At 44.2% G+C, this 275,742-nt stretch overlaps 4 protein-coding genes across 5 annotated transcripts; 2 read left to right on the top strand and 2 right to left on the bottom strand.

Moving 5' to 3' along the window:
* Positions 1-11,810: 11,810 nt before the first annotated feature.
* On the bottom strand, positions 11,811-20,285 carry LOC147902792 (ABC transporter I family member 21-like). Its single transcript, XM_087373157.1, has 6 exons — positions 20,019-20,285; positions 19,663-19,823; positions 13,703-13,754; positions 13,471-13,607; positions 13,252-13,338; positions 11,811-12,795 (listed from the first exon to the last, which is right to left on the bottom strand). The coding sequence occupies exons 1-6, from the start codon at positions 20,188-20,190 to the stop codon at positions 12,514-12,516; spliced, it is 891 nt and encodes a 296-aa protein (XP_087229283.1). The 5' UTR covers positions 20,191-20,285; the 3' UTR covers positions 11,811-12,513.
* A 10,901-nt stretch (positions 20,286-31,186) lies between these two features.
* Positions 31,187-34,490, top strand: LOC147902791 (AP2-like ethylene-responsive transcription factor At2g41710). 2 transcript variants are annotated; one of them, XR_015540883.1, is made up of 8 exons: positions 31,187-31,295; positions 31,381-31,472; positions 31,721-31,809; positions 31,906-31,979; positions 32,057-32,107; positions 32,196-32,263; positions 32,460-33,968; positions 34,177-34,490. XR_015540883.1 is itself a non-coding variant. In XM_087373588.1 (7 exons), exons 1-7 carry the CDS (start codon positions 31,243-31,245, stop codon positions 33,140-33,142), a joined length of 1,110 nt encoding a protein of 369 aa, XP_087229714.1. In that variant the 5' UTR covers positions 31,187-31,242; the 3' UTR covers positions 33,143-34,064. The 2 variants fall into 2 exon arrangements, 1 of the variants encoding a protein (XP_087229714.1); XM_087373588.1 differs by lacking the exon at positions 34,177-34,490 and having other exon boundaries at positions 32,460-34,064.
* A 34,156-nt stretch (positions 34,491-68,646) lies between these two features.
* LOC147902790 (calcium uniporter protein 2, mitochondrial-like) lies at positions 68,647-70,653 on the top strand. The gene is made up of 2 exons (XM_087373260.1): positions 68,647-69,315; positions 69,760-70,653. Exons 1-2 carry the CDS (start codon positions 68,800-68,802, stop codon positions 70,279-70,281), a joined length of 1,038 nt encoding a protein of 345 aa, XP_087229386.1. The 5' UTR covers positions 68,647-68,799; the 3' UTR covers positions 70,282-70,653.
* A 12,422-nt stretch (positions 70,654-83,075) lies between these two features.
* LOC147902789 (uncharacterized) lies at positions 83,076-269,967 on the bottom strand. The gene is made up of 8 exons (XM_087373704.1): positions 269,857-269,967; positions 248,757-248,922; positions 248,211-248,316; positions 182,922-182,995; positions 175,376-175,466; positions 175,207-175,261; positions 83,931-84,345; positions 83,076-83,651 (listed from the first exon to the last, which is right to left on the bottom strand). Exons 2-8 carry the CDS (start codon positions 248,907-248,909, stop codon positions 83,439-83,441), a joined length of 1,107 nt encoding a protein of 368 aa, XP_087229830.1. The 5' UTR covers positions 248,910-248,922; positions 269,857-269,967; the 3' UTR covers positions 83,076-83,438.
* Positions 269,968-275,742: the final 5,775 nt, after the last annotated feature.

Here is a 275,742-nt window from a genome sequence, read left to right as displayed (position 1 = left end):
CAATGGCAAATGGCATTCTCTACATAGCAATTTTGTATGCACCCACACTCCAAAGCAAAAAACGTGCACATGGTGGTAGCATGTAGGCCATCAAATACAGTAGTCATCTATGATGGGGGTATGGCAAACCATGCATTTCGGACCCTGCTACATAGCAGGATAGGCATCCGATTTAACTATTGCGGCCATCAATACCACAGTCTTGCTCTGTACATGATGAAGTTGCTTCTTGATCACTTCCTCCCTCATCCTAAGGCTGCGGATGTTCTCCTTCATCTCCTCCACTTTTTGCTCTCTCTGCAATAGCTGCATCAAAATCCCTCAGCATCTGTTGAACTTTCGTAAATTCTTGAAAAACTTCTTCATGGGTAGTTTCCAGGATTTCCACTCTAGTTTGGACATCTCGCAGGGCGACGGATTGCTTTTCATAACTGTCGAAAGCCATGGCAAGCTTGTGCAAACATCTATCATAACCTTCTTGTAGGGTATTATAGGTTGCTCTTGGACTTCCAACAGTGTTTTGAAAAAACAAACCTCACTATGGCTGCTCTGCAAAGTTCTCCACTGCGGTGGCTGGAACTTGCTCCACCATGGTGGCTGCTTTCTGCATCCTTCCTAGCTTGGGGAGTTGCCTCATTGTCTTCTCCACCCTGGCTGCTCTCTGCCCCATCCTTCCTGGCCTCGAAGCTCTCTCGCAGTTCTTGCATCACCTTTCTGGTTTCTGCATTCTCCCTTTTCAGCTCCTCCATCATCTGGTCTTTTTCAATATTCAATGAGTTCTACATGTTGTAGAGCCATTTATAAAGACCCTCCTTTTCGACTCTCTGATCTTTAAGGTCCTTTCGCATCTTTTCTAGCTCCTTGTCTGCCATGCCCCTATCATTTCTCACTTCTTCAAGCCTATGTCGGAGCTCCTTCATGCGCTTCTCTGCTTCTTCTCTTCTATGCCTTTCCATGTCGACTAATTTTGTGGCAGCCTCAGCTTGCTCTTGTGCCTCCTCTACCTTGGCTTTTGCACCTTCCCTAAGACTTTCCTCAAGTTGCACTGCCTTTGCTACATTAGTGGCTTTCTCTTGTATAGAAAAGTCACCTTCTGAGACATCTGCTTCTCGTATTGCTCAAAAATCCCTTTCAGGGTGAATGCCATCAGGTGCATTGCAACTCCAGTGGATAGAGATGACAATTGGGATTTGCCATCCACACAATTCTTTAGGTTGGTTAACATGCTCTTGGAGATCCCCTTAAGAAAGATACATCACGTCCTTTCAGTTGCTCTACTGCTGCTTGAACCTGTCAGAACTTGCAGGTTCATCTCATATAAGGAAAGAAGTGAATTGTCTTCTTCAGTACATCTTGGAGGTCTATTGGCAAGCTCGAAATCTTGACTCCACCATCTTTACTAATCTGAGCATTGGGGTATATGTCTAGAATATCCTGTCTCTTCCACTACTTCTCGAAAAAGTGTGCTTGCATACTGCTTCCAGAAATTCCAACAGTCTTTTCAATCATGCTTTCATTAATGGCAATCTTGTGATCTTGACAGACTAGTTGCCCCTCCACCTTCACCTCCTGCACCATCTTGGTGAAGTTTTGGAGAGCATCCAAATTGGGCTTTTGAATAACGAGAGAGGAGCTCACATATGTCACGATTTCAAGATGAGGGGAGGAGGGGCTCTGGCACTGTGCTGTAGAGGGGGAGGAAAGATTGTGTGAGGATCTCTCGGACTATGCAGGGTCCATTACGAGAGGGGATAGAAGTTGCAGGAAGAGTGCAAGGAAGAAAGAAATGGTCAAGAGGGATAGAAGATGAAGCAGTGAAGGAAATGGAATAGTGGAGGCTTGAGATTACAAGGGAGAACAAAATGTTCAAGAGGGATATAAGAGGAAATGGTTAAGGGAATGGAATAGCCGACTAGACTGTCAAGGTGAGAGCCACCATGGTGGTTGTAGCCCAACTACTATCAAGGTGAGAGCCACCGCGGTGGTTGGCCCAAATTTTAAATAATTCAAGGTGGCAGTACTGACTTGCATGGTAATAAATGATTAGAGGTGGTGGCATCTAAGATTCCCAGCCACTTCTATGGTGGTAGCTAAGATCCACCGGGCTATCAGTTAATTACCAACCACTGCAGTGGCCCACAATTACTCAGCTTTCAGTTACGCTTGCATGCATGATTACTACGAGTATAGTAAATTATGGTAATGAGGGATTAGAGGTGATTAGGCTTCATGATTTTCTTTTGTGGGAATTACTGCTTGATGGTGGTGGCTGTCATCAGCCATGTCTGTTGTGGCTACAATTCCACCATGCCACTGCACTTTAGCGTGCATAATCACTATGAGTGCAGTAAAAATTACTAGTCACCGAGATCGCATGCTTAGTAGAGAACTAGAGTGCATGGTAATGAGTGATTAGACATGGTAATGAGAATTATTGCCCGGTGGTGGTGGCTCTCATTAGCCACGTCTGTCGTGGCTAAGTTAATTACCAACCACCAATGGAGTGGCACCACATGGCGTCTTCTTCATGATTACTAGCCCGTCTAGGGGATTACACCGTGATGGCCTACAATTAATATGGATAGAACCTCGGGCTCTAGCCACCATGGTGGCTCAAACTTTATATATATAAAAGATCCGTGGCATTTGGCATTTTACTACGTTGCTCTGATTCGTCCATGCTCTGCTACTTTGCTCCACACCCCTCCTCTATCCTCTATCTCTTTTTCGCCCCTGCTCTACTTTGCTCCATTCTCCCTCCTCCAAATCTCATCATTGCATTTACTCCCCTACTCATCTTTTGCTCACCCGCTCATCTTCAGCATGCCTAGTCGGCCCCCCCTCGATGCTCTGTGATTCCAATAATATCTGCCTTCACATATAAAGTCATTGCGTTGCACTCACATGGAATAGAAATGCTCACACTAGTGGAGACTCTTCGTTCCCACAGGCGACTCCCCACACATCTGAAATTCATCACGTTGGATAACATGCTCACAGAGGGCCTCTTTGTGGTTGTGATGTATGGGTTCCCCCTAGATGTCGACGAAGCCCTCAATATTTTCAAAGAAGAGTACTCTTGACTTGCTGGGGGGTTGATTAGCTGAGTCCTGGCAATGTGCATGGTCTTCAGCCTCTCCATCATATCCTCACCTAGCTCCCTAAAAATTGTTAATGCAATAAGCTAGACTGCTTGAAAACTGAGTTGTACAAATTCCTCACTCTATGTAATGTTTTGGCCTCTAAGAGACTAAGGTAGTTATGTAATCTCTTTTTATCCAATTTGAGGCTCTCAATTTGCATTGTTGTTAACTTTTATATTTGTATTTGAATGGTTATGGCTGCTATTTGTAATGAGAAGCTAGCCGGTATGAGAGCAGTCTGGATGAGCAGCCGGCACAGTACTGCCGAGAGAGGGATGCAGAGGCCACATGTGCGACAGAGAGCCCCTAGAGTACACTCTATCGAGGTCACCTATCACAACTTTCCTCAGAGGAGACCGACAAAGACGAGGGATCACTCTAGACATAGCCCAGAGAGTCCAGAGAGCGAGGAGACCGCGCCCCTCAAAGTTGAGGGGCGGATTACTGTTCTGTGTATTCAGCGTCGTAACAAGACCGTCGTACTTTGGTGGGAGAATCCGTATACACCTTCGTGCTAGATTCTCCCTGGTGATGGTGATGCCAATCGCAGTCATCTGATTGCGTAGATTCTTCATCCTGGTGATGAACTTCTCTGCTGCTTCAGACTCAGATAATTTCTCGTTCGCGAGTTGAGTCTCCAGATTCTGAATCCGCGTCTGATTCGTGGTCTCGTACTGATTTTTCAAGACCGTCCATGCCTCTTCCGCTGTGGTAACATGTTGAATTAACGCCATCACGGAATCACTTACACTACAGACAATAGAACACAACGCATCTGCATTTCTTCTTATCCACGCGAGAATCTCATCTGCAGTTGGTACTATCTGTTGTCCTGCATTGGCTGGATCTAACCAGCCTCACGTCCACCCCAGTAGCAGTGTCCCAAAGCTCCTATGCACTTAGCATGGTCTTTATCTTGAACTTCCAGAGTGGATAGTTAGAGCCGTCCAACTTTTCGCTTTCACCGAACGGTGGGATTTGCAGTCTTGTGGGCTGGGCCATCTCTCACAATCTACTCGCAAACAGAAACACACTACCAAATCTTCTTGGTAGAGTCCAGGCTTTGATACCATGTAAGAAAACAATACGTCTGTGCTCAACAGATAACAGGATCTCTTACGCAAGAGAGAACACAGATAGTATGGAGAATCAAAAATTTAATTATTGTAGAACTGATATAATAGATGGCGCTGCCTCCTAACCGTGTGCTCCTGTGAAAGAAGCTTCGATGGCGAGCTAGAAACAGTAGAGGACAGAGGCTGGATGCTAAGGAATCAGGGTTGTTGTAGCCAGTGATGAAATGGGCTTTACGGGCTTACTCTTATATAGCCACCAGTCGTAGTCGGTTGGGCTCAATTGGGTGACCGACCCAGTCCACCCAAAACGGTCGACTGGGGGTCGGTCCCGAAATAGGCCACCGACAACACAATAGAACCGTTCAGCCCACAGCCATCCGGAATCATCTAGGACTCCAAAACGGGGGCCCCGCAACCCAAGAGTGGGCTGCCTCGGGAAATGCTCCGTCTACCCTCAATGTGGTCAGTCATGGGATGCCTTCCCGCACTTGCATGTAGCCTAGTTGGCAGTGTGCCAACTCCGTCCAGCTATCAGGCCACACATGGCCCCCATCTGGTGTCCAAACCAGGACCTACCGGATAACCGAGTTACTCAAATGCCTTCTCCTCATATGGGGGGCTTACAGGTAGAGTTAGCTGGTTCCCACGTAGTTACATGAGAGTGGAGCATTAATATCTAACATATAGTAGCATATACGGATGCAAGATTATACTATGAACCCCTTTCCTTATATCTCCATTCATGCCCTTCATATAATATATGAAAGGGTTACCAATATATGTTTATTAGATTTATGTTTATTTATTATATACCCTATGTCAATTTATTTTGTAATTAAACTTATTAATTTTTATACCCCTATGTTGAATGCACTTGTTGCTGGTTTACATACCTCATGCCATGAGGACACCAAACCCCTTTCCCTCTAGCACTCACATACCCCTTCACTTATATATAACTTTAGGACAACAAGGAAAGAGGGTTAGCCATAATGTATAAGCTTATATGCCCTACAAAAAACCCCCTCATGTAAACTCACGTGGTACCATAAGAAAGTCCTTGTGAATCCTTCGGGATTGCATCCCCTTTAAGCATAGCTGCTCTTTAACAATGGAAAAAATAGTTGATGATTTTAATAATCTAGGTTTGGAAGATGAAAAGCCTCTAGTGACATAGTGACATAGATATTGAGAAAGATGAATATTCTAATATTGTCACTAGAGAAGCACTTGGGCTTCAAACTCAATGGAAAATAGTATTGAATGCCATGAATTTCAGCATGCAAATGATATTAAAGAAGTCATGGAGCAAAGGATATTGAAGAGCTCAACATGTTGCCATCCTCCTTCCCTGTAGAGATACTTTTTATGATGGTGACCTAAGAGAGAGAGAGAGAGAGAGAGAGAGAGAGAGAGAGAGAGAGACCCTGTGTATAATTGTAGACAGTAGCATTCTCCCTTTGATTCCTTCATGTAGGATCATGCCACATGAGAGTACGGAGGCTATCTCTCAACTCAAATTTTCTTCGAAACAAAAGAGGAACTATATGGAGGAAAAGAGATCATTGTCTTGTTTGCATTGCCATGAACTTGTGAGAAAGAGGGTAAGTTGGAGCAAGCTCCATGGTATCAAATGACAAGGTATCTCCTAGCATGGATAACATTCAAGGTGGATTGTTTCTTTATAATTCAACCCCTTTAGCATGGTTGTGAACATGAATTTAATAGGAACTTCTTCTTTTGACTTATGTCTTTCTTTTAAATATTAAAATCATGTGAGCATAGAAGAAATCAAGAAGAAGAGAGTTAAAAGTCTAGGATTTGAAAGAGACCGTGGTGGAGGTCTAGAACATGGTGAGAAAATGTGGGGAAACTATAAGAAAAAACTATCAATAGACTATTCTGGATAAAGTATGGAGATTGTTGTTTTTTCCTTATCTCCACCTAATCCTAGAGGTTGAAAGTTTTACACTTTATGGGATTCTAATTTTTCAAATGAGAAAGTGTGAGTGGCTCAACCTAGTTTGCAACTCCTCTATTATGCAACAAACAATAGTCGATTCCCTCTAATGACAAAGCATTCCACATATGGGTTCAAGGGAAGATTTATTTTTCACATCCTTGTAGGGGGGTCATAGATAATTTCTTTCTATACATTTTTGGAGAGAAAATGGGTGCCAATCTAATTAAGCTATCCATCAGTTGATCTAATTGAGAGAAAATGGACATCGATTTTTGTTCTTATATGTATATATCATGTAGCTTTTTACTTGGTCAGAAACAAGGATCCTTCATTTATCATCTTATCTCCTACTTGCTAGCATATCATCCATATCATAAGTAAGTGGCATGTAGTACCTTCTCCTTTATAATCATATTGATTATTGAGCTTTCCACCATTGCGTGTGCATGGAATAATAACTTGATGCTTGGATGTACAAGACTGATATATTGTTCAGTTATACCATCTACTAAGGGGTGCAGATATTGTAGTAGAGGAAGATTCATGCCATTTACCTCTCATCTATGCCTCTCTTCTTGCATTTCTTTCTCTTGATGTGAAGTTAGTTTTTTTTCTAGTTGAAAATTTAGGTTTTCTTGATAATCCTTTTTATATAGGTGGTTGGTTTTGGTAGATTAGAAGGGAGGATGGATTTTGAAGGGTCCTTAAAGAATTTTGAGACTATTGCTAGTATTGATCTCCTTATGTTGCTAAAAATTATGGGTTTTTAAAATAAGAGATCCAACAAGGTTTTGCATAAAAGGGAAAAAGTTGACGGCAATTTAAAAAGGCCTATCCAACTCATATGCCACCAAATTATCAACCATATATCAAAGAACCATAAACCTGTGCCTTCATATTTAATATGCAAATGTTCATATCTACACTTTGTGTATGGCCCCCCAACATCGAAATTATATACCTAGATGAATCTAGGAACATTCCCAAACTCATCCTCTAAAAACACAACATAGTGCAGTTTCAATCTCACGAGAGTCACTCATAAGATTGAAAACCATAAACTCCATCACGCATAGCAGGGACTAGCTACTATGACATCCCCACTGACATCATCAGCACCCAACAGTGGGTGTAGACCATAGTATAAAAGTATGCTCTCACACATACAAATCCACACACCCCCAAATACTTGAGCATCCATTTATACAAAGTCTTCGTATTGAGTTTCTGTCGGCACTCCGAAGGTGAAGGGCAAACTCAGCCATGAAAAAGGCTAGCACTGAAGGAGAAGGCTAATAAAAAAGTAGTCCAAATCTCTTCATTCAAGCTACAACTGCTTGTGAAGTCTAAACGATTTCATTTTAGTCTCTCCCAAACGAGCATCTAAATCTAAATCTAGCTGATACGGCAACGCACCATTTAAGATAGAAAGAATTATCACAATACCAACAGGCCGCAACTTGGACGAAAACTTCACAATGTGAAATTTGCATGTCCGCTAATACGGCAGAAGCATATACCTAGACGAATCTAGGAACATTCCCAAACTCATTCTCTAAAAACACAACATAGTGCAGTTTCAATCTCACGAGAGTCACTCATAAGATTGAAAACCATAAACTCCATCACGCATAGCAGGGACAGCCACTATGACATCCCCACTGACGTCATCAGCGCCCAACAGTGGGTGTAGACCATAGTATAAAAGTATGCTCTCACATACAAATCCACACACCCACACATACTTGAGCATCCATTTATACAAAGTCTTCGTACTGAATTTCTATCGGCACTCCGGAGGTGAAGGGCAAACTCAACCATGACGAAGGCTAGCACTGAAGGAGAAGGCTAATCAAAAAGTAGTGCAAATCTCTTCATTCAAGCTACAACTGCTTGTGAAGTCTAAACGATTTCATTTTAGTCTCTCCCAAACGAGCATCTAAATCTAAATCTAGCTGAGAGGGCAACGCACCATTTAAGATAGAAAGAGTTATCGCAATACCAGCAGCCCGCAACTTGGACGAAAACTTCACAATGTGAAATTTGCATGTCTGCTAATACGGCAGAAGCATATACCTAGATGAATCTAGGAACATTCCCAAACTCATCCCCAACATCGAAATTATGATTCATATATTTGTAATTTCCTTTTTTTGTCAAGATTCATCCTTTACATCTCCCAAAAAGTCCTACAAGAGAGGGTTATCTTCTCGTAGCATAAGCTTAAGCTATATTTAAAATATGTATACATCTGTAAGATGAAAGGATTTGAAGTCGCTTGATAAGGATTTCCAGTCCTATTGAAAGACCTACTTGGATCTCCTCAAATCTCGAGATTCTGAGTCATAGCTTCACTTGAGAAAGAAGAGGAGATGGTGGTGTTGTTTGAAATTCGGAAATAAAAACATGTGCTCCTATATCATAAGAAGTCCCACCAAGGGTCGTTGCAACTCCTATCAAAGTCTCAATTATTTATGGCTACAAAAGTGCAAGATATGTAGCCCATGCACATTGCAACTCATCACGCATGGCAAACAAGGCCTTCCTATGAGTAAAAGCCTATGTGACAATTGCGGATTTCTAGCCACTAGAAGAGGGTTTGGATGTGGGGTAGTCTATCTACAACAACACACAAGAGGCATGATTGGCTCTGAAGGGGACGAGGCTACATGGCACTTAAATAGCCAATTCCCACCCAACCACCTCGACGAGCAATTGCATGTTTTGCTCAAATTGCAATTGACAAGCAACATGACACTTCGTTTTGAAGGGGGGAAAGGACAAAACTCCGAACTCCCTTTGAAGCGCATTGCAAACTTAGCTAGCCATAGCGGTGGTATCAGATGGTCATCCCATCATGCAAGCCAAGTGGCTGCAAGAGCCAAGGTGGCAATTTCAGTGGCTATAAGCCCGGTGGCTAAAAAGTAAGAAATTAAGTATTAATGCACCTTCACAACCCACTGCATTAGGCCTCCATTCCTAGCTTAATGGCGCAATGGTTCGATGGCTAGTGTTTAACTTGTTAGAGCTGCTCGTTGGACCGAACAACAGATCAAAACAACTACTAAACCCATGCCCTCTCTCTCTTTCTCTCTCTCTCTCTCTCTCTCTCTCTCTCGTAAAAGCAAGCTGAAAGGTGGTGCTATGACCATGGGCCGGTCCAAAGCTCCTTCCCTTGATGGCCAAACCCTTGCGAAACATTTAATCCTGCATCATAAAGTCAAAAAGGGGACTCCACTACACCTCTCATGTGACTATGGAATTAATGCCCTGAAAGGACGAGAAGTGCTCCCAATAGCTCCAATAGTTACCTCTTTGCAAGGCTGCGAGTTCAAAGTTGACGTCTCTAATGCAATGGGATAATTGTCCAAGAAGGATGAGAAGTGCTCCCAACAACTCCAATAGTTACCTCTTGGCAAGGCTGCAAGTTCAAAGCTAATGTCTCCAATGCAATGTGATAATCACCTGGGACATTGAGATAGTTCCATGCGCACTTCCCTAGGCAAGGCTTTAACTACCGCCGTGAGGACTAAGAAAAGGGAGGGAATATCCTATGCTGACATTGCAAAAGCCATGCCCTGGCTCGATAAAGGGGCAAATTGAAACTAGGGCAAGGAAGTTGAGCTCTAGCTAGAGTGATTATTCAACTTAGGGAAGGGTGGGCATCGCAACACAAGAGGAGGGAGGGAGGTGGAAGTCGAAGTTGGGGGGGGGGGGGGGGGGGGGGGGGGATGGAATGACTCGAGAACGGGAATCAACTGTGCTAAAGGGGCAATGGGAGGTGGCAAAGGGGGAGAGGGGGCTGGGGGCAATGTAGTGTGGGAGCGAAAGATAAAGGGGGTCTGGAGGGAGGGCACGTGGCCCCGTGAAGTCTCCTCAGTTAGCTGAGAATCCTGTGCTGAGGGAAGAATATATGTTGGAAGATCAAAGAACACCTCTACCTCCAAGTGTCAAGGTTGCCCTGAGGGAGCCCTCTCTGGGTAGGAGGGCCGATGGGGGCAACTCATGCGGCTCCCCTACTATCATCAATGTGAATGATGCCTTTAATTCTTTGCGACTTCTCTTGCCAGGCTTCTTGCAGTCCACGTGAGTCCAACCCCCGATGGCTCAACCCGAGGGATCTCTACAACGTCTATCCTCTGCCCTCTCCCGATGCTGCCCTTGTCATTGTTGTGCATGGCAAACATGACCTGCACTACAAGGGCAAGCTACTATCAAGTACCCCATCTGTAAGGCACTTGCCTAGGAGGCATGAGACCTCGACTCTCTACCCGAACTCACCCTCTCCACGATCTCTAAAAGAACCTCCTCGAACAAGAACTCTAGGAACTCAGTAATCACCCTGAGCCGCCGAAGACCATCCTCCACAAGGACCAAGCATGCTAGAAACTCCATCGGATTCGAAGCAAGAACAGAATGGGCCTACATTGTTTAGGAAGGATAGCGTCTCTAGAACCTCGACAAATGACGTGCCGTCTACCATAAAACTGTGGTACCAAGGTATCGAGAATACCAAGTAAGAGCAAGGGAATATGATGGGGCTCTACTCCACAAGGGCCTCCGCAATCACGGGGGAACTCAGTTGGAGGACTCTTCTACAATAGACGATAACCTCTTGAATGCGATCACCCTTGAGTGCCAAGCTCCCCTGAATCTAGTCTCAAACTCAACTCTTAAGTGGGTGTGAGACCCATAGTGCGGCCCCTGCTCTGTCCTGAAGTGACTATATGGCTATCTGCACCTCCTCCTTGTCCACTCGGGAAAGGGTAATTTGAATGGCTATGTGCACCTCCTACTGTCCTATGAGGAAATGGAGATCCGAATGGCTAGGGCGCAACTTCGAGGGGTCAAGCGATCTGCCATATCCATGAGAGCCCCTCTTGCCAGGCAAAGAGTCACCACACAAGATAATGATCCCCGATGTCAAAACACAAAGCTGCTCCTACTAGCACAGGAGAGAAAAGGGGGATGGCAGAAAAAGGGAAGGTGGAGCAACCAAAAGAAGGGGCGGGCGGGAGGCTCAAGGGAACCTAGGGAGCCTTGCGGGCAGAGGAGAATGCGGGTCGTGGGAAAGGGTTTGAGGGTGCAGTAAGGGGCTGAAACCAGCCCTCAGGCTGGTTGTTAGAGGGCCAAGAAGGCCCTGAAGGGGCTGGGAGGGGCTGCGCCTTTACCAAGCCTTGCCACGGCCCTAAAAACAGGCCGGAGGACAGCCAAGGGCTGGCAGGGAAGGCTGAAACCCCCTGGGGGAAGGCAGCCCAAGACGGGCTGCTACAGACCCAGAAGTGGGAGCGGGAGGCTGCAAGCAAGAAGAAGAGGGCAGAAGAAGGGTGGGCGGGGGAAAGAAAGGAGCTAGCAGGGGAGTAGTAACCACCTTCTTGGATTATCTCTTACCTCTTATGAAAAATACTTATTATCAAAGTCAAATAGCTTCAAAGCAAATTTATCTGCAGGATCTTATAGAAGAAATTCAGCAGTCTCAAAAGGCAGAACATGTCAAATTAGACTGGCCTCTCTCTCGCTCTCTCTTGCTCTCTTAACATAGAAACTCCTAGCCAGGACCTTGCACTGAAGGAGAAGATGGCCTTCTACAAAAGAGAAATCAGCTGAATGCTGAGGCAGAAGTATCTTAATGAGAACATCTTTCTGTTCAAGAGAAGACCAGTAAAAAACTAAGGACCACCTCTCATGAACTTGGAGAATGTACCAAGGGAAAATGAAGTTTGCAAATCATGCCAGTCAGGAGACATTTTTTATGAGCACAGTACAGTTCTTGTATGTCATCGTTAACAGTTCTGTCAACATGAGTCTGCATCATCCCTTTGGGCAGCCAGCAAAAACGTTAAAGCAGACTTGGAACACCGTGGTAAGGCTTAGACAAGGCACACGCCTTAGCAATACATGAAACATAGCTAACTATGGATCTGCAACTTGTAGTACACTTCCAGAGATTGTGTTGCGCCTCCAACAGACATTAATAATATCATCTCTCCCTCTCTCCCTCTCTCTCTGTGCTGCACAGAGACACAGAGAGAGAGAGAGAGAGAGAGAGAGAGAGAGAGAACTGCTGCCTGCGGCCATAGGCAGCACAACACACGTATCTGCATCTCTGAGAGAGAGAGAGAGAGAGAGAGAGAGAGAGAGAGAGGTCTAATCATCATAACAACGACAAATACGTCACACATATGAGCTGCCCCAAGAGCACCATTGATGCCTACTTGTTGTACGAGTCCACAAATAGAAGTGGCCAATAATAATGTCAGATGGCTACAAAGTTTCAACAATAACCCATAAAATTTTGCCATTGATATTCAGCTTATCAAAGATTGTTAAGTCAACGATAGTAGGCCATATGGCGGCTTGATGCCCACGGAGAAGGAAGAACAGGTTTAACAGAAGTGTTATGTTCTGCCTGCATCCTTGCTTCCCTCTCCTTCCTCAGCCAAGACTCGACAACTTGCAGCAAATTCTTAGCATGCCTGATGGAACTGAGCTCGGGGATTTCCATAATCCTCTGTAGGCGCCTCATTTTCCCATCCTCCACATATGCCAAATGAGATGCCCAAGACTCTAAACCATCAAAGATATGGGTTGCATATACGATTGTCGCACCCCTCTACAATCAACATTCCATGATTTAGAATAATCCATATCCCCTTACCCAAACATTAGTGCTGCTAGTATATGACTAAAGGTCTTGAGGTCTTGCAGCGACTTTAGTCAATGTTGTTCATTTATATTCAAATTCAAAATGACAATGCCCATTTCTGTCAAATTGTTTTCCCAGAAAACACAAACTACGAAAGTTTGCCATTTTTCTCTTGTTGAATTGAGCAGAGTCACATGAGGTCGATGGGTGACATCTTTTTACGTCAGGTGCAGAAAATTACAAGGAATGTTATGATCCTTTTGGAATGGGTCTCTTGGGGGTGGCATACATAGTCATTCCTGTTGGCCAGTGTTGTAAGTATGAATTCATCACATTTTTGTTAGCTTTCAAAACCCTTTAAACCCAAACAAAAAACAGGACCCAGATTTTTGTACTCAAGGTTAAAAAGAGCATCACTATTACCTCTTCACATTCTCTGACAAAAAAGCTTAGCAAATCCATTCGAGCTACAACATCTAGATCCACTGTTATCTCATCCAATAATAATACCTGTCACAACAGTCATGCTAACTCAATCATGAATTTCCTGGGGACCAGGTTCCTACTGACAGCACAAAAACTTTCTGAAATAATTTGTCCTCAATTGTTGTGCACTTAAATTTGACAAAATCAGCAATATACCTGAAAGGGTTGTAAAAGACCCATACAAATCTGAACCCGCCGCCGTTGGCCATCAGAAACCTTGTGCATTCTCCACTCCAGGTCAATATCCAAGAGTTCTATCAACTCCTCCCTTCGCATGGGATCAGCCCCCTCCACTGCATTGATGCCGCCATTTAACTTAAATCATATTGGACAAAAAAGGGGGGCTGAAATACGACCATTAAAGCTACAGTCCAGATAACATGACTACCTCCAAAAATCATGTGCTCAGCAGAGAAATCCCCTTGCAACGGAATTTCACCCTGCCAACGCAATGAAATTTTTTGTTGAATTAGAGACCAATGTTAACCATCATTCAAGCAATAGATCTGTGATCATCCTCTAATATTGTTCATGGCCCACAGTCAATGTTCTTAACACATATACGTAGATAGTGACATTGAGCTCACTCATTTTTTGAAATACGTTGCATCCGTTAATCTAGAACCTATATGCATAGGGGATAGTGTCAAAAATATCTTAGCCAGGGTAAGTGGCCAAATACCAAATATACTAGAAACATGATCCAAGCAAGCCCTGTCTACACTAGTGCACACTTACAATCCAGAATGGTTGACACTTAAATATGTTTGCCATGTTGAAGCAAAATATGTATCTTAATGACCCAGCCTCATTCTATTCATGATCATGGAAGAACAATAAAAGCTAAAGAAAATCTGTTTTGATCAGAGAAGTGAAACATGCAAAGTCATCATGGCCATCTGCAAGCCCATGGCACGGCTGCCTTGCTGGCAGGTTTGCAGCAGCAGTGCCAGAAGACCAGGCCAGCAGCCAATGCAGGGCTGCCAAGTGGCTGTAAGCAGACGGGTGCAGCACCCAACTGCCAGGTGGCAAGTTGGGCTTGTTGACAGCACAGAAACAGGGCTAATCAGGCTCCACAAGGGGGGTTGGCTAGCAGCAGAAGTGGTCCAAACCTATATACATGACTACCCCCTTCCTCATTCCAGGATCAACCCCAGAAGCGTATTGTATGTATTTCACAGCTTATACATTCCGCTCAGGAGAAGATAATAGGCTAGCAAGAGAGGAAGTTAGTCATCTTACCTACTACATTTGTGCCAGAGCTTCAGATTTTTTTCTCAAGACTGTGTAGCACAGATCCAGGAAGGCAGCCTGCAGCACCGCAAACAGTCCCTCCACCAGTAGCACCTCCATCAGCAGAGGCATAAGTATCCCCATCAGCCATGGTCACCATGATGCAGGCCATAAGCAGATGTAGCCTCAGAGTCAGAAAACCTCTTTGCCCGGATGCTCCACTCCAGAAACTGAGGGAGGATCTGGTTCGGGGCCACCCAGGATGAAACCAGCCTTCTTAGATTAAAGGGTGATGGGATCCACTTTAACTACAGCATACATAGTAATTAATCAAACAATCAATCACCACAAACTAATCACAGGGAGCTAGAGAGCTCCTACTCAGAAACAAGGACACCGGTTGGCCCCAAACGCTAGCGCCCCAAGCCTGGAAAGATCCAAAACCAGCAGCAACAGCCCAAAAGCAACCAAAAACAGTTCGAAATCCCTATAGAAGCTCCTGCTCAGCTCCAAAACAGCCCACAGCACCTGTAGCAGCCTCTGTGCAGCCTGGAAGCAGCAAAAACAAACTTATATGGATGCTCTTGGCACAAAAACGAATTTTGTTTTCAATTTTGAGCTTCTAGCAGCCCTGGCAGCCCACCAATAGCCCACAGACTGCCACTGGTAGTCAAAAATCAGCAAGGCGATGTGATAGAATAGCCCTGGAGCACTTTCCTAGCTTGTGACTTGCCTCTCCCTATTCTTTTGTGGTTCAAAAAACAGCCCTCAAAGAAAAGTTCGACTTTTCTGTTTGCTTTTTGGCCTCCTGCATGCCAAACAGGTGTCTTGTGCTGATTTTAGAGTCCCGTGCCCAAAATAGCAATTTTTTCTTGCACCACTCTTTGGCCCCCTGTTGCACAATTTGGTCCTAGGAATTAATTGCCTAGTAACTGGGCACACATTCACAATTTCCAAGGGCCCACTAGGAATTTTAATTCCCCAAGTCTCGTGCACCTGGCCAGACTCTCGCGCCCTAGAGGCTCGAGGCAATCACGCGTAAATTATGGGAGTCGCAAATCAAAAGTCCCATAAATTCACGTCCTCGTGACACAGGAGGCTAGAGAGGAAATCTCCAAGCAGCCCAGAAAGCAAAAGAAGCTCCCCAAGAGACCTGAGAAGTATGCCTACGAGCAGCGAAAAAGAAAGGAAAAGCACATTCAGATAGCTCAATAGGAAAAGGAAGAAAGAGATCGGGCACTATTCTCTCTCTCTCTCTCTCTCTCTCTCTCTCTCTCTCTGTGTCTGTGTGTACCATTTGGAACTATAATAGTACCTTATGGTCAGAACCTGAGAAGTATGCCTACGAGCAGCGAAAAAGAAAGGAAAAGCACATTCAGATAGCTCAACAGGAAAAGGAAGAAAGAGATCGGGCACTATTCTCTCTCTCTCTCTCTCTCTCTCTCTCTCTCTCTCTCTCTCTCTGTGTCTGTGTGTACCATTTGGAACTATAATAGTACCTTATGGTCAGAACCAAGGAACTTCTCAGAATCTTATACAGGTCGTGACATAGTCTTTTATACAAACACATCAGAGTCCAAAGCGCCCACTACCGATAGTCAGTGGGTACACATGGGAGACTGCTTACAAAGATGAGACAAGAGACACAAGGGGGGTACGAGGATTGGGAGGAGTAGCAGTTCTTTACAGGTCCACCCTTTTGGGGACCATCTCAATAGAGCGGAAAGATACACACTCCAAATTTCTCTGGATCCGATCCGACATACAGACAGCCGGGATTTGTTGTTGCAGTATGCTACTTCCCCCGCGAGACCTCATCTTCCCAGTATTTGGTTGGTATAACCAATACCCTCTGCTCTCCTGGCTGTAACCAATAAATATGCATTTGATTGCCTTGTCATCAAGCTTATGTCTCAGCTGAGATGGTACATGAACATATGCAAGAGACCCAAAAACTCTCATGTGTGGAAGTGAAGGCTTCCTGCCTAAGTCCTCCTGGTTGGGGACTTCAACACAAGGACAGGGGTTCGTCAGGTACCACTTCTCGATTTCAAAGACAATTCCATTCTACTGCCAGACATTGATCTTGAAGAAGTAGGTTCATATGCAAGTTTCAGCTAATAGACGAGCTTCGGTCACATCTTACGGGCAGGCTCTGTTAGATCTAAGCAAGATGCATGATCTTATTATTTATAATGGTCTTGATAGATGGCCCTCCTTAGGTGGTTTTACATGCTTCCCACGTGGAGGGGGCTCTAGCGTTGTTGATTACATCATGGGATCCTCTGCCTTCACCTCTTGTATCACTGGTTTTACGGTTGCACCCTATCCTCCCGGGGCTGATCACACATACCTTTTCTTTAGTATCTCTACATCCCATCTCACAGTACCTCCCACTCCATAGATCACTCACACAACTTATCATGACATACATTTCGATCGCAGCCTCTCACCTACATATTCAGCTCGCCTTTACATACTTCTCACATATATTGACTTTATACCCTTACTAGAGGATCGTGCTCCTATGGTCACCCGCTCACTACACGAGGGTGCCCTTCACGTTTTCCCTCACACTACTCGCTCCACTCACCCACCACCACCTAGGACCGCCCCTTGTAATAGCTGGTACGATGATGAGTGCAAGGCTTTACGCTGTCAACTTAGATTCAAAACCAAAAACCACCTCCTGAATGAACCAGAGACACTACATGAGTACCATCAATTGGTACGTAGGAAGAAGCTAGATTTCGTCCACCGAAACGAGGAGGAACTACTAAATATTCTGTATGGTAACAACTCTAAGGACTTTTGGTAGAGATTTCTAGAGGGGCAGTCCCCTTCACCACTCACTAACACTCAAGTCTGGCATAATTATGCACGCACGCTTTATGATATCCCAAATCAGCCAGCTCCTGACCTCTCACACATACCCCGCCCCACATCCTACACACTCTTCATTAGGAAGGGTGTGAAGGATGCCGTGATGAAACTTCATAATGGCCGAGAACTACAGGACCATTATGATCAGACATGTCATGTCCAGATTTATACATCAGTGCTTGATTCTGAGGTCAGTCAATTCGCAAAGATGCAGGGACTTAGAGCAGATGGACAGGCTAGATTCTAACGTGATCATGGGACCATGGATCACATCCTCACACTTAGGTGTATGACCTAGGGGTTCTCTTCTCTGGACCTATCTTTACTATGAGACCGGTGATGCAGGCCTGATTGAGCAGAGCATACGCTTCATTGGCCAAACTAGAGAGGTAGTGCTTCCATTCACATTTCCAGGACCTGCGGACCAAGGGCTTGCTTTTTGACTCCTTGGTCCACCCAGAGGGGATATATGGCAGCCCTAGTTGGAGGCCGGATCTGTCAGATATAGGGTGGGCGATGCAGCGCCTATAGATTCTTATGCTATCACGGATGATTCGCAATAAGGCATCAGTTCCTCACCAGATCATTCAGGCTAAGTTTGGGTCATCTCCACTACAACTTGATGCAGCATTTCATGTTATCACCTACCTATGCACTTATGGACGCAACAGATTACCGTGGCTAGCATTGTCCTCCTCTATGGCACTATCAGAAACAGGTGATCAGAGATGCTAGTTTGCACACACAGAGAGATGGTTTGAGTGATTGGGACTCCACATAGATAGACTTCCCCCCTTCCAGTATAACATTGACGCACCTTTTTCCCTTGTCCTGTCTCATGAGGTCAACTAGGTCATTCGTGAGGATCTTTTGTGGCTACACACTTTCAGGACCTGGACAGAGCGAGCTTCCAGTGAAGCTCAGCTTCTACAGGGATCATTGTTTACATATCACAGTGGAGGGTTTTATCGACCCACCAGGATATACGCACATCTACCTACCCCACTCTTTAAGGATCTCTATTGGGCAGTTTTTGGTCTTCACATACACTTAGCATTGAGAGTGGCAAGGTTGAGGGTTTGCACAAGGAGAGGCGCATATGCACATTATGTGACACACAGGAGATTGAGTCGGAGGAGCATTTCATTTTCAGATGCCCAGTATACTATGAGATTCGAGGACGCTTCTATTGCCTCTTCAAAGATAGTTCTGGGATATTGTCCCGCTTTCTCTCCTTTCCAGACCAGAGAAGCTTAGCTGCCTTCATTCATGAGGCAGTCAGACACCGCGAGCATCTACTTTGATCACGGAAACGAGAGCAGACCTCCGTTGTCGAGAAGCTCTTAGTTTCATTGCCTTATGTAAATTATCTGCTCCTTAACAAAGCAGATTGCAGTTTAAATATTCATCATGTGGTAGGCCACAATATAAGAAAGGGCTTACTATTCTCTATATGGGCTTATTGTTATGTATATGGCTTTCACATGCTTACACATGGTGGCACAACTGCAGCGCTTAGAACTCTACACTATAAGATTTCTGTAAAGCATCCCAACACAGCATACTTTGTTCATGTGCCACGTAACAATCCTAATCTGCAACCTCCCAAGGGAGATCACAGTCCAATTTTATAACAATTGGCTGGAAACGTTTTCCACACATGCTAAGATAGGACAGGGTTTGTGTTTTTAGAAGAGAATTCAAAGCGAAACTCAAATAGGCCGCTATATGACAATGTTCTCATGTAATTGAGATCCTTAGTATTTCAATACATGATCCATTCCAGCTTGCGTGATGACACTACTGGCACAGCAGCAGCAGCACTTGAACAACGCAGACACTGATTCAGAGAACCGTAAATGCTGTGACTACCCTGATCTCCAAGCTTCAAAAATCGATGTCCAATAATGTTACAGCAAGCTGGATCCATTTCCACAGATGCTGAGTGGAGAGAAGAACAACCGCACTCTCAAATCATTCACCTATATAAGTGCTCTGATACCTCGAAGAGTTACTAAGCTTCTCATTCAACCGTATAGAATCGGAACTCCAAAAGCATCGGTTCAATAAATAACAAACTTGTCTAATCGCACTGCCCACGTAAATTCCCCTAATCCGGAAATATTAAAATAGCTGCATTCTCGATCTCACCAACGTTCTGGAAATCCCAGCTTTGTCGTTATCTATATTCCAACAAAAACCTGAATATATATATATATATATGTAACTTACCGCACAGCCTACAGTTTTGCTCCAGGAACCGCCTAAGTAAGCAAGCTGACCAGTGCACACCAAGGAAGTGTCATGAAAGGCAGAACGACCAAGCACGCGAACCACATTTGTCCCTCCCACCATGTGCTTTCCCGCTAATATTTTTAGAAGGGTTGTCTTTCCTGCATAGGCATTTTGAGATAACGTCAGGATGCGTTTCTGGGCAAATCCATTGAAATTTGCGAAATCATCTCCAATGCGATTCAACAAAGAACGGAGAACCGTCAGCACGTTCAAACGAGGCAAGGATCCGCAGAAAGAAATCTATCGGCGATGCAAAAAAATGAAACTGAGGGGAAGGGTGTTGCAAAACAAACCGGATCCGTTGGCTCCAACGAGGAGGCAACGGGAGCCAGGCTTAAGATCAAGATGCAAGTCGATAATGAAGGGAGGCTGTCCTGGGTAAGAGAATTGCAAGCCAGAGACTTCAACGCTGTTTGATTGAGCTTCCTGATCGTGATCGCCATCGCCATCGACGGAAGCATTCATTCTTCTTCGTTTCTTCGTTTTCTATCAATCGGAAGAAGCTTATATTTTTTTTCTATTGCCTTTCCCTCGTGCCAACTTGCCAACTGGATCACACGTGTGAAACATGGTACCTTTTACTTTTGGAGCTGCCCAGCCACGGCGCCTTCCCCGTACATTGCCGCAGCCGGTGCAGGCGCACATTCGCCGTGCATATATGCGCGGTTGCATGGCAGTGGCCGTCGAATCGTATGGCAGAGGATCTGCCTGCTCTCCACGTGTAGGTCGTCAAACCGCCACGTAGGTGGTCATCTTCAGTAGGGGCTGTGGGGGGTACCCTTGCGCAAACCCCCCGAACTTTGACATTACCGAATAGAGGCACTGCTGAGAGACGTTCGGGACTGTCCCCTACCCGCCAAGACCAGCTTGCGAGGGTGATCTTGGGTGACTATGGCACATCTTGTTAAAAGTGGTCAACGCTAAGCCTCGTGCCTTGCCACGATCCAAAAAACCGTTGGGTCCGCCCAAAACGCTAGGTGGACAAAGTTGGGCAGCCAAGACCCCTCGCTCAAGCATATAGGCAGGGGTTTTTCATAGTGATGGCATTTATTACATTGTGCTTAAACCAAGGGCATCATGGCACGTATGTTGTACTCTTACCGCCAAGGTACCAGCGGAGGCTCAAACAAGCGGGGGTTTAGTGTGTGAATGGATGAAGTGTGGTACAGTTAAGGCTCGTCGTAGTGACCACAACGCTTTTGGGTACTTAACGATAGCCTAGGATGGTAAGCTCATCGTATTTTGTACCTCACCAAAGTATTTGTGCCATAAGATCACCATCTCTAGTTTAAGCACATGACACAGGCTGAAGATTATGACCCCATAGCATTACAAGATTGACGTTGATGGTTTTACCATTTGGCAAAGTCCTATGTTGGAATGTCCACCTTCTTCAAGTTATGAAAATCAAATTTTATTCCAGCCCAGAGTTGAAGATCTACAATGACTGTCAAGTGGTCAATTTTATTAGATAACTCCTATACATTTGGGTTGTGGGGACACTTCCAAAAACTTATAACTAATGGTACTTAATATTCATTTCAACAAAATCAATTAGGATGGTCTCTATTTTTGCATCCAAAAACAACATTACAGAAACGTAACCTAACCCCACACAACTCGACTAACATAAGCCAAATCTTGCCCCTAAAACAACTTATAAAGTACTAACCTAGCTACACGCACACCTAACCCACACAACCAACCCACTGACATACCCTCCCTCCCTCCCTCCCTCCCTCCCTCCCTCCCTCTCTCTCTCTCTCTCTCTCTCTCTCTCTCTCTCTCTCTCTCTCTCACACGCACATGCACACAATTATTTTAATATCACTCTCTCGACACCTAATGAAAATATCAAAAGTAAAATTATCGCATGTAAAAATATCAAGGTAGCAATGTGTGGCTACAATGTATGCAACAAGCAAGTAGTAGTAGCAAAAATAGAGAGGCAAGTAGCAACAACATCGAGGAATGCACCATTAGGTAGAGAGTCAACTATATAGCAAAGTGAGGTTGAGCTGATAACGAGGTGTGAGGGAGAGAGACCACAAAGAGGGAGAGAGAAGTGAGATGGAGAGAGGTCGCAAAAAGGAGAGAGGCCACAATAGAAAAGTTTCAAAGAAAATTTCCAACCTTAGGAGGTAGCTAGGAACCATGGAGGGAAGAGAGCCTGGGATAAACTAAGCCAAATAGCAAGGGTGAAGCTAAGGAAAGGGGATCCATGGTGTAGCAAGAGAGAGAAAAATGGGGGGGAGGGGGGGAAATTATATATATGAAGGCACCTTGTTGAAAGGTTTCCATTGCTTTTTCTTGATACTACAAGCCCTCACCTATCATTTGTAATACTTGAAAAAGGTTGGCCTTTCAAAAGTCATCCTATAAACCAATCTCACTTCAACTAGCATAGCCATGGGTGTGATGGGCATAAAAGCAAGTGTGGGTGGGGCCCACAATAATGAGGTAGCACTCATGCATACCAACTTCCTTTGACTTTCATTGCATGAGTTGTTGGCATAGAAGAGGAGTTACTGCCATTGATGCTAAGGAGTATGCTACTTTGATGCATGTTTGATGCAAACAGTTGAGGGATTCGATTAAAACATTTACATGGAGGTGGTAAACATAGGCTCTAGGGTAAGTGGCCTATTGATGTCGAGAAGGAATCCTAGCACTAACACATAAGAAATTCAACATCTTCAAAAGATCCATACACAAAATTTGTGGTGCTTGCATGGCACAATTTTAGCACACTTGCATATGTAGGACCATAATAGTAGGACTCTAATGCTATAAAACAAGATCAAGAATGTGCATTACAAAGAAGAGAAAAACATACCATTCACACCTATTTTTTAAAACAACTATCTTATCTCCCCCTTTAGAGTACTTCAAGGGTCCTCACCAGTGTGAAGTCACATACCAAATTAGTTATGAACATCTCACAAAATCAGAGATTGGCTTCAAAAATGCACTTTAAAAGCAATATATAACTAAGAATGTGCACAATAGATGCTCAAGTAGCGTGTATACAAATCTAGATCATAAGCCAAAAGATAAAGCACAATTCCATAGGTATAACAAAGAGGGGTCATCTGAACGAGTTGGAAGGGGATGGAGGTGGACTCAAATGGGAAAGCTTATCTTCTTCGTCCACCCCCTAACTTGGCCTTCGCTTCCAAATCTAGCGAAGATGTTAAGCTCGACGTGACTACTGAGGATGATGTGACTACTAGTCCTCTCATGCAAGCTCCTCTTGGATTGCATGATGGAAGCAATGCCTCGAAGCTGTATTTCCTCATGATAGACTATGCGAAGGAGCTACATAATCCTACTGACTTTCCTCCTCTCCGATCCCAGCAAGAACTAAGTGCACCTTAGTGAGTGCTTTATATTCTACTTTAGTTGAAGACAAAGAAATAGCATGGAGATGAACCCAGAATGGAACTCGGAAAGGGACCTATCAATGGAGCACCTCCAAAGGATGTAAGGTCCACTACTTACTCGAGGATTGTTATGAAATTTAAGGGGGTATTATTTTCCACACTTGTTTCAAGGCGTCATCCTCGCCCTCCCGGTCCCATAGAACAAGAAAAAGGGAGAGAAACTCCCGGTGCTTCGTGAGGATGCCTTCAACAGACAGCCACCGCAAGAGATAAACAAAGAACTCCAAGAGAATTTGGAGGATAGCCTAAAAAACCGGAGTAGTGCAATGTCTTACGTTCCCCAATCCCTCAGGAAAGCATGCGGTTGTCGAAGTAGATTAAAGACATCAACAACGAGGTGACTGAAGCATTTATAACGCAAACATTTCCCATGCAAAGCCAGGGGAAGACAAGAAAAGTATTCAAAGCAAGGAGAAAGTGCATGGTTCATAGGCCCTTAACGACCATTCCAGAGCACACTCCAGTCGAACCATACAAATCGACCTAGTCAAGCAGGTGGAGGTAAACCATTGGAGCTTCCACGAGAATTATCTCAAGAGAGCCCAGAGTCGCACAATGAGACAAATTCATATTATAAAGTAATGGCTGTCCTCTCATGCTCTTATTAGCTTCCTCCCTAGTCCCCAACACCAAGGTACTTTTTTGGAAGACTAGTTGAGAACTAACTAGGTCAACAAAGAGTTTGTTGTGCTTAGTGTTAGTCCCCTAAAGGGCTATTATTTTTTCTCTTTGAAAATGAGGAAATGGCTCTTAAGGCCTTACACCAAGGTTATGGCCTATCAAAAATCAACCTCTCTACTTGGAATATTGGTCACATGATTTTATAACCCAGACAAGCCCAGGTCCATACTATTCTTCTGTGGTTTCAACTTCTTGATCTACCCTTCTCCCTTGTAAATCAAGCTATAAACCTATGCAGTAGCATGGGGGAGGTCGTAGGGGTAGAAAAAGAAAAGTTTATAAACCCAAGAGGCAATCCTCAGGTGTGTGTCAAGCTAGATGTTGTTGAGAGCTACCACATATAGTGGTGATTCTCAAAAGGAATGGCGGAATTTATGAAACACCCCCTAGTTTACAAGAACTTACTAAATTCCTATTTCCTTTATGGTTTATCTTCTTACATAGTTAAAAGCTATTCTCTAAAGAGAAGTAAATCAAAGCCTCCAAAGAAACCTATCCAAGCTCCTCAAGTATCAAAACCAAGTGGGTTGTGAAGCCCAATAAAACCAAGACTAAAGTTTAGTCAGATCCAAAGCTGAATTATGCAAAGAAAATTGCAAACACTCATATGGTGAAAGAATAGGCATAAATGCTTTTGAAGCATTGATTGATTAGGAAACAAAGTAGTGGATTTAGGAAAATGATATGGAAGATGTAGATGTCAAACCATGTTGGTCAAAATCTTTTGAAGATGAGATAAATTAGAAGGATTCAATTATGAGTGAGAGTGAAGCTGTTGATTCTGATGAAGAGCTCCCTACCCGGATTAGAAAGATTTCTATCTCCAAGGAAAAGCACAAGCCACTGTGCAAAATAAAAGAAGACTTTCTCAAACTAAAAAGTCAAAGTATGCCCCCAAGAGCCTTGTTCCTAAGGCTGAAAAGGTAAAGACCAAAAATGGTAATTAAACATCTGACTTTCCTCGCATTTAATGTGTGTGGACTCAGTGACTCTACTAGATAGCATGAATTAGTTGGATGGCTTAGTGCTAATTCACTTTCTTCTAGCTTTACAAGATGTTCAATTAATAGATTCTACTCCAGAGGAGAGACTTAAGATAGTGGACAAATGAAATGTGTGTTTTTTCACTACCCATGAGGAAGGAAGGGGTGGAACAACAATAGGGATTTTATCACATCTCAAGGATGGAGTCATCACTTTTCAAGAGGATAGGGACACCAGATGGTTGCAGTGAATTACAAAATGAAAAATATTGCTTTTATTATTATCTCAATCTATGCACCTATAGGCATCCAAGCAAGAAAAACAACTTGGGAATCTCTCTTTACCTTTGGGAACATCGCTATTCTACTGGGAGATTTCAACATGGTTGAAAATCTAGATGATAGATGGCTAAGAAAAGGGTCCATTTTGAGAGGCATAGAATTACATATTTGGGATGATCTGAAAGAAACCCTACAATTAATTCACACATAGGAACAACATGGTGCTTTACTTGGTGTAGCAGATAGATTGGAGAAGGCATAAGGGAAGACTAGATCGAATATATGTATCTCAAAGCCTATTGGAATAGACTATAGATCACAAGATTGACTTGATGTCTTCTCTTACTCTATCAAATCACAAAGCTTTGTTTTCCCCTCTTGGTGTATGGTAGACCCACAACTCTTTCAAATTCAGGAGGTCTAACAACATACTAAAACAGTGTGGGAACTAGCTTTTTCTTCTTCCAAATCTGCCTCTGCTGAGGCTTGGCTTGTGGCCATCTTAAACATTCAAAGAATCTTGAAAGATGGCAGAAGAAATAGGGCTAAAATTAGAGCAAGAAGGATGGATAAATCAAAGAGGAACTGGAAGAGATCGAGTTGAGGGCAAGACAAAAGGATAAATCCAACTTTAGAAAAAAAAAAAAAAGAGGAATGAGAATCTAGGAGCAAATGAGGTTAAGAGATGCCAAGTTTTATTTTAGAGAATATCAGGCAGGCAGGGTAGACATACCCACTGAAGAAAACTTAGAGCTCATAAGAAGGAAGAGAGTTCAAGAAGAGGTACCAGTGCTTAAGAAAGAGGACTCCACACTTATTCTTTCTATTGAGGAGGAAAAGTGTTTAAGAAGAGGAAAGAGTTCAAGAAGAGGTACCAATGCTTAAGAAAGAGGACTCCACACTTATTGTTTCTACTGAGGAGGACCTCTCCATTAAATACCAGTACTTCTAGAACTTAACACCACAATTGACATTGATGATGAGTTTGTCACGGCTAGGAGTAAATGCCAGCAAGCCAAAAAAGGGAAACAGAACAAGTTTTGACAAAATGCATGTAGACAATGACTTGTCGCTTAAGGAACCCAAAGAATTAGCTTTCTCTATGGCTGATGGAAAGACTCCAGGTGAGGATGGCCTCCCGGCTAAGTTCTACAAAACTTTTGGGATACATTTGGGCCTTGGTTATTGAAACTATGGCAAGAAAGCTTGTTTCTAAACTAGCTAATTGAACACTTAAATGGAGAAATAATTAAACTTATTCCCAAAGATGGAGATAAAGAAGAATTGAGAAATTGGAGACCCCTCATAATGTTAAATTTTTTGTTGCAAAATCTTTTCTTAGGCTCTTGCCCTGAGAATGCAAAGCAAGATGGACAAATGGATTTTATCCCCCCAATTCCCCTCCAAGACTTCAATTATGTCGAGCTTGCAAGAGCCACCAAATGGGAAAACTATGTCAAACTCTCTATAGTATGCAGTCATGAGCCTTGCTAGACTAAGGGAAGTGAGCTTTGGAAATCTCTGTGGAATGCGTTTGAAGAAGCTAAAAGTCAAATCATTTTCACTAGTGAGGGCTCTTTCATGTGTTTGGACTCTATTTGGTTTTTTGTCTTTTTCAAGAGTATCTCTCTCAATGATACTGATTTTGTAAGGGCTAGTCTTTTATTCAAAAAAGGCTTACAAAGTTGGGGGCAGCTGTGGACAGAAAGGAATTTAAGTGGAAGCTATGGCCCAAAATAAGGAGAGAATTTAAGCTTTCAAATTAGGATGAGACCCTAGATATGGACGTAATTTCTTAGTGCAATCACGAGTTCCTATGGACATAATTTCTTAGTGGAATTGTGAGTTCCAATGGAAAGGGGGACACTTCTTAAATTGTCTCAAAGAGTTTAGTTGGGTAGGATTCCTTTATCTCCTCCCAATCCCTACTCCTAGAAGTGATATAGAGGACATAACCAAGGTGCTAAATGACAGATGGAAAACCTCTTACAATAGATTCAAAAGGAAAAAAAGTTTTTTTGCTTATTTGGGATAAGAAAATTCATAGAAAGAAGTCAGCTATTTTATGGCTAATTCTCCCACAAGGCTGTGTGGACCAACTACAAGAGTAAATAGATTGGCAAAGGAGAGGGCGCATGTGTAAAAGATGTACTTGTCACAAAGAGAGTGTTTTTCACTCCGTGTCCTGAAGCTCAAGGCGCGTGCTCTCAAATCTGTCACTAAGCCACTGGGATCTTGGGTCCTGCTCCTAAGCCTCTCTATGGAGGCTAGGTCTCTCCGCAGTGCACACTCCGGCTCCTGAAGAGCCCTCCACTCCTTTTGACTTTGCTACCGTCAGTCCTCCTTAAGAATGTTAAAGGGTATAAAAGGGTTCAAGTCTCATGGGTCCACATTCCCATCCAAACGAGCTAGCTTGTTCATATGTGGTCAATGGATGTACGACATACTGAAACAACATCTGGAGGGGGGTATAGAAATCCAAGCATACCCAGAGTGGTCTATACATTGGTAACAAATACCCAAAATAACAAATTTGATAGCAAACACTCCACCAAGAGGATACCAACTCAAGGACATAACCATTGTTAAGAATATATCTGGCTATCCACAAAAATGAGATAGGTTTGGGTATGGTAGTAGCTCAATGGTATATTGTGATAAATGCATTCTTTGTTATTCATGATGAAGCAGGAATAGGTGAGATATATCTTCTTTTTTCTAATTGACTATCCTATCTCAAAGGCTCATTATGCTTTTCAAGTGCTAATCTTTATGCGGTCCTTGAAACCTGAATACCAGTAGTAATCATTAAAGGCCATCCACACACAGGGGTTGAGATAAGGAAGACTGAATTTTGTCTTACATACTCTCCTAAGATGCCAACTCTCTTTAGTAACAATACCTATCAGAATCTTGAGTATGAGATGAATTTAACAATATGCCATGAGTAAAAATTAGTCAAATTAGTGTGCTTGTGTTGTACACTAAAAGAGCTTCAAATATGTCTTTACAACTTGAAATTTAGGTAACACATGAAAAAGTTACACTAAATTGAAAGGACACAGGTTTTCATATTTTAGTGTATTTTTTGTATTCACCCCCTCTCATCCAAAAGACCCCCCCCCCCCTTGGGCCTCACAAAATATGTACAAATTTAAAAATCTTGCATCTTTTTGAAATGTATATACCTTATATTTTGTGGGAGAGGACGCATGAGAGTTTCATATGTTTGCCTTGCATATTTGAAATTCTTTAAGGAAATCCATGGATATTCTATAAGGCCCTTGTCCCTCCACACCCCAGATTTTGGCCGAGGGTAGTAGCATAAAACATATTGAGTTGGTGCCCTAGGCATACTCTAGCTTCATTGTTGGCCTTATGATTAATGTTTTCCTAAGCCATGACAAAGCTAGGGCTACAACTAATGCAACCCAATGGAATTACTATGAAGCTTTTAGGACCAGTTGCCTCCTTTAAAATGAAAAGGGTACCAAAATTTTATACCTTCTTTTATGCATTTTTCTTTTTTTTGGGGATAGAACTAAATCTAGATCTTCTGTGATTTGCATCTTAGGTGTATCTCGACTGTAATAACAACCAATCAAGACTTATGACACGTGTAGTCACAATACTCTCAATGAAGTTGTGATAACTGATTGACATTTCCTAGATCAATGCGAGTTTGGAGTACCAAAAAGATCATCCTTTTAACTTGTTTGACTCCTATCATGGTTTAATGTATATTTTATACTATTAATGCTTATTAATGGAAATTCCCTTTCAAAAAGGTCTTACAAATCTCTTTACACACTCGTACTTTCCTCTGAAACTAGATGCAATAGTGGCACCTGTGCTTATTCAAGGACTTAAAGAGCATGCGCATGCACACACACGCACACCCACACACACACACACAAAGCCAAGATAAAAATTAAAAAGGCATACCAAGCTAATACTAACTTTAAAATGGCATGTAGAAAAAGTGTGAAGACTGCAATGCAATTGTGATGGATCAAACTCCACCCAATCAATTTTTACAAAGTTCAATGAACTTTCATGCTTACTAACTCAAAGATGGACAAATTACTCATGACATTCGTCCTAAACGAATTCTTTTGTCTTATTCCACAAAATAATTAATGTGGATCACATATCGACTACAATTTTGATGAACATACATCTATAAAAGACATGCCTTATCTATAGTACTAATCCACAGCTTGCGGTTTGGATTTGTTATTATTTCATCTCTTTGCATGTGGTTTGAGTTATTTTTCGTCTTAAATTTTTTAAAATCTCTTTACATGCATGTTCAGTTCTTTAACTTCTTAATTTTTGGCTTTGAGGATTTCATGGTATATGTATTTAATTTTTAGTTTTTTTGGTTCCTTTTTTATTCTTAAAAATTTTGATAGTACTTCATTATTGTTGAATTGCGCTCTTCCTTTCTTGCGGACAAGGAATTGATTTCCTTCCACTTAAAAATGTTTATAGATTTAATGATACTTTTAAGCCCCTTGATAAATATTAAATTGTATTAGTAGGGCTCCTATTGTAGAGTGAGTCAAAGAAGAGGTAAGGTAGCAATTTGTTCCTATTGTTGTTGGCCTAAGGTGGACGTGTTGTTTAATACGTAATGATTCTACATTGCTACTTTGATAGATATTTAGGCATAGTGTTAAATGTGGTTGGTCTAAAGTTGAGTTGTTACAATAGTGTGAGGGGTTAATTATCCTTAGTCGATGGGGCATTTGAATTTTGTTTGGTTAGTTTGTTAGTGATGGCCTAATTCAAAGGTATTTCAGTGTTGGGTAGTTTGGATGCATTTATGAGAGCTTAATGTTTTTGCTAGGGAGCTATCAGCCATGGTGTCTCCCCTCCCCTGGTTGATGCTACTCATTTTCTTTGTCCTCCCTCTCTAGCTACTTGGTTTGTTGCTTTAGCATCCTCTTCTCTAGAGACTTGGTGACTGGTGGTGTCTGTCTTGCTAAGTTAGGTCTCCATTTCATGTGTCTAGTTTTGTCTTTGATTAGAGCTTTGCATTATCGAGCTTCTTGACATTTCCGTCAACCGGTCAGTTTTGACCGACTAAACATACAACCCAAGGATGAAGCCTTTATTGCTCAACCGCCCACCCGCCGCGCGACAACCATCGCCGTTAGATCGAAATCTGATCTAATGGGCCAAAAATAAAGATCATACAAGGCCATTCGATCTAAAACTTCGATCCTACGTCCAAGAAAGGCATTGTTCGTGTACCATCCGAATGGAGTTTCGATGGTGGGGTGCACCGTCTGATTCCTACCATCCCCCAATTGTCGACGGTCGGGAATGCGACTCCGGTTGTTGATTCCAAGCGGTCGAAAAGGCAAAAAGGCAGGAGACCGGGCCCCGGCCACCGAGGGTGCCCACCTTTCCTCCGAGGAATGGGTACCGGATACACCTGGGGTGCACCGTCCGATTCCTACCATGTGGGCGCCCGCCTCCCCAAACCGTCGACGGCCGGCAATGCGGCTCCAGAATCAAGCTTTGTGGTCAACGCGAAGGTTGAAACTCGGACCTTACGTGTAAGGTTAACAGAGCCGTTGGCTAGAAACTAGCCGTTTCGAAGAGAAACTAACCGTTTCGAAGAGAGACTTAGATCTTCACAAACACAGCAAAAAAACCACAACCATTTGACTTGCGCACCACCTCTCTCACACCTTCAGCGTTTCAGATATCCAAGTTTTGGAGACTTGGAAATCTGTTCGCATTGCTTTCAGCCAAGAGGATCTGCGATAAGAGCACCGAAAATGGACGGTGTGAACGTCGTCACAAAAGAAGAAGATGCTGCAGCTGCAGCTGCAGCTTTGGCTGTTCCTCCCAACCAAACTGTGATTGTGGAGGAGGAGGAGGAGGAGGAGGAGGAGGAGGCGGCGGCGGAGGAGGAGGAAGAGGAAGAGGATGAAGAGGAGCAGCAAAAAAGGCAGCCCTGTGCTGATCAGGAAAGAGGAATACAAGGAAGAGCAGCAGCAGCAGCAGGAGGAGGAGGAGGAGGAGGAGGAGGAGGAGGAGGAGGAGGGGGGGATCAACAGCAACGAGGAACGAAGCGTGCAAGAGGATCGACTGCCAAGGAAAGGATCAGCAAAATGCCGCCCTGTGCCGCAGGCAAACGAAGTTCCATTTACAGAGGCGTTACCAGGTGCGCCATAACTTCATCTCGAAGAACAGAAAATGCTTTTGCGCTTGTCTGCCAGTTGCATTCCTTACCAATCCTTCCTTGCCAGGCACCGTTGGACTGGTCGATACGAAGCTCACCTTTGGGACAAGAGCACCTGGAATCAGAACCAAAACAAGAAGGGCAAGCAAGGTACGACCTGTCTGTGGTTCGAGGAGTTGTCCCATTTTTATCGAATGCTCCACTGTGTATCATGCGTAATCGTGATATAAATTTGTGCAACCTTCTTGCTACTGATCAAAGTTCTTGTTCGGCCGGTTTTAATGCATCAAACGACTATTCTTGGGGCAGTTTATCTCGGTAAGAACATTTCGAACTTGATATCATTCTGCAGCGATCGCAAGTTTCTGTGCCTTGAATGATGCATTGCTCGCAAACGAACGTTGCAGGTGCCTATGACGACGAAGAAGCAGCAGCCAGAGCGTACGACCTCGCTGCTCTCAAGTATTGGGGACCAGGGACCCTCATCAACTTCCCTGTAAGAATTTTTTTGATCTCACAAGGCAACAATGTGCCGAAGAGTGGAACGTTCCGGAAGGGAGTTCAGGAATAAGAGAGTTCATCGTATGTGCAGGTAAGCGATTATTCCAGGGATATCGAGGAGATGCAAAATGTGTCGAGAGAAGATTACCTCGCTTCGCTAAGGAGGTAGGATTGTCGTAATTTTCCGTGCAATCGTATGTCGGATGATCAAATCATAACTCTGGCGAACATGGACTACGCAGGAAGAGCAGCGGTTTTTCCAGAGGAATTTCAAAGTTTCGAGGACTTAGAAGGTATGCATTCCATCCATACGGCTTGTCATGACAGCATGTCGAATTTCGTCCGAATTGTCGTGACAGAGATTGTCGATGGGAAGTGCAGGCATCATCCGAACGCTCGCTGGGATGTACAGATGGGACGATGTTTTACAAGCAATCTTCCGCAACTCGGTGCTTAATCTTCCTACTTTGATCTCGTTTCTGAGTATTCATGTCAGCTCGATTTCCTCGTTGATTGCATAAATGCACACATAACAAATAGGCATTGCGAAGCTCTTCATCGTGATAGGTTTCAGTTGTTACTAGCTTTAGCGCAAGAATCCTAGGAAGACGAACTTGCAACTGAAGCCTTGACCGTTTCAATCAGGCGTGCTCAACGACGGAGGAGCGGGAAAATCGACTCTGGAATACAGGGCGAAGATCAACCTATGCAATTTTCTGAACTGGTTGCAACCACCACAGCTGGGATCACTGCCGACGAACAAATCGGGCAGGGAAGAAGAGCAGTCGTCGGAGGAGCAAAACCAGCAGCGATCACCAAGAGAAGGCGACAATGCAGAGCAGGAACAGCAGGGAGGAAGAGGCAGGCTATGGCAATGCGGCGAGCCGTATCAGCTACCATCACTGGGCCTGTACAGGAAAGGGGAAGCGATCGCATCATCGTCTTCGTCAAGGGTGACAGCGCTGGGCGTGCTCTCGAAGTCGGCTATGTTGTTGAAGATGCAAGAGAGGATTGCTGCTGAAGATGCACGAGCAAAAGCACCGCCATGTTCTTCCTCGCCATCAGCAGATGCATTTGCTGCTCCTCCTCTTCCTCTTGCGAAGACATCTGCAGGAGGGGAGCAAGCTTCTGCTTGCTTTGATGGAACCTCTGCGTCTGCTTCTCCTCCTCTTTCTCTTCCTCTCCCTCATGCTGCTCCCTCTGCTTCCATTGCACCGCAGCAACCGCCCCTCGTCCTTGCAGGGACCGGAGCTCGTTACGTCCCTCCGCAATCGCAGTCTCTTTGGAATCCATTTGAGTCTTCTTTTGGAGTCCTCCCCCTTCAGTAGTAACGCAGCTATATTCAGTCTCTCCCGGCAAATTTGAGGAAGGAGAGGAAGAAAACACAGGCAATCTCACCTGGATAAGCCATTGAAGCCTTATGCACCTTCAACCATGGAGCAGGGAACTATCAGTAGTGACCCAGCTATATTCAGTCTCTCCTGGCAAATTTGAGGAAGGGGGAAGAAGACAGGCAATCTCACAAACCATTGAAGCCTTCTGCACCTTCAACCGTGGATCAGGAAATCTTTAGGCAAAGCTGAGAAAGGAAGAACACCATTGAAGCGTTATACACCTTCGACACTGAAGCAGCTGGGCTATATTGGCAAGAAGAAGCCTATATAATTCCTCGTCACTAATAACATCCTCTTCAACAGGCAGCACCCTTTTTGGAATGATGTAAGCCATCTGTGGGGGGTGATGCTCCTTACCGGTCAGCAGTAGTATGTCAAGCCTCTACAGTGAAGGTGCAGAATTTCTGCAAGGGAGTGAGAAGACACATGATTTGGAGGGTACAGTAAGTAAGAAATCTGTCTCATTAATACTGGAGAATCCATCAACTGTGAAATAGCTCTGCTTTGCTGTCTACACACACTCTGCAAATAAATTTGAGTTTTCTTGGGGGGTGAAGTGGAGCAAAGCTGATGTGTGAATGCCGTCTAAGCAAGGTGGAGAAAGATCATGAAGGGAAAGGAAGAAAACAGTCGGCCTCTGTTTGCTACATCCGTGGGCTTATGTTATGCATAGCACGGAATAGTATCGTTTGTTTGGATGTGTATCCCTGCTGCATTACAGAGAGTATCAAAGGGAAAATGAAAGGACTATAAAGACAAGGTAGGGATCGCAATAAGGCCGTGCCTTTTGGAATGTGATTGTAGGTTAAGTGTTACTTTTTCATTATGTGCGATGGAATGGTCTGTGCACTCTACGAATGAGTTACCTCTGTTAACTTAAGTGTAAGAGAGAGTTTTTCATTATATTCAATGGCATGGTCTGTCCAGTATGCTAACGAGGTACCTGCTTGTTTGTTGGGGTTGCCAAGGTTGCTCCATATCTATTATCTATCTATCTAAACTTCCTTCCTTATTTCAAAGGTGCCACGTGGCACTCAAAGGGCTATGCGACGTGGCACATTGCAAATGCACTCTTGCTCCAGGCTTGCCTCCTCTTCCATCGCTCCCACCTTCCTTCGGTTACAAAGAAAAAGGCTCAGATTCAAGAATACGTTGAATGCAAGAAGATGGACATCAATACCGAATTGTTTCTTTGTTTCCTAGGCTCGAGACTGAGGAGGGAGAGCTCAATCCCGAGGATCATTGTTAAGATTGTTGAAGCTGTGGTGAAGAGCAGGCGAGAGAGGTGATCAATTAGCTATCAAGGGCGGTATCATTTGCAGTGGAGCTTGGGCAGATCTCAAATCTTTGGACACTGCAGGTATGTGGTCATTGTACCCGTTTAGATCTTGCTCTCGCTCTCTCGTCCTCTTATCGATAGGGCTGAATATGTGCCCCTACACAACGATAATAAACGAATCCGCGAGCACAATAGACTAAATCTTTGGTGCACCGCTTGCAATGTGCTTTATCTTAGCCAAGATGGTGTCAAGGAACACGTTGAATGTGATGCTGCTGCGGCTCCAATTGCAGTTGTGACTGCTGCGCAAATTCTGAACGTATCGGTAAGGTTAGTAACGCATACAATCCATCACATTTCTATCAAGCATTCCACACCAGTTTGGACTCCAAACTCAATATAGTCTCCGCAGTCCTATTTGCACCCCCAAAAAAAAAAAGAAGTCACTGCAGCCGCATCCTCCAGCATCTAGACTCTAGAGTCGACTGAGTGGCTTCGAAGCGTATGATAACTTCGTTAGTGACTTCTGTATATGGAAGAGGTCCTGCGATGTAGGCTATATGATTATTGAACGTGTAGTTTTTGTCGAGGCATTGGTAGCCAAAAACTTGGAGTCCTAAGTCTACAAGGCGATCCATAATCTTTCACCAGTCCTTCGTCCCTAATGCCGATGGGTTGGACGTGAGAAGGCTCTCAAAGTTTTGGGATGAATCCACCTTTTCACCTCTTTTCTCTCCTCTCTTTCAGTCATCTACCTTTCGTGATATTCTTTACCTTCACTTGCTTTTTCTCTTTTCCTTTCCTTCCAATTTACACGTATCGTTTCCTTTCACAAGTTATTCGAAATAGTTATCGAGCTACTTAAACTTGGACTTATAATTACACTCCAAAAGGCAGGGCCATAGTGGGATCCCCACCTTGTTTTCCACAGATTGGCAGCCATTTTGCTAACAGCTGGACACGGAGGTGTTACCCCTAGTTTCAAACTCCGTTTGAGTGATGGTGAGCTTCACTTGGGGCAGCTATCCCCGGCACACAGAACTCTTAATCGTAGTTGTTGTTGAAGCTTTGCAAAATTGCTCCAGTCTAATAAATATCTAATGCTTTGAGCATCTTAATATTACACAATTTAAAGCCATAGTTCTGATGCATAGATTCGTGTAGGCCTTTCTTGAATATCTAATGCTTTGAGCATCTTGATATTACACAATTTAAAGCCATAGTTCGATATAATGCCAAGGACCTAGCCATGGCTTCGCTCAATCTCTTGTATTTTGTCGGCTTCTTTGCTACCCTTCTCCCAACCATTCGTTCCGGTTAGACTGCCAGTGATGTCTAGACTCTACACTACTTTCAACATTTACGATGCTGCTGCTAACAACTTCAAGTGGAGTGGTCTCTTTTGTGAGACTTGGAATGGTGACTATCACAAGCGTTGGGGATGGACTTGCAAGCAAATTGGAGACGGGAGTACAGAGGCGGATGACACCGAATTGGTCATGGTCGAGTTGAGGCCGAGGACGTGGTAGATGAAGAAGGTGGTGGATATGTTGTTTGGAGGCGAGTGATTATTGAAGCCACGATACATGTCACTATTTCCTCGGGGAGAATGAGAGTTTCCTTGCTTGAAAATTTTATTCAGGTCTTCATTCAAGAACCTGAGAGGGGGAAGAGAAGAGGAAGGGAGAGAGAGTAAGAGAGTTCCGGTTAGACTGCCAGTGATGTCTAGACTCTACACTACTTTCAACATTTACGATGCTGCTGCTAACAACTTCAAGTGGAGTGGTCTCTTTTGTGAGACTTGGAATGGTGACTATCACAAGCGTTGGGGATGGACTTGCAAGCAAATTGGAGACGGGAGTACAGAGGCGGATGACACCGAATTGGTCATGGTCGAGTTGAGGCCGAGGACGTGGTAGATGAAGAAGGTGGTGGATATGTTGTTTGGAGGCGAGTGATTATTGAAGCCACGATACATGTCACTATTTCCTCGGGGAGAATGAGAGTTTCCTTGCTTGAAAATTTTATTCAGGTCTTCATTCAAGAACCTGAGAGGGGGAAGAGAAGAGGAAGGGAGAGAGAGTAAGAGAGTGACACTCTAGTGCGGGTGTGAAGTGATAGTGAGCCACACCACAAACTCACTTATGTTTTTATTAGGATTAGGTGTCCTATCTTTAATTCTTTAATTAAGGGTTGGCAATGTGCCTTTACCCCCAACAACCTCCCACCTAAAGGCCAATGTGCCTAAAGGGGAGAAAAGAATAAAAATTACAGCAATATACAGTTACTGTATACAAGACCATAAAGTAAGAATGGTCTCATCCTAATCCCATGATGTGGCGGCAATGTGCAAACTGCTCTGTAGGCAAGCTCTTAGTGAGCAAATCTGCAGGATTATCATCAGTGTGCACTTTCACAAGCTCAAGTCGCTTGTCTTCCAGTACCTCCCTGATGAAATGATATTTCACTTCTATGTGCTTGGTCTTCTGATGAAAGACCGGATTCTTTGCCAACATGATAGCACTCTGACTATCACAATGCAAAACTGGCATATCTCCTGTAATGCCCAAATCTCCCACCAGTCGCTTGCAAGCCTCAGTGGCTGCAACATATTCAGCTTCTGTGGTTGACAGTGCAACGCATTTCTGCAACCGAGACACCCATGATATAGCACCTCCTGCAAATGTGAAAATATAACCGGTAGTAGACTTCCGGTTATCTGCATTCCCTGCATAGTCTGAATCTGTAAAACCATGCACCAATGCATCCTGCCTACCATAGCATATGCACAAGTCTTTGGTACCTTTGAGATACCTCAAGACACCTTTCACTGCTTCCCAATGCCGCTTGCCTGGATTTGCCATATACCTACTGATGACTCCCACCGCAAAAGCAATATCCGGACGAGTGGCAACCATGGCATACATCAAAGATCCAACTGCAGATGCATACGGAACCTTGGCCATTTCAGCCTTATCATCATCTGATCTGGGGCTGTCTTTACTGCTGAGTTTTAAATGTGGAGGCAACGGGGTACTAATGGACTTCCCCCCCTCCATTTTAAACCTCTGCAGTACTTTGTCAATATACTCTTTCTGTGACAGAAACAAAAGTCCCTTGGACCTGTCACGAGTAATACGCATGCCAAGAATATGATTTGCATCACCCAGGTCTTTCATGTCAAAAGACTTATGCAGTTGTTTCTTCAAAACACTAATCTCATGCTGAGATTTACTGGCAATAAGCATGTCATCCACATATAGAATGAGTAGCATCAAACTGCCATCCTTTGCCCATTTGGTGTACAAGCAATGATCGGTCTCACACCGATGATACCCTTGGGATTGCATGAAGGCATCAAACTTCTTGTACCATTCCCTTGGCGCCTGCTTGAGTCCATACAAGCTCCTCTTGAGCTTACACACAAGCTGTTCTTTCCCTTTAACAGCATATCCCTTTGGCTGACTCATATAGATCTCATCATGAAGATCTCCGTGAAGAAAGGTTGTCTTCACATCCATCTGACATAAATCCATGTCGTCATGAGCAACAAGAGCTAACACTGCTCTCAAAGTAGTCATCTTGACTACCGGGGAAAAGATCTCATCAAAATCAATGCCCTTCTCCTGCTTAAATCCCTTGGCAACCAATCTGGCCTTATACCGAGGTAAAGCATTTGAATCCACTTTGACTTTGTAAACCCACTTGCATGGCAAAACTTTTCTGCCTTCAGATAACTGCACCAATTCCCATGTATCATTCTGAAGTAGGGAGTCCATTTCTGACTGCATGGCTTTCTCCCACTTCTTTTTCTCTGTTCTTCCCATAGCTTCCTTGAAGCTGGAAGGCTCACCACAATCTGTCAGCATGATAAAATCAGCCACATTATTGGCTCCTGGAACAAACCTGGCAGGAGGCCATTGTGCACGGGTGCTCCTCCTCACAAAATGTTCCGGATTAGGCTACTGTCCAGCCTGTTCTTCATGCATGACGGGTGGCTGTACCACCATATCTGGCTGTTCTACAGCCCCATCTGTTGGCACATCCAGTGGTGCATCATTGGCAAAATTATCTGGCTGATTTTCAGCCTGTATACCCTCTTGAACAGGGTGATCTGCAGCAGGCTGCTGCTGCATATAAATGGGCATTCTTTGCTGTCCAACATCATCATAAATAACCCTCCTGTATTCCACAGGTTGCACGGGTTCCTTGTGTACACTATCTTCTTTAAAGATGACATCATTGCTGCGTATAATCTTCCGTTTAACGGGATCCCATAACCTGTACCCCATTTCACCTTCGTCACCATATCCCATAAAGATGCATCTGATAGACTTTGGATCCAGTTTGGTGCGTAGATCTTTGCGTACATGAGCAAAGCACTCGCAGCCAAATACACGTAAGTGCTTATATGAGGGAGGCTTGCCAGACCACACCTCCTCTGGCACTTTCAACTCCAAAGCCTTATTTGGTGACCTGTTAATAATGTGAACTGCTGTTTGCACGGCTTCTGCCCAAAAGCCATGGGGTAATGCAGCATAAGACAACATACATCGAACCTTCTCCTGAATAGTTCGATTCATCTGCTCACTTGCACCATTTTGAGATGCATTATGAGGGGCTGTGAGTTCCTGTTTGATGCCCTTAGCTTGGCAAAACTGCACAAAAGCATGTGACACATACTCACCCCCATTATCGGATCTGAGGCATTTCAGCCTACGACCTGTCCGATTCTCAACCTGAGCGACAAACCTCTTGAAAGCATCTAGGGCATCTCTCTTATGCTTCAAGAAATAGACCCACACCTTACGTGTGGCATCATCAATGAAAGTAATAAAATATTTTGCACCCCCTAGTGATAACTGTGGCATCTCACACAAATCAGTGTGCACTAGATCAAGTGGTGCTCTATTCTGGGGAGATCTCCTCTTATGAGGAGTCACAGAATGCTTGCCAAAAATACAATGATCACAAGTAGGCAAATCTGAAAAAGAGAGAGGCGGCAGATAACCCAAACGTGACAGTTCTTGCATTCCTTTAACAGACATGTGTCCCAACCGGCTATGCCACAATGAAACCTTTGGCAGCTCGGTTATGGCAACAACATGATTACCCACACTGGAAACATAAAGAGGGTACAAGGTATCACTCTTAAAACCCTCAGCCACTGCAGTCTGGCCATCAGTAATCACCCATTTGGAATCCCCAAATGTGGTGTGGTAACCACTGTCATCTAATAAGCCAAATAAGCCAGTGCTAATCAGATTTTTCTTGATTTGCGGCACATGGCGAACACCATCAAGCATAAATGACTGTCCATCAGGAAATACTATCTGTATACTGCCAATCCCTGCAATCTAACATGCATAGTTGTTCCCAAGATGAACAACTCCATGAGTACCTGTGTAGGAAGTAAACCACTCCCTATGAGGGGTAACATGAAAAGAGGCACCTGAATCCAAGAGCCAGGTGTGCATGTCATGGCCATCAATAACCAAAAGCATGTGCTATTACAGCAAAAGAGCATAAAACATCATGTATGTCACTGTCACTGTCCTCTGCTGCAACATTCACTGCATCCAAGTCATCTGCCTTGGCCTTGCCTTTGCCTTTGCTTGCATTTCCTGCATCCTTTGTTTCAGCCTTCTTGGCTTTCTGATCCCGTATGAACTTGAAGCACTTCGACTTCACATGTCCCTTCTTGCCACAATAAAAGCATTCAATGTCCTTTTTGCCACGGGACTGACTGCGGGATTTGGACTTACTAGCAGATCTCCCCTTCTGCTGAGTCCTGCCTCTGTCCTGTACCTGCAAAGCATTTGAAGACTTGCTGCCCGCATTATTCTTCCTGCTCATCTCCTCCATAAGGAGAGAGCTCTCTACATCAGCATAAATAAGAGTGGCATTCGAGTTTGACAGGGTGGTCTTGAAAGTGTCCCAACTCTCGGGGAGGGTACACAGCAAGAAAGTAGCCTTGAACTCCTCATCAAGGTTCAACCCCTGTGCAATCAGCTGTGTAAAGATAGCATTGAACTCACTCAAGTGTGAGGTCATAGCTGTACCTTCCTTCATGCGAAGATCAACCAGCTTCTTCAGCCAATAAACCTTACTGGCTGAGCTCTTTTGGGCATATAATTCTTCTAGTCTTTGCCATAGACCATAAGAGGTCTTTTCAGCCTGTACATTGAACACAAGAGTGTCTGAAATAGTGAGCATGATAGCTGCCCTCGCGGACAAATCAAGCTCTTCCCAGTCATCAGCTGCCATATCAGATGGCTTGACACCCTTCACCCTTATGGGCTTAGCAATCTTCTTTAACAGAAGTACATTCAAGCACTGTTCTGCCCATAATGCATAGTTGTGTGCTCCTTCCAGTTTCTTTATGTTCAGAATTGAAGAATCACCTCCCCCTGATGCCATATCAGATGAGGAAAGTACCTGACTCCCTGGAAGTAAAAAAGCTGAATAAAAGTTCTGATTTCTCAGAAAAAACCTGCTCTATTCTAGAGCCAGAAGCACTCTCAATGGTGCTGTTTTTACTGTCAGTAAAATCTGCAGCAAAACAGTAAATGTCCCTGCAAATACTGTATCTTCTGACAAACTGTTCTGAGCTCAAAAAGGCATAAAAACAGTGATTTTAGACTGCTGTTGCTGCTCAACAAGTGCTTAACAGTGCACAATCATCTGACAAAACCACCAACACTGCTGTAAACACTGCTGTACTGACTGTACTGATCACTTCTCCCACCTCAGATGAGGTATGGCACTGAGTTAAATTGCAGAAACCACTTGACAAACACCCCAAAAACAGTAAATGACCCTTCAGCCTATCACAAAACCTGCAACAGTAAATGGGATAAATCCTAAGCAATCACCCTTAGACCAAGGGGAGAAAATGCATCTGAAGATCTTTGTCGGTAACCCAAGTGCTATCAAACAAAGTCTGGGCAAAAGCCCCTTGATCTGACACCTGAATCAAGTGGAGAACACCTCAACACTGAGGTAGCATGCAATATGAAATCTCTCTGACACTTGTACCTGACAATGTGCAATGCATAGACTGCCCCTGTGTACTCAGTAACAACACAAATCACAACGTACAGACACCAAGAAGAAAATCTTTTGAGCACTATCAACGATGGGCAGTTAGGGACCGAGTAAACTCGATGCGCCCTGACCAAGCGTGGCTCAACTGAGATTTTCAAAGTGCGTACAAAGAATGTGACCTGCAACAAATGTCACCAAATGCACTGCAGAAATAAAGCAAATGTGTGCTCCCTGGCTACACAGTGCCTCAAGGCATATACTGCAAACACATCCAGGCAAAAGCCCTTTGAAATGGTCACCCAAAACTGAGAATTGCACTCAGTAAATGCATAGAAGCTTCTGCAAAACAAGCATCTGACCTTCCTGAATGACAAGTAACTGCACAAACACCACCACTGCAAAGTACCTGCTGTACTTTTGTCCCTGCAGAGTACCTGTGTACTATAGGTGCACACTTCCCCCCAAAAAAAAACGAGATTTTTGCAGCAAAGAAAAGCTGTTGTACTTCTGTACCCAGCTATACCCAGCTAATGTCGACGCCAACCGTACAAAGTTGTACGGCAGTCCGTACGGCTGTACGGACTGTCAGTACAGCTGATGTATGAACTGCTGCAGAAAACACAGCAGCTATGCTGCTGTACTACAGTAGGTTGATGACGCCCACGCCCGCAACGAAAAGCCTGCAGATCTGCCGTACGAAATGCGATACACTTGGAGGTGACCCGCGAAAATGCACCGCGCAGAAGTCCTGCAGCCCGTGACCGCCGTATTTCCCTCGAAAACGCGCCGCCGTACGGCTCTGCGCCCTGGTCCGTACGGCCGTACGGATCTGTCCGTACGTCCGTACGGTACGGATGAGGTAGAGGGAGAGAAGGCTTGATAGGCTCTGATACCAGTTGAGAGGGGGAAGAGAAGAGGAAGGGAGAGAGAGTAAGAGAGTGACACTCTAGTGCGGGTGTGAAGTGATAGTGAGCCACACCACAAACTCACTTATGTTTTTATTAGGATTAGGTTTACCCTGTGACTGTCTTAAGACAGTCATAGGTGTCCTATCTTTAATTCTTTAATTAAGGGTTGGCAATGTGCCTTTACCCCCAACAGAACCCAGCGGTGATGATGAAGAGAATCAATGCAAGTTGGAGCAGTGTTGTGAAGACAGTCAAGCTCTAGCTGCGATTGGTGCTGTGGATCCCAATTTTCAATTTGAGCAAGTATTGGCGCGAGTGATTATTGAAGCCACGATACATGTCACTATTTCCTCGGGGAGAATGAGAGTTTCCTTGCTTGAAAATTTTATTTAGGTCTTCATTCAAGAACCCAGCGGTGATGATGAAGAGAATCAATGCAGGTTGGAGCAGTGTTGTGAAGACAGTCAAGCTCTAGCTGCGATTGGTGCTGTGGATCCCAATTTTCAATTTGAGCAAGTATTGGCTACATACATATAGATTTTTATTACTGCTTGTTATGGGCTACTAGAAAGTTGCTATTTTGGAAGCCCTTTGAAAGGGGAACAACATCAGCTTAGTACTCAGCCACTTGAGGGCAGTGCTCTAGCACGTGTGCCTCTTGTTAATATGTGTTTTGTTTTAGTCACATACAATATTGAGCCAGCATTAGTCACATATAGAGGAGCCAATATCAAGTGGCTACCACCATGTTTACTCCACTTCAAAGATATCTATCGATTATTTATATATGTTTTGTTTTATAGAGAGGTGTTGGAGAGAGAGAGAGAGAGAGAGAGTTGGAGGTGTGTGTTATTTTTATTTTTTCATTAATAAGGTTCACTTTAGTGGGGTTTTTTATTGTACGTGGTCTTGTCGAATCACTAGCATCTCACCAACTCTCCGTGACGTGAGTACATCCCCTACCCCACCTATACATCAAGTTGGTGATGTTTAGTTTCTTTTTTTTTTCATTAATAAGGTTTTCTTACACAAGTCTCACGCACACACACACACATTTTTTGGAGGGTTGGGGGCAGTGCTCTAGGCACATGTGCCTCTTGTATATACATGTTTTGTTTTAGAGAGAGCTTAGTCACATACAATATTAAGCCAGTATTAGTCACATACAGAGGAGCCAATATCAAGTGGCTACCACCATGTTTACTCCACTTCAAAGACATCTATAGATTATTTATATATGTTTTGTTTTATAGAGAGATGTTGAAGAGAGAAAGAAAGAAAGTGTATTATTGTCCACTAAAGGCCAAAATGGGCCCATGGGACATCAAGAACTCTGCATACAAGATAGCACAAAATCAACGTGCCACAAAGAAGAGGCATCGTCGAATATCATCTAAGTGCTACGCAATACAATGCAAGTGAAAGTACATAATGTCAAATCTGAGCCTAAATACAAAGTAAACTAGATGCAAGGAAACCGCCCCTGGGTGCAAAATGGGGGGATGAGTACAATATGCCAATGCAAAGATACAAGTCCAGGTGTCACGGAGTCTGAGAACCAAAATAATACTGGAAATCCTGTCCATCAACTCTGCCTCCTGCTATGAGAGTACAAATCTGAGCAAAGGTGAGGTGAGCGGCTGGTGGGGCGAGATCTCCATGAGTAAGTCTCCTCCGAAAAGCTGCCATCATCCTGGATTGTCTGGAGATGAAGCGGCGAGTACGTCCCCTATGTAACAAGATCCTGCGGCATCTACAAACCATCTCATATGTACATCCACAGGGTGGAGGCATCTCCTGCTATGAGAGTACAAATCTGAGCAAAGGTGAGGTGAGCGGCTGGTGGGGCGAGATCTCCATGAGTAAGTCTCCTCCGAAAAGCTGCCATCATCCTGGATCGTCTGGAGATGAAGCGGCGAGTACGTCCCCTATGTAACAAGATCCTGCGGCATCTACAAACCATCTCATATGTACATGTGGAGGCATCTCCTACTATGAGAGTACAAATCTGAGCAAAGGTGAGGTGAGCGGCTGGTGGGGCGAGATCTCCATGAGTAAGTCTCCTCCGAAAAGCTGCCATCATCCTGGATCGTCTGGAGATGAAGCGGCGAGTACATCCCCTATGTAACAAGATCTTGCGGCGTCTACAAACCATCTCATATGTACATCCACAGGGTGGAGGCATATGTCCTGTGTGAGCTCTGACCTCCTCGTGCTCCTCCTGGTCTCTGTCCTCTGGTATAGCGTGTGCCTGAGCTCTATCAGGCTGGGCTCTATCACGCTCCGGTCTGTGCTGATGGTCTCTGAGGTAGTCTCTTCGAAGCATAGTGGCCTCCCTGACATAAAGAGCTAGGCAATGCTGATCCTCGTAGTCCATCACTCGTGAGAGAGGTCCAAAACCATCCGTGAAGAGACAGTGGAATCTACCTCTGAGCTCATAATATAGCGGGCATCTGCAAATGAAGTGCTCCTCTGACTCCACCTCTCCCATGGTGCAACAAGGGCAGATCTTGGTCTCTCGGCCTGGTCGCCGTCCATCCTCCATGCGTCGCATCCTACCAGCCTCTATCTCGAGCTGATGCGAAGAGACTCTAAGCTGGCGAAGGGCAATCCTCAGTGAGTGGGACAGTGAGAGAGAGAGAGAGAGAGAGAGAGAGAGAGAGTTGGAGGTGTGTGTGTTTTTTATTTTTTCATTAACAAGGGTCACTTCAGTGGGGTTTTTTATTGTAGGCGGTCTTGTCGAGTCACTAGCATCTCACCAACTCTCTGTGACGCGAGTACATCCCCTACACCACCTACACATCAGGTTGGTGCTATTTAGTTTCTTATTTTTTTCATTAATAAGGTTTTCTTACACAAGTCTCACACACACACACACACATTTTTTAGAGGGGAGTGCTCTAGGCACGTGTGCCTCTTGTTTATATATGTTTTGTTTTAGAGAGAGCTTAGTCACATACAATATTGAGCTAGTATTAGTCACATATAGAGGAGCCAATATCAAGTGGCTACCACCATGTTTACTCCACTTCAAAGACATCTATAGATTATTTATATATGTTTTGTTTTATAGAGAGATGTTGAAGAGAGAGAGAGAGAGAGACAGAGAGAGAGAGAGTTGGAGGTGTGTGTATTTTTTATTTTTTCATTAATAAGGTCCACTTCAGTGGGGTTTTTTATTGTAGGCGGTCTTGTCGAGTCACTGGCATCTCTTGTTTATATATGTTTTGTTTTAGAGAGAGCTTATCACATACAATATTGAGCTAGTATTAGTCACATATAGAGGAGCCAATATCAAGTGGCTACCACCATGTTTACTCCACTTCAAAGACATCTATAGATTATTTATATATGTTTTGTTTTATAGAGAGATGTTGAAGAGAGAGAGAGAGAGAGAGAGAGAGAGAGAGAGAGAGAGTTGGAGGTGTGTGTATTTTTTATTTTTTCATTAATAAGGTCCACTTCAGTGGGGTTTTTTATTATAGGCGGTCTTGTCGAGTCACTGGCATCTCACCAACTCTTCGTGACATGCACGATCTCGATCACTGCCGGGAGAGTCGCAGGATCCGCCACAGCCACACGGACTCGGGGGGCTCCTGCCGTAGTCACCGCATCGGCGAAGGTATCGTGCATAACCCAGCCGAAGTGGGAACCAAGGTCCCTAACAATTGGCCGCAGCAAGACCAGGAAAAACCAGCGTCACTGGATGGCGAGGTATACGGAACCGGGCATCAAAATCTGCTGCGCTGAATCCACGGTACCACGGGACTATCATGATAATCTTTCCGTCCACTGACATGGGGGAGCCAGCAATCAGGTTGCTCGCAGCTTTCGCACTCGACAGTTTAAGCCAGAAGATGCCCCTTCCCATAAGGGCCACCTCCACAATATGGCCGTCCTCTAACATGAGAGTGGACTGGAGCCAGTCCTCCTTGATGGCTGATCTGGAGGGGGAATGTCCAATGACTCTGCCGTAGACTGATGTAAGAGCAAAGTCATTGGCCACCTCCTAAACCCGAGAAGACTGCTGCTCAGTCAGGATGACGCGGTAGGCATCTGGAGAGGGAGGGACCGTCTGGGCCTCCGGTTCTAGGCAGGGAGCCGCCATACCGCCAAGACAAACTGCGAGGCTTCCGATGAGGAAGAGGCTGTCACCCAAAAACGGGGGGGGGGGGGGGGGGGGGGAGGGTAGAAGCGGGAGGGTGGAGCCTGGGTGTGGCGGGAACGGAGGTGGCGCACGAAGTGGCGGATGGGGGGTGGGGGGGAATGGAGAGGCGGAGGGGGCGGGGTGGGGCGAGTGAACCGGGGGGGGGGGGGGCGGGGGGGGTAGCGGGCTAGGGCAGTAGGGCGTAGCGGGGCGGACGTAGCGGGGCGGGGGGTAGCGGGCTGGGGCGGAGGGGGGTAGCGGGGCGGGGGTGAGCGGAGGGGGTAGCGGGGCGGGGTAGCGGGGCGAGATAGCGGGGCGGGATAGCGGGGCGAGATAGCGGGGCGGGATAGCGGGGGTAGCGGGGCGGGATAGCGGGGGTAGCAGGGCGAGGGTAGCAGGGCGGGGGTAAGCGGAGGGGGTAGCGGGGCGGGATAGCGGGGGTAGCGGGGCGGGATAGCGGAAGGAGTAACGAGGCGGAGGGGGAGGTAGAGGTACGGCGGGGGAGGAAGGGAAGCTCGCAGGAGCAGGAGCAGGAGCTCGAGTTTTCTTGTTTCTTCAGGGGTATAGCTGAATCGATGTTACCAAGAAGGTAATAGTAAGTCGCGATGTGGTCTTCTCAGAACAGCCGCAGCAATTAGAGGAGGATGCTTCCTTCCCAGACAACCAGGACCAGGATATCCATCCAGTACTACCACCAACAGTAGACCGAACTCCCCCAATGGTGCTTGGGAGGATTCAAGATAAAGAAGATGAAGAAGAGCCTGCAAAACCACAACTACAAAAGCCATTCCCGAAGTGGGTAAAGTAGCTTTTGGACAGCAAAGAATCTCCAGGCATTGAGGAGGAACCATCCAAACACCACCGATCTAAGAGATTAGAGGAGTAAAGAAGAGTGCAAGAACACTTGGTCAACTATGCTTTGATGACAGAAGTGATCCATGCTGATGAATCCAAGTGTCTTGAAGAGGCACAGGGTGATGATAGGTGGATGGAGGCTATGCATTCGGAGTATGGCTCCATAATGAAGAACAACACTTGGGACCTTGTGGACCGTCTACCAAAACGCAAGGTAATCGGCACCAAGTGGGTGTACAAGACTAAGTACAAGTCCGACGGCACGTTGGATAAGTACAAGGCTCGGCTCGTGGCAAAAGGATTTGCACAGGTACATGGTTTTGTTTATTAGGATACTTTTGCTCCCACAGCTCGACTAACCACAATTCGTAGTGTTTTGGCTTTAGCTGCCCAGGAAAGTTGGCCCGTGTTTCAGCCCATGTTTCAGATGGATGTAAAATCCACCTTTCTGAATGGGGATCTTAAGGAGGAGGTATACATGTAACAACCACCACGTTTTGTGATATGCCCAAAACCGAGTCACAGAATCCGGTCAAGATATTGCCCTTGGTATAGGTGATGCCATAATCAAGTGTGTCTTTGATGTATTTCAATACTCGCATCCCTGCCCTTAAATGGATCAAAAACTTGCATTGTGATATGCCCAAAACAAAGAATTGCATATAGGCAAAAACTTATACCAATGCTACATATCACAAGATAGTATGCTATAAAGGCACTACACTGTACTTTGAGCTATAAATACCAAGCATATTACAAAACACATGATTAGACTAGAATGATTTAAAAGACAAACTTTAATGTATCTTGGCATCAAAGAATTGTATATATGCAAAAACTTATAACCGTGCTATATATCACAAAATAGTATGTTGTAAAGGTAGGGAAGTGTACTTTGAGCTATAAATCCTAATCATATTATAAACCACATGAGTAGACTAGAATTATTTAAAAGACATCATCCACCTTCTTCATAAGTTCTGCCATGTCAATGGAAGAGAATAACGAATGCACCTTTGACATAAAGTCATCAGTAGTTGCCCCTAATTTTTATAGCTATAGGATGGCTTCTTGTATCTAAGATATTTTTGATACTTTCTTTGACAAGCCTTTCCCATGGTGTTGTGCTTGAATTGACTTATTCACAGACTATGAGGCTTGTGTCACATCAATCCTCTTCCCTAGCTACCTTTCTCCAACCATTACAATCATTTTGTCAAGAGTCTACATGTCCTCCTTCCTAGTACTAGGAACCCATCGAGATTTCTCCCTAGAATATTGGCTTTGAGTCCCCCTATCCATGCTCATCAAACCACCTATGTGCTATTTCCTTTCTTTCTCTTCCCACCTATCCATCTTTGCTTCCAAGTTGTTGTGCTCTCTACCTTATCCATAGCTTCCTTTATAAACCCAATTAATCTATAGAGGGTTGGTCTTGAATCTCCCTAATATAAATGATTTAGCAAAAAAAATCCTAATTATCTTATTTTTGGGATCCTCTTAGTAGACAAGCCAATGAATCCGTAGCATGTCCCCCAAAAACTATGGCTTAATGTCTTATTGCTTCACCCTCTAGCAAGGAAGAGGCATGGGACACTTGAATTGTGCTTCCAATCCCCATTCGATACTTCCTTGGTGAAGTGCAATTAACATAGATTCTCCCCTTTAATTATCAATCCATGAACATCTTGAAAGTATGTTGCAAACCTACAAAATTTGCCTTACAGCAGTGTCAAAAAGTTTGCTTTTGAACCATGAGGTGTCTTTGGCATGGTGGTTTAAAAGGTTTGGAGACTAGAGAAAGGTTGGAAGGCTGAGACCCTTGATTTCAAGCTTGAGTGTCTAGATGGAAAAGCTTAGAGAGATCTTGAGGATTGTGGGAAAGCTTGGAAAGAGCTCGAGGATTGTGGGAAATCTCAAAGAGATTGCAACAAAGCCTAAAGATATGGCAAGGAGTGAAGAATGCTTTGAACTCTGAGACCATACTTTTGCGCTCATGTGTCTAGACTTGCTACAAGAGACTTCTAAGAGAGCTCTAGGGGTAGATGAAGACTGAGACCTTGGTTTCTAACTCAAGGTCTAGATAGGAAAGATTAGAGAGAGCTCTAGGATTGCTGGAAAGCTCAAAGAGAAGCTCAAGATTACCAAAATTTAGATGTTCTAGTCTTGAATATTTTGTTTACAATAAAAAATTGGTGCTTCATAAGACTTCCATTCCCTTTGTAGATTAATGCTTGACTTTTCATGCATAAAACAACAAAAACTACTATACGTTTGCACGCTTTTAGCCATAGGTTTTCTTTCTCTTGTAGAAGTATCCATATAGAATCAAGAAAGAATGGAATGGTGACTTAATTTTGTTAGAAGGTCGAAGCTTGATAGGGTCCTTAGACATGTTTAGTAGTTAGCATGGAATACGGGTTAGTAAGTTAGTCTACAAGGTGGTAGTTTGCATAGTTGTGCATGAAGTCCTTTTAAGAGAGAACTCCAACTCTATCACGTGGAGTGATGGGTGGATTATGCTCCCAATTTATGGTGTTATCTTCTTTTTTGTCTTTTTTTTATTACCCATGATTCCTTCCCATGATCATATTGGGTGCTACTTGCTTCTACACGAGCATCTACTTTATGGATCAGTGTCATTGTATGTCTCTATATTGTTCTCCATGATGTAACCCCAACAAGCCTTAGATGGATGAGGAGATTTGTCTTGGGTTTCATTACAATTCTTCCATGTAATATAGTATAGATTTTAGTTTCCATACTACCAACTCTTTCTTTTATTTAAGCTTTTAGTATTCTTGAAATTTCTCTATCATTTAATGTGACTAGTATATGAGTTTACTTCTTCCATGAAATATAGTATACATTTCATACTACTCACTCTATCTTGTATTTAAGAGTTTAGTATTCTTGACATTTCTCTATCATTTAATGTGACTAGTATACAAGTTTAATCCAGAATATGGTATTAGAGCTCTAAATATGGAGTCTTTGCATGAATGGATGTCCCAATTTTGATGCATGGCAACTCAAAGAACATTTATATCTCTTGGAGAAGGGCCTCTAGCCTATAGTTGTTGGCACTGGCATTGAAAAGAAGGCAATGAACAAAGATGCCAAGGATTCACCAGAGATGACTATTCAATGGGATGCTAGGAATGAAAAAGGCCTCAACATTCTATCTAGAGAAAATGGTGGAAAATATAATCATTATCTTGACTTATTCAAGTCTATATGACAGAATTGGTGGAAAAGATAACCATCATCTTGACTTATCCAAGTCTATATGCAAGAATTGTACCACAATAGAAATGTTGTTTGGATCCAGATTGAAGAACTCTAGGGTTTTTCTCAAACTTGGCATCTACTTTATGGCTAGGTGTCGTTGTATGTCAGTACATTATTCTTCATGATGTAAGTTCAATGCGCCCCATAAGGATGAGGAGATTTGTCTTGGATTTCATTGCATTTCTTCCATGCAATATAGTATAGATTTTAATTTTCATAGTCTCGACTCTTTATTGTATTTCAACTTCTAGTATTCTTGACATTTCTCTTTCATTTTAGGTGACTAGTATACAAGTTTGATAAGTTGAATCTACTAAATTGAAAGAGAATTCAAATAATGGGAATAATTTAATTTGAATGGTTAGCATTTATAAGGAAGATTGAAAGATCATATTAAAGTATCACAAAAAGAAGAATAGAGGATATTGGCTTATCTAGTTGAGCTAAGAGTATCAATGATTTAATAATCATGAAAATGTGCATTTATAGGATTGATAAAGATGAGAGGACTATGAATTATTCGAGGATTTTAATTTTAGAAATCTATAAGTATTCAAGCACTCTTGATTTAAAAATTAGTTTGAGATTATACTTCATTAAAATCCTTCTCCTTTAAACATTAATAAATACCTTGAGTTCTCAAAGGAAGATAAGGAAATATTTCATGTACCTACTTAGATGATGCCAACATGGTCATCTTGGATTGTTTCAAATGATGAGATTGTTGTCATTGGGTACATATGACATACTTCAAAATATCAATTCTAGTGGGTTTCTATTGTTAAGAGGATGAAGAAAATAAAAAATAGATGATTGACCTAAATCACATAATGACATTCTTGATAAGTAAGAAGGGGATATATAAATGTTGGCTAGAAGTATAGCTTTCATATTTGATAATTTTTTTGCAATATTGCATTATGGATAATGAGAAATAGTTGGTATGCTAGATAATATCTTCTATATATTTTCTAGCAGCTAAAGAAAATACATATTGAACTAGTACTAGCTATCAAGGCATTAAGTTAATGATTGGAGAAATTTTTTTTCAAGATGATCTGCCACTACATTTTTTTGTAGGCTATAGATTAATATAGGCTAATTATTGCTTCTCACATAACTCTCACGGTGTAAGAAAAGAACAAAAGAATTAAGCATTGTATTTGTTACTTTTCTTAATGTCATATTGGTTATCCGATAGTATAGATGTTTAGGAATTCACCAATTAAAATGCTTGAACCTCTCTAAATTAACATGAACATTGAATTGATGTACTATAGTACATTTTATTAGTACAAGATAAGAATAATAATAATCTCTCATTCATGATGCCTTGATTAATGAGACCGTTTAAGATCTCTTAAAGATACTTTTTGACATCTCAATGATGGCACTTGGTGAATATCAAAGAGAGTCTTCACATCTCTATTCGCCGACTCATAGAGTCAAATACATAGCTAAGGTTAGGGGAAATCCAAGCAAAAGGGATGTTACCAAATTTATATTCTTACATCAGCTCCTAGGGATTATTTTATATTATAGTCATGCTGACTATGGCATAGTATTCCATAGGAGCATACGGGATGAGATGAGGGATTCTAGTGGATGCTTTGCATAGTTAGTTCGTGACACATAATTGGATATGTGTGATTCCAGGCTAGATGGTGGGTGATTCCATGCTAATACTAATGCCATGAGTGTGATTGGTGTTATTGCAATTGGATGTATTGTGTATTTCAATGCTTGTATAATTGTGTTGGGCTTAGTTGGTGTGATGATTCATCAATAGATTGTTCACAACTACCACATTAGACTATTGGGATAAGTTGGTGTGATGATTCATCAATAGATTGTTAACATCTAACATAATGGCGTTGGGATTGTGTGATGATTCATTAATATGTTATTAACGTCTGAAACAATGGGCGACTTGAGTACATATGATGAGTTTCATAAACAAGGAATGGTTGATAAATTCTATGGGTCAATATTATAAAATAATCTAAGTTAAGACATGGGATAATCTATTTCATTAGTTTTGGATGAGGGCATATTAAGATCTAAATATTTTGAGCTTGAGCTATGTTGAGAAATCCATTGTGGACGATGCTTTTTGATGTACCATAATAAGCTCTTTGTTTTTTGGAATATACAATTAAAAAATAATCTAGCTGGAAAGTAAGAGCCCACCATCTAGAGGGCATCTTAGATCCCATGCTATATTGCTCTCTTTCATTGGTTCCTTTCTTTATGGTTCTATGTTCTTGTTAATTCATGAATTTGTGGCATGGTTAAATTTACCTTCCTCATGATAATCAAGAGGCACCATGAGGGAATTATGAGCTAGTATCAACATGTATCCAAAAGGAAACCTTGTTGGGACAGGTTAGGTATAGGATCCATGGAGCACGTGACTATTTTTCATGTTGCACGTAATATTCCATCACAAGGGGAGCATCGTATGTCTCAAGCAGATGATGATCTAGAGATGGGAGCTTGCCATGCCTCTAAAGCCACTGCCTTGGGCTATCGCTGATTATCATTAGTACCTTATTGTCCTAGACTATGATTTGTAGTTTCAAGGTGGTATATATTTAGGATTGAATATCACCCTTGATGAGTTTCTTACATTTTTGGGATCCATATATGCTTCAAATGCATCACAAGATCATGCACACCTATGGGAAAACTCAGTTCGTAAGGGAAAAATTAGTGTCTTTTGGTGACAAGAATATGGTTTTGCACCATGAGGACAGATTACATAATGCTCACATTATTTTAGTAATACAATGGAATGTTGGGAGCTTGAAATTTTCTCGATTGGTGTTCATTCATTTCTCTCCAAGGTCTGCATAGATTTATGGAGCAAGCTGATTACACATGGTGCTTTACCCATTTGGATTGCTCATATATCTAAGGTAATGCATGACGGTCAGATCCACGAATACATGGTCAATTCCTTGATACCTCCACATAATCAAACCATGTCCTAATTCTTGTTAACACTGAGACATTAGCCCGCAAACAAAGGCCCACTGCCATTCAAGATGAACATCAGTCACTTTGGTTCTATGGATTTTGGTGAATCAATAATGGAAGCTTGGCATGGTGGGCAAGAAGCACATCTTCTTAACCAATAACTTGGTGGGGAGAATGCCTCCAACGAGTCTTTTGAGCAAGGCACAACTAATAAGGCACAACTTGGAGAATTTTTTCACTCTAATTAGAGGTGGCCTTCTCTTAGCTCTATAAGAACATCCTTTAGATCCACCTACCACCACTTCTCAGTGCTTTTGAATTCCATCTTAGGAATGTTGAATGGACTAGACTAGCTACCAATCACAGATGGGTGGACATTGGAGATCATCTGTCTAACATTTTTTTCATATCTATTAAAGAAAAAAGTAACGGGAGAACAAGATATAGCTTAGGTTATGTGTAGCCATCTTTCAAGTATAGTTGGGTCTTCACTATCTTTTCCACCTTACTATGAAGTATGTGTGCAAAAAAATTTGGCGCCCACAAGTCCGTGGTCATCTCCAACCAGGAGACAATACTACTGTGATGTCCTTTTTTTGAGTTGGAGCTAGACTTCGTAGTCTGATCTACTCTATGGTCACAAAGAAGTATCTGGGATGACCAGATGGATTACTTATGGACTTCCTCCAATATTTTTGGACTTTGTGTGGGAGAGACCTAATGAAACTCATTAACTATTACATTTGGAGAGGCTTCCTCCCTCCTTCAGTATACCTAGGTGCAATTAAGATCATCCTAAAGTCTATTAATAGGATTTGACTAGGTGAGTGGCATCCATTGGCAATGCTCAATGCTTTCTACAAAATTCTTGCCAAAGAAATGGGAAAATGTATCAACTTCATTCTTGTCATGTCTCTCCACTCAAGGCAATACATATTTCTTAATGATAGGAACATTCATAATTCAACTCCCAACATGCTCTTAGCTATTGATCATGCTATTACTCACAACCAAAAATTCATCATGGTTAGTCTATACCTTGAGAAAGCATACAATCGAGTGAACTAGTCCTTCATCTTTTTGGTTATGAGAAATCTTGGATATGGTAAAGGTTTTTGCCACATGATACAGGTGTTATTCACTAATGCCATGGCTGTTGTCTTTGCGAATGGTTATTTTACCACTAAATTTGCATTGTGCAGGATTGTTCAACAAGGATGTGTACAGACACTCTTGCTATTTACAATAGTAGTAGAACTACTGCTATGGCAAATCAACTCTATCAATTGTGGATCCCTTAAAAGTTTTTTGCTCCCTCATGGAGCCGAGTTTACCTCCCAATTTTTCTCTGATGACTATGAAAATATATTGCAAGCGGATCCTGGAAATATCAATAAGCTACTCAATATGTACACTGAGTTTACTATGGTATCAAGCTCTAGGGTTAATAATAGTAAGACATCAACCTTGCACCTTGACTAGAGTCTGGCCCTAGGGACCCGTAATGGCTACTTCAATACAACTTTCAAGTGCTTAGACTGGGTGAAGTTTCAGATATCTTGGATGAAGTTTCTAGTGCTCAGATTGGGTGAAGTTTCATATATCTTTCAAGTGCTTAGACTAGAGTCTGGCCTTGGGGCCCGCAATGGCTGCTTCAATATGGCTTTCAAGTGCTTAGACTAGGTGAAGTTTCAGATATCTTGGATGTCCGCTTTGGCTCGGGGTTACTTTGAAGTAGAGCTTGAGTGGTGCATTGACAAAATCCGTGAAAAACCATTGTCACTTCCAGGCAGATTGATGGTATTGAAACATATCCTTTCCTTCATGTTATTTTTATCTTCTACAATCTTTTTGCTTCCTCGAGGATTCGTAAAAGGAGTGCAAAAGCTAAATGTCTTTTGAAAGATGTGTCCTAGAAGGATTAGTGGTCATCTTTTCCTAGAAACTTTGCAACATGTCACAAGTCAGCAGGGAGGCTGGGGCTAGATCCCTTTAACGCCAAGTGCAATTGCTTATGTTGCAGGTGGCTTTTGTGCCTGCACTCCCATCAACCTTGGGTGGTGTGAATGGATTGAGGAAGCTACGGTACTAGGGATAGCCCAGGGGAGTGCAAATGGTAAGAGCTCCTACTAATGGACTTCCCAATTTGCATCAGGCATTCAAAAATTCTTACCAAGTTAATTCCTATTTGGCAATCAAGTCTTGGCAATTCTATATGGTGGAGAGGTGCCACTCAGATCAAAGGAGACAGGTACCTCATTCTAAATATATCTATTAGCAAGTGGGAATTTTGCAATTCGGTTGCACCGATTCAACTCAGCCTAAGGCTTTCTAAAAGGTTGAATAATCAGGCTTTGACAAGTTGGACAATGGCTTGGAATATCCAAAGGCATTCTGTTCTGACTGTGAAGGAACTGACAAAAATATTTGGAGGTATTCTGTTCTGACTGTGAAGGAACTGACAAAAATATTTGGTGTTTTTTCATCAAAATAAGCTTTCATGGCAGTGACATTTGCATGAATGCATCCTTACTGGCCCACTAGCCCACTAGTGTCTTTGTTGGGGGTGGATCTACATGGATGGGTAAACTCAAAAGGTAAGGACTTATAACATTTGACTCTAAAGGATTTCCCACTCAATTATACAATGGAAATTCCAAGTGCTACTAAAATGAATTTGAAAAGGTTTGTGCCCCGCGACTCTATCAATATTTGGGATATGCATCTTCAACATATATGATTTGCAACACCATCAAATAAGCTCAATTTTCTATTATGGGGTCTTGTAACAAGAAAGTTTCCTACTAACTACCGTATCAGCCAGTGGAAACTGATCTCAATAATATGTCCATTCTATAAACTGGATATGAAAACATATTTCCATCTTATTTGGAGCTACAACGTAGTTTGTCTCATTTGGTGTGGAGTTCAAAAGATGGAATTTTTGGGTGTTCATGTCTTTGTTCCTTGGAAGGTTTCCCTTTTAGGATATATTTGATAAGTCATGGATCCTCAAATGAGGATCTAGAATATTATAAGAGAAAATGTGATTCTTGAGATTTGAAAGGCATGGAATGCCATTGTTTTTTGCAATGGGAGTCTCTCGGATGACCTTTTCAATTGGGTATAATGGATTATTCTTCACCTACTTCAATATAACGCCTCCAGATTTTTTGAGTTTTCATTTCCCGCAAAAGCATTATGTAAAGTTCCCTAGGAGCTTCTCCATCAATACGAGCTGCTTTTTCATATTCTTTGTATGTTTCTTAATTTCTTAAATATAAATCCCTTTTTCTTTACAAAAAAAAAAAACACGTATCCAAAGGGATTTATAAGCCAATCTTGGAAGGGATAATTTGACAAAACTCAACAGCATATAGATTCTTACAATAGTGTCATTGCAATAGGGGTTTGTAATAAAATGGGGAAAAATAGGCCCATCCTAGTGGATTAGATCTCATGTGAATAGATTTTTGTGTGTGGGAGTTTAGGATCTCCTTATTGAGTTCCTTAGATCTCTTGTGAGAAATGGGCTTGTTTTCGTGTCTATGAAATTATTAAATTAGTTTGTGGAAGTTCTAAATCTCCTTGTTGCGTTCCATAGATCTCTTATGGGAATTTTTATATGTGGGAGTTTTAGGATCTTCTCTTGAGTTCTCTAGACCTCATGTGAGAAATATGATTTTATTGTGTTTGTATTCTCACACTTTCTTTGAATGAATACGTAATATTCTTTCAATAGAATATGAAAGAATACAAAGAGTTTTAAAGTGTACGAATTAAAAGTTTTGAAAGTTATTAGAAGAGTTGTCTCATTCTTACACTTTCTTTTGAATGAATATTTAATATTCTCTCAATAGAATGTGAATTATTTTAAAAGAGCGTGATTGCATGACAATTAATATATTGCATGCTTGAACATGTTTTTCAAAGGATATGTGTTGTTTTTTATAAAATGTGTATTGCAATATGTTTCTATTGTATACTCAAATTAGTTTTTTTTTCATTTTGTTTTTGGCAACTTCAAAAGCATGGTGCATAGCAAGATTTGGTCATACGTAACGGAGATACGAAAAGTACATGCCTTGGTCTCTTTCTTGTAGTGTAAATATTATGGACACAAATTCATAGGTGGTTCTACTCGCATCAAGCAACATTTTCTCAGAATAGGCAGTGACATTGGAGCTTGCACATGCACTCTGTCTGATGTTCTTCCGTTATGCAAATCATATTTATAGAAAGTGAAGAAAGTGGTTAATCCGACCCTAATGAGAAATTGTGCAAATCAACAAGATGTGAGCATTGAGGTTGATGAGATGGTTAAAGGAGAAGCACCAATAAATGCGAGGAGTGTATCCATATATGAAGGTGATGTAGATATGCTAGCAAGCGAGTTGTAGGTGAGTTTTGATGCTACTAATGTCTGTCAGGTAAAGAAGAGAAAAAAGGGAGAATAATCTTCTATGGAGGATGGATTTCTTCGACAACAAGTACATGAAGAGCACTTAAGATGGACAGAAGCATTTGTTAAAAATGGTATAGCATTCAATGTCATGAGAGATGACACGTTTCGTAATGCCTTAAAATCATGTGCTAGACCAGGATTTATTTTGCCATATTATAATAAAATGCGTACCGATCATCTTGATAGAGTCAAACAAACTGTGGCGGATTGCTTTGAAAAAAAAGATATTGGACTTTATTCCTATATATGGGTACACTCTTGCATTTGATGGATGGACTAGCAAGCAAGCCATACCCTTGATAAATGTAATGTGCATTACTCCCAAGGGAACTATGTTTTTGGAGAGTATTGATACATCCCCCCCCTTCCTAGTGCTTGCACTAGAATCCTCATTACCTCTTTAGTAAGTACAATTTGTGGAGTGAGAGGAACTTGAGGATATGGTGAATTATTCTATGCATTGGTGGTCTTGGTGGTGGAGGGTTCCTTGTATTTAGTTATTGTACAAACATAGGATTTGAGGATTCTCACCCACCAAGCATTTGCATTTTGACTTGGGGTTGGTTGGTGGGCCTAATAGGTTGGGCTAGAGTTCTTTCAAAGAGTGGCATGCTCACCCCGAGCATAGGCCTATAAGGGCCAATTGTTGGGTATGGCATACCTCCTATGTTATGAAGGAACTTTAGAGCTAGGGAGGCTTATCTATGGATCTTCTGGACCACTCCATTGTACTCTTTGTTCTGGCATTTGAAACCCTTGTGGGAGTGTAAGGCCGAATTCACCCCTGTGTAACTGGCTTTCGTCAAAGGATGGATATGGTGGCACTACATTGCTAGTAGATTGCTAATAGATACAATGAAAATTGGTTCTCTAAACATTGTTTCTGGTACTAATGGCTGGGCTGACACTTGAGGTTCTATCGGCACTCTATTTAGCCTAGCAAATGGATTCAACATATCTATTGGTTCTATTAATCCAATCCTACTCATAAAATTGGAAACAGTTTCTCTTGAGCTAATTGTTGTAGAAGGGGTAGGAGACAGGGGATCATTAAAGCTAGTGCTTGGAGCCACCGAGGCTCTAACATTAGAGGGTTCTCCCATGTCTTTCGCCATGCTCATGGACTCTTTTGAGCTAGACAAGCCACCTTGACGTGGTTCATGTAAGGAATAAGAACCAATTTTTGAGCTGGTGGACCCTAAGGATGTAACGTTGGAGGGTTCCCCCATGTCTTCGGCCATGCTCATGGACTCTTTTGTGCTAGACACGTCACCTTATGGTGGTTCATGTAAGGAATAAGAGAACTTTTGAGCTTGCTGACCTAAGGATGTAAAGCTGAGAATATAGGTTGATAAGAGGGTACTTGAGGCACTATCCTTAGCCTCAGGTTTAGCTCCTAGAAATCTTCTTGATCTCATATTCATATGTTGGGAAGCATAGTTGATTTTGCTTCAACACGAGGTCAAGGCGCATCATTCATGCTAGCCAATTGCCAACTTGGGTCGTCGATGTGTTAATGCTAACACAACTACTTGCTAATACAATAAGCTAATAATGCAATAGGTTACATATAGCAGCGACTTGATAATGCAGTGACTTCTTAACATAGTGACTTGATAATGCGGTGACTCCTTAGCGATAACTTCTTAACACAATGACTTGGTAATGCGGTGACTTTGTAATGCGATGACTTGGTAATGCAGTGGCTTGACTTCTTAACGTGACAACTTGATAACACAATGACTTGACAATGTGACAACTTGATAACATTGTGACTTCTTAACACAGTGACTTCTTAACATGGTGACTTGATAAATCTACAACTTGATAATGTGGTGGCTTGATAATGTAGCGACTTGATAATGCAATTACTTCTTAATATGTAGCGACTTCTTAATATGCACCGACTTCTTAATGTATCTACTTGATAATGTAAAGATGTCTTAATATGCAACGACCCGATTAATGTACCATCTTTACAAGTAGCAACTTCTTAACGTGGCAACTTGATTAACGCGATGACTTGATAACTCACTGCATTAAGCTTAATGCAATAACACGGAGACACACTATTTTGTTGACTAGTTTTTGGGCCTTTCCTTGATTTTTGGAGTTTTTGTTCAAGGTTTTTTGTGTGTGGAAGGTTCTATACTAGCCGATCTACCTAATTAATGCAGACAACAAGAAGAAACAACTTTTGGAGGACAAATGGGGTGTTTTGCAAAAAGTGATACTTTTTCCCTTTCGAACCACTTTGAAAATCACTCCTAGCATCATTTCTTAGTGTTTTTTTTGGAATTTGCTACTACATACACTTAGCAATCACCCGATCTACCTTTCTACAAATTTTGAACAACTTAAAATACCCACATCACTCCAATGACTTTCAAAACCTCTTTTTTGCTCACACCTTCCTACACACAAAAAACCAATAGCTTTTCTTTACAATACTCAACTTGGGCAATGGGTGGGTAACGAGTAATGAGAGAAGAAAATGCAATGCAAAAGCACACCTCGAACTCCCTGACAAATGTTTGAGTCTAGAACAACAACAACCAAGGATACATTGGCACAATAGATACACAAGAACCTGCTCTTAAAAGAGTGGTGACACAAGAACCTGCTGCAAGGTCCACAAAGGGCACATCAATGATATTTCAAGGCCTTCATCATACTTCCCACAAGGAAATACAAAACCACTCCTTCAGTATGACATTCAATCCAACTCCATAGCAATAGAACCACAAGAGCCTACTCATAAAAATGGAGTAGATCCATGAGAAGCTGCTACAATACAAGATATCAAAGACCTTGATGAAATATTGCTACCATGAAAAGAAAATCCTCACCAATAAAGGGTATGCAACCCTAATTACTTCATCAAGGTCTAGGGTCAATCAAAGACACATCAAAAACTGGTATCCCAAGGCACTCCTCCACATGCATAATAACAACAACTGATCCTACACCAACAGCCTATACAGGATGAACTTGATTGCAAGGTGAATCTGATGACATAAAAAGGGGTCTGGATGACTTTCTTGTGACCCCACCCTTCATTACCTAACTCCAACTCTCCCTCCTCTTTTTATTTCTTCTTCTTCTTCTTCTTTTTTATTCTTAACACTAGTACCCACTTATCCATTTGAGCCTCGTAACGTAACCTCGGTTTTAATTTAGAGGACTTTCCTAGAACCCAAAATGTGATACACCTCTTCAACCATATAGTCCTCATCTTAGGAGTTTGTATAGTGTATTATCATACCCCTCTTGATTTGATCACTCAGACAAATAAAGCTCTAGATGGTGCCACTATCTTATTGGGCTCAATACATCCAAGCAATGCCCTTAATGAAATACAATCCATAAAATGGGTTTTTAAATAACTTTCATGCAAAACTTCGGAGTTACAAGCATTGCAAGTCAAAGTAGGTATGGAAAAGCAATCCTGGCACCTTGGAGTAATACGAGAAATTCTAGTGCATTGGTGGCATGTTTGCACCAGGAATCATTGTGAATCTAGGTATAGTTTCCTAGGTTTTCAAGTTGCCTCTTGTTGATGAAGAAGATATGGTGGAAAAGGAGGTCGAAGCAGACATGTTTCGTGAATTCAGAGAATGCGAATCTGCTAAAAAGTTCTTCTTGATGTGCAGAGTGGAAGACCCGATTCACCAACAGTAGCAATTGGAGGTATCTTTAATGCATGCAACTGCTCATCAAGACGAATACCATGTCTCGGGAAAGCTACACCATCATTCGAGCCGTAGAGAAAGGTTCACAGATTTTATGGTCCAACCTCCTCTACAAAAGATTGATGGCAATCAAGGAGACAAAATGCATGTACAAACTTCTTGTCATGTGTGATAGGCATTTTGGAATAAAGGCCTAACCTTTCTAAAAATAGACCACAAAGATTTTGATTTCTCGTCTTTATATATAGATATATCTATAAGAAACCCAAGTGAGACACCAATTAGGCAACAAGATAGAATAAAATAATTGATCCCCTTGCAAGCTAACATTACTAAAGGGGAGGGAAACGTCTACAATAAAGTCAACAAGCATTGCAAATGGCAAAAGTTCACACGGGTGCACATTGGGAATGATCTTCATTGACAATGCTCCAACAAGCATGACCTAATCATGAATAGGAAGTGGATTGGATCAAGAATAGGAAGGGGGGCATGTTAACTACATTAGTTGGTGGCAATGTCATTTGATGGATAGTGGTAAGTTTGTAGAGCTAGGATTATGCCTTGGAGCCAAATAGACCCAATATGGTTGTAAAAGAATAAGGAAAGAGAGTGGTATAAAGTTGGCTTTTGGGATGGACCACGGCCTCATCTACAATCGGATCGTGGTGGCTCTACTTCAAAATCGCCCCCTTGGTGGCCAAGGATATACATCACTAATACTAATAGGGGGTTACTCGGGGTCGGTGAGCTAGTTCAACATCCAGGCTTACAAGATCTTCGGATGGAGCATTAATATCCAACGTTGTCACAAAATTGGTGTAGTACCGCTTGACCTGGCTAACCCACTCCTACCACTAGATGTCTGGATCCTTGCATAAGTCACGAATATTATCATGCATCAATTTAGCTTCTATTACATGGCTACTAATTAAATGCTCGAGTTCTCGCAAAATTTTGCCGCAGTAGATGGGAAGCTTGGCCATAGTAGGTTTTGGCAGCTGACATACTCGGGCAACTTGCGATGCAAAGGGGTGGCCCTATTTTAACACCACAAGATTATGATCAAAATTATTCAAAGCATGTGTTGGCATGACAATATCCCTTACGAATTGGAGACCAAAGTTGTTTGGGTCTCCCCTCATATGAAAATGACCATTCATAGGATAAAAAAATTTGGGTGTTCGACTAGACAAAAATTTGAGCAGGTAGTGCAACTCAATATTTGCTTGCCAAATGGTAAATATACTTGGATTATTGTATTACAAATTCCCATGTGCAATTTATTTAAAAAGTTGATTGCATTGGTATATTAGGAGGAAATGCCGATTGGTTGCTTTGGCCATTGCAGCTGACATAACTAGTTTCATCCACTCGCATGGTGGACTTGGCTAGTTTCAACCACCGTGGTCGTTGACATTGCATTGGTTGATATGGCAATCATGCTGGTTGGATTGGGTACATTTTAAACACTTCTTAGCACTTTTTGAGCACTTGTTAGCACCTTGAAGCACTTTTTAGAACCACTAAGGTCGGGGGAGCAAACCATGGTGGAGCTAACAAAGTGTTAAAAAAGTGCTTAATGATTGGTGTGATCCACCAAGAATCCTATTTCGTGCCATTGAGTTGGTGCTAAAAAGTGCTAAAAAGTGCTTGCTTCCCTTCACATAGTTTTCCCAAACTTTTTCTAAATGTTTGATAGATTTCATTCCTCTCTACCCTGTGTTTTCATGTTGATGATTGACTACATACTGAACCATCTGGCTTGATATAAACCATCGCATGTCCTCTCATGATCCTTTGGATACCTATAAATTCTTTAGGCATTCTTTGCATATGTCCTTATATGATGCTTGTCATATAGGTGACATTCCCTACATCTTTTCGAAGTGCCTTCCCAATGCTTCTAACTACCACACTTGGTGGAGGAGATTGTGAATATCATTAATTAATTTGAATCAATGGTTTCACAAAAGAAAAAAGAAAAAGTGCAAGTGTGTGTGTGTGTATGTGCATGCATGCTTGTGTGTGTGTGTGTGTGTGTGTGTGCATGCGCATGCACTAGCGCATGCAACACGTGTGTGTGTGTGTGTGCGTGCATGTGTGCGTGCGTGCGTGTGTGTGTGTGTGTGTGTGTGTGTGAGTGCGTGCACACATGCATGAGTGTGTGTTGGCAGGGTGTGCATGTGTGTTGGGTGGTTAAGGCCTTAGAGCTATCATTTTAACCTAGACAACATATAAAAAATAAGATACAAAATGGCCAAGAACAAATCCAATGTCCATACTTCAACATGCCTTTAAAGTATTATAATAGTTGACCTTCAATACAATCCTCTTTAATCATTGTGATACTTCAAAGTGTATTGCACGATATCTATTAATGTAAAATTTATAGTCTATCTAAAGATTATGAATATCAGTTAGATACTTAGAAGGAGCACTTATTGTTTTATATTATTACTTAAACAAATGCTTAACCATTAAGAAAAGGGGTTGCAACTAAAGATGTTTTCATGGTAATGATAATTATTGTACTTCTTGTTCCTTGTATAGGAACTCATTGTTGTGAATTCCCATAAGAATGGTTCAACGTTTTCCTTCTCTATTTGCACAAATCAGATGGCCAACTCAAACATTATCAAGAAAATTTTGTATATTTTTTAATATCTCTTTCTTTTCAATTATTGTCATTTTTTTGAGGGTCAGTGCCTTTCTTTCATACATTGCATTAAAAATTACTTCTAGTTAATCCAAATCATGCTTCACAATATTTTCTACTTTATTGTACACAAGGTCGCCCACAAATGTGGTTTCAAGCATGGAAATATGTTCATTAATTTTGTAGTTACTCCAATTTTATATACACACATACACACACACGCATAGATATATAGATATAGATATTTTTAATGTTCATATTTGCTAGATATCTATGTTGCATTATCTAAATTTGCACACATAAACCAATTTCAATAATGCAAATGCATGATACGATTATTATTATATATTTAGTAATTTTCACTCCTTGAAAAAACATTCTTAGGGAAGTCTAGAATGTCAGTGAGTGCAAATGGATTTCAAAGTGCTTTCACATCAAATATGGAAAGAGACACATCATGAAATAATGGGTTGTAGACTACTTAGATTATTGCATATTTTAATGAGTATCCTTCAAAGTCTCTTTGGCCTTATTCTAGCTCATGTGGTTATAAACTTTGCTATAAAATTGGAAATATTCTTATTAAACTAAATACACATATATGCACTTACTTCAAAATAAATGTTAGATGCCCTACTCACTTGATTGATATTGAATCATCCGAATTCCCTCATGCAAAACTACCCCTAAGAAGCCATACCTTACATCTATTAATTGATATTCTAAATTTTCCATTCATCCATTAAAAATGCATACTTGTGTAAATTTAGAGTGTCCATGAATGTGAATAAGTTTTAGAAATCTTGAAATAAAACAAAGAAAGGGAAATGAGCTTACATAATAGAACATGTTATATTTTGGGAGGGAATGAATCTTAATCCAATGAGAATAGCCTTTCATTTGATAACTTTTAATGTTAGATTAATAACATAGTAAGTGTAGCCTATGTGGCATAGATTATTCATCATAGCACTTGACATCATGCAATTAGTCTTTTAACACTGGAAACGTTCTCATAATGATGGATAGATTCTTAGAACTTTAGACAAATGCCTAGCTAGAAATTACTATTTGACTCAATATTGAATGGAAAAAGTTGAACAACTAAATTGAATGAGTTTTCAAGCGCACTGGATACCCATTGGATAGAATAGAATGAATATTACCATCAAAAAGTATGTCCCTAATCAACCTTTCAACATGAATATACATACAATAAGGTAGTGGATAAGTTCCAAAGAAGTAGTATTTGCTCATTAATTATTTTAAATAATAGAAATACTTTAATGCAAATGTCAATTTATGGAGCCTTGGAACTCATATTGATGTACAAGTTCTAACGTCTCAATGCAAACTCTAAAGCTCTATTAATTTAAGCTTCTTAGATGAAAGGAATAGAATATAGAAGAATAGGAAGGCACTAAATGTTGGGTTGTCACCTTCACCAAAAAAAGGAACCAATACGTTGGAATAAGTAGACTGTGGATGAATTTTAATATTGACATTTCCAAATAAAAGTAGATCTTCTCCATCAGTTGGAATAAGTAGACTATGGATGAATTTTAATATTGACATTTCCAAATAAAAGTAGATCTTCTCCGTCAATAATACTATTTTGATCCTTTTAGGAATTGATGTCACATTGAGTAGTAGGAATTTCTTAGATTCATCCTTTACTTTATGGGTGCCAATGAGATGTCACTTATAAGAAATTATTCATTTAAAAATTTGGTTACCAAGACATCTATTATGTTTACAAAGCTTGTGGCTCCTCTTAAACCTTATGGGGTAAAACTCTCACAATTTCCATTCGATGCAATGTCTTCCAAGCAAATTTTGCATGTAATTTTCCACCTTCTCAAAGGTGATGTATATGGTTTATGAACCGTATTGCTTTGAAAAAACTTCTTTTGTGTCCACTATAAGATGCTTTTTAGGGATCTATCTCTACCTACTACTCTTTGTGTTTAAGCCTTTAAAGAGTCCTATTGTTCACATTATATTTATTCTTTCATGCTTTTTAGAGGAGTCCCTCCAATTACATTATTGGTCCTTATTCACCACCTTAAGTACAGTAAGGCTATAGCTTACACTCATACCTTAGTACTATATATGGTGTTTAAGTGTAATCTTTTATTCAAGGGAAGGCTATACACTACTTTAAATGGGAGAGAAGAGCACAGTCACACTATTGTAAATAGAAATGTGTTCTAGATATATTTATGAACTAGCATAAATCTTCCTATGGTGGGATTTCTTTTACTAGTAGTTTATAAAAATCCACTTCATACAAAGGGTGTGCTTGTGATATGTTCTTTGATTATTATTTTTGATGATAGCGAAATAGCATTGATCAATTCATGCACAGGGGGAGAGAGTACTCTTAATGTACACCAAGGGAAGTGTAAGGGACAAGTTGTGACATGCAAGCAAATGAGGGAGCCCTTGGAGACCAACATTGTCTTGATGGAAATGAGATGATTTCACCTCCTAAAGAGTTTCATCATGGACTTGAGAGATGTCATTCTCAATTGAACATTTTCTTCATACCACTAGCTTGAGCATGATTGTGTGTTCACAATGCATGGAATATATTATTTGTATAATTTGCGTGCGTCAAAGGAAAGGTAGTCAATCAAACTTTGGTCAGGGGTAGGTGGTGAAATAACAGCAACTCACCTGTCAGATAGCACTAATATGTACAAACTATTGAAATTGCTACTTCATGTGGTTCAAGAAATTAGCTTACTTATAATGGGCACATACTTGACAAGACCATGTTATATTGGTCTCCAATTCAATATTTTATTATGTACAATAACATAGCATACGTGCAATTTCCTTACGTCATTTACGTACTATAAAGGTGATCAGATTTGAATGAAGTTTTTGAAAGTGCCTTGTGGGGGAAAATTAATACGTGACCCTTCATCACTTAGGAAAGTGGGAAATTATGGATTGTACCTATAGTTCTATAGTACAAACATAAGAGTCATATCACCTACATGTGGATGTTTTACCTAAAGCCATTACCAAAGTTATAAAAGACTCTACTAGACTTGATGTACCCAATGAAAGCCTGACAAACATGGTTTCTCCTTTTTAATGCATGGTTTTAGTTTTAGCACCACCACATATATCCTTGTGCAAAAAAATAGTACAAACCAAAAGCCTCGATGTTTTTGAGAGGATAAAAAGAGATGCCCACAAAGTGTGAGGTGCGATGGAGATTATGGCGTGTTCGCAATGGAGGGAATCCACTAGTAGCATGCCGAATGTTTTGTAAAAATTTAAGGATTGGGGGATCCACTAGGAGCATGTTTATGCCATATAGCAAAGGGGAAGCGGATTGTTTGAAAACGGGGGAGGAGAGAAGGGGGATTGGTGGTGTGAAATCAAGTGAGATCAACAATAAGGGGCAAAGATATGCACGCCAATTGGTGGGAGGGCACGCATAAATGTGTGGGGGTGAGTGGATGGAAAGGTGATAGAGAATATGAAGCGAAAGTTCGAAAATAATATATGAGTCCAATGTCCATTGGAGGGGGGAGGGGTCCATTGGTGGTGAATATGCACATCGCACAATTATATATTGGATAATTGAACAGAATTGGTGGAGATTCTTCTTGCCTACCTATATAAATACCGCCTCCCGTGTACTTCACAGTCGCTCAGCCTCAAACCTTTCCAACGTGCTTGGAGCCGTTACAATATTTCACCTCCCGCGTAGCGAAGATCTCCATCCTGCCATCAGATTTTCCCATCTTTTCTGTTTTCCCTCGGGTTAGGTGACTTGTCCGGGAGTACATGCTTTTGCAACGGGCGAGGACGAGAGGTGGCGTGTGAGAAGCTTTTGCAACGGGTGCGCATTGAGAGGCGAAGGTTGAAAGAGCGTGCCGGGAGAGGTTTGTCTTTTTAGAGGGGGGGGGGGGGTTTGGAAGTGGCGGACAGGGCGCTCGAGAGAGCGGGGGGTGTCGAGAGAGTGTGTGAGTGGCGTGAAGGGTGGGGGTGGGGGAGGTGAAGGGAAGGATAAATTGGAGAAAGGTGGGTCGAAGAGAAGAGCAGGAGCTTCGTAGAGAGGGTAGAGTTCTGAAAGTCTGAGAGAGCGAGAGAGTGTGGATGGCGCCATTGTTGAGGTGAGGCAGTACAGGGAATGAGAGAGGAAGGAATTGTTGAGGGGGATGATCAGTTGCTGTTGATGAGCATCAGAAGAAGATCAGAAGAAGAAGAAAAAGAAGCAGCTGCGGTTCAAGAGGTGTGAAAGAGAAGATGGCGATGAATCGAGCTTCCATGGCTCTGAGGGGTTTTCTGAGAAACGCAGCCTCAGCTTCACCTCAATCTTGGCAGGGACGACACTCCTCCCACCACAATGCCATCAACGCAGCTACTCCCTCCCTGGAAGCTGCTCGCGTGACCGCCCCTGCTCGCGTGGCTGCTTGGGAGAAGCTCGGCGCTTGGCCCACCTTCGGCTCCCCTCCGTGGCCCCACCACTTTCCGCCACCTCAGCTCGACCAACTCCCCCCGTCACCACCTCAGCTTGACCAAGCTGACCGCTCCGTCACTCGCGACGCTCGCAAGCTTCTCCGCCTAGTCCACGTGGAGGCCGTCAAGCAGCGTCTCCTTGCGGAGAAACGCCCCAGCATGCCCTACAGTGATCTCTTGGAGCTCTGCCATAGCATGGGTGTGGCGTCCACGTCGGCTGATGTTGCTCACTTTGCTTCCACCCTCGATGATGCCGGCGTAGTGCTCATCTTTCGTGACACCGTGTACCTTAACCCCAAACAGGTATATTACATGTCTCGTATGTCTGAAGTGGTGGTGTCTTAATATCATGAACATTGAATGATTTTAGTTTGCCACTCCAAGATGATTATCTTAAAGACATTAGTACTTAGAACAGACCATTCTTTATAGCACAACACTTTCTCCCTTGTTCATCATTTCTCCATTCTTTATAGCACAACACTTTCTCCCTAGTTCATCATTTCTCTGATTTGCTTTTCTTTGTGTAGTGGTTGTCCTAATACACATTTTGGTCTTATGAACTAGTATTGTTGCAAGATGTGGTGGCAGTATGTGGGTCTTGTGAGTTATAGATCAATTTTGTCTCTCTTGACATTGAAAGCGCTCTCATAGTCGCAACATAGGATGTTTTACCATAGTAGGATGCTCGCCACGTGGACTGAAGGAGTTGGATTGCTGACACGTGTCTTGTTGTGGATGTTCCAGGTAGTGGAGCTTGTGGCCAATGTAGTGCCGACACCTAATGCGACTGCAAGTCCACCCGAGCTCCTCCAACAAGAGCTGTGTCGCCTCCAACAAGAAAAGCAAGAGATCGACAAACTCGCTCACAAACATGCTCGGATTATCCTTTGGTCTGGCCTTGGCTACCTCACCTTCCAAACTGCCCTCTTCTTCCGCCTCACCTTCTGGGACCTCTCCTGGGATGTCATGGAACCCATTGCCTATTTCGCCACCACTATCGGCATCCTCGCCGGTTATGCCTTCTTCCTCCTCACCTCCTCCGATCCCACTTACCAAGATCTCTTGAACCGCCTCCTCTCCTCCAAGCAGCGCAAGCTCATCAAGAAGAGGAATTTTGACATCGGCCGCCTCGCAGAGCTTCAACAACAATTTCGTCTCTCCGGAGCTTCGTCCTCCGCCTTCATCTGGCAACAAGCTGGTTCTATCCCTGCAGGGGTTACTGCTCCATACCCGCTGCATTCTTACAACCCATCAGCTTCGTTTTGAACTCGAGCAGAGAAAATTTCATTGCTGCGTTCTGGCTGAAGCTATATCCGCGCAGTAACGAACCATAACTTCAACTAGTTAAACCCCAACAAACTTTCGTATCTTGCAGAGATAGCCTGTCAATTGCTCATTGGCAACACCACTTGTACATTCCGTTTTGAGCTCGGATGAACAATTTTGGCTTCGCAAGTGTACTGAGATGTAAAAAAAGAATTGTACAGGATCAGCTACGACACTTACTCGGACACCTATAATATACAAAAGCTTATAAATGATTCCGTACAGATCGTACGCGTGTGTTTATACAGATACCAGTTACGTCCTAAAATTTTAACAGAAAATTAAACACGACTTAACTCTAAGCATTAGGTGGTATGTTTTGTTCACAAATGAAGTTTTGAGGTCAACTCAAGTTTTGAGTTCATAAGGAAACGAATTGTAGTTAGTGGTCACAAAGAAGTTCTACTTTTGTACATACAAAACCCTTGGACTTGGTAAACTTGAAAACTTCAAGTTTCATTGTACATAGTTTCAAGGTATTGTATAAACATTGGTTCTAGTCTCCATGGTTATTTTGATTAACTCCTTTTTGTGTTGCAATGCATGCCTTTGTTTTTCCTTGTGTGCCAACCTCTTGAGTGAAGCCGCGATTTTTCACCTTAAGTCTCCCTAAAAAGAAGGCCTTGCTCTTGGCACCATGTGCTACTTATGTTGTTTTGCTAGTAATTTAAAATGATTCAGAAGGAGAATACAAATTATGAGTATAGGGTGGAAGGGCTTCTTCTTTTTCATACAAAGATAGAGTAATGAGAATGAAATGCAAACTGGGTTTCTGTGACTAGATGAAGTCTTGACATCTTTAGGTATTGCATTTAAGACAACTTGCAAACTGTGGTCTACTAGTTCAAAAAATTGATTTAGATTTTTCATAACATTTGATTTGATCTCTTTTATAACACCATTTGAAGTTGTAACTAAAAGTGATGACATCCCAATGTCTTTAGTGGCCCAGTGGAGGGGCATATGTGCCAGCATGCTTCTCAATTAGGTTATTAAAAAGGTTTATTACATAGGCATATTCTTTCAACCACAACTCTGAATCAAATGCAACAAGTTACTCTATAGAATTGGGCTTTGTTATAATCATTAGAGTTTTAAAGTTTTGAGTCTTTTTTAAAGCTTAAGGATGCCCTCAAGATTTTTTAAATATTTTAAATTAGGTAATATGTAGGTTGTTTTTAAAAAACACATCAAATCCTTCAAGGTAGAATGAGATATAAAATAATAACGTTTTAAATACTTCACATTAGCCATTTGGAATTGTGCCGCCAAACTATCTAAAGTTTCAAGACTTTTGGAGCACCATAGCATTGGGGATCTACAACACTTTAATGCAACAAGTTACTCTGTAGAATTGAGCTTTGTTATAATCATTGGAGTTTTGAAGTTTTAAGTACACTTCATTTTTAAATCTCAGGGATGCCCTTAGGAGCTTTTAAATATTTTAAATTATGCCTTGATTGTCATATAATATGTTGGTAACAAACACATCAAATCCTTCAAAGTACAATGAGAAATAAAATAAGAACGTTTTAAATACTTCACTTTGCCCTTTTGCAATCATGATTCAAAGTATCTTCAAGACTTTTGGAGTACCATAGCATTAGGGATCTACAAAACTTTAATATTCTGAAAAAACTCACAATATTTGGAGCAAGCACCAACATGTTGATTGGTCCAAACTTTGTAGCTAAATAAACCTTGTAAATGTAATCTTCAGCTTGAACTCGAGATGGAGTCATGTAAGATATCAAATATACTAGCATGAGAAGGCCTATACATCTAAAAGGCCTTTTAAGTTTCTCTAGAAATGGACATCACGATCATCATTAACAACAAATCAATATCAGTATTAGTATAGTGACCAGTAATGAGCAAAGAGTTGGAAATAATCATCAACATCAACAACAAGTTAAAGTCAATTGTAGAATATAAATCAGGAGATAAAGAATATCAATTTTAGGCAAAGGCGACTACCAAAGAAAATATAATTCTTCAAACAGAGGAATTTTCAAGGTAGAGGTAATTCTTCAAGAAAAAGGTGCCATATAATGCAATTATTGTAAAAAATTTGGGTCGTATGAAAGATATTACAACCATTAGGAGGATCAAATAATGTACTGTATGTTGCCAACAATACAACAAGTCCTATTCAAGGAAAGAATACAGTGCCCAACAAAAAGGGTGCCAAATTGTCAAAAAATTAGTTAAAGAAGACAAATGGTTTAGAACGATAGCCTTATCACCAAATTTATGTGCAATGTTTGCAGAGTACCAACCTATGCCAATTTTTGGATTTTTGGCAGAAATAGTATGGTCATGTGAATTTTAGGAGCTTGCTATTTATTGGTATAGCAAGACTTGAATTTTTTGTTAAGTATTTGAAACATGTTGTTTTGACAAAGCCAAAGTTAATTACAATAAAAGCACAACAAGAGCAAGAGGTATTTTGGATTTGATACCTTCCACATAGACAAGAAGCATGTGCACTATAATATGTCATATTTTTTATCATCAAAATTCCTAAATTTTTGCAAGAACATGGAATTAGGAGCGAAGTCACATGTGCAAATCAAAATGTTGCCGTGGAGAGAAATAATTGAACAATAGCAGAAAATGCTATAGCAATAAAAAATGAAAAGCATCTACCAAGGCAATACTCAATTTGAATATAAGACAAAGTTATAACATTCAGAATATTTGGGTGGCATATGCCCATATTCATGATGATTAAAGAAGGAAATTACATGTCAAATCAAGAAAATGTATTTTGGTTGGTTACAATGAACGTAGTAAAAATATATCAAGTTATACAATGAGCATACAAGCTATATCAATCAATCAAAATACTATTATCTCAATAGATCTAGCATTTGATGAAGATATAGAGTGGAAGGCCACATCCATATCACATGAATTTTTGTTTCACCAAACATAAAGGACACAAAATCAATGAGTACAAAGCAAGAAGGACAAGAATAAGAATCTATAGGACGTCAAGAACCAAGAAGATCAAGCAATGAAGGGAAACAACCACAAATATTGACATATGTACAAAGAGGTAAATCAAGTTAGTTTAAAGAACAAACTATGCCTTGATGACAACAATCATGTGATAGAAGAACCAACATATTTTGAAGATGCATCTCAAGAGCTAGAATGGCAAGGATCTATGGATCAAGAAACGAAAGCATTGTACAAAAACAATATATGGGAATTGAGATAGGGAAATGATTATATTTTACCATGGCATTAACTTTTTATAGTCAGTGCAATCCCCCACTTGCCATTATTCTTGGAAACTTTCATCGTGAGTGAGAATCTTTCCATGTTCTGAATATGGATGATAAAGCTAGCCTCAATAATTTCTTAATTTATTATTGTAGTACCTTGGAATCAATTGGATCTATAGGGTGGAATCATTGATTATTGGATTTATATCCTCCTTCAACTCACTCTTGCATTCAGTCATTATGACATTTGCAAATGCGCATAGTTTGAATTAAAAGATTTCAAAAGTTCCATCACTGTAGTCAAGTAGTCATCCATTTTAGTAGGAAAGATCAATCTATTGAGAGCATAACTTGGATTGGGGAGGGGAGATGTTGCTTTGGTACCCAAGGTAAGAAAGATTCAGAGAGTATGCAAATCAACTCTAGAGTCCTCCTTTCATTTGAATCCTCCTCACAACTTTTGAGAGTAGAGGAGGAAGTGTTAAACTTGAGAACAGAGGAGGAAGCACAAAATTTGAATCCTTACAACAACTTTTTGAGAGTAGAGGTGAAAGTGCCAAATTTGATGGAGGTTTTCTCTTTGGGCTCAACCTTCATTGCAGTAGGTTGCATTGAAATATTTTCTTTAGACTTGCTAGAGAAAGATATGACCCCCAATAGCCTACGACATTAATTTTTAAGTCGTGCATAGCTAAGAGTCATTGGGTAGATCTTGCTTGGTTGTGTCCTCAATGCCAAGAACTTAATATTTACAATGGGTTCACAGTGATAAGAAAATCTTCAATCACTCTCACTATTAGAAGCTTGTGTCCATTTTCCATGTTGATTGTTGTAGTAGAATTTTGGCAATAATATCGTCCAAGGCACTTTATTTCGTGCAATGATGAATTGCATATCTATTGCCTATGTCCTCAATGCCTAGCATGTAAAGATTCATATATCATTCACCATGATCAGCAAGCCTTTTTGACCCCCACATAGGAAGTTTGTGCCCATTTTCTTTGTAGTAGATACTAGACATTTGGAAATGAGAGAGGCTGAGATGCTTCATGATTTGTGGCACCATGATGTTGTTGGAAATAGCTACATATAAACAAGATCCCTTGACCTTGTAGGAATAAATTTCCACATTCATGGTTATCTATTCTTGAAAAGAGAGGATATTTAATGGATTCTAGTTGTATTCTTAAACCTATGTCTTGATAGAGCTTCATGGAGTTCCTTGACACCCTAAGCTAGAAGGTAACTTAATTGCAAAATGGCAATATTAAGAGTTTATTGCTCAAATTTTTGAACCATTGGAGTAATCATGCTATTCCTTTTAATTTCTCTTTAATTTGGACAATGAATTAAATAGTTTCTCTTTTTATAAGAGGCATATTTGGTATTGCTATGTTTATTGTTATCCATTATTAAAGGGGGCTACTCCTTCCAATAAGAATATTTGGTGGAAGGAGTCATATCTTCTATACGATGCATATTTGGCGTTGGTATGTCCACTTTTACCCATTCTTGTAGGGGAAATGTAGAATAAACCCTCTTTCAAGGTCTATTTGGGGCTCATATGTTGAAGCCCCTTCCTCAAGGTGTTGCTCTCCTGAATCAGGAAGACCAAAATTAGATTCTTCATCTTTCTAGACTCAAGATTGGAATTTACTTGATAATGATTAAGGCATTGGTAATTTTAGCCAATGTATGTCATTATATACTTGTCACTAATGTTCTTGTTGCCTTGAACTGGCTGTTTACCACTCTAAGTCCAAGCCCATTTAGTGCCCTAACTAGATCTGAGATAGCCTAATCTTGAGTTGATGGTGGGGAATTGCTTGGAGGTGGAAAGTTGATGGATCTAGGAAGGGGAGGAGAAGAGAAGTGTGTGGGGACTCATGAGGGCCAAACCATGATAAAATGTATCCAATTTCATGAGATTTAGGAAATAAATCATATATGAGTAACTTGCTCAAGCCATAACTATGCATTGAGTTCACTGAATTCTAATAAATTTGATATCCAAAATTATCTACACATTTCAAACTTTAATATGAGACTAAAAATAACACCAATTTTCTTGTTGAACGTGATCATAAAACCATTACAAATGCTATTTTTCATGTGAAGCCTGTTGTATAGAATAAAAGGAGGGTTGGACAATGTTTCACTACAATGCATATACGTATTTGAAGATGCACTTTATAAAAAAATTCTAGTCTTTCCAACCTAAAAGGCTTTGAAAAAGAATACCCAGCTACTTTTGGAGCTACTAAAAGACTTTGAAAAACAATTCCCTACACTTATGGCGCTACTACATGATCATATTAAAACATGATCATTGTTCCCTAGATAAAGGAGTATGCACTTTCATTTGGTCAACATATTCCCACATACCTATTGTTTTACTCATCATAGACTTATTTTAGAGAACCCCATTCCTGAAGTATAAATACTTGACGTCTTATATTAGGATGAAAAGCCCTCAAGGCAAGTTTTAGATATTTTGAGGCTTTAGAATTTCTGATTATGAATGCCTTCCATGTCCTTTCTACAGTGCTTTAGCTTTTTAGTGAGATTGTTTTTCAGTAAGTCACAACTACTAAGGCATAGGTGATTCTTATATAGGATAGGTTACTGAGATATAGGCACGTTGCACTTTAGAGAGAGGAGGAAAAGAATGCAACAAATCCTTGGATTCATGACAGGCTCTTCTTAACATGAGCATGTAGTAAAGTTCAACCCTCATTCTCTATTCTAGATTTGTCTTAAGAGATCATAGCTCATCTCATTGCTTGGATAATATGGTAATCTAGATGTATAGAGGCTAGACTAAACTTAAAAATTTTCCCCTTATCCACTTCATATCATTTAGTAGGACATCATTCACACCCTCATGGTGACCTGGGGCACAATATAGGGCTCATCCTTTGTTGTTGTGGCCAAAATGGCATCTCTTATGAGGCATGGAACCATAATTTGTTTTTGCACACATACTTCCACAAGTCCTTTATGGCATTTCCACTCTTTGGATCAATTTCAGCAACCTCATTTCTTTTTTTAATGATTGTCTAAGAGGTTCCCATAGGAGCTCATCCTCGATTATTTCCTTTTGGTCATACCTAATAGAGATTCTCGTTTGTAAAAAGAAATGTAATTGTATTCTACAAAATTTAATTTGATTTGGTGGGGGGATGATGATGAGTGAAGTGAATGACATGATCCATTGGGCTACTTCAATTCGCACACCCGCGTCAATGTGATTGGTTACTGCCAAAGTTAAGTATTAATTATGAGGGGATGATGGCTAGCAAGGTAGGAAGGAATGGTTCAATAGGATAGTTGTGATGAAATTTTACACAAATTAAATCAAATCCCAATGAAACTGCGAGGTAGATGATGATCAATGAGGTGAATGATTGGTCCAGCAGGTTGGTTCAAATTACATTCTAGCATAAATGCAACTAGTTTTGGCACAAATTACAAGGTAGATGATCGCCAATCAATGATGTATCTTAAAGCATGATGATAATCAGTTAACCTCTAGCCATGGGGGAATTTGAAGAAAGATGATGATTAATTAAATCCTAGCAAGTGAAGTTGATATAATGGCTGGCTCAAAATACAAGATTCTTTCATGCATGCTGATAATCAATTAAAATATAGTAAGTGATGTGGATGACATGGTTGGATTGAATTACATGCTAGCATAAATGCTTCACAAATTATATCCAAAGAGTTATTCAATGTAGCCTCAAAAGTCAATCAGTATGAAAAGAATGAGACGACCAAATAAATGATTTAATGAGATATCCCAAGAATTATACTTTAAAATACACAATGGGATAAAACCATCCACCAGTAGCTCTACTCCACCTGTTGTCACAGCACCAACAGCAGGATCTACAATGGGATTCACAGCTACACAAACAATTTTCGCACCTGTAGCAGATCCTGCCATTGCCCGAGCTCAGGCAAAATGGGATAAGAAAGACAAATACACCTATCATCTGATCAAGCAAGATGTGCAAGATGTTATGCTAGGACAACTCAACATAATCAAGACATCGAAAGAAGCATGGGATATGTTCGCAGCTCTCTACGAGTCTAAGAACACATCTAGGATTCTCACACTGAGAAACCAGATCAATGAGAGTTTCCGCAACAGCAGTGAAACCGGTCATGCTTATGTACTCCGGATAAAAGACTACAACAATCAACTCGCCGCAGTAGGAGAGATTATGAACCCCGCAGAAATGGTCAGAGTGATGTGTGTGATGAGGTGTATGTGAAGCCCATGAGGCTATAAAATGATGTACTTGGCTTTGATGGAATGAGTAGAACTTGAGATTTATGTGGACATTTTCTTCTCCTTATCCTCTTTCTTTCATTCCTAAAATTTGTGATATGCTGCCCCTCTTCCACCCTTCTTAAGTGTTTTCTCCCCTTCTTGAATTCTATCATGGTATGAGAGCCGACCAATGTGCTCATACGCGATGAACAAAACAGATATAGCAGATTTCTTTGGACGACAAGTTTATGGAAAGTGTAGTCATTTTGCTGGAGGTTCTACTAGCAAGCATGATATTCTTCATTCTTTTGAAATCGACAAGCGTTCCACAAGAAACTTGAGGTACAGAAGGTCACAGTAGCACTTGCTTCTCTAGTGTTTGCTTCTTGTAGCAGTTGTTGACCTTCCAGAAAGTTTTAGGACTTTCCACAGTAAAATTCAGTTCTATTGATGACCGATCTTGCAAGTTTCAGCACGAGAATTGCAGAGAACGAGATTACTGCTGTGCAGGGAAATCGATGTCAACTTATAACAAGATGGGAATTGTTACATGTACTGGGAGAAAATAAAAAAAAGAGTGTCACATCTTACCTTCTTTGTGCAAAAATAAACAATTATTTTCCAAAGTTGCCTTGGTTCTTGTACCTAAAATTAAAGTAAAATGGCATCCCTTCCATTTGAAAATTTTGAGCATTAGGGTTCCACACCTGTCAACTAAAAATATTAATTGCTAATGCATGAGGGCTTGTGGAACAGTAAAGAAAAGGAGCCAAGTGATGCCAATGAAGGATTAATCTGGAATGCCAAGAATCAAAAAGGGTTTTCTGTCATTGCCTTAGGATTATCCAATAAATTCATTAATCACATTAATGATTGACCTAAATATTACCGCTCATGCAGCATGGGACCTAGACTACAAAAACTATTTGGAACCAAAGGAAGGAATTCAAAGATAAGCCTCAAAACTTATTTTTTTGGTTTATGGGAAATCATTTGCAACCCACCTAGGAAAGTTCAAAAGCATCATGTAAGCATCGGTGCTACAATTATGATGATGATGATGATAATGATGATGCTCTTGCTATTCTCTTGCAAAGTCTGCCCATGTAGTATGGGAGTATTATAGCTACCCTCAAAGAAACTTCTCAATCTCTTCCTTGATGGAAGAAGATAAAAGGCAAACAATTGCTCCTTAAAGTATGAGGGAAGAAGTTTTCCTTGCAACAAAGAGGGAATTTACCAACAAGTACCCTCGTGGCAAGTGGTTCTATTGTAGGAAGCAAGGTCGCATTGCAAAAGAAAAATCAAGATAAACAAAATGGTATGGTGGTGAGAGGGATGAGCTCCTCAAGAAGAAATATTTCTTTAATGTTGTCATGGACTGCAAAGTTGGTACCAAGTACGTATTTGAGTGGCCATTTGAGCCACATGTGTGTTGAGTTGTCCATGTTTGGGCATATGTATTGAAGGTGGCACGTGTTCACCTAGGATGTGAGAGTGATAAGAGTTCAATGTTGGATGGCAAGAGTTCACCGGTTTTTAGAGGGGCAATTGGGTGGCAAGGATTCACCATTTTTAAGGGTGCTGTGAGAGTTCATCTTTATGACATCGTTGGAGGGACCATGAGATAGTCCTTTTGTTCTCTTATAAGAGGGTGTAGAAAAATAACTAACAATAGGAGCATGTAATCATCATGCGAGAGCACCTAGTGAGTGCATGTGAGTGTGTGAGGTGTGGGTGTGAGTGACTAGGATGGATAAGGATGAGGAATGATGTAGGAGATGAGGTATGTTACACTCAAGTTGAGGCAACATGACCTCGGAAGGGTCAGTCGGCATTTTCCTTCAAAGGATCAATGTTTGTATTATATTTCTTTGGGCTTCACGTAAATGATCAAAAGGGAATTAAGGTCAAGGTCCTTGGTGAGGGTGACATGGCACAAGACTAGGTGGATCTAAGGCAAAGGGTCTAAATGCATTAAATGTGCTAAGGGGCAAATGATGTCAATGATATCCCAAGAGAGGGGTAAATGATGCATTTCGGAGGTACCTTAGAATGAAGACATGTGGCATACTAGATCCATCTAGGTAATTGGGGCTCGGTGGAATTTTGCAAGTAGGAGCTTTCACGTAATATTCGTATTCTTAGTTTTTGCAACCACTGAGGTTGGCAGGGAGGTTATGATGTGTGCCTATGCCCATGATTTATAAGAGAAAAGTTTAGGCGTAACAGTTTAATCGTAATATTTGGTATCAGAGCCCTTGTTGCAGGATTGTATCGGGGCTGTGGGAGTTTGGAGCGACGCTTCGCTCAAAGTGCAAAGAAGAAATGCACACAAAGTTATATGGGATCGGAGTCAAAGATGAAAGTTGTACGTGGGCTTTGTGATGGGAATCTAACGAGTTGTTGACAATAGGAAGCAGGAGTTCACGACTGCAAGCAGAGGGTTATTGTGTTATTATGAGACTTACATGTGCTACTTGAAGGGTGCCTGGAGTTTGATACCAAGGTCCATTTGTTTGGTGGAAAGGAGCTACATTGGATATTAGAGTGGAGCACGCACAGGTTTATGGGTGGTTACCTTCAAGGCTCTTTGGCATCGCGGGGACTAGTTGTTGTTATATTTTGGTATTTTTCGTCGTTGATTTGAATGCGTGGAAGACGAGATTATAGGAGCCTGTGAGCACATGTTAGATTTGCAATTACTTATATCGTGATTCCGTTGGTAGTCGGGGCTAGTGCTTACATATGGCAATTTGATGGTAAGCGGTGCACTAACGATTCTTGCCCTTGAACGATGGTGAGAGAGTCCGTGAGCGGTTCATATATTTCTGTCTAGTAATTCAATAGTTCTACAAAGTTTGTGCATTACAATGGACAAATGGTTGTGTTAGTTGTGACAATTCTACTCAGGGCTTGACTAATGGATCTGGTAGCCTGCTGAGATACGTGCATTTTGCTGTGAACGAATATTGAGAAGCTTGGTTACATTTAGTCATATCAAAAGATTAATGACTGTGTTCATGAAGACCTACCTAGCCAGCAGTAGCCAAATCAATGTCACATAGTGAAACAAGAGAAGAAAATTGGGTTCCAAGACAATCGCATGGTGGCTAGCAAGAAGAAATTACGAGGGAGCATCTTACTCTGCTTTTCTTGAATTTTGGTATTTCTAGTGCTATTTTAGATTTTATTTGTCTTTAGTTCGGAGTTCCTGCTCGTTGTATTGGGTTCTAGATTTGGGAGGCATATTGGATTGATACAAACATTCGGTTATATGCATGTTATGCATGGGATATTTGCAGTTTAGGTGTGCAGGAGGTTCCCTAGTATAGGGAAAAGTGGTTTTGGTTGTAGTTGATATATGCCTGGTTAGCTGTAAATTTGGGAGTTGGGCTTTCGATTCTAGATACAATTTAGGTGTGTTAAAAAAAAAAAACACACACACAACCCCATCAACCTAAATGGAAGAAGAAGCAGCTTCTAGGGTGGATCCCGTAGAGTCGAGAGTCCGACTGACCTTGCAAGCGTCGCGCCCAGCATGCCATACACTATTTGGTAGAATTGCATTATTGGAGGATGCCTTGCAACAGATTTTAGCGCAATAGTTACAAGCAAATGTAGGGCAATCCGAGCTCAGGAAAATGGTTCATAGTATGTCTGCTAGACCATCTTGTGAAGAGAAAGGTAAATCTCCAATGGAGCCTGAAACCAGTATTCATACGGTCGAGCCTAGGAGGGCTAAGGTGCCTAATATTGCCAATTATAGGCCAGAAAAGTATTTTGGTCGGATGTCTGACCGTAGTTCTGATATCATAGAGACCTAGTTACACAAATGGGACGAGGCTTTCGCCATTTGTGAAATTATGAAGAAAATCCGTGAGACCACCGATATGTTTAATGAGGCAGTGGATAGGTGGTGGATAAAACAGCAGAAATATGGTATGGCATCCACTACTTGGGAGGGGTTTAAAAAAACCTGCCTCCTAGAGGGATGAGAGCCAAAAACACTGCCAATCAAATTGTGACCATGCTCCAGTTTGACCTTGTCTTCAAACAAATAGTTTATCTTCCATATCTAAGCCACTGCCAATTGAATCCAAAGAAGGGTGGAGAAAAAATAAAGGAAAGAGGGAAGGTAGAGGAAAGGATAGTGTAGGCTAGAGGTTGAAGAGGGATAAGGAGAGGAGAAATGGGGCTGCCACCAAGCAGCCAAGTATAGAAGGAAGGAGGAGGAAGGGCTGCAAGGAGGTGGAGCAAAGGAAAGGGCAGTGAGGGAAAAGCAGGTGAACTTAAGGGAGGGATTGCAAATCAGGGCAGGAAGAGGGAGAAGGCCATAAAGAATACTGCAAGCCATATTGTAATGTGTCAGGTCAAATAAAAGTCAGCAAATAGAGAAACCAGCTAAGCATGTGTACAGGCACAGAGGACAGGGGTAGAACAGCCATACAACAGTACGTGTTGAGAAGAGAGGACCGTATAGCCTGTCTGGCTGTGCTAACAGGGCATAGGGCAACAGCAGAGAGGGAAGAGGAACGAGAGCAGAAGAAGAAGGGAGAGGATGGCAGGTAGAGGGAACTTCAGTAAATTCAGGTTGGGAGCTCAGCAATCCATCGGCATTCATTTCTCATCTTGCATCTCTTCTCAGTTCACATTGAATTAGGATGCACTATAGACAGTGAGAGCCATTGTTAAGCACTGGAGTCTCTGCTCTGAGACTTGTTATTAGGTGCACCGGAGTCTCACTTGTGCCTAAGATCTTCTCAAAAGAAATTTGGGTAACAGACTCCTTTGTTCTAGCATTCACAATAGCCATCACTCCAAGGCCTTTACTGCAGGATGTATTGCATGCAATAACGGTGGTCCTTGAACAAATGCAAGTAAAATTTCTCTTAAGAGTCAGTGTTCCTAAGGCCTTAAAGCATGGAAAATTAAGCTTCCAATGAATATTCGATATCTGGTATATGTATTTCTAATAAAAGTATTAGGAGCTTGACATGACATTAAAATCAACGAGCTATTTGAAGTGACAAAAGCATTCTTTGCATAAGAAAAGTATTTCATCGGTACTATGTCACCTTGCTAATTTACGATTTGTTGGAGCTACTTGACTTGTAAACCTACAATTCATATAAAGAAATGCAGCTATATAATTCATATAAACTCGCAACACTGCACATATGAAAATCTTTGCAAGATAGGAAATACCATATTAACCCAGTCCAATTGACTATTTCTGATCTTTATATAAAGCAGCCTGCAGCCAAGCAATGGTGTACAACAAAGCTCAATTCAAAGTTGCACAGTGATATTGTAGCCCCCTATTTGCATTTCTGAAGTATGGACCCACGTTGGTTGACTTGCCAATTAAGAACTTTTCCAATTTTTGCAAAAGAAAACCTATACCGGTTTAAAGAACCACACCCATAAAATAGAGGAGCAGTCTACTGCCACGTAACGCTGTACAGAAATCTTGAATGAAAGTTTCACAGTGATCTTGTGCTACCCTAACCACTCTTCTGAAATATGCACCAGTGATTTGGTTGACCTTCCAGTTCCATCATGCATATATAATGGCTTTCTTATTATTCAACAAGAGCATTGCCCTCAAGAAGAGGTGGATATACTGAATGGATCATACTGTTTTCTGATGTCGCATAATCATTAGCAGGAACGAGTCCCATTGTGGGTGCTCTCCATGATTGAATTCCATACAGGACAATGAATAAGACTGCAAGGAACATGAAGAAACTCCCAATGGCAACATATAGACCAAAAATATCAAAACCTGCAGCCTCCTGCATTCAGAGATTTTGAGCAATGTAAGGACGGAAGTTTGCCAGTCCCCTACCATGGATAGAAAACAGGCATAAAGACCTTGTATTACTTCATTTATACTGTTGTGCACTCTACTTGGTTTGCACTGGTTTGTACACTTAAATGTTTTGCAGTATTGATTATGAAACGATTTTATACACACCATTAACCCTCCCCCCCCCCCCCCCCCTCCTCTCTCTATCTCTCTCGTGGCAATGAGAAGAGGAAAGTTTGTACCCTGGAGAGGGCCAGATACTCACAATTATCAGCTGTAAGAGTGCCATCATCACCAAACCCAACCCTGTGTTGAAGCTAAATAAGAGCATGTAACATTCGTTTTTAAGTAGACCTCCACATTGGGCATACACAAAACAGATTAGCAGCTTTTCAATCGCCACCATAGCAATGTAAAGAGAATATGCAATCCATATGGATCTGGAAAAGGCCATTGTCAGACAAAGTGCCCCATAAACTACAGATCCCACTATGTAAACACTAACTCCAGTCTTTGACACAAATTTTGCCAAATACACTGAACTTAATGCTGTCAAAACTGCACATGCTGTTCCACATGCAAGTACTTGCCCATTAAATTCAGAGTCGGAGCTAATTTGTTCGAACATTGTGGTCCCATAGTTCAGTGACAATGCGAAACCAGCTAAAGCAGCAGCCCACCTGGGAAAAACAACAATAGACATTAAAATCTAAATTTTTATAATACTTTGCATCAGATCAAGACTTGGAGTGATCTCTTGTTAAGAACAGTTATAATGATAATACTTTTTTCTACTAATCATCAAAGATGAAGGCTAGGGGTGCTCTCTTGTTAAAAACAGTGTGAAAAGGAGCATTATTGTCTTCTTTTAATCAAATCTCTTGTTGAGAACGGTTCAAAAGATAATATGTCGTCTAGTTCTCATCAGTGATCACGGCTTGCGGTGCTCTCTTGTTAAGAAGAGTGTGGAATGGAAAAATGATATCTCAACTACCAATCTCTGAACAACAAAGAAAGCTTCATGGGTGATTACAAATTTCTCTCCTCCCAGGCAATGTCTGTAGAACTACCATCAAGTTCTCATTCGATTTAGTTCGTCTATTTGCTTCTAAAAACCCCCAGCTCCCAAAAAAGTCTAGATTGCCACCTGTCCGATTTCTAAATCCTTCCTTAGATGCCCCCTTTATCCTTCTTGGGATACCTTTAATAACTTGCCCCTAGGCACAATTCACAAGGAGGAGCACCTAGGCCTTTGGCCTTTAGACTCACCTAGTCATGTAATTTCCCTGACCAACGAATTTGACATTGAACTTCATAACCATAACCATAAAGCGCAATCCAAAAACAATGCAAATGTCAGCCACTTGAAAGTTCATGCTGATTGACGTTTCCAAGGTCATGTTATCTCAGCTTGAGCTTAACATTCCTTCCCCCTTCATGCATAAGCATCCTCGATGATGAAATCTGGGAATGCTCTCTGCATCTAGTCTTTTGATTCCCAAGTCGTCTCAGATAGATGTGATCTATCGGGCGGACAACTTAGCACACTCTCCTGCAAAAATACCCCATTGCTGTAGGCCAAGATTATGTTATTAGGTGCATTGTTCACTAGCTTAGCAACAGATACACACAATATATGTACTGATCTCTGAGAAGATCTCTCTAGGACTTCCCTCCATTTCTATGTCACATTTTGAGACCACCATCTCAACAATCCAATGTTCCTTGTTGCGTGGACAATCTTTCCACTGATGAAACTGAGGGCATCCAAAACATAAGCCTTTTCTCCTCATTTTCTCTTTTTGTTTCGAGGTTAGAGAGGATTTCGACCAACAAGCCCAGGCTGCCATTGGAGTTACTTTTCTTTACAGTGGTACTTGGTTTTGAAAGAGCCCCAATCGGCTTTGCCTGTTTGGCTTGGCCACTAGGCTATGGGGCACCAGACTTTCTAACATATCTCTTTTGAAGCCCTCTCTTTTTCAAGTATCCATATTGAGCCCATGCCTCCACAAAACCCAATTGGCTTGCCTCTAGCATCTTCATAGTTCAGGGCTATAGCTATTGCTTCATCTAGCATGTTCGCATACTTAGCACAAACTTCCATTTTATTTCTATCCTTCAGTCCGAAAATATAGTCCTTTACCTGCATTGACTGAAAAAGATGTTCAGATATCTTCATTACACATTCCCTACACTTGTCAGTATATTCATTTACTAACAAATCCTTCTGACAAAGGTATCTATACTGATCAGCTCGGGATGCCTCGTTAGGAGGCAAGAAAATTTTTCTAAACTCTTTCTTGAACCCTTTCCATAATGTGCATGCCACTTCATAATTTTGTGATTGACCACCACCAATCTGCTGCCTCAATAACATATGAGTGACCTCGCGGCTTTTCTTCGTGTTATTTCTGATTTTGCAAATGATGAATGCTTCATCCCACTGCTGCAACCACCCCTCAATGACATCCGAACAAAATACTTTTCGGTCTATAATAAGAAATATTTGGTATTTTAGCCTTCATAGGCATGACCATATGCACACGGGTTTCTAGTTTCATAGGAGAATTCCCTTTCTCACTACTAAGTCGAAATTCATTGTAAGGCATCCTCTAACAATTAAATCCTCCTAGACAACCAGGACGTGCGACACTGCTATGTCAGCCGAACTCCTGATTCTAAAGGATCCACCTTTTAGGCTTCTTTCTCAACTTCCATCACAACTCAGCCATAGAATCAAAAATCTAGAGTCTCAGAAATTCTCTCTGCTTGGATTGGTTTATTTGACTTTGTTTTTTTTCAAGGAATTATTTTTTAAAGACATACGCTATCCAAAACTAAAATTACAATTTGTATGAACCAAATCTCAACTCACTGCTATACAAGAATAATCTAAATCTTCGAAGCTGATTCTAATTCTCTAATTATACAGTTACATTCTGACACAAACTGAAACCAGCATGTTTCCCCTATGCTCTGCAACCTCAAATAACCCCTGCCGCGAAGGGCAATTTTCAAACAAAACTAATTTTTGGAAAGAAAGGATGGAAAGCCCCCTAGTCTGAAACCTTGCAATGTAGTTGCCACATGAAGCTGGGTGATATTATTAAAATAAGAACTTCACGCTCAAGAGATCCTTCTACCTTCTCTGGAAAAAAAAAGAGCTCCTTCAGCCAAGCAATGTCGGCAAAAAGGGCACACCCAAGCTGCTAAAGTTTGAATTTTATAATCACTGAATATAAGGCTATGCTGCAGCAAATATATTGATCTGACATCAATCCCTCCTCGGCCTAACACCCAGTGCAATAGATCATAGTCACTCTTCCATTTACTGCCACCAAGACACTGCGAACAACCTTAACAGGTAGGAATTCAGCCCCACAAGAACAGCTCTTGAATTGCACCTTGCCTCTATCGTCAACTGAAGTGACTCATCCATGACACCTTACATGAAGTAGAAGCTTCCAACATAAACAGTTGATCCTAGAACAAAGCGACCAGCCCCAAAGAGACAAGTAACTACTATAGAAGAGAAATAAACAAGAGAAAAAAAATGCCCCTAACAAGTTCGTTCAGACACAAATGCCTTTGTCCGAATCCCTATCTAGATTCAATACATATGACCTGCTATTTGTATATAACACCGAGCTCTCTCCTTAATATATAAGGAAGTCGAATGTCCACCTCGAGGCATGAGGTCGCCCCGATGTGGAAACGTGAAGAGCTTTAATGGAGAAGCGGACCAAGTCATTACAAGGTAGTTGATTCAAACTAGCAACAATCGACAAATTGCTATAAATTGTTGCTCCGGGTTTCACCCGCCTTCATTACTGACACTTCGGGAAATCCCATCGATCATTTGATGCCATAGGCAACCGCCTATTTCTATATGGCAGTTCTAGCAAGTATAGACGATAGTCTATCTAGCTAATGTGGCAAAATAGAAATCCGCCATCTTCCTTAGTGATGGTGGCTATTTCAATGGCTCATAGGCCAAGAGAATCCTTTCACAAAAAATAATCGAGCCACCTCAAGGAAACAATGACATTAAGTTTCATCCCCCCTCAGCCACAACATGAGGAAAAACAACCATGCTGTGATACAAAATGAAAAGGGCAAAACGATATCGCAACTACCAATCTCTGAACAATCAAAGAAAGCTTCATGGGTGATTACAAATTTCTCTCCTTCCAGCCAACATCTATAGAACCACCATCAAGTTCGCATTCAAATTAGTTCATGTGGTTACTTCTAGAAACCCCTAGCTCCCTAGATGAGTCTAGATTGCCATATGTCTAATTTCTAAAGCCTTCCTTAGATTCCCCCTTTATCCCTTCTTGGGATACCTTTAAATCACTTGCTCCTTAGGCATAATTCACAAGTAGAAGCACCTAGGCCTTTGGCCTTTAGACTCACAAGTCATGTAATCGCCCTCATCCATATCCACACATAAAGCGCTATCCAAATAGAATACAAATGTTGGCTAGTTAGAAGTTAATGCCAACTGACCCTTATGAGGTCATATTATCTTGGCTTGAGCAGTGTAACACAAATCACATATGCTTATTTAAGCAAAGTGCCTACTCAAGTATGCGTGACTTCTAAATCCATCTGGACATAGTGTACAATAACATGGTTATAGGAAAGGGACAACTTTACACTTACCTTGATGGAGTGCTATACATTTGAGCATGTCAATCATTCTTTACTACTTATAGATTTCATGTTGTAATCATATTAAATCACCTTTACATATGTATAACAAAAAATACACCTCGACTATGCTAGTCTACATTTTGGCATCAGAGATTTCCTCCTTTGTGTCATTCTACATGGTGTCATGTGAGCTTTTATTATTTTCCGTTTAATAAACTTGTGATTCTTATGATAGCTAGATAAGGCTGCATGAGAGACACACTAATGTACTAATATAAACAATAGTATTGGTAGCATGCTTGCCTCTTATCCATGGACTTGGATTGATTATCCCCTTTGGAAGATCATATTAATAGACATTGCCATTATTTTGCATAATATGCAAGTTGTGAACATGTATCCACAAATACCTTAGATAGAATAGGAAGTACATGGTGAATGCCTTGGCTTTTTTGTATATCTCCATTACTATTCAAATTTCCCTCCATAATCACCATGCCAAAGAGCTTGAAAAATAACTTAGCTAGAAACTAGTTCTATGGTTCGAATTGATAACGGTCAGACGGGTTCAATTCTTTATGGACAGTGTCTTGAAGATAATTCTAAAGGCCTCTACTTTTTTCTTTTTGCAAAAAAGATAGTTCCATTAAGTATGAGAAAAACCCGCGAGAGAAAGCTCAATACATCATGCAATGCATGAGAAAAAACACAACAAGGTTGAGGATGAAAATGCAACCTCAACCTTGTACTAGATTTAGAGAAGAAGGGGGAGCCCCTCCACTCTCTAAAGAACGTATCCCTCTTATTAGAAGCTGCATGAGAGGACCCTTGCATGCTCACCTAGATGGCCAGTGTATGTATAGTGTGTCTGTCCATATACTGGCCAAAGTGTGAGAAGGGTGAGCCTCGGATCCATCCAATGTCCCTCTGCATCTAGCTCCTCAGATATGCCACACTACAATACTCGCTAGTGTCTCCCAAGAAGAGTCCACATAAGCATGCAAAGGTCTAAATGGTGAGGCAGGAACATCATTTAGAGGAGCATGGCTCACTAAGTGGCGTTGAATTGATAAGGCCCAAGAAGAGTCATGTCTTTCATAAAAGACTTGAGGCCTCGAAACAGAGATCCAAGCAATTGAGCCCCAAGTCATGAAGAAGGGGGAACGGACAAAAGTACTGAGAACCTTGGCTACCCTCCTCCAAATAATCCTCACCTATTTGCAATCCAACAAGCAGTGCTGAAATGACTTGTCAGAAGAAAGGCAACAAGCACATGTAGGGTCGGTTATGAACTTGGATCTCCAGAGGTTCAATGCAATCTCACCTTGAATAGAAAGGCAAAAGAAAAGAGTGATTTTTATATTCCTAAGAGATTTCTAGAGTCTCTTCCAAAAGATGTTCTGTATGTCCGTAGAAATCTCAAACTCCTCCCAACGGGGAGTTCTGGATGGCCTCAAACCTCTACAATTGAGCTGAAATCTCCTAGCGTTGCTAACAGTGTAACAAAAGAAGAAGAAGCTCTTCTCTCCATGCCCTTCATCGATCCACTCCCTCTCCCTCCAGAATCCCACTGCAAAAACTTTATGGGAACACCCCCATAAAGCCACAATCTCCATGCACCTAGGGTAATAAGACATGGGTGAGGGTTTATGTACCACTTTGAGTCTGAATCATGATCCACAAGATGAACAATCTTGGCAAGCTGAAATGCAACCTCTATTAAAACATAATCCGTGGATCTAGACAGCCTGCATCTCCCAAGGACATAAAAAACCAGGGTATCCTCATTTGCATCATGAAAAGCGATAACCTGTAGAGTCATGCCCGCTCTCATGAAAGCTCCCATCCAAGTGGATCATGAAATAGGCATATCATATGTCCATCTAATCCACTTGAATGACTACATCAATTTGCTGAATTCTACCTGCACTCCCTTTGAGATTGCTTATTAATGGAGCCTTATGGTCCTCTGGAAGCTTTTGAAAATCTTTCTAGGATCCCACAATAGAGGCAAGGCCTCTCTTCCACCTAGACAACTACATGTAGTGAGAGGTACCAAGTCGTATGCCATACTCATCAAGTGTGCTATCCTTCCACATGAAAGGTTGCCTATCAAACTCTTCACGAAAGTAAGGGATAACTCTATAAAGGGTACTCCTGAAGCTGGCCCCAAAATACAAGAGTAGAATGGCGAGCGTTGGCCGCTCTTCATAGCCACTCAAAAGCTTCCTATGAGAAGATATTATAAAAAATGCTTCTACCATGCACGAAGCCCATCTATATATCACAAATAAGATCTGAAAGTAAGGGTTGCAACCACAGGCTGATCGCTTTAGCTAGTATTTTATAGAAAGTGCCCTAAAGAATAATAGTTTGCCACTGAGACACCAAATTTTTGCTACTTCCCTTTGGAATAAGATGAATGGGACCGTCTGTAAGTACATCAGGCATCTCACCAGAGCCCCAAACACCTTGTAGGGCTGAAGTAATGCGATCCCCAATCATGTGACACTTTCTAGATTTTGGGGAAAAAATATTAATGGAATTTCCATGAAAATAATTGTGCTAGGTAGGCTTTGAGCTACCAATTTGCATTCTCTTTTCAAGTCCTTGCTTCAAGGGGTTTCTTTGCTTTGGTTTTGCATGAAGAAGCTGAGAGGAAGAAATATTTTTGAAAAGGACAAAGAGAGGATTCATGAAAGGGAGAAGAGAAGGGAGGGAGGAACAATTTTGAAGAAGACGAAGACTTAGCTTAATTTAAGGGGTATCCCTTCAACTTCCCCTTCCCCTTTCCATCCTTTCTCCCTTTCCCTACCCATACCTTTCCATTTTATTTTCCCACGTTTCTTCCCCCCTTTCCTTTCCCTTTCCAACCCATTAAATAATTAGTTTTGGTGGATGGAGGCTTAATTAACAACCTATGTTTCTCTACTTTATGCATAGACTATGTCCAAGGTGAGCTTCCCCAAATGTTCAAGAAAGGGAAATCCATGGTGGAAAGAACCCCCACACCTACGAAAGGAGACGCTCTATCGATAGAAAATCCAATAACAACATCCCTAAATGTGGAGAGCACAAACTCCTCCACAATCTCCACCATATTTGCAAGGATAAAAAAAGAGTTTTTGTGAACCAGGTCTAGCACTGGAGTATGAAGAATCCCCGCACTCGAGGAAGATGAAGAAGAGGAAGCCCCCTTGCCTTTATCAATGGATGTTGCCTGCATAGTAGCAGAGGAAGGGTGGTTGCTCGGGTAAAGGGCCAGGAGTCTGAGTATCTGCATGATAACAATCATTGGTCCTTATCCACGGCTAGAACTGAGGTAACTCTCACGGGGATTGAGGCTCCTTATGGCCCATCCTAATCCGTGATTGATGGAACGGTAGCCTTAGTTGTTGCAACCAAAACAAGGATATCTCTTGCCAACATCGAAGAAGAGCCCGAGGCACGAGAGGTGTCATGTGAGCTGTAGATGGTGGAACGACAATCCTAGCTGCAGTCCTATAGGGGACAATAGGTGGAAGACGTGAGGAGGGTCCTAAACGCACTATAGTTCTAACGTGGTCATTTTGACAAGCTGATTTGTAGTTCTTAATCTTCCACTAGACCATCATTGTATTATTTTTTTCGTAGTTTCCATCTTTATTTCAGCATAGGAAGTTGAACTTTCTAGAAACTCCTTAGCACATTGCTTTTGATTTGGTTCCAATGTAGTCACTCTGACAAGATGATTTGTAAACTCTCTTACTCCTAGCGACCATCATTGAGCATTCTTTGTTGTATAGTTGTCTATATTCCCTCCCCCCATTTACCCTAGGGGGGTTAACAGTCAGGGCATTTCCCTCCTTCCTTTCTAGGTCCCTTCGTGGAGGAGGGTGACTTACTCCTAGCGACCATCATTGAGCATTCTTTGTTGTATAGTTGTCTATATTCCCTCCCCCCATTTACCCAAGGGGGGTTAACAGTCAGGGCATTTCCCTCCTTCCTTTCTAGGTCCCTTCGTGGAGGAGGGTGACCCAAAAAAAGAATTGAGTTCTATCACTAGGGGGTTGGCGAACTCCTCCCTTCCTACTAGAGGCCGCTCGAAAAGTGGGTAGAAGCCTTGGCTAGATGGCCATCTCGTTGAAGCATAAGAACTAGCCTCAAAGGTTCAATACCTCTATCCTCTAATAAAATCTTTGCCACTTAAGGTCTTCAATATCCCCTCCCTTGGAAGGGAATATAAGTCCTCAACAATATTTCATAACTTTAGTATCCCATAACCCATAAGTACCGAGCCAAATATCATGGGGCCCTTCAAGATTGTGGCAAAACACACCCTAATGAAAATAATAATAGACTATATTTCCTAGGGAGATATGTAAAAGGTAACATAAATGAAAACTAGGCATACGGTGTATTGAGTCCATGTCATCCAATATGAAACCATGGTACCAAGTGGTGAAGAAACCTAGATGCGCACCCAAGTACATAGGTCTCCTCTCTATCAAGGTCTAAATGGTCTCTATAAGGTAAGATGAAGAATCAAGCCCCCTCTTCCATGGTGACATCTCATGTGTGGTCTATGTATATTGACAAGCTTGCCTGGACCCACCAATCTCAATCCTAGTTTTGCCAAGACACGAACCCAACGCAGGACCTTCGGGACGAGTCCCAAGACCTAGACCCTCTTCTTCAGCGCGCACAAAGCGATCAGCATGTCTTGCTCCTGTCGTCCCTTGTTGGGTGCCTTTAAGGGTTGCTAACACTCTGCCACCTCTACGACGCACCTTGGACCATTATCATTTACAGGCAGAAGATATTCCTGTACTTGTTTCAGACGTAGATGTGGTTGCCCCAGTCCCCCCACTTGCTCATCCGCCGGAGGGGCAACCCATTTTCTTCAGGGCCCATCACTGATGATTCATGATCAGCCTCTCAGTCTCCATGAGCAGCCCCCTCCCTCTGTTAGTCACACTTCACCTCTTGATAGAGGTAAGGGGGTTATTTCTCCTACTCCCTTGAGTGCAGGGATTCTTCGCACTCCTATGCCAGTTCCCCCTTACAGGAACTCCTTTGTAGTACTGGCAGATTTGGCAGGGAGGAGTTTGTACCCTCTAGCTTGGGGGAGCTGGTTATTGGGATTCTGTTGGACAAGGCTTCCCCCTCTACTGGAGTGGGGTTTCTTTCACCAGTTGATTTCCCTCCACTTGACAGGAGGACTCTTTCACAGGAGAGGATTTTCTCCACCACCAAGTCGGGTAGGGCCTTTCACCCGGCCTCCTCCTCCCGTCGATGAGGATCATCAGTTGGAACATTCAGGGCCTCGGTGGTATACTTCATCGCCACTGTAGGCAACTGATTCGTAACCAACTCCATCCAAGTGTTTCAGGTGGTCCCATTGATATTCTTATGCTCCAAGAGCATAAGCTGGATGGTAGAGATTGTGCCAAGTTAGATAAGCTTCTTTCTGGCCATACTTTTTGGTCACCTGCCTTGGGCACCATGGGAGGCATTTGCATTTCTATCTCTTCTTCGATGCTCCCCTCGGTCATTGGACATGGAGTCATCGTCCCCTCCAGAGCACAATGGGTTATTTTTCTGATTGGTGGGCGTAAGGTTGGCTTTCTTAACCTTTATGCACCCAACTTGAGAGGGGATCGTGTCCTCCTTTGGAAGGAGTTGCTCTCTTGGTCCCATATTGCAGACTCTTGGATTATTGGGGGCGATCTCAACATGGTTGAGATGCCTTCAGACAAAAGATGGGGTAGGGAAGGTGGCATTCACTCCCTTGAGAGAGCAGCATGGAATGCCTTTCTTTTTCAGTTCAGTGGTAGAGATGTTTGGTATGATGATGCTTTTTACACTCAGCCATAGTCTCTTCTGTTTTCTTGGTCGAACAGGAGAGTACAGATGCCTATCCACGCACGGATTGACAAATTTTATGTGGATGATTGGGCACTGGATAGAGGTGGGATAGTATGCATCAGTGCTGGGGTGTCCACTTCATATCATTTTCCAGTTGTTTTGGTGGTTTCAGAGCCTCGAGCGAGAGGCCGCTTTGCTAGTATCAGGATTCCATATGCCCTCTACACAGAGGAGGGCCTCATAGAGGCAGTGCTATGGATTTGGGATTCTCACCTGCAGGGTGGGCAGCCGTCCCCGTCAGATGTGGCTGCAGCCCTCACTAATATTAACAACTTTTATCATTCTGTTGCTAGTATTAGGAGAGATGAGATTTGCAGGAGAGAGATTGCCATTCGACAGAAGCTGGCAAGTCTTCAGAGAGAGGAGCAAAAATGGCCTATAGATGCTTGAATTCAAGAGCGCCTTGCTACAGCAAGGGCTCATCAACAGACACTTTTAGATCAGAGAGCAGAGTATGCATTTCAGGCCAGAGAGTCTTTCTGGACGTAGATCGGAGGTAGAGTCAACAAGAAATTCTTCTCTACTATTGGCCCTAAACATAGTAGAGAGAGTGTTTCGCAGCTTATTGACTCAAATGGGATACTTCAGGCACATCCAAATGCCGTCATGCAGATTGCTTCAGATTACTATGCCTCCCTTCTGACTGCAGATCCTGATTCACAGGCCAGAGATGATGCTAGACAGGTTATTTGGCAGCATATTCCTATGTTGGTGGATAGAGGTATGAGAGCCTCACGTGATGCACACTTCACCAACATAGAGTTCACGACCGCTCTTACTACCCTTCATAAGGGTAGTTGTCCAGGGTTAGATGGGCTTACACCTTCTTTTTTTATTATTTTTTGGGATCGGATTGGGGACTACATCATCTCAGCCCTGCAAGGCGTTTGGGACTCGGGTGAGATGCCAGACTCACTCTCAGAGGGTCTCATTCATCTTATCCCAAAAGGAGGTTGCATAAATTTAGTGTCTCAGTGGAGACCGATCACCTTACTGGGCACTTTGTATAAGATCTTGACAAAAGCCATCAGCCTGCGATTGCAGCCCATCCTTTCAGATCTTATACATGACATGCAGATAGGCTTGGGCTATGCATGAGGGCCGTAGACTGGCAATTCTACTCTTGGACTTCGAAAAAGCATATGACAGGGTAGATTGGGGTTTTCTAGAGGGAACCCTTCTTTGCTTTGGATTACCAGATTTGTGGTTTCTGCTCTTTACAGGTTAGCCCATAGCAAGGTACTCATTGGTGGAGTCAGGGGAGACAGATTTCAGATTTTTACATCAGTCCACCAAGGATGCCCTCTAGCCCCTTTTCTATTCTTATTTGTGGCTGAAGCTATGTGCCTCTATATTAGACCTCATGCTGATATCTTTGGGCTGAGACTTCTATTGAGACAGGAAGAGGAGTTGCTAGACACTGAGCTGGCAGATGACACGGTTATTCTTTTGGATGCCACTCCACAAACACTCACCTCTTTCAGGACAGCCTTGGATTTGTTTTGCATTGCAACAGGAGCTCACATTAACTGGAACAAATCCAATGGTTTCTGGATTAGTGATGAGGACACTCCAGATTGGGGTGCTGATATTGGCTTTACTTGGATTTAGAGGGGTGTCTCTGTCAGGTATCTTGGATGCCAGGTTGGGGTGGGCATTTCTCCAGAACAACAGTTCGCTCCCATGTTGGAGAGCATCAGGAGGAAACTCCTATTTTGGAGTTCGGCCAGACTTGACCTTGCATCCAGAGTGGTGGTTGTAAACCAGGTACTGTTGGCTACAGCCTGGTTTGTTTGATCTTGCTGGTGCCGATCTACAAGCAGTATCACTCAGCTTAAGAGACCTATCGGGAATTTTTTGTGGAGTGGATTAGACGGCACTTCATATGTGATAGCCAGGGTGGCTTCAGAGACTCTTATTCTACCCACTAAGGAAGGGGGTCTCAATATTATTGATCCAAACTTGCAGTGTAGAGCTTTGCTCTGCAAGACGGTGGTCAGAGGTTTGATGCCTGGTCAGGAGCCATGAAATGATTTCTTGTTACGCAGTATGTAGATATGCACACCTTCTCGGGGAGGAGATTGGATGGACAGCCCTAGATGGATCTTTACGTCAGCCCATCTCAGATCTCCTACCTCGCCTCTCATGGCTGCCATTCTGAAAGCTTGGGACAGCTTCAGAAGTACTCTTTGGAGAGTTCCACCCTCCTCTCGTGAAGAAATTGACAGGCAGCCTGTCATGTGGAATGATTGCATACTAGATGAGCATGGCAGATCACTGGGCATGTCATACTACATGCAGTGGTCTAGATGGGAGTTGGGCCCTGCCTCCACTATGGGTGCTTGGAAAGCTTTCAGGATGCTTTCAAAGGATCAGAGAGCTTGTTCAGTTAGTCACCTCAGAGGAAGTGCAGCCAGGATGCAGCCATACAAGTGGAGTGGATGGATACATACCATTTGCCTATCTCAAAGTCCACCTGGTTTGGGGTTTTACGAGGACAGTTATCCCTCTACAGGTTATAGCCTTGCGGGATGCACATGAGGATACCCTTGTCTTTCAAGTTCATGCAGGAGGTAGACTCCACAAATCTTCAGAGGACATTCTCTTGGAGGCTCCTTTTCAGCCTGTCAGGATTGCAAGATACATGGAGATGAGTAGAGACTCACAGTGGTATCTTGATCCAGACCCCATTCTCCTGGCTATTGGATCTTGGAGGCTTTGGTTGTATGGAGGTTCCCCTATTAGATCCTTGCAATGGGATCCAGGGGAATGGGAGTGGATAGATGAAGGGCACCGAGAGAAGAGCATCCCCTTCTTTCGTTACACGGTTGGAAATGCCAAGAGATTCCAGCTCAGTTGTAGAGGTTGGAGGCCCTCTAGAGCTCCTCATTGGGATACTCTTCAAATGAGATACTTTTCAAATTTCTGCAGAGATGCAGAAAAACTTTTGGAGGAGACTTTGGAAATCCCTCAGGAATAGGAAAATCATGTTATTCATTTGTCTTACTATTCATGGAGGGATTGCACTGAACCTGTGGAGATCCACGTTCAGGGCTCACCCTACATGTCCTCGATGCCACTTAGCGGTTGAGTCAGTGCAGCACTACCTTTGGGAGTGCACTCAGGCGAGGACGATTTGGAAGGGTGTTACTAGGATACTTTGCATTTTTCATAGAGCACTCTTCTTCTTGACCTGGGGATCAATTGCTTGGTTGTCATTCATTGGTCCACAGGCTTTCTTCGAGGGACATGACGCTTTCTTTGTTCAATGAGTCATGCTCCCTCCGGGATGTTCCATTTACTCCATTCAGAGCTCCCCACACTTCTGTAGACACATCTTGGGAGATTCTAGCTAGTATTACAGCATGGCATATTTGGAGAGCCAGATGTACAGAGGCTTTGGAGGACTCCCAGGTTCACCCTTCTCAGACTATGGCCAGTATCAGGCAGATACTATACACACTTTGATGGCCATTTGGGCGAACATACAGGGAACCTCTAGGACTGCTACTGCTAGGAGGGTTGCTTTTATCAGAGTCTAGAGAGGTTCTCCTTTCTTCTCTGACTCTCCTTCAGGGATGAGGTGGCATTTTCAGCCGCCACCTGGGATTTTTGTTTGCTCATTCTGAGTTGTTTTTCCTCATGCTTGACATGATGTACTCCCGCACTTGAGCTTGCTCTGTGTTTTTTATTCATACTTAATGAAGTACTTTTCTTGCCAAAAAAAAAAAAAGGACACGAACACAACCAGCAACCCACCTCTACATGATCCTAGAGTTCCATGTGTCATGCTCTTTTATTGCTTATCCTTGGGGAAAGTAAAATTCAAATAGTAGTGGGCATCGAGAAATGTGACCATGTGATTTGCTATGAATAGATCTATGAATCACCTTTTAAAAACCTTTTCTGAGTCAACCAAATATCCATAATACTGCTAGCTAGATGGGAAGAAGCGATGGGTGGAAGAGAGAAAATAAAAACAAAAAAGGCTGCCTTGATGAGACAAAAGGAGGACAAGGGCAAAAAAAGGAGGATCCTACAGGCAACTTGAGAAAAGAAGGACCTAAAGCTAAAATAAAGGGATGTCGTGAGCTAGCCACGAGATGCCTTTTGCTATTAAGGATCAATTCGATTGAATAGCCCTGAAAGGATAGCCAAAGGGCCAAAAAGGTCTTAAGGAAACAATGGACAAGTAAAGGGTGGAAGTAGGCCTCAAGAGGGTCGCAAATAGATGAAAAAGAAATAGAAAGTGAAGGAAATACTCAAGACCAAAGGGTAAAATCTCTAGGCATCCCAAATGGACCTAGAGCTAATCCTTGCATTATTGAAATGGAGGCAAAACAAGCAGGCCAAAGAAGAAGTCTAGGCACAGAAGAAGTGATAAGGAGAAAGTACACATGGGTAGAACGGAAGGCAAGGGCAAGGCATGTAAAGGTAGGCTGAAGAGAGATTGCTAAGGGGTAGCTAGAAGGAGGCTAGCAATTTAGGAGCTCACATATAATACACAACGATGTTTAGTCCATTTTAAAGAAGTACATTTGGGAATTGATCAAGATGCCATGAAAATGAAAAGTTATTGGCACCAATTGGATTTTAAAAGCCGAGTATAAGTTGGGGGATCTTTGGCTAAGTACAAGGCCAAGTTGGTTGCCAGGGGCACAGCATATGCAAAAGATCTTGACTTCTATGAAATATTTGCCTTGATACCCCATGAAAAAATTTCCATTGTCATAGCATTGGCAATATATTAAACCTACTCGAATGGAACTTGGAGGGAGTTTTGAATTGCAAACCATAACAATTTCTATACCTGGGATTAGAATGGAACGCATTTTATGCATTGAAACAAGCCTCAAGAGATGGATATTCCTTGAAGTGTATTCAATACAAACAAGTATCTCTTTTCAAAGGCAAACAAGTGGATGATCATCAATCTATGTACATGACTTGATTGTCATAGATGACACACCAAGATCCAATAGGATATGGGTATGTTACTATGTGTAAGCTAGTGAAACTGGCATTGTAAGTTGGGCCTAGAAGTTCTTTTCAGTGCCTCAATGTGATTTGGAACAATCCTATTGGGCTCTATATATGCAAAAGTAGACCTAGTACTATGTCACAAAAGGTGAGAAAGTCTTTAAGATACACTTTGAGATTATGTGATAGTTGTGTTTTGCTTCCAATACTTGTTTTTGTAGAAATGATACTATCTACTCATGAATAAGATACTAACGTCTACAAGCAACCCTTCATGTAGATTGCTACTGAGTACTATGCCTCCCCTTCTGTAGACCTCGATACCTTGGACAAAGAAAAGGCACGATTGACGGCCTACGAGATTATCCCCTTGTTCACCTAGAACATGAGTGTTAACCAACATGGAGTGTAAGGATGCCATACTTGTCCTTCACACTATGGGATGTATTTTTGAAAATCAATTATTTATGTGTAAGAATGTAGCAACAAAAACATAGGCATACAGCTTTAATCTTTGAACTTTAGATAAGATAGCTACATTGAAACACTTACCAAACAGAAAGAAGCTGCACATTTCTATCTTTCCATGTATCTTTCACAATTGACCAAAAACCCTGATAACAAAAAACAAGCAATGATCATAAACTCTTTGATTATCATGAAAGTTATCATTCGATATATGATACAAGAAGTATTGGCAACTCAAAACAATCTGAAATTATGTATAACAAGATATCAAATTTCATCCAGCCCTTACCCTCTGTCGGCCCCTCCCCCTCAGCCCTCTCTTTAGCACCTCCTTTCAGCCTTTCTCTATTGACGGACAGATCTCCATTGTGTTTGAGTTGGCCTTCCACACTTGATCGACAAAAGGATACAAACTCAATCCTCAACCACATGAGAACATGCATTTTCTCGAAAGACGAGTCGCTAGAGCTTTAGAAGGATCTAAAGTTTGAGAGATCCATCACCCTCTTTGCATGCATCCATGGATCCCACCCTTCCAAATCACAAGTCAAGGATTGGATGCTTGCTGCCCAAAGTCTAGACCTCACACTCCACCTCTCAAACATTTGGCTATTTGGTCAAGGTCTCTTTCAGGTGGCTTTTGACTCTCTTAGAGCCATGAGCATAGTGCAAAATAGTGTTGGGTTCCAGGAAGATCTTCTTTAAGCCCTTCTCTTTAGCTTGGACCATGTAGAGGAGGACAGGCTGACAACTTCACTCTTTATCAAATTCCGAGGTCTACATCAAGTGTATTATTGACTCCTAGAACAGTTGGAGGCACGTTCAAACTAGTCACAAAGATCCCCCCCATACTTTGTTTACCCTCTTTCACAAAGGAGGCATATCGGATGGAGTTCCTGAAGTTAGGATCCTTGTGCCTAACCCTTACATTTCTAATAACCACACCATGATCCAGCGTCCTGAGGGCTCTTGTTTCTAGCAAAGTCAAAATCGCAAGCAAGCAACATTAGTGTCGGATATGCAAGGACCTTTGGGCATTTTGGTAAAGATTTCCCAAAAGAGAAGAAAAGGTCAAAGAAATCTTCTAGTGTGGCCCCTCTCATCCTCATCAAAGTGTTCCTTTGGAACCTCCGAGTCCGACACTCACTATGCATCCTGTGCATGCTGCCCTACATTGGGTTGCGGTTAGAGTTACTGCTCCTCCATCACCGACAAATCACAAGAACCCTAGTCTTGCCTTGGACCCCCGGGGCTACTAATATTCCATTTTTTATCTTGGTTAGTGATGCTCACGACCTTGTTTAGGTTGTGACAAGTGATGGCTAAAACCTAGCCTTGGAAAAGATCAAGAATGATATTCCTTCAGATACTCTTCCCCTAAGTCCTATCTTCTACTTGAGTGGACCACTTCCTCTTCTCCAATCTCCTCTCATTGATCTAGCGAGGATGTGGCTCCTATCTGTTTAGCTTTGCCGACAGGGATCGTACGCACTCTAGCACCTTGTTTGGCTTCAAGAAACTCTTTCTCTCCTTTGGCTTATTTTGGAGAGGTATATTTTGTGCCCTCTACCTTTGGTGACGCAATTCTTGGATTTCCTATTGATAGGGCATCATCTTTCAGGGGAGTGGGGATTCTCTCCCTCTAGATTTCTCATCTCTCTACCTAGTCTATAAGATCCTCTACAAAGGAGGGAGATGTTTCGACCACCAAGTTAAGTAAAGGTTTTCTAGCCTTCTTTCTCCCACTGATGAGGATTAGTAGCTAGAATATACAGGGCCTTGGTGGTGTAGCACATCGCTGCCGAAGGCAACGAATTCATAATCAGCTTCATCCAAGTGTCACTAGGAGGCCTATTGACATTCTTTTTATTCAAGAATACAAGATAGATAGTAGAGATTGCAAAGTCAGGTAAATTTCTTTGTATGCATATCTTTTGGTGTCTTGCTTTGGGCATAGAGGAGGAACTTGCATTTTAGTCTCATATTCCTTTCTTCCCCTTCTGGTTGAACATGGTATCATCACACCGCCTAGAGCTTAATGGATCATACTATTGATTGGGCAATGTAAGGCTGGTCTTATCAACCTGTATGCCTCTCACAATAGAGGGGTTCGTGATATTTTTTGAAAGGCAATTCTTTCATGGGCCCCCATTGCAAACTCGTGGATTACTAGAGGTGCCTTCAACATGGTGGAGTTACTCTTAGATGAAAAGGGGCGAAAAGAAGGTGGTGATCACCCACTGGAGAGAACATCTTGAAATGTGTTTCTTTTTTAGTTTAGAGATGCTTGGATAGATGATACTTGTCACACTTTGCACCATTTGCTCATGTTCTCATGGTTAAACAGGAAAGCGCATATGATGCACGGATAGACAGATCTTATGTTGATGATTGGGTACAAGGTAGAGGTGACCTAATATGCATTGCACCAAGAGTACCCCTGGTCATTTTTCGCTGGTTATGATGATTCTGAGCCATACTTGAGATGCTGTTCTGAAAATATCAAGGTCCCAGATGCCTTGTATTTAGAGGAGGGCCTCACAACAGATGTTTTGTAAATTTGGATGTCCCATTTGCAAGGTGGAGTGCTATCTTCACATGTGACATCAACCCCTAGTGATTTTTATCATACTATCGCTAGTACCACAAGACGTGAGATTCTTAGATGCTAGATTAGCCTACGACAGCAATTAGCATCCTTGTAGAGGAAAGAGAAGAACCGCCTGCACATGCTTGGATTTAAGAGCACACCTTTTACCAACCTCAAATTTAGGATTGCACTAGTTGTCCTTTACAAAGTCAAGTGTTCGAGCTTAGATGGGTTGACACCTTCCTTTTTTATTCTTTTTCAGGACATGATTGGGGACCATGTAGCCTCAGCTCTGCAGGGCATTTGGGACTCTCATACTATGCATGATTTACTTACAAAGGGTCTTAATCATCCTATCCCAAAGAGAGCTTGCAGAAATCTAATCCTCCTAATGGAGGCCAACCGCTGTTTCGGAAATATTTTATAAGATTCTATTAGTTTACATTTGCATCCCATTCCTTTAGATCTCATCCATGATACATAGACTGGCTTCGTGCATAGCAAAGCATGGCTGGGATGCCTTCTCCCCCCCTTCCTGTATTTATTTGTGGCTGAAGAAATGAGCATTTTCTTGAGATCTTAGGCTGATATTATTGGGTGGAGACAGGTTGAGGAGCTCTTGGACAGTGAGCTCATTGATAACACTACTTTTTTGGATGCCACTCCTTAACCTCACTTCTTTTAGGGCAGCCTTGGATTTGTTTTGTTTTGCAACAAATGCACACACTTATAGGAATAAATCCAATGGCTTTTGAATTAGCGACAAGGACACTTCAGATTGGGGGTCTCATTTTTTGTTTTACTTGGATTTAGAGGGTGTTTTAGTCAGATATTTGGGTTGCCAAGCCAGTCTAGCTATCTCTCTTTTGTAGCAATTTACTCCTATGTTGGCCAGTATCAAAACAAAACTCATTTTTTGTAGTTCATCAAAACTTGATCTTTCTTCTAGAGTGGTTGTAGTCAACCAGGTATTGCTGGCCACAGCATGGTTTGTTTGCTCTTGTTGATGGCATTGTAGGGAGAGCATCACTCAACTCAAAAAGCCTATAAGACGTTTTCTATAAAGTGGGCTAGATGGTTGGGCAAACACTAGAGCCAGGGTGGCTTGGGAGATCTTGATCCTCCCCATGCGGGAAGGGGGCCTCAGTATCATAGATTCAAACTTGTAGAGCAAAGCCTTGCTATAGCAAGGCGTTGGTCAAGGGATTTTGCTACGATTCTCTCTTCCCCTTTTATGGCATCCATCTTCCTTCCTCTTGAGAAGAGATTGATAGGCAACTTGTCATGTGGAATGACAATATAGTTGATGATCATGGCATACTACTTGGTACTTCTCACTATATGCAGTGGCCTAGACTGCTTCCTTTGTGGGCTATTGGAATGATTTCAAAAACCTTTCAAGTGATCATAAAATCCAATTAGTAAGTCCCCTTAGCGGAATTACAAGGAGATTTCAACATATTAATGCAGCCATATCCTTTGGTTGGCTAGATACAAATGAGATCCGGTTTCCTGGATGGAAGGTCAAGCTCATTATGATTCTAGAAGGAGATGATCTCTTGGAAATTTCAAGGCACGACTCCTTTCCTGCCAAACCAGTAGATGGCTCCCATAAATTTGTTATTGAAGGACCCGTGCTTCAAAATTGGCAAATAATATTTGCCAAGTGGAACAAAAGGGACAAGGCTACAAGACGGTACATTCTCTCTGCTTTGAGTGATTCGCTTATGATGTATTTCTTTCATTTGATAACTTCACAAGAGGTATGGAATCAACTCTTCTCTACCTTCAAGAAAAAGTCAATTACTGATGTTCTATATCTCTGTACTATGCTTGACAATCTTCAGTCTGACAATCTTCAGTCCAAGTCCTCTACATCGATGATAGCTCGCATAGCATCCTTCAAGGAGATTTAGGCCTCTTTATCCATCTACTCAGCTTAGGCAATTACGAGGTCAAGTTTCCCACTTCATGTCATAACAATACGACATGTAGATGGGGATGCCTTGGTCTTTGACGTTCACTCTGCAGGGGTGTTATCCAGGTCTACAAATTTGTGGATGTTGCATTTCAGCCTATCAGGATCATAGGTCATGTGGAGCAGTTCTTTTAGGCTTTAGGATGGTATCTAGATCCTAACCCAGATCATATTTCCTTGTGTTCACGGAAGATTTGGTTCTATGGAGGTGTCTCCATAAAGTATTTGTAGTGGGATCCCGAAGAATGGGAATGGATTATGCAGGGCATTGAGAGAAGAGCCTCTCCATCTTTTGATGCATCGGCAATATTACTAGGAAATTATAGCTCATCCTTAGAGGCCGGAAGTGCACTAGAGGTCCTCATTGTGACAATTTTCAGAGATTTCTATGGACTTGCAGGAATTCTTTTGGAACAGGTTTTAGAAATGGCTCAGCAAAGGGCTGCTGAGCTCGCCGTCCTACATCTCCCTGCTGCCCTCCATCCTGCACCCCTCTCCTCTCCCTCCCAGCCCTTCCCTTCCCCTCCCTCCTCCTCTCCCTGCCAGCCCCTCCTCCTGGGCTGCTGCCCCCTCCTCCCGCTGCTGTCCCCCCTCGCTTCCTCTCCCGCTACCTTCCCTCCCTCTCTCCCTCCCTACCCCTGCTACCTCCTCTCCCTACCCCTGCTACCTCTTCCTCCCTACCCCGCTCCCTCTCTCTCTCCCCCTCGCAGCCCCTCACCCCCCCCTCGCAGCTCCCCTCTCCCCCTCGCAGCAGCCCCTCTCCCCCTCGCAGCCCCTCACCCCCCCCTCGCAGCTCACCCCCCCCCTCGCAGCTCCACTCTCTCCCCCTCGCAGCTCACCCCCCCCTCGCAGCTCCACTCTCCCCCTCGCAGCAGCCCCTCTCCCCCTCGCAGCCCCTCACCCCCCCCTCGCAGCTCCCCTTACCCCCTCGCAGCAGCCTCTCTCCCCCTAGCAGTCCCCCTCGCAGCCCCTCACACCCCCTCGCAGCCCCTCACCCCCCCTCGCAGCCCCTCACACCCCCTCGCAGCCCCTCACCCCCCCTCGCAGCTCCCCTCTCCCCCCCTCGCAGCCCCTCACCCCCCCCTCGCTGCCCCCCTAGCAGCTCACCCCTCCCCCCCTCGCAGCCCCTCACCCCCCCCTCGCAGCTCACCCCTCCCCCCTCGCAGCCCCTCGCACCCTCGCAGCCCCCCCTCGTAGCCCCTCCCCCCCCTCGCAGCTCCCCCCCCTCGCAGCTCCCCGCCCCCCCCTCACAGCTCCTCCCCCCCCCCTCTCACAGCTCCTCCCCCTCGCAGCGGCTCCTCTCTCCCCCTCGCAGCTCCCTCGCAGCTCCTCTCACCCCGCTCAGACCCTCCCCCTCGCAGCTCACCCGCTCATCGCGCATTGGCAGCGCTCGCCATCTCCTGCTTCTCAATGCCGCCAGTTTCCCGTTTTCAGTAATTAAACATGGCCGACGTCGTCGAGCATATTACAGAAGGAGCAACAGCAGCAACATCAATGGCCTCCACGACCGACATGCTACACTATAGTAGAAGAGGACTTGCATCCTCTTCAAAGGACAGAGCAGTACCCGCACTTGCCGCACTCCCAGTCGCAGGTACACCGGTTTCAGCTCCACTATCTCATCTTCCGCCCAGCGCAGTGCCCGCACTTGCCGCACTCCCAGTCACAGGTACACCGGTTTCAGCCCCATTATCTCATCTTCCACCCATAGCCACCTTGTACCCGCAGTTTTTTTCACCCCTCCCCTCTCAGGTCGCTTCTTCTCCTACCCCTTCTCCAACTTTAGCCTTCCCCTCCTCTCCATCCTCGGTACCCGCTTTCTCTCCCCCTCTCCAACCTTCTCCCTCATCCCCGCTACCCACCTTACCGGTTTCTCCCCTTTCCCCCTCTCTTTCGCCTTCCATGCCTTGCACTATTTGTCCTTGCCAACACATCCTACCAGAGCTTCAGCACTTTCAGGCCCACCTCCGAGATGCCCTTCAGATACTTCACAGGAAGGACGAGACCATTGCTCTCCTTACAGCTCAGGTTGCATCTCTTACTGATCGAGTGACACAGCAGGACCGGGAGATCTTGTCCATTAGAACAGATCTTCAGGTCTTACAGGCGACTCATAGGACTCTTGCTGGAGAGATTCATGGACACACAGAGCGAGTGCAACAGATCGAGACTCGCGTTCAGCACATAGACACATCTCCCACTACAGCAGTAGCAGCGGTTGAGGAGCGTTTGACCTCCCTTCAGACAGAGGTCCAGAGAGCCACAGAGTGGGTGGATGTCGTCCGCCGTCAGCCATCACAGCCTCAGAGATCGACTGTATCAGCTACATTGGCCGAGTCACAGCAGAGGGCCACAAAGGCCCTCAACATTCGCATTCGTGGTATCTTGCCCTCGGAGACAGAGCCCACGATGACACAGGCTGTGACCTTTGTCTCTCAGACATTGGGAGTACAGGATCATGGCATAGTAGGAGCATATAGAGTCGGGAGAGATCGTACTAGAGAGCAGCCCCTCATTATCAGATTCAGAGATGCCCAGGCACGTCTAGCTGCCCTCAGGAGGAGAGGGACACTCAGAGACCACCCACAGATATCCATGGACGAGGATCTGACTCAGATACAGGTTGAGGAGCGCAAGGCGCTCTTGCCTCAGAGAGACGCAGCCCGAGCTCAGGGCAAGTGGGCAGTGATCAGGGACGGCAGACTCATCACAGGCACCTTGAGGCGTGCTCCCACAGTGCCTAGGGATGACAGACCAGCAGATATGGCCCCACCTCCACCTCCTGCTCCGACCGCCTGACGGGACAGGGCTCATGGGACACACCACCTGTCAGATAGTCTACGCATCGCTGTATGGAACTGCAATGGTTCTTTTACAGCACAGCCAGGAAATCTACGGGGGGCTTTCTTTGGGAGAGATATCATCTTTTTCACAGAGACACACGAGAGTCCAGAGAGACCTTTGCCACGAGTGACAGGATATACATGGAGATCTGCCTTCAGACAGCACACTCGAGCATTTGGAGTGAGAGGATCTGGAGGAGTGGCCATTTTATACAGAGAGCATCTCGATCGGATCATCACAGTGGAGAGAGCGGACTTACATGCCCGATTCTTGTGGGTACGCATCCACCGCAGAGCCTCTCAGCGAGATCTCTTTATTGCAGTTTGCTACTTCCCCCCGGCGCAGTCGTTTTATTCTTCCACTGGACCAGGCCAGTCCATATTTGAGGATCTCTCAGCGGACATTGCAGATTTTTCACATCGCAGAGAAGTCATCCTCTTAGGGGACTTCAACGCGAGGACCTCAAACAGACAGGCCCTCACTTATGACTTCATGGAGGATCCGGTCATACTTCCGGCATCTCACAATGATAGCCTCTGTCGGACTTCATCAGACTGCACAGTACAGCCCACAGATCAGGGACGTCAGTTACTGGAGCTCCTCACCTCGCACAGTATGGTCATTTATAACGGCTTGTCCAGGTGGCCACAATCTTCCATGCCTACATTCTCTTCTGCTTCTGGGCGTGGCACTAGTGTGATCGACTACATCATAGGTCCCCCGACTCTAGTCCCTTCCATCCATAGCCTTACTGTTAGCCCCTTCATGCCCTCTGCCGACCATGCACTCATCCACTTTACTTTGACCCATGTCTCCCATGACCCACCCCCCCCTCGTCATCACGACCGCACATCCTATTATGAGGTTCATTTCGACCACCAGTTCGATGATGTATATAGCCAGAACCTCAGCCGCCTACTCCGTCCTCATCTATTAGATGCTCTACCATCCACGCAGGACCGGTGGGAACTTGTACATTCTTCACTCGTTTCTGCTGCCCACATGTCCTTCCCTGCCACGTGTCATTCGTCTAGTCCCCCACCGGTTGGTCTTGTTCCTTGCAACGGTTGGTATGACGAGGAGTGTAAGGAACTCCGCAGGAAACTTCACCTTGAGACCAAGGAGAAGTCTCCCCTCCTTACCGAAACCAAGAGAGACTACAAGTGGTTGGTTAGGCGCAAGAAACGCCAATTTCTAGCCCAGAATGAGGAGGAGCTGAGAAGCTTGCTTTTCAGCTGTGACTCCAAGGAATTATGGCGAAAATTCCTCCGCTCGAAGTCTCAGAGCCCCCTTACAGATCCACGTGTCTGGTCTGCATATACTTCAGCTCTATATGATGTTCCAGATCAGCCAGCCATCGATTTATCCCATTCCCCTAGGCCAGCTTCATCTATCCTTTTCACACCAGAGAGTGTCCGTGCAGCAGTCCACCGATTGAAGAACGGGAGAGCTAAGGATCATGATGGATTGCAAGCGGAGTATGTAATCCATGGGATTGATGCCTTAGATTTTGTTCTTTCCCATCTCTTCAATGAGTCTGTTTGTACAGGCCTACCACAGTCCTGGTTAGGCAATACCATAGTACCTATCCACAAGTCGGGGGACCCTATGGAGCCGTCGAATTACAGGACCATCATGATCGGCCACGTTATGGCCAAGATCTTTGCATCAGTTTTGGAAAGCCGTATAAATGACCATGCCGAGACGACAGGACTCAGAGCCAGAGGGCAGGCTGGATTCCGTAGGGATCATTCGACACTTGACCACATCCTCACACTTAGGGCACTGGTGGAGGAGGCGAAGTCACGAAGGCAACGGCTTTATTGTTGCTTCGTGGACTTCAGGAAGGCATTTGACACAGTTCCGCGATTCAGATTGTTTCAGAGGATTCGCCAGATGGGCTTTAGTGGAGAGATACAGTGGGCTATCATGGCTTTGTATGAGAGGGTTACTGGTCGGGCTCGGACACGTGAGGGGCTCTCAGAGGAGGTATGCAGCACGATTGGGGTGAAGCAGGGCTGCCCGCTCTCTCCCACTCTCTTTGGATTATACATTGATGAGCTAGAGATGTTTGTACAGATGACAGGTGGTGTGGGCTCTACTCTCTCAGGATCCTCCATTCCTATCCTCCTATATGCGGACGATGTGGTTCTCATTTCCTCTACTGCTCAGGGCCTTCAGGCACATATTGAGGCACTCCACAGGTTTTGCCATGACAGGGGGTTGACCGTAAACCTTGGCAAGACCAAGGTTATGGTTTTCAACACCTCTGATCGTATTTACAGCATGGATGAGTTTCACTTCACTTATGACGGACAGCCCATTGAGCTTGTTAGAGAGTACACTTATTTGGGGGCAGTTTTCAGGGGACCGGTCTTCACCATGACATATGCAGCACGAGATAGGATTAAAGATAGCAAGGTTACCTCACTTTTCATTAGGTTCCCCAGCCTTCCTCAAGTCTACCATCGACTCTTACCGTCCATAGGAGCTACTTTTGGGTTGGTCACAAAGATCCCCCCCCTCCCTGGCATGCCCTCTTCAGCGGCAGAGGCAGTCAAATCGGATGGAATGCCACGAGTCAGGGTCATCGTCTCTGACCCTGATATTACAGATGATCACATTATACTTCAGCGACCAAATGGTTCCTTTTTTAGACAGAGAGTCGAGGTTGCTGGGAGACAAGATCAGTGCAGGATTTGCAGGACCCTTGGGCACTTCGCCAGGGATTGCCCAAGGAAGAAGAAAAGGCCCAAACGGTTTATTCCTCCTTCTCATCCTACTTCTTCTACACGTGTTACCAGAGCCCCCCCTTCTCACCCAGGACCTTCGGGACCAGCCCCTAGACCTGGACCCTCTTCTTCAGCCACCTCTACGAGGGTTGTGAGGGTTGCTGACACTCCGCCACCTCTACGAGGCACCTTGGACCATTCTCAATTACAGGCAGGTGATATTACTTTAGGCGTAGATGTGGTTGCCCTAGTCCCCCCACCTGCTCATCAGGAGGGGCAACCCATTTCTTTAGATCCTATCATTGATGAGCCTGATCAGCCCCCTCCCTCTGTTAGTCACACTTCACCTCTTGATAGAGGTAAGGGGGTTTTTTCTCCTTCTCCCTCGGGTGCAGGGATTCTTCGCACTCCTATTGCAATTCCCGCCTACAGGAACTCTTTTGCAGTACTGGCAGATTTGGCAGAGTTTGAGACAGAGGAGGAGTTTGTACCCTCTACCTTGGGGGAGCCAGTTATTGGGATTCTATTGGACAGGGTTTCCACCTCTACTGGAGTGGGTTTTCTTTCACCAGTTGATTTCCCTCCACTTGACAGGAGGACTCTTTCATAGGAGAGGATTTCTCCACCACCAGGTCAGGTAGGACCTTTGACCCAGCCTCCTCCTCCCGTCGATGAGTATTGTGAAGGTCAATGAGACTGAAAGAAGCACGTACAAGGTACAAAGTACAAAGGTCGATGAGAAACGCCGTCACGTCAAAACTAGGATAATGAAAAGATACAAGTACAAGGTACTTGTACCTAGACCTAGGACTAAGTGTCCTAGGTGTCACATAGGACTAAGTGTCCTATGTGGCCTAAAAGGCACTAACACTACAAGTGCCTACACTTATGCCTACAAGGCACATACCATGGCCTATAGGGCATCACTAGAACCACCAGAAGATGGCCTACAAACCCCCCTCCATGGGATGGGCTGAAGTACTCTGGAAACGTCTCAGAATACCTAGTAGTTTCTGGTCATGGTGGCACATATTCATCCAAGAGGATATAGCCACATATGAATGTACAAGGAATGTCAGATCATGTAACAAACGGAACCAAGTGTAAAGCCTGTCGGAAGACTTCAAACTTGGGACGAGGAAGTGCCTTTGTAAACATATCTGCTATGTTGTCTTGGAGATAAGTGCACACTAAGTGTACTATTTCCCTAGTCTACATTTGTCTAAGTCCAGTCTAGTCTTTGTGTCTTGAGTGTGTGCCATGTGGCACCTCTACAATTATCCCATAAGCACTCTTGCTTTATGTCTTGTACTTTGGCCCATATATTCATGGGTCACATCATTGCAATCTATCTATCTAGCTTGTGTCTTGTCTACACTCTTCTCAAGGTACTTCTTGTCTTTCAATCTTGTTATTATTTCACTTCTAGTTTTCTAGTTTCTAGTTCTTGCTTCCATATTCCAACATGGTATCAGTGCTAGGTTGATCCCTCTTCTCTCCCCTCAGTCTACTGTAGCCATAGCTGCCTCTTCTTAGATTTCTCCCCCGCTCAGCTGGTCGCCATCTTCATCTTTTGCCCATCTTCTCCACGCTACTGCCGTTACTGCTGCCGCTGCAAATCTCCCCGCCATTGCGCTGCCAGATCTGCTACGCAGTTCCACTCTCTGCCAGATTTGCGCGTCAGATCTACCAGATCTGCTGCGCAGTTCCGCTCTCTGCCAGATCTGCACGTTAGATTTGCGCAGATCTGGCGCTGCTGAAGCTCCCGCTCCTGCTGTCGCTCTTGCACCTGCATCAACAAACGAACATTTCGAAGTACAGTCAAGACTATCCGTACAGTCCGTACGATTGTACGAAATCCGTACCTGCATAGGCCGCATCTCTCCAGCTGCTGTTCGCGATCTACGCCATCTTCACGGAGATCTGCGCCATCTGTTCATGACTGCCTTGGAGCTCGCGCTGCCTGCACCTCCTGGACCGCGCTCCTTTTTGCGCCTCTGCCTCTGCCTGAGATTAAGGTACTGTGCATTGCCTCTTTCAGTTTGCTGAGCAGTTCCTTTTATTGCTGGTTCCTCCTGCTTCGATGGGCTGTCACATGCTATGGCCTTGACAAAGTGGTGAGAGAACCGGCTTCTTGCATCTCTCCTTTCATTTATTTTTGCAATATTGTAAGGGAATAGACACTGCCCTTCCATCTTAGCAAGAGGTAAGACCTTCCCACATGGCATCTTCCTCTCATTCTCTCATATCTATTGACAAATTCAATGGGTCCAACTTTCATACTTGGCAAATCAAAATTAAGTGCCATCTTATGAAAGAAGGTCTTTGGGACATTGTTCACCGTGCTGCTCCCGAAGAGTCCGACATTGAGCAAGTTGTCACTTATGTTCCCAATGGCAAAAACGACAAAGCCTATGCTATCATCTTGCTCGGTCTTGGAGATGATTACATTCATCACATCTCCGACATACAGTCTGCTTCTCAAGCATGGATCACTTTGGATACCCTTTTTGGACCCAGATCTAAAAACTCTAAGATTGCACTTATGATCTCATTCTTTGATCTACATATGCAGGAGGGAGCTACTATAGCCTCTCATGTCAATTATCTTCGCAGTCTTATGGTTCAGCTTGCATCAGTGAAGTCCCCCACCTTCGAAGATATTGCTATTGCTGTGCTTCTCAAAAGCTTACCTGACACCTATGCTACTTGTCACTACCTTCAAGTATCACAATAATCCTTCTCTTGAAGGTATCATCAATGCTCTCTAAGAGGAAGAAAGAACTCAACAATGAAAGGTAACTGACACTGCATTTTTAGCAAAGAAAGGAAGTTCTAAGGTAAGAAAGCCTTGCACCCATTGTGGCAAAACTAATCATATGGAGAAGGACTGTTTCAAGGCTCATCCATGCACCATTTGTGGCCGTGATAATCACCGGGAGAGGGATTGCTACTCAAAACCCTCTACATCAGCCCCTGCATCTACCTCACCCCATGTTGCTGCAACATCTCCATCAGCAGATCCTGTTGTTCCTTCCTCATATGATGAGAAGTGGGTTTTCTGATTACTTCTATTTCTTGTCTACCACTTTGTCCACCGATGATGTAGGTCAAAGGGTTCTAGTGTCTTGGTCTTTCTGTTTGACTACAGTCAGTCTTCTGTCTATCTAGTCTTGTCTGTCTGTCTATTTGTCTATCAATCTGACTGTGTTTTGTTTTAGATCCATCTTGTCCCTACCCTTGTGGACCCATATGAGGATATCACTTGAGGAGGGGTGTCTCAGGATCTTCGTCTGTCATGTCTTCTATCTTGTCTCTCAGTCTATCAGTCTTTATGTCTGTCCTCTAGTCTTGTCTTTCTGTCTTACTCCTAGTGTCCACTTAAGGAGAGGGTGTTGGAGATAAGTGCACACTAAGTGTACTATTTCCCTAGTCTACATTTGTCTAAGTCTAGTCTAGTCTTTGTGTCTTGAGTGTGTGCCATGTGGCACCTCTACAATTATCCCATAAGCACTCTTGCTTTATGTCTTGTACTTTGGACCATATATTCATGGGTCACATCATTGCAATCTATCTATCTAACTTGTGTCTTGTCTACACTCTTCTCAAGGTACTTCTTGTCTTTCAATCTTGTTATTATTTCACTTCTAGTTTTCTAGTTTCTGGTTCTTGCTTCCATATTCCAACATGTTGTCCTCTGTGGGAAGATAGGATAACTCTATGTCTCTTGCTGACAACCGCTCCCAAACATAATGATAGTGAACTTCAATATGCTTGGTACGCGCATGAAACATTGGGTTACGCGCAATGGCCAAAGCACTCTGGCTGTCAGTGTAGACAATAGTGGAGGATGTCTAGCAAATACCAAGATATGTAAGTAACTATCGAAGCCAAACACACTCTACTGTAGCGGTGAAAGCTGCCCTGTACTCAGCCTCACAGCTAGACGTGGCAACTGTTGTGGTTGCTTCTTGTTGAGCCAAGAGATACATGAATTGCCAAAGCAAAAAACAATTGCCAGTATGTGACACTCTGGTGTCGAAACATCCTGCCCAGTCACAATCCATGTAAGCATGCATGGTAAGTGGACCCTGATCACCATAGAAGAGGGCTAAATCCAGAGTGCCTCTAAGATATCTGAAGACTCTCTTCACTGCCTACCAATGCTGTGAACTGGGCATGTGTATGAATCTGTCGAGCTGAGATACTGCATACTGCAAGTCAAGTCTGGTGTGACATAAATAAATAAGGCATCCAACAGCCTGCTGATAAAGAGTGATATCACATGGTGGGCTCCCATCATGAGCTGAGAATTTGAAGCCAGGGTCCACTAGAGTAGAGATTGGCTTGCAATCCTCAAACTGAAAACGATCAAGGAGCTGTCCAATATACTTGAACTCAGACATCATGATACCCCCCTCAACATGAGCAAACTGAATGCCCAAATAATAATGGAGCCGTCCCATGTCTGACATGTCAAAAATCTGCTGCAAAACAGCCTTGAAAGCTGCGATTTTCTAAGTATCTGGGCCCGTGATGAGCATATCATCCACATATAAAATCAGCACTAAAAAATCAGATCCACTCACACGGACATAAAGAGTGGGTTCTGTGGGACTATTCTGAAAACCAAGGGATAGTAAGTGTGCATGAATTTTGGCATACCATGCCCTGGGTGCCTGCTTCAAACCATAAAGGGATTTCCTAAGCCGGCATACCTTATTTTCAGAATTAACAACCTCAAAGCCAGGAGGTTGTGTGACATAGACTTCATCCTGCAGATCCCCATGAAGAAAAGCGGTCTTGATGTCAAGTTGGTGCACTTGCCAATGATGATGGGCTGCAATGACAATGACACATCAAATGGTAGTAATCCTAGATATGGGAGCAAATGTCTCCTCAAAGTCAATGCCTTGTTGTTGGGCATACCCTTTTGCAACAAGACGGGCTTTGTATCGATCTATGCTGCCATCAGATTTCCTTTTTAATTTGTAGACCCACCGCCTTCCAATGGCATGCTTGCCAGGAGGGAGATCTACTAATTTCCATGTGTCATTTTTGGCTATAGATTGTAACTCAGCTTTCATTGCATCCATCCACTCTTTGCTGTCAAAAGCATCTTTATGGCACAAAGGCTCTTCATTGCGAGCTGTAGCAAGGAGTGCAAACTCAAGAAAGTGACCATGCTGTCTATTCCCTGATCTTGTCCGGGCAGCAAAAGGCTGATCTTGTTTGCTGTCCCTCAATGTATCAAGAAGCCATCTCGGAACTTGTCTTTGCTGTCTATTGACAACTCTTTCTTCAATGACTGCATCATGAGTAGTGGGATCATTTTGTGCCGGAAGAGAAACCTGCAAATCAGCATGAGTTTGTGGCTGATTATTGCTTAGTGGAGGGCCTGCAGGAGGCTCATGTTGCTGGTCAAAATCCTCTTCTGATGATGGCAGAGGTAACCAAGATTCAAAGGCATCAAACATGTCAACATCTGGCATTGCTTTGCAGTCCACAAGAGGAGAAGCTGAATCTTCAGCAAAGATCACATCTCTACTGACAATAATCTTCCCAGTATTTGGTTGATATAACCGATACCCTCTGCTCTCCTGGCTGTAACCAATAAATATGCATTTGATTGCCTTGTCACCAAGCTTATGTCTCAGCTGAGATGATACATGAACATATGCAAGAGACCCAAAAACTCTCATGTGTGAAAGGGAAGGCTTCCTGCCTTTCCATGCTTCATAAGGTGTAATAGTCTTCAATGCCCGTGTAGGTGATCTATTCAGCACATAGTTGGCACACATTACTGCATCAAGCCGAAATTTTTTGGGCAAAGACTTGGCCTTAAGCATGCATCTGGCCATCTCCATTGTGGACCTGTTTTTCCTTTCAGAAATAGGATTCTCCTGAGGGGTGTAAGGAGTAGTGCATGAGTGAATAATGCCCCGTGAAGACAGAAATGCATCAAACTCCTTTGACATATACTCTCCCCCCCTATCTATGTCGAGGGTGACAAGCTTGCATCCTGATTCATTCTCAAACATATTCAGCCATCTCTGAAAGCATAAGAAAACTTCAGATTTGGCCTTTAAAGGATATATCCAGCAATATCTTGTGAAATCATCAATGAGAGTCATGAAATACTTATACCCCCCAATGGCATTTGTCCTCATTGGGCCACAGACATCACTGTGTACTAGCTGCAATTTCCTTTGTGAGAGTTTTGGACAATTCTTTTGAAAAGGAAATCGATGCATCTTACCCAAAAGACAACCCTCACACACATGTTTGGAAACTGTGTGAGTTTGAGGCATATCAGTTGCCATCTATTGTGAATGTAGCTTTGCAAGAGCTCTACAATTGAGATGGCCCATTCTCTCATGCCAAAGATGACTTTCAACAAGCTGTGAATCTGAAATAGCCAATGCTTCAATAGAAAGTGCAGCTGAATGATGATCAAGGTGATAAAGCCCTTTTTGCAAAGTGCCAATGAGAACTATGGCATTATCATCACAAAGATCATAAACTAGACATCTGTAGCCATCAAAAATTACTCTGAAACCTGAAGTAGCAATTGCTGAAATTGAAATCAAGTTGACTTCAATGCCAGGCACAGAAAGAACATTTGTCAGAGTGACAGGATGGCTTGAAATGGATGTGAGCTGCACATCTCCAACTCCTTTTACAGCATATGAAGCATTATTAGCACATGTAACAGTCCCCCCTCGAGGTGCATCAGCTAAAGAATGGAACAACTATCTGCAAGATGTGACATGCTTGGAAGCACCACTATCAAAGTACCAGGACTGAGCATCATTAGCAGTAAAGAGTGCATCAGCTTTGGAGGGATCAAATGAGCAATGGACAGCCCATGCCCAATCATCCTGAAGAACATGTGCATGTGAAGCATCTTCTGGCTCATGGGATTCAATAGCATGAGAGGCATTAACTGTCAATCCTGCTTTCTTTTTCTCTAAAGCAATGCGCTTCCTGCATTCTGAAATGTCATGTCCAGGCTTATCTGTTGTATTTTTAGATGCATGGGAGGAATTGCAGCTACTATGCGCAGATTCTGGCTTGCCCATAGGCTTGGAAGCCTTGCCTCTTCCTGTCTGCTGTGAAGCAAATGCATGATCAAGAATAATGGCTTGTCTGTTAGCTCTACTTTGCTCTTCCTGCAAAAGCAAAGTAACTAGCTGATCAAAAGAATAGTGGTTTGGATTACCCATGGCCACTAATCGAAGGGTTGTAGCAAACCCTTGATATGTATCTTGCAGTCCATTCAATGTGGTACTGACAAGCTGTGAATTTGGCACCACCTCATCAATGTTAGCAAGCTGTTCCATGAGGTCCTTGACCTTTGTTAGGTATGCATCCATAGAGTCACCTTCATTCATATTGACTTCCTGTAATTGCCTTCTCAAATATGCAACACGAGCTTCATTGCGAATCTGATTGAGAGAAGCCAATTTATCCCAAGCATCCTTTGCTGTCTTGCAAGACTAGATGTGTGGAATAATGATTCTCTTGCATGATAAAGCAATGCATGAATGTGCATTTGCATCTCTTGCATCCCATCTTGACTGTTCTTGAGTTGGAAGAGCAGCAACACGAGTGCTAGAGGAAGAGACATCAGGAGGAGTACCCCCTGCAGAGGGACCAGCAGTAGAGGCAACCACTGTAGCATTGGCTGGCCTCAGATCAGCCCCAGAAACAATATTCCACAAATGCTTTGCAACAAGAATATGTTTCATGAGATAAGACCACATCCAATAGTTGGTGCCATCCAACTTATCATCTTCACGAAGAACTCCAAATAAATCTTGATTGTTCCCAACCATAGCAAATGTGATACCCTGAAAAAAGACCTGAAAACCCAAAAGCCTCAAGGCTATCACTGCAAAAAGCTGGCTTTCCAAAAATGACAGCAAATATTTGCAAATTTCTGACCCAAATCAAAGGGCAAATGCAGATTTGACCCAAATGTGACTCTGACAGGCAATGTTCACTGCAAAAATAGCAAATCTGGCAAAAGCCCCAAATTTATTGAGGGCAAATAGGCCAAAAAGAGGGCAAATGCAGAAAAGCCCCAAATTTTGCTGAAATTTTTGCAAATGTGACCCAATGTATGCAAATCTGACTCAATGTCCTTTAATGTCCTGAAATCTGACCCAATGTACTGCAATCTAAACAAGAAATTGCAGACCAAATCCCAAAACTCCAATATTCTTGCAAGAAATTGCAACCAAAGGAGGTGAAAAGAACTGAAAGCCCCAAATTTGCCAATGTCCTGCAAGAACCCCAAATTGCAAATGTCTGTAGATACCACTAGTATTCGCACGTGCGAAATTGTACAGAACACTAGGAGCAAGTACAAGCTGTATGGTTAGCTGTTCTGCAAGTACATGTGTACGGAATGCAGGTACAAGTTGTTGACGGTTGATCTACAGGTGAAACCGTACGGAAGAACGTACGGAGCAGATAAACTTGTATGTAGCAGGTACAGTGCAAGTACACTTGTACGGAGTCTATACAAGAGACCTATATGTTTGTATGCACTATTGTACGGAACTGTGTACTTGTGCAGGTATACCTGTACAGAACAGGTACTTTGTGCATGTACACCTGTACAGAACAGAAGCCCTATTGGACAACGCGGGTACTTTGTATGGATGCAGGTACGGAAGAAGATGCGATGGGCAAAACAGCCAGCGACGTAGCTGAGTGGCAGGACTCGGGATTTGTACGTGATCCGTACGGAAGTCCGTACAGTCGTACGGATTGTACGGATGGAGCGCAGGCTGTTGAAAGCTGTGAGCGATGCACATCTGGAGGCAGGGGAACATGTCCAGTAGCGCTTTGAGAGACTGAAAGGAGCACGTACAAGGTACAAAGTACAAAGGTCGATGAGAAACGCCGTCATGTCAAAACTAGGATAATGAAAAGATACAAGTACAAGGTACTTGTACCTAGACCTAGGACTAAGTGTCCTAGGTGTCACATAGGACTAAGTGCCCTATGTGGCCTAAAAGGCACTAACACTACAAGTGCCTACACTTATGCCTACAAGGCACATACCATGGCCTATAGGGCATCACTAGAACCACCACAAGATGGCCTACAGATTGTTAGTTGGAATGTTTAGGGCCTTGGTGGTATACCTCATTGCCGCCACCTTATGAGTTTTTTAGAGCATCGTTAAGGCAATCTTTGTATGATGCTTGTCATCATAATGACTTGGATGTATCATCTTTGGAGGTGTTTTCCCATTGCTTTTGATTTTTCAGAATAGTCTTTTCTTTAGACTATTCTCATTGTAAAAACTTTTTCGTGATATAAATACAGTGGTTTCACAAAAAAAAAAAGTGTGTGTATGGTGTGCATGCAGTGTGTGTGAGAGAGAGAGAGAGAAGAGTCGACCGTTGCTTGCTCAAGCATATGCAAATGATTCTTTTTTCACTCCTCAAAATACAGAGCAGGATCTTTCGGAGCTGATGAAAGCTCTTTCTTTATATGGTTTAGCTGCTGGGCTTCATGTCAACTTTCAAAAATCGAAATTGTTGCCTTTGCATTCCAAGGAATGGCGCACTCTTCTATGGCCTGGGGAAATCATTCCTCCAACTCAATTGGTTCGTCATCTTGGCTATCCAACTCAATCAATTGGTTCGTCATCTTGGCTATCCTTTGAGTTGGACAATTTCTCCTCGTCAACAGTCCGATTGGCGATTGGATTCTCGCAGCTCTCAAGAAAAAGCTAGAGTATAGGAAATTGGCGACCTGGCCTTTGCATGTTCGTCTTCGAATTGTGCAATCTATTCTGATGGCGTATATTCAATTCTACTTGCCTCTTATTATGTTCAGCAAGGCTGATCTTGCCTCTTTTATGTATGATGTGCTGGAACTCTTCTGGTGTTCTCGCAATGGCAAAAAAAGCTTGCATTTGCTGCCGGTACAACAGCTTTGTTCTCCAAAGATGCATGGGGGTCTCAACATTCTGAATATCCATCTGCATATTCTTGCCCATAAGGGGAAACTCATGCTGTAGTTTTTGCAAGGTTCTCAACCATGGGCTGCCATGATCCGTCATTTGCTCTTGCACATTGAATCTCCAACTTTTGGTCATTGGTAGCTTACACAGTGGGAGTTTCTTTTTGGTTCTATGACTGGCAAAATCCCCGGCTGTCCTTTGGTTTCTCATTTGTTGATGGATTGGAAACATATCCTCTCTCTGTTGGAATGGCATGGCCATGATTCATTGCAGGGCAACTCTTTCAGAGCTGAAAGTATACATTGGTCTAAAGTGTTTGCTCTTTCTTTGGCTTTGCAGGAGCCTCGACGTTCATATTTTCTGAGTCTTAAGTGGATTCGTTTGGTTCAGGATGTTGTTGATGATGCTGGAATTCCCCTTTCTTTATCTTTGGCTGCTGCAAAATTTGGCCTCGGAATGCATTATCGTCCAATTTGGCACAAGATTACTTTGATGTTCAATGCCTGGTTGATGAGGATATCTATGAGTTTGCTTCAATGTATGCTTCTCAAACTTCAGCTTTGCATGCATAGATGTGGGATGCTATCCTTGGAAATCTAATGCCTTCTTATGTGGGGACTTTAATAACTTTCCTCATCCACAGGATAACACTACTCATAAATCTCATATGATACCCTCTGAATTTCAGAAATGGGAGAATATGCAGACTACTCTTGATGCAGAAGATTTGTGGAAAGTTTCTCAGCCTCAAACATTGGGCTTCATGTATCATCATAATGTATTATCCAATTACTGGGCGAGATTGGAAAGATGGTATTTATTGAATGCTCAACAGTTTGATGCTTTCACCTGTAATTTGTGGGTTGACTATTCTCTTCAACTATCGGATCATGCTCCCTTATGGTTGGAGTTATGTTTTGCCCACACACAGTAGATGATTTGCAGTTGTCAAGTACTAGAATGCTTCACATGAACAATGCGTATCTTTCACACAGGCAATTTCAGGAAGCTATCTTACTTGCTATCTGCCCTCTTTGGTTGCATGCTTATGAGGATGTGGATTATGCTTGGGAGAGTTTTGCTTGTCGTGCTCAATTAATCATTAAGGATTATGGCAGGTGGCATATAGTTGAATTACGACAAAAAAGACATTGGGCTCAGCATCAATGTCAATGCCTCACTCATATTAGTCATGACAAACATCTTACTCCTGATGAGTTAGATACTCTTTCAGCAGCTCGGAATTTTTTGACTCATGATGATCAAAGAAAGCTTCGTAAATGGCTAGTTAGAGCCAGGGTTAAGCAGTTGTTGGATAAAGGCTGTTCTTCTTTAAAAAAATTCAAGAGTTTCCATGCAGGAAGACAAAGACAATCAATTCAAAGAATTAAAAATCAGGATGGTTGCTGGACTCACTCTCAAGCTCAACAAGAACTGTGTAGCATTTCAAACACATTTTCTCTCAGTCTTTTGTTTTCTTCTGATCAGTTACAAGCGCGTTGCAAATCAATGACAATATTTCCAATGCCTTGATTGCAATAGAATATGCAAAATATACTTCACAGGATGTTTTCATTATGCAAGTGGATGTTGCAAAAGCCTTTGATACTGTTCACTGGGATTTTATTTATAGTACCATGTCCAAAATGGGTTTTGGATCTACAATGATCCATGTCATCTATCTTTTATATTCAGATTCCACTACTCAATGCATACTTGGCAGACACTTGTCTAGGCCTTGGACTTTGTTCAGATCTGTGCGGCAAGGTTGCCTCTTCAGTGCTTTGTTATATGCCATTGCTACACATGCACTGTTGTTATATATGGATTATCTTACTGATTTGGGACAGCTGCATGGTCTTCAACTACCTGGAGCTCAAACTTTTTTGGCACATGCATATGTTGATGACTCTTTTTTCATGCCCCAAAATACCCTTGCTGAACTTAGGCTTCTCATGAGTACTCTTTCTGATTTTGGAAGGCTGCTGGTCTACATATTAATTTTGACAAATCTAAGCTTTTGCCCTTGAAAGCTTGCAATTGGCACTCACTTTTTTGGCTTGGTCAAAATTTGCCTCCTGATTATATTGTCAGGCATTTGGGCTATCTTGTGGGCAGGAATATTACTATTAAACAACAAATGGTATGGGTATCTGAGAAGCTTTATAAAAAATTGGATTACTGGAAATTATCTACATGGCCTTTGCATGTTCGCCTCAGAATTGTACAATCCATTGTTATGGATCATGTTCAATTCTATCTGCCGCTTTTACATTGGAATTCAAAAGACATCAATGCTTTCATGTCGCATGCAATGGAGCTTTTTTGGAAGACAAAATCTTGCAGGAAGGGTTTAAGGCTGTTAAGAATGCCTTATGTATGTTCTCCCAAGATGCATGGGGGTAGTAACATACTTAACAGTCAGTTTCACATCCTAGCTAGGAAGACTACTATGCTTCCTACCTTTTTTCAGCAAAAACAGCCATGGTCTATCATGTTGGCAGCCATGTGTATGAACATGAGGACACATGCTTATGGGGATTGGATTACGGATCATTGGGAGGTGGTCATTGGTAAATTTCAAGGCGTTATTCCGGGCTGTCCTTTCTCATCTTATTTAGTACAGGATTGGAAGCGAGTGCTTTCTAAAGTTAAATGGTCTCCTGCCAATTTAGCTCAGCCCAACTCTCTTCGTCAAGAACGCATACACTCGAGCTCAGTCTTTGATATGCCTCTTGCTTTACAGGAACCAGTTTGGGAATACAATCTGATGAAGCTTGGGATTCATTTTATTGATGATGCCGTGGATGTTCAGGGGAATACATTATCCTTTTCAAATGCCTGTCATCGTTTTTCTCTTGGTATGCGTGATCAATCCATATGGAGGAAAATAAGTGATTTTGAAGAGATCTAGTAGCTAGCTAGGAACGGAATGGAAATGTGGAAAGAATAATGAAAGGAAAAATGGAAAGGAAAATGAAAGAACAAGTGCTAGGCAATGATAACCAAAATACTCTCAATATATAAAGCTTGATGTTGACTGATGTAATAGACAATAGACAAGTACAATACTATATAGTGTGACACTAGACTCTAGAAAGCCATAGTGTATATGTGATAACTTCCAATATGACACGTGGCATGTCTAGGACTCACTAGACTATAAAACACACCTAGACCACCTAGAACACTCATTTTAAACTCACTTTGGCTTCATATTCCAACACCCCCCCATGAAGGCAAGGTGAGAGCCTACTGGAATGGAACCAAGAACAGAACATGACAATGACGGTCATCAAACTATGCACCCTATGTAACTCAGAGGCTAAAGTTTGAGCATGTTCAAAGGTTGATCCAAGCACTCTCATGGCTTGAGACTCAACATGCTCAGAGGCTCACGTTATAGCATGGCTACATGACCAGCTCATAGGTCTAGGAATACACCAACATCTTGGAACTCGGCCAGGCTTGATAAACAAATAGACCTATCAAAGCCAATACATGGTTCCACAATACATCCCTCTCTAAGCCTATCAAAGCCAATACATGGTTCCACAATACATCCCTCTCTAAGCCTATCAAAGCTAATACATATGGCTCCCATAGTACATCCCCCCTTGGCTTCATAACAGGACATGTTAGGAAGCCACACACCAAAGAAATAGGAAAACCAATATATCTTTTTAGGAGGACTATCCAAGGCAGAGGATCTTTAGACTCAATGAAAACCAAATACTCAATACATATCATTTTAGGGGGACTACCTAGGGAAGAGGACCCCAAAGTACATCAAGCTATAGTAATAAAATTCTCTCTTTATGAAAGAGATGTCCTCCAAGTATCCATTGCACACGTGTGCACATCCTTGCGAGACGATGATCATGTCGAAGCGCTAGGCAGGAATGCCCCAAAAGATGTGTCGGTGAAGTCCATGGGATAGCTACATGGAGCAATTACATGATGACTCTCAAAATGCCAGAATGAGAGTCACCAATGTTGAAGTAGAAGCCTCAAGTACCACGACAAATCGGAAAGTCAATCAATGTGAAGTACCTCAAGCACCGATCGAATAAGCAATGTTGAAGAAGTCACCTGTTGATGTAGAGTGGTCTACATCAAACTCGATGTAATGCACTAATCAAAGAGTGTGTCAGAGTAGTATCAGAGAACTCACATCTAGCTCGGGAAGTCTTTACCAATGTTGGAGTAGTCACGTGAAGGAGTAATGTCAAGATCTCACGGGCAAAGAAGACAGAGGCAGCGTGGACAGCAAGTGAGAGCAAAGCTACGTGGGCTAAAAAGTGGCGCAGATTTGGGGCAGGTCTGCAGCACAAAACGGGACAGCACAACAGCAAGGGGGCTGGTGGATAGGGCTCCGTGGGCAGCAAGAGAAGAGCGTGGGCAGCAGCAGCAGCTAAAGCTGCATGGACAGCGTGAGCGGGAGGTGCGTGAGCATCAGCGTGGGCATGAGGTGCGTGCAGATGGAGAGCAGAATGGCGAACAGAGGAGCGGGCAGAGGAGCAGCAGAATGGCGGGGAGAATAGCGAGAAAAATAGCGGGCTGTTTGCTGCTTGCTGTGGGCTGAACGGTGGGCTGTTTGCTGCTTGCTGCGGCTGGGCAGTAGGCAAAAGAATGGCGCCTATGAGCTGAGCAAGGAGCTGCCACGAACCATGGAGCTGAGCTCAGTTGCCATTGTTGGTGAGGCTTGGGTGGTGGAGGAGTGGAGCTCAAAGAACTAGAATGGAAGAAGCTAGCCTCTCCATAGGTCTGAGATGGGCTTCAAGGCCTCCTCATTCCTTGAGGAAAGCTAGCTCTGATACCATATGAAGAGATCTAGTAGCTAGCTAGGAACGGAATGGAAATGTGGAAAGCATAATGAAAGGCAAAATGGAAAGGAAAATGAAAGAACAAGTGCTAGGCAATGATAACCAAAATACTCTCAATATATAAAGCTTGATGTTGACTGCTGTAATAGACAATAGGCAAGTACAACACTATATAGTGTGACACTAGACTCTAGAAAGCCATAGTGTATATGGGATAACTCCCAATATGACACGTGGCATGTCTAGGACTCACTAGACTATAAAACACACCTAGACCACCTAGAATACTCATTTTAGACTCATTTTGGCTTCATATTCCAACAGATTTATTGCAGCCCCTTCTCCCAATTCCTCCATCTGATGAATCTCATAGACTTCAAGATTGGCACCTCATATCTGCTACTCCAGGCTTACACCCACTTTCTTTGCAAGCTATTACTTCTATGAAAGTTTATAGGTTGATTTTGCCTTCTCCATGGATTGCTCAGCATGGGAATACTCTATGGCATCTGCATAAATCTCGTGGAAGTCAAATCTTCAACAATTATGAAGAAATAAATTGCCTTTACAGCAAAGATTGTTTCTTTGGAGATGTTTGGTGGGTGTTTTTTCAGTGGGTGTCACTTTGGCTAAGCGCAAGATTGCAAATCCTCATTGTTTGAGGTGTTTCAGTTCTTTCGAGACTGTTCCACATCTTTTATGGCTTTGTCCTCAGTCCAGAGATCTCTTTGACCGTATTTCCCACTGTCTTCGACTGTATTTCCCTGGTCATTGTTTTGGGAAATATTTCTGGATTTTTGGCAGGCTTACTACAGTACAGGCCCAATACTCTCTCTTTTTTCATTGGGCCAGATTTTTGGCACTATGGACCATTTGGAAGCAGAGGAATCAAGTGTTCTTGGGGCAGCCATTGCTCCAACCTTATGAGATTTTTAGAGCATCGTTACGGCAATCTCTATATGATGCTTATCATCATGATGACTTGGATGTATCATCTTTAGAGGTGTTTTCCCACTGCTTTTGATTTTTCAAAATAGTCTCGTCTTTAGACTATTCTCATTGTAAAAACTTTTCTTGATATAAATACAGTGGTTTCACAAAAAAATGTGTGTGTGTGTGTGCGCTTGCTCTCACACTCGTGATTTCTTAGGCTTCCTTGGGCAGCATTTAAGAACCAAATTTCCAATTGCTTTTCTTGGGAGTTTTTTCTGGCTTTTTGGGATTCGCCCACCTAGATAGGAGTTTGATTTATTTTTCACTTGGGTTCACTACTAGGCACTCTAATTTCTATGGAATGACAAAAATCATAGTCTTTGGTGATCCTACTTTTTCTCTTTTCTCTTTTTTCAGGCAATCCTTGCAACAATCTTTCTATGATTGTTTGCAAACTAAGTACATAGACTATGATGTATACTTCTCATATATTGAAATATTCTCTTGATGTATTTTGGCACACCTCATTTTGGGACAGTGTGGTGAAACCACTGTATTTATATTAAGAAAAGTTTTTACAATGAGAATAGTCTAAAGAAAAGACTATTAAAAAAATCAAAAGCACTGGGAAAACACCTTTAAAGATGATACATCCAAGTCATCATGATGACAAGCATCATACAGAGATTGCCATAACGATGCTCTAAAAAACTCATAAGGTTGGAGCAATGGCTACCTCAAGAACACATGATTCCTCTGCTTCCAAATGGTCCATAGTGCCTAGAATCTGACCCAATGAAAAAAGAGAGAGTATTGGGCAATTGAAGACAGTGGGAAATACGGTCCAAGAGATCTTTGGACTAAGGACAAAGCCATAAAAGATGTGGAACAGTCTCAAAAGAACTGAAACACCTCAAACAATGAGGATTTGCAATTCTGCGCTTAGCCGAAGTGACACCTACTAAAAAAACACCCATCAAACATCTCCAAAGAAACAATCTTTGCTGTAAAGGCAGTTTGTTTCTCCATAATTTTATGCATGCGTGCCATCTCTTCTCCTCACTGTTCAGATCATATAGGCCGTACGGCCTCTTTTGGTTTCCCACTAGTGCTCTATATAGGGTTTTGTACCCTTGCCAAGTCTTTGTCAACAGCTCGTTTTTTCATACAGGCCCGTGCAGGCTTTCATGGTTCGTACTGCCCTCCGTACATCTGCCATGCAGGTCTGCTCCTTTTGCACTGTTCTGTTCCACGTTACAGGGTTTCCGTACAGCTTTGCAGGGATTCCGTACAGTTTGTAGCCATTCAGTACAATTGGCAGGGTTTTCGTACAGCGCTTGCAGGAATTCGGTATAGCTTGCAGGGATTCCGTACGATCTGCTTATGTCTTTGTACGGCACTTCCTTTCATTTTCTGTGCATCCTTGAACATGCCTCTACCATGTTTTCTATACAGACTACTAAGTTTCAGTTGTATCTGCTGCCCACTTTGTAAGTTGAGTAATCCACATGGCTACATATGAATGTGAGAAAAACCTTTCAGAAAGAAGTTGGGACAACACAAGAAACGAAAGCAGTATGAGGATCAGGATGACCCTATTCATGACTCCTCTGAAGCTCAATTGGTCTATGATGTGATGCATGAAGGTTTTCAAGACACTCGCAAAGCCTGGAAAGATTCAACCAAACATGCTGTCATTATTTTCTTTCCAGGTCGTATGCCTATTGTTGCTACAGATATTGGGAATTGGTTGACCATAACTCTTGATGGCTCTTTTGTTCGCAAGGTCCACTATGCAACCAAGGGTTTTTTTGAGGTCATAATGACAGATGAGGAGCACAAACAACTACTTCTCAAACACTCTCCTCTCTTTTTCGGGCAGCAAATGGTACATGTCCTTCCATGGTCACCGACCAGGGTTATCAAGCACTCATCAAACATCGATGTCCGGTTTGGGTTAAGGTTGTAGGAACAAGAATGGAGAAGAGTTGTGAACACGAGAACAAGAAGTGAACACAGGTGAACTCCAACTAATGAAACAATACAAGTACTTGGTATATATAGTACCCAAGTACTGGTCAACCATATAGTTGACTTATTTCCTACAACACCATATCATTGTAGATATCTCTACAAATCCCTTCTCAATGATATGGTTGAAGTACTTTGGAGTCTAGTCTCAGTAGTACTTGAAGTACCTAAAGTACCATGGTTGCACAAATTCATCCACATGTGGATATAGCAACCTATAGGAGTACAAAAGAAAACCTTGTCATTTTACAACCCTCCTTGACATTGTTTGTATGTCTCGTTCGCCAAGCCATGTCGATGTCGTGTGAAAAGAGGTGCTGACAGGCTTTTAGTGAAGATATCGGCCACATTGTCCTTAGTGAAACAATATGTGAGGTCGATGAAGCCATTTGTAATACAATCCCGCACATAATGATAGTGATTCTCAATGTGTTTCATGCGAGCATGAAATACATGATTGTTTCCAAAAGCAATGCAACTCTGGTTGTCACAAAAGATCTGAGTGGTGTCACCATCTTGAGCATGATGCAAGTTATGCAGAAGCTTCCTCAACCACATGCATTCCATAGTAGCTGAATTTGCACCTTTGTACTCTGTCTTACTGCTGGAGAGAGACACTCGGTCTTGCTTCTTATTGAGCCATGAGATACATGCTCAGCCCAATGAGAAGCAATAGCTGGAAGTGGACCTGCGATCATCTATGTCCCCTGACCAATCTAAGTCTGTAAAGCCACTCATAGAAATGTCACCATCTGGAGCATAATGCAGCCCATAGGTAAGTGAACCATGTACATAATGGAGTACCCCATCTTCACTGCATTCCACATGCATGACTGTGGGACAATGCATCAACTGAGATAGAAGCCATATGGCATAGGCAATGTCTGACTGCATAGAGCATAAGTAAATCAAACTACCAACCAGTTGCCTATACAAAGTACCATCAAACTTTTCAGCCTCATCATGCTTACTCAGCTGGAGTCATTTTTCCAATGGAGTGGCCATAGGCTTACTATTCTCCATCTTAAATTTCTGCAACAGCCCCTTGGCATATTTGATTTGTGACATAGGATTCCCCTCCTGGGTTTACCAAAATTGAATGCCAAGACAGTAGTGTAAGAGGTCCAGATCTGTCATGTCAAATGTCTGACAAAGAACGGACTGCATTGCTGCAATTTGCTGAGAATTATTGCCAGCGAGTATGATGTCATCAACATAAAGAACCAGAAAGGCCAGATCTGATTTTTGTTGCAGAACATATAAATTTGGCTCTGTACGAGTGTTAACAAAGTCCTGGGACAGCAAGAACTGATGTATCTTATGATACCACGCACGAGACGCTTGCTTCAGCCCATACAAGGCTTTCCTGAGCTTGCATACCTTGTGCTCTTGTCCCTGAACAACAAAACCATGGGGCTGATGCACATAGGCTTCCTCCTTGAGATCCCCATTGAGGAAGGCGGTCTGGACATCCATTTGGTACATAGACCAACCATAAAATGCAGCAAGAGAGATGACAAAGTGAATCGTGGTCATCTTGGCCACTGGAGCAAAAGTCTCCTCATAATATATTCCCTCTTCTTGTGCATACCTCTTGGCATCTAAATCAACCAAGTCACATGTAGCATTCTTTTGAATGGATCTAATCTCAGCTTCCATGGCTTTCTGCCATGCCGGATTGCCCTGAGCATCCTAAAAGCGATGAGGCTCAATTTCACCTGCTTCTTAGCATTCTGAGTGCTAGCCGTGGTTCTCCCCAATGTAGGCTGATCTTTAGCATTTGCAAGTGTCAACCCAGAACATCTAGGAACTGAATTCTCAGCTGTCCTGCTGGGAATAGCATCTGGAGTAACATCCTTTGCACGGCGTTGATAATGCTTCCAAATATTGGGCTGTCCCTCCCCATGAGCTGGCTGCAAATCTGAAACATTTGAGTGAAAAGATCCCTCAACATGTGGCAACCCTGCTAGAGTCTGAGAGGTAGAGGGAACATCAATTGGAGAACCCAAATCAACATCATCCTCAAACTGAATGATGTCCAGAGGTGTATCATCATGTGGAAGTAACTCCTCATCACTGATGGGCTGCATGCTATCATGTTCTGCAAACAAAATATCCCTGCTTATGATTACTTTCCTTGATCATAAAGCCTAAAGCCTCGGCTTTCAGTACTATACCCCACAAAGATACATTTAATGTTTTTATCATCAAGCTTGGATCGATTTTCAGCCGGTACCAAAGCATATGCAATACACCCAAAGACTCTGAAATGATTCACTTTGGTCTTGTACCCATAAAATGCCTCAAAAGGTGTCCTATCAACCAATGCTTGTGTAGGGCAGCGATTCTGAATATATGTGGTTGTAACCATTGCTTCACCCCAAAATGCTTTTGACATTCTCTTAAATTTCAGCATACACCATGTCATCTCCATGAGAGTCCTATTCTTCCTCTTTGCAATCGGATTATGCTAAGGTGAGTATGGCACTATTTTGTGATGCTTTATCCCATGCTCTTTCAAGTACCCTTTAAAAGCATGTGGACCCCCATTGTCAAAATTAAGTGTTCCATGCTCTTTCAAGTACCCTTCAAAAGCATGTGAAGTATACTCTCCTCCATTGTCAGAATTAAGTGTTCCAATTCTAGAATTAGTTTGGTTCTCAGCCAATGCTTTGAACTCCTTAAACCAATTGAACACTTCAGATTTTCCTTTCATGAGAAAGAGCCAAGTGAACCTATAATAATCATCAATGAATGTGACAAAATATCGATACCCTCTATGGGTTGTGACATTCATTGGTCCACAAACATGACTATGCAAAAATCTACAAGACCCTTTGTGCTCTTACTGAATCTGGACCATCCTTTTGGAACGGTAGGCGATGTAACTTTCCAAGAGCACATGCTTCACACACCTCTTGAGCGGTTTGACAATCCTTCAACCATATTATGATTATGCAAATATGCCAAAGCTCTATGATGTGCATGACCAATTGGCATGCCATAAATCACCTTCAATAGCAGAAGAGACAGCCATAGCATGCTGATTATAGGGCTGATCATCAAGCTTGTAAAGACCCATGCTGGCCTCATAAGAACCTGTAGCCACAATCTCATACCCTTTCTTTGGCTCCTTGATCCTGCATTGATCATCCTGGAATTCCACAAGCATGTGCTAATCATGGGCCATGGATGGAACTGAAACAAGGATTTTCCTCACGTTAGAAACATACTAGACATCACAGATATACTTTTTCTTTCCTGAATCCAGAAGGATGGGAACATCTCCCACTCCTGTGATGTCTTGAGTTGCATCATTAGCACAAGCAACCAGTTTGCCATGAGCAGGTTTGATTTCTTGAAACCACTCTTTCCTGTGAGTCATGTGCTTCCATGCACCACTATCTAGATACCAAGTATCTATGGCAGCAAATGAAGAATCCCCAGATGAAGCAAGAGAAGCATCATGTGCAACTAAATCTCCCCTGCCACCAAAGCTGTCCTGAAATGCAGTAAACACATAATCCTTTCCTTCTTGTGCAAAGTTTGCATGAGATGGTGAAGTATTGGTATTTTAAGCTAGTGCCACATAATTACTACTTGTGTCTTGCCTCTTTTTCTCATTGGCAATCCTTTTCTAGCACTCTACAATGTAATGACAAGGCTTCTTGCAATAATTGCATTTTTCCTTCCTTCACCTTTGCATCTTTATCTGCATTCCTTGCATTTGTGTTTGCATTCCCCTCCCTCCTGGGATGATAAGCATGCTGGTCTTTTTTTGAAATTTACCCTTTCCATGAGTTGCAAGTGCTTGCTCACTCGAACGGGCTGAATTCGAAGTCTGCATTTCTTCTTGTAACAGCAAGCCAACTAACTCCTCAAAACTGAGTGGAGCAGCCCTGAGCATAATAATCAAGGAAGTAACAGACATATCATATGAGGGTGCCATACTATTGAGGGTGATAGAGACCAATTTCTTGTCTTCTATATCCTCATCAATAGTTGCGAGCTCATTCCGAATGTCAGTAATCTTTGCAATATGAGCTGAAATAGTTTGACCTTCCTGCAGAGCTTATTATGCAAAGCAATGCTTCTTACTTCATTCTTCACATTCCACATACTTTTCACTCTATCCCAAGCTGCTTGGACTTAATGTGTGTCTTCACAGACAATGCTTGGGCAGCCTTGTGATCAAATGCCTTCTGATCCTCCATGGGAGCGATAGTAGAAGCCTGAGTGGTAGTGCTAGAAGTGGATGATGCACTCCTGCTAGATCCAGAAGGTCTAGCCTCATTACCATTCACAATGTCCCATAAGCCCTTTCCAACCAAGATATTCTTGAGTGTAAATGACCACAAAGCATAGTTGGGTCCATTCAACTTATCTACTTCAGTTATGGTATCAAAATTCTCATTGAGAGACATGATTTCAAGCTCAAGAATAAAGGCAAGTGTACCTGCAAAGGAAAAGACAGCAAATGGACAACTGAAAGACCACTGACTGCTATGCAATCACTGCAATGGCATTCATTGACAGTGGCTGCACTGAAATGGTAGTAAATCTGCCCCAAAAATTTGGCTCAAACCTCAATCCCTTCCAGGATATGATATGCAATCAAGCACTATATTTCTACCCCTAAAAGTTGTCCTCAACCACAGCCAAACACTCGCTCAAATGCAATGTGCTTCTACCCCAAAAATCATCCTATATCTCAGCCAAACAATGGCTCACAATGCAATAGCAAACTCTTGCTCGATAGGCATCCAAAAGTGCATCAACTTACAGCCAACACTTGGCTTCAAAAATGCACAACACCTGAGCAATGATTTGCACTCAATGTATAGCCAAAAAACTGTTCAAATGCACTGACACCCATGCAATGCAATCTGCAAGACACCTGCAATCCTATTTACAAGAACCAACTGGGAGAGGCTGAAAATGAGCTGAAGCAAGGATCTCAACCTGGAGCAGGAGCAAAACTCGAACCACCAAGTCGAATCTGGAGCTGGAGATACAACTGGCAATCTGGAGAGGCAACGGGCAAGCGGGCAAGTCAAATGGAGAGGTGGAGAGGCGAACTGTACGAAAATCAGTAAAAATCAGCAAAACGTAATTGATATTGCTGGTATCTTCTAATCTATTGCTCAGAATGAAATTTTGATAGCATGAGAGCTCTGAAAGGGGGGTAAAAACCTAGTACAACTGATCGAAACTCTTTTGGGTTGCCCGACACAGCTACTACATAACTTCCGGTATCCAAAATTGCCTGCAAAAACTGCGCACGCGACGCCTAGCTGAGGAGTGCTTCTTGGTGCAAAATCTCACAACAAAACTGAAGCTTGAGATCACTTGAAGCTCGTGGGAGCTCAGGATAGTCAAAAGAGAAGTCAACCAATAAGAACTAACTTCTTCTCCGCAACAGAAGTGCAACAGGAGCATGCGAGAGAGCGGGGAAGCAGGTGACAAAGCTGGAAGGACTAGCTCTGATACCACATGTAGGAACAAATATGGAGAAGAGTTGTGAACACAAGAGAACAAGAAGTGAACACAAGTGAACTCCAACTGAATTGTTCAAATGAAACAATACAAGTACTTGGTATATATAGTAACCAAGTACTGGTCAACCATATAGTTGACTTATGGCCTACAACAACATATCAATGTACATATCTCTACAGAGGTGGTGGACTTCCCCCAAATTTTTGCCTCCCTTTTGCCCAAAATTGCAGCCTCTTCGAGTAAAGTGGTTTGTCCTCCGAGGCCAAAAGGGAATTCAAATAGATTCTGCATCTTGTGGGATATTGATAATCCCACAGCCAAATCTTATTCTATTACTGTAGATAATGTTGCTATGGGGAGTGCTTTTACAAGCTTAAGTGGGGATTATCTGTTTTGAATGCAAGAAATTTGGGCATATGGCTTCACAATGTCCTTTGCGGGTGCAGGTGCGGGTGCAAAGAATGCCACAAGAAGCTATGCCTACACAGATGCAAAAGAAGGACACTGTTGGGTCTTCTCGATTCAAAAACAAAGGCAATAAACAAGTTTATGCAGTTCAAGATAAAGGCAAATCACCAATGGTTTCTACAGGGAATGCTCCTATTACATTGCCTTCCACTTCTCAATCTAAGGGAAAAGAAAAAACCTTACAAGAAGTTTGGTAGACACTGAGGAAAACTATCACAACTCGGAGACCTTTGCCTCCTCGCACATGGAATGGTACTACTTCTAATGGCCATACCCCTGAATAAAATTTAGGTATTGGCATTACTTGGGCAGCTGTGACAACCAGTCGCACTCTTTTTCTAAAAGAGGATGTGGTGGGTTTGTTGTCCTCTCTATTAGGAAATGGAGTCAAGATGAGTCAGTTTGGTGTTTTCTAGTGAGTTCTAGTGTGAGTTCTAGTATAGTGTGTCCTATGGATGCCACGTGTCACATTGGGAGTAATCCCATATGCATTGGTGTTCATATGTGTGTGTGTGCTCTATATAAGAGCTGTACTTATCTAGTGTCAAATCAATAAATGGCATTTTTTGGCAATAGCTGTCCCAATTCTAGAGATCCCTAGATTGACAACAGCTGTCCCAATTCAAGAGATCTCTAGAGATTCTCTAGGTGGCCATGCCTAAGGAAGCTGATGTGAAAAGAGCTTGAACAAATTGTCCTTGTTACAAGAATTGATAATTTTATCTTCTTTTGTTTCAGCCCTTTTATGGTCACATCCAGCACCGGTATGATAGCTAGGCACTCAGGGTTTGATCTACTTACATAAACACCTATGAATTGGAAATTGGAACATAGATGAAGCCACTCATTACAAGGAGGAGCATGTGAAAAGAAAGATAATGGTTAATCAAACAGTGGGGCATGCCCATAAGAACAAGGCTCATAAACCAAAAAAAAGTGCGAGGCATAACAAAATGGAAGGGAAAACTTCGAGCATACATTGATTTTGGTGCATATCAAAGTGAAGATTTGAGAATTCTAAGAAGGTATTTTACGAAAAGCCCATGACATAAAAAGAACACGTAGGACAAGCTTTTGATCTTGTAGGTGCATGTGCCTTGCCTTCACACATTATGCTTTCTTCAATTGAAGAGACATACCTGGTCCTGAGAGAGAAAATTTAGCAAGAATGGCTTTGTCTCCTTTCCTTCTTTATGTTCTTTCGGGAAGAAAAACCCCAAAATGCAAGTAAAAACTGCCTGTTTTTAACAAACCAAATAAGTTATCTGAATTGGCAAGAGCATGCCTTATTCTTAATATATAAAGCCAAAGGTGGTTAAAACTAACTAGCACTAGAACTCATGTCCTTAGTAATTTTCTGGTATTGTGAATTGAACCATCACAAATTTCACACTAAATTATATCATGAGATTTTGTGGAAAAAGAAAATTCAATGTTCGAAATCTTACATCCTTCATAAAGCCTATGTGATACTAATATGATGATAATTTGAATTTCATCATAGGTGCAAAGGCCATAACTAATAATTATAACTTGACCTATTGGCTACGCATGTTGTTGTTTCATTTGGTACGTCTACATTTCGTTGGAATTTTTACAAAGCTCAATATAAAATACATTTATCTGATATTCCTGAGCTGCTGCTCCTCCCCTCCCTCCTCCTCCCCTCCCTCTCTCCTCCTCCCTCTCCCTCCCTCGCAGCCCCCTTCCCTCCCTCTCCCCTCCCTCCCCACTGGCTACCCTCTCCCCTCCCTCCCCGCTCCCTTCTCCCTCCTTCCCTTGCTTCCCTTCCCCGCTGCCCCCTCCCCCACCCTTCCATGCTGCCCCTACCCGCCCTCTCCCCCACCGACCCACCCGCCCTCCTCCCACCCCCCTTCCCGCGCCCTACCCCCGCCCCTACCTCTCTCCTACCCCGCTCCCTTCCCTCCCTCTCCCCCCCATCCCCGCTGGCTGCCCTCTCCCTTGCCTCCCTCCCCGCTCCCTTCTCCCTCCCTCCCTTGCTGCCCTCCCCTGCTGCCCCCTCCCCCATCCTTCCACGCTGCCCCTACCCACCCTCTCCCCCGCCCCCCTTCCCACGCCCTACCCTTGCCTCTACCTCGCCCCTACCTACCCCCTTCCCCACCCCCCCATTCCGCCCCCATCCCTCCCCTTCCCCGCCCCCCATTCCGTCCCCCTTTCCGCCCCCACCTCCTCCCCCCTTTCCGCCTCTACCCCACCCCACTCCGCCTCCTCCCCCCCTTCCTGCCTCTACCCCCCCTCCTCCTCCCCTTCCCCGCCTCTTTTCACTGCCCTCCTCCCGCCTCCCGCCCTGCCTCCTCTTGCCTCGTCTTCCTCTTTTACCACGCTTCGGAGCCCCTTCCTGCTCCTTATGCCATCGCATGCCTTCCTCGTGCGCAAGTAGAGCGGATGGAGTTTCATAGTGTTCGAGTCAGTCTTCCCATTCAGATTGACGATGGTTCAGCCCTCAGTCCAGCCCTCAGTCAATCCTATCCCAACTTCCACCGGTCGTGAAAACCGTCACGTTTTCAAAAGACGAGTTGCAGCACCTCACGAAAGACACTGAGCAGGAGAGTTCCACTTCACTCTTTGCTCACATCCACAGGTCCCACCCCTCCAGGTTACAGGCCAAGGACTGGATGCTCTCCACATTACCTGGAAACCTTGCAGAGCACCTCATGTATGTTCGTCTTCTTGGTCGAGGTTTTTTCCAGGTTGTTTTTGACTCCCTGGATGCAACGGGTACAGTGCTTTAGGCTAGTCCTTTAGCATTGAGCTCCAGGAGGATCTTTTTCATGCCTTTCTCTTTGGAGTTTGACCCTGTGGAGTAGGATAGCCCGACGACTTCACTTTTCATTAAACTCCCCAGCCTTCCACAAGTGTACCATTGACTCCTACACTCAATTGGAGCCGCTTTCGGGTTGGTCACTGAGATTCCCCCTCTCCTTGGAATGCCTTCTTTGGCAGCAGAGGCGGTTAGGTCAGATGGGGTACCACGGGTTAGGGTCCTTTTCTCTGACCCTAACAATATCATGGCGGATGACCACATCATGCTTCAGCGTCTGGATGACTCTTTCTTCAAACAAAGAGTCGAGATTGCAGGGAGACAGGATCAGTGCAGGATTTGCAAGACCCTAGGCACTCCACTTGAGATTGCCCAAGGAAGAAGAAAAGGCCTAAAGGGTCCACGGGCGTAGCGCCCCATGGACCTACCTCACAACCCGCTGCACATCCTGCTTCCAGCACTGCTAGACCTGCTTCATGCCCAGGACTTTCGGCCTCTCGTCTTGGTCTTTCTTCTTCATCGCATCCAGGACCTTCAACACGTCCTGCTACTACATTCATCCCTCACTAGGTGCCAGTTAGAGTTTGTGATCTAGTTACCCTTCATGAGACTACTGTTGCGCCACGGACACCCAGCTCTATAGGTAGGAGATATTCCCATCCTTGTTTCTTGTGTTGATGAGGTTGCTCTTATCCCCCCAGCTGTTAACGGGAAGGAGATTGATGAGATTGATCAAATCGTTGCCGAATCTCGTGCCTTCAATGCTGAAAATGCTAGAATTTGTGCTTGGTTTTGCCATCATCCCTCTTCCTCTACTTTCCCTTCCACATCTATGGACAAAGGCAAGGAGGTTATTGCTCCCTATCCACCATCTGCAGGGATCTTACATACTCTTGCGCCAGGTGCATAACACATGAATTCTTTTGCAGTTTTGGATGACATGGTAGAGTTTTGACATAGAGAAGAAGTTTGTACACTCTACTCTTGGGGAGCAGGTCGTTGAGATTACTGTGGACAGAGCTTCCCCTGCTGTTGCGAAAAATAGTAGTATCATCTACCAACTCATAGTCTATTAGTTCCTCATTATGTCTCAAGGAAGTTTCAGCCCAAGATGTTAGCTTGTGATATGAGAAATATGCTTATAGCTTCAGTCACAAAGACAAAAAGAAAAGAGGCAAGAGGGAATCCCCGATGGACTGATCTAAAAATCTGAAATCTCTCTCCCTTGACTCCTCTGATAAGTATCTTTTTGTCAGTATTGGAGAGAGAGAGAGCAGAGAGCTGAAAGCTTGAAAGCTTAGTTGCAATAGAAGAGTGTGAGAGTACAACTGAAAGAGTGAGAGATAAGGTTTTGTCCTAGTGACAAAACCTTAGTAGTCACTAACCATAGTTAGTGAACTACCTCCGGTTAGGGGAAAAAACCTCTTAAAGAGGGAAAAGTGCCCCTAACTAGCTTATTAAATTACATTGGTCACTGTCTATAATTCTAACACCCCCTTGCAGTGCCAATGTCATGTACAAGGCTAATCAATCACCAAACGGATATAAGTTCAGGGCACTGCGAAATGCCTCAAACTTTTCACGTGGTAGTGCTTTGGTGAAAATATCTGCAACGTTGTCATGTGTGGACACAAAGATCATACTGATCTCTCCTGCATGCAACTTCTCTCTGACGTAGTGATAGTGAACCTCAATGTGCTTCGTGCGAGCATGAAACACTGGATTCTTTGCCACTGCAATGGCACTCTGACTATCAGTGAGAATTGGAGAAGGACCCTCCAATGACAGATGAAGATCAGCAAATAGACGTCGCAGCCAGACACATTCAACTGTTGCTGTGAAAGCTGCCCTGTACTCAGCTTCACATGATGAGGTAGCCACTGTAGATTGTTTCTTGCTCAGCCAGGAAATGCAAGATTTACCCAAAAAGAAACAATTGCCACTAGTGGACTTCCTAGTGTCATAATCACCAGCCCAATCTGAGTCACTGTAGGCATGCATCTGCAAGTCACCCCCCCGGGGAAATAACAAGCCAAAAGACTTCGTGCCCTGCAAATAACGGAAGATGCGCTTAACTGCCTACCAATGCATAGTTTTTGGGCTGTGCATATACCTGCTCACTTGAGATACTGCAAACTGAATATCAGGTCTAGTGTTGCAGAGATATATTAGGCATCCAACAGCCTGACTGTAAGATGTGGCATCAACTGATTCTCCTGCACCATGCATTGCGAGTTTCAGCCCCGGCTCCATGGGAGTGGCTATGGGCTTACAATCATGCATGTTAAATTTGTCCAAGAGTTTCTGCACATACTTGGACTAAGACATAACAGTGCCACGTCTCTCTTGAGAGAACTGGATCCCCAAATAAAAGTGAAGCAGCCCCAAATCTGACATGTCAAAGGTGGTCTGCAAATCAGCTTTGAAATCTGCAATATTATCTTCATTGGACCCTGTGAGCAGTAAGTCATCGACATAAAGAAAATGACTAAAATTTCCCCCCTCCCGATGCTCCAGTTCAGCCATAGGATGTCTTGCCACCTCCACAGGCAGTGGAACAGGTGGTTCAGCAAGAAATTGCAGACATACATGCAGCAAAAACAGTCCCAAACTGGCTGTTACAGCTCTCAGGGAGAGTAAAATTGATGCTCCATTACCTGGCAGGACTCGTAGTGCAGCAAGGCACATGGAAGGTGCTAATTCAGTGGAATGAGCATATTCAGGTACTCTTCTTGATGAGGAGGAGCCTGCAACATTCGAAGAAGCAAAGGACAATGTGCATTGGATGAATGCCATGCACCATGAGTGGCAGTCCATTAAGAAAAATCAGACTTGGGATATTGTAGACCTTGCCACCAGGTAAACATGCCATTGGCACACGATGGGTTTTCAAGGTGAAACGGAAACCAGATGGCTCCATTGACAGATACAAGGCAAGGCTGGTTGCTAAAGGCTATGCTCAGAAAAGGGCATAGATTATGAGGAGGCTTTTGCTCCTACATCCCGGATGACCACCATCCGATCTATTATTGCAATGGCTTACATTTTGAGTGGAATGTTCATCAGTTGGACATAAAAACAGCTTTCTTAAATGGAGACTTGCTGGAAGAGGTTTATGTCAAACAACCTCCAGGCTTTGAAATTACAGCAAATGCACTTCAGGTATGCAAGCTAAACAAAGCTTTGTATGGGCTGAAACAGGCCCCTCGTGCATGGTATGCCAAGATTCATGGCCTTTTGACCAGCAAGGGGCTACACAATAGTCTACTGAGAGCACCCTCTACATCAAGATGGATGGGGGTAGAAGGACACAGTCCCCTCGATTATTAGGGGCATAAAGTTGAGAAAGCCATCCTTATGTCCCCTAAACAAAAGAATGATCCACTATGCTCTAAGGGATAATGATATCATGTCCAACTACTACGGGGTTAGGGAATTAGAGGCTGAAATGCATGTCCCTTCCCTAGTACTCAAGGCAGGTGACCAAAATGTGTGACTTGAAGAGCATTTACCTGACTTAGAATGATCTCCGGTATCTAGCTTGTGCTAAAAAAAGAATGTAAATGGAGCCCCTGTAACACCTGGATGGAGCCGAGTATGGATAAGGCAACGATGAGGAATACCACCAGACCATGTAATGTTCCAACTAACAATCCTCATCGGTGGGAGGACGTAGCATGGAATGCCACAACTGACCTAGTGGCGGAAACAACCCCTCAAAGGGGAAGACCTCTTGCCCGCGGAGTGAGGGAGAGAAGCAAGTGGAGGAAAATCCCATGGGTGAGAGAACCTGTCCACCTGAGGAGACAGCCAATCTTAGATCAAAAGGAATGCCAACCACTTCCTCACAGAAGTGAAAGGAACAAAAATCAAATCCTCATCTAGAAGGACCGCCAAATCTGCTACTAGGGCAAAAAAAGAATTCCTGAAGCTCAGTCTTGGTGTCGGGGTACGTAAGATGCTTGCAGTAGAAACTGAAGAGACTGTAGCTCTATCCGAGAGGAAAGACATGGATGAGGATGAAGGATGAGCCTGCTTGTCAGAACTTGACCACGAGGACCTGCAATAGGGTCTGGAGAGTGAGCTGTAGTCAAGGGCAGCATCTGAAGCAACATCCGAAGGTAAGCAAGGGGTAACCTCAAGAACCACTGAAACCTCCCAAGAAATAGCCTTTAGAGCTGAAGCAAATGTTGCAATGTAGGTCCCAACATGAATAGGAACAATATTCTTAATGGGACCATCCACACAGGAATGTCATGGTCTCCATGGGGTTGGCCACCGGAACAACACTTGTTTGATCTGTTGGTGGTGGAGTTCTGATTGAGACTGAAGCCCATCAAAGAACCACAGGTGCTGTAGGTGTTGGTCGTGTAGAACATGATGTTGGTATCATGCCTGCTCTATCAAGCAGGATCTATACCACCACTCTATCGAGGCAGAGTACTTTGAGGAGGACGAGGAAGAGCTATACCAGAAGTCTTTTTAGACCTCTTCTTTTGTCTGAGACACAATCCCTAGCGAAATGCCCAAAGGTCCTACAAATCTTGCACTAATCGTGTTTGCCCACAATTTTGACTTTATGTCGAAAAAGGAACCACTCGGGTGTTGAAGCACTAGATATGGTCATCATATATGTTCGGGTTCTAATCGATGACCCTAACTCTAGGAACCCCATCTAATTTGACTGCCCTCTGTTGTAGTCGAGGGAAAATCAAGGATGGAGGAAACTCAATGACAACTCTCCAATGTGACCAACAACGTGATGATTAAACTTGAGGGAAGTCCACTGAATCTAATGCAGAGAAAGGTGCCAAGCTTATCCTCTTCTGATAGGTCAAAGCCCAGTGAGAAGAGGGCCAAACAAATCCCCTAGCTATAAGAAGCCAGCTCCTGAGCAAGAAGGTGCTCACAGCCTCTAGAATATCAAACATTACCTGGAAAAAAACTCTTTCCAACAAGCGAACATTTTTAAGTCGAGGGGGAGGCTAGTAGGTAAAGCAGCAAGCATCCAATCTTTGGCTTGTAACCTGGAACATGAGATCCATAGATGTATGCAAAGAGTATGGTAGAGATCTCAATCTCTACATCTTTCCTGAGTTATTGCCACTAGTGTTTTGAAAAGGTGATGGTTCTTGCGGCGGCGACTGGTAGAAGTGGTTGAGGATTAACTGAATGGGAGTCCATTCATCTATCGAGATAGAAGGGCCGATTCAAACACCAAGAAGCTCTGTCCAACAAATCCCTGGTGTTGCTACACAACTAAAAGAGAGAACTTTTTTTTTTTTTAATTTTGTTATTTTCTTGGAGGGAGAGAGGAAGACGAGAGGAGGGTAGGGGCAAGGAAGGGAAGGGAGGAGGAGGAGGTAAGGAGGAGAAGGAGGAGAGAAGGAGGAGAGGAGAAGGGAGGAGGAGTAGGCAACCCGCGGGGAGGGGAAGGAGAGTCCACGGGCTGGAGGAGATCTTGAGAGGGGAAGGGAAGCCCTGAGGAGGGGTAGAGGTTGTCATGGGGGTAGAGAGCAGATGGGGGAGGTAGAGGAGCCAACAACCGGGGGGGGGGGGGGGGGGCGGGGCAAAGGAGTTGGGGAGAGGAGGGAGAGCTCTCAGGGGGGGCACGACAGCCCACAAGGGGGAGAGGAGGCAAGGCAGGGGAGGAACAGGGGAAGGGGAGGGGCTAAGGGGAGAGGAGAGAGGAGGGAAGGGATGAGGGGGGGAGGGGAGGGGAGGGGCTGAGAGGGAATAGGGAGAGCGGTGAGGGGGAGACTAGTGGGGGCAAAGGGGGGCAGCAAGGGGAGAGTCGGGGAGGAGCAACAGCTGACCTCCTTGCTTTGAGATAGAGGACCCGATTGCCATATTTTGATGTCTAAATTATGTTTAAACTTCAAAGTTGACATCTCCATATCTTTATGCCATGATTGTGAAAGTTACATTGGTTGATAATCTATTGACATTGCATGGTATAGTATTGATGCTAGCATTCTAAATAATTTGCCTCTTTAATTGTGCTTTTCCAACACTTTGATATTTCTTTGGATATGTCTCTAATTATGCATTCATTTACATCAAAGATAACTCTTTAATTTTTTCCTTGTCATTTCTCCAATTGATAAGAGATTCCTTCTAAGTTTTAGAACATAGAGTACATCATTTACCAATCCCTTGTATCATGTAAAGTTATTCATAGTAGGTAGTTTTTCGTGACCTTAGATACTAGAGATGGTATGTTGTGAGTCGTATAGATCACACTCTTGGATCCTTCCAAGTTTGCATTTCTATGCCCTCTTATATGAGATGATATACCACTACTAATATACCATGGGTCTACTATTTTCTTTGCATTCTTGACATGGTAACTACATTTATGTTTTGATTCTCAAACATGTTGCATTTATTCATCCATACTTTCAATCACAATGTACACATTTTGGCTTTTAGGTTCACAATAAGTGTCACTTTCTTTACTTGCATATATGTCTTTGTTCATGAAAAATTCCTCTACCTCGGAGACTTCCTCTGTTGGCGTGTATGCTTGGAACTAATGCCATGGTTGCACATGTTCATCCAAGAGAATATAGCAACCTATGGAAGTATGAGGAGGATAGGAATGGAATAAAGTGTAAATCTTGCCAAAAAGATTTAAATTGGGGTCATGGAAGCACCTTGGTGAAGATATTTTCCACAGTGTCTTGTGTTGGAGCATGAATATCTCTTGTTGATAGCTGACATAGTGATAATGAACCTCAATGTGCTTAGTATCTGCATGAAACACTTGATTCCGTGCAATGGCCAAAGCCTTCGGACTGTCATAATAGATAGTGTTGGGAGATGACTGACCAACATCTACATCTATAAGTAGTTTCAGCTGTAAGATACATTCCACTGTGTCTGTAAAAGCTGCCCTGCACCCTCAGCTTTATAGCTAGAAGTAGCAACTATGGGCTGCTTTTTGCTGAACCAAGAAGTCCATGAAGCTCCAAGCATAAAACAATTGCTACTATGTGACACTCTAGTGTCATAGCATCCAGAGTAGTCACATTATCTATGAAAGCATGCACGATAAGTGAAGATGACAAGGTGGCCATAGAGAAGGCCCAAACCTTCAGTGCCTTTCAAGTATTGAAACACATGCTTCACTGCCGTCCAATGCTATGTACTAGGACTATGCATGAATCTTCTCAACTAAGAAACAGCATACTGAATTTGTGGAAGTGTATGGCCCTGAAAAATCAGTCAATTGTCCGGCTGCTGCTCCTCCCCGTGAGCTACTGCCCCCCCCTCTCCGTCTCTCAGCCAGCCCCCTCTCCCTCTCCCTCTCCCTCGCTGCCCCCTCGCTGCTCCTCCTCTCCCTCCCCTCTCGCCAGCCCCCTCTCCCTCCTCCCTCACCCTCCCTCTCCCCTTCCTCCTCCCCGCCCTCCCTCTCCCCCCCCCGGCTGCCCCCTACCTCTCCCTCCCTGCTGCCCCTACCTCTCCCTCCCCGCCCTACCTCTCCCCCACCCGTCAGCCCCCCCGCCCCCCTTCTCCTCTCCCGTCCCTCCCCCGTCATCCCTCCCCCCCCCCCGCTGCCCCCCTCCCCCCTGCCCCCTTCTCCTCCGCCCTCCCTCTCCCCCGCCAGCCCCCCGCCCCCTTCTCCTCCCCCGCCCCCCCTCCCTCTCCCCCCTCGCTGCTCTCCCCTCCCCTCTCCCCGCTTTCCCCTTCTCCTCTGCCCTCCCTCTACCCCGCCAGCCCCCCTGTCCCCTTCTCCTCCCCTGCCCCCCTCCCTCCCCCTCCCTCTCCCCCCCCCCCCGCTACTCTCCCCCCCAAGGAGACCCCCCCAAGGGGGGGGGGAGTGTTAAAAAAAAAAAAAAAAACCTCCTCCCTCTCCCTCCTCGCCCCCTTCCCTCCTAACTCAGCTCCCCACGCCTCCCCCTTAGCCTACCTCCGTCTTCCCCTTCAGTCTATCCTCTCCTTCCCTTCCCTCTCTCCTACCCTCTCTTTCTCCTTCTTCCTGCGCCCGCGTTCAGGGCGTCTTGGGTAGTAGTTTCATGGACGGAGCTTTTTCAGTGTCGGAATCGGCCTTTTCACATCGATTGGCGAATGGATCCCCATTCAGCCAATCTCCGTCCACCTCCACCAGCCGCGAGAACCGTCATTTTTTTAGAAGACGAGTTGCAGCAGCTCAAGAAAGATGTGGAATTAGAGGGCTCCACATCACTTTTCGCCCGCATCTTTGGGTCACACCCTTCCAGATCACAGGCTCAAGACTGGATGCTGGCGGCGTTACCAGGAGACCTCGCCCCACACCTCAGGGATATTCGACTTTTGGGACATGGATTCTTCTAAGTGGTTTTTGACTCCCACGAGTCCACAACCCTTGTTCTCAAAGCTAATCCCTTGGCTTTGGGTTCGAGGAGGATCTTTCTTTTACCCTACGCCTTGGGCTTCGATCTAGTCGAGGAGGACAAGCAGGTCACATCACTGTTCATTAGATTTCCTGGTCTTCCTCAGGTCTACCATCGACTGCTTGCCACTATCGGAGCCACATTCGGAGTGGTCACTGAGATCCCCTCCCTTCCTGGCATGCCTTCTTCCTTGGCAGAGGCAGTCAATGCACACGGGGTGCCTCGTGTTAGGGTCATTGTCTCTGACCCTAACATCTCAGATGACCACATTATGCTTCAGCGTCCAGACAACTCTCTCTTGCGACAGAGAGTCGAGATTTCAGGTAGACAGGACCAGTGCAGGATTTGCAGAACCTTGGGCACTTTGCTAGAGACTACCCAAGGAAGAGAAAAAGACCCAAGAGGTCTTCTGGTGCGGCTCCCTCACGTACTACCACGACTGCACCTCCCCGGCACCCTGTACCACGCACTCCAGGACCACCAAGAGCAACAGGGCACCCTGCTTCGTGCACCCAGGACCACCAGGGGCAGTAGGGCGCCCAATGCCCGCAGCACACCCAGTACCACGATGGAGAGCTATCAGAGCCTTTAGATCCACCAGTCCCACTCACTTTGGTTTCTGACCCCTTGGTTTCTGACCACGAGGGGCTACAGGTACTTCTTTCCCCGCAGATTGTTCCTACCACAGTCAGGACAACCGAGAAAGTGCAGGTGTAGATGAGGGCTCCTGATTCCTCTTCATCCCAGCCACAGGCCTCCTCAACCCCCAGCTCCAGCTCTGCTGATAGAGGCCTGGCAGGTCCTCCTCCATCTTCCATGAGTGCAGGTCTTCTTCGCACTCCTCGGCCAGACTTGCTTATCAGGAATTCTTTTTCGGCACTAGTAGATTCGGCGACTTTCATGGATGATGATGAGTTTGTGCCCTCCACCTTAGGGGTCCCGGTCATTGGGATTCCTTCTGACAGGGCCTCCCTTTCAGCAGGTGTGGGGATCCTTTCACCTATTGAGTTTCCTACCCTCAGCAGGAGTGTTTCGGCCCAGGGGAAGCTGGTCTCCTCTACTAGGTCGGGTAAGCCTTTCCATCCTCCTGTCGATGAGGATAGTCAGCTGGAACATACACGGCCTAGGCGGAGTTCCACACTGTCGCCGTAGGCAGCTGCCAGCTTCATCCAGGCGTCACTGGAGGTGCTATTGATATCCTTTTTATCCAGGAACACAAGCTGGATGCCAGGTGATTGCTCTAAGTCTGGCAAACTACTTTCAGGACATACCTTCTGGTCGCCTGCTATGGGCACAAGGGGAGGTACTTACATTTCGGTCTCTCTTTCTATCCTCCCCTTGGTTGCTGGTCATGGTATTATCTCCCCTTCTAGAGCTCAATGGATCATTATTTTGATTGGAGGGCGTAAGATTGGTCTTCTCAATCTTTATGCTCCCAACAACAGAGGGGAGCGGATCTCCTTTTGGAAGGAGTTACTCTCTTGGGCCCCCATTGCAGATTCTTGGATCATTGGTGGCGACTTCAACATGGTTGAGTTGCCTTCAGACAAAAAGGGAGGCAGATACGGTGGAATTCATTCTTTAGAGAGGGTAGCCTGGGATGCCTTCCTCTTTCAGTTCAGTGGCAGGGACACTTGTTGGATGATGCCTTTCATATTATGCCACAGTCACTCCTGTACTCTTGGTCGAACAGGAGAATACACATGCCCATTCATGCACGGATTGACAGATTTTATGTAGACGATTGGGCACTGGACAGAGGAGGATCTGTATGCATTTCTACTGGGGTTTCCACCTCATATCATTTTCCAATGGTGTTGCAGATTCTTGAGCCTCATCGGAGAGGACGCTCTGCCAGTGTCAGGATTCCAGATGCTTTTTATGCAGAGGAGAGCCTCACGGAGGATATTTTTACAGATTTGGGTTTCTCACATACAGGGTGGAGCTGTCCACCATCTCAGGTAGCTGCAGCCTTATCCGGAATTAGTGACTATTATCATACAATCGCTAATTCTAGGAGTCGTGAGATTCTCAGATGTGAGATTGGTATACGCCAGCAGCTAGCGTCCCTTCAGAGTGAAGAGCAGAAGAGGCCCCACAGATGCTTGGATTCTCAGCAGCGCCTTGCTGCAGCAAGGGCTCATTTGCAAACATTGGTGAATCAGAGAGCAGAATATGCCTTTCATGCACGAGAATCCTTTTGGATTCAGATGGGTGGCAAGGTCAACAAACACTTCTTCTCTACTCATGGGCCTAGTCATAGTAGAGATAGTGTTTCGCAGCTTGTTGACTCAGACGGGGTGTTACAGTCAGATCCTGATGCTGTCATGCGTGTAGCTTCAGATTTTTTTGCATCCTTTCTTACTGCAGATCCAGGCACACAGGCCATTGATGATGCCAAAGAGGTTATTTGGCAGTGTATCCCTGTATTGGTGAAGGATGAGATGTATGTTTCTCTGGATGCACCTTTCACCAATGCAGAATTCAAGACTGCATTACTTGCCCTTCACAAGGGCAAGTGCCTCGGTTCAGATGGACTTACCCCTCCTTTTTTATTACTTTTTGGGAGCAGATTGGTGATCACATTACATCAGCCCTACAGGGCATGTGGGACTCTAGTGAGATGCCGGACTCACTTACAGATGGTCTCATTCATCTCATCCCAAAGGGGGTAATAGGAATCTTGTGTCTCAATGGAGACCCATCACTCTATTGATCACTTTTTACAAGATTTTGGTGAAAGCCATCAGTCTGCGGCTACAGGTTTTTCTTCCAGATTTCATTCATGACATGCAGACAGGGTTTGTGCATGGCATAAGTATTTTTTATAATATTTTCTCATTTTGGGAGGCCTTAGAACGTAAGAGAGGACAAGTTTCAGATTTCCAGATCCTTCCGCCAGGGATGTCCTCTTGCCCCGTTTCTTTCTCTCTTTGTGGCATAAGCTATGAGTATCTACATTAGATCTTAAGCTGATATTTATGGGCTGAGGCTTCCTATCTGCCGGGAAGAAGAGCTCCTGGATAGTGAGTTGACAAATGACACGGCTGTTTTTTGAATGCCTCCCCCAAGACACTCAAATCCTTCCGGACAGCCTTGGATTTGTTTTGCACGGCTATAGGTGCACACATTAATTTGCATAAATCCAGTGGTTTTTGGATTTGCGAGGATGACACCCTGGATTGGGGTAATGATATTGGCTTCACTTGGGTACAGAGCGGCGTCTCCGTCAGATATTTGGGCTGCCAGGTTGGGGTGGGCATCTCTCCTTCACAACTGTTTGCTCCGGTGTTGGAAAGCATCAGAAGAAAGCTCCTTTTCTAGAGCTCAGCCAAACTTGACTTGGCCTCCAGGGTGGTTTTGGTTAACCGGGTTCTTCTAGCCACAGCATGGATTGTATGCTCTTGTTGGTGCCACTCTAGGGATTGTATCACTCAGCTTAACCGCACAGCTAGCCTAATATGAAGCATGTAGTTAGTTCAATGGAAAACGTCACAAATTTGTTGAAACATGTAGATTATGAGTAGATGATAGTAGCTGGCCTCTTAGTATGAGAAAACAAGGTTTTGCAATGAATTGGGGCAAAAAATATGTAGCTATGGAAGAAATACCATGTTAGAAGGGGTTACATTTGTGCAAATGAAATATTAAATTTAGAGTAACAAATGGGCAATAACAAATTGATCATTAAAATAAATGGCAAAAGAAGAAAATGAAAGAGAAAAAACATCATTGGGACAAGGGTACTTACAACAACTAACCTAATGTCTACAAATACATTGTACGGAACATCCAGCAAAACCAATACTTGACCTGCCAACCCACATAAGCCAAGAATACAAAAATGCAACCTAGCAAAGTTAGAGAGAGTGGAGAACCAAATATCATTACAACTATGCAATGCACAAATTTAAGAGTTGCATGTATTACAAACATAAACATGGGCTATGAGAAATATGATACTTTTACTTATTTCAATTATGATGAGAGGAGACGTTACATGCAACCTCACATTTAATGCCTATCATCTTGGCGTACAGTTTAAGATTCAAAAAATGCTGCAATCTCTTTCTCATTGAGAAAGAAACCATGCAATTTCAAGTCTAGAACATTGAATGTGGCGTATTTCAAGGTGGCTTGTTAGAAATCACTGCCCCACATGTGAGTTTTGATCGAGCACTACTTGCCAGGTCATTGAATCAAAATCAACTTTTGAACTCTACCATGTTATTGGATGTGGTGTGACTATTGAATAGTTTCTACATCATCGAATAGGTTTCGATCAGAGACAATCGACACATCATCAAAAAGGGTTCGATCAGCAACAATTGCCATGTCATCGATTCGACGTGTTCATCAGGCAAGGCTCAAATGTTAATGTATCCACTGAGCTTCCATTGAGCAGAGGTCCAATGGATGGATAGGAAGCCTCGAATCCTTTCCAGAAGGTAGTATTCTTGAATTTGATTTGGATGATAGGTTGACCCACATGAAATCATGGCGGCAAGTTAGGAAAGCATTTAAGGATGTCAATTTTGGTTGTATGTCTGGGGTAAATAGTCTTGATTGTCAAAAGAAAACCATGCACCGATTAGCAACCAGCACCACTATTGCAATACTTCTAGGTCTATGGGAAAACAAGCTTGCTTGATGTATAGTCACAAATGTTTGATAGTCTATACACAATCAAGCAGTGAAAATATCAGTCTAGGACTTAATGACTTGGAAAGTTAGCGAAGATGCATGTCTTAATTCAGAAAGTTCAAGCCCTTAGTTGTGCAATTTAGCTAGGGACTTTGTTGAGCAAAGGCACTCGCGAATTGAGTAGCAAAGCGAACTCAGGAGTTGCAAGTCATGAGTGAGTCAAAGCAATCACAACCCACAACGTGAGTTCCAGCAATTGTGAGCTATAATCCAAGTGAGTACAAGGATCCCACTAAGGCCCTATTTGGAAGAACGGAGGATCCACACCATCTCTTCATTGATGCAATTGAAGTGTTGCCATAACATTTCATTAGTGGTCAAAAGGATTGCAGCTCCTTCATAGATATGTGTAACCAAGAAGCAATTTTGGTGGGATCTAGACCATTGTAGACATCAGGTCATTGCCCTACCCGTATCCATGAAAGTGTGCCCTATGTGGAGACTTGAGATGTACCTACATCATCCATATTAATGTTAGGTAGCATGATAAAGTGACATTGAAAGTCAATGATCGCTACTTGTGGATTTGCAGTTGAAATCTCCAAGAACGATAACTTTCCCATGGCTCAAGAAGTCAATGATATCTAGATGAGGCTGTGTATGATGATAAGTTACCCTCTCCTTGGAGCTCCCTGGAAAAATGTGAGGTCTGTGACGAGAGGTAGCAACTGCAAGGAGAATGTCTCGCTGAGGTGTGCCCCTTGACCCGAGTCATAGGAATCTACCATGTGGGTTGCATCGCTTCAATTTTTCCTAGTGGAAGAAAGGGTTGCAGAATGAAGGCTGATAGCTTTAGCTAAGATTTTATACAAAGTGCCCAGCACAGTAATCGGTCTCCACTCAAACACTAAATTCTTGCAACCCCCTTTTGGAATCAAATGAATGAGGCCCTCCGAAAGTGAGTCTGGCATCTCACCCATGTGATCCCCAATCTGATCCCAAAAAGTAATAAAAATAAGGGGGTAAGTCCATTTGAACCAGGACACTTGCCCTTGTGAAGGACAGAGAGAGTAGTCCTAAAGTTGGTGAAGGGTGCATCAAGTGAGACACTCATATCCCCAGTCACCAACCCAGGTAAGTGTTGCGAAATAATCACTCTAGCATCATCTGTGGCCTAAGCGTCAGGATTTGCTGCTATAACAAGGGAGACATAGAAATCGGTGGCTACCTGCAAGACGGCATCCAGATGTGTTTGAAGAACTCCACTTGAGTCAATGAGCTGTGAGACGCTCTCCCTACTATATCTGGAGCCAAGAGTAGAAAAAGAAAGAAAGAAAGTTTATTAAAGTCTTCGGAAGACCAATGGGTCTATGAGACTATGAAAATCCTGATACAACAAGTTGTGGTAGTGGAGCTACTAAATGAGCGTCCATACCAATGCAAAATGCAAAAATGCAGAATGGGAGTACTATGTCTCCTAAGTACAACATAGTCATGTCGATGGTCGACTATATATCAGCTCAGCATCGTCATCAATATCATCATCATCTTCGGCAGCAACAAGATATCAAAATGGATGAGGCAGTGGAGGCATGAAGAACTGCTTGTTGACCCTACCTCCCGTATGAGTCCAAAATGACTCTTTGGCATGAAAGGCATACTTTGCTCTCTGATCTAAAAGTGATTGCTGCTGGGCCCTTGGTTGCTGACGGGGGATACCTATCTCACGCATGAGGATCTCACCCCTCCTGATACCAGCAACAACTAAAAGACAAAAGTCGCTAATACCAGAGAGGGTTGCAGCTAAGTCTATCGAAAAAAGCTGCCCATCATGCATATGACATACACAAGTCCTCAACACTGTCTCTGTAAGGCCCTCCTCTGCATAAAAGGCATCTGGAATCCTAAGGACGAGAGGCTGACGGTCCTGGCTGTGAAGTCGAAGGTCTATCACTGTGGGAAGAGGTAGGAGCTGGTCGTGAGGTGAGGAATGTTCAACTCGGTGGAGTTATGAGGCGCACCCGTGGACCCTTTAGGTCTTTTCTTCTATCTTTTCCTCGAGCAATCTTTGGCAAAGTGCCCAAGGGTCCTGCAAATCCTACACTGATCCTGTCTCCTTGCAATCTCAACTCTCTTCTGAAGAAAGAGCCATTTGGACACTGAAGCATAATGTGGTCATCCAAGATGTTAGGGTCAGAGACAATGACCCTAACACGCAGCCACCGCATCCGACCTGTCACCTCTACTGTTGCTGCTAAGGAAGGCATCCCAAGGAGAGGGGGGATCTCGGTAACCATCCCAAAGGCAGCTCCAATGGAATGCAAAAGTCAATGGTACATCTGAGGAAGGCCGAGAAATCTGATAAAGAGTGATGTCATCGGGCTATCCTCCTCAACAGGATCAAACCCCAAGGAGAAAGGGGTCAAAAAAATCCTCTTGGAGCTCAATGCTAACGGGCTAGCCTGAAGCATTGTACCTGCTACCTCCGAGGAGTCAAAAACAACCTGTAAGAATCCTCACCTAAGCAGACAAACATCTGTGAGGTGCCCTGAGAGGTCTCGAGGTAGAGCGGAGAGCATCCAGTCCCTAGCCTATAATCCGGAATGGTGGGACCCCATGGATGCGAGAAAAGACAGAGCTCGAAGTCTCTTGCTCTATGTATTTTTAAAGCTGCAGCAACTCGTCTTTGGCAAAATCATTGTTTTCGCGGCCAGTGGGAGTGGATGGAGATTGGCTGAAGGCAGCCATCGCCAATTGAGGTGGGTAAGGCCACTTGAACACTTGAAAAGATCCTTTCGCACTAAGTTGCTCGAGAATAAAGGAGGAGGAGGATGAGAGGGAGGGCTGCCGGGGAAGGAGGAGGTAGCTGGGAGGAGGAGACGGAGAGGAGGGAGGGAGAAGGAGGCTGAGGGGCTACCGGGAGGAGAAGGCAGCCAAGAGGAGGAGACGGAGAGGAGGGAGGTGAAAGGGGAGAGGAGGCAGGGAGGGAGGAGTCTGAGGAAGGGAGGCAGGGAGGGGAGGGAGAGGAGGGAGGCAGGTAGAGGGGGGAGAGGAGGCGAGGAGGGAGGCGGGGCAGGGGGGAGGGAGGAAGGCGGGTAGAGGGGGAGAGGAGGTGGGGAGGGAGAGGGGGAGGCGAGGAGGAGAGGGGGAGGCGGGGAAGGGGGGGCGAGGAGGGAGAGGTCGGGAGGGGGAGGTGGGGAAGGGAGGAAGGGGGAGGTGGTGAAGGGGCTGAAGGGAGGGCTGAGAGGAGGAGGGGGGCTGAGAGAGGGAGGGGAGGGCTGAGGGGGAGGGGCTGAAGGGAGAGGGCAGCTAGAGGGGGAGGAGCAGCAGCTTCCCTCTAATGTATTAGCTCCCTTTGAGCTCTTTTCCCCCCCCCTCATGCATAGCATGATGTCCTCCATTTGAGCTTGCTCTTGCGGTTTTCATTCATACTTAATGAAGTAATTTTCCTGAAAAAAAAAAAGGCCTCCCCTATTAGACTTCCATCTTGTATGTAAATCCTATGAGTCATAATAAGGGTTAGCCACATACTTTTCAACAAGCTAACATGGCTTATGAGGTGAACTTTAAGCTCCTTGGGAAGTTATAGGTTTTAAGTCAAGTTTCATACTTTTTCATAATCTTAAAGGTCCCCCATATCAATGCGATAGTCTTTTATCTTGTCCCAACCTTAGGTTAGATCCTCTAGTCCCCTACCTTAAAGATTGGAGCTAAGTCAATTAAGTTGGATTGGAGTCAAGCTGCTGCTCCTCCCCGTGAAGCTCTGCTGCCCCCTCCATCAGCCCCTCCCTCACCCTCCTCCTCGCTAGCCCCCCCCCTCTCCCTCCCCCCCTCGCTACCCTCACAGCCCTCCCTTGCTGCCCCTCCCCCACCCGCCTGCTGCCCCTCTTCCCACCCGCCTTCCCTTGCTCCTCCCTCCCCCACCTGCCTGCTACCCGCTCCCCTCTCCCCCCCCTCCTGTTGCCCCTGCCTTCCCCACCCCCCTGCCTTCCCCACCCCCTCCTCCCCCCCGCCCCCTCCCTCCCTCTCCCCCGCCCCCTCCTTCACCCCCGCCTGCTCCCCTCTCCCCCCCCGCCTGCTCCGCTCTCCCCCCCCCGCCCCTCCCTCCCTCTCCCCCGCCCCCTCCTTTTCCCCCACCCGCTCCCCTCTCCCCCCTCCCGCCTGCTGCCTCTGCCCTCCCGCCCCCCTCCTCCCCCCCACCCTTCCTAACCAGCCCCCTCCCTTCCTCTCTCCCACCCACCCTCTCCCTCCCCGCCAGCCCCCTCCCTCCCTTCCTAACCCGCCCCCTCCTTTCCTCTCCCCGCCCTTCCTCTCCCTCCCCGCCCCCTCCCTTCCTAACCGCTAGCTCCCCTCCTCCTCCTCCTCCCCCCCGCAGCCCCCCCCGACTCCTTTCCTCCTCTTCCACTCTCTCCTTCCCTCTCCTATTCTCCTTCTTCCTACGCCCGTGTTCCAAAGCGTCCTGGGCAGCAGTTTGACGGACGGAGCCTTTTCAGTGTTTGAATCGACCCTTTCACATCGATTGGCGAATGGATCCCCACTCAACCAATCTTCGTCCACTTCCACCGGCCGCGAGAACTGTCATTTTTTCAAAGACGAGCTGTAGTAGCTCAAGAAAGATGTGGAACTAGAAGGCTCCACATCACTTTTCGCCCGCATCTTTGGGTCACACCCTTCCAAATCATAGGCTAGAGACTGGATGCTGGCGGCATTACCAGGAGATCTCGCCCCACACCTCAGGGATATTCAACTTTTGGGACGTGGATTCTCCCAAGTGGTTTTCAACTCCCACGAGTCCACAGCCCTTGTTCTCAAAGCTAATCCTCTGGCTTTGGGTTCGAGGAGGATCTTTCTTTTACCCTACACCTTGGGCTTTGATCCGGTTGAGGAGGACAATCAAGTCACATCATTGTTCATTAGATTTCCTGGTCTTCCTCAGGTCTACCATCGACTTCTTGCCACTATCGGAGCCACATTCGGAGTGGTCACTGAGATCCCCTCCCTTCTTGGGATGCCTTCTTCCTTGGCAGAGGCAGTCAGAGCAGACGGGGTGCCTCGAGTTAGGGTCATTGTCTCTGACCCTAACATCTCAGATGACCATATCATGCTTCAGCGTCCAGATGGCTCTCTCTTTCTATAGAGAGTCGAGATTGCAGGTAGATAGGACCAGTGTAGGATTTGCAGGACCCTTGGGCACTTTGCTAGAGACTGCCCAAGGAAGAGAAAAAGACCCAAGAGGTCTTCTGGTGCGGCTCCTTCATGTACTACCCTGACTGCACCTCCCCAGCGCCCTGTACCATGCACTCCAGGACCACCAGGAGCAGCAGGGCGCCCTGGTCCGAGCACCCCAACACCACCAGGGCAGCAGGGTGCCCAAAGCTTGCAGCACACCCAGTACCATGATGGAGAGCGATACAGAGCGGCTCCCTTACCTCAGGAGGAAACTTTTGATCCGGTTCAGACAAACGCCATCCAGACTCCATTGACAGAGGTGGATCTGTATGCATTTCTACTGGGTCTCCACTTCATATCATTTTCCAGTGGTGTTGCAGATTCGTGGGCCTCATCGGAGAGGACGTTCTGCCAGTGTCAGGATTCCATATGCTTTTGCCTTATCCGGAATTAGTGACTATTATCATACAGTCGTTGATTCCTGGAGACGTGAGATTCTTAGACGTGAGATTGGTATATGCCAATAGTTAGCGTCCCTTCAGAGGAAGAGAGGCAGTTTGCTCCGGTGTTGGAGAGCATAAGAAGAAAGCTCCTTTTCTGGAGCTCAGCCAAACTTGACTTGGCATCCAGAGTGGTGGTGGTTAACCACGTTCTGCTAGCCACAGCATGGTTTTTATGCTCTTGTTGGTGCCACTCTAGGGATGGTATCGAGTGGTCTGGATGGCACAATTGATGTTACAACCAGGGTGGCTTGGGAGATCTTGATTCTTCCTAGAAGAGAAGGGGGTTTGAATATCATCGACCCGGATCTACAGTGCAGAGCCTTACTCTACAAGGTCGTTGTGAGAGGACTTATGCTAGGGCAAGAGCCTTGGAAGGATTTCTTTATCAGATGCATACAGTCTTGTATGGCCACTTCAGGAGAGGATTGGACACACTGTACCAGATGGATTTTCACCACAGCCCACCTCAGATCTCCTTCTTCCCCTCTTATGGTTGCTATCCTGAAAGCATGGGCCAGCTTCAGGAGTGCTCTTCGCAGGATTCCCCCGCCCACCCATGAAGAGATTGAAAGGGAACCTATCATGTGGAATGACAGTATTTTGGATGAGCATGGCAAACCACTTGGACCTTCTCTTTACATGCAGTGGCCCAGATGGGAGAGGGGCCCTGCATCTACTGTGGGAGCATGGAAAGGCTTCAAGATGCTTCCTGCAGACCGACAGGCCCAGGTGGTTCATAATCTCAGAGGGAGTGCAGGGAGAGTCCAACAGATTGATGCAGCCTTGCCCTTGGATTGGGTGAACACACATGACATGCCTATTACTTGTTCCACCTGGATGGGGGCATTTTCCAGATTGGGCATTCCTTTGCAGGTGATTGCTTTACATAACACACATGAGGATGCCCTAGTATTTGATGTTCCTTCGGGGGCAGGCTATCCAAATCCACAGATGATATTTTGTTGGAGGTACCGTTTCAGCCAATCAGGATAGTGGGCTTCATGGAGCATGGCTCTCTTTCACAGTGGTACTTGGATCTTGACCCGCTACTCATTGCCCTGGGCTCATGGAGGCTCTGGCTCGATGGAGGTGTCCCAATTAAGTTTTTTTTTTTCCCCCAAAAAAGAGACTTCTATTAAGTATTAAAGATCCCAATTAAGTTTTTGTAGTGGGACCCTAGGGAATGGGAGTGGATAGATGAAGGGAACCGAGAGAAGGGCATCCCCTTCTTTCATTACACGGTCAGTAATGCCAAGAAATTCCAGCTCAGTTGTAGGGGTTGGAGGCCCACCAGAGCTCCTCATTGGGAGAATTTTTAGATTTCTGCAGACTTGCAGAAAATTTTTTGGCAGAGGCTCGGGAAATCCCACCGGAATAGAAGAATCACTCTCTTCTTTTGGCTTTCTATTCATGCTGGGATAGCAGTGAACCAATGGAGATCCAGGTTCGGGGCTGACCCTACTTGCCCTCGTTACCACCCTTCTGCTTCGGAGACAAGGCAACACTGCCTTTGGGTTTGCAGACAGGCGAGAATCATATGGAAGGGGATTGCAAGACTTTTCAGCACTTTTGTTCGCCTCCCCTTCTATATGACATGGGGATCAGTGGCTTGGCTCACTCTTTTAGGGCCCCAGGTTTTCTTTAAGAGACATGACTCCTCTTGGGCTCTTCACATCCGATGACACCGTGTGGAGGCGTGCTCTCTAGAGGATGTTTCGGCCACTCTCTTCAGGGCTTCTCATTCCTCGGTTGACTCTCCATGGGAGGTTTTAGCTAGCATTGTAGCATGGCACATTTGGAGAGCCAGATGCATTGAGGCTATGGAGGGTTCTCAGGTTCACCCTTCTCAGACCTTGGCCAGTACTTGGACAGATACGGTACACACTCTCATGGCCATATGGGCGACCATGCAGGGATCATCTCGAGCAGCCTCCTCCAGGAGAGTTACTTTTCTCAAGGATTGGAGAGACTCTCCCTTCTTTGCTGAGACTTCTATAGGGTTGAGTTGGCATTTTCAGCCTCAGCCTTGGTTTCTTTCTACCTCATTCTTCTGAGGTGTTTTTTATTACATGCCTAGCATGTTGTATTTCCGCACAGAGCTTGCTCTAGCGAGTTTCTTTCCTACTTAATAGAAGTCTCTTTTTTGTTTTTTAAAAAAAAAGATTGGAGCTGTCCATATATAATGTATTCGAATTTTATGCGCCCACATCTCCGGACTATTGGTTGCATTGTACAACCAAAAGCGACTCCCACCCTTACTTCATCACGCATTGGGCTGGCTCCCGCCGTCTTTACCCATAAGAGTTTATCTCCTTGAGAGGAGTGGGGTTTTGCAATTGACTTTTTGGCTCAGCCAAGCCCAATTCAATTTAGGTTTGAACTCTCATCGCACACATCATGGTTTCGGAACACGGCAGTTAGAAGGCCTAGTCAAAGGCATCCTATGGTACCTGACGATGATCTTGATGAAGATTTTGTAAAGAACAAAATCCAAGAATTGGAAGCTTTGAAGAAGATCTGCATCTTTTTGAGGACCACACTTGTCTAAACCTGTGACTGTTCATAAGGAAATAAGCTGGCACCATTTCCCTAGTTCAACATCTTCCCGAAATCAGCACAGTTCAAGAGAAAGAAGGAGCTCAAAGTCTCGTAGAGAACGGAGTAAGAAGCATGGTCGAGCGAATATCCCCAAGTTCTTCTTCTTCTTCTCCTCCTCCTCCTCCTCTAGAGAACGTTCCCATCATGGATGAAAAAGAAGGAGATCTAGATCTAGAAGAAAAGACTTCAAAGAAGGTGGTGAGTCCATCAAGTTCATCGCTTTTGATGGAAAGTATGAAGCTAGTGAAAAAGCTTTGCAATCTACCAGCTCAATATAACTTTCAAAACAGGGTACTACTAGGAGAAGTCAAAGTTGAAGATTGTAAGTCTACATCTTACAGATAGCGCCAGTATGAGCTCTTGTGGTCGTAGATGAAGCACCAAAGAAGTGGAAGGATTTCAAGAAACCATTCTATGAGCAGTTCTTGCCTAAAACATTCTACGAATGATGTCCACAGATCTTGGGAAAGCGTGAGTATGGCAAGTTCACATACTATCAGGGCTTATAATCAGAAATTTTGGATGGCTTGTCTTTGAATCACTCCCTTCAAAGAGTTCTCATAAAGACTAAGCTTCGAAAGTATAGGGTGTTGGGGTAAAGGCACATTGCCACCCCTTTATTAAAGATAGGACACCTATGACTGTCTTAAGACAGTCATAGGGTAAAACCTAATCCTAATAAAACTAATGAGTTTGTGGTGTGGCTCATCACTTCACACCCGCACACTTGAGTCTTCTCTCTCTCACACTCTCTCCCTCTTGCTCTTCTTCCCCCTTCTGGCCCTTCAACTGGTATCAGAGCCAACCTCTCCTACCCTCCTTCTCCACTCCCTACCCTAGCCTACCCACCCCCTCGACTTCTACCTAGCCTCTGCAAGGGCAGCAGCGCTGCAGCGAGGCAGCGGGGCTGTAGCGAGGCAGAGCGGGCAGCAGGAGCAGGGCGGCAGCAGCGCGGGCTGCAGCAGGCAGCGCGGGAGGGGGGGCGCAGCAGCACGCCACTTCGCAGGTGGGCAGCAGGCGCAGGCACCATTTCGCGCCGTACATCTGTACACGCCGTACAACAGTACGGACGTCGGCCGTACATCCGTACGGACAGCCCTCTGCCGTACAGTACGGACTACCGTACAGACGCTGACAGGGAACTGAGCAGGGAGCTGCTTCCGTTTTTTTTTTTTTTTTTTTTTTTTTTGCGTCAGGGAGGTGCATTTTTTTTTGGGATTTGAGTCAGAGGAGTACATTTCTCCTTGGATTTGTACTTTGCACAGGTACATAGGCACGAAAGTACAGCAGGTACACCTTTTTTGTTTGGGGGAAGAAAGAGAAGGAGAAAGAGCACTCTGCTCTTCATTCAGGATCATCTTTTCAGTTCTAAAAACTGTGTTTTTTCTTGAAAGTACAGCTAGTACCTTCATTTCCCTCGTGCTTGAGGTGACCAGAACCACAGTGTGTGGTTGATTGCACAGTTATTTTGTTCTGGGAAGGTAATGCCTTGATTTTGCAAGAGGACATATGCTTTTACTGGGTTTGAATCTCAGTTTACGCGTGGGCAGATCATAGGGCTTTTGCCCGGCAGTTGATGCTTTGTATGCCTTGAGGCAGTGTGGTGCCAGAGAGCACACATTTGTCTCGATTTCCGCAGTGTCGAGGTGACAGTTTCTTGCAGGTCACATTTCTTGTGCAACACTCAGAGAACCTCAGTTGAGCCACGCTTGGCCAGGGCGCATCGAGTTTACTCGGTCCCTAACTGTCCATCGTTGACAGTGCTCAAAAGGTTCCTCATTGAGTGTTTGTACGTTGGGATCTGTGTATGTCATTTCTACACAGGACAGTATTTGCATTACAATGTTAGTTGATTTTGTCAGAGAGATTTACATTTTGTATGCTACCTCAGTGTTGAGGTGTTCTTCACTTGGTTCAGGTGTCAGATCAAAGGGCTTTTGCTCAGATTTTGCTTGAGAGCACTTGGTTTACTGTCAGAGATCTTCAGATGCCTTTTATCCCCTTGGCAGAAGGGTGATTGCTTGGGATTTGTCCCATTTTTCTGTTGCAAGTTTGTGACAGGCTGAAGTGTCTGATTTTTTTTTGGTGAACAAAACAGTGTATGCCAAGTGGTTCATGCATATTAACTCAGTGCAATACCTCATCTGAGGTGGGAGAAGTGATCAGTACAGCAGTGTTTACAGCAGTGTTTTGTGTTTTGTCAGCTGATGATGCACTGTTAAAGCACTTGTGAAACAGCTGCAGCATTCTGGATTTACTGTTTATGCCTATTTGAGCATGGTACAGTGTGTTAGAAGGTACAGTGATTGCAGGGACATTTACTGTTTTGCTGCAGATTCTTTTGACAGTAAAAACAGCACTATTCTGAGTGCTTCTGGCTCTTGATAGAGCAGTTTTCTTTTTAGAAATCAGAATTTTTATTCAGTCTTTTTTACTTCCAGGGAGTCAGATACTTTCCTTATCTGATATGGCATCAGGGGGAAGTGAATCTTCAATTCTGAACATAAAGAAACTGGAAGGAGCACACAATTATGCATTATGGGCAGAACAGTGCTTGAATGTACTTCTGTTAAAGAAGATTTCTAAGCCCATAAGAGTGAACGGTGTCAAGCCATCTGACATGGCAGCTGATGACTGGGAAGAGCTTGATTTGTCCGCAAGGGCAGCTATCATGCTCACTATTTCTGATACTCTTGTGTTCAATGTTCAGGCTGAAAAGACCTCTTATGGCCTATGGCAGAGGCTAGAAGAGTTGTATGCCTAAAAGAGCTCAGCCAGTAAGGTTTATTGGTTGAAGAAGCTGGTTGATCTTCGCATGAAGGAAGGTACAGCTATGACCTCACACTTGAGTGAACTGTACAGCTATGACCTCACACTTGAGTGAGTTCAATGCCATCTTTACACAGCTTATTGCAAAGGGATTGAACCTTGATGAGGAGTTCAAGGCTACTTTCTTGCTGTGTACCCTCCCTGAGAGTTGGGACACTTTCAAGACCACCCTGTCAAATTCGAATGTCACTCTTATGTATGCTGATGTAGAGAGCTCTCTCCTTATGGAGGAGATGAGCAGGAAGAATAATGCTGTAATAGCACATGCTTTGGTTATTGATGGCCATGACATGCACACCTGGCTCTTGGACTCAGGTGCTTCTTTTCATGTTACTCCTCATAGGGAGTGGTTTACTTCCTACACAGGTACTTATGGAGTTGTTCATCTTGGGAACAACTATGCATGTCAGATTGCAGGGATTGGCAGTATACAGATAGTATTCCCTGATGGACGCATATTTATGCTTGATGGTGTCCGCCATGTGCCGCAAATCAAGAAAAATCTGATTAGCACTGGCTTATTGGATGACAGTGGTTACCACACCACATTTGGGGATTCCAAATGGGTGATTACTCATGGCCAGGCTGTAGTGGCTGAGGGTTTTAAGAGTGATACCTTGTACCCTCTTTATGTTTCCAGTGTGGGTAATCATGTTGTTGCCATAACCGCTGCCAAAGGTTTCATTGTGGCATACCCGGTTGGGACACATGTCTGTTAAAGGAATGCAAGAACTGTCACGTTTGGGTTATCTGCCGTCTCTTTCTTTTTCAGATTTGCCTACTTGTGATCATTGCATATTTGGCAAGCATTCTGTGACTCCTCATAAGAGGAGAACTCCCCAGAATAGAGCACCGCTTGATCTAGTGCACACTGATTTGTGTGAGATGCCACAGTTATCACTAGGGGGTGCAAAATATTTTATTACTTTCATTGATGATGCCACACGCAAAGTGTGGGTCTATTTCTTGAAGCATAAGGGCGATGCCTTAGATGCTTTCAAGAAGTTTGTCGCTCAGGTTGAGAATCGGACAGGTCATAGGCTGAAATGCCTCAGATCCGATAATGGGGGTGAGTATGTGTCACATGCCTTTGTGCAGTTTTGCCAAGCTAAGGGCATCAAACAGGAACTCACAGCCCCTCATAATGCATCTCAAAATGGTGCAAGTGAGCGGATGAATCGAACTATTCAGGAGAAGGTTCGATGTATGTTGTCTTATGCTGCATTACCCCATGGCTTTTGGGCAGAAGCCGTGCAAACAGCAGTTCACATTATTAACAGGTCACCAAACAAGGCTTTGGAGTTGAAAGTGCCAGAGGAGGTGTGGTCTGGCAAGCCACCTTCATATAAGCACTTACGTGTATTTGGCTGCGAGTGCTTTGCTCATGTACGCAAAGAACTGCGCACCAAACTGGAGCCAAAGTCTATCAGATGCATCTTTATGGGTTATGGTGACGAAGGTGAAATGGGGTACAGGTTATGGGATCCCGTTAAACGGAAGATTATACGCAGCAATGATGTCATCTTCAAAGAAGATAGTGTACACAAGGAACCCGTGCAACCTGTGGAATACAGGAGGGTCATTTATGATGATGTTGGACAGCAGAGAATGCCCATTTATCTGCAGCAGCAGGCTGCTGCAGATAACCCTATTCAAGAGGGTATACAGGCTGAAAATCAGCCAGATAATTTTGCCAATGATGCACCACTGGATATGCCAGCAGATGGGGCTGCAGAACAGCCAGAAATGGTGGTACAGCCACCCGTCATGCATGACCAACAGGCTAGACAGCAGCCTAATCCGGAACATTTTGTTAGGAGGAGCACCCGTGTACAACGGCCTCCTGACAGGTTTGTTCCAGGAGCCAATAATGTGGCTGATTTTATCATGCTGACAGATTGTGGTGAGCCTTCCAGCTTCAAGGAAGCTATGGGAAGAACAGAGAAAAAGAAGTGGGAGAAAGCCATGCAGTCAGAAATGGACTCCCTACTTCAAAATGATACATGGGACTTGGTGCAGCTACCTGCAGGCAGAAAGGTTTTGCCATGCAAGTGGGTTTACAAAGTCAAAGTGGATTCAAATGCTTTACTGAGGTATAAGGCCAGATTGGTTGCCAAGGGATTTAAGCAGGAGAAGGGCATTGACTTTGATGAGATCTTTTCCCCTGTAGTCAAGATGACTACTTTGAGAGCAGTGTTAGCTCTTGTTGCTCATGACGACATGGATTTATGTCAGATGGATGTGAAGACTGCTTTTCTTCACGGAGATCTCCATGATGAGATCTATATGAGTCAGCCAGAGGGATATGCTGTTAAAGGGAAAGAGCAGCTTGTGTGTAAGCTCAAGAGGAGCTTGTATGGACTCAAGCAGGCACCAAGAGAATGGTACAAGAAGTTTGATGCCTTCATGCAGTCCCAAGGGTATCATAGGTGTGAGACCGATCATTGCTTGTACACCAAACGGGCAAAGGATGGCAGTTTGATGCTACTCATTCTATATGTGGATGACATGCTTATTGCCAGTAAATCTCAGCATGAGATTAGTGCTTTGAAGAAACAACTGCATAAGTCTTTTGACATGAAAGACTTGGGTGATGCAAATCATATTCTTGGCATGCGGATTACTCGTGACAGGTCCAAGGGACTTTTGTTTCTGTCACAGAAGGAGTACATTGACAAAGTACTGCAGCGCTTTAAAATGGAAGGGGGGAAGTCTATTACTACCCCGTTGCCTCCACATTTAAAACTCAGCAGTAAGGACAACCCCAGATCAGATGATGATAAGGCTGAAATGGCCAAGGTTCCGTATGCATCTGCAGTTGGTTCTTTGATGTATGCCATGGTTGCTACTCGTCCGGATATTGCTTTTGCGGTGGGAGTCATCAGCAGGTATATGGCAAATCCAGGCAAGAGGCATTGGGAAGCAGTGAAAGGTGTCTTGCGGTATCTCAAGGGTACCAAAGACTTGTGCATATGCTATGGTAGGCAGGATGCATTGGTGCATGGTTTTACAGACTCAGACTATGCAGGGAATGTAGATAACCGGAAGTCTACTACCGGTTATATTTTCACTTTTGCAGGAGGTGCTATATCATGGGTATCTCGGTTGCAGAAATGCGTTGCACTGTCAACTACTGAAGCTGAATATGTTGCAGCCACTGAGGCTTGCAAGGAAGCAATATGGCTTACTCGGCTGGTGGGAGATTTGGGCATTACAGGAGATATGCCAGTTTTGCATTGTGATAGTCAGAGTGCTATCATGTTGGCAAAGAATCCGGTCTTTCATCAAAAGACCAAGCACATAGATGTGAAATATCATTTCATCAGGGAGGTACTGGAAGACAAGCGACTTGAGCTTGTGAAAGTGCATACTGATGATAATCCTGCAGATCTGCTCACTAAGAGCTTGCCTACAGAGCGGTTTGCACATTGCCGCCACATCATGGGATTAGGATAAGACCATTCTTATTTTATGGTCTTGTATACAGTAACTGTCTATTGCTGTAATTTTTTATTCTTTTCTCCCCTTTAGGCACATTGGCCTTTAGGTGGGAGGTTGTTGGGGTAAAGGCACATTGCCACCCCTTTATTAAAGATAGGACACCTATGACTGTCTTAAGACAGTCATAGGGTAAAACCTAATCCTAATAAAACTAATGAGTTTGTGGTGTGGCTCATCACTTCACACCCGCACACTTGAGTCTTCTCTCTCTCACACTCTCTCCCTCTTGCTCTTCTTCCCCCTTCTGGCCCTTCAACCCCTTTATTAAATATAGGACACCTATGACTGTCTTAAGACAGTCATAGGGTAAAACCTAATCCTAATAAAACTAATGAGTTTGTGGTGTGGCTCATCACTTCACACCCGCACACTTGAGTCTTCTCTCTCTCTCACACTCTCTCCCTCTTGCTCTTCTTCCCCCTTCTGGCCCTTCATAGGGCTAGCTTAGACCCTAGTATCCATGCCCAAGTAAGTATTGAACCCAAGACAACAAAACTTCGCGACTTGTTGTATTTAGCCTCACTGGTTGAGCAGATGAAAGAAGATTTGCTGCGGATAGTACAAGCATCAAAAGGCAAGGATGGGGACTCCATCAAAAATATTTTGGTACCAACACTACCGTAGGGTTTAGGGTTTAGGGTTTTTTTTTTTTCAAGAAAGAGACTTCTATTAAGTAAGAGAAAAAAACCGCGAGAGCAAGCTCAAAGTGGAATACATCATGAAACCATGAGGATAAATAAACCCCCTCAAAATGAGGTTTAGGGTTTAGGGTGATACCTGGTCAACAACTACCACTCTAGATGTGAGGTCAAGTCTAGATGAACTCCAAAATAGGATTTTTCTCCTAATACTATCCAAAACAAGTATAGATTGTTGTGAAAGAGAGATACTCACCTAAACTGGCAGCGCAAATTTTGTCAGAGACACCCTTTTGAATCCAAATGAAACCAATATCAACCACCCAATTATTATTTTTTTCCATGAAAGAGACTTCTACTAAGTATGAAAATAGATTTTGGTACCAACACAAAGTCAAAAGAAGTTTCAGCCTCAAAAGTCGGGGGGGTTCAACGAAGTCCTTCAAAGGAAAATAAAAGTTAACTCCAAAATAGCTCGAGATCTTCTGGAAGTAAGGAAAGTCCCCCCCATCACAGAAAAGGACATATGGCTGCCTAATGCCCCGAAAAGCCTCCTAGTTTGAGGAAGTAGAAAATGCCTAAAGAACCCCCAAATACCTTGGCGGGAGGATTTCCCAATATATTGAGGGAGTGGCCAATCCCAAGGCCACATAGCTTTGCCTTTAATGGGGCAAAGTAAGAAACCAAAATGTGCTATTTTTTTTTGATCCAGGTGTAACAGATAACTTCATCTCGCATGATCTCTCCTTGAGGTTAGGGATCAAGACGGAAGAACTCAACAACCTGTTGATGCCCTATAGACCTTTTAGGGAGAATCAATACTAGTAACTCCACTCATTGGTAACTCAAAATTCATGTGCATGATTATGTGGATCAAGAAGATTTCTTTGTTTCAACTTTGGACCAATTCAACATAGTTTCGAGAATGCCTTGGTTCTACAAAAAAGGAATTCATCTTGTGATGCTAGAGAGAATGCTTGTTTTCGAGAGGAGAGACCCTTCCAGTTGTATCAAGTGTATCTATTGGAAAAGCAATAAAAAGCTTACACAATTTTTGCTGGAGGAAAAGAACATAAACCAGAAGCTAAATTAGATTCTCAGGATGGAGAGAAATTTCAGTTTCTAGATACTTTTAAAGATTTCTTCCTAGGGGAGCTACCTCCAAAGCAGCTTCAAGATCACACCATTGAGCTTACTCCAAAAGTCAGCCCTCAAATTGTTCACCGTATCACGTGAGTGCAGCCCAGAGCAAGGAGTTCATGGGATAGGTATAGGATTTGTTGTCCAAACGACTCACCCAACACAATTCTTCTCCTTTTGTTTCCTAGTGTTGCTGGTCCAAAAAAAGAATGGGTCACATCAAATTGAATGCGTGTAGATTACAAAGCTTTCAACAAGATGACTGTTAAGAACAGTTCCCGATTCCTCACATAGACAACATTCTAAATAGGTCGAAAGGAGCCACGATCTTCAACAGGATTGATTTGAAGAGTGGGTTTAGGGTTTAGGGTAGTACTTGGTCAACAACTACCACTCTAGATGCGAGGTCAAGTCTAGATGAACTCCAAATACTGTCCAAAACAAGAGTAGATTATTGTGAAACAGAGATACTCACCCAAACTAGCAGCCCAAATATCTGTCAGAGACACCCTTTTGAATCCAAATGAAACCAATATCAACCACCCAATTATTATTTTTTTCCATGAAAGAGACTTCTACTAAGTATGAAAAAAACCTATGAGAGCAAGCTCAATGCGGAAATACATCATGCTGTACATGAGAAAAAACACTCTAGAAGAGTAAGCAAAAGCTGAAAAAAAGCTAGAGAGAAACTATGGTTGAGGAGGAAAATGCCACCTCAACCCTGATGTAGTCTCTGAGAAAAAAGGGGATCCCCTCCATTTCGTAAGGAATATAACCCTCCTAGAAGAGGTTGCCTTGGAGGACCCTTGCATGCTCGCCCAACTATCCATCAGAGTGCGAATGGTATCAGCCCAAATACTGGCCAAGGTATAAGAAGGGTGGACCTGAGATCCATCAATGGCCTCTCTGCATCTGGCCCTCCATATTTGCCAAGTAGTAATACTAGCTAGTATCCCCCAAGCAGAATCCACATCAGCATGCACTGGTCTATATCGGGAGATAGGCACGTCCTCCAGAGAGCAAGGCTCAACTAGGTGCCGTCGAATAGAAATGGCCCAAGAAGCATCCTGCCACTCATAGAAAATATGAGGGCTTGATAAAGAGAGCGAAGCCACTGATCCCCACATGATGAAGAAATGAGAGGGGCAAAAGGTGCTAAGAATCTTGGCAGCCCCCATCCAAATGGCTCTCGAGTGTCTGCAGTCCCATAAGCAATGAAGAATCGACTCATCTACAGACGAGTCCCTCATTTGAACCATGTTCCATGCTCGTATGAGCGCCTATGCCTAGAAACGATGGAGCCTTCGGGCCACCTTCACCAAGAACTAGGGGAGCACCTCGAACAAGTGGAATCTACCCCAAATCTAGACCTCCACCTATTATTGCAATCCCTCCATGTATAGAAAGCCAAAAGAATAAAGTAATCATTCTATACATTTGGGATTTCCAGGTCCTTCTCCAAAAGCATCTCTGCAAGTCCGTTGAAACCTGATAGGCCTCCCAATGAGGGGCTCTGGAAGGGCTCCAACCTCTACAACTGATTTGGAACCTTCTGGCATTACTGACCGTGTAACCAAAGAAAGGAAGACTCCTCTCTTGGTTCTTTGCAACAATCCATTCCCGCTCTTCGAGGTCCGACTGAAGATACTTTATGGGGACTCCTCCATAGAGCCACAACCTCCATGAACCCGAAATATAAAGAAGGGGGCTCGAATATCTATGCCAAGCAGAGTCCTTGCCCTGTTCCACATAGCCTATGATCCTGACAGGTTGAAATGATGTGCCCAAAAGAACATCATTTGAGGAAATAGACAGCCTACCACCTGATTGTACATCAAAAACCAAGGCTTCCTCCTGTGCCCCCAAGAAAACAATGACCCGAAGAGGAATACCAATAAGCCCCCATCCAAAGTGAGCAAGCCACAAGTCTATCATCTGTAACCACCCAATCATGAGGTAAGGTTGTGCCTATCTGAAGTATCCTCCCTGCACTTCCTCTGAGGTGACTGACCAAATGTTATTGAGGATCTTTTGGAAGCCTTTTGAAGGATTTCCAAGAGCCAACAGAAGCGGCTAGGCCTCTCTCCCACTTGGACCACTGCATATAATGAGATAAACCAAGTTGCCTACCATGCTCATCAAGTATGCAATCATAGGTTGCCTGTCGATCTCTTTGAGAGAGGAGGGAGTAACTCTCCGAAGGGTACTTCTAAATCTTGGCCAAGCTTTCATCAGAATAGCAACCAAAAGCAGGGAGAATAGAGATTTGAGACGGGCTGAGATGAAAATTCATTTGGTGCTATCAATCCAATCTCCACCCGAGGAGGGTCTGTAAGTTTGAATGCCTTGAATTAAGAAATTTTTCCAAGACTCCTCCCCAGGCAAAAGGCCTCTAACCACTAACTTACAAAGCACGGCCTTGCATTGCAAATATGGATTTATGATGTTGAGACCCCCTCCTTCGTGGGAAAGGATCAAGGTCTCCCAAGCCACTTTGGCAATAGTGTCTATTGTGCCATCTAGCCCGCTCCATAAAAGCTTCCTTATAGGCCTTATGAGTTGAGTGATGCAATCCCTGGAGCTACACCAACAAGAGCAAACATACCAAGCTATGGCCAATAGACCTTGGTTGACAACCACCACCTCGGATGCAAGGTCTAATTTGGCTAGTTCCAGAAAAGAAGTTTTCTCCTGATACTCTCCAACACCGGAGCAAATTGCTACAAAGAAGATATACCCAAACCGACCTGGAACCCTAAATACTTAACTGACACACCCCCGTGGGTCTAAGTGAAGCCCAAATCAGCCCCCGAGTCTGGAGTGTCATCATCACTGATCCAAAAGCCATTGGATTTGTTCCAATTAATGTGAGCACCTGTTGCCATACAAAACTGTCCTGAAAGAGGTGAGAATCTGAGGGGAGGCCTCTAAGAAAATAGCAGTGTCATCTACTAGCTCGTAATCGATGAGATCCTGTTCCTGTCTAAGCGGTAATTTGAGCCCGAGAATGTCAGCTTGAGATCTGAGAAAAATGCTCATAGCCTCAGCCACAAAAAGAAAAAGAAAGGGGGCAAGATGACATCCTTGACGGACTGATGTTGAAATCTGAAATCTATCTCCCTTGACCCCTCCTATAAGTACCTGGCTGTGGGCTGATCTGTACAAGGCTGAATCTCCTCTGATCCATGCATTTGAAAACCCAAAATGAAGAAGGGTGCCCTCCAAGAAATTCCAATCTACCTTGTCATATGCTTTAGTCCAGGAGAAGAATGGCTATCTTTTCTCCACTGTGCATGGCCCACTCTGAAGCTTCCCAAAAAGAGAATATATATTATCAAAAAAGATTCTACCATCAACAAATCCCATCTGCGTATCAAGAATAAGATCAGGAAGTATGGGATGCAAACGCAAGTTGATTGCTTTTGCTTGGATTTTATAGCAAGTGCCCAATAAAGTGATAAGTCTCCACTGTGACACTAAATTTCTGCACCCTCCTTTTCAGATTAAATGTATGAGACCCTCTGTAAGTGAGTTAGACACCTCACCAGAGTCCCAAACACCCTGCAGAGCTGAGGTAATGTGATCCCCTATCATATCCCAAAAGGTCAAGAAAAATGAGGGTGTAAATCTAGACCTGGGCACTTCCCCTTGTGAAGGGTAAGAAGCGCAGACTTAAACTCTAGGTTGGTGAAAGGTGCATCAAGAGAGAGCCTCCTATCAGGTTTCACCAACCTAGGAATACACTACCATATGACTTGCCTGCTAGCATCATCAATGTCCTTGCTACCATGATCTGTTGAGAGAAGGGAGGCATAGAAATTTGTAGCTATGCGCATGAATGCATCCGGATCTAACTGTAAAACTCCATCTGAGTCAATGAGCTGAGAAACACTCTCTCTACTATGTCTAGGGCCACGAGTAGAGAAAAATGCTAATTGACCCTACCTCCCATCTCGATCCAGAAGGACTCTCGTGCATGAAAGGCATACTCTACTCTCTAATCTAACAACATCTGCTGGTGAACCCTTGCTACAGCAAGGCACTCCTAAATCCAAGCATTGTGTGGCCTCTTTTGGTGTTCCCTCTGCAAGGCTGCCAACTGCTGGCGAACACCAATCTCTTGTCTAAGAATCTCACGTCTCCTTGTGATCGCAACCACATGGTAGGAGCCACTAATATCGAAGAGGGCATGTGCCAAATGTGACAGGGAAGGCACTCCACCCTGTAAGTGAGAAACCTGCAAAGTTGCCTCTGTGAGGCCCTCTGTATAAAGGGCATCAAGAATCCTAATACTAGCAGATCGATCTCTCAGGCTCATAAATCATCAGCACCAACAGAAAATGATCCGAAGTAGAAACCCTAGGGGCAATGCATACTCCATCTCATCTATCCAAGGCCCAATCGTCAACATAGAAATGGTCAATCCGTGCATGGATAGGCATCTCCGGTCTCCTGTTCAACCAAGAAAACGAGTGATTGTGACTGAGTGTGAAAGGCATCATCAAACCAAGCATCTTTGCCACTGAAACTGAAGAGAAAAGCATCCCCAGCTGCCCTCTCCAAGGAGTGGAGGCCACCCTCTCTGCCTCCTTTTTTGTCTAAAGGCAACTCCACTGTGTTGAAGTCTCCTCCAATGACCCATGAATAGGCAATGGGGGACCCAGGAGAGAAACTCCTTCCAGAACAAGACATGATCCCCTCTATTATTAGGAGTGTAGAGGTTGAGGAATCCAACCTTATGTCTCCAATCAAAAGAAGAACCCACTAGGCTCTAGAGGGAAAGATAACTCCGTGGCCAACAACCAAGGGGAGAAAAGAGTTACTAAAATGCATGTGCCTTCCCGGATGCCCAAAGAAGGTGACCAAAAAGTGTGGCCTGAAAGCAATTTACCTGACTTTGTGTAATCTCTGTCATCCAGCTTGTGCTCCTGAATAAATAAGACATCAATGGAGCCACCAAAAATACATAGATGAAATTGCTCCCTGGTCAGCTGTCTACGGCGACGATGAGGGGCATCCCTGTATGTTCCAACTAACAATCCTCATCGACGGGTGGAAGTAGCATGGAGCATCTTACCCAACCTAGTGGCAGAAACAAATCCCTCAATGGGGGAAGACCTCTTACTCAATGAGCAAGGGAGGGAGTCAAGTGGAGGAAAATCCACAAGGAAAAGGACTTGTCCACTTGAGGAAGAAAACACCAGGAACCCCAACCATTGTCTCACCAAAAGTAAAAGGCACAAAGTCCTTCTTCCAGAAGTCTCTAAGATCTGCTTGGGCTGCGAAAGAGTTCCTGTGAATCAAACCTATCACAGGGGTGCGAAGAATCCCTTTAGAGGGAAGCTGATCAACAGTGTAAATAACCCCTTTCCCTTTGTCCAAGAGGGAAGCTGAGGGAAGGGACCGCTCTGAAATGCCGAGATCTTGGAAAGCTACGGGGGCCTCTCTAGCCGAAGAGATAACATCAAGAGTCTGGCCAAGAAGGGGGGCTGAAGCTGATGCTGAGTCAATGGGTCAAGCTACAACAAAGGTTGCATCTAGAGCACTAGCACCCTCAATCAAGTGATGTGCAACATCAATAGGAGCAACTAGAACTCGAATATCCAAGGCTTCAGAGGGGATGGCGGCCTCTTGATCTGGAGGGTGTGAGGGCCGCACACGAATCGAAACCCATCTGGAGACATCAGGGGCCATGGAAGCAAGTGGATGTACCGAGGGAGCACTCTATCGAGGAAGAGCGCTCTGACATGGAGGAGTTGTACCAACACCCTGTTGAGGTCGAGGAGGAGGTGTTGTGGAACTATACCAACACCCTATCGAGGTCGAGGAGGAGGTGCTGGAACTGTACCACCCCCTTACCGAGGTCTAGGGGAAGCTGTTGTACCTAAAAGTTTTTTTAGCCTCCTCTTCTTTTTTGGGCATTCCTTGGCGAATTGCCCAACGGTTCTAGAGATCCTGCATTGGTCCTATCTGCCTACGATCTCCACTCTCTGTTGAAAGAGAGAACCATCTGAAAGCTGAAGCATGATCCGATCATCTGGATAAATTAGGGTCCAATGTAAGGACCCTAACTCTAGGAACCCTGTCAGACTTGATCGCCTCTGTAGCTGTCGAGGGCAACCTAAGGAGGGGGGGATCTCAGTGACAATATTAAAGTACTCCCCAATCATTGAGAGTAAGCGATGGTAAACCTGTGGGAGACTAGGAAAACAGAGAAAAAAGAAAACCCTTGCTTGGCCTCCTCCACAAGGTAAAAACCTAGCATGAAAGGGTCGAAAAAAACCTTTCTATGTCCCAAGTGCAAATACCTGGGTTTGAGCACAGCGCTCGTAGCCTCCGGTGAATCAAAAACAACCTGCAAGAAACCTCGCCCTAATAAGCGAACATCTTTGAGTCGAAGGGTGAAGTTTGAAGGTAGTGCCACAAGAATCAACTCTTTGTCTTGTGATCTGGAAGGGTGAGACCAGTAGATGCGTGCGATCAACGTGGTAGAACTTTCTACATCTTTCTTGAGCTGCTGCAACTCGTCTTCTCAAAATGTAATTGCTTTTGCGGCCCGTGGAAGTGGAGTGGGATTGGCTGAATGGAAATCCATTGCCAATCAAGGTGAATAGGCCAACTCAGACAACGAAATATGTTCCGTCCGACCCCCGAACTATTGCGGGAAAAAGAGGCCATGCATAGATGGCCAAGAGGAAGAAAAAGGAGGAGAGAGTAGGGGTTGACATAGGGAGGCGGAAAGGGGGAGAGATAGAGAGGGGGGGTGAGAGAGAGGCTGAGAGAGAGGCAGAAGGAGGGCGATGAAGGGCGAGGGAGGAGGTGGGGAGGGGCCGGGAAGGGAGGAGGTGGCGAGGTGGGGAGGGGCCGGGAATGGAGGCGCAGTAGGGAGAGGCATAGGAGGGGCATAGAAGAGGAGGGGCAAAGGAGGGGTGTAGGGAGCAGGATGGGGGGAGAAGGGAAGAGCGCTAGGGAAGGGGGAGAGGGGGCGGGGGAGAGCGTGGGGAGGGGGCAGGCTGAGAGGGTGGAAGAGGGAGGGGGGGGGGGGGGGGGGGGGGTTGAGAGGGACACGGGCAGTGGGAGAGGGCAGATGAGGAGGAGGGGCAGCAGGAGAGGGTGAGTGGAGGAGGAAAGGGGGGTAGCGGGTAAGAGGAGGAGGGGCAGCCGGTAGGAGAGGAGAGTTGGGTGAGGAGGGGCGGGGGCAGCGGCTAGGAGAGGATGGGGGCCAGCGGGTAGGAGGAGCGGGTGAGGAGGAGGGGGTGCAGCGGGTAGAAGAGAAGAGGTGGGCTGAGAGGGAAGGGGGAGAGGGAGGGACTGAGGGAGAGGGGGGGCAGCAAGGGTCTGGGAGGAGCAGCAGCTCTCCAAGAGCGTATCTCAACCACCCAATTTGGGGTGTCCTCGTCACTAATCTATAAGCAATTGAATTTATTACAATTAATATGAGCACCTCTTGCAGAAACAAAATAAATCCGAGGTCGCCCTGCAAGATGCAAGAGTTTGGGGAGTGGCATCTAAGAGCAGTGCCGTCAACAAGCTCACTCTCCAAGATCTCCTCATCCTACCTCTGGGGATGCCTCAGCCCAATAATGTCAGCCTGATATCTCAAAAATATGCTCATGGTTTCAGCCACGAATAAGGGGCAACAGGGAATCCCTGTTGGACTGACATGAAAATCTGATATCTTTCTCCTCTGACCCCATTGATAAGCTCTTCCCTGTGAGCTGATCTATAGATTGAAGAGACCAGCATTTGAAAAACCAAAGCTTAGAAGAGTACCCTTCAAGAAACCCCAATATACTCTGTCATAAGCTTTCTTGAAATCCAAGAGTAAAATGCTTAAACCTCAGCCACTCTTTTGTAGCCCATTCCAAAGTCTCTGAAAAGCAAAAAATGTTATAAAATATTATTTGGCCATCCACAAAGCTCTTCTACATATGATGAATAAGATCTAGAATAAAATACTTAAAATTGCAAACAGATACCTTTTGCCAAGATATTACAGAAAGTGCCCAAAAGAATTGTGCCATCAAATTTCTCACCGCTCCCTTGGTGATAGGATGACTGAGACCCATTGCAAGTGAATCAAGCATAGCACTAGAATCCCCAACACCTTGCGGGGTGAAGTGAAATGGTCTCTAATCGTGTCCCAAAAAAAAATGGAGAGTGTCAACCCATTTTACACCTAGACACTCGCCCTTGTGAAGGGCAGAAAGTGTGGTCCTAAATTCTAGATTAGTGAAAGATGCATCAAGTAAGAATATCATATCTAATTTCATCAATGTTAGAATAATGTGCCAATCTCTATGTCTAGTATCATCTCTGCCAACCGTGCCAAGAACTGCAGAAATGGCCTTGCAGGCAAAATAAGAAGGTCAGTACTAGAGTTACTACAATTGTTCCACGTATACAATCAGTAGGACAATCAGTAGGACCGTTAGTACACCTAGTACTAGGGAACTACGTTAGTATATCCATCGTGTACTTGCTTTTGAAATTAGTTGCACCTAAACGATGTTCTAGCATCCTTGTGTCTATGCCTCTGTCGTGCGTGTGTGTGTGTGCTATGAGCGGAGCGCTCCAATGATGTCAATTGTCTATTGAAAGAGGGAACCATCTAGTATCTAAAGCATAATTATCAGAGATGCTGGGGTCAGACAAATGACCCTACCGCCTGCTACTAGGACTCCATCCAACCTGTCTGCTTCTGCAATTGAAAGAGGAAAACCACAGAGAGGTGATTCACTTGCTCTCCACTATTGGATCCAAATATAAGGTATAAGGAGAAAAGAAACACCATATTTGAGGGGAGGGCTAGCCTGAACCACCTGTACTATAACATTGGCAAAATAAAAAACCACTTGAAAGAACCTTTACCCCTGGAGAGATCGGTAGGTAAGGCTAAAAGTATCCACTCTCGAGCCTAACTTCTTGAGGGGTGCGACATCTATGAATGCGTTCAAAAAGAGTAGTGGAACTTTCCTATTGCACATCTTCTGAAGCTACTGCAACTCATCTTCAAAAAATTAACATGTTCTCATGCCAATGGGGCAAAAGAATGACTACTGAATGGGTAGCATTCACCAATCTTAGATGGAAGGCTGACTTTAAAACTTTAGAAACTCCAATTGTAGCAGCAGGTGACGGGGAGGAGCAGCGCTTCTGTATTATTCTATTGCACTATTTCGATAAGCAGATTTCTATCTATACTCATCCTTTCTCGGAACTATACATAGCCCTACAAATTTTTATATATGCAAGTCTTCTCTATGCTTGTGATTTTTTGTAATCTTCTAACCTACCTGGAGGTACCTCCCAAAGATATGACATGTTCTTTTGGTTGTGTAAGTCCCATAATTTTAAATTGCTTTGGAAAATATTCAAAGTTTCAGGGTCAACATTTTTGCTAAATAGAACTGCATAGAATAGATAATGCAATGAAAATGCCATAGAGGGAATGCCACTTGCCTAGCTCTGCTGACAAAAAGAGAGACAAACTTGAACTGCCTTGGTTGATACTTGTCTGCATGAACAAAAGCGATTACTTCAACTCTAGCATGGAAATTTGTGATGATGTAGAAATAAAGACCCTAATTTAGGAATTTGTAATGAAAAAATAGATGGAGCAAAATTGCACTTGCCAACGTTTGAAAATTGTCAGTAGGCCCAAGGAAGAATATGTAAGCTTGGAATACCAAAAAAGAAGCACTCCCACATGATCCCACAACCTGTATTCCAAATATTTTTTCACATGAGATGCTCTTAAGAAAGGCAATACAAGATATGCAAACCTCAAAGAACTGTTAAAAAGTCAGGAAGATAACACCATTCCACATCCACCACACTAAGAAATGAGACAATTGTATGATGGTACTAGGATTCTAAAAGTGTAGAAGGAGTGCCCCCTAGTATAATAACCACCAGCGTCCCAAGCATGATTTCTTGGCCCTGTCGCTCAGAAAAATAGACGCCCAGCTGCTCCCCTCTCAGCCTCTTGCTGGCTCCCTCCTCACCCCTCTCTCCTCCCTCCTCTCAACCCACTCCCCACCTCTCCTCTCCCTCCTCCCTCAGCCCTCTCCACCTCCCCCTACCCGCTGCTCAGCCCCCTCTCCCCCACCCTCTACCCTCGCCCCCTTCCCCCGCTTCTCAGCCCCTCTCCCCCACTCTCTACCCCCACCCTCTCCCCCGTCCTCTACCCCCTCTCCTCAGCCCCCCCTCTCCCGCTCTCTACCCCCGTCCCCCGCCCCCTCAGCTCCCCACCCCCGTCTCCTCCCCTCGCCCCTGCAGCCCCCATTCCCCCCCCCCCCCCTTCCACCGCCTCCCTCACTTCTTCAGCTTGCCTTCCCCTCCCCTCCTCCCTGCATCCTCACCCTTCTTCCTCCCTTCATCCTCATCCTCCGCTCACCCTCCCGCTTCATCCACTCCCTCTACCTTCACCCTCATTTTGGACCCTCCTCTGCCTTCATCCTCTTCCTAGCCAGGTTGTTAGTCGGACGGTGCCCAACAGTGTTAGAATGACGATGGCTCTACCTTTAGCCAATCCTCGTCCGCTTCCATGGGCCAAGAAAACCATCACATTCTCAAAAGACGAGTTGCAACAGCTCAAAAAAGATACAGAGTAGGAAAGCTTGACATCGCTCTTTGCTCGCATCCATGGGTCCCACACTTCCAAGTTATAGGCCAAGGACTGGATGCTCGTTGCTTTACTTGGAGACCTCGCAGGGCACCTCATAGATGTTGGTCTACTTGGTCGAGGTTTCTTTCAGGTTATTTTTTATTCCCTGGATGCAGCAGATACAGTGCTTCAGGCCAATCCTTTGGCACTCAGCTCCAGGAGGATCTTCTTGACACCTTTCTCATTGGGCTTTGACCCTGTGGAGGAGAATGGCTAGACATTTTCAATCTTCCTCAGATTCCCTAGCCTACCCCAGGTGGACCATCAACTCTTATCTTCCATTGGAGCCACTTTCAAGATGGTCACCGAGATCCCCCCCCTTCCTAGGATGCCTTCTTTGGCAATAAAGGCGATGAGATTGGATGGGGTACTGAACTTAACCTTACAGATGACCACATCATTCTCCAACATCTAGATGGCTCCTTTTTCAGGCAGAGAGTTGACATCACTTAGAGACAGGATTGGTGTAGGATTTGCAAGACCCCTGGGCACTTTGCCAGAGATTGCCCAAGGAAGAAAAAAAGGAAAAGGCCTAAAAGGTCCACGGGTGTTGCGCCTCCTAGCACCACCTCGCGGCTGGACCTACTTCACATTCTACCTCACATCCTACTACTTCTCGTGCTGCTGGACCTTCCACCTCTTGCCGAGGACTGTCAGTTATAGCCCCTCGTCCTGGACCTTCGACAGTGTGCACGGAACCTTCAGCACATCCTATTCCAGTCATACCTCGTTGGGTGCTAGTCAGAGTTGTTGAGTCAGCTCCACATCTAGAGGCTAATGATGGCGCCATGGACCCTTCCTTACAGACAGGAGATATCCTTGTTTTAGATCCTTGTGCTGATGAGATTGCTCCTATCTCTTCACATGTTCATGGGAAGAAGCTTTCTCCTAGGGAGCAAGCCTTTGCTGAAGCTTGTGCTGTACTCAAGGCTAATGATGCTATTCTGGTCGAGATCCATCAGCAGAGCAGCCCCCCTTCCCTCTTGTTCCTAATTTTTCACCTCTTGACAGAGGCAAGGGGATTATTGATTCTAATCCATCCGCAGGGATCCTCCACACACTTCCCTCCTCTTGATAGGAGGAACTTTTCCCAGGAGAGGGATATCTCCGCTACCAGGTCAGATAGAGTTTTTCATCCGGTCTCTTCCTCTCATCGATGAAGATTGTCAGTTGGAACATTCAGGGCCTTGGAGGTGTACCTCATCGCCGCCGTAGGCAGCTGATTTGTAACCAACTTCATCCAGTATTATTGGGGGTTCCATTGATGTCCTTATGATTCACGAGCACATATTGGATGTCAGGGATTGTGCCAAGTCGGGTAAGCTTCTTTCAAGGCATACTTTTTGGTCACCCCCCTTGGGCATTAGGGGAGGTACTTGTATTTATGTTTCTTCTTCTATGCTACCCTTGGTGATTGGACATGGGATCATAGTTCCTGCTAGAGCTTAGTGGGTCATTCTTTTGATTAGTGGATGTAAGGTTGGTTTATTAAACCTTTATGCCCCCAATTCAAGAGAGGATTGTGTCCTTTTTTGGAAGAAGTTGCTTTTTTGGTCATGCATTGCAGAGTCTTGGATCATTGGGGGCGATTTCAACATGGTTGAAATGCCCACAGACAAAAGAGGTGGTAGGGAAGGTGGCTTACACTCCCTAGAGAGAGCAGCCTGGGATGCCTTCCTTTTTCATTACAGTAGTGGCAGAGATGCTTGGAATGATGATGCTTTTCACACTCTGTTGCATTCACTCATGTTTTTTTGGTCGAATAGGAGGGTGCAAATGCCTATCCATGCATGGATTGATAGATTTCATGTGGATGACTGGGCTCTGGATAGAGGTGGGACAGTATGCATTAGACCTGGGGTGTCCACTGCAAATCATTTTCCAGCTGTTCTGTTTGTTTCAGATCCTCAGGTGAGGAGTCGCTCTGTCAGTATCACGATTCTAGATGCTTTCTACGCACAGGAGGGCCTCACAGAGACAGTTCTGCAGACTTGGGTTTCTTACATGCACGATGGGCTGCTTTCCCCGTTAGATATAGTGGCAGCCCTCTCAGATATCAGTGACTTTTATCACTCAGTTGCTCGGTTTAAGAGAGGTGAGATTCTCAGACGAGAGATAGGTATCTGCCAGCAGTTGGATGCTCTTCAGAGGGAAGAGTAGAAGAGGCCTACAGATGCTTGTGTTCAGGAGCGCCTTGCTGCAGCAAGGGCTCAACAGCAGTCATTGTTGGATCAAAGAGCGGAGTATGCCTTTCATGCCAGGGAGTCGTTTTGGACCCAAACGGGAGGTAGGGTCAACAAGAAGTTCTTCTCTACTCTTGGCCCCAGACATAGTAGGGAGAGCGTTTCACACCTTGTTGACTTAGACAGAGGTTTAAAGACATATCCAGATACTGTCTTGTAGGTAGCTATAGATTTCTATGCCTCCCTTCTTACAGCAAATCTTGACACTAAAGCTAGAGATGATGTTCGAGTATTATTTGGAAGCATTTACCTATGTTGGTGACTGGAGATATGATAGTCTCACTTGATACACCATTCACCAACATAGAGTTCAGGATTGCTCTCTCTGCCCTTCACGAGGGCAAGTGTCCTAGTTCAGATGGCCTTACACCCTCTTTCTTTATTTCATTTTGGGATCAAATTGGGGATCACATCACCTCAGCCCTGCAGGGCGTTTGGGACTCAAGTAAGATGCCAGACTCACTTACTCAGGGCCTCATTCATCTTATCCCTAAAGATGGTTGCAAGAATTTAGTGTCGCAGTGGAGACCGATCACTTTGTTGAGCACTTTGTACAAAATTCTAGCAAAAGCAATCAGCCTACGTCTGCAGCCCTTTCTTCCAGATCTTATACACGATTCGTAGACAGGTTTTGTGCATGGCAGGAGCATCTTCGATAATATTTTCTCATTGTGGGAGGCTTCTGAATGGGCCATACAATAATGGCCATAGGCCTGCCATTCTACTCCTAGACTTTGAGAAAGCTTATGATAGAGTAGACTGGGGTTTTCTAGAGGGTACCCTCTCTCACTTTGGATTCACAAATGCATGGATTAGAGGGGTGTCAGCTCTCTATAGATAAGCCCATAGCCAGGTTCTCATTGGTGGAGTCAGGGGAGACCGATTTCAAATTACCAGATCGGTCCGCTTTTTGGAGTTCCGCCAGACTTGACCTTGCATCTAGAGTAGTGGTCTTGAACCAGGTACTATTGGCTACTGCCTGGTTCGTTTGCTCTTGTTGGTGCAGATCTAGAGGTTGTATATCTTAGCTCATGAGACCTGTCATGAACTTTCTTTGGAGGGGGTTAAATGGAACCTCAAATGTTGTAGCCAAGGTGGCTTGGGAGACCCTCATTCTCCCCACTGGGGAAGGAGGTCTCAATATATTATTGATCCGAATTTGCAGTGTATGTCCTTGCTTGTATGTCCTTGCTCTGCAAATTTGTAGTGAGAGGTTTGATGCCTGGACAGGAGCCTTGGAAGGAACTTTTTCCTACGCAGCATTCAGTCTTGTACTCCTCACGAGGGAGATTGGATGGACAGCTCCAGATGCATTTTTACTTCAGCCCATCTTAGGTCTCCCTCTCCCCTCTCATGGCTTCCATTGTGAAAGCTTGGGGCAGCTTCAAAGACACTCTTCGAAGAGCTACACCCTCCTCTCGCAAAGAAATAGACAGGCAGCCAATTATGTGGAATGAATCCATAGTGGATGAGCATGGCAGATCACTAGGCGTGTCACATTATTTGTAGTGGTCTAGATGGGAGAGGGGACCTGCTTCCATTGTAGGTGCCTAGAAGACTTTTAGACAACTTCCAAAAGATCAGAGACTCTTATCAGTTGGCCACCTCAGAGGGACTATGGTCAGAATGCAGCAGATAGAGGCAGCCATACCACCAGAGTGGATAGACACAGATGATTTACTGATCACAGAGTCCACTTGGATGGGAGCCTTTTTGGGGACGGGTGTCCCTTTACCGGTCAAACCCTTACGAGATGCACATGAGGAGACCCTTGTCTTTGATGTTCAGTCGTGTTCAGTCGGGACGTAGACTTCTCACATCCCTAGAAGATATTCTTTTGGAGGTTTCCTTCCAGCCTATTAGGATTGCAAGGTACGAGGAGTGGGGCACGGATTCCCAGTGGTTTCCGGATCTTGACCCCGTTCTCCTGGCACTTGGGTCTTGGAGACTCTGGTTATATAGTGGTTCTCCCATCAAATTCTTGCAGTGGGACCCAAGGGAGTGGGAATGGATTGATGAAGGGCACCGAGAGAAGAGCATCCCCTTCTTTCATTACACAGTTAGAAATGCCAGGAGATTTCAGCTTAGCTGTAGAGGTTGGAGGCCTCCAGAGCTCCTCATTGAGATAGTTTTCATATTTCTGCAGAGGTGCAGAAAAACTTTTGAAGGAGGCTCTAGAAATCGCTCAGAAATAGAAAGATCACTCTATTCTTTTGGCTTTCTATTCATGGAGGGATTGCACTGAACTTGTTTGGAGATCCAAGTTTGGGGCTGACCCTACTTTTCCTCGATGCCACGCTACAGTCGAGTCAGTTCAGCATTGCCTTTGAGAGTGTAGACAGGCGAGGATGATCTGGAAGAGTGTTGCCAGGACTCTTTGCATATTTCATACGGCACCCTTCTTCATGACTTGGGAATCAGTGGCATGGTTATCTCTTGCTGGACCTCAGGTGTTTTTCGAGGGACAGGACTCAGACTCATCCGTCATTTGAAGCATGACATATTTGGAGGGCTGCATGTACGGAGGCGATGGAGGGTTTACAGGTTCACCCGTCCCAGTCTATGGCCAGTATATGGACTGATTCTATACACACATTGATGGCCATCTGGACGAGCATGCACAGATCCTCCAGAGCAGCTACAACCAAGAGAGATGCTTTTTTTAGAGTTTGGAGAGGATCTCCGTTCTTCTCTGAGAGTATTTCAAGGTTGAGGTGGCATTTTCAGCCTCCGCCTTGGATTTTTGTTAGCTCTTTCTGAGCTGTTTTTTCTTTCATGCATGTCATGATGTACTCCCGCACTTGAGCTTGCTATTGCGGTTTTCATTCATACTTAATGACGTAATCTTTTCTAGGGGAAAAAAAAAGACACCTATATTGTAGATAGAATATGCATGTTAGGATATGGTTTTCCTTGAGACCTATTTAGAGTTGTATTCAAGTAGATTACAACTAAGTGAAAAAAGTTTAATCTCTATACTTGAATTTGACAAGAATTTAATATCATCTTACTCAGTGGGATGCCCACCAGAAACGAATGTGTGGCATACAAATTTGGTCATTTAATATGGTCTTACTCAGTGGGATGCACACCATAAACAAATGCGTATCATACAAACTGGTCACTTATGTGGGAGTAAGCCTGCAAAGCTAATCATTCTGATATTTCTGCAAAGATTTAACCTTTACAGTTCTAGTTTTACATGTCCAATCATATTTTCTGCAAGAAATAACCTTGAAATTCAAGGTACAATATTCAATTCAGCATGAATATTACACAATGCTTTCTGTCTCAAAAATTATTTTCCTGCAAAAGTTTGAAACAAGGACATGACCCTATGTCTATTGGAATAGCTAAATTATGCCATGTCATCAATAAAAGTCCCAAGCCCATGACAAGATTGCCCATAGTGTGCCATAACCGTCCTAAAGAGTCAAGAGTCAGGGCAAGACAAGAAGAAGCCATGGCAAGCAGCATCACGACCATGAAAAGACAAGACAAGACAAGAAAAAGACTATTCAAAGAGTGCTAGATCTGCAATAAGGTAAAATGGCAGAGTTAATCCTTTGTAAGAACTACTATGCCAATGTACCCAGGAGTGACACAACCATGGAAAAAAGACCATGGCCAAGCAAAAGAGAAGCCACATGGAGTACAAGCCATTGCACACAGCAAGATAATAAGTGTCTATTGGTCAAGAGTAGCGGGTTTGTGGCCCAAGAGTATTAGCTGCACGGTCAAAACCTGTTTTGGCATCTAAAAAACGTTAGCACTTATTAAGGAGAGGATCAAAAGCATGAATTGAGAGGATGCAGTGGTCTCCATATATTTGCTGCAATCCCTGCATGAATAGAACGCGAGAAAAGAGAGTGACTTTCTATTTCACATGATTGTTCATGTGATCCTCAAAGGAAAAAGACTCTCATAAGCACTAGCTATGAAGAATAACCATTGGATCTAGAATTATCCACAATCTTCCCAAGTCCCAATAAAGCTAGCTTTGTTAACTACTAGTATTAGGCAATAGATAACCCAAATCCTTTGCCCAATCATTGTTCTAAGTGAGGAACCCAAAATTCGAATTGCCTACTTCTATGACCTATAGCTAAAACCCTAATCTTTGCATCTGCTAACTTGGCATGCAAAACTTTAGGAAAAACATTTCAAAAGAAGATTTAATCAAGTCCCGCACTATTCTATATTATAATTTCATATTCCCTTAAGAGATACCCAAGAAGATTGCAGCCTATGGTGTTAGAAATAACCTCTGCAATTTGTATTGCAAGAAGTCCACTTCCAAAACGCAAAATCAATGTTGAAATCGCTGCAGCCACATTACCTGAGCAGACAAAAGATAGATTCCAGGAGTCATAAACAGTATTTGAACACATCCAATTTTTACTATTCTTAATTGACAATATACTTCCTCTTTAAAGTAATGTGTGAACAGCCAAAGGATAGAACACCACCTTTCTTATCTAACAATGCACATGAACTGTGTATGCTCATTCAATATGGCAGTTCACGCCTCTATTACTATGACCATGTTTGTTGCAAGGGAAATACTTTAAACAATAGGATAGATCATGGATGTCAGTTGAATATAGATCAGGACTTAAACAAAGTATCACATTTACCACCATTTACTAATATGTCTAGAGGGTCAGATAGTTGGAATTCGCATGTTATCCATAAGAAAGGAAAAGTTAAAACTATCCATTTTAAAAATAATGTCCCTCTTATATTCTTTGTTAAAATTCCATAAAAGAAAAGGATTCAAAAACCTAATGCATGGACTGCCTCTATGTGGCCTGCTCCCCATCTTTGAAACTTATTTCCCACAAGTCCCTTGGTCACCTCTTTCCCCACCTTCACTCCCTGCTCCTGCCTGCTTCTCCCTACTCCACCCATAGCTATCCGCCCTCTCTCTGTCTGCCTCTATTCTACCTCCTTCCTACCTTTTCCTTGCCTCTCTCTCCAACACAATGTCTCTCCTCTCTGCCTCAACCCCTCTCTCCACCCGCCATAAATACTATAGTACAACACTTGTATAGAGATGTGTGCCCCCACAGTCCCTCTCTGCCTTGCAAGACCCAACATCTCTCCCTAATCTCTTCCCTCTCCCTCAGCCCTTTGCCCCCCTCCCCTCCTCCTTTGTCCCTTCTAGTAGACTCTCTTTTAATCTCTCCAGGGTCACTCTTGGGATCTAGCTTCATTTTTTATTCTAATTGGCATCTCACATTTGATTGATGAATGGTTTCCCATTCAGCCAATTCTCATCCCCTTTTGCCGGCTGTGAACACATGAGTATACAAGCTGCAGAAACTTGAAAAGCACATGAAACTTTTGCTCTCCAAGACTCACGCTAGGTACTAGATGCTTGTTGCCATTCCTGCTGACTTCTCTCCACTCTTTTTAGACATTCATTTGTTGGAAAGAGCTTTCCTTTAGGTGGTCTTTGATTGCCCTAGAGTCGTTGGCTATGGTGTTTTAGCCTAGCCCTTCAGCACTCAGCTCTAGTATGATCTTCCTCTCACCTTTCTCACTTGGTTTGGCCCAGTGGATGAGGGCAAACGTGTCACTTCTTTATTTATCAAGTTCATCGGTCTCCCACAAGACCACCGCCGATTCTTGGATACCACTACGATGCCAAAAATTGATATTTATTTATTTGGCATTCGTATTGTTTTCTTCTATGTTTGATAAGAGTTTGACTATCAAGTGATAGCCTAGCGACTCTCACTTATTTCTATTTTCTAAGATATTGTATGGGATTGAGAGAATGAGTGAAATGGATCAATGTAAATACCATAGGTATGAATTATAAATACCTTGGTATGGGGTGAGAGTTATTTGTGTATGGGATATTATGAGATTTTTAGAAAATAGGAAGAGTGAGTCATATAAAGAGGTGGGCTCATGTCCATGTGCTCCAATAATATAAGAGAGGCCACATGCCAAGCGTATGGAAGGCATGTGGAGGAGTGTGGAGTCAAAAGGAATCCTTGTAGAATTCCCATGTGGAATAAGGAGAATGTAGACATATGGAAAAGAGAGGGTCCCTATGGGCTCCATGTGCGGAGACTGTTGACTTTCTCAATATTTTAAGAGTCTTGAGCATCTTTTGATGGGACACATGGTAAGAGTAGCCAGAAAAGACATGGATGGTGACATATGGGCTTATGTGATTGACAGGGAAAAGAATCTACAGGCAGCAATTGTAAATGGGTGAAGGAGGGTGACAAAATCTCTATGAAAGGAGCCCTCCTCTCCCTTGTTCATCATCTCTCCACCATTAGGCCTCATGTTGCTATAGCTCTAGTCTCCTCAAGCCTCTTCCATGAGCCTTCTCTCCCTCTTGTAGATATTCTCTTATGTAGACTCTTGAGTCCATCTCTCTCTAGTTCATTCTCTCTCTATGAGTAGTCTTGGAGCTTCCGTTCCCTCTTGTACGTATGAAACCTCTTCTTCTCCCTTGTGTTTGTAGTATTTTGAGTTGCATTGGAGTGAAGTCTCACTCTATTGACAATGAAGATCACTTCGTATTCCCTCTCTTGAGTCTCTCTTCCCTTTTCTTTCTTTCAAAGTCTTAAAGGTTGATGAGCAAATTTATTATGGCTTTGGAGCCTCGTCTTCACTCAAAAGTAATGAGTAAAGATCCAACAACATACGTGGAGGTGCTTCGCATTGCGACCAAGAAAGAAGCTTCTCTAAAGATCGAATCCTCTTTTGTGTCTTCAACAGCTTTAACTTCTAAGGTGGAGGTGATGGGCACTCCTCAGGTACCAAAGTCCTCTGAGTTAGATCATAATATCTCCCAATTGATGGCAGAGTTTGCTGATTTGAAATTGCATTTGGTTAATGCACGACAACCTAGAGTACCAAAGAGTGAAGATAGGCCTCGAGATAAGAGTAGGAAAGAAAGAAAGAAAGAAATTTTATTAAAGGTCCACGGAAGGCCATACATGGCCTATGGGACACAAAATCATCCGAAAGGAAAATACATCATCAACGATGCGCCAACTAGGTGGCCTCATCGTAATATCGCTAAGATGCCAAAAATGGCTACAAAAATCCTAGATACAAAATGAAATGAAATAGAGTACCAAAAATGCCTGGATACAAAATGTAAAATATGAAATATGAGGAACATCGTCTTCCCTAAGGGGTCTGTGATCCAAAGAAATGATGGAAGTCATGGCCATCGACCATGCCTCCTGCCATGAGTGTGAAGATCTAGGCAAGTGTCAAATGGGCTGCTGGCGGTGCCAAGTCTCCATGGAGCACTCTCCTCCGAAAATCTGCCATCATCCTCCGTCGTCTAGAAATAAAGCGACGGGTACGGCCTCTGTGTAAGATCATCCTGCGGTGCTGCCGGATCATGTCATATGTACATCCTCGGGGTGGAACCATCGGTGCTCTCTGGCAGGATGGGCTATCTCTGTGCTCATGGTCCTGCGCCTCGTCCTGCTCCTCATGAATAACCAGGTCTCTGGCAGGGATGCGACGGTGCTCTCTGAAGAATCTCTCTCTGTATCTGGTGATCTCTCTGATGAACAACGCTAAGCAATACTGATCCTCATACTCCATAATCCGAGAGAGAGGTCCAAATCCGTGCCCAAATAAACAGTGAAATCTGCCACAGATCTCATAATATAAAGGGCATCTGCAAACAAAGTGCTCCTCAGTCTCCACCTCCCCCATAGTGCAACAAGGGCATATCCTAGTCTCTCGCCTGGGTCTATGTCCGGTAGCTGTACGACGCATCCTGCCGGCCTCAACGTCTAATCTGTGGGAAGATACCTTGAGCTGGCCCAAGGCAATCCTGAGTGAGTGCGACATATGAACGCCGATATATCCTGGGGATATGATGAAGCCATCCTCTGAAATCCTGAGAAAATGGTCACGATATGTGGCCATCTTCGTAGGAAGCTCCGTGGGATGAACCCAAGTGCGAAACGTGTGTAGCTGCAACAAATCTGCCCTGATAACCTGGCTGAGCTCATGTCGAGTGAGAGGGAGGCGAGGGGCATCTATGCTGTATCGAAATGGTGGCAGCCTATCCATATCCAAGCCCAGCGAGGTGAGCCATGTGGAGAGTGTGTGGTACCAACAAAAAGTATGACCTCTCTCCGCTAACATCTGCGAGGATGTCAGTGCTAGCCACGGTAATCGTGCTCTGCCTGCTGCTGAGTATCCGAGCGCCCTGATCCTATGCAAGTATGTAACTGACTGAAATGCTGCATCTAGCGCTAGGGGTGTAGCTCCGAACTCTGCGAACGTAATCTGATGCGGTACCGCGGGTTTCGCTCTGATCAATCTGGAGAACATGATGATCTGTAACCTCTCTACTCGTCTCCAATCTGCAACACTGAGATCTCCTGCTCAAAAGGGGCTAGCATACATGACTGCAGGTCTCACCAGCGTATCGAAAAGTAAGGACTTCATGTCGGGATGCTGGAAATGTGACTGTGCACACTACCTCTCGAGAAGAGCCAAGGCGGCATACCCTCTACTGATCCTATCTCGTGCTGCATGCGTCATGGTGAAGACTGGACCTCTAAATGTGGCACCCAAATATGTATACTCCCTGACTAGCTCCACCTCCTGCCCATCAAATGTGAAAGAGAACTCACCTCTCCTATAAACCTGGTATGACGTGTTGAAGACCATGACTTTGGTCTTCCCAAGGTTTACAGACAACCCTCTGTCCTGACAAAAGCTGTGGAGTGCATGGAGATGTGCTTGTAAACCCTGTTGGGAGGAAGAAATAAGAACCACGTCATCTGCATAGAGGAGAATCGGTATCGTGGATCCTGCCAGTAAAGAACCTGTACCACCCATCGTCTGTATGTACATCTCTAACTCATCGATATAGAGACCAAAGAGTGTCGGAGACAAAGGACACCCCTGCTTCACCCCTATCGTATTGCGTACTTCCCCCGACAGCCCCGCCCGTGTCCTGACTCTACCTGTGACTCTCTCATACAAGGCCATGATCGCCCATTGAATCTCCCCATTGAATCCCAAGTCACAAAGTCGCTGGAATGTAATGGAAAGGGTCACTTGCTATGAATGTAATGGAAAAGGTCACTATCGCCCTGAGTGTCCTAGATTAAGAAAGAAAGAAGAAAAACAAGTATCCTTGTTAGAAGCTTCTTCAGGGGATGAAGAAAGAGAGGTAATGATGGCTAAACGGGGGCGTGGTAAAGCAAAAGAAGAAGAAGAAAGCAAGGAAGAAGTAGATGAGGAACATCAAGAAGAGGAACGCCGTATTAAGAAAAAGAGGGCATCTAGAAGGAGAATTAGCCAGTCAGACTTTCCTTTAGGACAAGGCATTGGAAGCTATGACTTGTTGTCCGACCTTAAAGAGAAGAAAGCTCATATCACCTTTGGTCAATTACTTGCTCTGTTTCCGAAACTACGGAAAGAATGGGGAAAGCTAGCAAGCACAAGAGTGTCAAAGAAGAAAAAGAAGAAAAGATCCATTCCTGTTGTTCAAAATGTAGATATAGATGTTGGTGATGATGTACCTATGGTTGATGTGATCATTGATGGTCAAGTGATTTCTAATGTGTACATTGATGGAGATGCATCGATTAATGTCATGAGTGAGAAGACCATGATAGATGCTGATTTAAAATACTCTAGTACTACCTCTCCTTATCGCATCAAATTGGCTGATAACACTAGGGTAAAGACCTTGGGAGTTATGAAGAATCTAGAAGTGGATGTATGTGGAATTTCTGTGCCGACTACTTTTCAGGTGATCCCTACCAAGCCAGATGCACGTGCCTATCCATTCATTTTGAGAAGGCCTTGGCTACGCAAGGTGAAGGCTGTTCAAAAGCGGGATACTGGAGAATTGATTTTGCAGGGAAATGATAAGAAGGTGCGCTACAACATCAGAAGCCGCGAAAAGGAAGTTGTCAAGGAGGAGTCTTCAATATCAGAGAGTTCAAGCTTTGACTTAACCGATGAAGAAGAAGAGACAGGGTGTAGCTCCGAGGAGTCTAGCTTAGAGGGTGAGGTGGAAGGAGTGGCCTTTGGTCTTTGTCTTGGTGCTAATCGGGATGAGTCAGGAGGGAACAAGGTGGTGGTACAAGAAGATCCTGTAGAGACACTTTATGTGGAGGATGTGGAGCACACTAAACGATGCCAATGCAATGAAGAGCTTCTTGGTGATTCTCTATCAGGTAGTGAGAAGCTCCAATACTTGGATATATTAGATGATTTTCCATGTCTCTTTGCAACAAGCTATTCACAGATTCGACCAATCTCTCTTATGGAGCACAAGATTGAGTTGAAGCCAGAAAGCAAGCCAGTTGTGCAATGCTTAAGGCAATTGGGGGTGATCCAAGCTGAGGCACTAAAGAAAGAGGCAACACAACTACTTGAGGCGGGATTCATCTTTCGTGTTGATGATTTAGAATTGATCTCTCCTGTAGTTGTCACACCAATAAGTGGCGGGTTTGTGTGGACTTTCGTCCTCTGAATGCATGCACTAAGAGAGATCATTTTCCTTTGCCGTTCCAAGATGAAATACTAGACCAAGTAGCAGGGCATGAGATGTATTCTGTATGTGATGGGTATTCTGGGTACTTTCAAATTCGTATTCAGGAGGAAGATCAAAAGAAAACATCATTTGCCACACCTTGGGGAGTTTTTGCTTACAAACTGATGCCATTTGGGTTGACCAATGCACCAGCTACATTTGAAAGGTTCATGAGTCAAGTGCTCAAGCCTCACTTGGGAAAGTTCATAAGGGTATTTTTGGATGATTTTTGCATTTATTCTTGGCGCATAGATCACATGAAGAAGTTAAAGATGGCCTTAGCTAGGATTGATGAAGCAAAAGGGTGTCTAAATCCTAGCAATTGCCATTTGGCTCAAACAAAAGTAGTCTTGTTGGGGCATATTGTCTCTGAAGAAGGCTTGCAAATAGATCCTGACAAGGTTCAAGCAATCATGGCATTGCCAAGTCCTGAGAGTGTCACTGGTGTTCACAGAATTCTAGGAAAAAGCAAGTATTATCAATGCTTTTGTGATGATTTCACAGAGATAGTGCATCCTATGAACTTGTTGATAAGAAAAGGAGTTTCTTTCCAATGGGGTGTGAAGCAACAAGGGTCTTCTCATAAACTTAAGGACGCCATGAGTAAGGGTCCAATATTGAAGCCCTCTGATTGTGGTCTCAAGACTTTTATGTAAATCCAAGTGTATCTTTGCATTCAGTTGGTGCTGTATTGCTACAAAAAGGAGAGGTAGGTAGAATGCAACCCATCTATTATGCCAGCCGACAACTTACAGAGGTGGAAACAAGGTATGAAGAAATGGAGCAGCAAGCACTCTCTTTGGTGTTTTCACTCAGAAAGTTTCGCTCCTATTTATTACCTTGACCATTTTTCTTCCTTACCTCTCAATCTATATTAGCATATCTAGTTCACAAGCCTAATTCTGGGGGGAGATTTACAAAATGGTTGTCAGAGCTTCAAGAGTTCTCTTTCTCTTTTGTCACTGAAAATACCACTAGGTCTACTATGGCAAATTTGCTCACAGGATGGGAGGATCTAGGAGAAGAAAAGAAATGTAAGGAGAACATTAAAGATGAAATAAATACACCACCAACAGCTCTTGTTTTGTATTTTGATGGGGCTTTTAGTCCTTCATGCCAACAAGAAGCCGGGGGGATAGTCTTGATGAATTCTAAAGGTCAAGAGATGTGGGCAAGAGGACAAGAAAGAAAGAAAGAAAGAAAGTTTATTAAAGTCTTCGGAAGATCGATGGGTCTATGAGACTGTGAAAATCTTGATACAACGAGCTGTGGTAGTGGAGCTACTAAATGAGCGTCCATACCAATGCAAAATGTAAAATGCAAAAAATGCAAAAAATGCAGAATGGTAGTACTAAGTCCTAAGTACAACATAGTCATATCGATGGTCGACTATATATCAATCTCAGCATCATCATCAATATCATCATCATCCCCGGCAACAACAACATATCAGGATGGATGAGGCAATGGAGGCATGAAGTCGACAATAGAGTGATGTCGGCCACTCAGAGGTGCGGTCCTAGCACGTCTCCTGGTCGTAGCTCTGTGTCTAACCAGGGCTACTGTGACTCCCGTCGGTCGGGCTCCAACTCTAAACAAGGAGGGGATGTCTCCAAGTGTGATCTGTGTATCGACCCTCTGTCTGAGCTGTCGGGTCATAGGCTCTGGGTCACGGTCATGTCGAGGCCTCATCTCGTTGGGGTCCATGTGATCTAGTTGAAAGAACTCCATGATAGAGCTCTAAGAGGCATCAACCAAGGAAGCAGTCTGCTCCTGTCTCCGTGCTCTAAGTATCCTCTCGTGGTGTCTAAGTGCCTCATGAATGAAACGTGCCAAACACCGCTAGTCTGGGTAGGAAAGGAAATGGACTAAAATCCCATAACTATCTCTGAAGAGGCAGTGGAAACGTCCTTGGATCTCATAGTACACAAGACACCTGAAGATGAAATGCTCCTCTGTCTCAACCTTCTGTATGTCACATAGTGTGCATATGCGCCGCTCCCTGGGTAGTCACTCTGCTCTGCCGCTCTCGATGCGAAGTCTGTGTGAAGAGACCCGGATCTGCCCAAGAGAGATCCTCATCGAGTGGGGTTGGTGAATCTGTGTGTATCTTGGTGGGTCAATGAAACCCTCCGCTGTGATATGTAAGAAGTGATCTCTGTAGAAGCTAAGCTTCACTGGGAATTCACTCGGTTCCAACCAAGTCCGAAAAGTATGTAGCTATAGTAGATCCTCACGGATAACCTGGTTGATCTCGTGTGATAAGAGGAGAGAGAAAGAAGATCAAAGCGTATATCGCGGTAGGTGGAGTAAGCACTGAGTGGGGTGGAAGGTGCTGTGCGAAGGGAGGTAGAGATGCAAAAGAAAAGGTATGTGTGATCAGCCCCTGGGGGGAGAGGTGCTACAGTGAAGTCAGTAATGCGAGATGTGAAGACAGGGGATTCCATGATGTCATCAACAACACTGGAGGCTCCCCCATGTGGAAAGCATGTGAAACCACCTGAAGCGGGCCATCTGTCAAGAGCATTATAGATAATGACATCATGTATTCTGCCTAGGTCTAATAGGGCCTGCCCATAGGATGAGAGTGAATCTCGCCTATCAGCCGAAACCCGTAGCATACCTACCTCCTCAAGGTCAACATCTGCCAGTAGAGTGGAATCATCTTTGAAATTAAGAAGTGGTACCCGACGTGTCCTTGTCCTCGCGTTGAAGTTCCCCACTAGAAGGACTTCTCCGCGGCTAGAAAAGTCAACGATGGACTGATAAAGGGCAGCAAATGGGGATGTCTCATCATCACCTCGAATATCTCTGGCAAAGTGGGAGATCTCCGGGGGGAAGTAGCAAACTGCGACAAACAGATCATGGCTGTCCATGTGTCGTATTCGGATCCAAAGAATTCTGCAATATGTATCTCCCTGCTCTACTGAAATGATCCCCCAAAGTGTGGATCTAAAAAGGACTGCAACTCCACCTGAACCTCGAACTCCTCCTGTACCCCCTCGTCTCATCTCTGTAGGCACACTCCTATGTATATCCGCTGACTATTGGGAGAGGGCGCTTTGGACTCTGATGTGGACTCTGATGTGTCTCTGTATAGAAGACTATGTCATGGCCTGTATAGGATTCTGAGAAGTTCCCTGGTTCTGACCATAAGGTACCATTACAGTTCCAAATGGTGCAGGATAGGGTCTCGGATATCTGAGTCTCATAGGCCCCGCTTCCCTATGTAGGGGAGGGGGTAGGTGTCCTATGGGGGCCTGTAAGAAGTCGTCCCTCTCGTACCACTGCCCACTTGCCCTCCTTTCAGACTTGATCCCGTTGCACGTGTAGAGGTGTGAGGTCCTCATCCATAGAGATCGCTGGCTGATCTCGAAGGACTGACCTGCATCGTAGAGCTGAAAGTCGTGCCTGAGTGTCATGAAATCATATGATCAGGGGTTGCTCTCGGTTGGGATCTCTCCCCACCCGCCATGCCCTCTCTATCCTATGCTCAGCCACACCCAAGGTAGCGATCACGAACGCAGTTGCATCTACCATCGGTGTAGCCTCAGTGCGTGGGATCCCGCGTACTCTGATGTTCAGAGCCTTACTGGCTCTCTGTTGCTGCTCCATGAGGGTAGCCGAAACGGTGACCATTGCGGATTCCCGTTTCGCCACGTCAACCCATCTAGAAGTCTCCTCAATAGCAGATTGCATGCTCGCAATCTGTGCCTCGACCACCGGGGTACTCCCTGGGGCAGTGTGTATGGCCGTGACCTCCTGTTGGAGCTGCATGATATCCTGTCTGAGTCCCGAATAAGACCTGCCTGCTCCCAAATGGCCCTAGCCTACTCCTGTATGATGCGGCTCTGCTCCCAAATGGCCCTAGCCTACTCCTGTATGAAGCGGACGTATGAAGCGGACCTACTCCCGTGCGAAGCGAGCCAGCTCCATCTCACGCTCACGAAAACTATGTATCTCCATGAGTAGGGTCTCACCGGCCTCTGGTGTGTCAGTCCACCCATGTCCATGCTGAAACTGTGGTGACTGTGGCATGAAAGAGTGGGACTGAGTCCAAAAACTGGACGGTGGCTGAGTGAGAAACGGAGATGACATTGGAATGGATGAGGCAGTCCCAACAGGGTATGGGAGGGTGGGCTGACTGAGAGGGAGAGGGTAGAGTGAAGCGTAATGCGGCACAGTGTATGACACCTCCGAAGTAGGTGTCATAAGCTGTGCGAGAGCTGTAACAGGAGAAGAGGGAAAGGGAACAACAACCGGCGCCATGGGCATGAGTATGTCACTGATCGTAGATGTAGATGGAGCTGAGACTGGAACTAGAGCTGGGCCTGAAGCGGGGACTAAAGTCGAAGTAGAGATAGAGATAGAGGGAGTTGAGGTTGGAGCTGAAAACGAAACTGACACTGTAGCGGGAGTTGAGGTTGAGGTTGAGGTTGAGGTAGAGATAGATGCTGAAGAAGCTGAGGCGGGTCCTACCTTTGCCTTGTTGTTTACCCTGAGTCCACTTCGATTGTAACGTGTGTTCACATCCTCCAAATTCAGTTGTGTTGTTTGCTTTTTTTTGTTGTTGTTATTTTCATCTTTCTTGGCTTTGTCCCGTTAATGTTCAGCCGGGAGCAGGAGCACCGATTCCCCCCCCATAATGGGAGGCACGTCTAGTGCGAGGTGGTGGAGAGGTAGTGCGGAAGCCTGAAGTGGAGAGGCAGCCAAGAGGTGGAGAAGGAGGAGAGGCTAAGATGGCGAGGATTTTTTTTTTTTAAAGGTGGTTGGGTTTCCTTTTTTTTTTTTTTCCCTTCAAAAAAAAAAAAAAGGGGTGGCGAGGGGAGCAGAGAAGGGGAGGGGGGGGCGGTGAATGAGCGGAAAAGGAGGGAGGGAGGTCAGTGGTGGCTGAGTGAGGGGGTAGCGGAGAGCGAGGGGTGGCCGAGGGGAGCGAGGGACTGAGCGGGAGCAAGGAGCGAGGAGGGGGGGTGCGGGTAGCGAGAAGAAAGACTGAGCAGGAGCGAGGGGCGGGGGGCTAAGGGGGCTGAGGGGAGCGAGGGGTTGAGCGAAAGCGAGAGCGAGGAGCAAGAAGGGGGGTGCAGGTAGCTACAGCAGCGCCCAGGGAGGGCTGAGCGGGGGGTAGGGGGAGGGGGTAGCGGAGGGTGGCGAAGGGCTGAGCAAGGGGGTAGCAGAGGGTAGCAGGGGCTTAGCGGGGGGGTTGAGCGAGGGTGGCGGAGGGGTAGCGGAGGGCTGAGGGGGGGGGTGGTGGTTAGCAGAGGGTAGCGGAGGGCTGAGCAAGGGGGCTGAGCGAGGGTAGCGGAGGGCTGAGCGGGGGGTAGTGGGGGGGCTGAGCGAGGGTAGCGGAGGGCTGAGCGGGGGGGGATAGCAGAGGGTAGCGGAGGGCTGAGCAAGGGGTAGCAGGGGGGCTGAGCAAGGGTAGCGGAGGGCTGAGCGGGGGTAGCGGAGAGATATTAACGTCGACACAAGGCCTCGCGGGCCTATGGGACAAAGTGACTGAACGGTGGAAAGGTTGAGTGGGTGAGGGGGGTTGAGGCAGAGAGGCTAAGCGGGTGAGGGGTGGCTGAGCTTCCAGGTATCACAACTAACAATGCAGCTGAGTATAATGCTTTGATTCTTAGTTTGGAGGGTTGTCTCCAAAGTCAAGTTAAAGAAAGGAGATTCTCAGCTTATTATAAAGCAAATGCAAGGGCATTACAGGACAAGAAGTCCTGAAGGAGCTTATTCAAAAGGCTATGGCACTATGTAGTCAATTTGATTTTTGCAAGTTTGTTCATATAAACAAAAAAGAAAATCAAAGGGCAGATGAGTTAGCTACTCAAGCCATTGTAGTACAAGACTGGGGGGTGGTTTCTTTGATAGACACTGGATGGCCAAAACTGCAAGATGTTCAGCAATATGTGGAAGAAGGCATGTTTCCTCGAGGGTTAACTCCACAACAGAAGCAAAGATTGGTAAGAAAGGCTTGTCCCTATACTATTGTTGATGACATTCTTTATAAATTGGGAAAAGACAAGGTGCTCCGTCGGGTGGTCCATCCCATGGAGACTAGGAGAATCCTAGAAATGTGTCATGAATGCTCCGGTCATTTTGCTTCAGCGAGCACAGCTAGGAGAATTCTTAATGCACGTTACTTTTGGCCACGCCTCCATAAGGATGTATATGAATGATGTCGAAGTTGTAAAGTATGCCAAAAGTTTGAAAGGCGACAATTGATTCCTGGGCCCTTGAAGCCTATTCCAGCATATGAATCATTTGAGAGGTGGGGTTTGGACTTTGTGAGACCACTCCCTCGCTCATCTCATGGCAAGCATTATTTATTAGTGGCCACAAATTATGCGACTCGGTGGGCAGAGGCCAAGGCCACAGTCAATAGCAAGACAAGCACAGTTGCGAAATTTCTCTTTGATCAAATTTGTTCACGCTTTGGTTGTCCTTTGGAAATCCTCACTGATGGAGAAACCTCTTTTAAAAATAAAATAATTAAAGAGGCGGTGCATAAGCTAAAGATAAATTATAGCATGTCCACACCATACTATCCCCGATGTGATAGCTTGGCTAAGAAAACAAATGGATTGTTGTGCAATTCAATGGGAAAGCTTGTAGACACCAAGAAAAGGCATTGGGATAGGCACTTGGCCGAAGTTTTATGGCCTTACAGAACCACACACAAGCTAGCTATTGGGTTTACACCATTCCAACTAGTGTATGGAATAGAAGCCATTTTGTCCATTGAACTGGTGTTACAGACTTTCAACTAACCACTGATAATCACGGGAGCTAGCACCATAACTTTCCACCCAGACAACCTTGCTGGAGCGTGAGAGTACACACACAGAAAATAAAAATCTGAAAATATACATGAAGGTCCCTTTTCATTCTCTCACTAGCTCCAACAAGCCCCATCTCCCTAGATGGATCTAGATGCCACATGCCATCATTATAGGGCCTTTCCTAATGCATCTTTTTTTTTTTAACCCCTCACTTGGATTACTTTGAAATCCTTTGCCCCTAGGCACATTTCTTGTATTAGGCCCTTAGCCTTAAATCCACCTAGTCTGGTGCTATCAGCCCTCACCTAGGACCTTGACATTAATTCCCTCCCGATCATTTACATGAAGCGCAAACACATATATTACAAACGTAGATCCTTAAGGGAAATGTCGACTGATTCTTCCGAGATCATGCCACCTCAGCTAGAGCGTTAACATTCCTTCCCTCTTCAAACATCAGCGTCCTCGATGATAAAGTCTGGGAACACTCTCTGCAACTGGTATACAGATTCCCAGGTAGCTTCTGATAGAGGCTGACCATGCCATGTAACCAGCACCGTGGGTATCTTCCGATTTCGCACTTGCATTGTTCCTCGGTCCAGGATTCTTGTTGGTTTGCGTCTTGCATTATCCTCTATCTCCTGAAATAAAACCACACCTTCGATTAGTGAGTCACCTGTATGCAAAAATTTCTTTAAACGAGAAACATGAAACACTGGGTGCACCTTGCAACCCTATGGCAATTCTAATTTATAGGCTACCTTCCCTATTCTCTTTAGAGTTAACCACGGCCCACAATATCGAGGTGATAACTTAGCACACTCTCCTACAGTCAAAGACTTAGAGTGCGAAGGAACTCTGAGAAAAACTTTTTCTCCTTCCTTAAATTCTCTTATATATCAGTTTTCATCCGCATACGCCTTGGCTCTATTCATAGCCTGGCAGATATTAGCTCTCGCAAGTGCTAGCATCTCCCGCATCTGAACCACAAAGTTCGTGGCACTAGGCACTCTCTGAGGTATTCCAACTGTAGTTGGATTTGCTCGTCTATAACCATAATTCAATTCAAACAGACTAAACTCAGTAGAGGAATGTTTTCTATCATTGTAGGCAAACTCTAACAATGGTAACCACTTGTCCCATGTATGTTGCCTCAATGACACATATGCCTGCAACATATCCTCTAAAATCTGGTTGACTCTCTCCGTCTGACCATCCGTTTCAGGATGATCCCCACTACTCATTCCCAACTCAGTCCTTAGTGTCTCAAATACCACTGTCCAAAAATGACCGGTTAATATCACATCTCTGTCTGACACTATGGATCTAGGCAATCCATGCAGACGAAATATATGTCTAATAAACAAATCTGCCACTTGTGGGGCACTAACAGACTCTCTAGTCGAAATGAAGTGAGCCATCTTGGTTAGACGATCAACCACCACAAGGATAGAATCATACCCTCCTTGTGTCATAGGCAGACCCACAATAAAGTCCATGGAAACGCTCTCCCACTTACCTAGTGGTACTTCCAAGGGTTACAAAAGTCCGGGTGGCTTCACCCGTTTTGCCTTACTTACCTGACACGAGAAACACCGTGTCACATATTCATGAATATGCTTTTTCATCTTTGGCCAAAAGAAATCTCGCTTCACGAGATCATGTCTTCTCGACTCCTGGATGTCCCGCACATGGGCTATCATGACACTGTTGAATGACTCTCTGCCTGAGATCATTATGACTAGGTACTACAACCTTGCCATTTCTTTTCAGCATACCATCCCTTATGGTATATCTTGCATATGTTTGGCCTTTTCTAGATGCTAGGTCATCCTTTTCTTTCCCGGGTCTAAACACATGAGCTTTAGGCCATAAGCTCTTGACAAACTCGTCCACCTTTTCAATTTCTCTAATCTCGGTCATTAGAGCAATCTCTAATACCGTAAAACTCATATTGTGCATAATGCGAGACCGCATCAGCAACCTTATTATCCTTCCCTCTTCGGTACCGAATCGTCAAATTAAACTCCTGCATGAGCTCTCCCACCTAGCTTGGCGGCCCCTCAAGTCAGGCTGTTTACAAAAATGTTTCAGAGTATCATGATCCACATCCACATAAAACTCTAAACCATACAAATAATGCCTCCATGTTTTCAAAGCATGGATAACAGCATACAACTCCAATTCATGAATTAGCCAATTTCGCTGAGAGGGAGAAAGCTTCTTGCTTTCAAAGGCTACTGGCCTTCCCTCTTGAAGAAGAACCGCCCCTACCGTAATGCCACATGCATCGGTTTCTAGGAAAAACGGTTTCTGGGGATCAACTATTTTTAACACCAGTCCTGAAACCACAGCTTGTTTCACGGCGTTAAAACTTTCTTATCGATTCTGTTCCAATATAAAAGGTACTTTATCTGAGGTCAGATCAGTCAATGGCATTACTATTTCGGAATATCCTTTGATATGCCTTCGATAAAATTGGAGAAATCCCAAGAATGATCACAAAGCGGTCAGACTCTGAGGTTTTCTTTTTACTTACATAAAGACTGGCTTTCCTCAAAGTACTGAACACTATTCTTAAGTATTCGCAATGCTCAGTAATACTTTTACTGAATACCAGAATCGTCATAAAATGTACTACAAACTTTCCGATATACGGACGTGTAAATCGTTCATAAGCATGACGAATGTGGCAGAAGCATTGGTAAGTCCAAAGGGCATTACCAAAAACTCATAATGACCAACCTACTTCTGAAAGCGGTTTTATGCACATCCTCAGCTCTAATCCGGATCTGATGGTAGCCACACTTAAGATCTATCTTGCTGAAAATCACGGCTCCATGTAATGCATCTAGCAAATCATCAATCCGAGCCATCGGATAGCTGTGCCTAACAGTGATATTATTCAATGCTCTGTAATCTATACAGAGGCGAAACATATCATCCTTTTTCTTCTTAATATCACTGGCGAAGCAAAGGGTGAGAAACTTGGTTGAATCTGTCCCAACCTGAGGCATTCTTCCAGTTGCCTTCGTACCTCCGCTTCTTCAGTAATACTCATTCGATAGGGATGTCTATTTACAGGTTCTGCCCTCGAGATTAGTTTGATCTTATGCTGAACATTCCGCTCTGGAGGTAATCCATAAGGTAGCTCATCCCTAAAACAGTCAGAGAACTCCTCTATTGTAAGATCAGCCAGCTTGGCCATTTCACCACTTTGCGCAACATCGATGCTAGCCGAAGAATCATCAACCGGCTCTACCGATGCTGTACAAAGGAATAAAAACTCTTCTTGAGCTTTTTGGATTTCCATCACGGAAACCAACGGTCCCTGAGGTACATCTTTCTTACCTCGTAAGACATAAAGCACATTATTCATCTTGAATTGATATACGTGCTTTTTCCAATCAATGGCTGGATTCTTTCTAGAATGCCACGCCTTACCCAGGGCTATATCTGCATGAGCAAGCTTAGTCATTTCAAAATCAAGCTTCTCAGCATAGTCCTGAATACGAAGCTCCAATTGGGTAACCCTTTGGTCCCATACTTCAGTTGAACTTCCATCTGCCATCCTGACTATATACGCATAGTCAGATGGGCTAGTCTTTAACTTCAGCCTCTTCACGCTTGGAGTTAATTACATTGTGAGTTGACGCCGAGTCAAACAACACAATGACATCATGATTGGCCACTTGCCCTTTCATCTTAATTAACTCCGTATTATTAAAGGTTGTATACCCCGTTGTTGCGGGCTTAGGATGGATGTTATCAAGTGCACTTGTTACTAGCTTAGCAACAGACACACATAACAAACAAGGTACTGACCTCTGAGAAGATCCCGCTAGCTGAATTTGCATCTGTTCCGCTCCGGGACTTCCCTGCATTTCCACGTCGCATTCTAAGACTACCATCTCAGCCATCCGACGATCCTTATTTCATGGACAATCTTTCCACTGATGAGGTTGAAGGCAACCAAAACACAAGCCTTCTCTCCTCGCTTTTTCTCTTTGCTCTGGGTTTAAGGGAGACTTTGACCGAGCCCGGGCTGCCATTGGTGTTACTTTCCTCTTCACTCCAATGGTGGTACTTGATTTAGGAGTTTCAGCTGGTTTCGCCTGCTTGGCTTAACCACTGGTTTCGCCTGCTTGGCTTAACCACTCGGCTAAGAACCACTCCCTTTACTAATCCACTTCTTCTTAAACCCAGATTTCTTTTGGTACCCATACTGGGTTCCGACCTGTGCAAACCCACTTGGCCTGCTGCCCTTGGCATCTTCATAGTTCATGGCTATGGCTATTGCATCATCCAACGTGTTCGCATACTTAGCCCAAACTTCCATTTTAATCCAATCATTCAATCCAAATATGAAATCTTTCACTTGGATTGATTGAGGTAGGGGTTCATCAACCTTTATTACTCTCTCTCGAAACTTATCAATGTATTCTGCCACTGACAAATTTCTCTGACGAAGGTTTCTATACTGATCCCAAGCTCGGAATGCTTCATCAGGAGGTAAGAAGTGTTTTCTAAATTCTCTTTTAAACCCCTCCCAAATAGTGGATGCTATACCATCTTTCTGTTGCTTAATCCACCACCTATCCGCTGCCTCACTAAACATATGGGTGGCCTCGCGGATTTTCCTGATATCATTTCTGATTTCACAAATGGCGAACGCCTCGTCCCATTTGTGCAACTAGGTCTCAATGATATCGGAACTACGGTCATTCATCCGACCAGAATACTTTTCCGGCCTATAATTGGCAATATTAGGTACTTTAGCCCTCCTAGGCTCGACCGTATGGACACTATACTCCAGTTCCATCGAAGCCTTTCCTTTCTCATCTCGAGAAGGTCTGGTAGACATACTGTGTATCACTCTAGATGAAAAAGGAAAGGCTCCGATGGAACCGGAGTCTAGTGTCCATACGGTCGAGCCTAGGAGGGCTAAAGTACCTAATATTGCCAATTATAGGCCGGAAAAGTATTCTGGTCGGATGAATGACCGTAGTTCCGATATCATTGAGACCTGGTTGCACAAATGGGATGAGGCGTTCGCCATTTGTGAAATCAGAAATGATATCAAGAAAATCCGCGAGGCCACCCATATGTTTAGTGAGGCAGTGGATAGGTGGTGGATTAAGCAATATAAAGATGGTATAGCATCCACTATCTGGGAGGGGTTTAAAAGAGAATTCAGAAAACACTTCTTACCTCCTGACGAAGCATCCCGAGCTTGGGATTAGTATAGAAACCTTCGTCAGAGAAATTTGTCAGTGGCAGAATACACTGATAAGTTTCGAGAGAGAGTAATGAAGGTTGATGAACCCCTACCTCAATCAATCCAAGTGAAAGATTTCATATTTGGATTGAATGATCGGATTAAAATGGAAGTTCACGCTAAGTATGCGAACACATTGGATGATGCAATAGCCATAGCCTTGAACTATGAAGATGCCAAGGGCAGCAGGCCAAGTGGGTTTGCACAGGTCGAAACTTAGTATGGGTAATTTGGGTTTAAGAAGAAGTGGATTACTAAAGGAAGTGGTCTCAGCCGAGTGGTCAAGCCAAGCAGGCGAAACTAGCTGAAACTCCTAAATCAAGTACCACCATTGGAGTGAAGAGGAAAGTAACACCAATGGCAGCCCGAGCTTGGTCAAAATCTCCCTTAAATCCAGAGTAAAGAGAAAAAGCGAGGAGAGAAGGCTTGTGTTTTGGTTGCCTTTAGCCTCATCAGTGGAAAGATTGTCCACGAAATAAGGATCGTCGGATGGCTGAGATGGTAGTCTCAGACTCTCAACTAACTACTGATAATCACGGGAGCTAGTACCATAACTTTTCACCCAGCCAGCCTTGCTGGAGCGTGAGAGTACACACAGAGAGGATAAAAATCTGAAAACATACGTGAAGATCCCTTCTCATTCTCTCACTAACTCCAATAAGCCCCATCTCCCTAGATGGATCTAGATGCCACACGCCATCATTATAGGGCCTTTCCTAATGCATCTTTTTTTTAAAACCCTCACTTGGGATACTTTGAAATCCTTTGCCCCGAGGCACATTTCTTGCATTAGGCCCTTAGCCTTAAATCCACCTAGTCTGGTACTATCAGCCCTCACCTAGAACCCTGACATTAATTTCCTCCCGATCATTTACATGAAGCACAAACACATATATTACAAACGTAGATCCTTAAGGGAAATGTCGACTGATTCTTCCGAGGTCATGCCACCTCAGCTAGAGCGTAACAATTGGAGATACATAGTCTTTGCACTGCTATTGCAAGAAAAGAAGGACAAGAGGATACCTATGCTCAACGCTTGGTATAGCTAGAAGCCTTGGATGAATGCAGATTACAGGCCTTACAAAACTTGGAAGCTTCTCAAAAAAGACGCAAGGCCCGTTTTGACACCAAATTACGCAAGAAGAAAGATATTGGAGAAGGAGATTTGGTAATGAGATTTGATAGCCGTCTGGACAAGTGGCTAGACAAAAAGTTTATCGACTGATGGGAGGGACCATATCGAGTCAAAAAGAAGTTCATGAATGGAACTTGTCAGCTTGAGGATGTTGATGGCATGGTGATACTCGGACGCACCAATGAGTATCGCCTTAAATTCTTCCATGCTCGATCACCTTGAGGGCCAGCAGACCCTCTCTGTCATTAAAGAGGATTTGCTGGGGGAGGAAAGATGTGACGCCAAAAATTGATATTTATTTATTTGGCATTGGTATTGTTTTCTTCTATGTTTGATAAGAGTTTGACTATCAAGTGATAGCCTAGTGACTCTCACTTATTTCTATTTTCTAAGATATTGTATGGGATTGAGAGCATGAGTGAAATGGATCATTGTCATTGGGTCACAAAAGTGGTCTTGGATTGATCTCCTTATCAGACTTCCACTTGGCTGTACCCACTATACCCATTAATGAAAGAGTATAGAGCATATAAAGCCACCATTTCTAGCACCTTACCAATGAAGGGAAGAGGAAACCAATTTTGCCTTGTGCTACATTCAAATTCTTATAATCCACATAGAAATAAAATACCATAGGTATGAATTATAAATACCTTGGTATGGGGTGATAGTTATTTGTGTATGGGATATTATGGGGTTTTTAGAAAATAGGAAAAGTAAGTCATATAAAGAGGTGGGCTCATGTCCATGTGTTCCAATATTATAAGAGAGGCCACATGCCAAGTGTGTGGAAGGCATGTGGAGGAGTGTGGAGTGAAGAGAAATCCTTTTAGAATTCCCATGTGGAGTTATGGAAAAGAGAGGGTCCCTATGGGCTCCATGTGGGGAGACTCTTGACTTTCTCAATATTTTAAGAGTCTTGAGCATCTTTTGATGGGACACATGGCAAGAGTAGCTATAAAGGACATGGATGGTGACATGCGGGCTTATGTCATTGATGGGAAAAAGAATTTACGGGTAGCAATTATAAATGGATGAAGGAGGGTGACAAAATCTCTATAAAATGAGCCCTCCTCTCCCTTGTTCATCATCTCTCCATCATTAGGCCGCATGTTGCTGTAGCTCTAGTCTCCTCAAGCCTCTTCCATAAGCCTTCTCTCTCTCTTGTAGATATTCTCTTAAGTCCATCTCTCTCTAGTTCATTCTCTCTCTATGAGTAGTCTTGGAGCTTCGACTGCCTCTTGTACGTATAAAACCTCTTCTTCTCCCTTGTGCTTGTAGTATTTTGAGTTGCATTGGAGTGGAGTCTCACTCTATTGACAATGAAGATCACTTCGTATTCCCTCTCTTGAGTCTCTCTTCCCTTTTCTTTCTTTCAATGCCTTAAAAGTTCTTTCTGGTCAGGTGCAGGGGCACACATTAATTGGCATAAATCCTTTGTCTTTGGATCAGTTATGAGGACACTCCAGGCAGGATTGAGTTGACATTGGCTTTTCCTGAATTCAGAGGGGTGTTCCTGTCAAGTATTTGGGATGCCAGGTAGGATTGGGCATCTCTCCAACACAGTAGTTTGCCCCAGTACTAGAAAGTATAAGGTAAAAGCTCCTTTTTTGGAGCTCAGCCAAACTCGACCTTGCCTCTAGAGTTGTGGTAGTGGGTTCTCTGGGCCACCGCCTGGTTTGTGTATTCTTGTTGGTGCCGATCTAGGGATTGCATCACTCAGCTCATTAGACCAGTTAGAAATTTTTTATTGGGACTTGATGGCACGGTAGATATTGCAACGAGGGTGGCTTGGGAGACCATTATTCTCCCTACATGGGAAGGGGGCCTTAATATCATTGACCCGGACTTGCAGTGCAGGACATTGCTTTCTAAGGTGGTGGTGAGGAGACTCATGCTTGGGCAGGAACCTTGGAAGGATTTCTTTTTTGGACGCATTCAGGCTTGCACACCTACCTTGGGAGATGATTGGGTGGACAGCCCTCGCTGGATTTTTACTTCTGCCTCTCTCAGGTCTCCTGCCTCTCCTCTCATGACTACCATGCTAAAAGATTGCGGGAGCTTCAAGAACACTCTTCGAAGGGTTCCACCCTCTACCTTGAAGACATTGATAGGCAGCCGATCATTTGGAACGATAGTATACTTAATGAGCATGGCAGACCACTGGGCACTTCCCATTATATGCAGTGGTCTAGATGGAAGAGAGGCCCCGCCTACACAATAGGCACTTGGAAGGCTTTTATCAGGCTACCTGAGGATCAAAGGCTACAGTCCGTGAGTCACCTCAGAGGGGTAGCACGTAGGATTCAACAGATAGATACCGCCATCCCGGTGGAATGGACAATTGAGATGCCTATTACTTCCACCACTTGGATGGGAGCTTTTTCGAGGACAGCAGTTCCTCTTCAGGTGATCGCTCTTCGAGGTCTCAGGGAAGATGCTCTGGTCTTTGACGTTGGGAATGGAGGTATACTCTCTAGATCCACGGATGATATTCTTCTAGAGGTTGCCTTTCAGTCTGTCAGAATTGTTGGTTTTGTGGACCATGGAGCTAGCTTGCAGTGGTACTTAGACCCCGACCCTCTGCTCTTGGCCCTGCGATCCTGGAGGTTATGGTTATATGGAGGTGCACCTATCAAGTGCTTGCAGTTGGAGCCATGAGAGTGGGAGTGGATAGATCATGGGCACCGAGAGAGGGGGATTTTCTTCTTTTGTTTCACGGTTGGTAATGCCAGGAGATTTCAGCTGAGCAGTTGAGGTTGGATTCCCTCCAGAGCCCCCCATTGGGATATCTTCTTTATCACCGCAGATTTGCGTAGGAATTTCTAGAGGCTCTGGAAATCCCTCAGAAATAGAAAGATCACTCTTTTCTTTTAGCTTTCTATTCATGGAGGGATTGCAATGAACCTGTGGAGATGGCTGATCCCACTTGCCCTCCTTGTCATTCTGCAGAGAGTTAGTGCGACATTGCCCTTGGGACTGCAATGAAGTGAGGACTGTTTGGAAAGGAGTTGCTCGGATACTCAGCATTTTTCATACTTCCCCTTTCTTCATGACTTCGGGCTCGGTTGCATGGTTATCCCTTACTGGGTCCCAGGTGTTTTATGAGGGTGAGCCTTCTTCTTGGGCACTCTCGATCCGCCGACAAATGATAGAGCCCTGCTCTCTTCAAGATGTACCACATATTCCTTTCAAAGCTTCACATGTTTCAGTGGACACCTCTTGGGAGATTTTGGCTAGCATTTTCTCTTGGCACATTTGGAGAGCCAGATGCACAGAGGCCTTGGATGACACCTAGATACACCCATCACAAGTGTTCACGGGTATTTGGAGTGACACGGTTCACACTTTGATAGCCATATGGGCTAGCATGCAGGGCCCTTCACAGGCAGCCTCTTCTAGGAGGACTGTATTTCTTTGAGTTTGGAGGGGGTTTCCCTTTTTCTCGGAGATTGCTACCGGCTTGAGATGGCACTACCAGCCCCAATCCTTTCTTTTTTGCTCTTGAGCTTTCATGCATTGCATAGTGTATCCCGTATTCCCGTATGGAGCTTGCTCTAACAGTTTTCTTTAATACTTCTTCAGGATATACCACATACTCCTTTCAGAGCTTCACATGTTTCAATGGACACCTCTTGGGAGATTTTGGCTAGCATTTCCTCTTGGGACATTTGGAGAGCCAGATGCACAGAGGCCTTGGATGACACCCAGATACACCCATCACAGGTGTTCACTTGTATTTGGAGTGACACGGTTCATACTTTGATAGCCATATGGGCTAGCATGCAGGGCCCTTCATGGGCAGCCTCTTCTAGGAGGACTGTATTTCTTCGAGTTTGGAGGGGTTCTCCCTTTTTCTCGGAGGTTGCTACCGGATTGAGATGGCACTATCAGCCCCAATCCTTTCTTTTTGGCTCTTGACCTTTTCATGCATTGCATGGTGTATCCCGTATTCCCGTATGGAGCTTGCTCTAACAGTTTTCTTTAATACTTAATAGAAGTCTCTTTTTTGCAAAAAGAAAAGAAGAGGTGCGACCTAGTGTGGGGAAGTTGGATCCGGAAGTATTTTGAAAGTTAACGGTTGGATCTGGAGAATTTGATGTTGCAAAACTCAAGCAGAATTGGGAAAATGGGAGAGAGTTAAAGAAGATGATGAGGTGGCACTAGGGCGTGGGTGGAAACTCAAGGAGGGTGGAAAGGATCTGATACCAAATGTTGGGGAGTGGGAAAGGAGGACACCATGGAATAAAGTGTGGGAACCAAATGGCAAAATGTTCCATTGAGTTGAGAGGAAGTCCTCTCTTTCATAGAATGGGAGGGAGGGTGGCCTAGATCATAGGCAGCTCTCCTACATCAAAGGAAATCATTCCCTACATCATAGGGACTCCTAAATCGAAGGCACCTCCCCATGTGGGGGCCTTTGCATTACATCATCACTTATGTCATGGTATAGACACATCATAGCACTTAGTGTGCTACACACACACACACTTTTTTTTTGGGTGAAATCTTTGATTGACTATATTATATGAGTAACAACCTCAAAACAAGGTGCTACAATTACATCAACTGAAAATTTCAGTATATGCCCAAAAGACCTCATGATCTATGCAGCGGGTCTGCAAGCAATCAAAGAAAGATTGCTACAAAGAATGCCTAAAAAAGACAAACAGAGAGAAAGTAGGATCACCAAAAGACTTTACAATTCCTATATGTCCATAAAGTCCATAGTGCCCAGTAGCGAACCCAAACGAAGAAAAGATGATCACACACACACACACACACACACACACACATGATCATAGGACAAGCCCTTGATCACACAATGCCCAACAGTTTAGGTAGCACCCACAAACACTCAAGTTGGAACAAAAACTCAAAAATTACCAGAAATCACCAAACAGAGGTCGATGAAACTCGTGTTCTCAGACATCTCTTATCCCCATGGGTCGTCGCCTTAGCCCCTATCCCCATGACCCATCACCTTAGCTCTATCCCACAGATCAAACATGCATTGACCCGTTGGCTTAGGCTTAACCCCACGACTTGACAATTGTCCACCGACTAACCCGCCGCCTTAATTAATACGTGTCAGAAACTGCTATCCTGCCGGTCTGACAGGCGTTAATCCGTGGCCTTGAGCCTATGCCAACGACCCGTCAGCTTACTGTCAACCCTACGACCGTTGCCATTCTGGCATCCCTCTGAGGCATCTAACCCGCCGACCGTCACCTTAAGTCTATCCCCATGCCTCATCGGCTTACAACTAACCCCTCGACTATCGCCATACTCACATCCCGCCGACCTGATCATCCCATTGCCTGTTGCCTTAGCGCTCACTCCACAACCTCTATCCCTATGCCTATCGCCTAACAACAAACCCTACGACCATGGGGATAGCTCTGGGGACAGACCACTATCAAAAATACAGAATTAAATTTGAGGCAGAGTGTACCTCCGCGGAGATCTTATACATGCACTTGAGGTCTAGAAGAATTTTGTCCAAGGAACCCAATCCCGAGGACAATGTTTCGAACTATGCCCAACCCACTTTTCATCTTAGTTTGGGATTGGCTCCAACCAGGAGCTCCATTCCTAGCTCTCACTCCGTGTAAGGGCCTCGGCGTGAGGACCCCTCTAGCTTTGACAAGATGAAGAGCTTGAACGAGCAAGTGCAAGACCCCACAGGCCCGAGGGCTGCCCCCTACACCAATTTAGATCCACCTAATTCTCTTGCTCCTTCTGTAGCCTCCAAGTTAAGAGGTAGGATATCCAACATATTTGGATGGTTGGGCCGAACAGATTCAGCAGATATGGAGAACCCTTTCACCAATAAGTCCGTAGAAAGGGGAGGCCAGCAACAACCAGCCCCTGAGCTACAGGTAGTAGGGACTGAGGCCGCCTTTGGGGACTCAGGACCCACAACCTTCACACGGCACCCTGACTTGGAACGCATGGATGATGAAGACCCCTGGATGAGGGACTTCACAGGGCGAAACCCTAGCCTAGGAAACGCATGAGACTTCTAAGGGGGAAACTCTTATGAACTTCCGACCTTCCAGGTGCCCCCAACATTCGCTGGCTACGTGGTCACACAAGTTCCACCTTACTGACCAATGCAAGGAACATCCATGTAGATGCCTAGTGACCCGCTTCCTCCTGGAGACCGACAGTTTACTCCCGTGGCTACGGCTCCAATATACGAGGGAGCAGGCTTCACAACCCCAACGTCAGTACCGACAACCCAATGGATCCCTCCACCAGGGTAAGGCTTGAGGCCGCCTCTACGACCCATTAGGCCCACAATAGCACTGCCTCCACCAGCTTCCCAAATGGTGCTATCCTGGTGAACGCGCTAGGAAGGCGGGACGCTCCACCCCTGGTGGCACCCGTATTTTTAGTAGGGATCACAAATCCCTCTAGGAGTCTGACCTATAGCCATCTCCAAATTGATAACTAAATTTCTTGGGGGCCGTCCCACCCTCGGTCGCACCCGTATTTTCAGCAAGGATCACCAATCCCTCTAGGAGTCGACCCATAGCCATCTCCAAATTGATAACTAAATTTCTTAGAGGAGGAGATCCGGTCTTCCACGTGGAGCGATTCGAGCAAATATGTGAAGCATTTGGTGCTCCTGGAGATCTGGAAATGGTTAATGCATTTGGCCTCAGCCTGGATGGCAAGGCAGGCCAATGGTACAGAGCCCTCAGCCCGGAAGAGAAAGTCAATTGGAAGGCGTTATGGAAAGCTTTCATCATAGGGTTCACTCCTAGTGGACATAAGTGGAGCCGAATTATATGAGGTGAATTAGAACGACAAGGAATCCCTCCGTGATTACATCGCTAGGATCAAACACCTCAATTCTCGCTCCTACATGAGGATCAACATGTCCTAGTGTTCCAGACAACGCCTATGGCCGTGAGGACAAGAGACAACAACTCTGTGGCACAAAGGCCCTTGATCCAATGTTATACTTGCCAAGGTCCACACAGGGCAATTGAATGCCCGTATAAGGGTTCAGTGAACCGCCCATGTCATGCTTTAAATGCCAAGGGCCGCATTTCCTAAAGGACTTCCGGTATAGGGATCTTACCCCGGAGTTCCACCCACAACATGCCCCACGTCCTTGACTGTTGGGTGCGGAGTGGAGCATTTATTCAAGAATTGGCCCTTGAGGAGACCAACAACCTGGCTACCCCACCCAAGAGTGGTAGCATCAGTTTGTTGAGTATTGGGATGAACGCACAATTCTTGCCCCAAGGTCCTACCAGCTCTGAAGTCGAGCGACCAACCGACCTACCCAAGGTCGCCATCAATAAGTTAGGCCAATACTTCGAAGGTGATGATACTAATGCAGCTATCCCCATAACCTATCAGAACACAAAAGGTTGACGCCATCCTAGATGGGAGAGCGGATGTGAGTGTCTACACCAAGGAATGTGGAGAGAGGTGGGGAAAACCTTCCCTCAAGCAAACCCACCTGGCAGTGAAGCTAGCCGCGGCGGAACTACTAAACCCCTAGGAGTCCTCACGAGTATTAACATTAAAGTATTTGGCTTCACGTACCCTGTTCGGTTTGTGGTCATGGACTTTATCCAGCAGCCTGGATATGAAGCCATTCTAGGCAGGCCCTTCTTGTGAATGTCCGGACTTGTACACAATTGGCGCATCGACAACATCTATTTACGGCATGAGGAGAAAATCCTGTGAGTGGACTTGCATACATACAAGGCCCACCCACTGTCAAGACAACTATTTGTTGCGCGGAATCCGACACAACCGACAGAACCGCATCCCTAAAACTATTCCAAACTATTGAGAGAGAAGCCGACAAGAAGGAGGCTAATGAATTTTGGTATGCCCCTTTCCCCGAGCTAGAGTTCTTTCAAAATTGGATGCACATTCTAGCAATAAACATCGATGTCCCAGAAAGAATAGGAATCCAAGTAACAGCCCCTGAGCATGAAGAATTGAGCACGATGGTGCCCCTCAGAATGTTTAATGCTCAAACCTCGCGATGTGAGCAGAGGGACATTAAGGGTCAAATCATACCTCCACTAGCTAACATATGTGGGTGTCACTATTGCTCACCATGAGTTCTCCTCTAATTGGGGATCTTCGTTGAGTAAAGTTACCTCTCCAGTCGGCTCCATAAGTGCCATGAAGGAGCCCCCCTCAGGTCCGAAGCTCCCAAGTTCCAAAAGCCCGAAGGCTCCCACCAGGGCCAAGAGGGACACCACCCCAAGGGGAGTCGAGGAGGAAGATGAAGAAAAGGAGGACCTATGACAGGTACCTTCCGATTACAAGGCCTACACGATCGAGGATCACATGATCCTATACCAGCACGCCAAGAGAACCCAGGAAGAAGGGTGCTTCCAAGGATATGACAGCCCAGCTAAGGTTAAAAGTAAACCTGGCAACTCCACCCCAGTCAGCTGTTGCTGCTCCTCGCTCCTCCTGCTGCCCTCCTTCCTGCTCCTCTCCTTGCTGCCCCCTCCCTCCCCTCCTTGCCTCTCCTCCCTCCCCTACCCCCTACCTACTGCTCCCCCCGACTCCCCTCCCTCGCTGTTGCAGCCCCCCCCGCGCTATGGTAGCCTCCCCCCGCTCTCTACCTCCTCCCCTGCGCGTTGCCTCCTCCCTCTCCTCCCCCCTACCTGCTGCTCCCCCCGCCTCCTCCCTCCCCTCCTTGCTTCTCCTCCCTCCCCTCCCCCCTACCTACTGCTCCCCCCGCCTCCCCCCCTGGTTCCCCTCCCTCGCTGCTGCAGCCCCCCCTTGTGCGCTGCCTCCTCCCCACACGCTGCCTCCTCCCTCCCCTCCCCCCTACCTGTTGTTCCCCCTGCCTCTACCTCCCGCGTTGCTGCAGCCCCCCCCCCCGTGCTGCTGCCTGCCTGCATGCCCCCCCTCGGTACTGCTACCTGCATGGCCCCCCCCGCTCTTTCTTTGCTTCCCCCCCCCTCTCCTCCACTCCTCCTCTCCTCTATCCTCCCCTCCTCTCCCTTCCTCCTCTCCTCTTGCTGCCCCCCCTCTCTCTTTGTTGACTCCTCCTCTCCTTGGTCATTCCTCTCTCTCCCACCTTCCGTTCACTCTCTCCCTTTATCTGGAGTACCCTATTCTCCTTTAGGGGTCTCCTGGGCTCCAGGAAAGCGGACAGAGTTCTTCTTTGTGTTTGAATCGGCCTTTCCCACCTCGATTGACAAATGGGTTCCCATTCAGTCAATCCGTTCCCGCCCACACCGTCCGCGAGAACCGTCACTTTCTCAAAAGACGAGCTGCAACAGTTACAAAAGGATTTGGAGCATGAGTGTTCCACGACTCTCTTCGCGCGCATCCATGGCTCCCACCCCTCCAGGTCACAAGCTAGAGATTGGATGCTTGCGGCGCTTCCCTAGGAGCTCGGCCCCCACCTTAAGGATGTTCGTTTGTTGGGACGAGGTTTCTTTGAGGTGTGCCTAGATTCCCCGGATGTCACGAGAGACCTACTTCAGGTCGGGTTTCTATTTCTAGGCTACAGGAGGATTTTTTTGTTTCCCTTTCAACTGGGCATTGACCCAGTTGAAGAGGACAAGAAGGGAGTTTCTGTTTCCATCAGGTTCCCTTGTCTCCTCTCAGTTTATCACCGACTTCTTTCAGTTATTGGCGAGAGGTTTGGTGTGGTAGCAGAGATCCCCCCTCTTCCTGGCGAGCCCTCTTCGGCTGCTGAGGCGGTCAGGATGGATGGGGTACCCAGGGTTAGGGTCATTGTCCATGACCCTAATATTTCAGATGACCACATCATGCTACAGCGACCCGATGGGTCTTTCTTCCGCCAGAGATTTGAGGTTGCAGGTCGACAGGACCAGCAGTGCAGGATTTGCAGATCCTCGGGGCACTTCGCCAGAGATTGCCCAAAGGAGAAAAAGAGGCCCGGAAAGCAACCAGCTCGTACTAGCTTACGATAGAGAGTAGGAGCAAGACCTACCGCTCCACAGGCACCGCCTCAGACACGGGATCCCCCCCCTCCTAGGGCTACTCAAGTCCCTCCTGCACCCCGCACCACCTTTGGCCCACGGTGGGTTCCGGTTGCGGTTAGGCCCTCTACTTCATATCACACCTCCACCGCTTCGGAGGCTACCCCCTTGGAGCCTCGAGAGGAGACTAGTGTTCAGGAGAAAAGTTCAACTCCACCCCAGATCAGGCTATACCTTCCTCAGCAGCCCAGGTTGTTGGCACCTCATCCGCATCACTTCTTGATGAGGACTTAGTACAGGTGCCTCTTTCTATGGATAGAGGGAAGGGGTTCTTACATTCTCTCCCTCCTTCATTAGGAATCCTTCGTACCCCCTCCCTAGGACTGGCTCAGTAGAACTCCTTTGCCGCTCTAGAGGACTCTCTGACCTCCCAGATGATGATTTTGTACCTTCCACCTTCGGAGAGACAGTTATCCGCATCCCTTTTGAGAGATCTTTCTCTCTCTCACTTGTGGACTTTCCTCCCCTTGGACCTCGTGTGTATGGCAGGAGGTCAACTCCGGTGGAGGGTTCTTTTTCCGCCACCAAGTCGGGTAAGGCATTCCAACCCGCTTCCTCCCGCCGATGAGGATAGCTAGTTGGAATATACAGGGATTAGGCGGCATCCCTCATCGCCGTCGCAGACAGCTGATCAGGAATCAGCTCCATCCAGGTGTTTTAGGTGGTTCCCTAGACATTCTTTTTCTTCAGGAACACAAACTGGATGTCAGAGATTGCTCCACGTCAGGTAAGCTACTTTCAGGCCGGAACTTTTGGCTTCCTACCTTGGGAACCAGAGGAGGTAAATGCATATCGGTTTCAGACTCCATTCTCCCTCTAATCATTGGACATGGTACCATAACCTCCTCCAGGGCGCAGTGAGTTTTACTTCTGATTGACGGATGTAAGGTTGGTTTCCTCAAGCTCTATGCTTCGAACAACAGAGGGGACCGTGTTCTGTTTTGGAAAGAGTTGCTCTCATGGGCTGACATTGTAGATTCGTGGATTATTAGAGGTGACTTCAACATGGTTGAGGCACCTTCTCATAAGCAAGGGGGCAAAGAAGGTGATATTCATTCCCTTGAGAGAGCAGCTTGGGATGGCTTCTTGTTCAAGTTCAGTGGCAGAGATGTTTGGTCAGATGATGCATTTCATGTTCAGTCTTAGTCACTTTTGTTTTCATGGTCGAACCATAGGGTGCACATGCCTATCCATGCCAAGATTGACAGATTCTATGTGGATGACTGGGCTCTTGATAGAGGGGGGACAGTTTGCATTGCACCTGGGGTTTTCACTTCCGACCATTTTCCAGTAGTTTTGTCTATCTCAGAGCCCCATCTGAGAGAACGGTCTCACAGTATCAGGATCCCCGATGCCTTATACACGGATGAGACTCTCACAGAGGCAGTCTTGGAGATCTGGGTTTCTCACATGCAGGGGGGGTGGCCGGTCCTTCACATGTGGCCACAACACTCCCTCCTGAGTGCCTGATCTCGCCGAGCACTAGCAATGGTATCTGCCGGCAATTGGCAACCTTGCAGAGGGAGGAGCAAAAACGACCATCAGATGCTTGGGTACAAGAGCGCCTTGCTACGGCAAGGGCTCACTTGCAGACATTGCTTGATCAGAGAGTAGAGTATGCCTTCCATGCACAGGGGGTCCTTTTGGATATAGATGGAAGGGAGAGCCAATAAACATTTTTTCTCTACACTTGGTCCCAGACATAGTAGAGAGAGTGTCAAGCAGCTTATTGACTGACGGTGTTTTGCAGTCTCATCCGGATACCGTCATGCACTTAGCGACATATTTCTATGCCTCTCTTCTGTCCGCAGATCCTGACACACATGCCAGAGATGTGGCTAGAGATGAAATTTGGCAGAGTTTACCTGTGTTGGTCACACCAGAGATGATATGCTCACTTGATGCACGCTTTTCCAACACAGAGTTTAAGACTGCTCTCTCCGCCATTCATAAGGGCAAATGCCCAGGTTCCAATGGTCTTACTCCCTTTTTTACAGCCTTTTGGGATATGATAGGTGATCATATTACTTCAGCCCTTCAGGGCATTTGGGACTCGGGTGAGATGCCTGACTCACTAACCAAGGGACTCATACACCTTATCCCGAAAGGTGGCAATAGGAATTTTGTATCCCATTGGAGACCCATCACTCTTTTGAGCACTCTATACAAAATCCTTGCCAAAGCGATCAGCATCCGATTGCAGCGCCTTCTTCCAAACCTCATCCATGATACTCAGACAGGCTTTGTGCATGGCAGGAGCATATTTGATAATATCTTTTCCTTTTGGGAAGCCACAGAGTGGGATATGCAGAGCAGGCAGTTCTACTCTTGGACTTTGAGAAAGCCTATGACAGAGTATATTGGGGTTTTCTTGAGGGCACTCTTCTACGATTCGGATTTTCAGATGCATGGATTAGAAGGGTGGCCTCCCTTTACAGGTCAGCCCACAGCCAGGTTTTGACTGGAGGGGTAAGGAGCGACAGGTGACAGATTTCCAGATCAGTTCGTCAGGGATGCCCTTTAGCCCCCTTCCTCTTGCTTTTTGTGGCAGAAGCTATGAGTATCTTCCTTAGATCTCAGGCTGAGCTTTATGGGTTGAGATTGCCCTTCAGGCAGGAGTAGGAGCTTCTTGATTGTGAGTTGGCTGATGACACTGCTATTTTTATTGAGGCCTCTTCGTAGTCACTTGATTCTTTCCGAACAGCCTTGGATATTTTTTGCTCAGCTGCAGGGGCACACATTAACTGGCATAAATCCTTTGGCTTTTGGATCAGTGATGAGGACACTCCAGGATGGGGAGTTGACATTGGCTTTTCCTGGATTCAAAGGGGTGTTCCTGTCAGATATTTGGGATGCCAGGTAGGATTGGGCATCTCTCTAGCACAGCAGTTTGCCCCAATACTAGAAAGTATGAGAAAAAAGCTCCTTTTTTGGAGCCCAGCCAAACTCGACCTTGCCTCTAGAGTTGTGGTAGTGAACCATGTTCTCTTGGCCACCGCCTGGTTTGTGTGTTCTTGCTGGTGCCGCTGGTCTAGGGATTGCATCACTCAGCTAATTAGACCAGTCATGAATTTTTTATGGAGTGGACTTGATGGTATGGCATATGTTGCAGTGAGGGTGGCTTAGGAGACCATTATTCTCCCTACATGGGAAGGGGGCCTTATCATTGACCCGCACTTGCAGTGCAGGGCATTGCTTTCTAAGGTGGTGGTGAGGGGACTCATGCCTGGGTAAGAACCTTGGAAGGATTTCTTTTTTGGACGCATTCAGGCTTGCACACCTACCTTGGGAGATGATTGGGTGGACAGCCCTCGCTGGATTTTTACTTCCGCCTTTCTCAGGTCTCCTGCCTCTCCTCTCATGACTGCCATCCTAAAAGTTTGGGGAAGCTTCAGGAACACTATTCGAAGGGTTCCGCCCTCTACCCTTGAAGAGATTGATAGGCAGCCGATCATTTGGAACGATAGTATACTTGATGAACATGGAAAACCACTGGGCACTTCCCATTATATGCAGTGGTCTAGATGGGAGAGAGGCCCCGCCTACACAGTAGGCACTTGGAAGGCTTTTATCAGGCTACCTGAGGATCAGAGGCTATAGTCCGTGAGTCAACTCAGAGGGGTAGCACGCAGGATTCAGTAGATAGATGCAGCCATCCCAGTGGAATGGATAGTTGAGATGCCTATTACTTCCACCACTTGGATGGGAGCTTTTTCGAGGACAGCAGTTTCTCTACAGGTGATTGCTCTTCGAGATCTCAGGAAAGATGCTCTAGTCTTTGACGTTGGGGATGGAGGTATACTCTCTAGATCGACGGATGATATTCTTTTAGAGGTTGCCTTTCAGCCTGTTAGGATTGCTGGTTTTGTGGACCATGGAGCGGGCTTGCAGTGGTACTTAGACCCCGACCCTCTGCTCTTGGCCCTGGGATTCTGGAGGTTGTGGTTATATGGAGGTTTACCTATCAGGTGCATGTAGTGGGACCCAGGAGAGTGGGAGTGGATAGATCATGGGCATTGAGAGAGAGGGATTCCCTTCTTTCGTTTCACGGTTGGTAATGCCAGGAGATTTCAGCTGAGCAATAGAGGTTGGATTCCCTCCAGAGCCCCCCATTGGGATAGCTTCTTCATCACCGTAGATTTGCGTAGGAATTTCTGGAGGAGGCTCTGGAAATCCCTCAAAAATAGAAAGATCACTCTTTTCTTTTGGCTTTCTATTCATGGAGGGATTGCAGTGAGCCTATGGAGATCACGGTTTGGGGCTGATCCCACTTGCCCTCGCTGTCATTCTGCAGAGGAGTCATTGCGACATTGCCTTTGGGACTGCAATCAAGTGAGAATTGTTTGGAGAGGAGTTGCTCGGATACTCAATATTTTTCATACTTCCCCTTTCTTCATGACTTGGGGCTCGGTCGCATGGTTATCCCTTACTAAATCCCAGGTGTTTTATGAGGGTGAGCCTTCTTCTTGGGCACTTTCAATCCACCGACAGGTGATAGAGCCCTGCTCTCTTAAGGATGTACCACATATTCCTTTCAGAGCTTCACATGTTTCAGTGGACACCTCTTGGGAGATTTTGGCTAGCATTTCCTCTTGGGACATTTGGAGAGCCAAATGCACAGAGGCCTTGGATGACACCCAGATACACCCATCACAGGTGTCATGGGTATTTGGAGTGACACGGTTCACACTTTGATAGCCATATGGGCTAGCATGCAGGGCCCTTCACGGGTAGCCTCTTCTAGGAGGACTGTATTTCTTCGAGTTTGGAGGGGTTCTTCCTTTTTCTCGGAGGTTGCTACCCGATTGAGATGGCACTATCAGCCCCAATCCTTTCTTTTTGGCTCTTGAGCTTTTCATGCATTGCATGGTGTATCCCGTATTCCTGTATGGAGCTTGCTCTAATGGTTTTCTTTAATACTTAATAGAAGTCTTTCAGCATCTTTCATACAGCACCTTTCTATATGACCTGGGGTTCAGTAGCATGGTTATCTCTTATTGACCCCCAGGTGATCTTTGAGGGACATGATCCAAATCCAACTTTCATTGTACGGCGACACTCGCCTGTCGCCTTACTCCTATCCCCACACCCGTCGCCTTACTCCTATCCCCACACCCGTCGCCTTACTCCTATACTGCCGGCCGTTGCCATTGCTTCTATCCCACCGACCCGTTGCCATATTCCCACAACCCGCCACCTTATGCCATCCCCACGGCCATACGGGTACCAAAAAATATAAAAGGCCACCCTATCCCCCTAGGTCATCGCCTTAGCAAAAACACCAAAACTTTTCCAGATCTTCCTCAACCCTCAGTCCCCTTCCAACCTGCATTCCAGCCACCCTTGAATGTCCTTAGCCTCGTCCTCCTCAACCGATTCTCTTCTCACGCAACAACCCTCCTTGTTCCTTATGAATCCCGACAATGAGCTCTTCGAATTTGAGACAAAACTCAGCCTCCGCCCCCCAAATCCATTTCCCACCGGCCCCTCTAAATCCCAGAGCACACCCTCAGGGACAATCCGTATGTCCTCAGACGTCTCAGCAGAGGAACAGCAAACAGAGGAGGAAATCTCAACACAACAGGCCTCCCAAGAACCATCAGCAGCGACAGTGACCTCCTCCTAAAGACATCCAAGAAGCGCACCCCAGCTCCAACCTAGGGAGAGTACAAGATCATGAGGTCCCTGACGCACTCGCCGCTCCGAGAAGCTTGGCTACAACAACTTAATGGCTGCGCAATCCACTCCAGAGATGCCTATGAGGGGCATGATTACACCCTCCACCACTACAACACGGCCGTGTACCAATCCCTCAAGGAGCCAGAGGTACAAGCCTCCCTAGCTCTGACAGGCCTTGGGTCCATTTTGCGGACCGTCTGCCTTGTCACCTCGACATGAAGCTGCTCAAGGAATTCCTGCATGCCTACAACTCGAACACCAATGTGGGTTTGCACTCCTGATAGCCTCAAAGTCGACATCAACTACTAGTAATGCAAATCTATAGCCGGGCCTCTGTCGTCCAAACGCAAGGGCAACTAGTTGCATACCGCTCCACTGCCTACCGCCCCCTCGGAATCATCATTTTGTATAACCGGGTGCTACAAGCTCTCCAAGACTCCCTCGAGTCCCTCGTCAGCAATTTTGAAACTACTCATGTAGCCTCCCTGAAGATGTCACCGAGAAGGAAGGGCAGGAAGTTGTAGCCATCTTCAACTCTACCATCCCCCTCGGCCGAAATTCCACAGCCACCTCCTAGAGATACCATCCAACCCCCCCAGCAACCCACCAATCCAATCCCATCCCTCCCCCTCTCCCCCGCACAAACCTTCCGGAATACTCCTCTAATGCCTCCAACACAAGCTCCGCATAGCACGGGACCTCCCAATCCATTTCCTCCAATGCTCTTGTCGACCTTCCAGATGAGGCGCTCAATACGATCCTAAAACCGACAAAATTTGTACTACGTCCATTGATCTATCGCCCGCCGCCGCACGGACTGCTAAAGAGGAACCTATGCCAAATTATGACGATGATGTCCCTCCAGCACCCCCCTCATCCCCGCCCAAAGATATCCAATGGCGACCTGATCTGCATTCCTTCTAAGACCTACTTGACAGCGCCCTAATGCATCGTTGGAAGGCTCAGCTCGAAGGTTCTCGCCTCCATCTCTATGAAATCATGGAAGTTCGTCCCCTCACTCAATTCATTACCCAGTCCTTCAATGACTGGCGGTGAACCCATCCAAAGTGCACACATGGCGGTTACCACTTAGTCCCCGACGCACCCATTCCCCTCACCCCGACATGGACGCTAGCCTTGAACCCTGTTGACGTATTCCCTTTTTGAACAAGGAGCAATTTTGGTGCCACTATCGCAGCGCACACTTCAAGCGATAGATCCGTCCCCTTTACATGTCCATGGAATGACGATGGACCTAGGCCCACTTCCACGAGCTCCAACAAAAGAATCCGAATATTATTTACAACTTGTGAGCAGTAAGTCATCGACATAAAGAAGGATGACTAAAATTTCCCCCCCATCCATCCTGATGTAGAGGGTGCTCTCAGTAGGACTATTGTGCAGCCCCTTGCTGGTCAAAAAGGCATGAATCTTGGCATACCATGATAAGAAACTGAATGAGACCACCACTAAGCCTAGGGCTACATGAGATTAGTGTAACAATCATGGAGGATTGAACCATACAAGAAAATCCATTACGGGAGATACAACAATGTAGGCAACACTCAATCAGTGGTGCATCATCAATGTACACTACTGCACACCACAATCAAATATCTTTTTGAGCACCCGTGGGCTCGGGCAGAGGACCCTCATAAACATGGGTGAGAGAATTACATCCATTTTATGTTAATGCAAGGGCAGGGCACCCACAATAATCTCGGTCATGATACAACATATCCATGATTTGCCATACCAGCCAATGCTGCGCCAATTTTTCAAGGCGTAAGAAAAAATTTCTTGTACAAAAGGGGTTTTTAAGGTGCATAAAGTAAGGATAATGTGCATGTGGCTGAAATAGGTAGGGTTCCAACCCTAAGGACTTTGGCTCCATGTTTGTAATCGTCTACCATCAATCTTTTTCCTGCTGCAGCTGCTCTCGTGCCGTCATGTCGAGTTCTCCTTCAATCTGCGGTTATGCTCTTCTTCAACGAGCCTTCTTCAGTGCCTTTCTCATAGCTTACACTTCTCTTTACTCCTCCCAATTGCAGGAACAACTGGCTCGTGTTCAAACGACAGCATGCAGCCCTCGTAACAACTCTCTGTTTTGATTAACATTCACACTAATCTCCCTTTCAAGCTCATCTTCTGCTTTAGACTCGCCTTGGAGAAATTATATTACACTCCGGTGCTGTTGTTGTTGCAGAATTCCTGGATCATTTCTGCAAGCTTTTCTATCGCGGCAGTGTGTCCTTGATGGCCGAGTCAAATGTCTCGCTCACCTCCATCACGGCTAAGAGTATCTTTTGTTCGTTGCTTTCGATCATCTTCAATCTTTCCTTCATCTTCCTCCTCCTCTTTCTCCTCTTCTTCCTTATTGTCTACCACTTCAGCAGATTGTTTCCCGAGCCTATCCCATACATTTCCTGTGAGCAGTTTCTTCACGAAGAGGTTACACATGTTGTTTCTCCTGATGTAATGTATAGCATCTTACTGGCTTCAAATCTGTCATCTTTGACACCGCTTCAACATAGCTCTCAGCCACTGTTCTCTTTTTTTCTTTGCAACATCTCTTCTTTGCAGCAACTACCCCCTTTCTTCACAGCAGCTTCTTTCTTGCAACTCAATGATGACAGTAGCTTCCTCCCTGCAACTTTTTTCACAGCTACAATCTTTAGTTGATCCTGCCTCCTCCTTGGGTAGCTTCAATCTTCACCACGACCTTGCAACAGCTTCCAATCTTCACACACCAGCAACTCAACATCCACAGTATCTTCTTCGAATGCAATAATGCGCACTAATTCTGCCTCCAGTTTTTTTTCTTCGAGGCACTTTCTTTGCTCCTGCAGCATAAGAAACTCCTCCTGTAGCTCTTCCGTCTTCCTCTTGAAGTCCTTCATTTGCTTCAAGACCTGTTCTTTTTCTCCGACCAGCGTGTCCTTCTCTTCTTCAAACTTTGCAAAATGTTCTTTAAGCAATGCAATCTCCTCCTAGCAACAATCTTCTTTTGCATCTTCCATAAGCAGCAACATCTTTTGCAGCAACAACCTGCATCAGTCTTCTTTTCTCATAGTAGAAAACTTCAAGTCAAGCCTGGCTCTTTCATGGCTACTCCAAATCCAGCGAAGGCATCATCTCACACAAAACTCTCCCTAATGATAGAGTGTTGCCATTATTTTTCTCTATGCAAAAGACATGAAAGAAAACACACTAATCTACCTAAGCTTGTGGATTACCAGCTCTGATACCATGATAAGAAACTGAATGAGACCGCCACTAAGCCTAGGGCTACATGAGATTAGTGTAACAATCATGGAGGATTGAACCATACAAGAAAATCCATTACGGGAGATACAACAATGTAGGCAACACTCAATCAATCTATTCCAATGCTTGATAAACAATACAATGATAGATCTCTTATATAGAGAGTCTCAAGGCATAAGTCTACTGTGTGGCATCCTCTGATCCACATCCAACTTGTGGTGACCAATGTCCCACATCCATTTATGTAGTCCACATCCTCTTGTGTGGCTACCATAATTCCCACAAACATACCCCTCTAGGGTACCAACACAATATCCCAACAATTGGACATTGCACATTTCAACATACCATGCACGAGGAGCCTATTTCAGCCCATACAAAGCTTTGTTTAGCTTGCATACCTGAAGTGCATTTGCTGTAATTCAAAGCCTGGAGGTTGTTTGACATACACCTCTTCCAGCAAGTCTCCATTTAAGAAGGCTGTTTTTATGTCCAACTGATGAACATTCCACTCAAAATGTGCAGCCATTGCAATAATAGATCGGATGGTGGTCATCTGGGATGTAGGAGCAAATGTCTCCTCATAATCTATGCCCTTTTTCTGAGCATAGCCTTTAGCAACTAGCCTTGCCTTGTTTCTATCAATGGAGCCATCTGGCTTCCGTTTGACCTTGAAAACCCATCGTGTGCCAATGGCATGTTTACCTGGTGGCAAGTCTACAACATCCCAAGTCTGATTTTTTTCAATGAACTGCAACTCATCGTGCATGGCATTCATCCAATGTACATTGTCCTTTGCTTCTTCGAATGTGGCAGGCTCCTCCTCATTAAGAAGTGTACTTGCATATGCTGATTCCACTGAATTAGCACCTTCCATGTGCCTTGCTACACTGCGAGTCCTGCCAGGTAACGAAGCATCAATTTTACTCTCCCTGAGAGTCTGTAACAGCCAGTTTGGGACTGTTTTTGCTGCATGTATGTCTGCAATTTCTTGCTGCACCACCTGTTCCACTGCCTGTGGAGGTGGCAAGACATCCTGTGGCGGAACTAAAGCATCGGGAGGTGGCTGTAATTTCTGATTTGCATCAGAAATATCAGCAGGGGAACCCAAGGCAATGGGTAGCAACCCCTCAAAGACATCCTCTGAAGAAGAAGGCATTTGAAATTCAGCCTGAGTGTGAGCTGAATTTTCTGCAAATATCACATCTCTACTGACAATGATCTTGCGTGTAGCAGGATTGTAGAGACGGTACCGCTTGCTTTCTGCACTGTACCCAACAAATATGCACTTAATGGCCTCATCTGACAACTTGTGCCTAAATTCAACTGGCACATGAGCATAAGCAAGGCATCCAAAGACTCGGAAATGATCCACTAAAGGCTTTCTCCCATTCCAGACCTCATAGGGAGTTTTTGTTTTTAAAGCCTTAGTGGGAGCCCGATTTAAAATGTAATTGGCACACATCAGACCTTCAAGCCAAAATTTGTGAGGCATGTGTTTGCTTTTCAGCATACATCTGTCCATCTCCATCAGAGTTCTATTTTTCCTCTCAGCTTTGCCATTGTGCTGAGGGGTCAGCCTCACTGTGAGCTGATGCACAATACCCTTGCCTTTCAGAAAAGCATCAAAATCTGCAGACAAGTATTCCCCACCTCTATCTGTGCGTAATGTCTGTATCTTGAGTCCGGTTTCATTTTCAACCATGGCTGAAAAGTGTTTAAACACCATGAACACTTCTGATTTGCGCTTTAGCCCAAAGACCCAAGTGAAATTGGAGTAATCATCAATAAAGGTAACAAAGTAGAGATGACCACCCAATGATGGAGTCCTCATGGGACCACAGACATCACTGTGTATAAGCTGTAATTTGCGGACAGCTTTAACTGAACCATCCTTTTTGAAGGGGAATCTATGCATCTTGCCTAAAATGCACCCTTCACAGGCATGTGGAGGAGGTATCTCAAGAGGTGGCAATGCATCAACCATAGAGTGCTTTTGAAGTGTCATCAAGCTGTTGTCATGCATGTGGCCATATCGGGCATGCCATAATTATGCATTCTGCATGGCAGCAGTAGGGGTAGAAACTGCAAGAGCATGGGCTGCTCTTTTCTCAAAAAGATCAAGCTAAAAAAGCCCACGCAGCAAAGTACCAGATAATCTTAAGGCATAATCATCTTCCCTGTCTCGAACATCACATTTGTCATCCTCAAAGATGACTTGAAATCCAGCTCCGTTAAGAGTGGACACCGAAAGAAGATTTTTGGTGATACCAGGCACATATAAGACATCTGAAAGTCTGAAAACTGAGCCATTAATGGCAGTAAGCTCAACTTCTCCTGTGCCACGTACTGAATATGATGAGTTATTGGCACAAGTGACTTTCTTACCAACGGGAGGTGGATGCAAGGAAGTAAAAAGACACTTCCTAGAAGTGATATGCTTGGATGCACCGCTATCAAAATACCAAGTGTTCAGTGTTTCATTCACACTGAAAGCAGATGCATCTGTAGAAGAGTCATAACTGCAAGTCAAAAATGCATATGTATCATCATTACAAGTGGCTGTACTATCCCAAGCATCTGGAACAGCCAGCCTAGAATCTGAAATGCAAGATAAAAAGGCATAATTCTGTCCAACAAAGTTGGCTGCAGCATCCCCACTGTCAGATGCATGAGGAGCTGAATCTGAAACAGCCATACCGAAGCTGTTTTTCTTCTCTTTTGCAAGCCTTTTCCTGCATTCTGCAATGTGATGACCTGGCTTTTTGCAGTAATGACAAAAACCCTTCTTCTTGGGCTTACTTGCATCATTTTTAGCCTTTTGTGAAGGCTGTCCTGATCCACTGGAAGGCTGATTTACTGATGTCTTTGCCCGTCCCTTTGTTTTTTACTTAAACTTTGAGAGCATAGCTTGTTCACCTGCACATGAAGCCAAGTTTTTCCTGGTCTGCTCTTCCTGAAGCAGAAGTCCTATCAACTCATGAAAAGTGAGAGGATTTGCACCCCCCCTCAATGATAAGTTCAGCGAGGTATGAAAGCTGAGATAAGACTCAGGAAGAGAATTCAGAGTGGTAGTAATCATCTTTGAATCAGGAATAATCTCATCTATGTTCAATAATTGCTCTCTGAGATCCTGTAGCTTTGTGAGGTGAACTGACATGGAGTCACCCTCTTCCATAGTGTATTACTTAACTCTCTTTTCAAGAAAGATACCCTTGCATCATTCCGGGCTGCATACATGCTTTCTAAAATATCCCACGCTGCCTTCGAGGTCTTACACGACCGGATATGCGGAATGATAAATCTTTTCACTGAAAGAGAGATGCATGACAAAGCTAAGGCATCCCGTGAATCCCATCTCTTCTGTTCTGGAGTAGTGGCTATAGCTGCACCAACAACTTGTTTTGCAGCTGCACCCTGTGCACGACCTCTTCCACCTCCTTGCTGGGGAGGGGTATAGGTGCCATACCTGCTGCCCCATTCACATAATCCCATAAATTGCGAGAAATCAGAATTTTGCGTACCATAAAACTCCAGAGGGAGTAGTTGGTACCATCCAACTTGTCTTCCTGTGAAAGACCACCGAACTGGAAGTCATTCTGATTTTGCTGGGCCATATCTGAGAAAGAGATTTAAGCAGATACAAAACTGAATTCCCTTACTGGGAATGAAATGCACAACTCCCAAAAAACACAGCCAAGCACTGGCTGTAAATGCAACTCAGATTTCTGCACTTGCACTATCAGAAATCTGTCCAAGCATCAAAAACTCTCCAGAATCTGCCAAAAGTGCTGTAAAACACTTCAAGAAAGGCAGTATGAACTGAAAACTCCAAAATTGCTTTCCCAACATGAAAGCCCCAAAATAGGCCCGAAATTGCAACCAGAAAGGGGCAAATTGATCAAAAGCCCCAAATGTTGCAAGAGTTGCGCTCTGTCTGCAAAAGCCCCAAATTTCACTGCGAAATTGCAGTGTAATTACAAAATCCCCAAATTTCTTCAAGAAATTGTACTGCGGAATCAAAAGCCCCAAATTTCGAGCTTGAAGTTGCAGCTAGAGAGGGGCATAAGCTCAGAAAGCCCCAAATTTTGCAATTTCAGCAGAAAGCCCCAAATTTTAGACCAAATCTGCAATGTTTGCTCCAAGTCCAACTCCGAATCTACAAATTGATTGCAATGTCTGCAACAAACAGGATGCCCCAAATGTGCTCCCAAAAAATAAGCCAAACAATGGCTATCTGCAAGTACAATGTGCGCAAGTACAACTTGTACGGCCAGGTACACACACTTGGAGTAAGAACCGTACAGCTGTACGGCCAATGGTGTACGGCTGTACGGTAGGTAAGGCTGGTACGGTTGATGGTGTACGGCTGGTAATGCTGGTACGGATGCATGTATGATGCATGAGTTGTACGGAAGCAGGTACGTGACAGATGTACGAAATATGACGCATGCTAGTACGACGATACAACGTACGGCGCAGGTACGTACGAGGCTGTACGGCGATGAGCTGTACAACCATACAGTCGCATAGTACTACAAGATTGCAGGTACGAAAGGTACGGATGCAGCAAGTACGATACGATAGGATATGGTACGGAAGGTATGGACGTGCAGGGTACGGATTTCGTACAGTTGTACGGCTATACGGGCAGCCGTTTGACTGCTTCGAGCAAGTACGGACGGGATGTAGCAGCAGGAGCGTGGGCTATAGGCTGAAGCTGAACGGGGAAGGAGCAGTGAGCAAGATCAACCTGCTCTGATACCAAATGTGAGAGATTGGGGAGAGAGAGAGAGCAAGAGAGAGTGAGCTTGAGAGCTGAGTTGCAATAGAAGAGTGTAAAGAGTTCAACTCAAAGAGTGAGGGATAAGGTTTTGTCCTAGTGACAAAACCTTAGTAGTCACTAAACATAGTTAGTGAACTAACTGCGGTTAGGGGGAAAAACCTGTTAAAGAGGGAAAAGTGCCCCTAACTAGCTTATTAAATTACATTGGTCACTGCTGAATTATATCTATAATTCTAACAACTGCTCACAGGGTCCAATGAAGATAAAATTGCAGATTTCAAAGCTGATTTGCAGACCACCTTTGACATGTCAGATTTGGGGCTGCTTCACTTTTATTTGGGGATCCAGTTCTCTCAAGAGAGACATGGCACTGTTATGTCTTAGTCCAAGTATGTGCAGAAACTCTTGGACAGATTTAATATGCATGATTGTAAGCCCATAGCCACTCCCATGGAGCCGGGGCTGAAACTCACAATGCATGATGCAGGAGAATCAATTGATGCCACATCTTACAGTCAGGCTGTTGGATGCCTCATATATCTCTGCAACACTAGACCTGATATTCAGTTTGCAGTATCTCAGGTGAGCAGGTACATGCACAGCCCAAAAACTATGCATTGGCAGGCAGTTAAGCGCATCTTCCGTTATTTACAGGGCATGAAGTCTTTTGGCTTGTTATTTCCCCGGGGGGGTGACTTGCAGATGCATGCCTGCAGTGATTCAGATTGGGCTGGTGATTATGACACTAGGCAGTCCACTAGTGGCAATTGTTTCTTTTTGGGTAAATCTTGCATTTCATGGCTGAGCAAGAAACAATCTACAGTGGCTACCTCATCATGTGAAGCTGAGTACAGGGTAGCTTTCACAGCAACAGTTGAATGTGTCTGGCTGCAACGTCTATTTGCTGATCTTCATTTGTCTTTGGAGGGTCCTTCTCCAATTCTCACTGATAGTCAGAGTGCCATTGCAGTGGCAAAGAATCCAGTGTTTCATGCTCGCACGAAGCACATTGAGGTTCACTATCACTACTCAGAGAGAAGTTGCATGCAGGAGAGATCAGTATGATCTTTGTGTCCACACATGACAACGTTGCAAATATTTTCACCAAAGCACTACCACGTGAAAAGTTTGAGGCATTTTGCAATGCCCTGAACTTATATCCGTTTGGTGATTGATCAGCCTTGTACATGACATTGGCACTGCAAGGGGGTGTTAGAATTATAGATATAATTCAGCAGTGACCAATGTAATTTAATAAGCTAGTTAGGGGCACTTTTCCCTCTTTAAGAGGTTTTTCCCCCTAACCGCAGTTAGTTCACTAACTATGGTTAGTGACTACTAAGGTTTTGTCACTAGGACAAAACCTTATCTCTCACTCTTTGAGTTGAACTCTTTACACTCTTCTATTGCAACTCAGCTCTCAAGCTTTCAGCTCTCAAGCTCAATCTCTCTTGCTCTCTCTCTCTCCCTAATCTCTCACATTCTGAAGTACAAATTTTCCAAGGAAATGACTCAAGAGGGATTTTCCTTCTATCTCCAATCATTCAACCACACCTACGGCTTTGTTCCAGACCCTGCGGTGGTTACAACGGTCCACTTCAACTACCTTATCCTTTTGCTACTCCGTGATCTCCCTGCCCACAGTCGGCCCACTGATGACAAGCTCCATAATCTCACCAACTAGATTGTCTTCAACCCCAACATCAGTCCCTCTCAGTTTTAGGATCTCTGCCACTACCTTCGAGTCCGCAACCTCCATGGCCATCACATTTGTACCTTTGAGGAGATGCATGCCACCCACTTTTGAAAGTTCCGCTCTTACTTCACGCGGATCACCCCCCGCCAATTGGACTGCTACGTAGTTCTCTAGAGAGTCGTCTCCACTCACCTACTCCGGCGCATGGCTGATCCGAGGACAGCTCGGCAACAGAAAGGGGGGCATGTTAACATCCACATCCATGGTGCACGGTGACGGAGCTGGCCATATGGGTTTTGAGACGCAAATGGCTCAACATCAAGCTGGCCGAGGATTACCAAAAAGTGAGCGGAGAAAAGCGAGTAGCCCCAAATAAGCGAGCAAGATTAAATAGGTTTCAAGCGAGCGAGAACCTCATCCAACATCTTATTCCTCTCAATATCATTGGAACAATTGATGTGATCATAAGCAAATTAAACATATTCCAACAATGAAGGCATGCCTGAAACTTACAATTAACTTCTCTTTCATCCCCATACTATCACATTTTAGTCATTGTGGAGAGGTAGAGACACAACAATACATAAAATTTGCGATAAAAAAAGCAAACACTACTCAGATTGAACATCCACACAGCAAGATAATGATAGATCACAAGGTAGAATATATGACTGAAAATATGTAAACATGATCATGTGCTACATATACATATCATGTCTTTTATGCTTGCAGAAGATCATCCATACATTCGATCCAAAAACATGGAAACAAAACTAACTATGTCAAAAGGAAAAAAACACATTTTCATCATAAGGATTAATTTTTCTTAGTGAAAATACCTATGTAATCTGGACAATACCATGCTTTAAAAAACTTAGGGAGCCAAAAAAGGATTTTAGCCCTCCATACTTCTATTATGACCAATGTCTGAATGATAGTTCTATCGGAACTAGAAATGAATGCATCTAACCACTATGTTGAGTGCTCATCCAGTATCCTATAGACTATTATGTTAAACTCAATACGTGACTACAAACTCAAGCATAAGAGGAGCATGATTCAAGTGAAATAATTGGCAAAGACACTCCGTAACTAGTATCCTGCTGCATCTAACGGAAAATATGCACCAGGCGTTAACAAGCTTCTATTTCCTATAAGCAAACTCGTATCCTGTAGTATGAAAAACTTTAAGGAAAACATGGCACTTAATGCATCAATTAAGCCAGTGACTACTCATCATGCAAATTGAACAATCATCAAGGAAAGTCTAGTCAAGCAAGTTGAAGAAAAAAACCAAATATCTATTCGGATCTATGCTGTGGTGTATCCGCCAACCATGGGTAGCAAAAGAACCTATGAAAAAAGCAAAATAGGGATTATGCCACTCTACCATGATCACTCCCATGCTACAAATAAGCGAATTCATAGTCGTTTTAGGGTAGTTTTAGGGTTCATTCCCAACCACTAAAAAGAGAGCCAATGCTATCTATTTGTATTCATAAAATCTTTATGAACATTATCATGTTCAATATAAGGATAGGAGCCATCTCAATGGGTAGTCTTAAACAAATATAAATACTATTCGAATTTTAACCTTATGCAAAAGCTTTTTTTTTAACACAAAATAAAACTTGATTATACATATAGATGGGAATCAGGTCACCATTGTAAGTATGTATTTAGTAATTAAGTTGAAAATATTCCCTTAGAAAAATAGCTCAATCAACATAGTACCCATATTATATATCCAAAATTTACAAGATCTCATTCATACCATTAGATTGTTTTCATCACTTGTCATAAGTACTAATCTCAATTGGCATTATGTATTTGGGTCAAAATAGTTTTTAGTATAGGATATAATGGAGCAATACATTTATGTAATATCTAGTGATCATAGTTTCTAATATAGGATAAAATGGAGCATAGAGTAATGTTGTCATTCAAAAATGATAATATACCTTCTTTGACCATATACAAGTATCATGCATTCATAAAAAAAGTTAGTCATAAACTGCAATATAATGTGCCCATAATGCATGTACATTAAAACTTCACATGTTAGAATGTGAGAAAGGGAATAATTTAACTATGAAATCAGGGATCAATGTAGGAAATGGTCTTCTATACACACATATATGCTAAGGGTCCATCTAATACAATATTAACAATTGATGTGAGTATAAGTATATGCATCCATCGGTGATGTATATGAGTGTATGCATCCATTTGTGATGTATATTGTTGTACTAATCCATGGTGCTTTACAGCTTGAGTTGTTTGTAGCGCAATTAATCACAACAATGTTGTATCTTTTAAAAGAAAAATGCCATAAAAATTTCATGCTGCAAAACACAACCAGGATGAGAACATCTTGTTTGGAATATTTAGCATACTCAATTGCAAGCAAAGAATTGGAGATATTGTCAGTAATCTGCCTTCTGGGAACAAACCCATACTGCCTGGGATGAAGTCCTGCATGCAAAATGAATCAAACCCTGAGGACAATCATTTTGGCAATGAGTTTGTAAATGACTGGCATAAGAGATATGGGCCACCAATCAGCCATTGTCTCAGATAACCTTTTTTTGGGGATCAATTTGACAAGACCATGTTTCCAAGAAGGAGGAAGAGATTGTTCTGCCCAAGCATGATTGATCATAAGAAGAAGTGTGTGTTTGAGATCACCCCAAAATGCACGGAAGAATTCAACAGTCAATCCATCCCAACCAGTAGAGCTGCCTTTACGTAAATGACTCAAAGCATCATCCAGTTCATTAAGCTTAAAGGGCTGCTCTAATGCATGAGCCTGTTCCCAAGACAATATGGGCTGAACATGCGTAAGGAATTGAGACCTGGCTGCATTCACTTGCACGGAATGATCAATCTGAGGAGAAAAGAGATGCTGGAAGTGACTGGAGCATTGCAATTCCAATTCTGATTTGGAGGTAGTCCAGGTGCCATCATCTTTCCTGATCCTGCAAATATCCTCCTTTCGCCTATCTGCATGTAGGCTTTTAAAGAAAGCTTTGGAGGAGCAGCCCTTGTCCAAAAGGGGTTTCATGCGAGCTCGGATTTGCCACTTCTTTAATTTACAAAGATCATTTTGATGGATGATGTGAGCCGCATAAGCACAAGAATCCTGTTCAAAGGAGGTGAGCTGCCTATAAGAGCTGATTATATCCATTTGTTACTTGTGAGATTGAGCCCATTTCAGCTTGAGCCTGAGGTGAGCTGCCTATAAGAGCTGATTATATCCATTTGTTACTTGTGAGATTGAGCCCATTTCAGCTTGAGCCTGAGGTCTCCCATGTAACTCCGTCCATAGTCTTGAATAACAGCCTGCAAGCGATGAGCAAGGCTGATCCAAGCAAAATCCATGTCCTCCTGAGCATGTGAGAGGAGGGGGCGGACAGCCACTTTCACCATGTTTTGAAATTGTTGATGAAGCAGATAAGCACTATTAACATGAAGTACGTGATGACCAAAAAAAGGCATATCATCTGTCAAACGTGCCATAGATAAAGTCAAGCATACTGGGAAGTGGTCAGATAGCAAGAGGGAATGATCAACCCATAATGCACATGTAAAACTGGCATACTGCTGAGCATCTGTCAAGTTGAGCCCAGTAATGAGTAAGGGCATTGTGATGGTATGTATAACCCGTATCTCTATCCCTTGTTGAAAGCCATAGATCTTCTGCATGCAAGAAAGAGAGCATATCTTCCCAATGTTGAAGCTCAGTGGGGATCATATGAGAACGATGAGTGGTATTGTCTTGAGTGGCAGGCGAGTTATTAAAGTCTCCACACAAAAAGGCATTGGATAGCCATGGATATTGTTTGAGGGAGGCCCACATTCGAGCTCTTGTCGTTGAAGTTTGAGAGGCATAGACAGATGCTATTTCATAGAGATCAGCATGACAAGTGCATTTGATCACCATCCATCGACCCTGGGGGTCATTGTAAGCAACCATGGGCTGCATATCATGTTTCACCAACATGCAGACTCCCGAAAAGTGCATTGTACCAGCACACATACATACATACACACACACACACACACACTTTTTTTTTTTGGTCAGAAGAAATCTTTATTTCTATAGAATAATTACATTCATAGCTGCTTCAAAAAGCGAAGTAGCTACTACTCAAGAAAAGATCTCAGTATAGGCTGTATACACATCCTGATCAATCAAACAAGTCTGAAAACAATCGTAGAATGATTGTTGCAGAGATCGTTTGAAAAAAAGGAAGGATGAAAATAGTGGATCACCAAAGACTCTATGATTTCTATCCATCCATAAAGTCCATAGGGTCCAATATCGCACCCATACAAAAAATAAATCAAAACCCTGTCTCTGGGGATGAAATCCAAACAACCAGAAAAATTTGCCAAAAGTAACAGTAGGAAATCGCTGTCGAAGCCTCTGTCTGATGAGAGCAATGAGATCAGAAGTATTTGGACAGGACCAAAAGATGTGGAGCACTGATTCAGTAGAGTGCGAGCATCTGTGACAAACAGCTGAAGCAATATGTCTGTGTGCGAGTAACTGGCCAGATGGAAAAATGCCAAGGAGAACTCGCCATAGGAAAAGCTGTTGTCGAAGAGGGACTTTGTAATGCCAAAGGGAGATGCAGCCTTTTTCTCCACCACTTCATTGGACGATCCATATGCCAAACAGTATTTGCTCTGTTGGAAATCCAAGGTGGAGGTAATAACACTCTATACAATGATGACACTGTGATATGTGAAAGCTTCAAAGGACGGACATGTGAGAAAGGAGAGCGTAAAATCCAATCCTCAAGCCGATGCTGAATTTCTAAATGAGGTACCGGCAAGTACGGTTGGAGCATTGCTGAAATTTTATGCCATAAAGGACGATAATGAGCTCCCAGGCCATATTTGCGAGCAGCCAAAGAAAAAGATAGAATTGTGCCATCATCTTGAAGTACATCCGCCACAGATGAAATGCCTTTGAAGGAGAGAAAATATGAACGTTGGGGTTCTTGTATGGCCAAAGGTGGGTGGAATACTTTGGACCAAAATAGATTCTCTTCCCTCAAAGAGTTGCCTGAGAGAGAGTCCCTGCCTTTCCATTCCAAGTGGGAAAGAATGTGTTTCCAATCAAGAAGCAGAGAAGAGACAAAAGGGCATCCTCTGATCTTGCCTTGGATAGAACCAAATAAAAATTCCCACTGAGTAGGCTGCCAATTCCCAAAAGCAGATGTATGAAGATGTAATAAGAGAGAGCGAATCATAAAAGCCCAAGGCTGATCTCCTTGTAGAAACTGCATCATCATTTTCCCCCTGTGAGCAAGTAAATGCATTTGAATATTGAGAATGTTCAGACCCCCGTGCATCTTTGGAGAACAGAGACGATGCATGGAGAGTAATCTGAGACTTTTCTTGCCATGTTTTGAACGCCAGAAAATTTCCATGATAGCTGACATAAATGAAACTAAATCTGCCTTAGTGAACATAGTAAGAGGCAGATAAAATTGTATGTATGCTATCAAAATGGATTGTGTAATTCGCAGACGAACATGTAATGGCCAAGTTGCAAGCTTCCAATATTCAAGTTTTGCCCTCAACTTTACTAGCACCCAATCAATTTGTTGTGAACGGGTGAGTCCCCAGCCTAAAGGATAACCAAGATGTCGAATGAATTGAGAAGCAGGGACAATTTCCCCAGGCCACAAAAGGTTGTGCCAGTCCTGTGCATGTAAAGGCAACAATTTTGATTTTTGAAAATTTACCCGAAGGCCAGCAGCCAATCCATATGTAGAAAGAGCATGCATGATCATGGACAGATCAGCCCGAGTATTTTTTGGAGTAAAGAATGAATCATCAGCATATGCTTGAGCAATCATGCTGCGACTGCCAAGGATCTCCAAACCGTGCAGCTGGTCAGTGTCCAAGAGGTGATCCAGATATTGAAGCAGTGGATGAGTGGCTATGGCAAAAAGTAAAGCACTTAGTGGACATCCTTGTCTGACAGAGCAAGCAAGAGTCCAGGATGGAGAAATATCTCCTGAAAGTATGCAAGCAGCTTCACTATCTTGATATAGCCAATTGATGAGTTGCTGCATTTTTGTGCCAAAACCCAAAGCCTGCATAGTCGATGAAATAAAATCCCACTGAACTGTATCAAGAGCTTTGGCAATATCAACTTGCAATAACAAAACATCCTGCTGTGTGTATTTGGCATATTCAATTCCAATGTAGGCATTAGCAATGTTATCGGTGATATGCCTACGCGGAACAAAACCATATTGCGCAGGATGCAACCCATCATGTAAAAACCCCTTTAGCTGAGCAACAATCATTTTGGTAGTGACTTTGTGAATTACGGGCATAAGAGTGATAGGTCTCCAATCAGCCAAAGACTCACAAATTTGTTTTTTAGGAAGGAGTTTAACAAGACCTCTCTTCCATGTGTCTGGCATTTTCTGATGTTGCCATGCAACATTCACCATAGATAGTAATGGATGCTTCAAAAGAGGCCAGTATGCTAGAAAAAACTCAACTGTCAAGCCATCCCATCCAGGGGATCTCCATCTGTCACATGATTTGATGGCATCTGATAGTTCCCTCTCAGTAAAGGGTTCCTCCAATTCCAAAGCTTGAGTAGGAGAAATGATTGGAGAAACATTTTGCAACAGTAAATTTCGTGCAAGCAAAACCTGTTGCGAGGGAGGAGCTATAGAGCCAAATTGTTGAGAGAAGTGATGCACACAAAAGGAGGCAAGCTGTGACCGTGAAGTAGTCCATGATCCATCAGGCATAAGCACTCTGCAAATTTCTGTTTTGATTCTCCTCTGATGCAAACTCTTGAAAAATTCTTTGGAAGAGCAATCTTTATCTGTGAAGGCTCTTTGTCTTGCTCTAGTCTCCCATTTTGCCAGTTTCCTGTGATCATTTAGTTTAAGACAATGTTTGGCCTGACATAATGTGGTTTGCTCATGCATGGACAACGAACGATGATGACTGAGTTCAATGAGGTCTTGACAAGTAGACTTGGCCTGAGCAATGGTTTCCCTCAGCGTCTTCATGTAAGACTTGCCATAAGCTCTAATCACCATTTGCATTTTAGAAATAAAAGAAGCCCAGGCATCATCAACATGAAAATGGCTGTTAGATGAAAGACAATGAGCTGCTTCAGTAACCATTGCCTTGAATGCAGCATGTTGCAAATAACTGTTGTTGATGATTAGATGTCACCTTTGTGGCAATCTATCATCTGGCATCTTATGAAAAGATAATCTCAGCCATAGTGGTGCATGGTCTGAATGCACAAAGGCATAGTCAATCCACATTTTGCATGCGAAATCCCCATTTTGTTGTGGAGCAACACTGTACCAACGATCCAGTCGTGCCTGATAAGCAGAGAGAGCATTATGTTGAAAAGTGTGGCCCGGTGACTGAGGCTGCAATTCCTTCCAGAGGTCAACTAGATCCAAATGCAAAAGTAGTTGAGACCAGGCATGCCTTTCAGGAGATAACATATGATCGTGGTTGGAAGTGTTGTCTCCCTGTTGTGGAGCATTATTGAAATCCCCACATATGTAGGCATGAGATCTCCACGGGTATTGCTGCATAGCATCCCAAATTACAGTCTGTCTCGGGATGACTGAGGTGCATAAACTGAAGCAAATTCAAACACCTCTCCTCTTATAATGCATTGGAGAACAAGCCATCTGCCTTTGTTGTCATTTAATGCAATGACTGGTTGAAGCTCATGTTTAATCAGAAGGACAACCCCTGAGAAAGAGTGCTCCCCAGCATAGAAAATGTCATACCCACAGTAGTGTCCTGTCTTGCCTGCATAAATATGTTGGTTGTGCTCTTGTAATGCTACTATGTCAGGCTGAAATCTGTTGATGTACAGCCACACAGATTTCCATTTCCTACTATCACACATGCCCTGGACATTGAGTGTAAAAGAGGTGATGTGAGCAGTCATATATACAGATATTTATAGTAATGTAACAACTATGTACAGCAGCAAAATGTATGAGGTCAGCCTTGCATTTCTATCTCAGGGTCGAGGCCTCGCCCCTGAGAAGAAGTAGTTGCCTGAGAAGTGGACAGCAAAGCAGCAATTTCTTCTTCAGGGAAGAGTGTTCTGCTGGCTGTTACTGCAGCCCATGTAATTCCAATTCCTGTATTGATCTCTGGGGTGTTTCCGCTAGAAGAGGCACCATTCCAAGTGCGGGGGGGTGGAATTCTTCGAGCAGATATAACCTTTCTTGGGCTCTGCCAGCCATCAGTTGAAGGTTGCTTTCCTTTGGACAAAGATTGAGTAGCAGGAGGCCAATGTAAAGTAAGATTCGCATTGGTAGCTATTGAATCTTTGCCTTTATCTTGACTCCCAGAATGCTGTCTACTGCTTTTATTTTTGTTGGCAACTGGAGTAGGAGCATCTTTAGTGGGCATGTGGACTGGCAAGGTGACATGATGTATTTTATGTTGGTTCAGTGGACACTGTGAAGCCATGTGTCCAAACTTTTTGCATTCAAAGCAAGCCCTTGCAAATAAACCCCATTTGAGTTTATAAAATGCACTCCCCATGTTCACATTATTCACCGTGACTGAGTAAGAGTTCGGTGTGGGGTTATCAGTATCCCAGAGAATGCAAAATCTGTTTGAATTACCATTTGGCCGTGGTGGGCAGACCACTTTACCTAAAGAGACTGCAATTTTAGGCAAAAGTGAGGCCATGCATTGGGGAAAATCAACAACTTCAACCCAGACTGGGCATCTATGTCGGATTAAAGCCTGAAAGTCCCTTGTGGGAGACCATGGCAAGACATGCACCATTTGCTGCCCAAAAAAGAGAGGTGAATGTTCCAAAAGCATTTGTCTGTGGATCTCATCCACCATGATAACCTCAAAAAAGCCCCTGGCTGCATAATGTACTTTACGAACAAAAGAGCCAGCCAATGTGCGTGTCAGCCAGTTGCCTATTTCTGCAGCAGGTGGGAAAGAATAATATGACTGCATTCTTGGCATACTCTCTGACTGGATCCACAATTTCATCGACCTCAACCATGAGGCCAACTGAAGGAACCGAGTCTTTCCACTCTTTTCTCGTATCTGCAAATCCTTCATGCATTACATCATATACTAGTTGAGCCTCAATCGTGTCATGCATCGGGTCAGGCTGACCCTCAACCTGCTTTTGTTTCTTGCAGGGAGCCGAACGCTCCTTTTGAAATGTTTTTTCATATGAATACTCTGCCATGACTTAGTAAGAAAAGGAGCTCGAGGATGAAGTACGAAAGGGATTGAGTAGCTTATGCTGTACGGACCACCAACGGGGTTGTACGGAGAAGTCTGTACGGACGATGATGAATTGCAGAGAAATACCAAACGAAATTTGTACGTAGGCTGGACTGTATAGAGAAACTGACGAAGAGTAGGAGAAACTGAACGAAAGTGGTACGGTACAGGCTGGGCGTACGGAAGCTGACGAAGGGCTAGGCTGTACAGAAACTGACAAGGAGACTAGGCCGTACGGAGAGGCTGACGAAATCTGTACGGAAAGGTTAGGGTATTTCTGCGTTGTACGAAAGAAGACGGAGAGCAGGGAGACAGTACGGGCCTGCACACAGATCTGCGCAGGGATGGAGACCGTACGGACGTACGGAACGTACGAAACGTACGGACAAAAAAAAAAGCCTGCAGGGGGATCAAGGCAAGGCGCTCCTCCTCTCAGCTCTGTCACGTCGCTCACCACACACACCGACTCCAAAATACACACACACACACACACTTTTTTTTTTGTGAGAAGAAATCTTTATTTCTATAGAATAATTACATTCATAGCTGCTTCAAAAAGCGAAGTAGCTACTACTCAAGAAAAGATCTCAGTATAGGTTGTATACACATCCTGATCAATCAAACAAGTCTGAAAACAATCGTAGAATGATTGTTGCAGAGATCGTTTGAAAAAAAGGAAGGATGAAAATAGTGGATCACCAAAGACTCTATGATTTCTATCCATCCATAAAGTCCATAGGGTCCAATATCGCACCCATACAAAAAATAAATCAAAACCCTGTCTCTGGGGATGAAATCCAAACAACCAGAAAAATCTGCCAAAAGTAACAGTAGGAAATCGCTGTCGAAGCCTCTGTCTGATGAGAGCAATGAGATCAGAAGTATTTGGACAGGACCAAAAGATGTGGAGCACTGATTCAGTAGAGTGCGAGCATCTGTGACAAACAGCTGAAGCAATGTCTGTGTGCGAGTAACTGGCCAGATGGAAAAATGCCAAGGAGAACTCGCCATAGGAAAAGCTGTTGTCGAAGAGGGACTTTGTAATGCCAAAGGAGACGCAGCCTTTTTCTCCACCACTTCATTGGACGATCCATATGCCAAACAGTATTTGCTCTATTGGAAATCCAAGGTGGAGGTAATAACACTCTATACAATGATGACACTGTGATATGTGAAAGCTTCAAAGGACAGACATGTGAGGAAGGAGAGCGTAAAATCCAATCCTCAAGCCGGTGCTGAATTTCTAAATGAGGTACCGGCAAGTACGGTTGGAGCATTGCTGAAATTTTATGCCATAAAGGACGATAATGAGCTCCCAGGCCATATTTGCGAGCAGCCAAAGAAAAAGATAGAATTGTGCCATCATCTTGAAGTACATCCGCCACAGATGAAATGCCTTTGAAGGAGAGAATATATGAACGTCGGGGTTCTTGTATGGCCAAAGGTGGGTGGAATACTTTGGGCCAAAAGAGATTCTCTTCCCTCAAAGAGTTGCCCGAGAGAGAGTCCCTACCTTTCCATTCCAAGTGGGAAAGAATGTGTTTCCAATCAAGAAGCAGAGAAGAGACAAAAGGGCATCCTCTGATCTTGCCTTGGATAGAACCAAATAAAAATTCCCACTGAGTAGGCTGCCAATTCCCAAAAGCAGATGTATGAAGATGTAATAAGAGAGAGCGAATCATAAAAGCCCAAGGCTGATCTCCTTGTAGAAACTGCATCATCATTTTCCCCCTGTGAGCAAGTAAATGCATTTGAATATTGAGAATGTTCAGACCCCCGTGCATCTTTGGAGAACAGAGACGATGCATGGAGAGTAATCTGAGACTTTTCTTGCCATGTTTTGAACGCCAGAAAATTTCCATGATAGCTGACATAAATGAAACTAAATCTGCCTTAGTGAACATAGTAAGAGGCAGATAAAATTGTATGTATGCTATCAAAATGGATTGTGTAATTCGCAGACGAACATGTAATGGCCAAGTTGCAAGCTTCCAATATTCAAGTTTTGCCCTCAACTTTACTAGCACCCAATCAATTTGTTGTGAACGGGTGAGTCCCCAGCCTAAAGGATAACCAAGATGTCGAATGAATTGAGAAGCAGGGACAATTTCCCCAGGCCACAAAAGGTTGTGCCAGTCCTGTGCATGTAAAGGCAACAATTTTGATTTTTGAAAATTTACCCGAAGGCCAGCAGCCAATCCATATGTAGAAAGAGCATGCATGATCATGGACAGATCAGCCCGAGTATTTTTTGGAGTAAAGAATGAATCATCAGCATATGCTTGAGCAATCATGCTGCGACTGCCAAGGATCTCCAAACCGTGCAGCTGGTCAGTGTCCAAGAGGTGATCCAGATATTGAAGCAGTGGATGAGTGGCTATGGCAAAAAGTAAAGCACTCAGTGGATATCCTTGTCTGACAGAGCAAGCAAGAGTCCAGGATGGAGAAATATCTCCTGAAAGTATGCAGGCAGCTTCACTATCTTGATATAGCCAATTGATGAGTTGCTGCATTTTTGTGCCAAAACCCAAAGCCTGCATAGTCGATGAAATAAAATCCCACTGAACTGTATCAAAAGCTTTGGCAATATCAACTTGCAATAACAAAACATCCTGCTGTGCACACACACACACACACACACACACACACTTTTTTTTTTGGTAAAATCCTGTGTATTTATATTCTCATAAACTTACAAGATGGAAAGTCTCCAAAATGGAGAGTATCCCAAAGATCAAAAACATAAAAAGAAAAGCTCTATGCAAGAAGCATGGATATCACGCTCATGGCAGGCATCATATAAGGATTGCCGCAATGAGGCTCGGAAAGATTCATATGACTTGTGAATCTGGCGACCCAAGAATGCCAAATTATGCTCATTCCAGATTGTCCAAAGAGCCCAAAATCTGACCCATGAGAGAAATAGTGAATAGTGAGACAAGGACCTCATATATCTTCCAAATAACCAAAAATGTTTCCCAAATCTGTGGCTCAGGAAACGGAGTCGAAGATGATCTGAAATTCTTCCAAGGAGGTTCCTAGAACACGGGCAATGCCAAAGCAAATGAGGGACACTCTCTGAAGCAGCTTGACATCGTAAACATGTGGATGGTGCAATGTGACGTTTGGCAAGTGTGATTCCCACTGACAAAGTGCCAGTCATGCATCTCCAAAGAAAAAGTCTTTGTTTCAAAGGCATTTTACACTTCCATAATATCCGGAGATTCTTCCGCCACCATGAAAGGGGCTTCTTGATATGCCACAGAGTATTAGCATGTTGCTGAATCCATGGAGCAGGCTGAAGAAGTCTGTAGGCTTTGATGGAGGCCATGGAGCAGGCTGAAGAAGTCTGTAGGCTTTGATGGAGGTCAAGACAGGCAGAGGAACATGATGAGAGCATGTAGCAGAGGGTTGCAATTGCCAATCCATAAGCCTGTCTGTGCCAGCCACGGGAGGAACAGGGAGAAGAGGATGTAACAAATCAGCAATTTTCTTCCATATCAACCTATGATGCATTCCCAATGCATAGGAAGCAGTGGCCTGAGGAAAACATAGGACATAGCCCTAATCATCTACCACATCATTTATGTATCTAATTCCCAATTTCATGAGATTATATGCCCGAACAGGTTCCTGTAAATCAAGTGGAATGTCAAAGATGGCACTCCAATGAATACTTTCTTTCCTCATCGAGTTTGTCCCCGAGCAATTATCGGGAGCCCATTTGACCTTAGAAAGTACTTGTTTCCAGTCAAGTATCAGAGCAGTAGAGAAAGGACGGCTAGGTATCTTCCCTACAAATCTCCCAATGACAACCTCCCAATGATCAGTAGTCCAATGGCCATATGCCGATGTCCTCATGTTGACACACATGGATGCTATCATACAAGTCCATGGCTGTTGTTGACGAAAAAATTATGGAGCATAGTCGCCTTCCTTGCAAGTACATGATATCTTATATTGAGAACATTAAGTCCACCATGCATCCTAGGAGAGCACACCATTTCCATCTTCATCAGTCTCAATGCTTTCACAGCAGTTTTTGTCCTCCATAACAGCTCCATAGCTTGAGACATAAAGGCTGAAATATCTCTGGGGGACCAATGTAACAAAGGCAAAAAGAACTGAACATAGGATATTACAATGGACTGTACTATTCTGAGCCTAACATGAAGTGGCCAAGTAGAAATTTTCCAATATTCCAATTTATGTTGAAGTCTTTGGAAGATCCATTTTAACTGCTGCTTCTTGGTGATATGCCATCCTATAGGATATCCCAAATGCCTGACTACATCTTTGGAATGCACCACCTGACCTGTCCATAGAATAGAATGCCAGTCACATTGTTTCAGGGGAAGCAATTTAGATTTGTCAAAATTGACATGCAATCCCGCTGCTAATCCATACAATGATAGGGTGGTCATAAGCATGTGAACTTCCCAGGGAGAATTTTGTGGCATAAAGAAGGAATCATCAGCATATGCTTGTGCCAAAAAAGATGCAGCCCTAGGGTTTTTAAGACCAGTCATCTGTCCTGTGTTTGTAAGATGATCAAGATACATCAAGAGGGGATGGGTCGCAATAGCATAGAAGAGAGCACTAAGAGGGCAGCCCTGTCTAACTGATCTTCCCAATGTCCATGACCGAGATAGATGACCCCCAAGAATGCACTGAGAAGTAGAGCCAGAATAAAGCCAATAAACGGCATTTGCTATCTTGGGACCAAAGCCCAACTTTGTCATGATTTGAGAGATAAAATCCCATTGAACAGTGTCAAATGCCTTAGCAATGTCTACCTGCAATACGAGCACATCTTGATGCGAGTACTTAGCATATTCAATTGCAGTCAATGCATTTGAGATATTGTCATGGATTTGTCTTCGCGGCACAAACCCATACTGATGAGCATGAAGGCCCGCATTCAATATCCCGTGAAGCCTATACACAATCATTTTGGCAATGAGTTTGTAAACTACAGGCATCAAAGTAATAGGCCTCCAATCTGACATATGATCACACAGATGTTTTTTGGGCACAAGTTTGATTATGCCATGCTTCCAATGGGGCAGCAAGTGATTTTCTTGCCAGGACATTGATCATTTGCAAAAGGACATCTTTCAGATCATCCCAAAAAGAAATATAAAATTCCACCGTAAGACCATCCCAACCAGGGGACTTGTGTTTGCTGAGGTGGGACAATGCATTATCAAGTTCTGTGTTAGTAAAAGGTCGCTCCATGCAAGTGCATCATCTAGTTCCACTATCTCAGAAACATATTGAAGAAATTCAATCCTTGCATCAGTCACTTGATTTGATGGGGAACCAGGAGCAGAGAACAATTGCTGGAAATAATTTTGGCATTCATCTTGGAGATTAGAGAAAGAGTGCGTCCAAGAGCCATCTATCTTCCTTACCCTTAGACATGAGTTTTTCTTTCGAGTAGCATGCAGGCCCTGGAAGAAGGCTTTTGATGAGCAGCCCTTATCCATGAGAGGCTTCATTCTTGCTCTGATCTGCCATTTGTGCAATTTCCTCTAATCATTATCATTCAGTTTGATCCGAGCATGTGAAAGGGAATCATTTTCTGATTCAGAGAGAGGTCTGAAATGTGAAAATTCAGTCAATTGTTGTGCTGTCCTTTTTTCCCATTTAACCTATTTTCTCCATGTAGTCATATGCCAGTTTCCATACTCCCTAATGACATTCTGTATACGAGAGAAGAAACTGTCCCAAGCATAATCCATGTCCTCCTGGGCATGCAAAGGCAAGGGATGAATTGCAAGTCTGATCATTTGCTGGAAATATTGATGTCGGAGATAAGCCTGATTTACATGCAGTAATCTACTGGAAAGAGGTGGCAAATCATCCAATGGCATACCAAGTTGCAGATTCATCCATAATGGGGCATGATCTGACAAGCCCAATGAGAAATCTATGAGGAGATGAGGGCTAAAATCTGCATATTGTTGTGGGTACAACAAATACCATCTATCAAGCCTTGCCCAATACGTAGTAAATGCATTATGATGAAAAGTATATCCAGGCACTGACCCTTGGAGCAGCAGCCATAAATCTTCAGCCTGCACAGAAAGAAGCATGCTATCCCATTTCTGCCTTTCTGATGATAGCATATGAGATCTTGAAGTGGTGTTATCTCTCGGCAGAGGAGAATTGTTAAAGTCTCCACAGAGAAATGCATTAGATTTCCATGGATATTTGCTTAAAGAATCCCATAAAGAAGCCCTCATGGCAGAGGTCTGGGAGGCATAAACTGATGCAAACTCAAGAATATCACCATTGACATTACATTGTATGACCATCCATCTGCCACTGCTATCATTGGAGGCCAACTGATGCTCCAGCTCATGTCTGACCATTATGCATACACCTGAGTAGGTAGTGGTACCAGCATAATATATGTCATAACCGCCAAAGTAATCATGATGCCCAGCCTTAGAGTGCTGATTATGCTCTTGCAAACAAACAACATCTTGCTGCATTTTATGTACATAATTCCAGAAAAGCCTCCACTTTGAGACATTGCAGAGGCTCTGTACATTGTATGTAAAGCACTTAAGTGTTTGATGCATGAAAGAGATATATACAGAAAGGTATAAATATGAAAACAAGATATCAGAGAGGCAAAGCCTCTGCCTGCATGGGCTGCATGCCTTCATGGTCCATGAAAGATATAACATGGTCCCCTTCTTCAGAATCACATATGGGGATGCCCTTCTTCAAAACCCCCACCCAATTTTGAAGGACAGGAGCTGAAGTGGAAGCCTGTCCTGGTGTGGGAGAAGAGGCATCCCATTGACGAGATTGAAAGGGGCGTTGCTTCAATACAACCACTTGGGCTGTTGAAAGCCATCCCTATCTGTTCCCATAGATTCCTTCATCTTCTCTTTTTCTTTTTCTTTTTCTTTTCCTTTTCCAGCAAATGATTGCACCTAATTGATTGGTTTGGCATTCTTTGCTCCATTTCTATTTGCTGTCTTAACTTGCAAATTCTCATTTTTTTCCCGAGTCTCGGGAGGTAATGCATTGGGAGGGGGCTGATGTAGAACCATTGGGCATTTAGAGGCTAGGTGCCCAAACTTGTGGCAGGCAAAACAAGCTCCTACAAACACTCCCCATTTTAGTTCAAAATACTTTTTTCCCAATTGCACTCCCTCAACTTCGACTACAATAGAAGGAGGGGTAGGTGAATCCATGTCCCAGAGAATGCAGAACCTGTTGCGGTTTCCCATAGGGCATGGAGGACAAATGACCTGTCCCAAAGTAGCAGCCAGGCCAGGCAATTCTTCGTGCATATAGTCTGGGAAATTAACAACCTCAACCCATACAGGACAATGATGTCGTATGAGACTTTGATAATCCTTGTTTGGGGACCAAGGCATAGCATGAACCATCTGCTTCCCATAAAAGAGGGGAGAAAGCTCAAGTAACCTCTGCTTGCATAAAGCATCCAATAAATGCACCTCATAAAAGCCTCTAGATGCAAAATATACTCCCTCTACAAAGCATCCTCCAAGGATGGACTTAATCCATTGTGCGACATCACTGGCTGCTGGGATTCTTCCTGGAAAGAAAATTATAACCGCAGTTTGAGATAATTTCCAGAGAGGATTCACGAGGGAGGGCAATTTCAATTTGTACGTGACCTCTGGAACTGGTTTGCCCCATTCCTGTCGTGACTGCTGAAAGTCATCCTTGAGGGTATCAAACACATATTGAGCTTCCATAGTAAGGTCATCATCATGTGCTGCAAGCTAAGAAGAGCGGCGCTTAGCTTCTGCAGTTCTTTCTTTGCGAGCATATGTACTAACATCCGAACCTGAAGCCATGGTTGAAGGAAGACAAGGCAAGAGGGACTGTACGGAGGAGTAGAGAATCAGAAACAAGCAAGTCACAGGAGGGCACAGAGAGGCACAAGAGCTAAAACTCGAGACTGTACGGAGAGGAACTGGTCTGTACGGACAAAACCTGGCTGTACGATGGTACGGTCAGGGCTGTATGGAAAAGAGGAGCGGAGCTGTATGAAAGAGGCTGTACGGGAAAGGGCAAACTGTACGGGCGTGGTTGTACAGGAGAAAGCGAAAATGTACGAAGACACAAGGGAAGCTGTACGGACGTACGGAAGAAAAGCTGCAGGAAAAAAGAAAAAACAGCACTGCAGAGAGGCGGGAGCTACGTGCAAAGCTGCGCAGAGGTTGGCGTAGGTAGTTGTATGGCCATACGGAAATCGTACGGCGGCCATACGATTGTACGGTCAGCAAGGGCAATTGCACGGGGGCTTTGGCAAGGGTGAACAGCAGAAGCCCGCTCTCTCTCTTACACACACACACACACACACACACACACACACACATGCATACATACATACATACATACATACATACATACAAACAAACATCAAAAGTAAGACCCCATTGGTTGCCTATGTCATGCATTTTGTTATCTCATGAGCATAAGAATAAGCACTTGTGTTCCTTACCTTTCTTTGCAATGGGGGTCTTGATTTTGGTGGGGTATGCCAAAAATTGATCAACAACATTATTTGATGCATATAGTTTTAGTAGTTTTAGTAAACATACATACATACATACATACATATGTGTGTGTGTGTACATACATACATGGATGCATGCATGCATGCATGCATACATACATACATACATATTGATGCATATAGTTTTACTAGATGGGGAAAATAGGCCCCACTCCGATTTTTGTGGAGAGACACAACTAGACAAATAGAGCAAGTCCAAGGGGTCGCTAGGGACACCCACTGGCAAATGGAGATGCCCGGTATGCAATTTTAGAACCGATTTTGGGATGTAAGCTACATAGTCATTTCCAAAAAAAGTTGTCACTTCTTACATTAAATGTAGGGTGGTGAATATATCCTATTCCGTCATGGGGTCGGAGAAGATGGAGGCAAAAAATTGAACCTCCAAAAAGACTTCTTTTACCGGTCTGTGGGGACCGGCTCTTACTAGTGTTGAGAGTGGACAAGACAGCTACCATTGGTGTGATATGGGAATCTCCCAATCTGCAATTTTAGCACCAATTTTGGGATGTAAACTGCATAGTCAAGTCCAAAAAAAGTTATGTCAATTCTTGCATTAAATGTAGGGTGATGAATATATCCTATTTCATCATGGGGCTTGCAGAAGACGGAGGGAAAAAATTGAACCTCCAAAAAGACTTCTTTTACTAGTCTATGGGGCCCAGCTCTTACTAGCATTGAGAGTGGACAAGACAGCTACCGCTGGTGTGATATGGGAATCTCCAAGTCTCAAGTTTTGGGGTACATGAAATTAGATCATGCTAACGGTAACTCTAAGAGGTTCCAAAGACAGGCAACATTCTTCATCATAGCTAGCTCAAATGCAAGGCAGTGAAAATGCCAGGAGAGTTGCTAGATAGCATTGATTTTGGGAAGGGATATGATGATACTTTGTTGTGTTATGTAGGATATTAATTTCTATTAAATTTGGGACAAGTTAGATATAACTTCATAAAATCCTAAGTCATGAAATTAATGCATTACAAGTTCAAGCATAAATGATAGTCGTGAAGTTAATGCATTAAATATTGTGACAAAACTTGAAGATGAAGACGGTTTTAAAATTATAATCTTCTGCACTCATGTGACAAAAGACTACATCTTCCTTGGCTTGTCATGAGATTGCTCATCAATATGCACTGCCAGCACAAGTAAAAGAAGAATATACCACTAGATCTACTAGTGATATATCTCTACAAGGAGAAATAGATGATATTTGAGCTTTCTAGTTTTATTTTAAGTATGGATTGTATATGATAGCCATAAGTACATGTTGAAACACAAAGGTTCCCCAAGTTGCGCTCTGGCCGAACCCGATGAGGTCCACAGCATTGGAGCAGGACCTCACGGATGCATAAATATCCTCATGCTGAGGAATGATCTTTTGATTGGAGGTGGTCATAATTGGATCCAAGGGTGGTGTAATGCGGCATGACTGAGCCGATGCTGAAATGTCATGTAGATTGATCTGTTGATCTATACTACTCATGGAAGCCATCTCCAAGGATGTGATAAGCTCCGTATCAAAGGTGAGGGCATCAATGATGGATGCTGGAATGGAGTCATCTGAGGAACTGAATGCACTGTGGCATGTACCCCTGCATGCTGGAGAAGATGTGAGAGCCTCATACTGAGGACTTACCTACTGAAAAACTGCAGCGTGGCCCTATCATGTATCTTCCAACGCATGTATGACTCTTGCTCAGTATTTATATGTAAGAGCAGAACATTCTTCTGCAAGTCCACAATTTTGGCATTGATATCCCTAAGTAGTAGAATTCTCCCTGCTGTGCATATCTTTGAATGTCCTCATATCATGCCAAAAAGGGTTATATATGTCATCTGCTTGCGGACGTCATGTCATCTTCTTGCTGAAGTCCTAGAGTAGTCAGACAGGTGATCCAAGAAAACAGTACTATGTTTGTAAGAAAGGTGACTTTGCCCATAATCTGTCAACCATACACTTGTAAAAAGGGCTTTGAGTGATCCATACCATTCTAGGTGTAATGCTAGGGCTAAGTCATTTATAGTGTTGTTAATACTGATAAAGGACTGTTTTTATTGTAAAAATAAATTCCATCTCTCTGCAAAAGGAGTAAAAACCTGGAAAAAGAGATTGAAATGATTTCTTTTCCAGAACACTATGACACAAAAGACTGGTCACCGAGCAACAGGTAAGTACAACCACTTACCCATCTCTAAAAGAAAACACCAAAATGGTGTATTCCATTGTTCAGAAGAATGAAAAGTGCATTATCACTGGTCTTTCTGCTTGAAATATAAGAACAGAAGGATGGTGACATAAGGATAGCACGCTTAGCATTGTCTTTACATGGATTCCTGGAAATAGTAGTGTACTGGTGCATGAAAGCTTGTAGTCTGTCAATGCAAGGAATACCGATATGCAACATTGTATTCTTTTCAGTGAAAGAAAATAATTTCTGAAAGGGTTTTGCTGAAAAGGCATGCATTCAAATTTAAACGAAATCACCAAAAAAAGAGAGATTGCAGCACCGACCAATATGATTCAATGTCCAATATGAGAAACACTTGGATGCAGGTGCTGCTAATATTGTAAAACCAAGTAATCCATAAGAAATTATTGGTAAAACCTTGTTCGTCACCTGAAATCAATAAATAAAGATCACCGAGATTCTCAGGGAAAAGGGAACAGCATGTTTTGAAAAAGCTTTAATAAATGAGAATATTTAGACATAATGCTTTTGTTCACAGTATGTTCTATCTTAATGCTATACTCAGCTTACAAATGTTTTACTACATGACAGACTTCTAAAGAGTGTTTGGGTTTTAAATTCATAAACTTCTGCCTGTTCTATTTAATTAATATATTTTCACTCTTGCACCCACTAACATAACAAATGAATGACAATGTCATATGGCATTTAAAGCCTACAGGCATGCCCATGGGAACTGCACGAAATGGCTTGGCCAAACAAGTGAGCTTACATGAAAATGATAACACACAACTACCTCATTTGCATTTACTCGTATGCTATAGCAGCTTCAATGAAAAGTTTGTGCAATGGGCTGTCTGGGTACTCACCTCAAAAATCGTCAATCCTTTATGCTTGATTAAATAAGGAACAAGATACGATGTATATGGATTGAATGATTTGGACACTGAGAAGATGATTAACAAACACATAAGTTTGGTTGATATCTTGCGATCAGCAACGTCATTTTGAAGGTGTGGCATATTGACACCTGCCCTTTAAGAGAACATAAATTGAAACTGTCACTTTCACAAACAGAAGATGCACTGCAAAAGTAGAAATGAATGTAAAAAATTTTGCACTTGCTTAGGGACGTAAATAGTGTGGTGTAAACATAACTTTACACTCAAGACATAGTCGGATACAAAAATAGTGGTGAAGACATAGTAGGATAAGAACTTCACCTTATCAATAGCAGACTCCAATGATAGACAAAATGAGACTTCCAACAGAATTTCAGGCAATGATCACAAGATAGCAAATCACGAATTACACACAAACTATATGCATACCCCAAATTCCTCAAGGGCATATCATCTTAATCAAAATAACTTGAAGCAACTTGACAAACTTTACAATCTAAAATAACTTCATAAGACTAGAACATATCCAATCTTCAAAATTGAGAAATTGGATTATAGGCTTGTGTATTCAAAGAAACGGAATACACAAATGCACTTTTTTTTGGGGTGAGAGCAGTATCTCATTTAAAAAGAATGTACATTCATAGCTGCCCCAAGATCGAGCAACCACTACTCAAAAAACTAGAAACAGTGATAAAACATGTCTAGCTGGGCTAGAGGAGGATCTCCAAGAGAATGTGTCACCATTTGGGACTTCTCCTAAGAAAATAAAGAGTAATCTTTATTAGACTTGACTTCGGTCAAAGGAAGGGTGAAGTTGGTCAACCAAGACTAAGTTTTATTGTTTTAACTTTTGTCTTGCATTGGTAAAAAAGAGAACTGTGGGGACATCCACAAGGGACTAGGATTAGTCCAAGAACTAGGAATGCATGCATTTCGCTAACCTTTAACGGGTTAAAGTCCAGGAATTTGTTTGTGCCATGTGCAGAGCCTAAGAGAGTGCAAAAAGGACCCAAGAGTGGGGAGAAAAGTGTAAAAAGCAGGTCCCACAAGGCTCAAAAAGTAAAGTCAAGGGGGCGCCTCATTAAAGGGAGGGCCCACAAGATTAAAAAGGCGCCTAAAAGCTCCAAAACATCAGATTTAGAAGGGAAAAGACTAAAAGCTTGGCTTTATGTAAAAGTAGCTTTTAGAAAGCAGGCCCTTGATTCCAGGCTTCCAATAGGCCTTGCAATCAAAAGCTTGGAGGAGGAAAAAAGAACAACACAATGAAAAGCTGCTCCTCCTCCCCATGAGCTGCTGCCCCCCCCCCCTCTCTCCCTTTCAGCCAGCCCCCTCTCCCTCTCTCTCCTCTTCGCCAGCCCCCTCCCCTTCTCTCTCCTCCTTCCCTTCCTCCTCTCCGCTCTCCCTCTCCCCCCCTGCCAGCCCACCCGCCCCCTCCCTCTCCCACCTTGCCCTCCCTCTCCCCACCTGCTGCCCTCCCTCCCCCGCACCCTCCCCCTCCCTCGCACCCTCTCCCCACCCGCTGCCCCACCGCCCGCTCCCTCTCCCGCCCCCTTTCTCCCCCTCCCTCCCTCTCCCGCTGCCCCCCCGCCCCCTACTCCTCCCCCGCCCCGCCCCTTCCCTATCCTACACCTGCTGAGGGGGAGGCCCTATCAAAAGGAATCCCAATGATCAGGACCCCTAAGGTGGAGGGCACAAACTCCTCATCATCCATGAAAGTCGCCGAATCAGCGAGTGTCGAAAAAGAGTTCCTCAGAAGCAAGTCTGGTCGAGGAGTGCGAAGAAGACCTGCACTCGTGGAGGAAGGAGGAGAGGGACCTGCCAGGCCTCTAATAGCACATCTAGAGCTAGGAACTGAGGAGGCGTGTGGCTGGGCTGAAGAAGGATCTGTAGTCCTCATCTGTGCACACACTTCCTCAGCTGTGGCATGAACAGTCTGAGGGGGAGAAGTATCGGTAGCCCCCTTGTGATCAGAAACGAAAATGATTGGGACTGGTGCATCTGAAGGCGCCTCCTGATGAGAAACTGAAGTATCTGGGGCTAAAGCAGCATCCACCTCTGGAGTTTGGATGGCATCTGTCTGAATCGGACCAAGGGTCTCCTCCTGAGGTAAAGGAGCCACTCTGACCGCTCTCCAACGTGGTACTAGGAGTGCTGCAGGCTTTGGGTGCCCTGCTATCCCTGCTGGTCCTGGGGTGCACGAAGCAGGGCGCCCTGCTGCTCCTGGTAGTCTTGGAGTACGTGGTACAGGCCGCAGGGGAGGTGCAGACGGGGTAGTATGTGGAGGAGCCGCACTAGGAGACCTCTTGGGTCTTTTTCTCTTCCTAGGGCAATCTCTAGCAAAGTGCCCAAGGGTCGTGCAAATCCTGCACTGATCCTGTCTTCCTGCAATCTCGATTCTCTGTCGAAAGAGAGAGCTATTTGGACGCTGAATCATGATGTGGTTATCTGAGATGTTAGGGTCAGAGACAATGACCCTAACTCAAGGCACCCCATCCGCTCTGACTGCCTCTGCCGAGGAAGAAGGCATGCCAGGAAGGGGGGGAATCTCAGTGACCACTCCGAAAGTGGCTCCGATAGTAGCAAGAAGTCGATGGTAAACCTGAGAAAGACCAGGAAACATAATGAACAGTGATGTGACCTGACTATCCTCCTCGACCGGATCGAAGCCCAAGGTGTAGGGCAAAAGAAAAATCCTCCTCGAACCCAAAGCCAAGGGATTAGTTTGAGAACAAGGGCTGTGGACTCGCGGGAGTCGAAAATCACTTGGAAGAATCCACATCCCAAAAGTCGAATATCCCTGAGGTGTGGGCCGAGATCTCCTGGTAACGCCGCCAGCATCCAGTCTCTAGCATGTGATCTGGAAGGATGTGACCCATAGGTGCAGGCGAAAAGTGATGTGGAACCCTCTAATTCCACATCTTTCTTGAGCTGCTGCAACTCGTCTTCTGAAAAAAGGACGCTTCTTGCGGCCGGTGGAAGTAGACAGAGATTGGCTGAATGGGGATCCATTCACCAATCGAAGTGAAAAGGCCATTGCTTGATCAGAGAGCAGAGTATGCCTTTCATGCACGAGAGTCCTTCTGGATTTATATGGGTGGCAAAGTCAATAAACACTTTTTCTCTATCTACTCTTGGCCCTAGACATAGTAGAGAGAGTGTATCCCAACTTATTGACTCACATGGGGTTTTACAGACAGATCCTGATGATGTCTTGTACATAGCTTCAGATTTCTATGCCACCCTTCTTACTACTGATCTTGAGACACGGGATAGAGAGGATGCTAGACAGGTTATTTGGCAGAGCATCCTTTTGTTGGTGAAACCTGATATGCATGTTTTGCTTGATGCACCTTTCACTAACACAGAGTTCAGGACTGCACTTTCAGCCCTTCACAAGGGCAAGTGCCCAGGTTCGGATGGCCTTACCCCCTCTTTTTTCATTGCATTTTGGGATATGATTGGAGACTACATTACTTCAGCCCTGCAGGGCATTTGGGACTCTGGTGAGATGCCCGGGCCACTTACAGAAGGTCTCATCCCCTTATCCTGAAAGGAGGTTGCAGAAATCTAGTGTCCCAGTGGAGGCCTATCACACTTCTAGGGACTTGTTACAAGATTTTGGCCAAGGCAATCAGCCTCTGATTGCAGCCCCTTCTCCCAGATCTTATTCATGACACTCAGACAGGATTTGTGCATGGCAGAAGCATATTTGATAACATTTTCTATTTCTTGGAAGCTTCAAAGTGGGCCATGCAGAGCGGCTAGAATCTAGCCATTCTACTTTTGGATTTTGAGAAAGCTTATGACAGAGTAGATTGGTGTTTTTTGGAGGGCACCCTTCTACGTTTTGGCTTTATTGATGCTTGGATCAGAGGTGTTTCCTCCTTGTATAGATCAGCCCACAGCCTAGGTACTTATCGGTGGAGTAAGGGGTGAGAAATTTCAGATTTCCAGATCAGTCCGTCAGGGATGCCCCCTTGCTCCTTTCCTTTGTTTGTTCGTGGCCGAAGCTATGAGTATCTATATTCGATCTCAAGCATTAGAAGGAAAGAGGAGTTACTTGACAGTGAGTTGGCAGATGACACTACAGTTTACCTGGATGCCACTCCACAGACGCTCTCTTCCTTCAGGACAGCATTGGATTTATTTTGCTTGGCAGCGGGGGCATAGATAAATTGGCATAAATCCAATGGCTTTTGGATCGGTAATGAGGACACTCCAGTTTGGGGGCTTGACATAGGATTTACTTGGGTTCAGAGGGGTGTGCCTGTCAGATATTTGGGCTGCCAGGTCAGCTTGGATATTTCTTCCACGCAGCAGTTTGCTCCCGTGTTGGAGAGCATCAGGAGAAAGCTCCTTTTTTGGAGCTCAGCCAAGCTGGATCTTGCCTCTAGAGTTGTGGTGGTCAATCAGATCCTCTTGGCCATGGCCTGGTTTGTTTGTTCTTGCTGGTGCTATTCTAGGGACTGCATCACTCAGCTCAGGAGACCGATCAGAAATTTTCTTTGGAGTGGGCTTGATGGCACAGCAGATACCTTAGCTAGGGTGGCTTGGGAGACCCTCATCCTCCCTACACAAGAAGGGGGTCTCAATATTATTGATCTAGATTTGCAGTGCAGAGCTTTACTTTGCAAGATGGTGGTACGGGGACTTATGCCAGGGCAGGAACCGTGGAAGGCCTTTCTTATTAGCAACATTCAGAGGTGCATACCTTCTTCAGGAGGAGACTGGATGAGCAGTATTAGGTGGATCTTCACCACAACACACCTATGATCACCTTCGTCCCCTCTCATGGTTGCCATTCTGAAAGCATGGGCCAGTTTTAGGAGCACTCTTGGGAGGATTCCTCCTTTCTCTCGTGAAGAGATTGATAGGCAACCCATCATGTGGAATGACAGTATTTTAGATGATCATGGCAGACCACTTGGTGCCTCACTCTACATGTAGTGGTCCAAGTGGGAGAGGGGACCTGCATCATCTTTGGGGTCTTGGAAAGCTTTCCGCATGCTTCCACAAGAGACCAAGTCTCAGTTGACAGGACATCTTAGAGGGAGTGCAGGGAGGATCTTGCAGATTGAGGCAGCCCTTCCAGAGGAGTGGGTAGACACAGATGATATGCCACTCACTTGCTCCACTTGGGCAGGTACTTTTACGAGAGGCGGTGTTCCGCTTCAGGTTTTGGCCTTTCGAGATGCACAGGAGGATGCTTTGGTTTTTACTGTGCAGGATGGTGGCAGATTGCTCAGATCCACAGAGGACATCTTGCTTGAGTCTGCTTTTCAGCCTATCAGGGTTGTAGGTCTTTTGGTGCAGGGATCAGATTTAGAGTGGTTCCTCGACCCAGACCCTCGACTTCTCTCCACCGGGTCTTGGAGGCTTTGGCTTTACAGGGGAGTTCCCATTAGGTATTTGCAGTGGGACCCTAAAGAGTGGGAGTGGATTGACGCAGGGCATCGAGAGAACAGCATCCCCTTCTTTCGTTGCACGGTCAGTAATGCCAGGAGATTTCAGCTTAGTGGTAGAGATTGGAGACCTTCCAGAGTTCCTCATTGGGAGACATTTGATATCACTGTGGATAGAGGTGCTTCTGAAGGAGACTCTGGAAATCCCACAGGAATAGAAAGATCACTCTTTTCTTTTGGCTTTCTATCCATGGTAGGATTGCGGTGAACCTTTGGAGATCCAGGTTCGGAGCCGACGACCCTACTTGCTGACACGTCCCAGCACTCCTGAAACCCCTGATCTGCAAAATAACCACACACAACATCAGAACTGAGCAGGCTGCTCACCACCCAACCGTGACATCTACGGGATGTGATCCCGAATCAGAAGATGTCCCCTCCGAGCCACGAGCTGAGCTACTGGCACGAACTCCCAATCAGATCCAAACCAACCTGGTGTCCCATACCACCAGGTGGCGCTGTGAAGCCCTGGATCTGCCACTGGGCCTTGGGCTACGCTAAGATGCAGGCGCGCGTCCGCGACACAATCCAGGATCAGACCTAGCACCTGGGAACGAGACTTGCTCCCAATTGCACCCCAACTGCACACTGAGAACTGAACCCCCTGGGCCTCTTTTATAGACTCGGGCCCCGGCGCCAAAAATAGCGAAGAACTATAAATAGTTCGTACCCTTGCCACTCAACCCGAGAATCAAGCCTGCCTAGCTCTAAGCCTCCCCAGGCTAACCTGAGCTAGTTCTGTGTAACTAGTACACGTCAGATACCAATCCGTGCACATGACATACTCCCCCTCCTCTAAGAACTCACTCCTGAGTTCACTAAGAAATCGGGAAATGTTCTTTGGAGGTTTTGTAATGTCTCCCATGTTGCATCCTCCTCAACACGATCCTTCCACTTAATCTTGTATTCCGTGATAGTACGATTTCGAATCTGTCTTTCACGAAATTCAAGAATTGATTCAGGTTCGTGAGGAATAAAAGTCAAATCTGTAACTTCTATAATCTCATGAGGAGAAAAAAGTTGATCATCTGCACCCAACACTTCTTTCAGTCTACTGACATGAAAGACTGGATGTACTTTAACATCAGGAGGCAATTCGAGTCAATATGCAACTGGTCCAATTCTTTTAATGACCTTGAATGGGCCACAGTATCTGGGGGATAATTTCGGAACCAAACCAGTACTTAGGCTCTTGGATTCCTTAGGAATTCTCAAATATACCATCGTTCCTTCAGAGAACTCTCTGGGTGAACGATGTCGATTAGCATAAAATCTGTCCCGATCTTGGGCACTTCTAATAGACTCCTTGGCAAACTGCAACATTTCCTGCATGTCTTGCAAGAAATTCTTAGCAGCATCATTTTGAATTCCTTTTAATCCAACCATAACTGGTGACTTAGGTTGAAACCCGTACATAACCATAAAAGGACTATAACCTGTACTAGAATGCTTTGCACTGTTGTAAGCAAATTCAATCATGGGTAGATAATCTTCCCATGAAGACTGTCTCTTAGATACATATGCCCGAAGCATGTCTTCAACCAACTGGTTGACCTTTTCTGTACTGCCATTGGATTGTGCATGATCCGAGGAACTCATACTTAGAGTAGTTTCCAACTTCTCAAATACAAGTGTCCAGAAGTTACTTGTAAACTTTGAGTCCCTGTCACTGACTATGTCAGATGGCAAACCATACAGCTTGAACAAGTGGTCCACAAACTCGTGAGCCAACTGAACAGCTGAAATAGTTGTTCTTGTAGGTAAGAATCTAGCCATTTTTGTCAAACGGTCAACTATGACCCAAATAGAGTCATGACCCTTGCGCGTTCGAGGTAAACCAGTAATAAAATCCATGGAAATACTTTCCCATTTATTACCCGAAATCTGTAATGGCTGTAATAAGCCCGCGCTTCTAAGGCGTTCAGCCTTAGTAACCTGACAAACTCGGCAACCTACTACATAGTTCTCTATAAATGCACGCATCTTAGGCCAATAAAAGGTATGCTTCACAAGAGACAGAGTCCTATGTATACTTGGATGTCCTGCACTAGGAGCATCATGACACTCCCAGAGAATCTTGGATTTTAGGTCCAGAACATCAGGCACACAAATCTTTTCATTCCGGAACAGCAAGCCGTTCCTAATCATCCACTGACCTCCCGCCGCCTGTATCCTAGTAGGTGGCACAATCCCTGAGTCCTGGTCAACCATGGAATTCCCATCCTGGACTCTCTGCCAATAAGAACTGAAATGACTATCAGTTGCGTATAGCCCTCTCAAGGATTGAAATAGGTCTGAGGTTATTTCCGTAAATGACAAAGCATTTACAAACTTAACTCGACTTAAGGCATCCGCCACACTATTCAACGAACCCTTACGATAACGTATTTCGAAATCAAAATCCTGCATTAACTCTGCCCATCTAGCTTTCCTTCCTCTCAAGACCTTCTGGATACGATCCAGATCAATGCTAATACCTTCAGAAGAAATCTTGTGTCCTAAGTAAATGATCTCCTTCATAAAGAAGTCACATTTACTCATCTTGGCATAAAGCTTATGCTGTCTTAGAACAAGTAAGACAGCCCGGAGGTGTCCTATATGATCCTCAAGCGTTTTACTATATACCAAGATGTCATCTAAGAACACTACCACAAATTTGCCCAGATAATCTCTGAACAAATCGTTCATCATCTGCTGAAAAGTAGCAGGAGCATTGGTCAAACCAAAAGGTAATACGAGGAACTCGTAATGACCATACCTAGTCCGGAATGCCGTCCTATCTATGTGTTTAGCATAGATACGGATTTGGTGATAACCCGTACGCAAATCAATCTTAGTGAAATACTTCGCTCCGGCCAAACGGTCTATCAAATCATCAGAACGAGGTAAAGGATAGCGGTTCTTAATTGTAACTTTATTTAATCGTTTATAATCTATACACATTCTCCAGGAAGAATCTTTCTTCTTTCTTAAGAGGACAGGTGCACCCCAAGGTGATTTACTTGGGCGGATATAGCCCATATTCAGGTAATCCTGAAGCTGGATAGCTAACTCATCCTCCTCTACCTGGCTCATCCTATAAGGTGGTACACTGATAGGTTGAGCCCCTGGGACTAAGTCTATGCGATGATCTACTGCCCGTTCTGGAGGTAAACCTTCCGGCAGTTGAGCTGGGAATACGTCTTGAAAATTATCTAACAACATTCTCAATTCTCGGTGTTCAAACACACTTAATTCATTTTTGTTAATTACCGAAACAATAAATGAAGAAAGTGGAATCAAAACACACTGATAGACATCATAATGAGAAGTGTTCAATATATTCCGAAGCTGCATCGCAGATACAATAGGCCCCTGAGAAGGGGGAATCTTATCACACTGAATACAAAATTGGGTGTCCTTGTCTACAAAAGAAAGCGGATGCTCTGTCCATCCGATCTGGATATTGTGGGTTTTAAACCACTCTATCCCGATCAGCAAGTCTACATGCTCTAGATGCATAACATAACATGTGAGAGCTCCTGTGTAGGCTTGAATCCGGATGGGAAGCGCTTCAACCTTGCGATCCCAAAACTGCTTCTTCCCAGCTGGAAGCTGCACCTCATAGGTGTGGTCGCTAGGTACTGTGGACAGCCCCATCTTCTGCACAAATTTGTAATTAACAAAATTGTGAGAGCTGCCCGGATCAAAGAGAATGTGAACCTGTTGGTCCCTAACTTCTCCATAAACTCGAAAAAGATCATGGGAACCAAACAACGAAGTATTAAAGGTACAATTACAAGAAAGGGGGCAGGTAATGACATTTACTGAAATACCTGTCATCGTAACTTGGTTGGCTCCCTTGGCTGCGGTGCGTGGACCCGCCTGGAGCTTCGGTCCTAGCACCAATTTTTTATTCTTCCGCTTAGGACACTCATTCTTTGTGTGGCCCCGCTCCTCGCAATAAAAACACCGGCCTTCTTTCTTGAGCCTGAGAGTGCGAAGGAAACGGGCCTTACCATTCTTCGCAGGAGTTAAGCTTTTCCTGGAGGCGTTGTCCGTAGACTTCGTCTCCCCAATACCAGTTGCATGCTGAAAGAACTTGCGTTTGTTCTTTCCGCTGGTCTCGGTAACTGTGGTTGCCTTGGTACCGGCCATGGTATCATCATATATGCGCGCATATGTCATGGCCTCCTGCAATGTTGTGCACTTGTTATTCTTAATCTGTAACTTATAGGAGTCTGGCAAACCATCCACGAAAAAACCTAACAAGGTTACAGGATCCATTTTAGTGGCCCTGGTTTGCAGATCCCTAAATCTTTGAAGATAAACTTCAAAAGTTAAATTCAATTTTGACATATCGAGGGCCTTGAGCTTGCCAACGATATCGTAGTCATCTTCCTTCTTCGGGAACTCCTTCCTGAAGATACCCTCAAATTCTGTCCAAGTATCAGGCTTAGGCTGGAGTTCTTTCCACCAAAGCAAGGCTTTACCTGACATAAACCCTGCTGCAAGCTGAATCTTTTTCTCGTCTAGATAGGGGTGAAATTGGAAGTGTACTTGCCACTTGTGCAACCAAGTGTCAACCACCTCCTTTGTTCTAGATTTTTGGTCACCTGGAAAGGGATCCGGAGTGATATTCGGGCCTAGCACGGAAGCCATGGCATCCACATGCGTGAGTGCCTGAACCGTGCTAGCCAGAAGAGTCAAAGTTGCTTGTATCCCTTGGAGTTGCTGTGTCAACCCCGATTGATTAGCGTTGACCTGCTCAAATTTACCATCCAGAGCAGTCGTGAACTCACTGAAGGCTTTCTTAGTTATCAGGTCGTCATAGAGACCCTGATCATCCTCTCCCACTGGAGTGTAATCTAGGTCCTGCTCTCCCATGGTGAACTCGGGATTTGGAGCAGCAGACATGGCTGAAATCTGATTTGATTACAAACGGAGAGAAATAAGTGACTGAAACAAAGGACAGAGCAAGATGGAACAGAAGAAAACCGTCCCGAATGGAGCTGACGGAAGGAGATGCTGAAATCTGGCAATTCGGAAGACCACGAGTCCTGGTGCCTCCCCGAACCTGCTAACCGGATGGGCAGGCTGCAATAGAAGCTGTGCGGACTGCTGACGTGGCCTGTACGGCTGCTGACGCAGGCCGTACGGTGGCTGCAGGTGCTGGCGCAGCTGCTGTTCGGTACAGCAGCAGGTACAGAAGCAGGCAGAACAGTCCGTACAGGCTGTACGGCTGTCGCTGGAGCTGTATGGGCTGGTACGGAAGCTTCGGGAGCTGTGCAAGGCTGACGCAGGCAAGGGCAGATGCAGGGGAGCTGATCGAAACAGGGCGCAGGCTGAAGGGCGAGGCTGGCTGGCACGAAACTCGAGATAACTTCTCGAATCTTGGGGCTGCTTGTGGGTAGCCTAGCACCCAGCCCCCACCTATATAGGGTGCAGGGCTGCCTGATTTGGAAGCTAGGCTTCCAAAAAAGGCTAAGCCCCTCCAGCTTTGGAGGGGTGCTTTTTCGAAAAAAGCACCTGAGCCCCTCCAACTTTGGAGGGGTGCTTTTTCGAAAAAAGCACCTTGTTTCAGCGCAGGCTGCACGCAGCCCTAGGCGCAGGCTGTTCGCAGCCTGTTGCGCAGGCTGTGGACAGCCTACTGCGTTGGCTGTGGACAGCCTAATACACAGGCTGTCCCGCCACTACAGCCTCATCTACTGTGCCCCCTCCTAGGCTCCGCATCCCCTCCTCCCTTGCTGTCTATTTCCTGCACTTCTCTCCTTCTTTTCTGCTCTCCTTCTCCTCCCTCAAAACTTCTCTCCGTAGCCTTCAGAAATTTCGATTCTATTTCACTCCTCTTCTTCTTCCTTTTCCAGATATTTCTTCACCCCTTCTACCCCAGGTAGTCAGCAAAAACGCAGCAAGAAATCTCGAATTTTAGGGCATACCTGGAAGAGAAATCCGTCAAATTTCTCGCATCAGAAGTTCCTACCTCAGGAGTTGGCTCTGATACCAACTGACACGTCCCAGCACTCCTGAAACCCCTGATCTGCAAAATAACCACACACAACATCAGAACTGAGCAGGCTGCTCACCACCCAACCGTGACATCTACGGGATGTGATCCCGAATCAGAAGATGTCCCCTCCGAGCCACGAGCTGAGCTACTGGCACGAACTCCCAATCAGATCCAAACCAGCCTGGTGTCCCATACCACCAGGTGGCGTTGTGAAGCCCTGGATCTGCCACTGGGCCTTGGGCTACGCTAAGATGCAGGCACGCGTCCGCGACACAATCCAGGATCAGACCTAGCACCTGGGAACGAGACTTGCTCCCAACTGCACCCCAACTGCACACTGAGAACTGAACCCCCTGGGCCTCTTTTATAGACTCGGGCCCCGGCGCCAAAAATAGCGAAGACCTATAAATAGTTCGTACCCTTGCCACTCAACCCGAGAATCAAGCCTGCCTAGCTCTAAGCCTCCCCAGGCTAACCTGAGCTAGTTCTGTGTAACTAGTACACGTCAGATACCAATCCGTGCACATGACACTTGCCCTCGTTGCCTCTCTGCTTCGGAGACTATTCAACATTGTTTATGGGACTGCAGACAGGCGAGGATGATTTGGATGGGGGTAGCCAGGATTTTCAGTCACTTTGCCCACTCCCCATTCTTTATGACATGGGGCTCAGTGGCTTGGCTTTCTCTTACAGGGCCACAGGTATTCTATGAGAGACTTGACTCCTCTCGGGCCATTTTGGTTCGACATCATCAGATTGAGTCCTGTTCGTTGGATGTGGTACCACACCTTTCTTTTACAGATGTACATGTCTCAGTGGATACTTCTTGGGAGATTTTAGCGAGCATAGCATCCTGGCATATCTGGAGGGCCAGATGTACAGAGGCTATGGAGGGTACTCAGGTTTTCATCCCTCGCACACTGCTAGTATCTGGACAGACACCGTATATACTTTGATGGCCATATGGATGAGGATACAGGGAGACTCCCGTGCAGCCTCAGCTAGGAGGGCTTCTTTCTTCAGGGAATGGAAGGACTCTCCTTTCTTCTCTGAGACTCCTACAGGGTTGAGGTGGCACTTTCAGCCTCAGCCTTGGTTGTTTTCCACCTCACTTTGAGGGGGTTTTATTTATCCTCATGATTTCATGATGTCGTATTTACGCTCAGAGCTTGCTCTAGCGATTTCTTTCTTACTTAATAGAAGTCTCTTTTTTGGAGAAAGCAGGCCCTAGCTTTTTGCTAGGCCTAGTCTATAAAAGAAAGGCCTATGGTCTCCCAGATTCATTCAAGATTGTACTCAGTCCATGCTCTTGTGAGAGCCAATTGTACAAAGCCTTATTCTATCGCAATAAAGACCTTTGGGGGTGTCCAACCCTTATTTCTCAGCCCTAGTGCTGTGTTTTTCTCCTTACCCTTCTCTCCCAGCACTCTATCTTATTGGTGATTCAATTACCACAGCTTTAGCACGTTTCTCAACAAGTGTACGGAATTTTCAGTGCTAGGTTTCCTATCCCGTGTACCACGATTTTGCTCAAGAGGAGTCCTGCATCGTGTGCGAATTATTCCACAGTGTCGAAGTGAATTGCGATTTTCATCTGGTTTGGGTTTTAGAATGTGCATCTTAGAGAGACCGATACAGGGAGGAATGGAAAAAGTGATAAACATCCACCAAAGAGTGCTCATACGGTCGAATGTTATGGGCATTAGACAATGACTACGATGCCCAATAGCAAGACCGGCAGAAAATCTTAACTTAGTTTGGTGTAGAGGTATATCTACCAAACAACCACAACTGCCTACCAAAAGAGATCCTAGGAAAACGAGAATGAAGGTTAGCCCCGAGTTTGGGAAGAAAATCATGAGCTAAATATGGAATACACTATACACCTGGCAACCAACAAAGAACCAATTGGTAAATCACCTACCAAATAGAGACACAAGAAAACCCGTTGCTAGAGTGGTAATTTACTCCTCCAGATGCGCCAAAAGACAAACCTTCCACCAAGTAAAAGATTTGTCAAGGTGTCAAAAAGGATTCCCATCCTCCTAGATCCATGGCTGTGGAAACAACATATGATAAATTTCTTGGCAGAAAGATCTGCAAAAGAGAATGGAGAATATTCAAGAAATCCCCAATCAAACTTCCAATTTACCAAAGGAAGAGTACTAAACAAATGGGGGACAGGCTGAAAAGGTTGCAACAAGGTAGGGAGAATGCACCAAATAGACCTGTGATGTAACCCCAAACAAAACGGCCTTCTAGCTCTAGGAAATGAGAGCATGGAACCCCTATCATCCATGATAGAAATACCCAAAGGATGCAGGAAATATGCCTATCTAGGCTGAAAATGGGCAAGAGGAGGAGTAAACCCATGTCTCGAATGGATGGCTTTGCAGACAAAGATATTCGCAGGATTTGGAGGACGGCCCAACTAATGTAGATGAGACAAAAGCTACTGCCGATCACAAATAGGCGAGAGTAGAAAAAGGACATCTGGGAATATGACCATGCAAGAGATCTCCTGCACAATCATAATCATGAGAGTCTGATCCATGCATCTTCACAACGTAGCCTGCTAATTATATGCTATCTGTTAGCAACCTCCAACTCGCAGCTCATGGTCAATCGGAACAAGCCCCAACTTCTGCATAGTGTTGAGAAATTGGTGTGGTCCCACTGTCCACATGAACAATTGTGCTCTGAATGCCACCCCTCAATCAGCACCCTTGGCACCCATAAATGCATCAAAAGATATTGAATAGAGTACATTGAGCATCCCAATATTGCTCCTCCTCATCTAAATGGGCACTTCCATCAGCATCATTTTGTGCATGGAATGGCCTAGCAACATGATGCTCAGCAAACGTAGCTCTAGGAGTACGGCTTTGGTTGGATGTGTGATGGGCATGCTCCAAGCCGAGTAATACCATCTGGATTAAAGGAAATTTTTCAAAACCATCGCCGGCTCCGGCATCTAAGGTTTGTGCTAACTTATGTGCTTCTCTGACTTTGCAATCGAAGGGCGCCGACATTGTCAAAGTCATGGCCTGTGAGACATAGACAATCTTTGAGAAGAGGCAAGAAATGACAACACCTGCTTAGGAGGCAAAGCAAGATGAGAGGCCAATGAGATAGAAGAACGGAGAAAGCTGCCAGGCTCAAGGCTCCGATACCACCATAGAAAAGGGGAATGCAGGATAGCAAAAGGGAGGCCTGAGGAAGGAGGGGGGAGGCATAAAAATATGGAAATGGATATGAGATAAACGAAATGAAATGAAATGCTTGTGTTAAATCCATGGGAGACCCATTAGGATCTATGGGATTGAAAAAGGGAGAGAGGGGGGGGGGGGAGAGATAGACATCTATAGAAGGCCTCACGGGCCTATCAGACAAAGTACAAACATTAAAAAAAGTGACTTACTACATCTGTATAACCAGAAAGACAGTTCAATGGATAGAGCTCAACTCCTCCCAAGATATTATAAACATAGATACATTCTAATACTATCATAAGATGGCCTTTATAACATTAGTTTAAGAGTGAGAGTCTTTGGGTTTGTATTTGAAGTCCCTAATCAATGCTTGCCCATCTCGATGAGCCGCCCATTTGCCTACCTTACATGCTTCCTTTACTTTAGTGAGTTTGATCTTTCTTGGAAGAAGTGAGCTCCTTAGATATCCATATCCTTTTTGTGTGCAAGTTGTCTGGGTATCTTAACTTTTGTTGCCTTCTCTTTGAAGTAGACGTGTGCTTGTGTTCCTTTTTGAGTGATAATTATATCATTTTGAGAATCTTAACTTATGTTGCCTTCTCTTTGAAATAGACCTGTGCTTGTGTTCCTTTTTAAGTGATAATTATATATAATTTTCATCCCATTCTATTTGTCGTATTCCCTTCTTGAGGCATGTAGTTTTGTCTTCAGTGGAGTTCTTATCATCAAGGAAGCCATCTAGTAACCCCTTAGGATCATTCTATAGTTTACTGTGGTTTCCTACTCTTTTACTTCCACACAAGGGTAAGATTTATTCACATTATTGCTTGCCTCAGCAATCATCTCCTGCTTGATGAAGCTCACTTGAATGTGATCATTTCCTCAATTTGGAGACACGCTTTGGTGCTTGTGGAGATGCATTGCATTTGTTCTTCAATGAATTCCTGGTTCCCACTGCTTTCCATGGTCCTACACTTTCCTCCCAAGAACTGCAAGCTGAAGCTTAAGCCCTCATATTTCCTGTTGCAAGTGATAGATCTATATCTGTGGGTCTGAGATGATCTTCTGCCTTTGATATGTCTTTGCATAGGGTTAAGGTATCAATGCAGCTGCAATGGCTGAATATGAAGGCTTACTGGGGGTCAAGCTGGCAAACACTGATTACCCTTCTGCTGGAACTAACCCCCAAGTTGGGCTGGGGGTTCAGCCTCACCCAGGGTTGATGTGAGTGAGCTGACGCTAATTGGAACTGGAGTCGCTCGACTGGAACCCTAGCTAGAATTGCCTCTGAAAAACATGAACTGTAGCTCCGAGAACTATTGGAGGACCTACAAGTTGTTGGCGCTGACCTGTGACCTGCAAACTAAACTTGGAGCACATGCTGCTCGACCCGCTTTGCTAAGTGCCACTTGATCCATCTGATCCGCAACCTAGATGGCCTATTGAAACTTGCTGCTGCAGGCGGCACCTAACCGGTAATCTAGGCAGCCTACTGGAGCTTATTGGCAACAAAGATAGATGAATAGATAGATAGATAGATAGATAGATAGAGAGAGAGAGAGAGAGAGAGAGAGAGAGAGAGTTGGAAGAGGAAGGGAGAAAGAAAGAAAGTTTATTAAAGTCTTCAAAATACCGAAGGGTCTATAAGATTGAAAAAACCAAATACAAAGAGCTGCATCGGTGGAGCCTCTATACCCAAAACAAGTACAAACATAAACAATAACATAAAGTGTCTCGGTAAGATTAGATGTCACATCAAAACGTGCCTACAAAAGTGGTGGGTTGAGCCTATATAGTCTCCTCCACAATCCCCTCTAATTCTCAATAGAACACTTCTATATTAATCCCTATTACCCCAATTTGTTACACTGAACTTTTTGCAAGGTCTTAATGTTCCAGTATCCACTAACAGATGAGCAGTCCTACCATCAATGTCGCCTCAACTTGAGTGTTTTGGCATTTTTACCCATCAATGCATCAAGGGATATTGAATAGAATCGTGATTGAGCATCCCGATACTACTTCTCCTCATCTACTAGAGTATTACGCTCAGCATCATTCATGCATGGAATGGGATAGCAATTTAGTGCTTAAGAGATGCAATTGTGGAAATCTCATGCAGAATACCGGCATTGGACTGAGAGGTAATTATGTCGTCTCATCATGATTCTCAAGTGTGTCATGAGTATACATCCCACATTGCGTAGAACCATCTAGGTCAAAGGGAAGAGAGGGACTACCTCCCGTTCCATCCTCAAGAGATTGTTCTGCATTGTTTGCACCATATAGCCCTTCATAAGTCAGATCAAGAATATAAGGAGCATTCACGAGCTCTCCTTCATTATTAAGAAACTCCACAATCATGCTGAGCTTGGTTGTCCCTACATTTCTCAATTTGCATACTTGCTTGTGCTCGAGAATCCACTTCTCCCCACACTACAAGCATAAAATTTCCCTCTTTTTGTTGTCCAGATAGCCCTAATATGTTATTAGATTCTGATTTTTCTGGTACAGAATTAGGGTTTGCTCCCAATTTTGCATCTAGTTGCCTATAAGGTCTAACATAAGGCATCCTGTTTCAAGATATAGAAGGAAACCTGTGAAACGGGGCCGCTGAAGCCTTTTTGTCAAGCCGCTCTCTTCTTTTCAGACTCTGATGCATGTTCACAAGCGCTGCTCACAGATGCTAGGGAAGATGCAGTCCTTGAATAAATCACAGCAACTTCCCCCATCATCTGGTAGAGCGCAATATGATCGACATCAAATGGCATACCATCAATGTCAGATTGACCACTAGCACCATTGCCTTGCTGGAACCACGAAAGCCCCGCATGATGGATGGGCTATGTGTAACTGTAAGTGCTCATCTGTGGTAAAATAGCGGCATGAATTTCTAGCTGCATAGCCCTGCCAAATGCATCATAATGCAAAAGTTGCGAAGTAAAAGGTTCAAAGAAGGATTGTCCTCTCTCTTGTTGTTGTGAGTTACTGCGAGAACCCAACTGCTCTCCGGAAATGCTAATTGGCAGGAGGCTCAAGTATGAGGTAGCTTGTATTTCCTTGAGTGCAAAGGCTTTGATCATCATCACTAGAAATGCCCCTCAAAACGTAAGGTGCCACGTTCTACTTCCTTTCACACATTGTATGAAATTCAAGGTCTGAGAAAGCTCGTACCAGAGATTCTATAGGGACAACCTTTGGTGGCAGCTGTCCAACAGCGAGAAAGGGCACTACCTTGCTTCCACTTTTAACCCCTATATTCATACATATGAACTTATCAGAGCGTTCCTTGGCTCCCACCGCTCATCCACCACCACTTCTACCCAATGCCCCTCTACTCGAAGCTAGTGCACCCACTCCAGTAGTGAACTCTTATGATTGCCCTTAACAGTACTATCCCACGCCTGCAGTGAACTCTTATGATTACCCTTAAGAGTGCTATCCCATCCTACTAGCCACACACCAAGGGTGGATCCCATTACCCATTGAGCAAACAAGGTGGGCACCAAGGAGGTTGAAGAGGATTGGGAAGAGGCCCTAACCTTCAAACGTGAGCAATGTACTATAGATATGGGGAGTATGGCTACTACTAGGATGAATGCTCATAGCGTTTTCCCGGGCCATCTTGCACACGGTGCAACACCAACAACCACTACAACAGTAATAGTCCGAATGGAACATAGGAAAATGCACTCAAGTAAGCATGGTTGGGATAGTAGCGGCGGGAAGATAGAAGTCATCAAATGATTAGGGTGGTGCTAGGAGCAGTGACAAGGTCACAATCCAAAGATGACAACAAGATAACAACTTGACACTGAAGAGCTTGTCATCACCCAAGACAAACTTTGCCTCAAAATCAAGCATAACAGGGTCAAGAGACATTCCAACATTGAAGAAGCCACCAAGTACTTATTTGGTTGCTGCAGACAAATCACATAAGTACTTCTCTTGCTGCTTCTTCTAGCTCAAGCAGGATGATTGAAGGAGCAATATACGGATCCATAACGGTTTCCACATGTGGCACTTCCAACAGGGGCCAAAGCATGCATTCATGATACCAAATTATGGTCAAGGGGGACCCAATCTAGTTTTTAGAAAGAGGTTCCTTCAAAGGACTGGAGAGCCAGGTTTGCATGAAATTCAAAGGTAATTATGGTCAAGGAGGACCCAGTCTAGTTTTGAGAAAGAGGTTTCTTCAAAGGACTGGAGAGCCAGGTTTGCATGAAATTCAAAGGTAATTATGGTCAAGGAGGACCCAGTCTAGTTTTGAGAAAGAGGTTTCTTCAAAGGACTGGAGAGTCAGGTTTGCATGAAATTCAAAGGTAGGAGGACAAAGTATGGGCAAAAAAGCACAAGTAGGACCTTCCACTCTTGCAATGAGACAATGTCCCTGTCCAACAAAGAGGGGTCATAGAGCATTTGTAAGATGGAAGACAAGGGGGTTAAAGTGATAAATCAAACCATACAAGAGACAATGGTAGCAAACTCTGGCCTACAATTCCGATCATGGGTAAGCTTTGATGCCAAGCATGCCAGGTAGGGCTCTTAGGTCTCAGAAGGCCATCACACAATCTTCTCCTTGATGGAGGATCTAACCTTCTCCTTGATGAAGGATTGAATGGATTTTGACCCAACATCACCCTAAGGCAACTATGTCGATTGTCTCCACGAATGAAGGGTCGATTCCTAAAATGAACGTCAGGAGGTTGATAGAAAGCACAAAAGATTGTGATAATAGACCCATGGTGAACAAAGTCTCAGCCTATTTATCCCTCACACGTGTGGCGGTGGAAATAAATGGGATACCCTTAAAGAATGCATTTCTAATAATGGTAGGGCAGCCGTGAACATCATGCCCAAGAGAACCATAGTGCAATTGGGTTTGAGCCTCCCTCGCTTAGTCCCTTTCAGGTCAAAATGGCTGATCAGCGGAAGGTTATGCTTCTAGGAGCTGTCAAAGGATTTCCATGTAGATTGGAGGGGTTACCTTCCTATCTAACTGTTTGTCCTCAACATGATAGGGGATGAAGTTGCATACCCACTCTTGCTGGGTAGACCATGGTTTAGGTCTGCTAAGGCTGCCGACGATTGGTCTACCGATGAAGTCAAAGTACCTCTCGGGTCCTTGACTGTTGAGATTGGTAAAGAAGACTTTGAAGAGGACTGGCCATAGAGGAAGAATGGTGGGCACTTGGCGACTAGTCCATAAATGGGAAGCAGTTGGCGTATATTGGAGACTCCCCTTCCAAAATGAAACTTATGACGCCATGGCCTAGCTCTGATGTCACAATTTGTAAATCAATCGTTTCCTGAAACTATGAATACTCGTGGAAGGATATACCCTTAAGGAGAAAGACTTCCCATCAGGCACAAACCTTCACAAGAGCTGTGACTATATAACAAATGAAGAGGGCAGCTGTAATTGTAGCAAAATAATATATGTCACGCTCTATAAAAGAAGAACCATAGAGATATACGCTCTAATGAAGAGGACGAGTGTAGTTACACCCCCTCATAAAGGACCACACCTTTCACAAGAAGTACAAACCTTGTTCTCCGCTACCATTACAGTCTTCCCTTCCTCCTTAGCTCAATAACAATGTTAAATTACTAGGTTGTCTTACACATAAGGAGTCCTCGCGCTTTGCAATTGAGAGATGGGGCATCCCCAAAAACAGTAGAAAGGAATCTCAGAGCAATTTCTAAGATGTACTTTTAGATCAATGAAAATTATTTGTTCTTAATGGACATGGATGATGATAGAAAAAAGCTCCTCGAAAGTAGGTAGAGGCTTAGGCTTTGGTAAGAAGATTAAGTGTAGTGAAGTCGCAGATCTTTTATTGCAACAGGGAATGGACAGAGACACATACTTCTCATAGTTTTGTAGGAGAAATCTAAGCGCAACTTAAGACCGTTTCGTACTCCTCTGAGATTATGAATACAAAGAGTCCATTGCTAGTAGCAAATGTGTGAATTGCACTTATGAAGAATCTAGTGCACGAATTGAGAGAGAATTCGTCTGCCAGTATTTCATTTTCGCCTGCATTTATTTATCTACAGGGCGAGTAGCCGGCTTTGAATAATGATGCCCGATGTACTTTTACGCAACCATCAGCATCAAGACACCCGTGCATGATCAGCACCAATGAGCAAAAATACTTGTGAACATTGGAACTAGCATGCCTGCAATATACGTTCATAGAGCTCTCCTCTCATCTACGTGGACTCATTGCTATTTTTCTGTATGCATTTACATGCATGCTGATAGATGCATGTCACGTTGTGCTTTCCTTTCGCCAGCTCGCAGCTCCACTCTCGTTTACGGTGTACAGTTCGTTTAGAACTGTGAATGCATAATTACATAGCGGCACTGCTGAGGAAGATGAGGGTTGGAGAAGTACCTGCAAAGTCCGATGCGCAAGACTAGATCAGGAGAGGTCTGGACGTAGAGGAAGGGGAGAGAACAGATGAGATGCGAGCTGAAGTTTGGAAAATCGCCGAAGGCTGAAAGCTAGCTGAGAGGTAGCTGAGATTGATGATAACGACGTAAATGCGGGCAGAGGGGCGTCTCAAGAGCGATGTAATTATTAGATGGTTAACGACTTGATATGCTGGCTCTCCTCCAAAACGCACTGCCACCCTTCGTGTTTCCATGCAAAACTACAGTACACCTCATCCATACTTTCACTTTGTGGATCAGGTATCAAACGTTCTATTGGCAGTCAAGAAAGATACACGTGTCAATTTGTCCCTCCACTACTTCATCTTATGTTAGACGTTTCATAAGTTGTGCTGCTTTCCCACGCCGGCAAAAATGCTACGATCAGTGCAAAATGCTTGCCACTGCCACAAAAGTTCCTACGCATTAGCTTGGTTTGTAGATACGAAATTTTTGTCTGGGCACGTGATTTTAAAGCGCACGTAGCGAATCATTGATCAAGAAAGTCTCTAGCCCCTATATACTCGGGTGGAGAGAGGGATTTCCCGTCTCCATCAAGGCATATATATGCCGGAATTTGGCACTAAAACTCCAGGGGCTTCCCATCCAAGGACATTGTAGATAGTAGCATTCCCTAGCAAATTTGCCTGGTTTTCCAAATGTGGGATTGGCCTCTTAGATTCTCTGCGCTATTAAATCTAATAGGAAACACTCTGAAGAGGGGGTTGGGTAGTAGCACCTCTCTCTCCATTCTATCATGGAATGTCCGTGGGTGCTTTGACAAAGTTAAGCAAAAAGGTTGTGCTTCAGTAAGGAGCTAGATATTGTGCTTTTGCAGGAGCTTAAATAAGGTGAGGATGAGGGGTTGGTTTGCTTTGTGTTGTGCCAATTACCCTTTTTGAGGCAAGAGGGGAGGGGTAGGGGGGTGGTAGGGAGGCGATGGTGTGTGTGGAAGGGGGGGGCGGGGGAGAAAAACAATGATATGTCCAAGGGAAAGGAAAGCATGAAATTATCCAAGAAGTGATGCACAAATGTACTTCATCTCCATTGACACCTTAGTTGCTATCAATGATAATGGTAGAAGTAGAGGAGGTTATCTTGGTCGGAAGCTTGAAAGAGCCGAGATGGGGATAATTTAGAGCAGGTAGCTATGGTTGTCAATCTGAGACTGCACTTCGAAGTTTTCTCGATAGGTCAAGAGGAAGCAGGTAAGGGAGAGAGTCAATCTCGAGCGATGGATTCCAATAGTAAATTGAAATAGAGCTTTGGCATATTGTTGATGTTTTCATATCAGAGTTTGGGGGTATAGTGGGCTCATCTGGGGGTGAAGACCCGATATGGAGGAGCAAGGTGCAAAATATGTTGGCTAAAGTGGTGTGCAGGGTCTTCGAAGTGCAACAACTAGAGGCCTGGCTAGACCATCTATAGAAGAAGACCTGTGGGAAGCAGTCAATAACATGGAAAACTACAAGTCCCTAGGACCTAATGGTTTGACAAATGATATTTTTGTGGCACATTTTTGTGATGGTTCCCTTCTCAAATTTTTACTTGTCTAGATAGGAATGGTCAAATAAGTTGTCATTCAAGTGTGAAATAGGATAAACCTTGCACATTCTCTTAACAAAAGGAGAGATATTGACATCATACTCGGTGATCTTAAATACCATATAGGATCTTCAATAGCAAAGGAAGGTAGAAATCTTCTATGGTTGGAGAACATGGAAAGGAATGAAGAAGATGCAAGAATATGGACAAATGCCTTTGATGATAAACAAGAAATTACAGCAATGGGAAGACATTTGTTCACCCTTTGTGGATGCCAATATATTGTAAGGAGCCAATATTTTCTACGACAAGGAAAACTACATGCAAAATTATGCAAGAGGAAAGCGTAATAGCTCACTATTAAGGGGAACAATGCTTAAATCTTCCCATATGTGCATGATCTTTGATTTCAAAGGAATTACATAAGAGATTCCAAAGGAATTACATAAGAGATTTCAAAGGAATTACATCTTTGATTTCAAAGGAATTACATAAGAGATTTCAAAGGGGAAAGCGTTATAGCTCACTACTAAGGGGAAGAATGCTGAAATCCCCCCATATGTGCATGATCCTTGATTCCAAAGGAATTACATAAGAGATTTCAAAGGGGAAAGCATAATAGCTCACTACTAGGGGAAACAATGCTTAAATCTTCCCATATCTGCATGATCTTTGATTTCAAAGGAATTACATCTGAGATTTCAAAAGATCAAGGAGATTACTCTAGCATATTTGACTTAAGGGAAGCTAGCTATTTCAAAAAGGCATCTTAAAGGTAAGATGAAAGGAAGTGCAATGTCTTACAAAGTTGTAAGAAATGAATGCAAAGTTGAGCTAAGTTTTAATGGAAATAGCCCATGAGCACTTGATAGAGGGAAAAGGTAGGAAGCAAAGGTATGCTTTGCAATGCATGGTTTGATGAAGACTACAAAACAAGAAGAACAAAGTGGAAGGATGCCAAAGATTGTGAAATTGGGCAAGAATATGAGAAAATGGTCATTTAGAAAATAGTGGAAGCAATTGTGGGAGCTTTTGTTTAAGTACCTCAAAAGATATTGGAAGACTCTACATGCCAAGATGTTTGAAGCTAGGAAGCTATGTAGAACTTGGATATGCTTGCCAATGACACTGCTTGGATGGTGTTTGAAGATCTACATGCCAAAATAGCAATGTCTTGGATAGTGAGCTTGCCAAATGACATTGCTATTTCTTTAATGCCACTCCATAGACTCCCGCTTCTTTCAAGGGCCACCTCGGATTTATTTTGTTCTGCAATTGCAGGTGCACATATCAAATGGAATAAATCCAATGGCTTTTGGATTAGCGACGACAAAACCCCCGATTGGTCGACCTTTCTCTTGGATTCGGAGGGGTGCCTGATACTTGGACTACCAAGTCAGCGTGGGTATCTTCCTTCACAATAGTTTGCTCTTGTGCTAGAGAGTAGCAAGAGAAAACTCATGTTTTGGAGCTCAGTCAAACTTGAACTTGCTTCTAGGTTGGTTGATGTTTACCAAGTACAACTGGCCATGGCATGGTCTATTTGTTAGATTCTTGGTGCCACTCTTGGGAATACATCACTCAACTCATAAGTCCTATGAGGAACTTTTTTTGGATTGGGTTATATGGTTTGATAGACACCAAAGCCAAGGTGGCTTGGGAGTTATTGATTCTCCTCACACTAGAAGGGGCTCTTAATATCATTGATCCAAACTTGCAGTGCAAGGTCTTGCTTTGCAAGGTTGTGCTTAAGGGGCTTTTGCCAAGACAAGAACCTTAGAAAGATTTTTTAATTTGTTGCTACAGCCATGCTCTCCCTCCATGGGTGGGGATTGGATGGATAGGTACTCAGTGGATTTTTACTTTTAAAGCTTATCTTACGGCTCCTTCTTCCCCTCATGTGGTTTCCATCCTTAAAGCTTGGGACAATTCTCCTCTCTTCTATAGAAGAGATTGATAAGCAAATTGTCGTGGAATGATAGTATAATTGATGATCACAGTAGACCTCTTGGTACTTCTCGTCATATGTAGTGGTCTAGATGGGAGAGAGACCCCCCATTTTTTTTGGGTTAATAGAAGGATTTCAAAAACCTTTTAACATATTATCACGAATTTTAGTTGGTAAGTCACCTTAGTGGAAGGGAAAGGAGGATTGAGGGGATTAATGCAGCCATAGTCTACTGTTGTTATAGATTTGACAGGCCTCACCATTGCCCTACTTGGCTTGGAGATTTTATGAGGTCAGGTATCCCACTTCAGGTCATAGGACTGTGATGAGGTTTAGATGAAAATGCCTTGTTTGTTCACTCTTGGGGTAGGTTGTGCAAGTCTAGGGATGAGGATATTCTACTAGATGGTGGTTTTGAGCCTCTCAAAGTTTTGGGTCATGTGGATTGGTGTTTCTTGATTTTAGGTTTGTACCTAAACTTAATGCAAATCACATTCCCTTGGGTTCATGGAGGATTTGTCTCTATAGAGTTGTCTCCATAAAGTTTTGCAATGGGATCTTAGGGAGTGGGAGACTATAGTGGACTATGGAAGAATCCCTTCTTTTGCTACATGGTTAGTGATGCCACAAGATTTTAGCTTGTCCTAAGAGCTAGAAGCCTACGAGAGCTCCTCATGATTGGGGGAATTTTTAGATTTTTGTAGTTTAGGAGAAACCCTTTTAGAAAGACTTTGGAAATCCCTCAAGAATAGAAAAAACAAACTTTTTTTCCTCCTTTCTATTCATGGAGGGATTGTAATGAACCATTGGAGAGATTACCTTACATACCCATTATTGTTGAGTAGACCATGGTTTATGTCTACCAAGGCTGATCATCATTGGTTGTTGCTACTAAGGGACAATTCCATAGACATATAAAGACACGTCTCATAAGGGAGAGACATGTGGCCATCCACAATGTCAACTATGTGCACTTGTACTTTTTGGATCGGCCTCTAACCACAACTTGTGTAGACTTCGCCCCACTATTAAGAAAATAGTCCATTGTTCCTCATAGAGCTAACAATAGTGTGAAAATTTTGTTGTGCTTAAAATTTCATTCCTATTAATGCAATTTTGTTTTCAATTGGGGGGGAGTCCATTGTTAGTAGCGATTGCATGAATTGCAAATATGAACAATGTAGTGCACGCGAAGAAGTCTCTTGGTATTTCATTCTCACCTGCATTTATTATCAGTGCCCTGAAAGGGGTGGGCTATAGCAATGATTTAGTTACTCTTGGAATTCAGGTTGAGTACTCTAGAAGCTTGAGGACACTTGGTCACCATGGAATTGGTTAGCACTTGAGTACTCTAGAAGCTTATGGACTAGTAGAACCTCATGCATGACACCCATGATCAAAAAGAGAGATTCCATAAAAGAAAGTAGGTGCGGGCTTTGAGATTGCTTCCTATCCAACTATGGTGACTTGTAGGTTTACCTGATTTGTAGCTATGGCAATCGCAACCCTTGCCACCCTTTCACACCCTCACACCCAAGTTTTCTAAAGCATGCAAGCATGCAGGGAATTTTTCATGGTCATGGGAGGGCACAAGAAGGAATAACTCCTGGGAGAGAGCTTGAAAGAGCTTGGAAGGGATTAAAAGAGGGCGAGAGAGTAGTTTGAAAATTGGAGAGACAAAAGTGCAGGATCTTTGGTTGGATTGCTCACCAAAAGATAGAAAAGTGTAGGATATTTGGTTGGATTTCTCACTCTTGCCTCTAAAGAGAAAGAGAATAGTAAAGGATCACTTGGTTTGGTAGAGGAGATAGCAGTTCTTGCTTGAAAATCGTGGGGGATTTGAGCAATTCTAGCAAAATAAGTCAAATTACACTGCAGGGAGGGCTGTTAGGGGATGGAACAAATTTTTTCTGTGGACGACATCCTCGTCACCTTCTAGAAAGTGGACATGCAAGGGAGGGTGGCAACATTGGGCATGGCTTGAATTTGGGGATCCATTCATCCCGTTGACTTCATGAAGAATTGTGTGTTATGGTAGAGATCAACAAGCCGATGAACCAAAGTGCTTTTGAATAGGCATTCCAGGAATTCCTCAAAAGACATACTTCACTCGCTCTTGCAAATCCTGGCAATAAGCCGTCACCTCTTATGGAGGAAGAAGAAGACGAGGATCGGGAAAATGATCTCAGTTCTGCTGGAGATCTCAAGAATTTGAAGGTTAGCATCCACTAGTGTCACTCTAGCGACTCCCGACTTGTTGCAACCATGAATCCATGAAGAGGAGAAGTGGGAGGGGAGAGGGAGGTGGAGAAGGGAGAGGAGGAGAAGAAGAAGAAGGGAAGAGGAGAAGAGAAC

Source organism: Dipteris shenzhenensis, chromosome 4 (genome assembly GCF_047967505.1).
Source record: "Dipteris shenzhenensis isolate YYH24624 ecotype China chromosome 4, Dip_SZ_1.0, whole genome shotgun sequence".
In the NCBI taxonomy this organism is placed as follows: domain Eukaryota; kingdom Viridiplantae; phylum Streptophyta; class Polypodiopsida; order Gleicheniales; family Dipteridaceae; genus Dipteris; species Dipteris shenzhenensis.
This window is presented reverse-complemented; position numbering and strand designations above follow the sequence as displayed.

What these genes read in the sequence shown, in the direction of transcription:
- LOC147902792 (XM_087373157.1), bottom strand. Translation starts at nt 20,190, where the DNA reads ATGAATGCTTCCGTCGATGGCGATGGCGATCACGATCAGGAAGCTCAA. An exon ending in GTCTTTTACAACCCTTTCAG is followed by an intron (nt 13,339 to 13,470) that starts GTATATTGCTGA and finishes CTGTTGTGACAG; the next exon opens with GTATTATTATTGGATGAGAT. An exon ending in TTGTCAGAGAATGTGAAGAG is followed by an intron (nt 12,796 to 13,251) that starts GTAATAGTGATG and finishes TGTTGATTGTAG; the next exon opens with AGGGGTGCGACAATCGTATA.
- LOC147902791 (XM_087373588.1), top strand. Translation starts at nt 31,243, where the DNA reads ATGCCGCCCTGTGCCGCAGGCAAACGAAGTTCCATTTACAGAGGCGTT. An exon ending in TACCTCGCTTCGCTAAGGAG is followed by an intron (nt 31,980 to 32,056) that starts GTAGGATTGTCG and finishes TGGACTACGCAG; the next exon opens with GAAGAGCAGCGGTTTTTCCA. An exon ending in AAGCAATCTTCCGCAACTCG is followed by an intron (nt 32,264 to 32,459) that starts GTGCTTAATCTT and finishes CGTTTCAATCAG; the next exon opens with GCGTGCTCAACGACGGAGGA.
- LOC147902790 (XM_087373260.1), top strand. Translation starts at nt 68,800, where the DNA reads ATGGCGATGAATCGAGCTTCCATGGCTCTGAGGGGTTTTCTGAGAAAC. An exon ending in TGTACCTTAACCCCAAACAG is followed by an intron (nt 69,316 to 69,759) that starts GTATATTACATG and finishes TGGATGTTCCAG; the next exon opens with GTAGTGGAGCTTGTGGCCAA.
- LOC147902789 (XM_087373704.1), bottom strand. Translation starts at nt 248,909, where the DNA reads ATGCCACACCTTCAAAATGACGTTGCTGATCGCAAGATATCAACCAAA. An exon ending in CTTTTTGTCAGCAGAGCTAG is followed by an intron (nt 84,346 to 175,206) that starts GCAAGTGGCATT and finishes TGTTTTTCCCAG; the next exon opens with GTGGGCTGCTGCTTTAGCTG. An exon ending in CACTCTTACAGCTGATAATT is followed by an intron (nt 83,652 to 83,930) that starts GTGAGTATCTGG and finishes CTCTGAATGCAG; the next exon opens with GAGGCTGCAGGTTTTGATAT.